Source organism: Phytophthora cinnamomi, assembly GCF_018691715.1.
Source record: "Phytophthora cinnamomi strain GKB4 chromosome Unknown Contig126, whole genome shotgun sequence".
NCBI classification, from domain to species: Eukaryota; Oomycota; class Peronosporomycetes; order Peronosporales; family Peronosporaceae; genus Phytophthora; species Phytophthora cinnamomi.
Genome location: NW_027151059.1, coordinates 486,959 through 752,832, shown reverse-complemented (window position 1 = coordinate 752,832; position 265,874 = coordinate 486,959). Strand labels below are relative to the sequence as shown.

Below are 265,874 nucleotides of genomic sequence, written 5' to 3'. Positions count from 1 at the left end.
TCACGTGCGAGCACGACCCGGAGTTTTACTACGATCTGTTCAAGTCCGCCGATAAAGACGTCGAGCTGGACATGTGGGTGACGGTGTACGCGCACATTCTCGAGGGAGACAACCCCGTGGCAGACTTCACCAGCTCCACAGGGCTGCGTCCGTTCATGAAGGCTCTGGGCGAGCCTTCGACGGAAGCCGCGCAGTTCGAGCAGAAGTATCGCGAGCTCATCGCTGCCGCGTACCCCAAGCAACGGGACGGCAGCACCATCTTCCACTTCAAGCGCTTCTTCCTCACGGCTGCCAAGCCATTGTAGGCAGCTGAAATCCTAGCGTTAGCGTTAGCGTTAGCATTAGCGTTCGAGTCGAACTTCGAGCTAATACACGTGATTGGCAGACAACTTCAACTTCAGGAGCGATCCAAACGCGTCCAACGTGACCTTCAAGAGTCGTGCGTCCGCTCAAAGCTCCTTCAGCTCCACCCAAGCACCATGAGCAGCTCCATGGATCCGCGTGCTTTGATCAACTACTACATCCGCAAGGGCTGGTACGACCACGTCCAGCGACTATGCGAGCAGATTCTCGAGAAGAAGGGCAGCGACTCGGCCATCTTGTTCTGGCGCGCCTTCGGAATCGTGCTGGAGCGCAGCTACTCGTCCGCCATCCGAGAACTCGAGAACCTCAAGAGAACGGGCCGCGACGTGGAGCTGCCGTGTCTCCACGCGTTGGTCTACGCGCACTCGCAGTGCAAACATGTCGACCACGACGAAGTCGCTCAGCTGGAGCTGCAGTTGGTCATGGCGGAGGAGAACGCGTCCAGCGCGAGTCTCATGCTCTGCGCAACCTTCTTCTGGCACTTAGGGGAGCACGCCAAGGCTCGCAAAATCCTCGACCAACTCTTGAGCAGCAGTGGGAAGAGCAGCTCGGACGGAGCACTCCGTCAACGAGCTCTCATTCTCCGTGGCTGGGTGGACCTCACTGTCGACCCCAAAGTTAAACGCGACGCAGACTTGCGAGACAATGCCGTCCAGTTCTTCGACCAAGTGACTGAGTACGTGACCGCCATGACCTGTGCTAGTTTAGTGCAGCTCTTCCATTGCTAACCTTTTAGCTGATGTTTTTGTGTGTGTTTTTTTTTGCTCGTCAGGCGAAGGGATGCCGAGCTGGTGCTTGGGATGGCCAAGTACTACGACATGAAGAAGGCATACCCGCGCGCCTTGGAGTCGTTCGACGAGATCACGGTGCAATTCCCTTGGTTCAAGCACTCACTCAGCGAGAAGGCTTTGGTGCTGTTGAAAATGGGCAACTGGGACCAGTGCATGGACAGCGTGGAGCGAGCGTTGAGTGAAAACGCTCGGGAGATTGAGGCCATGCGCATCACGATTCTGCTGCTCTTGTCTCGAGAAGGCCATGCCCGCGAGGCTGCAGAGAGAGTTCGTGATCTGTTGGAGGCGCTGAAAAGAGTCGAACCGGCCAACCCCGAGCTCTTTTGCGAGATATCGCGCTGCACAGCTCGCGTATCTGATCGTGACTCGGAAGTACTTCAATGTAGCTTGGGGCTCATTGAGCACGCTATTCAACTGAACCCGGACAGTGGGGCGTTTCGAGCCGAGCGCGGGTATCAGCGTGGACTGCTTGGAGACTATGCGGAAGCCATGGAATCATACAAGGAAGCTCTAAAGCTGGACGAGTCCAACGAGATGGCCCTGCATGGCATGATCTACTGCCAGATCAAGCTAGGTCAGCTTGAGGACGCCTCGCAGCAAATGGAATTCCTCAGTGTGATCCAGGAATCGATCGGAGCCAGTGCTAGCTTTGCCTTCCTTCAGGCACTTCTAAGCTGGGAGAAAGACCGTGACCGTCCTAGACAAGTGAAGCTGCTGCAGCAAGCCATGCAGATCCACATGGACAAACTGAAGGAGACCATTCAAGGCCCTGACGTGTCCACCCACGATACGATGAGCCTTCTCAATCCAATTTTCCTCGTCGAGGTGGCTACAGAGTTTCTGCAAGGTGACACTTCACAGCCCGGTAGCCCCAATGACAGCTTATCCGATGCTGTTCTTAAGGGCATGAGCATCCTGGAGAAACTTGTCAATAAATCCCCGGGCTTCCTACGAGCTCAGTATGTGCTGGCACAAGCATACTTCGACTCCCAGAAGCTGGACGACGCCTACCAGGTCACCAACCTGATCCTGAAAATGGATCCCGGGCACTCCAAGGCCCACTTGATGCAGGCCCGCGTGAGTCTTGAGCGCGAACACTTCCGAGCAGCCTCGTCGTGTCTTGATCAAGCACTCAGCTACGATTTCTCCGTTCGACAATCACTGTCGTACTACATCATTAAGGCGCGTATTCTCGAGAATGCTGGCGATGTCCGCGAGGCGCTTCAAACGCTTCAAACCGCGATGAAGATGATTCAGAGTGCTGGTGGCTCAATGATTACTGGAACCAGCAACCGTAGGCAAAAGCAGTCAGCTGAGAACAACGCTGGCGGCGTGTCACTTTTCGACAAGGCCTCCGTGTATATCCACCTGGCTCAGGTACTATCGCAGTTGAACGACATCGCCGAAGCTACCAAGACTGTGCGCGAGGCGCTTGATGTATTCCGTGGCACGTCGCAAGAAGTTCGCGTGCTTGTGGCTAACAGCGAGCTTGCCATCAAACGCGGGGACTATGACGCAGCGATTGCTATGCTCAGCAGCGTGCCCGTGAGCTCTCCTGCCTTCACGAAAGCTCAAATGGTCAAAGCTGATATCTACCTCCAGTACCGCAAGGATAAGCACCTGTACGCACGCTGCTATCAGGAACTTGTAGCGATTAACCCTTGCCATGCCACACACGTGAGTTTGGCCGAGGCGTACTTGCGAATCCAAATGCTGGATCAAGCGGTCGAATCGTTTGAGCGTGCCAAAGCACTAAGCCCTGGTGACCCAACTATCGCTGGGCGCATTGGACGTGTCCTGATCTCGAAGCACGACTACCTCAAGGCTGTGGACTACTACGAGACAGCGCTGAAGCTCGCTCCGGGGAACCTTGTGCTGCGCAAAGACCTTGCTGAGCTGTACGCCAAGCTGCGCCATTACGACCAAGCCCTGCGTGTCGTGCAGCAGGCACCGTCCAACGATTCCGAGTCCCTGAGCCATCTCCTGCAGGTTGTAGACCTCCAGCTCGTGCTGCCAACTATTCACCGTGGACTTGGAAGCGATGAGATGGCCGTTCAGGCATTGCTCAAGGCCTACGCCATTCAAAAAGTGGTTTTGGATCGCCAGAAGGACGAGCAGCCCGATGTTCTCAGCAAGCAGCGCGCCGCTATTGCCAACACTTGCTATCAGATCGCAGCCATCTACGCCTCAACGTCTGGTAACACGGAGCGCGAGAATGTCGTGAAATACTGCACGCTAGCTCTGCGATCAGACGAGACCCATGAACCTTCACTGCTCTTCCTAGCGCGCTCATACCAGCAAATTGGTGATCTGGACCAGTGCCAAGTGCGCTGCTCAACACTCCTGCGCCTCAACCCGGCTCACGAAGAAGCTGCACTCATGCTAGCCGACATCTTGCTCCAGAAGGAAGACAATGAATCCGCCATTTATCACTTCCAGCAGCTTCTCGACAGTCGTCCCGACAACTTCGCAGCACTGAGCCGCTTCCTTGTCATGCTACGTCGTGCTGGAAAGCTTCATACTTCGTCCACCGACAAGGAACATGGTAGTTTGGCTCAACGATACTTGCGCTTGGCAGAACGCAGCACCAACGTGCGCGTAGCTCATGCGCCTGGACTTCACTTCTGCAAGGGGCTCTATGCACGCTTCCGCAACAACGTGGTGGAAGCCATTGACGAATTCAACCTTGCACGGCGTGATCCAGAATGGGGCGAGCGGGCTCTCATCAACATGATCGAGATTTATCTCAATCCAGACAACGAAAACCTCTGGGATGCAGGCAACGATGGCAATGAAGGCAATACGAAGGAGCAGACCGAAAACCTCCGCATTGCCAACACGCTGCTAGACGAGCTTCCCGTGGCTCGAAACGAGCGCGACGCCAAACTCCGCGTGCTTGAAGCCTACGCCGTACTTGCAGTCCGCACAAAAAGCATGCTGGACAAAGCCATCCAGCTCTTCATGGAGATTCTCGAGACAGTCGACCGCGACTACGTACCTGCGTTGCTTGGGCTCGCCACGGGATACATGTTGACGAAGCAGCAGCCCAAAGCCCGAAACCAGCTCAAACGCATCGCCAAAATGAACTACGATCAAATCCTCGCGGATGAATTCGAGCGCAGTTACCTTCTGCTTGCGGACATCTACATCAACCGCGGCAAGTTTGATCTTGCCCAAGAATTGTGCAAACGAGCACTGACACACAACAAGTCTTCTGGAAAAGCCTGGGAATTACTTGGATTGGTCATGGAGAAGGAACAGTCATACATCGACGCTGCTGAGTGCTACCAGGAAGCCTGGACTTGCGAGGGCGAGGCCAGCGCAGCAATAGGCTTCAAACTTGCGTTCAACTACCTCAAGGCAAAGAAACTTGTGCTCGCTGTTGACGTTTGCCACAAGGTGCTGGACCAGTACCCAGACTATCCAAAGATCCGCAAGGAAATTCTTGAGAAGGCTTACGCTGGATTCCGACCCTAAATGCAATGGCCACAACAACGCAGTCAAGGAAATGCAGGATTGAGTGCATTCATCTATATATCTATCAATGAATGACCACATACCGTTTATCTCAAGCCATTCACTGGAATTGCCATTAGGTATCCACTAGCCAGCGATGGCGTAGTCGCGGAGTAGCGGTATGGGATTCTTGGGACGGTTCTGGACACCTTTGCAGATAGCTATATGCTGTTGAGCGCCAGAAGGTGCAAACTTCCGACGGCAGCAAGGGCAAAGCACAAGTGTTGCTTGATGCTCCTTGTAGCTTTGTTGCAAAGTATGATCCTTTAGCTTGTGTAGCTTGGATGTCGCTGAACCTGTCGAGCTTGGTGGCGTTCCAACTCGTGCATTCCTGGGATTTGGCGGGGAAGCCTGGTTTGATGGAGTGCCGCGCCCCCAGGAGCCTTCGTTGCCGAACACGCGCGGACAAACTGCCTCGTGTTTCGCTAGCCGACCTTCTGCGAAGCTTCGGCTACAGTACCGACATGTTTCCATTTGCTGTGCTACCGGACCTCCAAACGAACTCGGCTGTGCTGTGTTCCTTTTGCCAACATCTTTCTTTCTTCGGCGAGCTGGCTCGACATCAGTAGCTCGTCGAGCTGACACTTTCTCAGCGTCTAGCTGGACGTGGCGATCAGGTGAGTTCTTCAAGCTGTTGTCATCCGTGCCAAATATTCTACTCCGAGCATTACGCGACTTCTGCGGTGTACTTTCCGTCGAGCCGGGCTCCTTCATGCTACTACGCCGGCGTCTAGGACGTAACAGCAATAGGCTATCCTGCATCGACGTAGCGCCTGGTCGTCCATGAGGCGTGGGGTCCGGGAAAGACGCAGCATAATGCATCGAGCGCAGCGTCGTATCCTCCGACATCAGTCCAAGAGCCCGTTCAAAGCTCAAGTACAGCGGCGACATGCGCCGCTTGTGGAACTTCGCCGACGCGCATTCATGGAAGTGCGCTGCCAGTTGATCGCCCGGCTGCTGCTCGCCGCAGAAGCTGCAGAACAACGTCGCCTGGCGGTCCATCGTCGAACCTGCAGGCGCCGACGCCGACGCCGCCACCGACGCCGCCGGATTGTACCCAAGACTCTGTCGCAGCACCGAGTGGTGCAGCTCCGACCCCTCTTCAGTAGCAGCCGCGGCAGGCTGCGGCTGGGGCTGGTTCTCGCTCGAATTGTAGTGACTCGGTCTGCACATAGCCCCCAAGAAAGCAAATCACCTAGTCAGAATTTACCACCCAACAACACTGCCCACCCTCCCAACGTCCACGTACTTCTTCCAGGACGACTCGCGCGTGCGGCGATTGTAGTAGTACACCCTCCCTTTGGCCGTGTAGGCCTCCTGCCACTCGTCCTCCTGTCCCTTCTCGTGTTGCTCTCCAAAAATAGCTGCAGCGTCCTCCACCTTGTCCTTCTGGACCGTCTGCCCGTCCATCTGTTGTTGTCTGTCCTCTTCTTCAGCGTCCTCGTCCTCCATCTGTTCCTCGTCTGAGTCCACCTGTCCTTCATGTGTCCTCCAGTGTCCTCCTCTGTCGTCCAGCGTCCACCTGTCCTCCATCACCTCGTGCACGAAGTCCAGGTAGCCCTCCGCCGTCCTCCCGGCCCTCCAGGCCTCGTCCTCCTGCTCCTCCAGCTCTTCCTCGCTCTCCGCGCCCTCCGCCGAGTCCTCCAGCAGCCGCAGCGCCTCGCGCACGCTGGCCTCCACGTCCGCCTCCTCCGCCGCTGTCATGTCCTCGGAGCTGGCGCGTGCGGCGAGCGTAGCCATGGGCGTGACCATCCAGCCGTCGTCTTCCTCTTCCTCGCTCTTGTGGGACGCCTCGGAGCCCCAGCTGCGCCTCTCGAGGGGTTCTTCTTGGTGCGTTAGATGCGTCTGCGTCTCCTCTACGCGTTGCATCGCCTGCGACGTCGCCAGCGGCTCTGGGGCGCGAGATATCGCCGTAGACAGCGACGCATCGCGGGGGGCGTCGACGTCCGCCATCTCCGTTTGAATTTTGTATGGGAAATTGAAAGAGGAGAGGAAAAGGACGCGAGGAAGGATGGGGATTGGATGAAATTATGGAAAGGAGTTTTGACCTATTAGAGAGAGCGGGTGGAGATGGCTACATCAACTTCAACTTGACCTGAGAGTGACTAGGCGAAGTAGAGAGCGATACTGGTGGCAAGGGCGATAGCAGACGCGAGCGACTGCGCCGCCTTGAAGCTGCCAACGCCCGAAGTGCCGGTGCCCGTCGTAGTGTTCGTGGTCGTGGTCGTGGTCGAGTTGGTCGCAATTGTGGTCGAGTTTGTCGCGGTCGACGCAGAGGATGCGGCAGTGTCTGCATTGCAATTGATGTTTGCCCACAAGCTCGGGTCGGATGTTAACGCTGCGTCGGAAGGGTGGGAGACACCAGTTGTCCAGCGTGGAGCGTCTCCGGAGCTCTGGGTCCACACGCAGCACGGATCGCCAAGCTCCTGGCCGTTGGTCTGGCCGTCGCCGTCGGTGTCAGCTTGGCACAACTCTGTCGTCCATTTAGCGCCAGCTTTCTTGAATGCGTTACCGAAGGCGTTTGGGGGGTCATCCCCGTTGTCGGAGGTGTGGCCGATGGCCGTGAACCCATCCACGTTGTCGGCGTTCGGGATGCGCTGGACGTAGTAGCTATACCCTTGAGCTGTTGGCATCAATAGTGCCATGCTACTGATTAACACGAGCGAACCTGACACCATTGACGGTCGGAGCTCGGAGGAATGAATGCCTTGCGCCCGTGACTTAAACTTCGCGAATGTGCTGGTTGGATTCACTGCTGTGACAGCAGTGAATTGGTGCTTCCAACAGTCTGCTGAGGGCAAGAGGCACCCTTGTCTTGTACCTGTGGCAAATATAGGCGTCCCTTTTCGGCCGATCAGGTGCACACGATGTATGCTCTCGATTTGCACACGAAGAAAGCTGAAAAAAGTTTCGCAGTCTTAGGTGTGCGTCATAAGATGGCATATTAATCTAAAGAGAAACCGAGACGCGTCCTGCTTTTAATGCGATTGTACACTACGAGTGACAATTTTAGTGACTCACAAACTGCAAAACCTCAACGCCGACTTGGGAGCTCGCATATTATAAATAGTTGAAATAGGCCAAACTTCAACGACGAACGTAGGGTGTGAGTTTATACTCGTTAAGCTTAGTGCATGCCTTCGACCTTTTATCTACGATCTAAGCAAATAAGAGAGCAATTCCAGTCGCAAGGGCGAACATGGAAGTCGCCGACTCCACCGTGAGCGAGCTGTCCGCTCCAGACGTGGCGGAAATAGTTGTGACAGCGGAGCAGTTGATGTTCGCCCAAAGAGAGGCGTTCGACATCGAGTCTTTGAGAGAAGGGTGTGAGACGCCACTTGACCATCGAGGCGAATTTCCCGAGCTCTGGGTCCATTCGCAGCACGGATCTCCGAGCTCCTGGCCGTTCGTTTGACCGTCACCGTCCGTGTCAGCTTGGCACAGCCCCAGGGACCACTTATTTCCAGCTTTCTGGAAGGCGTCACCGAAAGCGTTCGTCGCTTGATTGTTTCCTGTACCGTCAGTGTGCCCGATGGCTTGGTAGCCTTCAACATTGCCGCCATTGGGGAGTCTCTGAACAAACTGTCTACTGCCGTCCGCGGTCGACGTGAAGAGCACCAGAGCGCCAAGGAGCGCGAACGAAGCAGACACCATGGCTTGATGGAGCAACCTGGTGGAGAGACTGGGGAGTGTCGCTTGCTTGAGACTCGATGTTTTAGAGAATGAAGAGGTGAGCTGGCTCAAGCTTGACTGAATCCTTGCTGATAAGAGCTCGAAGGTGGTGATGTACACGCGATTATTTCTAGAGGTGCAGCTTGGGATGTTTCATGTCGACTATTTTCTCTCGCTGCGTCGTGGCAGTGTGGTGAGGACAAGAGGCTGGAAACCACCGGAATCCCACGGCTCAGAGTTTCATGCGATCGAGCTGTGCGGCGAACTAACTAAGATGTTAGACACCATGGACACAAATATAATAAGCGACAATTCAAAGGATCATGAATTTTTCAGAACTACGTTTCACTCCCCACTAGCAGTTTTCGCGTTCGGGTTTCATTCTTGGCGCCAAGACAGTGTTCGTGGATACCCGCCACTGTTTTCGCGGTTGGGCCGGTTGAAGGCGCAACGCAGAGCACCGTCACAGCCAACATCCCAGCAAAGACCCAGGTTATAGAGGATACCGTCATAAGCCACACCTCGAACATTTGAGGGTACAACATCGCTCCTCCAGTGGCACCAAGACGGCTGAAACCAAATGCATACGATATCCCGCGCGCTCGCACAGCAGTTGGGTAGTTTTCGGTAGTCCACACCAGCAAACAGCACCACGCCCCCGCCAGCAATAATGACACGGAACAGGTCCCCACAATCACCACGAGGTGGTGCCACGGCGCGTAGCTCAACACAACCGAAGCTACCGATGTCAGCATTGCAAAGCAAGTCAGAGATTTCATTCGACCGCGAGTCTCCAGCATCCACGAAGCAATAATGCACCCAACAACCTGCGATCCATGCAGCAGCACTATGGTGACCCAACTTACGTACATGTTGAATCCAGTCAAGCTGATGAGCGTTGGAACGTACACGCCCAGCGCATACGACGACACCGCCATCACCGTCCACAGTGCCCAAATCACTAACGTAGGCACAGATTTGTCAAATGCAGAAGGCTTCGCTTTCGCCACTGAAGGCACAAACTCCACATCTGCAGGCTTCGGAGCTTTTTGCATCTCGAGTGTATCGTAATGCGGCCGGACGCCATGCTCTTGTTCGAGTTTCTCCATGACCTTAAATGCTGCATTTACTCTACCAACACTCGCTAGCCACCGCGGAGATTCTGGAATGGCCCACCGCAGTACCCCCACGTACAACCCGCAGGCACAGACGGCCAAATACGCGTTTGTCCACCCGGTAGTCGGCGCCAATCCAAACGCCAGAGCTACGCCGACAATACCCCCAACACCTGCGAATGCCTCGAGCCATGCCACCATGGAGCCTCGCATAGATTTTGGGGAGAGTTCCTGCACCAGCACAATAGCTGCTGGTAGCTCTCCACCTAATCCGACGCCTGCAATAATTCTCGCGCCGATCAATTGGTAGTCCGTCTTAGCTACAGCAGATAGCGCCAACCCTGCTAGTGATAAAATCATAGCGAGCACCAGAGCCGAGCGTCGACCTCGAAAGTCTGCCAAGAGACCAAAAAGCGGTCCGCCAAGTGCTGCCCCGAGGTACACACCGACGCTTAGAATTTCCCAAGCGTTGGTCCCCATGGCGATATCGCTGGCCACAAGATGTCGAGTGAAGGCGAATAGCACGAGCTCTGCACTACGAAGAGCCCAGCTAACACCCATTAGTAGCAGAAGGCGAACGTAGAACCACGAGAGTCTCGCATTCAGTGCATCCAGCCGCTTTTCAACGGTGGTCAGAGCTGTTGAAGACCCAGACAATGTATTCGCGGTGGGGAGTTGGGGCCCCGTGGCTGCAATACGGGCCGGCATTTTGCCTGAGGAACGAAAGCCTTGGTTAAATTCAAAGTGAGCTAAGTGTAGCAGGACGTGCTGGTGTGAAGTTGGCGAGTAGTATCGCTCATTTCTATCCTCGTCTTCGAGGACTGTCACACGCCGCGTTTGGATTCAGCGTTGAGATCACTTCTCCTTTGAAACGAATAGCAACAACGGAAGTGCCATTTTAGCTGTTCGGAGGTGCCATTTTAGTTGTTCGAACGGAAGTTGAGCTATGATGAGACTGCCACCAACGTGGTGTTTGGCTCTGCTTGCTGCATTGAGCGGGGCATCATCCGCGCAGAAGGCGCCGATCCAGGCGCGAAGCAGCACCGACAACACCTTAGTGTTTAAGATCCTTCAACTTGCGGATCTGCACGTATCTGGGATCCCGACCGTCGGCTGTGGCAACAGCGTGCCACCAGGCATGGCCGCCGAGAGCTGCTCCGAGGCTCTCACATACCAATTTGTGGATCAGTTGGTCGACCTGGAAAAACCTGACTTTATTGCGTTCACGGGAGACAACGTGCAAGTGTACGGCCCGAGCTGGCAGCAAGTGGCGATCGACCTTGTGACCAAAGCAGCCGAGGACCGCGGCATTCCGTACGGAATGGTGTTCGGGAACCATGACGATGCAGGAGATTTTCCGAGAGAGAAGATCGTCGAAATGGTGTCGGAGAAAAAGCACTCGTACACTGCGCGGGGGCCGGATACTGTTGACGGTGTTGGCAACTATATGCTCAACGTGACGGCTCCAGTTGCTGGAGCTTGGGGGGAGGCAGGAGACACCGTGTTCCGGATGTACTTCTTGGATTCAGGGGCAGATGCGCTGGCGAAGGAATACCCATTCGTGTTCTCGCAGTACGACTGGATCAAGCAGAGCCAGATCGACTACTACCGACAGCTCTCGGAGGCTGGGCGTGCTGAGAGACACAGCAGCTCGAAAACTGTTCTGCCTGCGGTCATGTTCTTCCACATCCCACTCGTGGAGTTTGTCTACTCGGACGACGGCTGCAGTGGAGAGACGTACGAGGGGACCGAAAATCAAGGTATGAACATGCGCTTAATCTCGACTTTGTCCGGGATGAACGAGGTCAAGGCGGCGTTCGTCGGGCACGACCACCTGAACGAGTACTGCTGTCTTGTGGACGGTATTCAGCTGTGCTACGGAGGCGGCACTGGTTTCGGACGGTCGTACGGGGCCTCCTATTTTTCTCGGCGAGCGCGCGTGATCGAATGGACGGTAGACAACAAGGAGCGCCACAAAATTCGCAGCTGGAAGCGGCACTACGACAACGTTAGCCTCGAGCGCAGCGAGCAAGTGCTGTATTCAGAATTCTAGGTGTAGCGAAAACAACTCTACACACCGTAATATGTACTGGACTCCTCACCGAGTCCTCTGCTTTTGCATGCAATCATTATGTATTTTCTTAGCATTACCTGGAGATTGCGATGCCCACAACTTCTCAAGTTGTCGCTCGACTAAGGCCGTTCAAGCTCCGGTCGCTTCTGCTACTTCTGCTTGGTGCTCTATCGACAATTCATATCGAGTAGCACGAACTCACGCCGTGGACCGAACAATTACAATCAGCGCCAGAACGAACGCGAAAGGCAGCCAGGACTTGACGAACCCCGCGATGCTCACATACTTGGCCTTGAAGAACACCCAGAAGCAGAGCTCCACCATGTTCCACCGCTTGGGTCCGGCGTAGTGGGCGTGCTCCAGACACACCGCCACGTGCGAGTGGCAGTTGTCGCAGCACAAGTTGTGCATCCTCTTCTCGTAGATCTTGCAGCCTGCGGCCACAGCTTCGTCCCACTTGGCCACGTCCTCAGGATCTACAGTGCACTGCAAGTAGCGCGTGGGGGCGCCAAAGGCGAAGTCGTCGCGGCCGATAGTGTACGGCCCAGCGAAGTCAAAGATGACCCTGCAGAAAAATAGTAGTAACTTGGTCAATATAGGTCCAATTCCAACAGCTAAGGGCTCATTTGGGAGCTAATACCGCACCCTTTACTGTCGGCGAGGCCTAAATGGCCGATGAAGGGAAGGAACCACGTGAGAATTGGAATGGGAGACCACACGATGCAGAACGGGAAGCGGTGCACGGCAGCGTCGATTGTGGAGCCCCTGGAGCCCCCCGAACCGCGGAAAGCTGTAGAATGGTCAGGAGAGAGCAGCAGTTCGTCGTCGTCTACTGCTATAGCAGTGTCCGCGCGTGGGGAAGCCGCAGCGACGCTCGAGGTTACGGTCGTCGTGGTCTCCATGTTGTCGCTTCGGCGGTGGCAGTGCTATTCTGACGAAGCTTTTCGATTGGATAAAATAGAGGTGTGACGCAATTGGTAGAAAATTTAATATAAAATATTGAAGGTTTTGGCAACAAGTTTCGATTGGCTACTCACTTCAACTTGGCCATGGTCTAGTTGCTTCAACGCTTAGACTGATGTTTTTAGCTGCTAATGCTTCTTCTAGTTGCACACATTCAAAAATCCTGCAATCGTGGCGGCAGCAACGTGTAGCATGGAGCTCGATATCGCTCGTGCGCTACCGGAGCTGGAAAAGAGGCTGGAAGAGGATTTGGAGCCGGCGGAGGAGCACTCGCTATCAGCTGAGGAGGAGGTGGAATGCACTACAGTCGTCGTGTGCAAGTCAATTCCTCGTCATGAGTTAGACCGCTGGGTCGGCAAGAACGGGGGAGACCTACAGCGCTGGCAGTATCAGCCACTAACGAGGAAGAGAGGAAGCGTTGTGGTGTACAGTCTGCCGACAATTGTGCACACTGTCACGGCGAGTGAAGTGGTTGATATGATTCGAGAGCAAATAGTGTTAATGGATCCAGCAGCTCGACTCATGCGGACGCTTCGAGCTGGCGGCAGCGCGAGATACAACGTTGGCGATCGACTGCAAGCACCTGATCAATGCCTCATCCCAGCTGGAGCTCGCCCTAGAACCTATCCCAATCTAGTTGTGGAAGTTGCGTACATACACGAGTCGTGGGAGCACCTGATTGAGAAGCTGCGTCGCTGGATGAGCCCAGTCACGACTGTGCAGATCGCCGTCGGTGTACAGGTCGGTCGTATCCGTCGGCGGATCATTGTCATGCAGCGCAAAGTCAACATGAACTACCGAGGCCACGAGAAGCACCAATTCGTATCAGAGGTTGTGGATTTCGACTTTGGGCACGACCACGAAGTCAGTTTCCCATTGTGTGCGCTGTACTTTGGTGTTGATCTGCCTGATGCTCTAAAGGGCCACGAGGACGATGAAGCCGTGCTTAATCTGGTGGAACTACGTAGTACGATTAACGCAGTAATTCCGAAACAGTAGGCAGAGAAATAAGGACAGCGATTTTGCTCTTTTATTTACTTAGAAGTAGAAGTACATCGTATGCGCGAACATTCAACGTCAAATTTGACAGAAAGGGATACTCGACTTGCAAATTCGTTAGCGTGATTTGTTACTTTTTCAGCGTCAATTTCCGTCTGAGGTCAAAATGCAGCAGCACGGCATCCAGGTTACAAGTGATTGAACTATGCTATCAGATCAAGTTGTCGTCGCTGACAGATATCCGGCTTCAGTAGTCACCGTTGACTGTGAAATTTCAACATTGACATTATCGACCTGACCGTCATCGATTCACTTCCGATTTTCCCGGGCAAGAACCAGATCGACCGTTTAATCGTCCTCAATCACCATGCTCACATACGCTCTTTCACACCCCAAGGTGCCAATCAACGTGCGTCTCAGTTTTCCACCGGCTGCGCCGCCAAGCTCCCCAACTGTCGTGAGCATTGATATTTCGATGCCAAGTGAGAATGACCTGGACGAAGACGATCACCACGATGGACTCGACTTCACGCTTTTGCGAGCTGAGCTGGATCGGCTGCTGGAGGAAGGTCACCTAGACGAAGGCCATCACGAACGTGTGAACCAAGATAGCTATCCAAGCAAAAAACGCAGGAACCCCGGTACGAGCCGCTCGCTCTAGCAACCGGACGTACAACTTCTTCTGCTCACACTTTAGCAGTTTACCCGTCAACGTACTTGTCTTAGTTGATATTTCCAGTTCGAATAGTTCGTGTTTGGCATTACGATCAACGATTTTTCCTAACACGAAATAATCCAAGAATGTTTAGTTGGTCCGTCCTAGTCTCCTAAGAGGTTCCCCACGTCTGCGTCTCCCCAATCATCCGTGTCTGCAAGCGAAAAACGAATAACTATTAAACACCAGAACCACAGTGAGTTTACGCACTGCATCGTGACGTACCTTCGTGCTTGCTAGGTCGCGCCGTCTTCTGAGGCTGCGGTGCCCTTGCTAATGCCGGAGCCACTTGCATTTGCGGTGGCGCGACGTATTCGTTGCGGTCGTTATCTTCGTTGTCGCGTGTCCGCGAGTCCGGAGCACTGCTGCCGTTACCATAATTTGATGATTGCAATGCGCGCCCGCTATCTTGTCGTTGATACTGCATTTCTTGCGGTTGCCGTTGGTAGGAAGGGGGTGCTCTTGGATCGTCATCGTCCGCATTTGAGTTCCTCGACGAGTGTCCATTACCTAAAGACAGCGGTGGCTGTTGTTGCGGTGGCATCTTGGTATTGACTGCGTTGTCGCGTTCAAGCTTGGCGAGTTTCGCCTGGAATCCGTCGCAGCGCTGGCCAAGGTCCTTGCAAATGGCTACGAGGTATCGCAAGCACTCTAGATTCTCCGGGTAGTCTTGGTGTATTTGCTCGTAAAGTACCATGGCCTTCTGGTAGGCACCCATACGCCGATAGCAACTTGTAACCATAAGCCGCCACTTGACTTCATTCGGCTGGATCTGGCTTGCGCGCTCGAAGAATTGAATAGCTTTCTCGTACAGCTCGCTCTTGACGTACCATACGCCAAGCCAGGAGATGACGTCCAAGTTGATCGGGAAGTATCGGTAGGACTCAAGGTGATAGTGGAAAGCCTGCGTCTCATCGTCGTCCTTGTTGAAAATCTGACCTAGTCGAGCCAATACGCCAGGATCTGCGACATTCTTAGCGTTCCGATCGCGCTTATCGCTTCCACCAAAGCATGACAACAAGATATTGAACCACTTCGCTGCCTGTCGATAATTCCCCATGATGTCATGTAGATTCGCGATCTGATAGAGAACTTCTGCGTTCGTTGGAACGATGCTATGCAGCTTCTCAAACGCCTGAAGCGCCTCGTTCAATACGCCCATCTTGATATTCACCAAGCCGAGGTTGTAGATTGCTTCGATGCAATCTGCTTCAACACCGATAGCCTCGAGGAATAACTCTTTGGCGCGCTCACACTCATTTTTGACGTAGAGGCAGTTGCCTTTGTTGACGAGAGCTTTGGCGTTGTAACGCTGGTGTCGAACAGCCAACGAAGCGTACTTGTCTGCTTGCGCTGTGTCGCCCTCCACGAAATACAGATAACTGAGGTTTGTAGCTGCCATTGCTTTGTGGGCTGGGTCCTTTTTCTCGAAAGCTTTAAGCACCTCAATAGCCTTGTCAAACTCTTTTTCTTTCAGGAACCAATGTGCCTTACAGATTTCCATTTCACTCGCCAAACTCTCGTGATTTTCCTGCTTCAGAGCGTCAATCACCCACGTAAATCCTGCTAACCAGTCTTTCTTGTCCAATGCGGGAGCGCACAATTTAGCGGCCACGAGAATGTACTCCATGGCTTTTTTCCTTCTGGCTCGGATTTCAGCTTTCAGTCCGTCGGTCTTCAGCGAGTGAAGATGTTCCTTCGACGACGTGTGATCGTCGTCACCGTGCTTGGACTCGTTCGCAAGCCCAGACTCTTCTTCATCCTCGTCCGACATACCTTCCATTGGGATCGTGATGAGGTTCGTGAAGCCACGCCGCATTTTTTCGTGCTCACCGATAGCATAGTAGCAGATGATAAGGTTGAAACCTGACTGGAAGTCTGCGTTGCCTTCCATGATATCCTCAAAAGTGGCAGCCGCATCTTGATAGTGTCCGAGTTTGATCTGCGCTGCCCCAATGTTCCGTTTAATCTTGTACCGCACTTCCTTGCTCGTGTTCGGGATCTGATCCAGCGCCATGCGATACATCCGGATAGCCGTCGGGTACTGCTGCTGCTCGAAGTAGATGTTACCCATGTTCACACGCAACCTGCCTCCTTGAGCGTACTGCTTGTTCTTCACAATCGGCGTGTACGACTGGATGGCCTCCTTCCACAGTCCGTTGAGGTGATAGGCGTTGGCGAGATTGAAAAACACCGCGTAGGTCAGGTCGATGTTGAGCATATCCGCCAATCCATTCAGCTCGCAGTGTTTGTTGAACGCTCGCTCCTTCCGCCCTGCGTCTTTCGCCAAATGCAGCGCCTCCTCGTACTGCTCCTTGGAAATCAACTCGGCCGATTGTTCAATAAGCGAGTTCACGGTTCTCTCCAATTCCTTGGCCACCTCCTTCGGAGAGTTCTCCGTCTTCTCCACCAGCGCAGGAGCAGCACCAACTTTCCGCGCTTCCCCCATGGGGTCAAACATCCTCTGGCCTGAAGCAGTGCGTGGATTTGACTACTCAAACGAGAAATTAAAGTCAGGTTCTAGTGCACAAGCAACTTCATGGGTCCTCAAACTACAAAAACCTCACCGAGAACCCTGCACCCGACACGGATGTCATGGGTCGGGCTTCACCAGCTTGTTGTGCCGTGCCCATTCTGGAGCCTGGGATCTGGCGACCCATTTGTGTAGGGGGTGCCCTGCAACACCGAACCAATTCGTCAGAACTGTCAATGGGGAAAATATCTAAGTTACCATAGTTCGTACCTGAACGCCGTTCCCGGTGGATTGTAGCCCCCTCTCGAGGCCGGAGCTCCATAAGACGAAGACATGTAGTTGGTGGTGGACGCCGTCTGCGGAGGCGCGAGGTCGATGCTGAAGTTGAAGCCCTCGTACAGATCCTCGTCGTCCTCCTCCTCGACCATGAGTCCGTGTCGCGATTGGCCGTAGCCGCCCCCATATCCTGCCATCCCCGACGTCAAAAGCAGTGAGGTCACACCGCAATGAGCTCTGCTATCCTAGAATTGCCTCAGGTGAGCGGCCGCAACGGGATCGCGGGCGTTGGGGTCGTTGTGACGAGTCGCCAGCGAAACGACGCGACTCGGCTCGAAGACCGAAAGTCTTGTCCTGCGTGGCGACAACCAAAGTCTTACATGGCATGGAAAACGGGGATGAATGTTCATTGATATTGTACCGAGACGAGATCAGTCGTCTCCGACGCCGAGGCCGAGAGTCAAGAGCATTCCCACGAACAGGGTCACGCCGAAAGTGACAGTCGAGAGTCTCGCCGCTGCAGCGAATGGGATCAGGAAGGAGCAGTCCTCGCCCATCAACGGGAAGTACTCGTACGTGTTGTTGTACGGCTCGTACACCATGGAGCAGTAGCAGCTGCCGTTCACGCACTCGCCGTTCGGGTACGAGCAGTTGTTGAGGCACATTTCTGCGGGCACAACGTGTTATCAACATTGGTGATACCGAAGCTATCGACCAGGACAAGAAACAATAGATAATACTTACGCGCGTCGCAGTACTTGCCGTACCAGCCTTCGTCGCACATGCATCGCGAGTTGGGAAACTCCACGGAACAGTAGCCGTGGCCCGAGCAGTTGTACCCGCAATTTCGGATGGAGCAGTCGTCCCCGATGAACGGCGGCTTGCAAATGCACATGCCGAAGCCGTCACACACTCCGTTGGAATAGTGAACGTTGTCGGCGGTGCACGGGAACTTCTGTATATTTTCGACGTACGAGTCGTTGCTGGTGTGCTCGAAGCCGGAGAAGCAGCAGTGGTTGCAGATTTGGGTCTGCTGGGCGTCATCGTAGGCGCAATACGAACCGGGACAAGATGAGTTCGAACAGTCTTCGCCGTAGTAGCCGTCGTCGCAACGGCAGTTCCCAGCCAGACATTCGCCGTGCAGCGAGCAGTTCTTGATGCAGCTGTTCAGGTCGTACTGCCACAAGTCCCCGAGAGATGCAGCGGCAGAAGTCACGGAATCTTGGTATATCTCCGCGCTCTCGAAGCCATAGCCCCCGAAGACAAAAACTTTCTCGAAACCCTCGTGATACACGCTCATGTGGCCGGATCGCTGCGAAGGATGTTCCCATTGAAGTTCTGCGGGTAAATCCTCTCGTCCGTCTTGGCGATCTCGACAGCCGTCCCACCCGGGAGCTTGACGGCGCGCTTGCTGGATGAGAACACGCTCCTGAGTCGTACCTCGTGTAGGTTCTGCATACACAGAGAACTGTCATCAACACGACCAGTTAGATTCACGGCTGCACGTCCAATTTGAGTGAATATACTTCACCGTGTTAGTGCCGTAGTGAGTTTCTGCGATGAAGTAGTAGTCGTCCGTGTTATTCGTTTGACTTGTGGTCGAGACGTAGGCTGCGTAGTTCCCGCTGTATGGCAAGCGTCGTGCCTCCAGATCGTCGGTACACGAGGCTGGGTAGTCTGGATACACAAACGAGTGTTGCTTGACCCACCGGTTAGCGCCTACAGCCAAAGCATGGACATTTTGAGAGTGAGCCGTCCAGTATATCACAATAAATTGCCAGTTGCTGACGTACTCGCGTTGTATTGCCACGTGTCGTCGTAGTAATAGTTGGAGACGTAGCCTCCAAACAGCAAGAAAACGTCGTTGGCGGCTATCAGACTGTGATCGACCCTTGGTTCCGGCATCGCGTCGCTGTCTGCTACAACCTGCGACCAAAGTCCAGTGCTCAAGTTGAATTTCCACATGTCGCTCAAGTAATAAGGGTGAGTCGGGTACGGCGTGAAGCCAACGGCACGAGAGGTAAGCGTTCCTCGTCCTGCGCCAGCACTTGATGTGGTTGGATAAGGGAAGAATGTGCGATAGCCACCGTGGATGAAGATGGCGTCGTCAAAAACCACAGACGTGTGTCCAGCCCGTCCTGAAGGCCACGTCACCACGCATTCTACTTCAATATCATTCAGTAGATCGTCTGCGAGGATTGTAGGATCCGTGGGGCACTCCACCTTCTCGGTAATATTCGTCCAGGAGTTTGTGGCCTTATCGTAGGCCCAGATATCGTTGAGGTAACCACCCAGCGGGTATTGAGAGAAATCGCTCCAGTCGTTTTCCTCGCTGTTATCGTGGGCAAACCCTTGCCAGAGCCGAAATCCACCGAAAACGTACATTTTGTCGTTCAGGACGACGCTGGAGTACTTGAATCTCTTCCCGGGGCCATCATTGCTGCTCCCTTGCTCGATCATCTCGGTCCACGATCCGTCCGTGAAGTCGTAAAGCCACAAATCGTCGCAGTAGTCGTCGCACATAGGCCCGAACCCACCGTAGATAGCCATTGTGCTATCACTGAAAACCTCAGCACTGTGCATCCACCGCTCGGACGGATGTGTGCACACCGACGCACCCAGCACCATCTTACAGCCTCCCCACTCGGCTCCTTCGTCCAACACCACCCACCCGCTGTCTACGCACCCATCATCAGCGAACCTTGTACAATCTGGCATAGCAATTCGAGTCAGACGTAGCAATAACCACGCTAGCAAAACTTCACACTTACTTATGTTGTAGCTCCAGATGTCGTTGAAGAAAACTGCGACTGGCACCTCCGTCGAGGCGTTAGGGTATGCGATTTTATCCTCGTACGAAAGAAACTCCAGAGATCCATTGACTCGCGTGATCTCGTACGTCTTGGGTATGTGAGTCTTTGTCGTATCTTCCGTTCGACCTCCGAAAATTACCAATTGGCTGCCATTAGTCACGAACGAGTGCCCTCTTCGAGCTGCGGGGCTGGAGGTGTTAGCGTTCCAAGTCCACTGCCGCCAACAGGACACAACTTGCAGCCACGAGAACAAACACAAGAGCAGCAACACACGCATTGACACAATTGATACGCTGGTCAGCGTCGTTTCGCCAAAGATCGCAAAAAAAAATGGTTGGTAATTTTCCACTTCGACTATACAACTATTTTTTTAAACAAATTCGTTTAGAAACGATCTCTCATTCATTACTTAAGCTTTGATACCGTTCTCTTCATTTCACTTCGCGGAGAAATGCATTTTTGCGCATCATCGTGTAGTTGTGCACAAGGAGTTTAGATCATAGCGGTCATTACCATCAGCATACTTGCCAGTGCAAAGGCCAATATAGATTGAGTCCTCACGGTCACGGCACCACTCGATCCGATTGAAGAAGTTGAACCGCTGCTCGAATTGGTGAGATCCGGGACGAAAGATTGTGCTGCTGGGCTTAGAGTCGTGAACTTCGTGGCGTCCGAGTACGTCTCGCCTCCACAGATGATGCTGTCGACCAGGTAGCGTGGCTCTGAGTTCACTTTCTTTAATTAAGTCCTCGTTCTTGCTCGTGACGGAGGCGACGTAGATTTTCTGGCCATTGCTCAAGCGCAAGTAATGAAAGTTGGCGGTAGTGACGATGTCCCCCGTGACTGGGCCCTTGATACCTTCAGCGCACTCGTCGCACGAGTCCTCGCACTTTGCGTACGCGCTGGTATGGGTCATGTCTCCGCCGCATTTGCAACCAAGTACGACACGTCCGTCACTTTGAAGTCGTAGGCGTCGAACGGGTGCGCCTCCATGTTGAAGGAGAACGTTTTCTGTCCGTTTTTGGGCCCGATATGGTTTCCCGTCGACGTTGTCGACATCCCTCCCACACACGGGTCACGGTCTTAGTACTCACGGTTTTGGAAACATGAGTCTTTTGTGATATACTGGACGGCTCACTCTCAAAATGTCCATGCTTTGGCTGTAGGCGCTAACCGGTGGGTCAAGCAACACTCGTTTGTGTATCCAGACTACCCAGCCTCGTGTACCGACGATCTGGAGGCACGACGCTTGCCATTCAGCGGGTACTACGCAGCCTACGTCTCGACCACAAGTCAAACGAATAACACGGACGACTACTACTTCATCGCAGAAACTCACCACGGCACTAACACGGTGAAGTATATTCACTCAAATTGGACGTGCAGCCGTGAATCTAACTGGTCGTGTTGATGACAGTTCTCTGTGTATGCAGAACCTACACGAGGCACGACTCAGGAGCGTGTTCTCATCCAGCAAGCGCGCCGTCAAGCTCCCGGGTGGGACGGCTGTCGAGATCGCCAAGACGGATAAGACAAAATTAAATGTATTTTGTGAAGTATCGCAGGTTAACGCTTGAGGTGGCTAATGTAGCGTAGTGACAGCAGTGCGAGAAGTCGGAAGGCAACGATCAGCGCGCACAATACGAGGGTGTTTCGCAGCATGAGGTCGTGCTTCATGTCGAAAGCATGTTCCACGTATTGCTTTAGTGTGATGTTGCCGATGGTTGGCGGTGCATTCTTCACGACCTGGCAGCCGAAGCGATCCGTGTTTCCGTCGGGGCAGTCGGCGAAAATCAGAGCTACGAGGGTCGCGATGCTGTACGTTGGCGGCGAAATGTAGTAGATCCACTTGTACCCCGTGGGGATGTTGTTGGCCGGAGGGTTGAAGCCTGCGAAAAGCATGAAAATCGAGCTGAGCAATGCACCAGCCGTCGTAGCGAGAGCCTCACTCGGTAAAGCAAACACTAAGAGCTGGCCAAAGTACACGAACAGCAACGCGTTGAGAGATACCACAAACCAGTAGTAGATGAACGTGACGAGGCCGGTGAAGCCGACGCTCGGGAAGAAAATGATGGTGAAGCAAAACGAGGACAGCAGGACGTAGGGGATTTCAACCAGAGTACCAGCGATAAAATACCACAGTGCGTGGTAAGTTTCGGACGCCCGTTCACGATAGTAAGCAGTACGCTCTGCAGCAGCGACAGGCATGACGCTATTGAAACCGATGATGCCCAGGAAAACTGTGCTGATGAAAACGAGCCCGACGCCTGCGTTGATACCCGTGAAAGTCGTGTAATCCGTGGACTGGTAAATTACGCCCAGCAGAGCTCCGAGCATCATGCTGATCATTAACCGAGTGAGGTTGTACGTCGGAGTTCGCCAGTACATGTGGAAAAACCGTTGGCACAACATTTTGAATTGCGTCCTAGGTCGAGAGGCGAACTTCTTGCTGAACTTGAGTTCCGGGAGGTTAGCAGCCGGGCGAAGAACGCCGTCTTGGTTCAGGTTCGTGTCCAGCAGAGCCTTCAGATCACTTTTCACGAAGTGCTCGGCGAAGTCAAAGCTGTTGCCAGAGCCACTGCCGACACCTGCTCCGATACACTCTAGCATCCAGGTTGCTGGGTTATATCCCGGCTCGATTGGCGTCACTCCTGGAGCAGCTTGGAAGTAGTCGATGAGGTTGCTGGACTGCTCTCCGAGTTCACCGAAAAACACTGGTCGGCCTCCACGGCGGAGAAGCAGAAGAGAGTCGAAAAAGGCGAACACTTCGGAGCTGGGCTGGTGGATGGTGCAGACAATCGTTCGTCCAGAGTTGGCGATCTTCCGGACTCCGTTCATGATCAGCTTAGCAGAGCGAGCATCCAATCCGCTGGTGGGTTCGTCCATGAAAATGATGCTGGGCTGCGCAACAAGCTCTACGCCGATGGTCAAGCGCTTCATTTGCTCCGTGGAGGACCCGCGGATGATCTTATCGGCGATGGGTCCCAATTCCAGCAGCGCGATGCACTCGTCGACCGACTCCATTTTATCTGTTTCTGGGACGGCTGAATCCTGTCGCAGCATGGCTGAAAACACCAGCGCCTCACGAATTGTTGCAGACTCCGAGTGAATATCCATTTGCTCGCAGTAGCCTGTGCATCTCCTGATGGCGAGGTCGGTCGCCGGATAACCATTGAGCAGGATCTTGCCGCGAATTTTACCGCCGGTCTTCCTGCCCGCGATAACATCCATGAGCGTTGTTTTGCCAGCACCCGACGAGCCCATGAGGGCTGTCATCGTACCAGGTCGGGCAAACCCAGAAACACCTTGGAGAAGGTCGATGTCTTCGCCTTTCTTACCTCCAGGCATTGGCACCGAGTACCACAGATCGTGAAAAGCCAAGGTCACGGGAGGAGCTCGTGTTCTTGGTGTCATGACTCGGACGAGAACAGCTTCGCGGGGGTCAACGCTAACCTTATCCGAGATGGGTATCGGTCTGTCGTTTGCATCGAGATCAGCCTGCACGAGAGTCGTGCTTTCCGGGCTTTCGTAGCGTTTGTACTCCAGGACAAGATTCGCGGCGAAGACGAGTACGAAGTATCCGCCGACGAAGTAGAGCCAGCCGAAGTAAATCCACGATGCCTCAGTCGGCAAGCCTGACAACTTGAGACTGTATTTGCCGAACGTAGACCCGAAATGCGTGCAGTAGTCAACGCCCCGGTAGATGCACACGTCAAATTTTGGTGCAAGGTACTGGTTCACACTGAGAGAGCGAATACTCCAGGCGATCGGGTCGATCCAGTAGAACCAAATGAAGTAGTCCGGGATATCATTTTTGGTCAACAGGAAGCCGCCAAACAGGATGAAGAATAAAATGGAGACCATCATGACGGGCTGCCCAATTGTGATGGTCGGTGCAGCGGCCGAGATGAAGAAGAAAAAGCTCGTAAACCACATCTGGCACAAGAAAAGCGTGCAGAGGAAGGAGAAGAAGCGGTCTGCTAGCACAACGTAGCCGCCCATCCAGTACACAACCGAGCCGAAAATCACCGTCTCCATAATGGCCTGCGGGATCTGCGTAACAGAAGATGCCAACACGTAAGCTACCGAGCGAAAGAAGTTGGCGCCACGCTGCTTGTAGAAAACACTGCGAGCCTCCACGAATGTTGGCAACTGAGCCGCTTGGCCCATGGCGAGGAACATCGTGCACGAAAAGAGCAACCCGAGAATGAGCTGGCTGTTGGCATCGTCCATTTGCCAGAACGTTGAGCCGTACAGCAGCCCCATCACGATCACCATGAAGGCCCGACCTATCAGGAAGACCTTATCACGAAGTGAAATTGTTACTTGTCTGCGCAACAAAGTCACCAGGTCCCCCCAAAGGGATTGACCGAACAATCTGGGGTCTTGCAGCGGGTCACAGGCGTCTGGGTTACCCGCTGAAGGTGCTTGTAAGTACTGCAGGGTCTCCTGGAAAATGTCCGACTGCCGGAAGTGCTCGGCGAATTCGGCTGAATTGAACGGGACGCGATTACTGCCGTGATTCTCCTTGACGTAGATGTGCTGCTTGTCCGTGCCAAGGTCAAGCAAAAAGTCAGCTACGTCCTTGCGTGGAGGGCACTGAAATCCCATCCGCTCGAAGTACTCCTGCACTTGGTCGCGCGGACCGTGATACATGATGCGACCGTTGTTGAGGATCAGCACGTCGTCGAAGAGGTTGAAGACTTCAGGTGGAGGCTGTAACAGCGAGACCACTACATTGTTCTTGAAGTTCCTCGCAAGACTCCTGAGCGAGTTCACGATGTCATAAGTGGTGGCTGCATCTAGCCCCGTGCTGATCTCGTCGAGCAGCATGACTTGCTTGTGGCCGAAAGTCATTTCGCCAGTGGTGACGCGCTTTCGTTCGCCTCCAGAAACTCCGCGGATCATGGCATTGCCGACCATGGTGTCCTTGCATCGAGTAAGCCCAAGCGCCCGGATACGCAACTCTGCAGCGAACTTGTGCATTGCAGTCATCACCTTCTCGGCGCGCTCATACCGCTCTCCTGCAAAAGTTTTCATCGTCTCGACTATCCAGGGCTCCAATTCAGTGCCTTCACAGCACTCGTGAGCAAAGTCGAACGTCTCCTGCACGGTGAGCTTCGGCAGATGGTCGTCCTTTTGGTTGGTGTAGCCGACAAACCGTGGCAGGCGGGACAGCAATTCGGATTGCGGTTTGCCATTGTACGTGATCTCACCCGTGATGCCGATATTTTTCTGCGTTGGGAATCGTCCACTGAGGATCTTGAGCAACGAAGACTTGCCCGACCCGGGCTGCCCCAGCACCAACGTGACGCGCATAGGCTTGAACACACCAGAGACGCTCCGAAGGATTTCCTTCTCCGCGGTGTCTTGGTGCGAGAAACACTTCATCACGCCCCGCGTGACCTGCGTCCAGATCGTGGGGACTTGGGGCCCCTCCGCTCCTGGTTTTGCCAACGGCAGATGCGCTGAAACCCGCAAGTCGCGAAAGCATACCTCCACGGTAGGAATTGGTTTCCCCAATGTCTTCTCTATCGTCATGGCCACACTTTCTTGCATGGCGATAATGCCGCCTGCGAGTAGGGAATCGACACTGGAGAGGTCGGGCTCCGTCATGCTTGAACGCGTTGGTTTGCAGGAAAAACTTGAAGCCGCTGATAAGAGCTGGTGAATTGGAAAATGATCTCCCAAGCGAAGCAGCAGACATTACTTTGCTTGTATCGAGCATCGAGCATTCTGTTCGCTTCATCGCATTTGATTATGGGTGAGTCAGTTTCATGGATGTTATGGCATCCCAAGTGATTCTCCATACTTTGACGAGGGCTCGCTCAATCCCATTTCTCGTGTGAGTACTATTTGCGCTATGAGCTATGGCAAACTGTGGTTTCCGGCGGAATTGTTTTCAACCACCGCATGACCACCCTTAGATCCTATTCTTGTATCGTGACCTGGGATTCGCGGTTAGTACGGTGCCGTGGCGACAGAGCACACGTTCCTGCGAGATAGTTATTCCCTGAATGTGTCAATGTGCTGCCTGAAGTACTGCGAGTTGAGTTTCCACGCTGTCCGGCCAGTGCCTGCGACGTCAAACCATTTTTGGGAAGATTGATACCAGTGCAGATTATGGCGTTTGGACAGCTTGTAAAATGCTCAAGGAGTAATCGTGGGAAGGAGAAACATACCTTGACAAATGCGATGAAGCAACCTGGAACTTATTTTGAGCTCGTCTCAACGAGGCAATACATGTATAATGAACACCACACGAGATTGCCTTTTCCTGACCAAGCTTTCCTCAAGAATCAATTCGAAGGCTTGCTACACGCTTAATTAGTAAATGCCGACCTGTGCAATGACCTCAAATCTGTCGGACTGTTCCGGAGTCCAAGCGAAGTGAGTGCAGTGGCGGAATGAGCAAGCGGACGAAGCTGGGGAAAAGATGTTTTGAAGCAGAATGAAGACATTACGACCAAGACCTCAAATTGAAGACCCAACATCTAGTTGTGCAGTTGGAGTTACGTCGACGCGGGAACCAAGCCCTCACGACCAGCGTTGCGTCCAGCACCACGCCTGCCATATCGGCGTAGTTGTTGGAAATCAACCCACCCACCATCCCTGATAGGGGCTGCCACTCGGCACCTTGCCTCTCAAGCAAGGCAAGGCATCTTCATGCCTTTGACGTTAACCAAATGAACCACATTGACCCCTAATCTGATTGAATGTTGCAAACCCCGCATCATCAGTCATACCACAATCCAGATTCATTTAATGTCATTTCACCGTCCGTGCCGTCGGAGTGGACTTTGTCAACGCGCATTGATTGTTGTTAAGATACCTAGTCTACTGAATACGTGCGCTGCACTCGCGAGCGCTAAACTGTTGTCGGTGATTGCGGTGGTCACAACCGCAAGAACTCGAGGCCGGCGATCTCTATTTCTCGCACCTCGTCTTCGTCGTCCGTGAGCACCAGCTCCTATCCATGATACGGGTGTTTGTTGATCAGCGAGGCGACGTCCCAGTACCCGCGCCGGGCGAAGTACTCGACGAAGCCTAGCTTGCCGATGCAGTCTCTCTTGCGGTGGGCCACGAGCCACCGCGCGACGTGTTCGTGTCCTGCGTTGATGGCGTTCACGACGGCGGACTGCGAGCAGCCCTCGCTCCTGTTGGCGTGCAGCCACTGGATGACCTCGAGGTGGCCGTAGGACGCAGCGTTGTCCATGGCGTAGTGTGTGGCGCCCTCCTTGCGGTTGTCAAAACTTCGGTATCGGCGGCCCTCGTATCTTGTTGGCAAGGATGGTTGCCTGCAGATTCGTCATGGCCGCTGTTAGCTGCTCCACTTGTGCCTGGAGATCTGCTAGTTGCTGTTGTTGCTGCCGGTTTTTCTGTGCTTGTGCTAATTGCTGAGTCAGCATCTCATCCTTCGGTCCTTGGGCTCGATTTGCCTTGTTCGGCACTTCGTAGCGAACTCCATCCTCCAAAACACCGAGAACAGGCTTCTTCATTGCGACGTTGAGTGCAACCACATCTCGCGCTAGTTCATGGATCGCAATTCGTGAAGGAGACGGAGAGATTTTCTTCAGAGTTGGGACTTCAGGCTCGGATGCGTCCACAGGATTAGCAACAGGCACGATGCGACTTTGGCTGGGGTTTAATCCTGGGGATGGTTGAGGCCGAGGCCTATTGACGATTGATAGACGCTTCATCTTCTCGGCAACACCAAGTATAATGTTCTGCCTCCTAATCGCCCGAGCTGTCATCAAAGTATCTTCCATCTCCTCATTTTCCTTTTCCACGGCGTACTGTCGCTCACGAAAGCTCCTCGCGCTAGCCTTTGGCTTTGACTTGGTCACTACAAGCAGCTGAAGAAACTTGTCACGACGAGCCTTTGGCGTCAGTGCCTTCTCGAGCCGTATAATCGCCTGCGCGTGGGACTGAAGAGCTTCGGCCTCGGCTGCATCCCATACCTCGGCGTACGTCGTGGCCATCATCGCGATGAGAATGTTTAGCAGCACTACAACAGCACTCAACAAGTGCACGAGGAGCAGAAAATTGCTCGTGTACCAAGTATATCCGGTGGCTTGATTAAAGTTGTCGTATGTGAGCTGGCCATACAGCATGAGGTAAACCGTAATGAAAGAGCTGGTGAAAGTCTCATATCCAGCAGTTCCTCGCAGCAGGAGGTAGAATGCGCCGCTGAAGCCCAGCAGAAATACGGAATACAGCAGGAAGAAACGATAGATATCCCTCACCATGTGTACCATCATGGCGATAATAAGACCGCTGTCCCTTGACATCTGCAGAAACTGCAGCAGGTTGACCCACAAGCACACAATAATGAGAGCGAGAACGCTGTTCCGCGCCTGCTGCGTCAAGTCGGACGATGCGACGAACTCCAGCGGGATCGAGCAGATGATCGCCGCGTACGTCAGCACCCCGATCCAATTCGCGAACGACGCAAAGTATCTACGCACGCCCTCGCCTCGACACTCGCTCCGCTCAACATGAAGCAGCAAGAAGATGCTCAGCAGCCACGATAGGAACCGCAGCGCGGCGACCATCTTGTCGACACTGGATTTGAGGTGTCTCCAGTTCGGGTTGCCCCACACCGTCGGGACAAAGTAGCTGGCCACCAATAACGAGTACGCCGCGAGTTCTTGCAGGAACATGGCGCGCGCGAAGCTGTGCCATTTTGCGCGCAGTATCATACGCATCAGCCGATGCGACAGGATCGTGTGGGCTGCAGAGCTCTCCGCCACCAGCGCCAGAGCTGTGTCACTCACAGGCACGGTTGGTTCTCCATAGATGACACTCAGGTCCGTGTACTTGACAGCTTCGTAGCCTTTGTGCGAGTGGTTGAGCACCGTCGCGAACGCGTCCAGGTAGTCTATCACCGCGCCCGGCGCCTTCTCCAGCAAAAAGGCGAAGAACTCGCCGTCATACCGTCGCGGCCACGTCCCGGGTTGCTGCAGCAGCCACCTGACCATCTCTTCGTTGCCCACCTCCACCGCCGCGTGAAGCGGAGTCACGTCTCCACAAGGGAGGCTCGGGTCGGCCCCTGCGTCCAGCAGCGCTTGACACACAGCGAACTGTCCTTCCTGCGCGGCCTCCAGCAGCGGCGTCCACCCAGAGTCATCCTGCAAACACAAGCCAAAGTATCAGCTGACGAGCTCAGCTACCGGAACGAACTCCCACGCACGCGGACGTCGGGTGGCACGCCGGCGGCCAGCAAGTCGCGCACTATCTGCTCCGAGTGCTTCCAGCCAGCCACCACGTGCAGCAGCGTGGACCCGTCGTCTCTCCGACGCACTAACGGTGCATCGCGCGCGGTCTGCGGCTCCACGCTGGAAGGATGATGACACAAAATCCACCGTTAGCCGGGCTCAATTCCTGTGGAGGAGAGCGCAGCGCCACCTACAGAATCTGGGCCACGAGGTCGTCGAAGGCGGCGTCCGCCAGCGAGGTCCAGGCCGAGGCGTCCGCCATGGAGCAGCAAAGCTTCCCATCGCGCGCGAGGCGATAGCCGCGGCTGGTCGCGTAACATGTAACACCTGCCGCGCCCCTTGGGTATTAAATATAAAGGTTCAACACGATCCAAAACACATGTAATCGTCCAACCTGATGACTTCGATTTGCAGAGGGGATACCGGTTATATATATTTCCAGAGGTAGTACAGTCCCGAAATTTCAGCCACTCGGTTTTAGACCCCTAAAGAAGGGTTTTGGAAACACGGAATCGAAAGTCGAAGCCCCACACGTCGCATAACGGCCGGCCGTTATGGACTTCAACACGCCGAAAGGTGAACGCTTCGACATCCTCCGAGGCGCATTCCTCGATCTGAGACGTCTGGCCCACTTCCCGCCCCACCGCCCGCCTGATTCCCATGGAGCTGGACCTGTCGCCGGCGGTGCTGGCCGCGTGCGCTCGCTTCGGTGCCGACAACGACCTGGTGCTGCAGCACGTGAACGCCTTCCTGGACTGGTCGCCCAAGTGGAGCCTCATGCGCGCGGCACTGGCCGGCCACCTGCACCTGGTGCAGCGGCTGAGCCGCCGCAGCCCCAACAAGTTCCAACGCTGTTGCCAGGAGGCCATGGACTCGGCCGCCGAGTTCGGCCACCTTGAGGTGGTACAATGGCTACACCACAACCGCCGAGAGGGCTGCACGACCGACGCCATGGACATGGCGGCCTGCAACGGCCACCTGCAGGTCGTCAAGTGGCTACAGAGCCACAGGAAGGAGGGATGCACGGCCAACGCCATGGACTTCGCAGCCCAGCACGGCCACCTCAAGGTGGTGCAGTGGCTGCACTATAACCGCAAGGAAGGCGCCACACACTACGCCATGGACAATGCAGCGTCCTACGGCCACCTCGAGGTCATTCAGTGGCTGCACGCCAACAGGAGCGAGGGCTGCTCGCAGTCCGCCGTCGTGAACGCCATCAACGCAGGACACGAACACGTCGCGCGGTGGCTCGTGGCCCACCGCAAGAGCGACTGCATCGGCAAGCTAGGCTTCGTCGAGTACCTCGCCCGGCGCGGGTACTGGGACGTCGCCGCGCTGATCGACAAGCACCCGTATCTGCAGGAGCTGGTAGACGAGCAGGTGCTCACGGACGACGAAGACGAGGTGCGAGAAGCAGAGACCGCCGGCTTCGAGTTCATGCGGTGGTGACCACCGCAATCGCCGACAACAGCTAAGCGCTCGCGAGTGCAGCGCACGTATTCAGTAGACTAGGTATCCTAACAACAATCAATGCGCGTTGACAAAGTCCACTCCGACGGCATGGACGGTGGGTGAATGACTTCGACATGAATGTAGGTGGACGGAAGAGTCACGGGGACAGAGTCCGGAACGTGGACGGCGGCATGTGGCCTGCATTTGCCCGCGGTACGTATCATTTATGATGCTGCTTCCAGGCCAGACCTCGCCATCACTGTCCTTCGCCCGGATTTGCAAGCCAATCTGGCCATGGACGTCGATAACTTTGAACGCTAGGTAGACGCTTCCTGTCCTCATGCACGCCTAAGCTCCTCGCGACCGAGGCCAAGTTGTTCGCCACCATTTGCTAAACTGGAAGAGCTGTCGCATGGAGCCCATGGTGTCCGTCTCTCCGTCCGTACGCGCCGTGTGTCGGGCGCACGATGTCGACAATGAGCTGGTGCTGGATCTGGTGCAGCAGTTCCACGACGTCACCGCCAGTTGGTCGCTCGCAGATGCTGCGGATCACGGTCACCTGGAACTGGTCAAGTCGTTGAGCGTGACGGCGTCGAGCGGGGCCGTCTCGAACGCGCTGGACTTTGCAGCGGAGGCGGGCGACCTTCAAGTGGTGCAGTGGCTGCATGCCAACCGCAGCGACGGCCGCTGCTCCGTGGACGCCATGGACCTGGCGGCGGCTAATGGCCATCTCCACGTGGTGCAGTGGCTGGCCGAGCACCGGACGGAGGGCTGCACGACGGACGCCATGGACCTCGCCGCTGCTCATGGATTCCTGTCCGTGGTCAAGTGGCTACACTCCCATCGCCAGGAAGGATGCACGCAAGCTGCCATGGACGAGGCCGCTGCTAACGGGCACGTGGAGGTGGTCAAGTGGCTGCATTCGCATCGGGACGAAGGCTGCACGAAGAACGCCCTGGTCGATGCGTGTTATGCCGGTCGTAGTAGTGTGGCCAAGTGGCTGATGCAGTTCCGGACGGAAGGTAGTGCTATTGCTGCGATCGAGGCTGCGACACAAGGGGGATATCACGAGCTGGTGCAGTGGCTCGTGGAACACGCGTTTCTGCGAGATAGTTATTCTCCTCAAGCAAGGAATGTGTCGATGTACTGTGAGCCTGAAGATGAGGGTAGTGACGACGAAGGTGTTGATGAACTGCAAGAGTAAGGTGTTTTTTTACAATACCCGTGACATTGACAACAATGCTTCGAAGTAGGTCTGAAGCGGTAGGTTGCAGGTAGCCAACGAAATGCCACCGTTAGCTAGTTAGTTATGATGCTGAGTCGGCACAAAAAACGAGAACTAGGTACCGATTGAAAACTCTGGTAAGTGTTTTTCGGCGTTCTTGTCGATCAGCACCATTTCGATAACGCTCCTCTCCGCCACGCAGTGAGTCACCTAGTGGTAAAGCGCTGTATTTTTTTTTCAAAAGCGGAGCCTGCAACTACATCGGAGTCATCAGCTATCGTTTATAGTAAATGTCGGGAGGGGAGTTCCAGTCATGAAATCAAGAGGGCCCTACGAATTGTCCACTCTGACAATGCGGGCTTCAAGGACACCGAGGAGGAAAGAGGTTCCATTTGGCAGCCCTGAAGGCAAGCACTCATTAAAAGTCATGCTGCCCAATTCGCGCGCTGGTACCGAAAAGAAAAGATGACTCGACCACTTCGTTCGAAGACACATGCGATGAAGGAGGCACTGAGCACATGCAACTAAAACCAGCGTGGTGGGCAGACACATACTTGTTGCGACTCGAATTGGTGAACAGATGTGCGAATTGCGAGAAGAAAAACGTATGAGTCGTTGGCCCCAGCTTTGTTTCGCGAAGCTGAGATCTTGCCAATGAATGGTTCCAAGAGAGTACTAAGTAAGTATCATGCATACGATACAAAACCATGTACCGCGTAGTAATACGATATCTGCTGTGGTTTCCACTCTGTTTGTGGGATGGAATACGCTACGGATGATGAAGATACGTGTGCTGTAATGATCTCAGCGTCTTGCTCACATATTATTAACAAGTAAATTCCACTAATTTCACCAAAGTATTGACAATTTATACTTACGCGTGGGGGGCAATATGTCTACATACGGCTTTCGCGCTAACTACTCTACTTGTGATCCGGTGTCCGCACCATTTGCTGCAGCATGTCCTTGGCATAACGCAAGCGTTTTGTTAGATCGGGTCGCTCTGGTGTGAGGATCGCAGTGGACGATGAGAAAACAGTCAGGTCTCCCTCGCGGTCCAGATACGTCACGACACGGGCATTTGCGGAAAGCATGAGCTTCGACTTGTCGAAGAAATTGAACTGCACTGTGCCGTTCGAGAGCTGGAAGAGCACTGCATGGCGAGTCTTGACCCATTTCTTGACAAATACCATAGATTGGCTTGCCCCGTCGCCGGTGTTTCCGAGCACGCTGGAATCCGTACCAACTTCACGAGATGACAACACGAAAGACCGTGCAAGCTGATTTTCTAGGGTATCAGCTTCGTCGTTCTCCGCACGAGCATCTACCAAATAGCCCTTGAAGTGACCTAGTAGGGTCACCTTCTTCTTCAGTGCCGGGTCATAGCTATCCATTGTGTATTGAGCACGCGATTCGGAGCCTTGCTTATGACTGCTCTGGCGTTCGACATATTCGAATACGCGGCCGTCAGCTGATGAAATCATCTTGGTGGAGTCATTGAAGTATACGCCTGATCCACCATTCGAGAGCATGTAGCCGATGCCGTACTTGGACGTATAGTCGACCCACTGAGATATCCACAGACTGGCTGGCACGAGTGGCTGAATCTCTTCAGCTTCGGCGCGAATTTCCTTCAGTCGTTGTGCCGCCGCCACGATTGCAGCAGCAGAAGAGGACTCACTTAATCTGTGCTGTCCATCTTCGCCGTCTCCACTGTGCTCTTGGAGATAAAAGAAGCGTGACAGGGACTTATAAGCCGCTTCCAGTACGTTCTGAGGGGCAACGGTCTCCACTGTTCCTGTGTGGGGTTGTCGCTCTGTAGCAGTACTGCTATTCGCAGTTAGTTTTCTTCGAGTGGTGCTTGTAAATGCCGACGTTCTTCCTGACCCGTCTCGCTTGTAAGCAGGAGGTAGCGATTGAGCCAGGGAAGGTGAAGTTCCAGGATCAGATGCGCGCTGTGCAGGAGTGTTCACATCTCGAGATTGCAGAGGGTATCTCTTCGATGCTGCTGCAGGCGGCGGCACCCTTACTCCTGTAGAACTTGCGAAGCGTTCGCTGTCGCTGTGACGGCTCGCGAAAGATTGGCTCTTGCATGCTGGCGGCGTAACAAGCAACGCCGTCCGGGGCAATGATGTTGGCACAAACTCATCGGCTAGAAACGGGTGCTTCAAAATCTGCTCCAGCGATGGTCGGGCGCCAGGATCGCTGCGAAGGATGCCGCGAATCAGCGATTGTGCTGAACGGGACACATGCGCGGTCTCTGGAAAGTCGTACTGGTTGGCGCGGATACGCTTATATGTAGCCTTGACGTCGTCCGTCTCGAACGGAGGACGACCAACAAGCAGCGTGTACATAACGACGCCCGTGGACCAAATATCGACCTCAAAACTGTGTCCGTCTCCGCGCTGCCCGCTGAGGATCTCTGGCGCAATGTAGTTGGGCGTGCCGCACATCGTGCGCTTGCGGTCCTCCGGGTTATCGAGCCTCGTGGCGAGTCCAAAGTCTCCGATCTTGAGTCGCATGTCTGTCGTGAGGAACAGGTTGCCGAGCTTCAGGTCGCGGTGGATCACGAGGTTCTCGTGCAAGTACGCCAGGCCGTCCACGAGCTGGCGCATGTAGAAGCGCACCTCGCTCTCCGAGAGCCGCTTCCTCCTCCGCACCAGGTCAGACAGCGACTGGTTGCGGCACAGCTCCAGCAAAATGTACGCGTTGTCCGAGTCCTCAAAGAAATGTTCAAACTGTACCACCTGCGGGTGGTGCAGGGACTTGTGGATCTTGATCTCCGACGTAAACTACAGTAGCAACACAACACCCACCCGAGAAAGTACGGCACAGCACACCAACAATAAAACCCATCAGCACTGTCACCCACACCCCATCCACCCACCACCATCCCTCCCACCTTCTGCTTGGCCTTGGGCTTAACCAACGAACTCTTGGCCACCACCTTGCCGGCGTACACCTTGCCCGTCTGCTCGCACTTGAGCTCGTAGCAGCGCGCAAAGCCTCCCTAAAGTAATAACCCCCCACGAATACATCAATATATCAGCACCGCGGCCTCCCACCACCTGTCACCACCTCTGTCACGGCTGTACCTTGCCCAGAAACTTTCCCTTGACGTAGCTCCGCGTCTTGACGAAGCCCGCGGCGTCCAGGTAGGCCTCGAGGATCTGGTCGGGCACCACGGGCTGCGGCGTGGGCTGCTTCTTCTTCTGCGTGGCGGCCGGCGGCGGCGGAGGCGGCTCCATGTCCACATTGTCCTCCTGGTTGCTGGCCGTGGCTGGCCGCGGGCTGGCAGCGCCGCTGCCCCTGCGGCTCTGTACGAGCTTGAACCGGTCGCTGTCGTACACGCGGCGCGCGGCGTCGCTGCTTCTGCTGCTGCTGCGCCGCAGCTTGGCCCGTGTGGCCGACGTCGTGGCCTGGTTGCCGCCCGCCGCCGAGTTCTCCTTGCCCGCGGCCAGCAGCTCCGTCGGGTCGCGCGTCTGCATGGTCATGGCCGGCCGGAGGAGCCAGCGACCGCCGTTCAGATATTCAAATACTTTTCAAAAACTGGTGTGGGGATTCAAAACAAGAACCGCCTTTGGACGAGAGACGGGGCATGGGTAGTTTCGCACTTTCTCAAAGTACTGGTATGGATCAAATAGACGGGAAACGGTTTGTATATACACAACAGATGGAGCCTTCAGTGCAATACAGTATGAATTCAGTTCGTCAGGGGATGAAAACCGGTATAATACACACACAGGAAAGCGGTACCGACTTCTCCCCGTAATAAATGTGTTTTATTTCGCATTGCGACCCATTTCGCGGTCTTAATTACGACAACTGACCGGTATACAAACGCCCAGTCAAACGCGAGATCTTGGCGCCGACCCCCTCCATTGACCAACCAGCCCGGAGAAGCGCAGCCAGCGCCGCTCCTTGTCGCCGCCGCCGCGCGCCCCACACGTCGATCTGGGCCTCGCGAGCGGGCTCGTCTTGCAGCTCCGCGAGCGCAGCACCCCGCACACTACGCTGACCCCCCGTACAGCCCCGCGGCCAGCATGTCGATCCACTTTAAGTTCAAGTCGGCCAAGGAGTTCGACACGGTGACGTTCCCGGGCGCCGTGATCCGCGTGCTGGACCTGAAGAAGGCCATCGTGGACAAGAAGAAGCTGGCCAAGGGCCTGGACTTCGACCTGGTGATCACGGACGCGCAGAACGGCAAGGTCTACGACGACGAGAACACGCAGCTGCCGCGCAACACGAGCGTGACCGTCAAGCGCATCCCGAGCCAGCAGCCGGGCAGCGGCCTGCTGGCCCGCATGAAGCAGGAGGCGGCCGTGGCCGCGGCCGCCGCGGCCGCTGCGGCCATCCACGCGTCGCCGCCCGTGGCCCCCATGGCCGGCCCGTCGCCGGTGCTGCCCGTGGGGGCCACGCCCACCCAGCCGTACGTGGCCACTCGCTTCTCTTGTAGCTTATGGACCTGTAGACAGGTGGCCCGGTCAATGGCTGACGTTGTTGCTGGTATCCCGCACTGGTGCTGTGTTTTTTTTTTTGTTTCTTTGTGTGTGTTTCTCGGTGGATACACAGGATGGCCACGTTGTCTTTGAGCACTGGAGACGCCGCCGCCGGCGCGCAGACCATGGAGGATGAACTGGCCGCCCTGCAGTCCATTCACGAACAGGCCGAGGACATGCGCGGCTCGAGACTGGGCAATAAGACGTGGACCGCGTCCAGCGGCAGCAACGCCAACCATGTGATGAACTACTACGCGGCCAGTGGGCCCGGTGGAGAGGCAGGTGGACGGGGAAGTGGAGCTGGCGGCCGCGGCTTTGGCCGGGGCGGCCGCGGTGGAGACTTTGGCGGCCGCGGAGGAATGATGAATGGAAGAGGCGGCGGTCGCGGCGCCGGGCCCGGTGGCCCGGGCGGACCGAACTTGTTGGGCAACCCGCCACCCAACTATGTGTGCTACCGGTGCGGCACGCCCGGCCACTACATCCAGAACTGCCCCACGAACGGGGATCCGGAATTTGATCAGCACCGTGTGAAAAAGAAAACTGGCATCCCCAAGTCGTTCATGAAGGCCGTGAGTGATCCCAGCGAGATCCCCGTAGGCGCGGGCAAAACGGTAGTGAACGCGCCGTGGGGCGGGCTAGCTGTGATAGAACCGCAGAATAAAAACTTCTCTAAATTAATGGCTCGGTCCGGCGGCTCGGCCACCTTGGATCAATTCATCTCGAATCCACCCGAGCACTTGGCATGTCCCCTTTGCAGACGGCTCATGAGCGATGCCGTGCTCATCCCGTGCTGTCAAGAGGTAAGCGGTGGTTCAAGTTTCTGGTGTCTGTGGTGATCAAGTTGGTTATGGTGGCTAACTGAGTGCTTGCTGTTGCTTGTTGTTGTGTGTTACTCAGTCGGCGTGTGATGAATGTCTTCGAAGTGCATTGATCGAGCGCAAGCTCACGTGCCCACTTTGCAATGTGAGCAACATGTCGCCCGAAAAGCTGCTGCCGAACAAGGTGCTTCGGACGTCCGTGGATGAATTCTTGCGGCGCGCACGTACGGAACAGCAGGAGCGCGAGCAGCTAGTTAAAGAAGCGGAGGAGAAGGCGCTGGCGAAACAGAAGGCGGCTGAATTGGCTGCTACTTCAGCGAGCCGCCGCACGGGCGATAGCGCGGATGCTACTTTGGAAATCAAGAAGGGCAAGAAGGGTGACGGCGAGGAGGACGAAGAAGACGAGTTCGGTGGCGACATTTTCGGCGACGGTGACGAGAACGAAGAAACCTCCTCTCCCCAAAAATCGACTACACCAGCATCTGCATCTCCACCACAACCTGCACAGCAACCTCCACTTCCGAAGGACGAAGGAGCGACAGAAGCCGCCGACGAGACTACAGGTGGCCCGTCACGGAAGGCGAGCGATGCATCAGCTACTGGTGGAGGCCAAGCACCTGACAGCACAGACAAAGGATCGCCAAGCTCAGGCCCTAAGCAGGGCCCCCCATCAGGAAATGGTCAGGGCCCTCCAGGACACCAGATGCCTTGGGGCCCGGACGGCCCCCGCGGTCCCCCGATGGGCTTCAACGGGCCTCCCGGGCCGTGGTTCGACGGGCCTCCGCGTGGTCAACCTGGTCCATGGTTTGACGGTCCTCCGGGACCGTGGTTTGATGGTCCGTTCCCTGGCCCTGGCGGGCGCGGCGGTATGAAAGGGGGTCGAGGTGGCCGTGGGCGTGGAGGCCGGGGAATGCCCCCTCCTGGCTTCTTCGGTGGCCCAGGCCCGGATTACTTTGGCCCCCCACCTGGTCACCCAGACTACTTTGGTCCTCCCCCGCCGTGGTTCGATGGACCGATGCCTCCGTTTGGAGGCCGTGGAGGTGGCGGTGATCGCTGGTTTGAAGGAGGAGAACGCGGTCCACGTGGACGTGACGATGACCGGCGGCGCAACCGTTCCACCTCTCGCGATCGGGATCGCTCTCGCGCCCGAGATCGCTCTACTGGCCGCGATGGAAAGAGCGAACGCGACCGTCGTGGCGGTGACGCCAAGGATTCGCGGGGATCGCGTAGCGGCGACCGAGACAGAGACAGAGAGCGCAGCAAGCGTAGCCGAAGCCGTAGCCGAAGCCGCACGGCTCAAGCACATGCTCGCAGCCGTAGTAACTCGCGATCGCGCTCAGACAAGAAAAGGGCTCGTGAGAATGAAAGCTCCTCACGCGCGTCCTCGTCTCGTCGATCACGCAGCACCAGTCGTAGCCGCCGTCATCGTGACCACAAAAACGGCAGCAGCCGGGAGGACGCCAAACCAGCCAAGGACTCTGGAGCTGCTAGTGATAAGGACAAAAAGCCGAAAGAGGAAGAGAAGAAACAAGAAAGCACGGTTAAGGACGTGAAGCTGGACCAGGTTGCGGCCCCTGCCATTGACCTTGACTTTCTGGCTGAACCAATGGATGAAGACATACCGAGTGATAATGAGACTCCTCGCCCGACAACCCCAGCAAAGCTGGAACGTAAAAAGAGTGACGAGAGCATGACAGGCAAAGATACCAAAGATGTCAAAAATGCCAAAGATGCCAAGGCTGATGAAAAGAGTTCTCGTGATGGTGACGCTCATGAGAAGAAGAAGAAGAAGGACAACGGCCGCAGCGACAGTCGCTCCTCGTCTCGAAAGTCTCCAAGTCGCTCTGGTCGCGGGCGAGACCGTGACCGCGATCGTGACCGTGACCGTGGATCAACGTCAGACAAGTCTCGAAGCCGTCGCAGTCGCTCACGCTCGCTGTCTCGCCGGGAATCCTCGCGACGCCGCAACGATGAATCTAGCAAGCGCACAGAGGAGAGCAGCTCGTCGCGCGCGAAGGACCGGAGTAGCGGCGGGGATCGAGGCCGGGACCGCGATCGGGAACGCGGTGATCGAGATCGAGGACGCGACCGGGATCGAGACCGAGACCGTGACCGTGCTCGGGATAAGGATCGACCTCGCGATCGGGAGAAAGCCCAAGATCGTGAGCGTGATCGCCCTCGAGACCGCAAGGAACGCGAAGGAAAGCGCGGCCGTGATGCTGCCGATGACGATGCGGCTGCAGGAGGCGACCGAAAGCGACGCCGCAGCGTGGAAAAGGATCGCGGTGACAAGGAGCGCGAGCGTCGTGGTGAAAAGGGCTCAGGGGGTAGTGGCGGTGGACGTGTAGTTACCACGACGTCTGGCTCCTCTCGTGGCTCACGCGGAGGCCGCAACCGCCGTCGTGGAGGCGGTGGCGGTGGCGGCGGCGGGGGTGGCGGCGGGGGTGGCGGCGGTGGCGATGATGACAAGCGCCGGATCGAAGTGGAAGGCGAAGGGAAAAGTGGCGGCAACGACCGTAAGAGACCCCCGCGCAAGAAAAGCGATGACCGTGGAGGCAAGAGCTCCGGCGAACAACAGGCCAAGAAGCGATCTGTGCTGGACCGACTTGGTCCCAAGGTTTGAGCGCATCGCAGCAGCGCAAACTGTCAGGATGAGCGCTTGGGTGTCTCTTAGCGTCTTTAATGCGGCAGAGTTTTGGCGTTCACTGCTGATGGATCTCTTGGATGCGTGAAGATCGACCGCTGGATACGAAACGAGAATTGGAGAAGCGTCCAAGCGATGAGGATCCCACATCCCACTGCATATTCGTGTTGCTTTTTGCAACGATCAATCGAAACACCACCATTTTTTCACCTGCTTTTGTGTTGATGTTTTATTATCGATATCCTTCTTCTTTCTCCCCACGATATCTATCCTCTGCGATTTCCTCGTCTTCGACACTGAATGACGAACGAAGTTCATGCATTGTTCGTGACGAAGGTTGCGCTGTCGAAGGAAAGCTTGGGCTAAGGCTTTCGGTTTAACTTATTGTCGATGCGATGAAATCGTTTTGTACAAACATCAGTCATTATTAATACAGGAGTTTACTTTCAATTGCACGCTGCATCACCACCACCCAGTTGACCTGGAAGGAACTTGTACAGGTATGACCAGAGGTCATGTCATCTACATGGGGCAAATCTTCAAGAAACGGCTTTGTGTGCGGACAAATTGGTAAAATGGATTGAACATCTTTCGCCACGACGACAACATGTATTAATATATGCCCGACGTTATACATGTAGTTTTTGTAGTGGCACACAGGCGTGGAGTGTCCTACCAGCCGAAATCCAGATCGTGGACAAGCGAGGTCAAGCGGAAAGCTTAGATGAACGCACAGCTGAAAAAGTGACCACATCGGCTGCTGGCGCTCGTCCTGCCGTCTATACTAGTCGAACACAAAATAAATTGATTCGACCTGGGTCTGAAGGCCTTGCCTGTGACGCTCTTGATGCACACTGCACAGAACAAACGCTTCCTGACTCGCCCGGACTTGCTCAGCTCGAAGATGTAGTGCCGTTCGGAGCAGTGCTTGCACACACTCTGTTCAACATCCACCAAAAGCCCGAAGTTATGTGAGCCTATGCATCACAACGAGGTTGTTCGCAGCAGACGCACCTGGTGGCACCCAGCGCAAAGCGGATGCGAGCCGAGCTTTGGTTTGCGACGAGAGCAGACGTGACAATTCGTGCTGCACACGAAAAACAGGACGAGGATCAAAGGTTAGCTTTGCGTTGGGACACCTAGACCGCGTTGCAATGACACGCAGCCATCGGTCGGTTGGTCGGTCGTTAGTGTACATGCTGTACCTGGAGGGCATCCACTCGTGGCTGTCGGCTTCGTCCATCAGCGCGCTGAATTTCTTCGCGAGGCCACCGCGAGGACTGCGGACGACGTTGAGCCAGGTGTTGGCCACGCCGAGTTGGATGGCCTTCTCGGGCGCTGAGCCGAACTTGAGGATGGAACCCCACAGGAAAATCTCCGTCTTGTTGGTGCGCTTGTGTCTTCTGTACAGGTAGCACGACGCAGTGTGCTGGCGTAGCATCCCCGGCGTGCTTTCTGATGGCCATTCCGGTCGTTTGATGGACTGCAACGTGTGATACGCGAGCTTATGACCAGAGGCATCCGTCGTGGTCCCCATGCGTTCGTAGGTGAGTCCGCCTCGATGGTGTTGCAACCCCCACGCGCGTTTCTCCGTGAACCACTTGATGCCTGCGAAGCGGAACGGATCTTCCGGTGTCGGGTCTTCATACACGTTGAGCACGGAGCCGGTCTTGAGGTCGTAGCCCAGCAATACCTTATTTGTGCGCAGTTCGTGGGTTGTATCACAGTAGAGTCCACCCATGATGTCTTCGAGTCGACCGTCAATGAAGCCCGTGCCTAGCATGGCGACGATTGACTCGTTCGTCGACCCGGGCACGCTGCTGAAGATGCTGACCTCCTTACGCCGTTTTACGAGTGTCCAGCGCCGCGGATCGATGTACTTGGTGTTGAACTTCGAGCGCTCCTCCATCGTTTCCTGTAGAAGGGTGTTGGCGGCTTGGTCGTACAGCGCGCGATCCTCTGGTGAGAGTTTGATCCGCGGACACTGGTCGGGGCCGAACATTGCTGCGATCAAGAACTTCTTTTGCGCAAGACAGCGAGTTGTGTTGTGAGCGCTGTGAGCCAAGCGTGGGACGGTCCGAATGGCGGAAACCTTAGTCCAGCATGACGTCGGCATCAAGATCGGCCAGCCCATGCGCTTGAAGTGTTGATGCCATGTTAGCACCAGAGACAGTCGAGTGTATGAGGCACCCGGCTCTGAAATCCGACGCAGGCAATCGTGACGACGAACATAAGTTGATCGGGATCCAGCGGTCTCTACGTACCGCCGGTAAGCAAACGATTGACTCGCAGCAAGTGTACTGCTGGCTGGCTGCTACAAAAGTAACGCATGATTTCCTTGGTGCTGCTACTGTTTTCCTGGCTGTAGTCATCCCAACATGACGCAGCGTCCTCAGTGTATCCGTGGAGGTGACACATGGTAGAATAAAATATCGTCTAGCAAATGAATGAATGAATGAATGAATGGGGGCTCCACTTTAAACACCACGCCACTCCAGTGCCTGGGTCCCTCTCAACGACACTCCAGTCCCTACGCACAGTTCGCAATACTGTCGCAATCGCACAGACCGCCTCGTCGCCTCGCAACTGCAGCAAGTCCCTACGCACAGTTCACGTCTCGCAAGTCCCTATGGAATAGGGCATTCGCGACTGTGATCCGAAGTGAGGCGGGAACTTATTCCGTTCCTACAGTACCACCAATTCACTCGAAGTTGGGCAGCTTTTTGTGGAGGTCCCGGCTAGCGGCAGACAATTTTTTAAATAAAAAGTTATCAAAAACACGACGAAAGCAAAAATTTCGTTACAGTCGATTGTAAAGAACGCTAACTATCGGAATGGTTAGCTGTGACTTCCTGCAGTCTTAAATTTTTGCGTGTATTGCGCTCTCCGATTGATTTTTTTCCGTTTGTTTTTTGTCTTTGGCAGGAGTTTGCTATCTCGAGCACGCATCGATGCTTTTAAGCGCCATGATATCCCTGAGGCCTCGATCGCAAGAGGCAGGGTCGAGACGAAACTGACACGCAGGCGGAGAACAGATCTCAAGTCCTCGAAAATGCATGGACGGTCTCACGATCTAAGAACGCAACGGCGGTGGCGGTGATCGCGCAGAACACGTATGAAATCAGACATGGAATATTCCGATGCACGATGGGGATACAGTCGAAGCCGCACCACCACTGACCTGGGCTCATTGCTTTCAAACGCTAGGATGCAGTCGCTCTATCGGATGAGTGCGGGTGGATACCAGACCGGTGTTTTTGTTTAGAATCAATTGAGCAAATCGATTGGTTGCATACGACACGATTCCGAACGAGTTCGCTTTTAATTACACAACGGCAGCCACCGCCACACGCTTGCTTGACTAGAGATTGAACATGCTTTTCGCGCACGACAATCGAGTGCTTATATTGAATCCGATGCACTCGATTTGGTACTGGAGCGGCACGCACGCGCCTTCGAAAGCAAGTATCCTACCAATCGAGGTCCAGCTCGTCGGGGGCCTCGTCATCGGATGGAGACACACGTGGGCGGAACGGATCCAGAGGGCGCTTGAAGCTGAACGTGCGACTGAGGAAGCTGTCGCTCCGACTGCTTCGACCGCTGCTGCTCATGCTGACTGTTGAGCACTCGCTCGTGTCGTAGCCAGAAAGGGACGAGCTCGTCCTGGGCCCGAGGTGCGCCCTGCCAGTGACGTTCTTGACGCACGTGGCGCAGAACAGCTCCTTCTTGGTTCGCCCGGACTTGGTCAGCTCGAAGACGAAGTGCTGCTCAGAGCAGTCCTTGCACACGCTCTGTCCAAGGTCCACCACAGGTTGGTCAACCATCAATGTCAGTCTTCGATTGCAACGCACGACCGACCACCACAACGGTTTTGTTTGCAGCAGCTACAAGCGGCGTACGCACCTGGTGACACCCAGCGCAGAGCGGATGCGAGCCGAGCTTTGGTTTGCGGCGGGAGCAGACGTGACAATTCGTGCTGCACACGAAAAACAGGACGAGGATCAAAGGTTAGCTTTGCGTTGGGACACCAAGACCGCGTTGCAATGACACGCAGCCATCGGTCGGTACGGTCGTTAGAGTACATGCTGTACCTGGAGGGCATCCACTCGTGGCTGTCGGCTTCGTCCATCAGTGCGCTGAATTTCTTCGCGAGGCCTCCGCGAGGGCTGCGGACGACGTTGAGCCAGGTGCTGGCCACGCCGAGTTGGATGGCCTTCTCGGGCGCTGAGCCGAATTTGAGGATGGAACCCCACAGGAAAATCTCCGTCTTGTTGGTGCGCTTGTGTCGTCTGTACAGATAGCACGACGCAGTGTGCTGGCGTAGCTTCCCCGGCGTGCTTTCTGATGGCCATTCCGGTCGTTTGATGGACTGCAACGTGTGATACGTGAGCTCGTGGCCACGAGCATCCGTCGTGGTCCCCATCCGCTCATAGGTTAGTGCGTCTCGGTCGTGTAGCAACCCCCACGCGCACCGTCCTGCGAACCACTTGATGCCTGCGAAGCGAAACGGGTCTTCGGACGTGCGTCGCTCGTGGGCGTTGAGCACGGAACCGTCCTTGAGGTCGTATCCCAGCAACACTTTAGCCGTGCGGAGCTCTTGCGTCGTATCGCAATAAAGTCCGCCCATGACGTCCTCGACCCGGCCGTCAATGAGGCCCGTGCCCACCATGACGATGATTGAGTCGTTCGTCGACCCGGGCACGCTGCTGAAGACACTGACCTCTTTGCGGCGCTTGACGAACGCCCAATGCTGCGGGTCGATGTTCTTGGCGTTGAACTTGGCGCGCTCCGCCACCGTGTCGTGCAGGAACTTCCTGGCCGCGTGGTCGTACAGCGCGCGGTCCTCGGGCGAGAGTTTGATCTGCGGACACCGGTCGGGGCCGAACATGACCGCTTCTTTCGCGCGCGGCAGCGAATTGCGGAGTGAGCGCTGCGTGGGACGGCCGCGACGCCGAACATCTTAGTCTGGACTGTCTACCGGCGACATCGGCGCTGAGTGTGACCGCCTCACGCGCGCGAATGCTTGCGGTCGGCTTGCAGCCAGCTCAGCCCCGGAGACAGTCGACCCACGCTGAACCAACAGCTCCTGGCTCTGCAATCCGACGAGGCCAACGTGACGGGCGAGTATCCATCATTCGCCACTCACCATCGATGTCGAGTACTCGTTCGATGTTGACTCACTCGCTGCAATGGCTGGCTGCGGCAGCTTTGCTAGCTAACTTAAACAGCAACACGACGTCGAGTCTACTAGCTACCCGCGCTACAAGCAGCCCCGTGTTCGAAGCTCCGTGTTCGAAGTTCGAACACGGGTCTGAGTCTTCCAGTGCGCCAAGCGCGTTGTGGTTGATACCGTGGCATCACCCCACGAAGTCTCCGCTGGAGACACTTGCTCTCCAGTGCAAAAGCGGCCATCCTTCGCAGCACACCTTGAAACATGTACATACCTCCGCCGCGTCCCCGCACAGTTCGAGGCGCGCAATTTCCCTGGCACGGCGCGTGCGCCGAGTTCCCTACGCACAGTTCATCATCTGCTGTGCAGAAAGTGTATCAACGCTGCTGCTCTCAAGTTGAAGCGCGTCTCGCTTCACGTCCTCGTACACAGCCCGTGCATTGAGAGCTCGCTGAACAGCAGCCCCACGTCCAGGGTTTTACAGTGGGCAGTACAATACAGTACTACAGCAGCAGTACTATTACTACTGTAAATAGTATTTTGCGCATTTTCATACCATCTGCTACGATAGTACTTAGAGTACTGTGTTGTACTTAAGTACTATCGAGAATCACGGGGACTGGAAGTATGGCAGCCGTGCCCGCCACACAGGCTGTGGTATACGTATGTGATCATTGTTCTTCGCAACCGCCAAACAGCCAGCCGAGCTCTCATCAGTAGTTCAGTAGTACTATAATACTACTACTGTAGTAGTCTATCATTCACGAGTTGATCTACTAAGTACTATAGTAGTTGTTTATAAAGTTATACGTGGGACCTACTTATAGTTATATGGAAAAATTCCCAGTGTACTAAGGGGCAGGTCGCACCTCTTCTCTTTTTGGCTCTTTTATTGCTAATAAAGTGGAGATCGGTCGCAGCACATTTTCGCTTTTCCCTTGAGAAATTCACATGAGAGTCAGTGTAACTTTTGCTCACAGTTAAGCATGGCCAGCCGCGCAGAAGAAGCCTACGAGTGCAGCGTATATGTCGTCAGAACCGGCCCATGGAGAAGACTTGTTGGGACCAAATCATATCCCAGTCGGTTCGCGGCACGGTATACTGGTGTTGCGGAAGCTCGGGCCACGTACGTTTGTCGGAGACGACGGCGCCAAGCACACACATCGAGGCCGCTGCGCATGCCAGAGTCGTGTCGTCTGGATTCATGACGGGGGAGATCACAAATGTTACGATAGATATGTCAATCCGTGTCTATAACAGAAAAAGAGACCAAAAGCCCTCAACTACCTCTTGTTGGGAGTGTACATGCAAAAAGATGTGAGGAGTCGTTTGATTGGCGGATTCTCTTTCCGCGACCTCTTTTTTTGACTGCGAGCTGTCCAAACGATGAAGCTCTTCGTGTTCGGTCTCGGCTACTCCGCGTCCCGCGCTGCCCGTGCATTCCACGCTGCCGGCTACTCCGTGTCGGGCACGGTTCGCTCCGCAGACGCAGCCGCGCAACTATGTCAATCGGATCCCGAGATATTCCGGTTCGAGGCATCGGAGACCGTCCCGCAGAACATCTTCCTCTTCGATGGGGAGCAGTGGGGCGCCACCAACTCGCAGTCGCTGGAGGACGCGCTGAACGGCGTCACCCACGTGCTGGTGTCGGTGCCCACGGGCCGAGTCGATGGCCAAGAGGACCCCGTGCTGGCCGCACTGGGGGACCGGCTCATCCGCGCCACGAAGGACTCGGTGCAGTGGCTCGGCTACCTGTCGACCATCGGAGTGTACGGTGAGACCAACGGGGTGGCCGTGGACGAGTCGGCCCCGGTCGGCTCGGCCGTCAAGAGGTCCCAGATGAGGATCAAGGCCGAGAGACTGTGGCTGGATTCGGGGCTGCCGGCCCACGTGTTCCGCATCGCCGGAATCTACGGCCCCGGACGAGGCACCATCACCAAGGTGCGCAGCGGCACGGCGTCGCGGATCCACATCCCGGGGCGGGTGTTCAACCGCATCCACGTTGACGACATTGTCGGCATTTTGTTGGCGTCCGCGGCGCGGCCGAACCCTGGAGGGGTTTACAACATGTGCGACGATGAACCGGCCCCGGCCGACCAAGTCACGGCCTACGCGTGCGAACTGCTGGGCGTGCCCGTGCCGCCCAGCCAGTCGTGGGAAGAGGCCGAGAAGAACATGAGCGCCATGGCCAAGAGCTTCTACGCCGAGAGCAAGATTTGCCTCAATCGACGGATCAAGGAAGAGCTCGGAGTGCAGCTCATCTACCCGACGTACCGGGAAGGACTGCTCGCGCAGGTGCTGGAGGAGGACAAGCTGGCGTCCGGAGAGAACGGCGATGGAGTTCACACCCCGCCGGCTCCGACTGCAGCGAGGAAGACTCTGCAGCGTCTCGTGGTGCTGGTGAACATCGGCTCGCTGCGTGCCGAGCCGTATCTGGACCTGCGTCAGATCAGCTTCCGGTTGAGTCGGGCGCTGGGCCAGCCCGTGGTGCCCTGTAGCTTCCGCTTCTCGAACCGCGTGGACCCTCAGGAACTGAACGGACTGGAAGCCAAGACTTTCGAGGCCGTGTTGACGGACCATCTTGTTGCTCGTGGTGACCAGCCGAGTGAGGTTGTGGTGCTGCCGCTGTTCTTCGGCAAGAGCTCGACGCTCACGGAGTTCTTGCCCAAGGTGATCAACAAGGTGTGGGATGCAGCGACGCCGGCGCTCTCGGCCCCGCTTACTGTTCGTGTTGGTGGGTGTCTTGTGGACCAAGAGAACGCGAACGACACGCGCGTCGCTCAGATCCTCCTGGAACGCATTCACGCCGTTGTTGACTTCGAGACGGTGAACGAGGACGTCACGGTTCTTGTCGTGGACCACGGCACGCCGAACCGAGATGTCCACGAATCCCGCGAGTTCGTCGCCCAAGAACTGCGCGGTCTTTTGAAGACCCATCAGCACGTTAAGCTGGTGGACACGGCTTGCATGGAGCGCCGCGAAGGTGCCGAGTACGACTTCAATGACCCGCTGCTGGCTGTGGCTCTCGACCACTACACTGTGGAGCAGGGGATCGTTGTCGTTGCCAAGATGTTCTTGTCTAATGGACGTCACGCTGGCGAGAAGGGCGACATCGAAGAGATCGTGGAGGACGTCAGTGGGAGGCACCCCGGTGTGGACGTCCGCGTCACGGACGCGCTGGGAACGCACGAGCTGCTGTCTCAAATTTTGCACGACCGCTACCGTGCAGCTCTGTCCAAGGATGCTCCGGATTACACGATGGCTACGGACAAGTAGGCAAGACATCTTTACTTTGTCCACGATGAATGATGCTTGTGCTACATCCCCTAGTTTCTATCTATGCTTCTGGTGGTGCTCGACGAGAGACACGTGTAGCTACTCGTGTCACTTCGGCTTGAATAGTTCTTGGTAGCTCACCGTGTTGGTTGCGAGCGATGCTAATTGCTTTCACGAGCAGCAGATTATCGGCTTCGGCGCGAACGAGTTGGCTCTTGAGTCTGGTTTGATCCGCCTTCAGGATGCTCAACTGGCCGCGGTCGCTAAGAGATGGAGACTTGCCAATCGAGTCGTCAGATTCCTCGAGCGGGGATGAAATGGAACTCGGTCGCTTGACTGCAGTGTTTGACGAATTCAGCACAGCCTGTAACTCCTTCGAGCGCCGTTCACGCCGGTAGCGTTCGAACTCTTTCTTCACCTTCGCCAGTTCGGAAGTTTTCTCCGCGATGGCTTGATCTTTTTCGTCAAGCACCTTTTGCCACTTGGCCAGCTTCCTCTTCCAGTCGACCACCAGCTTGCTCACGTCCTTCGTGTTACGCTCACTTGACTCGAGTTTGTCTTTAACATGTTGGTGCCGCTTTTGTAGATCAGACCTCGCCTGAATTAGCTGTTCACGTTCATCCAACACTTCACGAAGTTTACTTTCGAGGTCTACAGCTTTGCGCTCTATTGCCGCGAAGTATTTCCTCCAGTTCTTGTTTTGCTTGAAAAGAGTGATAAATTTTTCAGGGGCTCGAGCTCGAACGCGATCGCGGCAGTTGCGAAGCATTTCGAACACCAGTTGCTCCACTGTAGAACAAAATGTAAGTCGGGAAGCGATTCACAAAAGGCGAGTCAAGTCAAGAACTTACCGTAGAAGCAACATGTCTTGCTGTAGAGCTGCGTTTGAGTGACAAGGACCCGACGGTCAATTGACGAAAGACTTGAAGTGGGGAATGCCACTTGAAGAATGCCATACACGGCTCCTAGATAACACAAAGTGTGCAAGTTAACTCCACTCTATATCCCTGCTAGGATATGCAAACAAACTAAACAAACCATCAGGGGATATAAGAGCCGAAGACACCATTCCAACCGTTGGCTTGGTCACGTGAGCACTTGGTCGAGTCGCCATCATTAGTGCTGAGGTAGCGTCGTCCTGCCGCAGATCACTCAAGACGAATTGATCTACCATGGGATGGAACTGCGAATCCGATGAAACATCCGTGATGATAAGCGTCGCCCCACTTGAAAGCGTGCTACCAGCAATACCGAGAGAGGCTGGCACTTGGATGAGCTGGTTTTCCTCGCGTTGAGTCCAAAGTTCGTTGCTGCCTGGATCAAACAGGAAGAGGACTGCCGCACTACCGTGAAGGATTTGAGCAAATGTGCTACCCACGCTGACGAACAGGTCTTTCACAGTCGTCGGCTGGAACAATCGACGAATTAGTGTCTGTAGTGCTTGGAAGGAGGATCCGGCGGTCAATTGCTCTTCAGCGGCAGACAATGCTCCCATTTCCGCATGCGCTCTAGCCTCACTCTGTTCTTTGACCTTGGCTAGAGCCGCTTCACTGTTGAGCTGCATCTCCTCCATCACACGTTGATGTCTTCTGTCATTGCTCTTAATTGAGTTGGCGTAGCACCGAGAGAGGAAGGTCCTCATTTGGCGAAGACGATGGTGGTACGCTATCCAGCACCATTTTCCAAGCGCTAATCTTCGTAGATGTGTCGAGCATGACGTTTGTTCATTTCGAAGTTTTGCATGGAGCTCCGCTACCTGTTGAAGCGCCATGACTTGCTCTGACCTAGTCTTCCAGAGTCTGAACGCGATAGAAGTGGATAGCCCCCGCCTTATGTTCGAAAGCAGACAGCGCTTAGTGAGAAACAGTCTAAGCTTCCCTTGAGTTGTGGCATACTTTCTCCACCGCCGCACAATTGTTAGCAGATCGTTTCGACCCCATAGCTTTTTCAGAGAATCAAGCTGGCGCAATCGCAGCATCTTCACTTTCCACCGCCAAAAGGCGAACAACCGAGCTCGTCTTTGTCGAATATGAACCATACTCATAAGCACTCGACGCTTTCTTCGGAAGGCTATAAGTGTCGCTTTCCACAACGTAAAAGCTTCCGACACTTCTCTGGAAATCATCCTCTTCAGCATGACCTTGCTCAGAACGTTCAGGCAACTCAGCTGTCTACTCCGCCTCGCTTCGTTAGACGAGACTTCCAAAGTTACAGCTGATGATCTCGACTCAACCTCGTAAAGTTTGTCGTGCAGCTCCATCAACTCTGTCGAGAGCTTGTCTACACTCAAAGTTGCGCTTTCCAATCGGCGGCTTGTTTCTATTACTTGGTTTGCCAGATCCTCATTACCAGACCGCAGTACCGCTATCTGGCTCAAGAATTGGTGACGCCTCCATCTTGACATGGCAACGCGGAAAAAATATCGCGTAGTCATGGTTTGCATGCATTGAACCGCCTTACGTTGGGCCTTCCGAGTTTGTATAACTGAGCACCAGCGTTGCCAGCTCTCAGAGATCGTTGCCTGGCACTTTCTAGAATAACGTTGGTGTGCTTGAGTTCGGACTGCTTGTTTCGAACGATAAAGCTCCTTCCATGAGTGGAATGTACGCACCAGCCCAGCTTCTTGCCGCCCCATCAAGAATTGCATGATTTTCCTATGCTTTTCCCGCTCTTGAAGCACTCGTTGTCGCTGTTGACGACATTTTTGGTGCCATAGCAACAGTGCCACTTTTACCTTCATTTTTTGAGCTATAGTCTCAAGCTGATCCATAGCTATACGAATATTTCTCTCGCGATAAATCAAGTGATGCCATTCTGCAAAAACGTTCTTGATGATCCGCAAACGCATTCGGTGCTGTAGTTTATGCTGCTTTTGTCTTGCCACACGCTTTAGATAAACAGTAGTTTGCCATTCTCGAAGGATGGTGCGAGTGAGCACAGCCTCACAACGCTTAACTTTTTGATCAACAACCGACTTCAACACCCGAGAATTGTGTGCAAATGAGTACCAGCTAGAGAAAAGTTCAGCAAGGTACCGCCGCCGAGCATTCTTTTGGCTGAAATGAACTGACTGTCGTTGGTATCTCCTTATCGAAACTTTCAGCTTTAGCGCGTTGAAATACTTCGCCACCAATCCGCATTCAGTCAGATACTGCAGCTTTGTTGTAGATGCGTCATGTACGTTGGTGACATCGGCGAGCTTGCGCTCTGTTTCAGACGCAGTCTGCATTAACGCAGCTATCTCTTCTCGTTGTAGATGCAGTTCTTCTCGCTGTGTATTTTGTAGCTGTCTCAGGTGTTGTAGATCAAGTCGCTGGTTTCTGATCAATATATTTTTCCACACTGACATTGCACGTTGTTGATTTCGGCGCTCAACTTTCCGTAACCAGCGCTCAAAATCCCGGTTGCGATCTTCCTCTCGAATTTTAATCGTCACAAACTCTGCCCACTCCTTAAAGCACATGCCCACCAGACGAGATCGTTGAAACATCATCATCTTTCTCTCACCTTGTCGCTGTTTTTTCTTGGCCACCACAGTAAGCTTCCACTCAGAGAAGCAAAGACGCAAGCTAGACACGGATCGTTTCCACCAGATCTTCGCACGGATAGCTGTCAGCGCGGCATTTCTTTGGACAAGCTGCTCTTTTGCTGCCTCCGACTTCGTAATCTCCACCCAATGTGTGAACTGTTGCCGCATTTTCGCGTGCACGGAACCTAACCAGATTTTCTCAAGCGTTCGACGCAGCAAGTGGTTCTTTCGTGTTAAGTCTTTCCACACTGAGAAGACTTCTCGGCAAATGAACACTTCAGAGCTGCGCTCAAACAGAGTTGAAAACACTTTTACCGCTCTGCTTCGTCGTCTTGCTTCTTTCCAAGCATGAAAACATTGGATTTCCCACCAACTTGCGTAGCACAAGTGTATCATCTTGAAAACAGCTTTTAGTCGTATTTGCTGGAGTGTGAATTGTCTCCACTTTACCAGAACGCAACGCGTTTGCCGATTATCCAACGTACTTTGGAACGTTTCGACAGCTCGTCGATTCCGGAGCACTCGTCGTACAACTTTTTGCCATACTTTAAAGTATCGAAGTTGAGTGGAATCTCTCTCTCGAGTTGAGCACAGTGTTTTAACAGCGCCTGCTAAGCGCTGTGCTCGCTTACACTCTTCCTGCAAGCGCGATGTAGCCTGCTGCAGTTTCCGCGCTTGCTGTGTCTGCAATTGTTGGGCTTCCGCAAACAGCGCCTGTTGCGCGTTCCGATATACATCAAACTCTGCTTGTAGTTGTTTTAGCTCGCAGTCGCGTTCAACTCGAATACGCGCAATTAAGAGTTGTTGCTCTTTGAGAACGATTTGTCGCAACCATCGGCTCCAAGCGTGCTGTAGCACTCCAGTGCGGCAACGATTTATCCATCGCTCTACAAGATCACGCTGCGTCTTACGACATTCCACAAAGTCTCGCCAGCTACCGAGAACTCTGGCCAATGAACCATTTCTAAGCCGAGCCACACACTTCTTTACCACAACCTTGCACCTCTGCTTGTGCAGCACCACTTCGTGCCAGCGCGTAAAGCACTCGCGCTGGAAATTCAACTCCCTTTTCGCCTGGGCAAGTCGAGCTTCCCAAGCCTGCTGAATCAACTGTTGCTGCCGCACTTGGGCCTCAATCTTCAACTCTGTAACTCGCTCTCTCCACAACGTGTAGGTGAAGAAGACTTGCTGCTTCAACGCGTACTTTGTCAGTACCACAATTCCGTGTCGAAGTGATACTCGTTCCGATCGATACGCTACCCACTGCGTGAAACACCGAGCTACTCCTTGGTTTCGTATCCGATTCACGGCATGCAACAGAGCTGTTTTCCGTGTCTTCTCCACCTCGGCGTACACTTTCCACGAGTTAAAACACCTGAGAACACCAAGTTGACGCATTCTACCGAGAATCTGTTGCGTTCGCAAGCGCTTCTTGTGGCTGTCATGGGCTGTAGAATGCCAGTCGTATACGGATCGTCGAAGCTTAAGGAGCCTCAATTTCTCTTGCCCCAGGTCAGAACGCTGCTGTACCCCCTTCAGATATATTACTGTTAACCTCCACTCACGCAAAAAATCTTTTAGTAGTTGCCGACCGGATTGCTTTGTGAAGAACCGCCCCAGCTTCTGCCGTATCGCCATTTCCGTCACGCGATGCGCTTCGACATTTGCAGCCAAAGCTGCTTTTTCATCCTCGTGGTGTGAAATCATTTCCCTGTTTGCGCTGCGTACTTCATGGAGTGCTGTCTCTAACTCCACAATCGCCTTAGCTTGGAACTCCATCGTTCTACTCAAAGCTTCTAGCTTCCGATCTTTATCTGTCAACGCTAGACGAAAGGTTTGAACACTCCATCTTCGCATGCCCCAGTGCCGTGAATGACAAGCCATTAATCGCTCAATCTTCATCACACCATCACGACAATTTTTCGTCTTCTGACACCCCGCTTTCCACATGTTCATTACACGCTGGGTGCTCCTCCGAGAGCACATTTCAGCAAAATGTAAGCCCTTGTGACGCCGCTCGACGTTTTTCCGAGTCAAACCTCTCCACCGAATGAACGTTCGTCTAGCGGATTGTTGCAGCAGCTTCATGGCCAGCACAGCCGCTTGGTTTCCCCGTATCTTCGCCACGCGCTCATCAACTTTACGCTCAAAACTGTTCATCATCTTCCTGTTCTCCTCCTGCTGTCGCTTCTCCTTCGCCAATGCGACCCACTTGTCCCACGCGTTCTGCACTTTGTTCGTCGACCAGACCGCCAGCGCACTCACCACTCGCTGCTGGCCCACCCTCACTCTCTGCTGCTCGAACTGCTTCACCTGCTTCTTCAATCTCTCAACGATCTCCATTTGCTCGGCGTAGAACGTCCGGTACTGCTCCTTGAGCTGGCCGTACCTGATCCCGAGCTCCTCCTTCTCCAGCACCACATTCTGCAGCGTGTTCTGCATGGTCTTGACCGCCATCGCCGCGCGCTTGGCTTCCAGCGGGTCGAACTCGAACCGCTCCTGGTACTTGGCCACTAGCTGCTGGTGCTGCGTCTCGCTGCTGGCGGCGCGGGCCTCGAGCTTCTTCAGCTGCTGGCGATGCTCCTCCTGCATCCGCAGCTTCTCGCTGCGCAGCAGCTTGATCTCCTGCTGCATCTCCCCCCACCTTGCATCTTCAGGCTCCCGCAGCTGGTCCTGCTTGCTCTGCACCGCCGCCAACAGCTCGCTTCCGTGCTGCAGCCGCCTCACCTCCTCCTTCAACGCCTCGTTCTCGCGCTGCAGCTGGATGTACGAGTCGTACAGCGACGTCACGCACTGGGCCGACTTCCAATTGGCCCCCAGCGCCTCCTGCTCGCCCAGCAACGCCGCTGCATGCCGCTTCTCCCCGGGCATCCACGCCAGTCCGTTAATGTAGCAACAGCTTCAACATGCGTCGTTTCGCGCTCCATTGTAGCCATCTCTTTTCCCTGTCTGTACCCATCCCGCCCAATCCGAAGTGCGCCACACCAAATCCCGATTCTGTATACTATACCATGTATACAATATCACGTACATCACACACATTAAATTCAAAATGGATACATTTGGCGCCATTTCCCCAATCAACCATGGCATCACCTCCGGCGTCGCCGACCTCGACCTTCGCGACGCCCGCGCACCGCCGCCAGCGCTTCTTCGGCGAAGCGGACACGCCCGGCAGCGACGCATGGCTCACACGCGCCGACCCGAGCCCCATCGTGGCCCCGCGCTCCCCCGCAGCGGCGCAAGAGGGCGAGAAAGACTGGAGCTTCGCGCACTCGCACTTCCGGCGGCGCAACCGGCTCGAGACGCGGCTGGAGGAGCTGCAGAAGGACGTGGCCAGCCTCACGCTCAAGCTGCGCGCCAACGGCAACCGCAGCGCGTCGCTGGACGCGTCCAGTTTCCTGCTGACGCCCCAGGAGAAGCCGCAGGAGCAGGTTCCCAGCTATAAAGTGAGGCTAGACGCAGGTTTTAGACGGAGAGAAGTAGCTAACTAGAGAGAGGAGACGCTCATTAGTGTGTGTGTGAATTTTGGTGGTGTCTAGACGCCCAGAGCCGCCGAAACGCGGCGCAGAAGTGCCAAGGAGCAGGGCTCCGGACCTCTGAGGAGTCATAGCGGCGGCGCGAAGGCGCTGCGGGAGCTGCACCATGTGACGACGGAGAGGGACCAGCTCAAGTTCGAGCTGGACAGGACCAGGCGCGCGCTGGCCGCGGCGGAGAAGAAGAGCCAGGAGGTGCAGAGAGCCAAGCAGGCCTACGAGAAGCTCAAGGCTCACTGTGACTCGCTGCAACAGAGCCTGGACCTGTCGGAGAGGATCCGCGTGAGGCAGAAGAAGCTGCTGCAGCAGATGCAGCAGAAACAGCAGAGTAAGGAGAAGGAGGAGGAGAAGAAGATGAACGTGGAGAGGGCGAGACAGTCCGCCGTGAAGAAGAGGCCCGCTAGTGCGGGCGCCAGGTCGACGGAGAAACGCAGTGCTGCTCGAGGACTGAAGAGATCGACGGCGACGACGCCCAAACAAGTGGACAGTGGTGTGAGAAGCGATGTACATACAGGCTACGACATTTTGGACTCGCTCGTGGCATCCAGTTTTCACCAGAATGACGACGAGGAGAAGGAGGAGGACAGCGACGAAGAAGACGCCGGGTTGGAAACCCACGAACAAGCACCTAGTGAACCCACCGCCGCTGCATCGCGACCGAGGACGCCGCGGGTGGTTCGCACACCGCGTTCTGTTCTCAAGCCGTCTGCGCCTATGAAACAGTATCGCACGGATTTCGACTCGCTGCTCCAAGTGGATGACGTTCCACGGTTCAGCACTAGGCGGCCGAGTCGGATTGCCACTTCCACCACTGCCACTCGACGGCCGAGCCAAACTCAAGTGCAACAGCGTGATGCCATGCGCCAGGCAGCACGGTGGGCACGCAGCAGAGGCGCAGCTGTTGATATTTCAACTTCGACTACTCAGTTGCCAACAAGAAGAACCCCCACCTCCGCAAGACCGAAGAACAGTTTTCTCGCCCCTACTCAAGCTAGCATGCGTCGGCTTCATGATCTTCCCCGTCGTGGCCTCCACGAAAGACCCCCTTTCGTTGTATAGGTGTGCGCGTTACCAGTTTGCTCGAGCCCGAAGGTGCCAGGTACAGCGATTTTTATTTGCTACTTACTGGTTGTGACGCGGTCATCTCCGTGTCCGACATACAAGTACAGGTGCAGGTAACTCATGCAAATCTAGGCTTCTTCCCAGAACGTTTTCTCGGCCATCGAGCGCTTCTTAGCCCACTCGGAAGGCTTCTCGTTGGAGTGTCCATTGTGGTTGGCCTTGCCGGCTCGGTACGTGTGGTGGACCGGCCAATTGTACTTGCGGCGAAGCTCACGGAGCTTGGCTTGGAAGCCCGCAGACATCGGGGCCAGCTTATTCGGGTGCGGATGCAGGTTGCCGCGGTTGAAGACGACCTCGTAATCGCCCTGCGCTGTCTTCGTTCGGCCAGTAATGAGAACCTCCATCTTGTCTTCGTAGTGTTCGGGCTGCTTCTCACTGCTGCCGAGCTGCTTCAACGCCTTCCAGAGCAACTTGTGCTCACGGCTAGCACTGTCGCGAATGAGCGCGAGCTGGGCCAGGAACTCGTCCATGGACGAAACCCGCGCGGTTTTCAGCGCTCGGCTCCATCTCTGCTCCGCTGCTTCGTTGGCTCGACGCTCGCGCAACTCCCTCAAGAACGCGTCGTACTTCTTGCGCAGAACCTGCATCGCCAGCTCGGCATACATCATGCCACCAAGGTACTCATCCATCACGCCGTTCATCTCCCAGTTGATCTTGCCGTCCGCTGCGCCTACATCGCGAACGATGCGGTAGCGAGCCGATCGCTTCTGAAGGAGCAGGTACTTCGGCAGTTCCTGTGTGCACGTCGGCCACAGTTCCTGCAGAGTCGGCACTACCTGAGTGGCATCCCCGTACTTCTTCGGCGTCACCGTTACGCTGCGGATGAGGTTGTTCGCGCACTGCTCGAATGCACGGAAGAAGGGAGTCTGCGCTGCAAAGTTCTGGGCCTTCTCCGGTGTGAACTTCCAGACGTCTTGGTCCAGTTCGTGCGGGTCGAACGCGTCCTCGACAACGCTCTCGTGCGTGTACCCGACCATTCTCTCCACCAGCTCCAAGTATCGGGCTTCATTGAAGCGACTAAACTTGCGCACGCGCGTAGCCAGCAGCTCCTTCAGCACCGCCACAAGCGCTTCACTGTCGTATTTGCCCTCTGAACGGCGCAGGAGTCGGAACAGCAGCTTCCCCATTGCTGCTTCCGGATCAACCGGCATCGTCGGAAGGCGTTCGGAGCCACCCATGATCAAGCGAATTGAATGCACGAACTTGGCCACCAACTCCCACTGGAAGTCGCTCAACGGTTCGTCTCGCTGCTCCAGCAGCGACATCAGCGAAGCTGAGATCGTGCCACGGAACATGTTCGGGCAGAATAGACCAGCCGGAGCGCCCGACAGCAACCCTGTAAGGATATCAAGCACCTGAGTACCTGACGCCGCCTTCACAAGTGCACTGCCCAGTGCATCGTCAGGATCAGCTACGAGCTGTGCGTAATTGTAATCCCGAGCACGAATGCTGAGGCCTCCAGTAGCTTCGTCGCTGCCGATGAGAGTCAAGAAGTCCCGCGCTGTGACCACGTCCGGCGAGATTTTGGTGATGACGGCTGACCACGCGTCCATGAAGTCCGGCTTGCCGTTCTTTTCAGGTAGCTGCAAGACAGCAAGGTGAGCGAGGAACAAGCTCGCTACGGTCTGCAGCACCGTCCTGGGATCAAAGACGTCTTCTTCCTCAAGGGCATCCTCAGTCGCCTCCTGAGTCGTAAGCAGCGTGATAGCACTCACAGATGCCTCCAGCTCGCTGGATGTATCAATTTTTTGCTGGAGCACAGCGGGTAGCGACTCCGCTGTGAGCTTCAGGTGGCTCTTGTTCTCCTCGGGCATCAAGTCGCGGATCGCCTCAACCAGCGTCGTGGCTCGGTCCAGCGCGTCGTTGTATCCCAGCTTACCCGTCAGGCACTGGGCGATCGTGATCAGCAGCTCTACTTGCTCGCGCAGGCCTGAGGCTGCGATCGCACGCTTTGCGAATCGATCTCCGACTACGACCGTGGCTCGGTCCAGGAAGCCAAAGAGGACGTCACGCGTGTCTCCAGCCTTCGGGATTGAGTTCTTCTTGACATCGTCCTCGCATGACGGGATACTGAAATCTTCCAGGTCGTAGAAGATGAACGTGTCTAGAGCAGCCTCGCTCACAGTATCCTCCGTCTCCGTGGTGAAGGTTCCTCCGGCGCAGCGGTCGAACATCTTGGACAGGATGACCATGAGGCCGCTCGCGAGCTGCTGCGCGTTGCGCACCTTGGGCTCGATGAGCACTCCGTCAAACTTCTTGGCGATGCTGCCGTACATGCGGTGGTCGCTGTTCTTGACGTACTTAACGATGTTCACGATGAGGTTGCCTTCGAAGTGCGCCTGGACCAAGGCGAGCACGTTGAACATGTCTGAGTCCACGATTGAATGCTTCTCCTTGAGGAAGTTGATCTCGTGCTCCGCCTCACGCGTCCTGGTTTCGGCGAGGAGGTGCGGGCCGGCATCAGTGATGAGGAAGGCAATTGAAGGCATGGTGCTATCCAGAGTCAGCAGCTCGGCCAGTGCCGCCTTCTGGTTCTCGTCACCATCGCCGCCGTTGGCGCACACACCCGGCTGGCCAGGGGGTACGCAAAGCTTGATCGACTTGACGAAGTTTGTGGCCTCCTCCCCTTCCGTGAAGCTGTTGCTAGTCACGAAGCAGCCCTGTGAGCTCTCTGTGAAGGTGATGATGGTGATCATGACGGCGTATTCCTCCTCAAACACCGAATCGACCAGGTGCCGCACGGTCTTCTTCACACCTGCCAGTTCGTCCGCCATGGATCCCGTGATGTCGAGCAGGAACACCAGGTTGATCATGGTTGTGAGGGTGAATAGTGTTGAGCTGGGAAAGTTGGTCGCTCGAGGCAAATTGGAGAATGGTCGAAGCTCTGGGCTGCAAGACACGAGGACGTTCACTCACGACGAAGTCAACCTGGGTCAAAGCTGGAAAAAAACATGTGAGACTGAGCGGCAGCGATACAGATGGGTACGTTTTCATCGTGAGTGAAGGTCAACTTCAACTTGTGCCGCATTTTTGGTACATTTTATCTTGCATCCTCAGGATACCTGGGCTCGTTAGTGTCGATGTACTAGGGGACAGCAAGCTGTCGATACCGTTGTGGGAGGGGGCTCTGATGCACCTTTGCGCTTTCATGCTCTTGGGAGTCTCGATCGTCTCTGCTGTAGATGTATCGTCATAAAATTAGATAGGGTGCAAGTCCTGTGTAACGCACCGTGGTCTTCAGGAACCCACTGCACAAGACGAACCACCGCAACAATGCAAAGCAACGCGCTTGTGGAGCGCACGTACCAGGCTCTCATGGGAGTCGTGCAGACCACTGCCGTGAGCCGGAAAGTGCTGGCGAGACCCCCCTTCACGTTCCTGCACAAGCTGCTGGTTGAGACGCTGGCCGAGTACGACCTCTTCTCCGAGCACCAGCTCCAGTTCTCTGCCATGACCACGAAACAAGCCAAGGTGCAAAACTGTCTGAACGTGACGGAGCTGTATAAGATATCATTTCCTGCTGACTTCGGGTTCACTTTGGCAGGCTGCTTTCTTGACGCGCGCAATCGCGTTTGTGACGTTTGTGATGAGTGCCCACTCCGAGCGCCCCCATATTTCCTGCCTTCTGTTGGTCAGCCCTGTTCAAGTGCTGGCTGGAATGAGCGTCCCAGACACGCTTGAGTTTCTTCTGCAACTGTGCGAAGTTTGTCGAATGCCCAATCATGACATCAAAGATGCAGCGGCGAAGGAGGTTCGCGAGAAAGGAGACGCGCAGCTTTATTCCTCCGGCGTTGTATTCCGGAAGGGGTTGGTGCTCATCCAGGGCATTATCCGAAGTTTTCTGCGACGACGAGTGCAAAAAGTGGCGCCTCGGCTCAGTGGCGCACCATTGCCCGGACGAGAGCTGCCAATGGCGGAGGGAACTCGTTTCCTCAAGGAACTAGCTGACGGTCGCATTTACAACGGTATCATCCAAAGCGTGCAGAAGAACGTATACCTACTGGGCTACGACGAGGACGCAGACGCTCAGGACAAAGTCAGTAAGTAGACTCACCGTGGTGATAGTTACGTTATCATTTCAGCACGTGCTCACTGTGTTGCTCTTTCGCCACTATCTAGACGAGATCGAGATGAAAATTATTTTAGAGGAGTCCCAGCGTCTTAGTGCAGCTCGTGAAGGCTATCGTCTCACGCGCAATGGCAGCTACGAGCGAGCAGATTTCGACATATCACTCACTGATCTCCCCGACTTGATGGAAAGCGCGCATGCGCCTGGTTTCATTAAGCGCGTGTCATCCCGGGATTCCGGAACATCGCTCCTAGCACCCAAAACCAGCAGAGCCAATATGCTCAAACGTGCTCAGTCACAGATACCGTCAAACCCAGACGCTGGCCTGTTCAAACTCCCATCGAACGCAGCGATTCTGACCAGGAAATCTACTAGCAGGGGGTCGTTCGAGTTAGTCGACGAATCTACCCAGGCAAGAAGCGATAATCAACAAGACCCGGGCGAATTTCGTCGCCGAACCTCAAAGTCCAACGACTGGCAGAGTTCGCTGAAAAAAATGCTCGCGGAAGGAAGAGACCAGCTTTCGCCGGCAAATTCATTGGGGCCTGAAGTTGATGTGGACAATAAATCGCAGCAAACGGAAGGACAAGATCCTCCAGAGCGGTAGGGAATAATGTGTTGACGCCTGTGCCTGGTAGATCTCGCTAATTTTCATCATTGATGTCATGCTGCAGGACCTCAGCTCATATCCCAAGTTTCCCGAAGCTTGGCATCCCCGGCACAAAGCCGCTTATGCCCCCATTCAAGCGAGGCTCTACCGGATCAATCCCTGTTGGAGAGGGAAGACAACAAAAGGATCAACCATGTGCTACACCGATGGCTCAGTCGAATACTCCGGTTCTGGTACCAGTAGCTTCTCGGCCTGTGCCATTGCAGCGCGGGCCCAGCACACTAAATATTCAGCGAGCGGCTACGATTCCTGCTGCCATCGCTGCCAGTGCTCCGTCTCCCTCTCCGTCTGCAGTACCGAGCACTGAAGGGATGGTAGATACAGCTTTCGCTGGGACGTATCAAACGACTGACCAGCGTACTCAAGAGAAGCAAGCGATGATTCGAGACATCGTGATGCGCATCGACAGCTACATGAAGCGCAAACGACTCCGCGTGATCGACCTCTTCCGCTTTTGCGACGCCGACGGCAACGGCAGCATTTCACCCGAGGAGATGATCGACACGCTATCGCAGATGGAAATCCAGCTAACTCCCGCTCAAGCGCGAGATTTCCTCGAGCATATCGACAAGGACGGTAACGGGTCAATCGACGTCGACGAGTTCGAAGAGCTTGTGCGTGCTGCCCGCCGCAATGAAGCGCAACGCGAACAGCTCAAGAAGGAGCTCAACGGGCCTCGCAAGCAAACCGAGGCCAAGTCTTCAGTGAAGTACAGCCGAGTCATGAAAGCCAAGGCCAAGCAGACCATCCTCGACGAGTTCAAAGCTGTTCAAGAAGAGGGCGGCGATGGCGTTAATGCACACCAGTTGCGTGCACTTATCGGACGGCTGGCACTGCCTGGGATGACCGAGACTTTTGTAAACTCGATCGTGGATCGCGCTGTTGAAATCGCCAGCGGAAGCTCGGACATCCCCTCGACCCCTACTCAGCTGTTTACGCCTCCTAGCTCTCCGGTCCTGCAAACACGGAGCAACAGCAAAAGCTTGATCCTGTATCACCACCTTGCCAAGGCCCTGGACGAGCTCGAATGGACGAAGAAGGCCAACCGATTCCTTGACCAGTCCTGGATTCGACAGTTTGACTCGCAACTCGAGCGGGCTATCCGTGAATATGAACTGCTTTGACGAAGATCAAGAAGACGCACGATAAACCAGCCGCTGCATTACCATAGAGACCGTAAAGTAAAGACTTCTAGGGTGGACATACTCGAAGCCTCGGCAATATCTAACTACGCTTCCGGTGCGTTCGGTGTTTCTTGCAGAACGCCTGTAGCTGTCCCCCGTCTTTCATAAACATATCGTAAGCTCCTCTCGTTTCACGACCGCACAGCGGATGGAAGTACGTCGAGCATCCACCGCGGAAGCATTTAATGCAGCCACCCTCCTGTTCGCATAGGGCGCAAGTAGACCCCTTCATCTCCTCGACGGCAGCGGCCACGTGCTTTACTCCACTCATGCGCTCTACGTCGGAAAACTGAACACCAGGGGCCCACAGGGCGCATACCACATGGACCCATTTGCCTTCAACGGTCTTCTTGAACGCGCACTTGGCGCGTTTCAGAGGACACAACTCGCACGTCTGCATTCAAAAAATGTTAGATCATAGCTGCAAAGCCAAAAGTAGGCACAATGGAAGTATCCTTACCGCATCAGCAGGAGAGCCCGACGGCTTGGCACAGAAGTCGCAAAACCACGGCTCGTCGCCTTCAGGCACTGAGTCAATGCCGTAGCAATACTGTAGCAAGCAAGATAGCAAGCAACACTGTTAGGAAAGCATTCAACCTTTCCACGACGAGCAAGGCTACAAGGGTGCCTACCTGGTGAACAGCGACAGAGCACTTCTCACACTGGACGATGGGATCGTCAAGGTAGCCTTGGTCACTGAAGCACACACGGCACCACATCTCTTCGTCCTCCTGGGGGTCAACGTTGTCTTTGGCCGCCTTCCGAGACTTGCTGCTTGTTTTGGCTTTCTTGCGCGGACGGCTCCGAGGAGGCTTTTTCTCAGCCTCCTCCTCGTCTTCTTCATACGCATCTTCCTCCTCTTCCTCCTCCTCCTCCTCTTCTTCGTGCTCTTCGTGCTCTTCGTGCTCCTCCTCCTCCTCTTCCTCCTCAGACCCACTGGCGTGTTCTTCATCCTCTTCCTCGATAATTTTACGCGCTTGGTCAGGCTGTTTGCTTTTAGCAGGTGTAACCTGCGGTGAGTCGGTATCGCCAGAAGATTTGTTTAGCTTCTTTTGAACCTTACGAATCGTGCTAGACACCTTCGCGATGCTGAAGTCTTCAGTGCTCTTCGATCGCTTCAGCGAAATATGAATGCCACTTGACACGCGCCCGCTAGGTGACGAAGCTCTTGAGCTCCTACCACCAGACGCCTGACGAGCTGCTTTCTTTCGCTTGGGCAAATCAACCTCATCTTCAGCAAACTCTTCATCATCGCTTTTGTAGAGCTTGCGCTCCCTGCTCTTGCCATTCGCCTTCGGCGTTCGCTTGCGGCGAGCACCACCTCCCTTTTTGCCCTTCGGGGATTGTTCTTTCGGTCCATCCAGGAACTCGAGGTACATCAGCTGGTCGCCAACGTCTTGGCTGCGCCGACGCCTCGGCCGCTCAATCACTTGAAGCCACTCAGTAGCCACTTCACGAACGTTCACTACACCCTTAATAACGCAGCCAGTAACCTTCAGCTCAATCAAGATCGCTAGCACTTGGTCTGCATCAGCTAGAGACTTGCCTCGTTGCCGCTCTTTAACGACAGCACGAGCCAGCTCACGTAACTGCGATAGGAATTCCTTGACGTCATCTTGCGAAGCCGTTTTGAGCCATCCTTCTTGAACCTTCGTCATCAGAACTTGCACAGGCTTGGGTCCAAGAACCTTCTCCCAGAACTTTTCATCGTTGAAATCAATCGTTGTGTCGGCCGATTCCGAAGTGAATGTTGCCTTCGAAAACGACAAAGCAGTTGTCTGAGAAGCAGTCACGGGTTTAGCGTCACTGTCACCGTCTGCACTATTTTCCTCATCGCCGTCAGCATTCTCGCCAGTTTTCGTCGGATCATATCGAATGGTTCGACTATTCGACAGCAAATGGTCAATATCCAGCTCGTTGATGGCGCGGTTTTCAGGGTCCTGTTCGTCGTCTTCACCCATGATGGCGTACGCTCCATATCTGATCATCATCTCGACCTTTTCGCGATCCAAAGACATCAGAGACATCATGTTGCCACTGCTGTCATCTTCGCCATCGAACTCATTGCGCACTCCACCTGTCTCAAAAACAGCGTGGTGCATGCCAAGTTTCTTCGAAGCAATCTCGAACATCTGTGCTTCGTAAGTTTTCTTCGTCACCAACCGATAGATGTTCACCGACTGAGTTTGACCGATACGGTGACAACGCGCGACGGCCTGGAGATCGTTCTGGGGATTCCAATCGCTATCGAACAAAATCACCACAGAAGCTGCAATAAGGTTAATGCCCACACCGCCTGCGCGAGTACTCAGTAGGAAGGCAAATGTATCGGAGTCCGGATTATTGAACCGATCGATTGCAGCCTGACGCGAATTTCCGCGAACAGAGCCATCCAGACGCTCCATGGTGTACCCTCGCAACTGGCACATATCTTCGATGATGTCCAGCATGATCTTGAACTGCGAGAAGATAAGCACCTTCTTCTTCTCCTGGCGGAACTTCGTCAGCAATTTGTCGAGCAACACCGTTTTGCCACTTGCCTGAATCAAAATCTTTGTTCGGAGCTGTTCGTCAAACCCGGCACACTCTTTGTCTTCAACACCCCGAATCAAGAACGGGTGGTTGCAGCATTTGCGCAGCTCCATTTCCACGTTGACCAGGTTAGCCACAGTACCCGACGCACCCATGTTCAAGAACGAGCGGTTCCGCTCGAAGATAGCACGGTAATACTTCTTTTGCATCGTGGTAAGCTCCACATCGACAATAGTCTCTTCTTTCGGAGGGATACTCTTCTCCACATCCTCTTTCACCCGCCGCAGCATGTATGGACGCAGCTGCTCATGCAACTGGGCAACTTGCTCTGCGGTATTCAAGTCACCGAACTCATCGTAAAACTGTTGCTGACTGGGGAATTTATCAGGCTCGATGAAGTTTAGTAGACACCAAAGCTCGAACACGCCGTTTTGCAACGGAGTGCCTGTCATCAATAGGCACGAATCCCATGTGAAACCGTGAAGTACCTGAAGTAGCTTCGCCTCACGGTTTTTCAGTTTGTGAGCTTCATCAATCACAAGATACCTCCAGTGAATCGTTTCGAGGAACTCAGCATCCATCATTAGCGTTTGGTACGACGTGACCAAGACGTTAAACTTGTAAATTCCGCGCCGGCGATGAGCTTCGCTTGCAAAGTGAAACTCCTGCTCACGAATAAAGGCCCGAATATCGGACCCTCCTTCAGAGTCGTGATACACAACACAATTCATCGAGGTCCACGTTTCGATCTCACGTTTCCAGTTACCCAGCGTAGCAAGCGGAGCAACAACCAAGAACGGACCGCGAATAAATTCTCGCTGACGCAAATGCTCAAGGATAGATGTTGCTTGAACAGTCTTACCCAGACCCATTTCGTCGGCGAGAATACAATTGCGACGGTTGTACCAGCAAAACGTCATCCAGTTCAGGCCTTCTAGCTGGTACGAGCGAAGGGTGTTCTGGTTGTTGTACACAGGAGACTCCTGATACTTTGCCCATGTGCTCGGCTCTGGTCGAACATCAGCGTACGTCGCAGGATGAGCACCATTAATAATCGGGGGGTGGTTGAATCGATGGAACGCAGCGATCTTCCGGTCGTCTGTAAGCTGGTCTTCCCACTCCCACGTACAATCAACATAGCTCATATCACGCCACTTCACAAGGTACTTAATTCCCTTCTTCTTTGGCACCTTGGGCGCGTCGTCTTCAGTATCACTAGCATCCTTCTCCATTTGATGGACTAGGTACGGGTTCGATTCCTCGGGCTCTTCCACTTCCTTTGCGTTCAAAATACGGTCGACTTCAATGTAGGAGTCACTGAAGTAATTGCTGAGATCCTTCTCTTTTCCAACAACAACAGTCTCGCGTGCCTCCTCGACCAGTCGACTGTTCTTCTGAAGATATCGTTTCATTCGCTGAATTGAGTGTTGGCCAAACTCTTCAATTTCTCTGACAGAAAGCCAATTCACGTGGAGGTATGATGTATCTTTCCACTTGATCAAGAACTCCATAGCGACCTCAGTATCCTTCGACGTGTCTTTGTGGAAACGCACGCTAACAATCGTGTCAATCTGTGGCCCCCTCGGACCTTCCTTCTTCTGGGGCGTTTTGGGCTTCTCTTCATCGCTGAGCTCGAAGTCAATCTCCTCCTCCACGTATTTCTTCTTAGCCTTGCCAATATTACGTCCGGATCGGCGAGCTGGCTTTTCTTCCTTTAGCACCTTTGGACCGGAATAGTCGTCGTCGGAATCCTCAGATTCTTCATCCTCGTCAGAGTATGCCTTCTTTTTCCCACGGCCACGCTTCGCTTTCTTCTTAGCTGGTTTCGCGATAATCGTAGGAGCGAAGTTCTTCCTCTTGTTCCGATTAGCATTGGGCTGGATGTAGTTGTGGGCTGTCGTCTTCAATGCACGGCTAAGAATTTCGTTTGGAATATTGCCACCAGTAGACGTGAATTTGAACACCATAATCTGGGCACGTAGCTGCTCTTTCTGTTCCGCCGTGAACGCAGCACGGAGAAGTGGTCTCCGAGGCTGCACGTTAGGCATGGCAACAGGCATGTTTGCATTTGCGCCAGTTCCTGCGGGGTTCATGAACTGGATTGCTCCGTTGCCGTAAGTCTGATGGATGTACTGGTTGTACGCCATAGCTGCTTCTTTTTCGCTAGAGAAAGTCCCCAAGCGTCGAATGCCCCCGCCATCGACGTGCAACTCCGCCGCCCACTGATTCGGAGAAATATACCGAACGCCCAGGTGCCACATTCCCGTTGAGAACATCTGAGGGTTGTCCAAGCCAGCAACAGAGGTTTGCAGTCCCTTTCGGTATCCGTGCACATCACGGTTAATGCTGCTTACAAGTCCATTTCCGCCTGGTCGCCGGAAACGTAGCAATACTGGGCGAAGTGATTTAAGACGCGAAACCACACGAGCGAAGTCTTCCTGGCTTTGAACCAAAAAGCCGTCAACCGCAATCAAGTCGTCCCCAACGGCAATCATACCACTGGCTTCGGCGGGTCCCATCAAGTTACTCTCCGGGCGTCGAAAGCTCGTCACGGTGACGGAGCCCATGCGAACGCTCATGTTCATGCATAATCCGATAGATCCCTTTTGAAGCAGGACCTCATACTCGTCACCAGGGAACGGATTCTTCCATCCATGAGCCCTAGTGTTTTCTGCACCAACGGACGCGCGCAGAACGTCAACAGCGAGTGCACTGGCTTGGGCTGGAGTAGAAGCATTTTTCGCGTACGATCCCAAGCGGCTCAATTTTGCGCGCTCCAGGGCATACGAATTCTCATCCAGACGCTGCGGGACGAGAGACTTTGCCGGGAACGGGGCTGGATTCAACCCCGGATCGCCGCCTCCTTGACGCTACACACGCAAAATTGACAGCGAGTCATGGAGTCAGTACGCACGACGGCACTGCACTACAATAAAATCATACGTACGTTCGGTCCCGCTGACGGGCTTCTCGTCGTAGGAGCTCCCTGCGCCGCCTGCGGGTTCCAGTTCTGGTTTTGGTTCTGATTTTGATTCTGGTTGTTGGGGTTGTTCATGCCGGCGGGAGTCGGTTGTCCCTGCCACTGCTTCTCCGCCGCCTGGTCCATCATCGCGGGGCCAACAGGAGGTCCGTCCTGGGGCGTGGTGTAAAACGACGGTGCATTGGTCTGGTGGTAGAACATTTGCGACTGCGACACGGGGTTGCTGCTCGCAGCAGCGTTAGCCCCTGCGTCCGGCGCGTTGGAGGGGGCGGCTCCGTTCGCACTGGTCGGCGTGCCAGCGTTGCTGGTCGCGTCGCCCGCCTCTTGCGGCTGCTTCATGCGCGGATCTCCATCCAACGGGCGGATGGGCGTGGGCGACGGCGCCAAGAAGTTGGACGGGGCGAACGGGAACTGCATCTGGCGGTTGGCGTTCTGCTGCGTCTGCGTGTCCACACTCAGCGGCGTCTTGTCTGCGTCGTCCGTGGGCTCGACGTTCTCCGGCTTGGCGTCCTCCGTCTGCCCTCCCCCGCTCTGCTCCTCCGTCTTCTCTGTGTCCTCCTCCTTCAGCTGCTTCTCCTCCTCCTCCTCCTTCTCCTCCTTGGGCTCCACAGCCTCCTCCACCTCCTCCTGCTGCTCTTCCGCCTCCTTCAGCGCGTCCTCCGCCGTCTCCGCCTCCTCGACGGTGTCCTCCGTCGTCTCGGTCGTCTCCTCGGTGGTGGCGTCCTGTTCCTGGGTCTCTGCGGCCTGCTCCGCCTGCTGCGGGGCCTCCTGCCGCTCGTTGCCGTCGGGCGCCTCCTCCTCGGGCTGCGGCGGCTCCTCCTCGTGGGCCTTGAGCGCCGCGGGCTGCGGCGGCTGCTCGCGCGCCGCGTCCTCCATCGGGGCTCGCTCGGCTGGCGTCTCTGCGGTCTGCTGCGTGGCGGCGGCGCTCGGGGGCGCAGGATCCGGAGAGTGAATGCGCTCCTTTCCTTTGGCTTCTTCCGCTTCTCGCCGCATTATGACCGCGCGGCTCGTCGTGGCGCGCGTGGCGGAGGGAAAAACCTCTGGAAGAATGTATGCCGCTCTCGAGGTTAACTATACACCGCGAAAAACCTCGATCCGGATCAAAACGGGGGCACTCCCAACGGCCTGCTCTGTCCGGGGAAATGTGTCCCCAAAGCCATCATGGGCGATAAATGCAGCATGACGGGCCACGGTGGCGAGTTGCTGGCATGTACTTGACTACCGCACGCTTCGATTGGGGCTGGTTTGAGCTCATTCGGTGCTCTGAGTGCGTTGTGGCGGTTTTGGATGCCCCGGGTTTCGCCGGTGCAGGATGTTAAATGAATGCCGCACAAGCCGGACCTGACCGCCAACAGCAGCTCCAAGAAGTGCATGAAGTGCAGGTCGGGCCGGGCCCCCTTTCCATGCCGGAGGTGCATGTTTGAAGCTGTATCCATCAAATCGCAACGTCGGACCAAAGACGAGCAGCAACGTTTGGGGCGGGATGGGAAGGGCCACCGTCTCGCCAATTGCTCCGCAGCCCAAGCAGCAGCGTCCCGATCTTCGCCGGTTCGCGCGCGTACAGCAGCCACGCGGGACTTTCGCGCCGTGTGTGAGCGCTGTCAAGCACCTTCCGACACGATCTGGGCGATGAGATACACAAGTGCACTTGTCGACGAACAGCTTGTCGGCGCTATGCGTCAGCATCTGCTGAATTTGTGACCGTAGGCTGAGAGAAGCCCACTGACCTATCGATGTGACGTTACCCTTGTTGCATCAGTCACGAATGCTCAGTAATACATGCTGTGTCTTAAGTCGAACTGCCCGTCTCAAGCGCAGACGGTAAATCGGCGTACTGTACTCGACTGCTCGATTTCGTTAGCTTTTTATTGCTCTAATGAAATTCATAATCGATCTCTAATTCAACTTTTGACGTCCGTTTAGTGAGGATGGAAACCACAAGCAACGCAAGAATTGTGCTTGTGCCCAAGCAAATCAATGAAGCGGTCGTGATGACATTCGCGAACTGTGCTGATGTTCAAAGATAAAACACATCGAATTGCGCAGCCTCAGCCCCTCCCTCCTCTATTGTTTTCTACCTCAAAATTCATCGTATATGACCAAGTTCGAGCAAAGTCAAATGTTGATCACTTGGTGTAGATTACTGCGGAAGCCTACGTACTCGATGACGATGAGGTACATTGGCTTTACTTCGTCTTGCTTGAATCTTAAGTCTGGGCTATACTCAAGACCTGTTACGGAATGCTACGTACTCTCATCATTTGAGGATCAAAGACTGCTGCTATTCTCGAAATGGAAAGGAGGGTAATGTCTGTGATTACCAGCTCCTCGTTTAAATGCAGCAAGGACCTACCATAGGGTTCGCGTCTCCATTATTTGCATTCTCCCGGCGCTTCTTGGCCTCCACACCGACGCGATAGAATTTGGTGCTCTCCGTCTTGTTCTGTCCGTGATGCTTCTGCTTATCCCAGCGCGACATCAGCGTGTAGTTTCGGCACCCCGTGCCACCTTCCCAGTGGTGAGTTGTTGACCTCTTGGAGCCAACGTCATTGCCGCACGCGCACACTTTGATCGAACTTGACTGCTCCTTTGAACACAGCCCGCATAGCATACGGCTGGCAAGTTTTCCGAGGTTGGCGTCAGGACAGTCACTCAAGTCATGGCACACATTGCATGGAAATGCCTTGCCGCAACATTGGAATCGAAACCAGCGCAGCGAGTGCTTGTAGTGGTCACAGGACCCATTACGAGGCAGCGGTTGACCCAGCACGAAGTTCTGCGTCACTTGCTTGCCTTTCTTGTGCTCATCAGCCTTTACAGAGATTTCGTTGACCGAGCTACTTCGCTTCCGACTAGACCCCTCCAACTGTGCCAAGAAGCGTTTTGCCATCACGGCAAGCTTGTTGTGGCAGTTGAAGCAGGCTTGCTCTGATCGCTGTCTGGGAGCGACTTTCTCGTGCAAGGCTTCACATCCGCACTCCAAGCAAGTGGCCAGCATTTCGGACGGAAGGACATCAACAATTGAGCAGTTCTCCGTGTCCACATAAGCTAGCACGTCGCTCTGCGTGTGAGCAAACACGGGTCGCATCACCACGTGATGGAGCACACTGCACCGGGGACACCACTTCTGGACCTCCGTCGAGTCTAAGCTCAAGATGGCATCGAACGTTAGCGGGCAGTTATCGCACTGCACCTGGCAAACAAGCCGATGGGCGACCAACGTGCCCACTTTGTGCAGAAAGAGATCCTCGAGGCGTATCTGCGTGCCTTTTGCTTCAGGTTCGGTCTCAATTGCGATACGCTCGTCTGGTGCGATGATCCTGGAGTCACGGTTTTCACACGGGTTTACAGGGCCAGGAGTGACGTCAACACCGCGGCGCACGAGGTCGCATAGCAATTGGAAGCGTTCAATGCATTCGTTCAGCGTGCGACCGTCCACTTCGTTTGCAATGCTTGTCCAGCGCCCCTTCTTGTCCATCGAATCTGGGTACTTCTTCAATGCTAGATCAAGAGCACGCTGCTGTTCGTCGGACCACTCACCGCTGTGCTCGTTCACTGCCATTATTGCCGACTCAGTGGGGACGCCCAACTGCACGACAACAGCGCGCCGCGGTTTCTCCTCGCGATCTCTTTTGGCATTCTTGGTCTCGTGTGTGAACTTGCACTTGTCTCCATCGCGGCACTTGTTTCGGGCAAAAAACTTGCACTTTCGTGCACGCGCCGAGGCGCATGCCTCCCTCTTCTCTGGCCTTGTACTCTTTGACACCTCCAGTTGCTGTGCCGGTCCAGCTTTTTCGTGGTCTGAGGTTGCGTTCGCATCAGTAGCACTGGACCCTTTGTCGCCGTCCCTCCTTTTCGACTTCTTGGGTCGCTTTTCGTGCGAAAACCTGCACTTCTCGCCGTCCGTGCACGTGCCCCTCGCGAAATAGCGACAGAGTCGCTGGCCGCGCCTTCTCTTCGGAGCTTTCTCGCTCCTGACGGCAGTCACCTCTCCAACTGCAGGGGTCTCCCATTCTTCAGCTTGGTGCTTGTTGTCTGGCTCCGGGCCTGATAGACCCAGCATGATGAAGTGCACATGTTTGTTGTCAGTGTCGGGGTGGTTCTGGTGGATGTCCTTGCTGTCGTTGTCGGCCATGTTGTCTGTTTCTCGATGCTCAATAGGGAAAACTACTTATTGTTCTTCCACTAGGTGGGTTGCTTTTGCACTCGAAGGTAAGTTTGGAAATGGCAGGAAGCGACCCAGTCGAAGGTTGCAATACATGGCTGCTGTTGTTGAAGTGATTATCGGCCGGACCGATTGTTCCAAGAACATTCGATCGGATGTTTACCAAAGCCAGGCGATTATGTACACGACAGGAAATGTTAGCACCTGCACACCAGTTGTACACCACACTTTGTAAAAAGTAATGCGTAATTACCCCCATCTAAATAGCCCTCCGCTGAATCTGCAAAGGTGGGACAAAAAAAACTGCGAGGTTACAATATCTGCACAGGTTGCACATAGACGCTAATGTACAGCTTTTTAATGAAGAATGTTACGGATCGACATAGCTGAGTTTGCGCTAGATACGATGCCAGACTGCATCCAGCAGTTCCTGACAGTGGCCGGAGTTACAGCATTCCGAGCCTGTGACGCACAGCCTAAGGCTGTGTAGATTGCCGGTCTGCTTGTGCGCCATCTCAACCACCATGACCTTCTCATGAGGGCTTTAGGTAAATGGAGTTGGTTGTGGTGCACGCTGCATGTCCTGCAAGATATAACGTTCATTGTGGGCCTTTCATATCCTACCATGATCTAGCACCGCAGAGAGACAATTTCCCGCAATGATCTTACTAATTCAGTACATCTCACCAGACAGCTGTGGCAAATCTTGTGCACTCCCGCACACTCTGTGTTCGCGGTAAATAAGCCGATGGCACTTGCAGATTCAGCGGGAGGTGATATCGACAGCGGGGCTCCCACTACGCGCAGCGGGAGCCTGTACACAAAAAAAGTTATAATTACCAAAATGTGTAGCTTTCTCCCAACCAGTCATCGCCCGTCTGCAGTTCTGTACAAGTACATTACCAGCCTGTCTACCAAACCACCCCCGTGGACGAAACTTTGAACATGGCTACTTATCCTGCCCCCGCTTCCAATGCTATTGGGCTGCAGGCGAGTGCACCTGCTCATTGAGTTTTGCGTCAGCGACATCCCCACGCTTCATACAGTGAGGCGGTTAGGACAGCGTTGCCGCTTCACTCGTTAATTAATCCTAATCAAGCGCCGCACCACGAACAGCACGTGTATCTTTAGCAGCTACCTATAACCCCCAGCTTCACCGTTCAGCGACAAAATGGTATCCGAGCACTTGCTACAGCTTCGTCGGCTACCCAGGATTCACGTAACACGAATCATTGCGCTACGCACCCGCTACATCTGCGTTCGGACGGGAGCATTCATGGACCGTGGTTCTTACCTTGCATTCACGAGCAGCTCTTTGTGTCGCCGTCAAAAGCGCAAAAGGCGTTGAATACATTCTGCCGTCAGCACGGATACTGAATTGTGTACAAGGGCACAACCTACAACAACCAACGCCAACGACAGTTAATCCGCTATGGCTGTGATCGTCATGGGGTCCCTCGGAGCCGTCACTTACAGTCTACAATGCGACCTCGCCCAAATGCAGGGTGCAGGAAGTGTGGTTGCATAATGGAAGTTTATCTGAATCGGAAGGTGACTGGGGACGGTGTTACCATGTGGGAGCTTCAGTACCGCGGACGTGCATTTGAACATAACCACCCTCCCTCTTCTCACCCTGCTTCGCACCCTATTCTTCGCCGCGCTACTCGCTCTGATGCTGTTCGTTTGGCTATTGACGTGGATAGTGAAACTGGCACGACAGCTCGTCAGACAATCGCGCGTCTACTGATTGAAGATCGGATGTTGATAATTACGCCTAGGGACGTGTACAATGAGCGGGTTCGCTCTGGGATTGTCGCACTACGAAGCCGCTCGCACATGGAGTGTCTGCTGGATAAACTGAGTACAAGTCCGTACTACATTGTAACGGGGTTACACGCACAAGTGGCTACAAGCCACTAGTGATTTTTAACAGATAATATATCTGTTAAAAGTTTTAGATACTTCCTCACCTTGGTGTAAGTCACACCAATGGATACATTGAAGTGGGCCACCACAATGAGTGGTCCACACCTACCCAAAGATCCTATTGTTAGAAAGCAGCTTCTTTCTACCAATTAGAGACGCGCATATTGGCGGGCCAGCCGCTGTCAACCCCTTTCATAGATGATAAACAGTTTTAGCAGATTTAGGAGGAAGATCAATTCACAAACAATACAGTTCTCATTTTACCTAATCTAAGTCACTTGGAGTCTTATCTGATTTAAATTATGTTGCAGGGTACTGAACCTTGGTACACTGTATCAGTTCCGAGGTACCCGAACCGGTTAACCGAACCGGTCCAATACGACCACACGTTGATTAGACGCACTAGTTGATAGGACGCATGGCCGCGTGTCTTTAGCAATAGCCTAGGGTGTAAGCTCCAACAATCCAATCACTTCTGAATTTCGATTCAACCCCCCAAGTGACCTTCCTCGCCTCGCCCCAAGCCTCGGCGGTGTCTACGACCAAGTCAACCAGTGCAAGATCCCAGTACGACCTTCTTCAAATTATATTTGTGTATTCAAAATTAATTAACCTAAGTAATTACTAAGTACTACGCTTCCTCATACACGTAGCGCAACGTGTAAGCAAAAGTAGTGAGTCAAGTTAGACTCACTACATACATGGCTTACAAGTACGATGTCAACAAACGTTTGACGCATTTGTTTTTCGCACACAAGGAAGCGATAGATATATACAAGACAAATTACGATGTTATATTGGTCGGTTAAACATACAAGACCAAACACTTCAATTTCCCACTTCTCAACATCGTTGGCGTTACCGGTATGAACACGACAATTCGTATTGATCAAGCCTTCATCTGTGGCGAAACCCAACCCGATTACGAATGGGCATTGCTACAGTTATGGACTCTTCAACGGGAGAACGGTATTCCTACACCACAAGTGTTCCTGACCGATAGGGAGTTGGCTCTGATGAACGCGCTAGAACATCGATTTCCTGAAACACCAGTGCTTTTGTGCATATGACACATTTTAAAGGATGTACAAGCCTATGCCCGCCGTCATATATTCCCTCAACAGATTGACCCAGTCACAGGTCGACGATGCGACTCTCTGCCACACGATACCTTTATCCAAGCTTTTCTTTGCGTGGTGTACTCTCATACTGAAGAGGATTACAATTACCGGTTACGGGAACTGTATCTTCTCGCAGCTGTGGAGGCAGCCTACATATCGGGAGTGTGGCTGGATATTTGGAAATACGGAATCGTGAGATGCTGGACGGATCGAGTGACGAATTTTGGTCTACAGGCTTCTTCGCGTGTTGAAGGCTATCATACTGCAATGAAAGGATGGCTTGGAACCTCAACTGGAGATTTTTTTAACTGTTCATACTCGGATGGAGCATTGGCGGCGCCAGTCTATCGACAAACGCTGGATGAATGTTTCTAACGCAGAAGTGTTCGTACCAAGAAGGTTGCGAGTAAATTTGTTTACTGCAGTTGTCAAGTTATTCATCGAAATGCTTTGCACCGATGTCTCGAAACACTTCATCGAGTTGGCGATTTACTGAAGTCATGTACTGGATTATATCGGCAAACACTTGGTTTACCTTGCGTCCATATACTCCACCACAAGATGACATGTTTCCTTCTTCTACAACCGACGGACTTCCATGGATATTGGTGGGTTCACCGTAACCAGGCCCCACGTGAACTACCACCGCGTGTAATAGAACCTGAGCGCATTCAAGACCGAAGAGCTCGTCGTGCCGTGGAGCGCCGGGTGCAACGACACATAGATGGAGCCGGTCCCCGAGGAACACGTCGGATCCCGTCCGGTTTTGAATACTAGCGCAAGACAATCCTACCAAGACATTCACATACAAATATAATCATGGTGGCACCATCCAATCGGATCAATGATTCCAACATATATCCATGATATCTCCCATTCGGATCCATGAATATTTGCGGCACCATCTAATCGGATTCATGATATCTCCCATTCGGAACCATGATATCTCCCATTCGGATCCATGATATCTCCCATTTGGATCCATGAATATTTGTTTGGAAACAATTTTAAAACTTCACAATACATGCATTAAGAAGTTAGTTGGCCCCCGTCTCTACTTTTTTCAACTCACTATTTATCTTCGTCTTTTTCCTCCTCGCTACCATCACCACCACGACAGGTAAACGCTGCGTACTTGTTTTCTTACCAAAGTGACGATCACACTTTTCACAGTACGCACTTTTGTCGTTATTGCGCTTGCGTTTCTTCGCAATCTTCTCCTTGTCTGGGTTGGCGTTGCAGTACCGGGCATGGTTAGCCAAGGTCCGCTTACTGTCGCACTTTTCAAAGCAGTACGTACAACGATACACAAGCCATGCCACGCGCTCCACCACCCTTTCATCGTGATAAATGGCGTCAATATTAACACACCCACATGTAAGCTAAAGTAGTGAGTAAAGTTAGACCCACTACAAACGCACCCCATGGACGCGACGACCCACCTCGTCGTTCTCAAGGCTGCACCTACGGTCAACGTCCCAACAATGCCATCCGCGACTGCCGTGTGCTACAGAAGCATCTGCGTACTGAAACGGTCAAGGAAGGCACTGTGCTGCCGGCGAACTTCGCCATTATCGACGCTCAGGCCTATGGATGCCCACAACCCCTTTCCGTCCAAGCAGCAGTGCACTCAACGCGACGATGGTCGTCAGCTCCCGCCCGCCCGCAATGATAATGGGTTTAAGAGCCCGGGCATCTACGATCGCTTTGGCAACCCGGTCAACTTCCAAGACCTCCAGCGCAAGTTGAACACGAGAGGACGCGAAGCGGGCTCGTCGTCTATGCGAACATCTTCATGCCCGACATTGGTCCTTTCTACCACCACTGACCCGCACGATCCTATATGGACCGCTGACTCTGGTTGCACCCGCAATGCTGCCTACCAGGAGTCCTGGTTCAAAGATATTAATCCGTAACGCCCTTGTTAGCAGTCAGTTCATTGAGCAGACGAGGTCCACGACGCCCACCGCCCACGAAGTTGTTCTTCATCAGCTCGTTGATATTGAGTGTAGTTCCATATTGACGCAGCTGTCTTAAGAAATCAGAGAACTACTTCGAAGTGCAGCCTTGGTCGAAACCCACGTTGAACTTGATGAGGCCCTCAACGAAGAATGCATCAATCACCTTTTGATGAACCAGGTTAAGCCGGCCACGAAGTTCTGCTGCAAGCTTCATTGCTTGGAACATAGACGAGTAGTTTTCACCCGCAGCAATTATGTCTGCCCACTCCAGTCCGTCGTACGGAATTCGCGGAAGTGCTCCATCTTGCTTGACTTGAAGCGCATTGCGAGCCATCATTCCTCGAGGTGTGCGCTCTCAAGGGGCTCCGTCGAACGAAGCGTTTACTACTACGTTTTTCCAGTCCCAAAGCACGCTGACAAAATAGTCAGTCGTAGTCACGCCAGTCTTTTCGTCGGTCTTGTTGGCTATCATGAAGTCGTCGATCTACCTCACATCCCAGCGCCGATTGGTGTCTGGGTCCCAGTAAGGTGACTCCGGCTCCTCGTCCGACGAGAACAAATCGTCGTACATGCCCTCGTCTGAAGAACCGGTATCACTCAGGTCATCGCTGCAAACATCATCACTGCCGGTAAATTCGCCGTCCGAAACCTCCTCAGATGACGATGAGTGACTCGTAAAACGGTAAGCGCTGGGCCTTCACCATATCTCTCAAACTACTACTAAATCTAGAGCAGAATGTGAACTCAAAACCAACGCAGCCAGGTCTATATAGAGTAAGAATACCCAGTCAGTACCGCCAGTGTTTAATATACTGATCTAATTCAAAAATTTAGAATTGTTCCTATACCAAATCTCGAACTTCAAGCACAACTGGTAGTTTGTTGCAGGGAAATGTCAATACTGGCACCTGCACACCAGTTGTACACCGTACTTTGTAAAAAGTAATGTGTAATTACCCCCATCTAGCCCTTTTTGATGTACCAGATGTGGCAAGGTCTAGATGGTTGGCTCCGGAGTATCCACGCGGCCTCTGCCTGGACTCGCGTCTCTCTCCCTCTAACCTGCAATATACCTCACTTTTCAACCTTCCTCCTCGTGACTTTCTCTCCGGTTCTCCTCTCTTCCACTTGCGCAAAGTAATGGCTCGACAAGGAACAGGTTTCGCGCAAAACCGCGCGCGGAGTACATGTACAGACAACGACGAGAAACACCCCCACAAGTAATATTATTTCACACGACATAGTAGGGCGGAACAACCAAATACGATGATCAGATCAGCCAAAACAATGTTATGTAATGTGTTTGGTTATTGTTTTGAAACAGAAGATAGTTTGTTTTGCCAAAACGAAGCAGTGTAGTGTTGTTAAACTTTAGCTACTGGGTATTGTGGAATAGCCTTTTCAAAGCTAGAGGCTACACACTCAGTCGTATGCATCTCCCACGCTCTAATGGTGCGCTTAATAGAATCAAGCGCTTTTCGCTTGAAGGAATCTTGCCTTTGCGAAAGTCGGTAAGCCACAGTGTGCGCAACGTCTTTTGTAGCGGCCCCATGGCACCAACGTCAAGGGGCTCACAAACCGCCGTGTTGTTAGCAAGGAGCGCGCACACTGTGGCCTTCGTCTCCTTAGCGATAACCTTCTGTCCCTCTTCCGACACATGGCAGTCGACGTTATTGGCAAGAAGAACAGAAGGGACATTTATTTCGAACTTCAAAAGCTCTTTAGCGTAAATTCCTCTACTATCCACCCACCTCGCAGCACACGTGGCCTTGGTCTTGTGGGTACGTGGGAAGCTCCGTCATTTCAATAGAGCATCTGGGGACGCCTTTTACGATGAAGAGAATGGGGCACTTCTTTCATACCAACATAAATAAAAATAAACGTCAGTAGCATAACTATAAACGCATTTTTTCAACAAAAAAACTCGTACCATCCGCGCGCACAGTCATCACCGCTGTCAATATCGCTGAATACATCTCCGTATACTTGACTTTGGCCCCTTCGACCACGTTCCGCCAAGATGTACTTGGGCGGGGTGTCGAAATAAATTGTCGTTTCGTCGACATTGTGGATAACGAACAGGTCGTGGATGTGCTCGTACTTCTCCCAAAACTCAATCGCGAATTTCACATGAGTTTCTTGCAGATCCGCAGCCGGTTTTGTGTGTGTTGAGCTAATTACACAGTAAACCCATGGCTAATAAAAATTGAGCAGTCGGTAAAATAGTTAGTAAATCCATGACAACAATGTCGTTTTAACACCACCAAAAACATATTACCGTTTGGAGAAGCGCTGGAGCAAACGCATGATAGCATTATGAGCAGAGACAATACTTTTCGTGCCAGCAACATAGCTATTAAACCACTTCTGGAGTTCCTCTTGATATACTCTAACATCATAGTAGTGCATATCGGCTAAAATAATGTTGGCTAGTAATACGCGTACATGATACAAGGAAGATACAGCAAACAACGAACCTCCTCGTCGCGCCTCATGTCCTTCATGAAGGTGACGAGCCCGTGTGCGAACGGGATCATCTCCTTCCGACCTTATCCTTTCAACGTCTTGCTTGTATGAGACCCCTTAAAGTCGTAAATGAAGTGGGATTGAGTTTCCCACCCGCCTATGGTGCGCCGACGATAGCCGAGGTGGTCAGTCGCGCCGTCGTCGCCGAGCTCCGATGCTAGCTGGAGGACATAGCGCTTCTTTTGGATCGTGTAGGTGCGTTGTTTGGTTGACTTGTTGGTCGTGACCATGGAGCTACGGTTCCAAACGAACCGTGAGTGCGGCAATAGCGCGGTATCCTTCGCGCAGATGGCGCCACAGTTGTTGCTTGCAAACCAGTCAATAAGATTGAACTATAATTGGATAATATTTTTGAAATATTGTCAGCCGATTCGATATTATGTTTTGACCAGGTAATGATTTAGTATATATTTCAAAGTGTGTGAATACATTGGCATCCGGAAGAACCGGTCATTACGATCCGTTAAGCCACCACTAGGGAAGAGGCGAAGGAGTTGTGTCGGCGCCTCCAGCATTGAACTAGGGCTAATTCAGCCATGCTGAACCTGCTGGACCGATCGGTGACTAACATGTTCTTCATGGGATTATGTCATACATGCGGCTCTGCAACATCTGGAAGCTATTGGAGAATACGTATGGGGTTGGGGACGCCGGTGTAGTAATCGAGCTACGCCGAAAGTGAGATCGGGTTGTCAACTCGAACTGGAGTGACTTGGGGACCCTATTCGCCCCGTTGAAGCAGCTCCGCAACGACATGAACTTGAAGACGACTGGATTGGTCGGCAAGGAAATTGTGACGGAACACTGGTTGTGCAAGGAGGTGCTGGCTCAGCTGCCCAGTTAGTTTTGGGGAAGCTCCATCAACATGACAGCGGAATGGTTATCCATCATCGAGAACGTCGAGATAAGCTTGCGACGCGTCTTTGGTGATCGCACCAAGAAGGAAATCAACCTGCCCACGAAAAGAAGCGTCCCGTCCAAGGAATTTGTAATCAAAAGTGTAAGGGGACGCTGTAATGCCATATGCCCTAAACAATCGTGAGTGAATAAAGTAATATTTAGCATACAAAGGATCGGTTAACAGCCGTCTTAAGAAAGGATTGAACTCCGTGTGATGAATGCAAGATGCGATCCGAATCGGATGTGCCTGATCTCTAAGTGTGGGTGTTATGATATCGTTATGATGTGACAAGGTGATGCACTCTAATTGGGCGTAAATAGATTACCAATTTAGCCAATAGGAAAATAACTTGTGTGTGCTACACAATCTGCCGAGGGATATAGGAGAAGGAAGAAGAGGACGCGTGGCGCCACCACAGCAGTCCCCCTCACTTCGAAACTGACGGCCTATTTAGTAGACCAACATGTTGGTCGGCATGCACTACGAACACAGTTGGTTAACCATATGCTCAACGTCGTGGACCCAGTGACGGGCACGCGCACGAACACGGTTGAGGGGCTTTGGGATATGCATATTAAACGCCACATTACGGCGATGCCCGGGATGAACCAGAAGTCCCTGGATGGGTATATTGACGAGTTCATGTGGTGGCCGTGTTTTTTCCTTCGCGATGCTCACATGGTGAGTACATGTGTGGACTCGTGCAGGCTATCATCCGCCGCTCGAAGAAGGAAGAGTCCGGTTGCAGTTGTGCTACTGAAGTAAGGTTACTCAAAGGGTTGCATTCGGTTATTTTTCAATAAAGTTATTTTTATTTGACAGTATTAAAAAAACAGAGTCGTGGAAATGGAGCTCTGCGTGGGGAGAGCCTCTCCTCCAAATCGTAGTTCGTTTTACCAGGCATCGCCCCAAGTAGAGGAAGGCATCGGCTTCGCCGCTGACGGAGTCCGCTCCAAGTTCGGCCAGTTCCACGGGGACCTGACGCGGTACCGGACAATCTAGCGGATCAGCATCTTCGTCTTCGGTCGTGGGAATATCTGTGGAGGCTGCAGAGGAACCGCCAGCGGGGCCGTGGGCCGAATCAGCGACGGTAATAACGATGACACGAGCGGAGTTGCAACAACGGAGGCGTCAGCATGTCCAGTAACACCGCTGCCAGCGCTGGTACACGCAGTGTCATCAGCAGCTCGCTCGCGCAGCTCAGCACCGCCGACCGCAGCGTCTGCGCTGGCCGTCGTTGTCGTCGGCCGCGGTTTTGCCATCCGGCCTACTGGTCCAGCCCTGCTCCAACCCAGGGCAATGCCTACGACACTATAGTCAACGTTGGCGTCAGCCGCTTTCGATATTAACGACATTGCACGGTCCTTCGCGCCGAGCGAGCTCCCGACGGCGATACCTACCCTGCAGCTGCGCATTTCACTCGGAGATAAAGTGGATAAGTTTTTTTTTCATTATTTCGCTGATCTTCGTCGCGACATGCGTACCCCCAGGCATACAAACACGCTACTCACCGCCTGTTCCGTCGGGAAAGCTAACATACTCTCCCCGATGTGGTTTGACTTACAGATTCGTGAACTTGCATGCGTTAAGTTATACGCGCCCCAGCCGTGCTCATGGCGCGGTACATCGACCGCCCCGTCTCCCCGCGGACTGACGGGACTACAGTTCACCTCCAAACTGAGATGGAGCTGTTGCAGGGTACTGAATCTTGGTACACTGTACCAGTTCCGAGGTACCCGAACCGGTTAACAGAACCGGTCCAATACGACCACACGTTGATTAGACGAGTAGGTTGATTGGACGAGTAGTGTAGAATGATGGTTGATTAGACGCACTAGTTGATAGGACGCACGGCCGCGTGTCTTTAAGCACTAGCCTAGGGTGTAAGCTCCAACAATCCGATCACTTCTGAATTTCGATTCAACCCCCCAAGTGACCTTCCTCGCCTCGCCCCAAGCCTCGGCGGTGTCTACGACCAAGTCTCCAAGTGCAAGACCCAACTACGACCTTCTTCAGGAGCAACTGCGGCAAGACTCCTCCAATGCGAATTTCTCAGCCGACTTCTGCGCTGCCTCCTACCGTCGGCCACTGCCCGTCGTATGAGGACCTGCTGTTGGCAGAGAGTGTCCCGACCATCTTCGACGACGCGATGTAGTACGACAACTGCTGTCGAGTCTCAAGCACTTTGTGCTTGCCAACTTCGAGTGCGACTCGGGTAACACCCCGGCGCGCATGACCCTCATCTCACGATGATCCATGTCAACAAATTCCTGGACCGGGCCCTGGTCCATCTATTAGTGGATTCGCCTCACTGGCGGCGGGACTTTTGCGACGCGGTCCGGGCTATTGACTACCTCAGTCCGGACTGGCAAGCGGCTCTGAATAGGCTCACGCCTCCAATGGCTAAATCTTTCAAGGCGGCCGGACCTACAACGTCGATATTACGGCAACTCCTACCGTTAACCCGGCGGGGATCGACATCGCGGTTTCTGCGATTAGCCGCCTAATTAGGACGGGCGAGAGCCGTGTTTGCGGTTCATTGTCCGACGGCATGTGTTACACCGGTAGTGTTAAATGGTGGGCATCCACCGCTGCAACTGCCATTTCCGCCCACGAATTTGCAGGAGTGGACTGACCGTCACTACATAGCGGACCGGTTATTGTACAGGCGCCACCAGTGTAAGGACCGAGACGTGACGAGCACGTCAAGGCCCGCACATCTAAACTACAACATCCACTACGCAAAGACAAGTGGGTAAGTAAGGAACATGCACTAGGGTGCATGATCTCTGTCGTGTACATTTACTCTTGTATAGCGCACGTCAACCCACTTCAACTTGAAGTGGATTGACCAATCAGATTCATACATTTTAGCACCGCCTTGGGCACTGGCCCAGACGGCCGGCCACAAGGCCTTAACCAACTAATATCACTTTGCAATTTACGTCCAACTACCTACACGTTTCCACATCGCGGTACATCTTCACTCGCGGCCTTCTACGTGTCAAGCCTTACATCTGGTAGCACTTACGGTCATTTTCGCCGGGCAAGTGGTCAGAAGATCTTCAATCGACCGACTCGACTCGCTACTTCGGCTGACTACTGCTACAGTATCCGGGTTAGGGTTACTGCTTTCGCACTTACTGCTACTCTACGTGTTCCCTGACTTAGCGGCATTAACGCTTTTCGCTAGCCGTAAAGTCTTGCATAATCGACATTAACGCTTTTCGCTAGTCGATTACGCTAACTAGCCTCACGCTTATTGCTAACGGTTAGTTATCCGAAGGATTTGTACTAGTTTAACGCTTTTCGCTTCACTAGTCACCTTCCCGCACGTAAGCCTAGTATATTGCGGAAACCTTTGGCCTTGTATGACCAAGGTGAAAAACCAAAAAAGTAAAAACCTCAACTCAAACCCAGATCCTAATCTACAAGCAGCAGATCGACTTCGTATTAAGGGATTAAACTCAGTTAATCGCCTCGCAAGCTTAACTCACCACTTACAGGACCAGGAGGAGAGTTTTCACTCTAAGTCCGAGCGTATACTTTATCGAGAAGCTTGCCGTATCCTAAGTTTACAAGTAGTGCGTATTCATAACACACTCACTACTGTATTCGACCGTGAACTTAAGGAGAGCTCGCGTAAAAGAGCACTTGAAGAGGCTCAACAGGAAGAGCTACTTGTTCAGGGTTTCGATCAGAAGAAATCCAATTACAAGGCAAAGCGCCAACGCTTGAATTAGCGCTAAATAGCGTTGTTTAAGTGTTGTTTTAAACTTTTTTCGCATTGTTTTAGTGTAATTGCACTTTGGCTCAGCCAATCAGTAGTTACCTAAACCCCAGCATCCGTATAATTCCGAATTTGAGAATCCGCGTAATTTTCAGTCGTTTCCTGAATTTTCGCGTAATTTTCGGGTAAGCTTTGGCGTAAGCTTCGGGTATTTTTCCAGTATATGCCTAAGCGTACTGCTCGTGAGTGGGACGAAGATCAGCAAAATCGTCGCATTCTCACCATTGAACAAGCCGTTCAACGCGCTTTCACAGTTCGTGCTGCTACCCATTTGCAGTACGAAGTTACTTACTTGACGGAGCATCTCCGTGAAGTTTTCTTTCCGTTTTTCGAAACTCACCTCGACCGTGTTATCGAGCCTGGGTTTGGACTGTTTCTCTTCGAAACCGTCGACATCTTGAACACCTGTGCCAACCGCATCGACACCGAAGTTCGTGCTTTCGTTGATCGCGTTATCAGCATCAAGCGCGCCCGTTTCGAGTAGCTGTTGACAGTGTCGTTGTAGCTCTAGTTCTAGTAGCTAGCAGCTGTACATTCGTAGCGTAACTTTAATCAGCTTTTAGCTCAAGTTACACTATCATGACTTCGTTAAATCCTGGTGGATGGTCTGCTGACCGTCTGACACAGTCTGTGGTCGAAATGGTGCAGAAACAACAAGCACTAATCGACGTTTTGACTTCGCAACGCAAAGAGGTCAAAGTTGAAGGTATAAGCCTACCTCGCTTCTATGGAAACATGGGTGACTCAGTTGAATTGTACTTCGACCAAGTTATTCATTACTTTGAGGCGAAGAACATTGATTGGCAAGATGAGAATCAGAGTAAGCGCATCATTGCCATGATGACTGCCAATTTCAGAGGAAATGCTGCTGCATGGTACATGCTTTGCAGGGATTCCGTCAGTGATGTCCAAGATTTGATCCAGAAGCTCACGAAGGAATTCGTTCCTCCGGATCTTCAGGAGCGCCTTCGAGATCGATTGTACAGTCTCAAGCAAAAACGTTGTTCTAGCTTGGAGGACTACATCTCTCGGTTCCGCGTTGCTATCATGCAAGTCAAGGACATGAGTGAGCTTGACAAGATCACGTACTTCATTCGAGGTCTTGTTAGTCCCACGAAAGAAGAAGTTCAGTATCGTCGTTGCACGACGGTATCTGAGGCTCTCTCAGTTGCACTCGAGTATGACAGATCGCACTTTCGTGCTGGTCCGTTTCAGAAGAGTCGTTGGACACCTCCAAGATCTTTTGGCCGTTCCAACTCCACGTCATTCGCTCGTTCCAACACGGCTCCACAGCGTCCTGCTGAGAATGAACCTGAGCCTATGGAAATCGACACTGGTCATGTGCATAACCCACGCCGTGACAATTATCGTCGCCCTGTTCAGAACAACAACCGTAACAGTGGCAACTCAAAGAAGTGTCGGTATTGTAAGAAGCCTGGTCACACGATTGAACAGTGCTTCAAGCTTCAAAATCGACAGAAGCACGGAACGAATAACAGCTATCAGTCTGACACTAAGCGTGGTCAGTTCGCTGTTCACACTTTGGCAGCAGAAAAGCCAGAGTCTGTTGAAGTTGTTGAGATCAATGATCTCAACGCTGCTACCATCCAGTCACTACCAGCTCCGAATGAGTTGATTCGGAAGCCAGGTCTGTGTGAAGGCAAACGTGTCACCATTATGCTAGACACGGGAGCCACATGCAATGTCATTCGTCCTGGATTGGTGGATACTATTCCTGACACGATGATCTCTCAAGTCACCTTGTTTGACGGAAGCACAACGAAGAAACGTGCCGTTCACAAGGGCAAGGTCACTATTGAGATGGATGGCTATCGATTCAGAGACTTAGAGGTCCTGGAATGGTCTATGAGCCCTGAACACGATGTCATTCTCGGAAAACCTTGGTTTACCAAGTACCAACCAATTATTGATTGGCGTACTCATCACCTGCAGTTCAAACCGCAAGGAATGAAACCAGTGTTGCGCAAGGTAGAAGTATCTGGTGCTGAGTTCAAAGCTAAAGCCAAGCACCATGACTATGATGAGATTTACCGCGTCAAAGTTACTCCAGCTCAACCCGTCACGGAAGAACCACAAGAAATTGTGCCTCTCCTTGATGAGTTTGCTGACGTGTTTCCAGACGTTTTACCCGATGGGTTACCTCCTCATCGACGCGTGGAATTCGAGCTCGACATGAAGTCAGATGCTATGCCAAGCACACGCGCACCTTTTCGGCTCTCGAAGACAGAACAAGATGCCCTTGATCTGTTTGTCGAAGAAAAGTTGAAGAAAGGTTGGATCGAACTATCCGATTCGCCTTGGGTCTCCAACATCTTTGGTATCCCGAAGAAAGACCCGAAATCAGGGAAACAACTTTCTCGAGCTGAGTGGTTACGGTCGGGAAACGCCACGTTACCGATTCGTTGGGTGATTGATTATCGTTGGCTCAACTCGCAAACGATCATCGCCAGAATTCTACTCCCGAGAATTGACGAAACATTTGACAAGATGTATGGATGTATCATCTTCTCAGTCTTGAATCTCGCACAAGGTTACCATCAGATGAGGGTTGCCTTGAAAAGTCGTCAGTACACAGCGTTCCGCACTCATTCTGAGACCTACCAATGGTGTGTTGCGCCAATGGGTCTTGCTGGAATGCCAGGTGTCTGGTCACGTCTTATGCGTGTCCTACTAGGCAAATATCCGTTTATCGTGGTGTATCTGGATGACATTTGTGTATTTTCCAAGAACATGAAGGAGCATCTGCAGCATCTCCGCACGCTCTTCGAAGTGTTACGCAGAGAGAAGCTGTACTGTCATCGTTCGAAATGTCATTTTGGGCAGAATCAAGTTCAGTTTCTGGGTCACACCGTGTCAAGTCAAGGCATTGCGGTGGATTCCAAGAAAACTGAAGTGATCGCCAATTGGCCAATTCCAATGAACCAAAAGCAATTGCAAAGCTTTTTGGGTCTCGCAGGCTACTACCGTCGCTTCATTTACAACTACGCGACAATCGCCTTACCGTTTGGACCTCTAGTCAAGAAGGACCATACTTGGAATTGGAATGAAGAGCATGATATCGCCTTCAGCAAGCTGAAATCAGCATTGCAATCCGCCCCAGTCCTGACTTTACCGGATTTCTCTCTTCCGTTCATCGTGACAACCGATGCTTCAGGATATTGTGTTGGTGGAGTACTTTCGCAAAAGCACAACGGACATGATCATCCGTTAGCTTTCCTCTCCAAGAAGTTGGGTGTGCATGAACAAAATTGGCCTACCCATGAGAAGGAACTCTATGCAATTAAGCTGTCGCTGGAAAAATGGCGTCATTACCTCTATGGTCGTCATTTCGACATCTACACGGACAACAGTGCATGTCAGTGGTTGGTACACCACCCGAAGGTTTCCTCGAAGCTTGCACGCTTCTTGACCTTCTTTGCTCAGTTCGACTTCACCCTGCATCACCTGAAAGGATCAATGAATGTCGTAGCTGATGCACTGTCCCGTCCTCCGATGGATTCAACTCCGAATGCGTTGATATCACCACAATTGGATCCGCCAATTGTCTGCTCAATCAGTTTTCAGCATTGTGAGTCTGAAAGTGATAAACCGACATCGAGTTTTCGCGTAATTAGCGATCTACGCACAGTCAATGCTTCGCTATCGACTCCAGATAGTCAAATTGCGACTGTTCCAGCCTCACAGAGTGTTGCGCGTCCCGCTATCAATACAATCAGCTTTCATACGTGTACACCGCAGTGTGACAGTTTTGGATCACGCTACCGTGCACAGCAACATGATGGGGACTCCCAGAAGGTGAATACGACCATGATATCTGCAGCTCTCTCGCCTGTTGAATTTTCGGGGAGGAGATGACGGATGTTCCTGCTGGTCACATCGCCTTACATGATCTTTCCGATGGTCACCTCTACACTCCTGTTCAAGATGCAGAGATTGCCACATCGGTCGTGCAAATGCAACACGCAAGTTCGCTAGGATGGACTTCGAATCTCAAAGAAGAGTTCATCAAAGCCTACCGCACTGATCCTGGATTTCGTGACAAGTATCGTACTCCGCATGATCCATACGTACTCAAGGATCAATTGCTTTATGTGCAATTCACGGACGATAAGGAGTCCAAAATGATGAGACTTTGTGTCCCGAGATCGCAGCGCAATCGTCTAAGAACGAAGATTATTGAGCAATTTCATGATTCCAGTATTGCCGCGCACCCAGGAATTTGTCGTACGTACCTCCGTATCAAGCAATGGTACTACTGGGCGTCGCTTCATGAAGACGTTTCTGATTACGTGCAAAGTTGTGAAACATGCACACGTTGGAAGCACAGCAATGCCAAGAAGAATGGCAAGTTGATTCCAATTCCGATTCCAAAGGAATGTTGGGAAGTCGTCTCCATGGATTTCGTTACTGGATTGCCAGAATCAGATGGCTATGATGCTATCATGACCGTCGTGGACAAGTTGTCCAAGCGTCCGATCTACTGTCCCGTTCACACTACTGGTGATGCCGAAGAAATCGCTCATTATTTCTTCGACAATGTCGTTCGGCATCATGGAGTGCCTGCAGTGATCATCAGTGATCGTGATCCCAAATTCACATCGCGTTTTTGGAAATCACTCGCGCAGGTCATGGGTGTACAAATGAATATGACAACGTCATATCGCGCTCAAGCTGACGGCCAAACCGAACGTCAAAACCTGGTACTAGAAGACGCACTTCGTTGCATGGTCTCGTATCATGGTGATGATTGGGCTGCCAAGTTGGGAACGATTGAGTATGCTCATGCCACGCTAGTCAGTGCCTCTACAGGACTTTCGCCATTTGAAGTAGACACAGGGCGTCAGGAACGCAATCCCATCGGAACTTTTCCTACGCTGTCTACCACAGTTCAAGTACAACAAGGACTGTCTGAGTATGCAAATCGCTTCAAGGACGAACGTGACAAGATTATTGGCAAAGCCAAGGAGCACTTACTCAAGGCTCAAGCATCGCAAAAGAAGTACTACGATCAACACCGTAGCAATGTGCAATTCAAGGAAGGAGATTTGGTTATGCTGGATACACGCCGTATTCCACTCAAGCATGCTGCGAAAGACATTGACGTCAAACGTGCAAAGTTAGCCGCTCGTAAAGTTGGTCCGTTCGTTATCAAGCGCATGATCAACGACAACGCTGCTCGTCTGATTTTGCCACGCAGTATGAAGTCACTGAACCCTACTTTCAACGTAGACGTTCTCAGCCATTACGTCTCCAACCCGGACAAGTTTGAGACTCGTGTTCTTCCGAAAGCATCTCGCATCATCACGAATGAAGACACTGGAGAAGACCTCCACATTGTCGAGAAACTTCTACGCAAGCGTCAGTTCAATCGCAAGATTGAGTGGCTTGTCAAGTGGCATGGTCTCCCAGATCACGAATCTTCGTGGGAACTCGAGAAAGACATCAAGCACGTCTCTCACTGGAAAGTTCTCGTCGACGACTTCAAGCGCCGTCAACGTGAAGTCAAACCCGGGAGGATGTAAGGACCGAGACGTGACGAGCACGTCAAGGCCCGCACATCTAAACTACAACATCCACTACGCAAAGACAAGTGGGTAAGTAAGGAACATGCACTAGGGTGCATGATCTCTGTCGTGTACATTTACTCTTGTATAGCGCACGTCAACCCACTTCAACTTGAAGTGGATTGACCAATCAGATTCATACATTTTAGCACCGCCTTGGGCACTGGCCCAGACGGCCGGCCACAAGGCCTTAACCAACTAATATCACTTTGCAATTTACGTCCAACTACCTACACGTTTCCACATCGCGGTACATCTTCACTCGCGGCCTTCTACGTGTCAAGCCTTACAACCAGCCTCAGTGAGAAGGCCGAGGCGGTGTCCGTTCGTCATCTCTTCACCCACCACACAGTACCGGTGTGAATAATGCCATTTTGCACGTAGGTATTGCTCATCTCCCTCAAGTTTGAGCTTGTCTGTTCCTAATACTCCGATCCATTGTCAAGCGATGCACCACTAATGCACTGCGACTACCAATACCATTGCTCCGCAATAGTCATGCGACCAATACAATCGTTTTCATACCGAAAGAGATTTAGAATGATCAGAATAACCGTTGCCACCCATCATAAAGCGCCACGCACTTTCTCCAGCATATTCATAGAAATATACTAAAAGTGGGAATCGAACCCACATCCACCCTTTCGGGAACCCTTCTGTTAAGCTACCTTAGTTGGGGGGGGGGGGGTTAGCACACCTCAACGCAAGGATACTCATCAGCGTTCCAGATACCAGAAGGTGGGATTATCGCAACAGCCCCTCTTAGCCATGTCGATGCGCGACACGGCTCCTTCAATTTACCATCTTGGGTGGTCACTTTGGTACATGAAGATGCCTCTTGGCGGTCCGGTCAGTAATGACAGCGTGCGTTCTGCACGCATACGCACCTCTTTGACGTCTGCTTAGACTAGCAACCACACACGCGTCTAGCTGTTCCCGTCGGTATTGACTGCCGCCGCGCTCCCCCAGCAATCCACAGAGTTGCTACCGTGTGTTGCTAAAAGATGGGGGTTCTGTAGATTGGCGATTGAAGCTACTTCTTAAACTATGTTTTAGCTGTAATCGTTACCTGATCATACATGGTTTAGAAGCACTTCATCGGGTTACCCACACTGTATTGGTTCATATCGTCTGCTACTTAACTGTTACTGAATATGGTACAGGTTCATTTGGGGGGCGGTACTGAAATAGTTAAATACCACCTAATGGTTGTGCGGGTGTAAAAAGGCCCAAGGAACCTGAATTGTATAGTCACAAATAAATCCGTAAAACTAAATTTTCGTTTGTCAAAACTCATCTAGCCATTAAAAAAAATGGAGAGTGCAGCAAGCGATGCTGGTGCGCCACCCGCGCGCGAGCTGGAGGTGGACTCGAGCGACGCCATCCGCCTCATCCTGCAGTTTATGCGCGAGAACCGTCTGTTCGGTGCTATGCGCGCGCTGCAGGAGGAGTCCCAGGTGAGTCTCAACGCCGTCGAGTCGGTGGATTCGCTGGCCGGCGACATCTCGCACGGCCGCTGGGACCGCGTGCTGCAGCAGACCAAGGCGCTCGAGTGCAGCGCCGCCGCCATGATGGACCTGTACGAGCTGGTGGTGCTGGACATGGTGGAGGCGCAGGAGCGCGACGTGGCGCTGGAGCTGCTGCGCAACACGCCGGCGATGGCCGCGATGAAGCAGGCGCAGCCGGAGCGCTACTTGCGCCTCGAGAAGCTGGCCCAGCGCGCCATCTTCGACCCTGCAGAGGCCTACGCTGGCTCCAACAAGCAGAAGCGCCGGGACGATGTCGCGGAGCTTTTCCGCAATGAAGTGTCGACGGCGGAGCCGTCTCGGTTGTTGGTTCTGCTGGGCCAAGCACTCAAGTGGCAGCAATTGCAGGTGAGGGTGGGGGTTGAGAGAGGTGGGGCACTGCAGGAGAGAAATTGACGGTTGCGGGGTGTTTTGGTGTTGCAATTACAGGGTCTGGTGGCACCAGGAGAAGACTTTGATCTGTTCCGAGGTGGGGCGAAGCAAAAGGTGGTGGATCGCTCGGAGAAGGTGGTGCGCAAGTCGGCGGGCAAGATCAAGTTTAGCAAGACGTCGATGCCGCAGTGTGCTCAGTTCAGCCGTGATGGGCGGATGCTTGTGACTGGTGCGAAGGACGGCTTTGTGGAGGTCTGGGATTTTGAAAAGTGCAAGCTTCGCAAGGATCTGGAATACCAGGCGAAGGTACGGGGAAATACTGTTGAGAGTGTGGCTATTTGGCGGATGCGGCAGCCACTGAACCGAGATGTTTGTTTGCTTGACGATCCAGGATGAGTTCATGATGCACGACGTGAGTGTGACGGCTGAGGCCTTCAGTCGGGACGGCGAGTTGTTGGCAACAGGTAGCGAAGATGGCAAGGTCAAGGTGTGGAAGGTTTCCACAGGGATGTGTCTGCGGCGTTTTGACAACGCTCACAGTCAAGGAATTCAAAGCATCATGTTCTCACGGGATGGCACGCAACTGCTGACGGCTTCATTTGATCACCTCGTTCGCATCCACGGCCTCAAATCCGGCAATACGCTGAAAGAGTTTCGCGGACACCAGAGTTACGTTAACACAGCGTTCTTTTCCTCGGATGGCAGCAAGGTCATTTCAACGTCTAGCGATGGGACGCTGAAGATCTGGAATGTGAAGACGACAGAGTGTCTGCAGACTGTGCAACCACCCAGCGAGTCCTACACTGCAGAAGTGGACATCGTGTGTGCATTGCTAGCGCCGAACGCGTCGGGAACCGGGGAGGATATTATCATTTGTACACGAACGAGTGATATGCATCGTGTGTCGATGGGAGGCGAGGTCTTGCTGACTTACAAGGGCGATCCATTCAACGATAAAAAGGTTGGCAACTTCGTTGCTTGTACGCTGTCCATGCGCGGCAAGTGGTTGTATGGCGTGACGGACAAGGGATTCATTGCGAGTTTTGCCGCTGCGACTGGTGAGCTCGAAACATCGATGCAGATCTGCAACGCTGATGCGTTCGGCATTGCCCACCACCCGCATCGCAACATCGTAGCCACTTATGGTAGCGACCGATACGTTAGACTGTGGAAGGCATGATACAGCAAATAAAGCCGCTGTACTCAACCAAATAGATTGATCGTGCTGGTCGCAGCGGCATCAGGTCATGGATACTCGATGAGACTACACTTCTCGTAATGCAGGTCGCCTCACTTTTTGAACATGAGCGGCGAGGGCTCATCAACTCCATCTGTAACAAGTCGACATACACACGCGCAAAGCATGTGGATCAGCTTCAATTGACGGCAGAAAAGATTTCATGTACCCTTTACCAATTGCGGTTTGGCGCGTTGGGTCATCCTCAAAGCTCTGGTCCTGTGAAACGCAGGAAATACTGTTAACACTACATTCCGATCAAGATTTCCAAGTTGAATGGAACCTTGCCTCGTGATTGTCGTGGGATGGTGCTGCAGTAAACTGATTAAACTGACGTTCGACATCAAGGTCTCTTTCATGCCGTTGCTCCTGGTCTATTGTTCATACGCAGCGATGGTTAGCCAAGCCATCAAGGTGATAGAGATCTTTAGCGACAGATGCATCATACTCCGGCTTTGCTGTAAACTCGCCACGATGCTGTAGAGCAGAGGTACGTGCGTGAAGCGTGGGTCCTCCGTTACTGCAGAGCAAGTCAAAAGGATTAGTGGTAAGCAACAACCCTCTCTACCGACGCCCAAGCACTTCGAACACGCACTGTTCAACTCGCTTGACAGGAACTGGCGGTCAAATGGCTTCTCGGCTGGCTGTCCGGACTCTAAATCGCATTTTCAGCCACGCAAGAGACCGCGTTAGCTCAGCCACCTCTAATTCATTCGCACCCAAGCAGCAAATAGCTCCCACCTGGTAGGAAAACCGACAGTGCGTGGCGATATCCGTTGTACTCGAAGTACTCGCGGATGAGCTCGTTGATGATCAAATTCTCGTTCGACAGCTTCGGCTTTGGCACGTCCTGATAAGCCACCATCGAACGCATCAGCCACAACAACACCATCCTCCCTACGTCTTCATATAACCACCTACCTGGTCGTCCAGCGCCGCGAAGATCTCGGCCCGAATGCGAGCTTTGATCTGATCCAAGGACCCCCGAGCCGCCAGCGTGTCCTTCAACACTAGTGCACCCCCACCCAAACCGTCAGAGCTTCTTCCCTCCACATCCAACAGACCAAGACCGCATCACACACACCATCCTTTAAATCCGACAAGGACGCCTGGCCTCCGTCTCCAGCGCTCATAGTGTGGAATGATACAGTAGATACCTGCCGTCTCCTTCAACAATGCGCACGAAGAGGCGCAAACACCAAGTCACTTGGCGTTTGTATGGAGAAAATTTGTGTGTGCCACGACAGTATTTGTTATCTTTTTGAGAGATACATTTTCGGTTTACTGAGAATAATGCCACAGCCCTGTGGTTCCGCAGCCATACTCTAGTTACCCCCAACAGCGCTACTGCGCATTCGACGAAACGCCGTCCTTATACTGGGGTTTGAGCTCGTAGCAGCTCTTGTTGGGGCCTTTGCGGTGGTAAACGCAAATCTCCTTGAGCACCTCCTTTAAGAACGACTGCAGCACCACAAAAGATAAGAGTTAGCGAACTGATGCAGAAACAGATTTTCCAACAATAAGGCTATCACCGTACCTCAGGTTGGCGGCAATGGTAGTTGAGCTCCTTGAGCGGCCAGTACTCGCGCTCCTCGAAGTGGTGGAACACAAGGTTCTTCAGCTCATCCTGCATGATCCAACAGAAAATTAGTGTTGCTCAAATGCACGAAACCTCCACTAAAAACACAGTTCGTGCCTTGCTCATCTTGATCTTCTTGTCCGACTTGTCCAGAAGCTTCGAGTCGGCGTCATCCTGAGCAAACAGAGAGCACACCCAGTCACTCCAACGCAATAACACCAAACCATTTCGCCACTTCAAGCCACGAACCTCCTCGTTCTCAGGATCAGGCTTCTCAATAGTGAACTGGATTCTCGCCTTCTTCACACGAGGCAGGTCTTCCAGCGGCTGCACAATTCTGTAAGCAAAAAAAAAGAGAAAAAAAAGCATTTTAACCCTCACTCACTGCGACGAAACCCTCAAAGGGTCGTCGCACCTCGTCTTGACCATCGACTTGATCAGGCGCTGCTTGCACATCTTGCTGTACTGGTCGTTGCGCTGGGCCATGACCGTGCAGCTGTTCTTGACCGTGCCCTCAATCGCCATGCGCCCGGAGCCATCCAGCGAGAAGACCTTGAGCTTCAGCGGGGTCTCGCTGATCTCGATGCGGTACTCCGTCGGGATGTCGTCCTCCAGCGTGCTCGGGTTCACCGTCAGCATGCCCTGCGCAGTCACCCGTATCAATTAATAATTGCAACAGTTCTCACTGGAAAGTTCTCCTCTCTCTACCTTGCGACGGCCCAGCACGCTCTTCTTCTCCAGCTTGATGGAGCCCAGCATCAGCTCACTCTCTGTGCCGCAACACACATCGCATAAAACATTACAGGATATACTTTATTATTTATTGGAGGCCTAGAGGCTTCTTGTACCTTGCACATTCTTCCACGACGCGCCGAGAGCAGTCTGGCCAGCATTATGGGCGGGTAAAGCGTTAGTTTAAGAGCCAGCGAGCGCGCAGATCGAGTCGCATACGCAGCCAGCGGGTATACATGGGAGAGGAGGGCAATACGCACCGGGATCTTGGCCAGGTAAACCTCGCGGTCCTCCAGCTCGAGGTGCAGCGGCTCCACCACTTCCTCCTGCTCGGCCATGTTCGAGCGTTTTCGTATCGAGAAGTGAACCTGGAACGGCTAAAACCAATAGCAGCCTCTAGCATCGCATTCATGCGGTCCAACGGGTTATTTATTCTGGGAAGGATGTTAATCTCTTATTTTTGATTTCCAGATCAAGTCGATACTTGAATTGGCGATATAAACCTGTAGCATCTGATGCTAATCGTGGGGATCAGATCATCTGGACACCTTGTTCGTCATGCCAGCGTCGGTGCTGCTGCTGAAGGCGGCGGACGAGAAGTACAAGGCTGCGCTGGAGCAGAGTCCTGAGTCGGGCTCGACTCGACGCGCGTTGGAGGCGCACTTCACAGACGTGCTGACGTTCGAATACCTGCACTCGGAGGAGCTGCTGCACGTGCTGACGCACCTGGAGCGCTACAGCGGCATCCTGGTCACGAGTCCGCGCAGCGCAATCGCGGTGGACAACGTGGTCAATGCGCTGGACGCGGAGCTGAAGCAGCAGGTGCTGGCCAAGCTGCGAGCCACCCCCGTGTTCTCTGTGGGCGCCGCCACGTCCCGAGAGCTGCTGCCACTCGGCGTGTTCTGCCAAGGCGACGACGCCGGCTCCGCCGAGGTGCTGTCCGAGTACCTGCACCAAGACGGCGTCTTGCCTGCGGACTGCAAGGACAAACCAATGATGTTTCTGTGCGGCGACAAGCGTCGCGACACGCTGCCCGACAGCTTCCGGTCGCGCGGTCTGCCGCTGGAGGAGCTCGTCGTGTACCAGACCTGCGCCGTGCAGAGCGTCGAGTTCCCGGCCGAGTGCACGGTGCCCGACTGGATCGTGTTCTTCAGTCCCAGCGGACTGAAGGTAGTGAAAGACTTGCCTCTACCTTGGCAGTCGATCCGGAAGGCAGCTATCGGTACGTAGAGCTTACTTTTCCAGCTCTAGCAGAAGAAATCGCCTCACCAATTCTAACACTGTCCCCACTGCATTGTGTTTCCAGGCAAGACAACCGCAGCAGCTCTGCACGAGCACGCCGTGGCCACGGAGCAGTCCTACTGGGAAGCCGATGTGATAGCGCCCAAGCCCAAACCGGACTCCCTCGCCGGCGCCATCTTCGCCTTCGAATCAGAGCACCAGCTGTGAAATTTGCGGGGTGTCAATACCCCCAAAGTATCCTAAGAAGCAGCAAATAAATGGCATCAACCAACGGACAAAAGGCCGCGTGCTCATTGTAGATTTAGCATCGGCCGCCTCCGAACGAGAGCACCGGCTCCTCGTGTCTTCTTTTCTCCTCCTTCTCCTTCTCTTCTTCTCCTTTCACGGGGAATTAGCACTTTGGAGCGCCGGTTTACTCGTCGTCCTCCGTCTTGCGCGGCTGCAGGGCGAGCTTCAGCGCCTGGGGGAGGAGGAAGACAACGATAAATAAGTGAATATTGGTCGAGGATTAAGCGGCCGGGTGAGGGAATTAAGGGGCCGCACCTCGGCGCCTTCCCGTCGCGCGTTCCAGTCGGCGATGGGGCCGGTGATGATCTGCATGGTGGCCGCGACGAGGCCGCCGGTGAGCAAGTAGCGGGCGATTCCGTTCATGCTGCTGTGGGTCGCTTGGGGCTTCTGAGGCTGCGGTGGAGAGGGCACGCCCGGCGGAATTGGGTGCGCCACAGCATAATGTGTCGATTACATATATTAATGTGGCTAACACAAGTGGACGAATGGGACAAAAGCGGACGTCCAAGTTGAAGTGAAAAGAGCAGGGATCGACGATACCATGGAGTGTATATACATGTAAGCACCACTATTTGAACGCTCGCTTTTGCTGTGCGGTGAGCTGCTGAGGCGCAATGTTCCCATCCGATTGATAACGTTCCAGCCCAACGCAATGCCTGCCTGACCGGGCTCAGCCGTTTGACTCTGTTGGCACTGCTGGGCGACGGCATACCACAACTCCACGGCAATGTAGCCAAGTCCAACGGTGGCCAGCGACGTTCGCCATGCTGTTTGCTGTGGACAAATGAGAAACCGGACCATCGTCATTTGGGGCCAGCAGCAACTGTCACCATGTGGTGTGGCCACGGCGCGTTACGACGACTCACTGCGCTTTGCTCGCTGCTAGTCGAGCAGTATGGCATGAACCACCAAAACCAAGCCTCTCCTGTCCTGTCCTCTGTTTGCTGTCGGTCTTGACACTTGCCCGCCCAGTTTTGCTCACTTCTCAAATCACCTCCACCAACACAAGTTGTCCACGGACCCAATGAAGACTGCGAGACCCGCCGCCATCCTACTCGTTACCGTGGCCGCGTTCGTTTCAGAAGCGGACGCCTCGAAGGAGTTCGTGGCGTTGATCCCTAACGGCGGCAACGTCCCCGGCGCATCCGCCATCGGCCACTCGGACAACACCGGTAGATCGTCCGCTACGAACGCATTCGGCAATGCCTTCGCGGACGCCGGGAAGTCGTGGACGTTGGGCTTGTGCCAGGCTGACACGGATGGCGACGGACAGACCAATGGCCAGGAGCTGGGCGACCCGTGCTGCGAGTGGAGTGTAGGCTCGACGCCTCGCTGGACGTCGGGCGTATCGCACCCCAGCGACGCCTCCAAGACTTCGAACGAGAGCCTCTGGGCCAATATCAACTGCACCGGCGTCACGACCGTCTCGAGTTCAGATGCAAGTTCACTGCAGCCGTTGGGGCTTTTTCTCACTGCAGGTGCTGCGATCGTGTTAAGCTTGTCCTAGGCCACCAACTCTGCTCGTCCGATCGCAGAGTAAGCTTATAAGTTGAAATCAAAGGTTTGCATAAAGAAGCTGTGCTAGGTGGTCGTCTGCAGTTGGACAGGCCAACGTGCGACCTCTAACACCAGACCGTGACGTGTGGTGGCCGAAGGAATAAGCATTCGAAGGCTAAGAATTCGGAGAGGAAAAGGCAAAGCAGTTCAGCGAGTGCCGAGCATTTCAGAGCCAACAGCCAGTGCGAAGCTGGCGTCTATCGGACGACTAGTTTTTCGTCCATTAGCAATGGGATCGTCAGTTTCGTGGTGTCTGAGCAGTAGTCCAAGTTTCGGGGGTCCATGCCCAACTCCGCATTTGCAGAAAAGCACAGCCCAAGCCTGGACCAACCTCCTTTGCACTCTACAGGACGCTAATCCGCGAATATGGCAAGACCCGGCACCCTCCTACTTGTTGCAGTCGCCGTGATGACGCTGTCGACCCCTGGAGTCAGAGCGAGGGAGGAATTTGTCAAGCTGATCCCGAACGCTGCATGCGTGCCTGGCGTTAAAGCCATCGGTCACACGGATGGCACAGGCGATTCGTCCGCTAACAACGACTTTGGCAAAGCATTCGCCAGCGCAAGGAAGACCTGGACGCTGAACTTGTGCAAGGCTGACACGGACGGCGACGGACAGACGAACGGACAAGAGCTCGGTGATCCGTGCTGCGAGTGGACCGAGGGTGCCCAGCCTCGATGGACCTCTGGGGTATCTCACCCCAGCGATGCCTCCAAGACCTCCAATGCGAGTCTATGGGCCAACATCAATTGCTCCAATGTCACCACGATCGCAGCATCGTCTGCAACAACAGTCGGAACGGCATCGATGGTGACGATTGCTGCATTGGGTACGGCTGCGCTGTTGAATTTTGTGTAGAGGTTCACACGTTCGGCGGTGAGGGGCTTCCTCGTTGGCACGTGAGCTTCGCGATCATCTCCAACTCGTTCGTTTTGCTAATGAGGAAGTCGCCCAGCAATTAAGTAAACGATGCGTTCAAGTATGCTTGCCTCATTTACAGACTGAACTCATCGAGATGCCAGTTTGCGCGTGCCGAAGGCCACTCGAAATCGGAAGTGTGTGGCATGGGGCCTATCACCGCCCCAACCACGTGCCTCTTGCTAACCAAATACCACCACTAGTGAATTTGAGCACGGGCAACTGAGACTGACTGAACTCCCGCCAACACCCGCAGCATCATTCGAACTGTCGTTTCATCTCCTCGATCATTTGGCCCCTATTCAACTCAAGTCGTGATAGTTCATCGTTCGCTGAGGTGACTTGGTACCCTGCTGCATTCATGCTACCCCGCTGCATTCATGCTAAGTCCATTTTACTTTGGAGCTGCCGCAGGCTCTGTCGTTCAGTGTCCGAAGCCAGTAAAAATGTTACTTATCATTGCCCCGCTTAGGATCTGAACACGTCTTTCACTAAATCAGTGAGCAGATGTATGTAAAGTTCAACTGGCACTTCAAACCACCAAAATGGCAAATGAGACTGCGTGCCACCGACGCAACCAGTTGATCTGCACCACCTAAATATCTTCATGCTACGAACAAGCCAGGATTCATTTCCAACGCTCAGTTTCAAAAACGCCACCCCAAGCAACACCTGCTTACGTCGCCAAAATCCCCAGCTGATACCATGAAGGTCTCCACCATTAGCGTTACTCAAATTACAACTGCGCTTGCGTTAGTTGCCATGCTAGCGTCGGAGACCGAAGCTTCGAAGAAGTTTGTGAAAATGCTTCCAAACGGTGGAAACGTGCCCGACACGCCTGCTATTGGGCATTCTGACGGCACAGGAAAGTCTGCTGCTACGAACGCTTTCGGCGACGCATTTGCCGCTGCTGGTTACAAGTGGACCAAGGAGTTCTGCCAGGCGGACACCGATGGCGACGGCCAGACGAACGGCCAGGAGCTGGGAGACCCGTGCTGTGAATGGGACCAGGACACGAACCCTGTGGTTCTTTGGACGACTGGGGTATCCCACCCGGACGATGCAACCAAGAAGTCTGACCCAAGTCTGTGGGCAGGCAAGTGCGGTTCATCGACGTCTTCAACCTCATCTACGTCTGGGGCGGCAACCACGACGACTGCAAGCTCCAAGGAATCGGGTGGTGCCTCAAGTGGCTCAGCGGCGACGAGCTCTCCCAGCACTACTAGTGCTCCGAGTTCTGCATCTTCGAGCTCAACTTCACCGACCTCGGCTTCGGCTGCTTCAAACTCAAAATCGCATAGCGAGGACCACGAGGACTCCAGTATGCACATGCACCACTCAAGTCATTCCGCCTCCACCGCAGGCAGCCTGAGCGCCACTGGATCGAGAAGCTCAGCTGTTGAAGTTGGTAGCCCGAGTACTTCCAGTGGGAGTAGCCGAAACTCAATTCGAAGTGCAAGCAGCGCAAGTTCGGCTAAGCCAAGCTCGTCTTCGTCCAGCTCAAGCACTCCCACTACCAGTGGTGCATCTGCTGTGAGCCCGGTCTTCTTCGCTGTGGCTGGGGCTGTCGTCGCTGCTACGGCGTTTTTGGCCTAGAGTTTCGTCAACTATCCGCAAGTGACAATTTTGTGATTCATGACTGTCTGCTCCACCGGTACGAGCAACGCGAAGTGCCAACGGAGGATGGTGTCACGAGCAAACGCAGGCCCCAGTCTTGACACAGTTCATTCCATTCTTTACTTTTCATAATGTCGTACCGACGATTGTCACCACCGCTCAATGCACAAAATTGAAATTTCAGATTCCGCTGACAATCGAAATCAGTTAACCCTCACTACACTTTGACTCACCCTTATAGAGAAATACCAGTGAAAAGTAGACATTTATCGATATGCTGTCCTGCATAAAGACCGATCATTGCAACACAGTAAACAACACCACAACTCATTTGTTGTTCCTGTCCGTGATAATTCTTGGCCACACAGGTAATGCTTGCAGGATTTTTCTGGTACGAGCGCGTGCCAAGTCCCCCCTTGTTGTCCGCACATCTCACATATCGGCAAGGGGCGAATACCAACTGACCCGAACTACCCACATGATGATAATATATGTTACGGACGCGTGCACACCAGCATTCCAGTGTTGTACTTATAGAATCAATAAACCACTTCATCCAAACGTACTTGCTTGCCTGCACCACCGAACTCATAGGATCGCTGGCATTCTACACAAAGGTAAAAGATTATGGCAGCCTTCGATCCCCATTCCTCAAAACTCCACCTGGAAGCTACCCCAACACCCGCGACTTGACCACTCACCTGTCCGCAAGTACCAACGCACCAATCAACCATGAAGGTTACTACCCCCAAGACGCTTCGCTTCCTCTCTGCCCTGGCAGGAGCTATGCTATTTTCCCCGGGAACCGAGGCCTCGTTAGAGTTTGTGGCCATGCTTCCCAACGGTGGTAACGTGCCCGACACCCCAGCAATCGGGCACTCTGATGGCACCGGAGATTCTGCTGCTACGAATGATTTTGGCGATGCCTTCGCTAAGGCTGGTCACAAGTGGACCGTGGAACTCTGCATGGCTGACACTGACGGCGACGGTCAAACCAACGGGCAGGAGCTCGGTGACCCGTGCTGCGTGTGGGATATGGACACGAACCCTGTTGTGCAATGGACCGACGGAGTTTCCCACCCTGATGATGCGAGCAAGACGTCGGATGAAAGTTTGTGGGCGAATATTGTCTGCAGTGGATCTGGCTCGACGTCCGTGTCAGGGGCCACTGAAGCGGCATCTACTGGCAATTCAACTGCCTCCAGCTCGGCTAGCAGCAAGAAAAACAGCACTTCTACATCAACCACCGCGGCCCCAACTTCAAGTTCGCAGAACTCGAGCACCCCGAGCACCAGCAGTGCTCCTGCACCCGTCAACTCGATCTTCATCACCACCGCCGGTATTCTCACTGTCGCGGCATTCAACTTCGTTTAATTGTTGGATTAGCAGCACAACAATACACTTTTCCCTTCTTCCCCTCCCTTTCTCCTCGGTCTTTGACATACATGCAGCAACCTTGAACAACCCTCCAAATGATGTCCTCTTCAGCGCCAGCTATCTTACTACAGCACATATAATGTGATAGCTACGAGCGTGACGAGAGCGAATGGCAGCCAGGTCTTGAGGAACCCACGGGTGTCAACGTATTTCCCCCGGAAAAACATCCAGAAGCAGAGAACCACCATGTTCCACGTCTTGCGTCCGCTGAACGGGAATTCCGTAAGACACTCGGATACGTACGAGTGGCAATTGTCCAAGCTACAAGAAACCACCACCAAAAGTCACGATCGAGAAAATACGTCTCTACAAAAAATACCAAAAATGCCCCATACAAGAAGTTGTAGGTATGGTGGCCATAGGTGGCAGATCCTTTGGCTACTGCCTCATCCCAGCGAGTCACTTGGTTCGGTGCAACGTCCAATTGAATGTATCGTGTCGGAACGCCAAACAGAAAATTGTCGCGGCCGATAGTATTCGTCCCCTCGAAGTCGTGAATAATTCTGCAAATCAATTATTGTTAACTAAAATATTCAATAACAATAATGGTGAAATGAAATGATATCGAGTAATGAGCAGCGCACCCCTCCGAGTCGGCGATGCCGAGATGGCCGATGAACGGCAGCACCCACGTGATGACGGGCAGCGGTGACCACACGACGCAGAAGGGGAAGCGATCCGAGCTCGCATCTATCAAGGCGGAGCGCGAGCCGCCGGCACCGGAATTTGGAGGCATTATAATTTGTGTTGCCGTCTGAACCAAAAAAAAATAATATTGAGTGAAAACCCCAGATAATCAACGCGTAGAAGTTTACGAACCGCTTCTCAAACGAAATTCAAAGCCCCTTGGTTAGGATGAAAGCACCCAGCTAGCGGGCGCTTCGGAACGCCTCGCTCGTTTCCTACCTCATCAAAATCTCTTCGACAACTACTTCGGCATCATCCGAGTTGCCTTCCAATACAGTTTTGGGCTCTCCTGAACAATACGCCCGCTTTTCTAATTTGAATATCCAGAACTAAATCTGAACTGTAGTAAACGGGCAGAACTGAAATTGTGTATGAACACTATGCGATGTGTCCGCACACAACACATCCAGAGGCCACCCACTAGTGCACGATACGCCCGCTTTTGTGCCAATTTCCGGACAGAGCTATCTTGCGCTATACTATATTTTACTATGCAAACGAAATACACGCCCGTCGAGTCCTGTCCTCCTCACAGTCTGGGCCTCACTTTAGCTTTCGCCTTTTCCTCCAAGCACCAGCCCCCCCCCTCCACTAGCCCCGCCTCCCACCGTCATGGCCTCCGCGTATCAGTACCGCGCGAACAACGAGAGCCTCTTCGCACTCGCAAAGGTGATGGAGGTCACCTGCGAGGAGGCTGATTGCGTGGAGTGGTGCAAGGAGGTGGGGTTGATCGACAAGACCAAGTTCTGCCACTATGCAGCATGCCCATGCGGCTCAGCTGCGAGCTCAAGCGTTGGCGCTGCTGCCGCAGTACGCAGCATGCCACAGGCAAAGAGGTCAGCCTGGGCATGCTGACCAACTCGTTTTTCAGCGAGACTAAGCTAAACCTATGTAGTGCCGTGCGACTGCTGCTGGCTTGGTTCATGCGACTTGCGCACGGCCAGGCCAGCGACTTGGCGGACGTCTCCGAGCGTGCTGCCCACAACTGGGACTCTGGGAAACAAGGATCAAGCGCCACATCAAACACATGCGCGGCATGACGAAGGACCGCTTGGACGGCTACTTGGATGAGTATATGTGGCGCTCGTGGTGTTTTCCTGTGCGTGTCAGCACAGCTTCATATCTGGCAGGCTTAGTTACTGCGATAATCAGAAATGAATAAGAAGCTTCTAAATGATATTTCTTATTTTTGAAAATTTAGCCACCAGCGATCTAAAAAACGGGCGTGTTGTTCAGGAGAGCCCAGTTTTGAGAGCGGATCTGCCTGCAAAGTTGATTGGAATCCTAGGGAAGCACGCTGGGTGAGGCGCCGTCAGTGTTCTACATAACTCCTCCATCTTGTCGCGGCTCATGAAGAAATAATTTGAAGGCGCAGAAAACGTTAAAATTTTTGACTTGGCGATGTAATTCGTGACGCTGCGCACCAAACGTGCACCACGCTTCTCCATAAACCCTGGACATGCACTCAACTTGTTAAAATACTTCTCTGCGCGGCTCGGCCGAAATTTGCCTAGCTGGCGCTTTCTCTGGTCAATACAAACAACCATTTTACCTGGCGTACTAGCATCCTCCAGAGCAAAAAATATGTCGACGTCCGCTTCTTTATCGGCACACACTGCAATGCAACCACTCAACATCCAATCAGTCGTTTCACCTGGACTTTGGTGCCGTAAAATGACTTCGGAGGTTGAAGCATTAAACGCGTTTTCACACTGAAAAGCTTTCGAAGGAACAAGTTTCGCCGAAATGGCTGCCGTTTGCTTTTCCATTACTGCTCCAGGCAAGAGCTCTTTCAACGTGCCTGCCGAGTGTCCGAGCACCAGCAGCGCATTAATTCTCACTTCATAAAACACGCACCGAACATCCGTGCATGAACGTCAAACATCGTTTTGTTCACGTACTCCAGCAACTCATTCAACGAAGATGCAATGGTTTTCTCCCCAGTCGCCATTCCGGCAACTCTCGTCAAGTTGGCATGGGCCCATCCGATACTTCACAGCAACGCGTATGGAATTCGTATCGAGAATGAGTTCACATTGTCCTCACATCCTTTCAGCAGGCATAAAGAGGAATCCTTGAGCTCTGATCTCTTGACAACAACCTTGTCATTTTGCAAAGTTGGTCGGCCGGATACAGCAAAGGCTGCCAAGCTAATTAGTGTCATATCGGGCGAGTACAGACAGTTATTAATGATTAATCTCCAGACATTTTTGAAGCATTTTCTTGTAGGCGCGACTTCGCTTGCTCATTTGCCAGTTTTTGATTGTCAAATTTTCGACGACCTACCGCGGAACTCCACCCAGCCGCGACAAATCTGGGATTGCTCCAGCAGCCTACTCTAACCATTGTTTGGTGCACATGCGCTCATGCTTTTGTCTTCCATCCGCATGCACATACTTAAGTAACGTTCAGGCCGATTCAGCAAAGTCCTCTTTCGAGTGCATGAGGTGAGACAGACGATCCCGAGGTCCGGGTCGGAACTCCTTGCGTTACGCTAGCGCTGCGGCTCTTTTCGCCGCCGCAGACCGGCGACGGACTCAACAATCGATGTCCATCTGGCGGTGCTTCAAGCACACTGCCACGACGAAGTAGCACTTCGCTGGCCGTGTGCGATTTTGTGTAGGGTTAGGTATATTTGAACAGGCAGAATCAGAAAGGTTTGTATACAATAACACAGCGTAGAATCATACATAGGGTAAGGGGAACAGCCTTTTCTTCACCGTTGCTGCCCTGAGGTGGGTTCAGCTCGCACGAGGCGCATCCGGCAATTGCTCGGACCGGAAAAAGCAGCGCTTCATTATCGGATCTCCCGCGAAGCCCCCTGCTCTACTGGTGCGACCAGCCCGAAGCGCACGTGCGACAGCCTTTTTAGAACCGTAAATGTGTTGGACTATAATTGATATAACGTAATTAAAAATTGATGATATTATTTTGCCTTTATAGGATGGATATTTCTAGAGAGCATATATGCACTACGTGTCTGCATGACTTCGGACGCTCCGATAACCTGCAGCGTCATCTGCGGCGAACTTGCAAAGGCCTACCAGAGCTTCCTCGTGAGCTCTGCCAGAACTGCTGGCAGTGGATTAAAGGCAACCGCCACCACATAGCCCGTCACCAGAGGTCGTCCCGGTGCCGTACGATTACGGAGCGTGTCGAGCATCTCAACCACATGTCCCAAGCACGGCGACAAAGGGACGCTGGGTGGCACCGCCGTAGGCGTAATCAAGGTGACGATCCAAATGTTGACGCGCGTCACACCGAGAATAGCGTCATCGATGTGCTGAGTGGAGAGAGCAGCCACCTCGACCAGCTTCTACAAGAGGACGATCAAGATTACGCGGTTGAAGATGATGTCAGCGTAAACATCCAAGACGATGAGAGAAACAACGAGGAATCAAGCCTACTCGACTTGGCGGATTTCGAATGGAGCGAAATTGATCTCGACGCGCCTCCTCTATTTCTGCTGGATGCGCCCATCACAGAAACCGTCCCTGAAACCAGTGAAGAACGAACAGAGCCCCGCGAAGGCGTCAGCGACTGCAGCATCTGTTTACGATCGCTCGACGACCACGACGGTTGTAACGGGGTTACACGTACAAGTGGCTGCAAGCCACTTGTGAATTTAACAGATAGGTTATCTGTTAAACGTTTTGGATACTTCCTCACATTGGTGTAAGACACACCGATGGATACATTGAAGTGGACCACCACAGTGAGTGGTCCACACATACCCAAAAGATCCTATTGGTAGAAAGCAGCATCTTTCTACCAATCAGAGACATGCATATTAGCGGGGCTCTGACAGCCAGCCGCTGCCAACCCTTTCATAGATGATAAACAGTTTTTAGCAGATTTTAGAGGAAGATCAATTTACAAACAATACAGTTCTCATTTTACCTAATCTAAGTCACTTGGAATCCTTTATTACTTAACTTATATTTGTGTATTCAAATATAATTAACCTAAGTAATTACTAAGTACTTACGCTTCCTCATACACGTTGCGCAACGTGTAAGCTAAAGTAGTGAGTCAAGTTAGACCCACTACACCTGGTAGCACTTTGTAGTCCGTCCAACGACCGACTGCTTGACGTTCGTACGCGGCGTACGAACGCGGAGCCGAGAACCACATGAGCACGGAGGTGCCCATGGAGAGCTCCAACACGCCTGCAACGCATGTTGCACGCGCTGACTGCCCCCACCTGTCTGACCCAGAGTGGGAGGCCCTCCAACGACTGTCAACAATCATTGGAGAAGCGGCGATAGCTACAATGCTGCGTACGCTATCGCCGACGGAGCAACATGGTGTTGCTCTGGGGTTCATCATGAAGGAGCAGCGTGACGCTGCTTCCTCAGTGACGGCGTCGTCAGGGACGACACCGCGTGCTCAACCATTAAAGTTGAGCGTAAGCAATTACGTGGGAAGAGAGGGCGAGCCTCTCCTCCGATGGCTTGTCGAACTCGACACAGCCATAGCGGCTCGACGCATCGTCGACCCGCTGTCGAAGGTCGCGTTCGCCATGTCCTGCCTTGGCGGACGCGCAAGGAGTTGGGCGTATGGACGCCGACTCTCCGATCCTACGTGCTTCAGCACGTACGAAGTATTCAAAGAGGAGCTCAAACAAGCGTTTGAGCCCCCGCAAACGAATTCCGGTCGAGGGCGGAGTTCCTCGACCTTCAGCAGGGTAAGCATGATGTCCATGCTTACGCGCAGCGCGCACGATATTTGGTATCAAATATCGTGACTAACTCCCGATTGACGAGGCGACCAAGGTCGTCACGTTCATGAAAGGGCTTAGAGATGGGCCTGTGAAGACCTATCTCTTCCGAGAGTACCCGAGTACTCTCGAAGCTGCAATAACTCTTGCCATGCAAGAAGAGTTTAGCCTGCGGCAGGCTAAACTCCATGTAAACGTACCGAGGCCGCAACCGCGCCCGGTAGCGAGACGGGAGGTCCAGAACCAATGGACCTCTCGAATGCAACAACTGCTGGTTACCAGCAGCAGGGAGGTAACGTGCGATGCTTCCGCTGCGGAAGGATCGGTCACTTGCACGGGAGTGCACAGCTCCCATGCCCCCTGGAGGTGGCCGTCGTGGCGATGCTAGGCATCGCCGCGGACCAACAAAAACGCGAACATCCAGTAGGCGCGGGGCGCCCTACTGGTAATGCAGTCGCGCGTGCCGACAACGGGCACGCGACACTGAGGACTGCAGCCCCAGTGAGACCAGCTCTCACTGCAAGAAACAAGATGACAGGCCGAACCTAGTCATCTTGAGGTTTACTCGAAGAGAGCGAGTGACTCTCTTCGAGCTTTGGTAGATTCAGGCGCGTCGAACAACTTTGTTCGACTACGAAGCCTGCCGAGACTTGACTTCGAGGAGGTAGATACACCTCGAAGTCTTCTGGAGGTACGACTGGCAACAGGTGCCATCGTGAAGACCGAGAAGCGCGTCGTGAACGTGCGCTTCTCGTACAAACAACGAGTGTTTGTCGAACACTTTATCGTCCTGGACCTGGACGATAAGTTCGACGTAGTAATGGGCATGCCGTGGCTTGCACGGCATGATCCGGTGATAGACTGGAAGAAGCGCACGCTCGTGCGCTTCGGACGCGACAGCGGAACAGAGAGCGATGGCCCTGTTACCGCAGCGCGCGCACCAGCAGGTGCGCGCGGCTCACCAGTCGAGACAGCGCTTTATGCAGCTGTCCCGGAGTGCCAAGAAGTGCGCGAGGGCGCGCACAAGTGAGACCACGTCGGCAATGCTGCCGACGGCGGAAAAAAGATGTGTTGGTTCCGGGAACCAACACCCACGTTCAAGCGTGTAAGGGACAGTCCCTGACCCGAAGCGGTCAGGTCGACAACGACGCGTCGGCTCCGGGAGCCGACGCACCCTCGGTCATGAGGGGCTCCGCCAATGATTGGCGTCGAGGTGACGAAGGCGTGTCAACTCCGGGAGTTGACGCTGCAAACAGTGCGGACGGTTGCAAACGTACCGCACTGACGCAATTACATGCTGTCGTGCAGCCGGGCTGCACGACGAAGCGCTCATGCGATCAAGCCGGGCTTGATATCGCGCGCCCGCAGACAGGGTCTGCCGGCGAAGGACACATTACCGTGCAGCCGGGCTGCACGAAGGAAAATGCGGTCAAGCCGGGCTTGATACCGCGCGCCCGCGGACAGGGTCCGCCGGCGAACGACTGTCCACGGCCGGGCCTGGACAAGAAGAACAACTGTGCGGAGCCGGGCTCCGCACAACAAGAAAAGACGGCGCAAGCGGAAAACGCTGCGCAAATCTCGGTCCGGGACCGAGACGCAACAAGAGCAGTCTGCTGGGCAGACTGCGGCGGTGACGCCGAATGTCAAGACGCTAAGCGTCTTGACGCGCACCGATACTGGATTCCAGTATCGTGACATGGAACTCGCTAGTCCTCCGACGACGGCGTCGGAGTTGACTTCGCTTCCAGCCATGAGCTGGAAGCGCTTCACGCGCGACTTGCACGATGGACGCATCGAGCAAGTCTGCGTTCTTTCGGACAGCGAAAGAACGGCGAGCGAGAGCGAAGAGCTGAGGCAGCTCTTCATGGGAAGTACCACTGAGAGTGAAGACACTCTCAGTGCGAAGACGAAGCGAGAGCGCTTCGAGGAACAAGGTTGGGACTCGCTGAAGTCGAGTCCCTATTACGAATTGCTGAGGGAGTACAAAGACGTACTCCCGGAAGACATTCCTGCGGAGCTTCCGCAGGATAAGGGCACTCAGCACGAGATTGATCTCGTGCCGGGCACAAAGTACTGTGTCACGCGGCAGTGGCCACTGCCGCGAGAGCAAGTGAAAGCGATCGACGACTTCTTTGAAAGTCGTCGTAAAGCAGGACAAGTGCGGGAATCAAAATCCCCGCACAGTGCTCCGACGTTCTGTGTCAAGAAGCCACAGGGCGGACGGCGCATCGTTCATGCTTACAACAAGCTGAACGATGCGACGGTACCGGCGCAGACGCCGATACCGCGAAAAGATGTTATCATCGATTCGATGGCCGGGAGCACCGTTTACAGTGCTCTCGACTTGCGAGATGGATTTTATCAAATCCTAATGCGTGAGAGCGATATCCCTCTCACGGCAGTGAGCACGCCAAGCGGCATGCTCTGGGAATGGCTAGTAATGCCACAGGGGCTTAAGAATGCCCCTGCGACTTTCAACAGGTGCGTGACGCACTTGTTGCGCTCGGTGCGCGACTTCGCACCGAGCTACTTCGATGATGTATTCATCCACAGCCGGGCTGTGGACGGGAAGACCGACGTAGAGATGCACAGGGTGCATCTCCGGCATACTTGAGCTTATGCGAAAGCATAAGCTCTACGCGAACCTGAAGAAGTGTATCTTCGGGGCGAGCGAGATACCCGTCCTCGGGTGTCTCGTAGGGAAGAATGGTGTCCGCCCTGACCCAGAAAAGGTCAGAGTGATTAACGAATGGCCAACGCCATCAAGTGTCAAGGAACTGAGGCAGTTCCTTGGCTTGGCCACGTACTTGTGCAAGTACGTGGAGGACTATGCGGGCAAGATCCGCCCGCTGTCACAGCTTCTTAAGAAAGAAGCTGTGTGGAATTGGACACCCGATTGCCAAAAGGCATTCGATGCAGTCAAGCGGGGCTTGACTGAGGCGCCGATCTTGGCAGTGGCTGACCAAGATCGCCCATTTCACGTAGTGTGTGACGCATCCGATTTCGCGATCGGATGCGCGTTAATGCAGCACGATCACGAGGGCCGTGATCGTGTCGTCTACTACCAATCGCGTCAGCTGAAGCCAGCTGAGCGCAACTATCCGGTGCATGACAAGGAACTCCTTGCCATGAAGTATGCACTCGCAAAGTTCCGAGTGTATTTGCTTGGGAGTAGACCATTTGTGGTCTACACCGACCATGCTTCACTGCGTACCGCAGTGAAGTCGCCACATTTCACAAAGAATGGCGAGATGGCTCTCATTCTTTGCGGGTATAACTTCCGGGTCGAATACAAACCCGGAAGACTGAACGTGGTGGCCGACGCGTTATCACGTCGGCCGGACTATGCAGAAGCTGTTGACGTCAATGCCATTGACGCCATGCGATCGAGCAAACCCACATCATCTCTGTTGGATGATGTGAAGGCCGCGTACGCGCACGACGCGGACGCGAAGCTCTTGCTGGCCTATGGCACAGCGCCTTCTGACAAGTCCCGTCAGAAGCTGCCCAAGCACCTTCGAGCGCGCGCACACCGCTTTCGTGTGCACGACGGACTGCTACTCTACAACGCAGTCGACGACAACGCGGATCGCGTTGTCGTGCCGAATGACCATGACCTGCGACTCAGGATCATGTACGAGTATCATGATGCCCCGACTGCGGGACATCTCGGACGTGAGAAGACTTACGTCCTTCTCACGCGCGACTTCTACTGGCACCACCAATATAAGTGGGTGCGCAAGTACATCCGTGCTTGCGAGGTATGCCAACGCGTGAAGCCTGCGCCGTTTGCGCAGGCTCCATTACAATCACTACCGACTCCGTCGGAGTGTTGGAAGTCCATGTCTTTGGACTTCATCTTTGGTCTTCCCCCGGATAGCGGAGGGAACACCGGTGTTGTGGTCTTTGTCGACCGCTTCAGCAAGATGTACCATCTTGCTGCGGTGCCGGCAGAGGTGACCGCGAAGCAGACGGCCCGTCTGTTCGTCGACATGGTGTTCAAACACCATGGCATGCCGTCCGACATCGTGTCGGACAGAGACCCGCGCTTCACAGCGCATCTGTGGCAAGAAGTGTTTACACTTCTTGGAAGCCAGCTTTCCATGTCGACTGCGGATCATCCGCAGACGGACGGTCAAACCGAGCGCGTGAATCGCGTGCTCGTCGACATGTTGAAGAGCTACGCTCACTCGTTCCAATACTGGAGCGAGTGCCTATCGATGGCAGAGTTTGCCATCAATAACTCAGTGCATGCCTCAACAGGGCATACACCGTTCTACGTGAATGCCATGCGGCATCCACGTCTACCGAGTTTACTCGGAGTGATGGCTCCCACTTTAAGTGGGGGAGGATCTACGACTGCAATACAGCAGCCGCAGAAAACCGCTGACACTTGCACAGTGTCAGCTGCAACAATGGACAAACCACATGAGTCTGCGCAGGGCGCAGACTCCCCCAACAACAAGGACAAAGGCCACGGGTCTGCGCAGGGCGCAGACACCGCAAAGAACCACGCAGAGGCCGGGCCTCTAGCGGAGAGCGAGCTGAATGACTTCAGCTCGGATGCAATCAGTTTCATCACCAAAAGACAAGCCGTGATTCGGTTTGTCCAAGACATATAGCAGCTTCTGTTGATCAACAGAAGCTGAACGCAGACAATGCGGGCAGAGGCAACATAAATGAATTTAAAGTTGGTTCATTAGTTTTGTTAGCTACACAAAACCTGCCTAGACATGCAGTTTCGGATTTCGGAGCAAGCAAGCTTGCTCCGCGCTTCATCGGGCCGTTCACTGTGTTGGCACGGCACGGCAACGCATACACGCTAGACATACCGTCTAGCATGCGCCTCCATCCGACCTTTTACGTCGGACGGCTGAAGCCATACCGGCAGCACGAGCCATCTAGCTCGGCTGACCCGAAGCCTCGGCAGGAGCCGAGGCAGAAGCGGAGGACTTGGCCTCGGCGACGAGCAACCTCTCCTCCAGCGCGCGGACGCGCTGGAGCAACCCTTCATCTGGGTCCCCAGCTCGACCTGGATATTCGAGGCGGTCTGCGAGACCGCCGCGACTTGAGCCTTCTGGTTCGCCAGCTCCTGTTTTAGGGCGGCGAACTCAGCGCCCTGCAGACGCTCCACGACGGTCACCCGGTCGTGGAGAGGCGCATACTGATCAGCCCGGGGCTGATCATACCCGGGCGTGTTCCCACCCCGCCACCGCCGATCCGTGACGCCCACGGCTCAACCCGCTGGATTGTTGAGCGGATTGTTGACCATAGTATCCCGAAAACGAACCCTCAAGGGGCTCGTTTTCGTATTCGTTGGAGAGGATTTCCTCCCCATCGAGATACATGGGAGCCGCGGAACGTCTTGCTGGAGGACGTTCCGGAAATGGTGAGGGCGTACGAGGAGCAGTACGCACTGGCACAGCGGAGTAGAGCGAGCGCTGCGATCATCGCCAGCGCCCGAACCCTCACGTGCTAAGAACTTAGCACGGAGCTCTTGAGACTTTCGGGAACACGGAACGACGTGTACCCGTTCAGGTCGCGGTCGCTCAAGCGGACCGCACCTGAAGCACTTCGTGCACTGAAAGCCCTCGGGCACAGCGCACGGCACATTTGCCTCCTCAGCAGCAACATGAAGTTGCTCCAGCTTTCCACGCTTCGAGTACGTCTCGAAGCGATCACGCGCTTGCTTAATCCGATCACGGTAAGCACTCGGCCTCTTGTTGAAGTTCTCAACAAAGGCGTTCCAGCTTGACAAAGTGCCTGCCATTCGGGCACTTTGCTGCGAGAAGAGGTCTTCTTGCTTTGAAACCATCGGAGCTCATGAAAGAGTCCGATGTAGTAATCGCGCCTTTGATGCGTTTCCGCATCAAAGTGCAGCTCGGCAGCCACAGCGTCATCTTTGATGGCGCTGCATACGTACAGCGGCACCTCATTCGGAGGTACCGAGTTCCCAAACCGGTCCGCGATCTCGGACGCGGACGGCATCCATGGATCGCGCGCTGCAGGCGCAGCGCGCGGAGAGCCTTGAGCTTTAACATCACGCGCTGCAGCAGCAGCGCGCGGAGTACTGAGAGCCCCAGCTGAAGCGAGTGGGGTATCACTCTCAGTACGCGAACGCTTCGAACTCGAAGCGTCCGATTCGTCCCCTTCACGCGGGCGAACATTCTTGGCGTGAGGGTCGAGCGATTCACTCGACACTGAGTCCTTACGCTTTGAGGGCGAGTCCTCCTCGCCCTCCATGTCTTCATCGTCGTCGTCGAAGTCGACGACGTCACCGTACTTCGCCTTCTGGCGCTCGAAGTAGTCGTCGATGGAGAGATGACTCCCCACCGACTTCGAGATCTTCTTCTGAGGCGCGCTCATCGTTGAATGAACGCGGATTTCTTCTCCAAACGCGGAGAATTGACGAATGGTCAATTCCAAAGATTGACGTGCGGAGACCACGCGCGTCTAACCTTAAGGGGGGGATGGTGTAACGGGGTTACACGTACAAGTGGCTGCAAGCCACTTGTGAATTTAACAGATAGGTTATCTGTTAAACGTTTTGGATACTTCCTCACATTGGTGTAAGACACACCAATGGATACATTGAAGTGGGCCACCACAATGAGTGGTCCACACATACCCAAAGATCCTATTGGTAGAAAGCAGCATCTTTCTACCAATCAGAGACATGCATATTAGCGGGGCTCTGACAGCCAGCCGCTGCCAACCCTTTCATAGATGATAAACAGTTTTTAGCAGATTTTAGAGGAAGATCAATTTACAAACAATACAGTTCTCATTTTACCTCAAACTAGCTACTTGGAGTCTTGTCTAAAGTTAACTTATATTTGTGTATTCAAATATAATTAACCTAAGTAATTACTAAGTACTTACGCTTCCTCATACACGTTGCGCAACGTGTAAGCTAAAGTAGTGAGTCAAGTTAGACCCACTACAACGGTGAAGATGATGAAAACATATGGATATGCGGAAACCAGACTTGCCGGCAACCTTTTCACCGACGCTGCGTGATCGGCTGCATTCCACACGATCCAAGGTGTGGAAATTGTCGCGAACCCATCGATGTCGATGTTGAAGAGGGTGAGGCTGTGGTTGTTGGGCACATCCCTGCCCCACCGACGTGCCTAGTCTGCAAAGAGGTTATCCAAGGGATTATTTTGGAAGGGCCGCAATGTGACCACAAGCTTGATTACGACTGTTTGAAGGCATACAACACGCAATACTTAGGCCGACGCATGGACAAGGACTTCCTCTGCCCTGCCTGCCAATATCCGTTCCCGGTCGACCTATTCGGCAGTGACGACGAAGACATTGCCGACAACGACCACAACGATGACACTGCGTTCGAGTACGAAGGATATGAAGATCAAGATGATGAAAATCCAAGCGGGACAGCTAGTGACTCCAACAGCGCTGATGAATATCATCCAAGCGACTTCAACAGCGAGTCTGACGACTTAGACGAGGACTACCATTTCGGCGATGACTGATGCGTCCAGGTAGATCGTGCATAGCACTTACATTAATATACGCTTTTATTCGTTTTTCTATTAATAATTGTATACAGTACAGTTGAGGACGACAATACAATTGAGGACGAGGGTACAGTTGATTACGACAGTGCAAAGGAGGACGATGGTACAAACGATGCTGATAGTACAATTGAGGACGATGGTACAAATGATGATGACGATACAATCAAGGACGAGGGTACAATTGAGGACGACAGTACAATGGTACAATTGAGGACGAGGGTACAATTGAGGACGACAGTACGATGGTACAATTGAGGACGAGGGTACAATTGAGGACGACTAGCCCTTCGTTCGTCTCCGTTTCCGGATAGCAGTTAGTATCCTGTTCACAGTCAGCTCTCCCTGCACGTCGCTTGCGAATTCCTTCTCGAACAACGCCTCATCGTTGTTGTACTCATCACGAATAAACTCGGCGATGATTTTCATTCGGGAGAGACGCGATCTGTGGAGTTTCCGTTCATGTGGAAGCATATCAACGCCCGCACGATACTGGTGACACGCAGGATTGGCTTTCCAGTATTGATTGACGTAGTCCCTCCACGATTTTGCGTCAGGAAGCTCAGACACCAGATGCGTGGCAACGACATCAGTCACCGTAGCAGGATCTTCCAGTACCGTTTCCTGCGTCGAGCCTTGTGTTTCTGCGATATTCTTCACCATCTGCCGGAGACCTTCCAGCAGCGACTTCAGCTCCCCAATACCAGATACGGATTCGTGCACGTCCGGTGGGCTCATAGTCGCTTGTAACTCTTCGGTGCCGTCGCTATTCATTTGAGCGTCTCCATAATCGAGGCTTCGTATGCTTTCCAGAGCTGCATCGCTGCACGAGACTGAATCGGGCGCTAGCGAGTCACCCAACACGTTTTCTTCTCGGTCCAAAACATCATCTAGTAGGTACCTGGTCACCGTCTCAGCTTTCTCACTTGGTGCCCAACCTGCCCACCATTTCACGAGTTTAAGCGACCACCGGCGCTTTTCTGGTGCAAACATAAATCGGTATTGAGCACCACCTCGTCGAAAGCAGTGAGATGTAAACCAAATCTCATCGCCGAGCAGGTTTCGGCTGATTCCAGCAGCCTCAGCGACGATGTTGAGCACCTTAGTGAAATTGCTGTCCGACATAGGCGAGCCCCACTTCACACCAACGTTCGCGAACGTAGTTCCATCTATCGCAGTAGCAGCCCCTCCTTTACGTTTCTTTGAGCCGTTGCGTGGTACTTTCGTAAGCGCAGGAAACGCGTAATCAGTGTCTCGCCAAATGTGATGGAGCTTCGAACTTGCATGCGTAAACCACCTCTCTAGATACGTCAAAGACTCAGCAGCTTGCTCTTCTTTCGGAAGGTGGTGAAGTGAGTACGTCCGGCTTGCCAGTGGATCATGGTCTGTCTTTCTATCTCGGATAGTAAAACAACCGAAGCGTATTGTTGCATTGCCCTTGCGCGATTTGCGTTGAAGCCCCAGGTGGATGTCTCCTTTCTTCATCTGAAGAACTTCGTTGATGCGACACATGCCGTAGAAGCTGAGTGAGCAAACAGCTGAAAACCACAATCGCATGGTCTCGTTGATCACCGAGTTTGATTCCAGAAAGGTAATCATTCTCGTCAGCATCGTCAGCGACATGGGCGATGCACGCTTCGGGGTTCTTTCGCGCTTCTTGGATTTGCTGAGACCTGCCAGAATCTGGGTGATGGCTGCAGACCTGGCCGGATTACCCCGCGGCACCAGGGTTCCGTCCGAGCTAGTATCGACAACCCAGCGATCGTGTGGGTGACCCCCCGTGAGCATCTCCGGCTTCGTGTAGTGCCAACTGAGAGCAGCGCGCAGTTTCTCGGCAGGCCATTGACTTGTGTTGGTAGTAGCAAGCTGGTTGATGTAGGCTGCCACGACACCTGGCAGCTCTACAAAGCGGTGCTTGAGCGGGTCCGGGTAGCCTTCATTCTGACAGAACGCCGCGAAGCGTCGAAGACTGCTGTTGTAGTCTGTCCGGGTGCGAGTTTCAAGCCGATGGTCTGCATATTTTGCTGCTGCTATGGCTGCGCTGTAGAGTCGACTGGTTATCGGGAGATCCATGAGTCGGTTGACTTGCGAGGCTCCAGAGAGAAAAAACGAAGTGAAGGTTTGTTTGTTATGCCCCCTACTAATGTCTTCCTCACTTGTACTCGGCTGTCTTCCTCACTTGTACTAGGCTGTCGTCCTCATTTGTACTCGGCTGTCGTCCTCACTTGTACTCGGCTGTCGTCCTCATTTGTACTCGGCTGTCGTCCTCATTTGTACCCAGCAATTGGTCACCGTTTGACGCGCCAGTTTAGTGCAAGATCGATAAATACAATAGTGGACCACTGTACTACAATGTTGTGCCTATATTTTTGAGCATTTGTTTTCGACCAATCATATAGCGTCGCACAACCGATTTTGGTCCTCGCACCAGTGGGAGAAGTGCAAGTCCGTCATCTTCGATTAGCATCGCGCTCGAACTTCGAGCGCTATGCTAGTGGCGGTCGTGGCCATTACTCAGTGCTGCCAGATTCGAGGCCGAGCTGAAAAATACATGTACTTCAATACATGTGACGGTCTCGTGATGGAGGACACCAACGAGTTAACATCGACGAGGACTGTTGTGAGACTATTGGGGCTGACTCGGAAGCGCCTCACTGCAAGAGGGTACCGAGGAGGTTCAAGCAGTCAACAGGGCTGTGGCCACCCTGCCATACTCAGCAGCGCCACAGTCAGAGAACACCTGCGTCGGGGATTAGCTCCATCATGTAGCCTGCATGGAACCGCCTTCAAGGCATCATACTCGTTGTGTGTTACTATACTTCACTGCAATTTCCTGCTGCTACTTCGAATAGGTAGACTACCAGTCCAGGACCAGCCTCGCTTCTGGGTCCAGTGGCCCCTGGGCACCCAAGACGGTGAAGTTCGCCGTGGGCGACGACGATACCCGCGGGCGGAACGGATCGGCCGGTTGTTCGTCGCCGAAGACGCTGTCGCTGCGGCCAGTGCTGACGCTCTCGGTGCCGGTAAGGCTCGACATGGTCTGGAACTCGGGCTCAGACTCAATGCCGCTGGCCTCGATGTGGTCGTCCACGCTCCAGTGCGCGCTACCGATCACGCTCTTAATGCAGAGCACGCAGAACAACCGGCGCAGCGGCTTCTTACCCTTGGCGTCGAGCGCGAAGATGACCTTCTGGCGCGAGCAGTCCTTGCATACACTCTGCGCAGATCAAGAGCAACCGTTAGTCTCTCGCCACGTAGCATCCATCCTCGAGGCACCGGTGTCGTCAGTACCTGGTGGCAGCCCGTGCACGCCGAGTAGCTGCCAAGAATTGGTTGCTTCGAACACACATGGCACGATTTGCTGTGTACGAACAAAAGGAACACCACAGAGTTACAGATCCCTGCACGCCTCGCCAGCACAAACATGTAGCGGTTCACGAACCTTGACGGCGTCCAGCCGTGGCTGTCGGCTCGCTCCATCAGCACGCTGAACTTCTTGGCGTGGCCACTTGTGGGGCTGTGCACGACGTTCAACCAGGTCGTGGCGACTCCGTAGTAGATGACCTTGTCCGGGTACTTGCCGAACTTGTAGATGGACCCCCACATGAAGATCTCGGTCTTGTTGATGTCCCGCCGCGGTCGGTACAGGTAGCACGTGGCGGTGTGCTGTCGCTGCATCCCAGGAATGGCTTCCATCGGCCACTCGGGTCGACGCGTCGACTGCAGAGTATGATAGCCCCATTGTTCGCCGTCGGCGTCCACCGTGATACCCATTCGCTCGTAGGTCAGGATGTCTCGATCCCGCATCAACCCCCACACGGATTTGGCCGCGCACCACTTGATGCCAGCGAACCGGTAGGGATCCTTGGCGCTTCTCCGTTCGCTGACGTTCATGACGGCGCCGCCTGCCAGCGGAAACCCTAGGAGCACCTTTGCAGTGCGCAAGTCTTCCGTGGTGTCGCAGTAGAGGCCATTCATGACGTCCTCGAGCGAGCCGTCGATGAGCCCCGTTCCGAGCATGAGCAGCACGGCCGGGTCCGGCGTACCCTTGACGCTGTGGTAGACGCTCATTGCCTGGCGCCGGCGCACGTACTCCCACTGGGTGGGGTCGATGTGCTCCGGGTCGAATTTGGCGCACTCGGCCATGGTCTCCAGCAGGAAGATGCGCGCCGACTGATCATACTTGGCGCGTTCCTCGTCCGACAGCGAGATCTGCGGGTACTGGTCCTGCAGCATCGGTCCGAGGCTCCGCGCGCGAAAGCGAATGTGAGGCAGCGGCGACTTCGCTGGAATGCAGGCTGCGCAGAGTAGGATAAGTTACCGGCGTCATGCTGCCTGCACCTGCGCATAGATACGCTGCACTGCAAGGAGGACACCACCATAGCTGGACGTCAAGCGCGTTGTGTTTACGATGATGAGTCACAGGCGAACATCGAAGTCGTAAATCGTTATCTCTTCGCTCAAGTCGACGAGATCAAACACGCAGTTGGAGACTCCGCTCGCAATGAGAGCAGTAGTTGACGTTTGCGATGCTCTCACGTCAGAGCCGCAGTTGGGGGTCCCCGCTCAGCACGTGACAGCACGAAAACTTCTCATCTTGACGATGTGCACGAACGGCAAGGTCGATCCCTGTCATGTGTCTGTGCGGCGGGTTTCCTCGGTGCCAACGGCGGCATCTGACCTCGGGTGAAGAACGCGCCTTGCCGCCGCGTCCCAGATGCTGCCTCCGTTTGGGCGTCCTCACTCTCGAAAAGGAGCCATGTGGGGCACGAGGTGTCTCGACACGAAGCTGGTGTCAAACCCCCAGGAGCGAAAACTCTCCGATGATCGAACGTGCGTGAGCTGCTTCAACGTCGGGTGTCCTCCGGGGACCCCAATCAGCGGCTGGCCAGTCCTCCTCGTGGTGCCGTGCGGTCACGTCTTCTGCAAGCCGTGTCTCGCCAAGCGCTGTTCGATGGGGATCCAAGACCGCTCGATGGTGCCGGCGCACTGCTGCGGACTGGAATTCCCGATCGAGTACGTCATGGACGCGCTGGGGAGCTCGGACTTTCGGGTGTACAAGCGGTTCCTGGGTGAACGCAAGTGGCAGTCCACCACGCTCCGATCGGACGTCGAGTACGCCAATACGGTGAAGAGCATCGGGGGCATGCAGTGCCCCCGCTGTGGCATCGGCGTCACCAGGATCTCAGGGTGCGAGCACATGCGGTGCTTCTGCGGTAGCACTTTCAATTACGAAGGTCGGTGAACTGCTTCAAGTGGAGCTATTACCTCATGGTGTTGTGCGATGTCAGCGTCTACAAGTCGAACGTGAAGTCTAAGTAGGATGGATAATGCCAACCTCCTCCTTGAAACGACGCGTCTCTCCATTGCGGATCCTTCACCATTTCTCGCCTTCGTGTATTCTTGCGCAGGGAACGAGGTGAAACCATGGGCGGAGAGGCCTTCGTGGTGGTGCTGCTCAAGCCGGAGATCGCGACGGGCTACTTCAAGTTCGCTACAAATGACGGTGTCGGTCAATCGGACGGTAGGGAGGACCCTCCATCTGCATCACCGTCATCGTCCATCCCGGGAGTCTCCGCAGTCGAAGCCGCGTTCCTGCTGCCGAATGGCAACATCATTCCCAGCGTTATCGCGCGGATCAAGGACAAGGGCTTTGAAATCATTCAGCGGCGCACGATGCAATTAACTCGTGCGGAAGCAAGACACCTCTTCTCGTTCGAGCTACACCACCGGTATGGTGACGACGAGCAGGAGTTTGCAGCTTTCTTGACTTCCATCACGAGCGGACCGAGTCTCGCGCTGTTGCTCAAATTGCCGGCTGCATTGGCTTTGGGCGACGCCAATGCTGCGATCAAGAAATGGGTCGAGCTCGCAGGAGATTGGGACCCGGTTGTTGCTCGCAAAAAGGCGCTCGCAGCTTCAATTCCCCATGACCAGTGGCCACTTCGCGCTTTATGCGGACTGAACGCGGTTCAAAACGGCATTTCCAGTAGCCCACATGCGTGTTGTTCACGCCGAGAGCGATTCTTTCTGTTCCCTCCCCCAACTCCGCAGTTAGAGCGAGCAACGATTGTACTGCTGCCCACGTTCCACTCAAATTTCCCCGACGGCAAGGAGATTCTGATGTCAACGATTGCGAAGGAGGTTCGAGCAATAGTTGTGGACAATCTGCAGGGTTGCTCCCTTTCAAGCGATGAAGCTATTGATCTTTGTGGACTTGCGCGTGCTTTACAAGAGGGACCAGTTCGCCAAGCCGTGGATGGTGTGGCGCAGCTTGCAGGGGAGATTGTAGGCAATACTGGCGTCGAGGTGATTGTCATCGAAGGCTTAGACTTGAGTTACACGGTTCGTTCTGCGTTGGGCCCAGCCAACGTGGAGATGGCAAAACTCTACTTCCCGGACTCTGTTCGAGGCCAGGTCCCCACTAAGTTACCCACCGTCGATCTTCCGGCGGGACTGTATCCCAATGAGTTTGCAGACGATGATGCCTTGGGCTTCGAAAGCGGTTTATTCCTCTCGTTTGACCCAAAGTTGGGCATCGGAAACTCCACCAGCGGGGCTTTTAACATTCCTGTTGGTGGTTCACAAAGAGGGGCGACAATTGAGTTCACGTTGGGTCTGATCAAGCCCAATGCTGCCTGCAAACCTGACGTCGTGGCTGAGATTATGCGAATGATCAGTTTGTTTGGATTTACGGTGGAGCGTCAAAACCGGTTGCTGCTTTCTCGCGAGCAAGCAGGAGCGTTTTACGCTGAGCATCACGGAAAATCTTTTTTCGAGACGCTGTTGGACTTCATGACCAGCGGTGAAATCGTAGCTTTGCACCTGTCGCGTCCACACGCGATAAAATCCTGGCGAGGTCTGATGGGGCCTACCAACAGCATCAATGCTCGTGAAACATATCCCTGGACGTTGAGAGCACGTTTTGGGGTCGATGGAACGAGAAATGCAACCCATGGCAGTGACGCTACTACTAGCGCAGCTCGCGAGTTATGTTTCTTCTTCGGTAGTTCCGTATCGGCATCTTCAACCGCCAGCAAGCTACCGGGAACCGCACCCTTGCGCGCCCAAACTGTGGCCCAGAGACCGATGGTACTCTCTGAGATGGCTGAGAGCAGCGTCGAAAAGGTCTTGACCCAAGGATTAAAGGAGCTCGTGGAGAAGAAGCTGACGGAACCCTTGGAAGCCTGTCGATGGCTTGGCGAATGGCTTGTAACATATCGATCTCGCGGACTGGAAGAGGGACCAGAAATGCTCGACGCACCTCAGAAACCAACACGTGCTACCAAACCTCTCGCCAACGTTGCGTCCGACCCCAAGCAATCGAAAAGTGTCAAAACCCGCAAGGTTGTCGCGATCACCCTGGATGCTACGATCAACAGCGCTGTGCGCTCTGCAATTTATGTTACCCTGCGTGAACAGTTGATGGACGCTCGCTACGAGCTCGTTCACGTCGCAAGTGAGCTGAAGAAGAACACGGCACTGAACGAGGCAGTTCGTAGCCTCGTTAAGACTCTGACGGAGTGCGGTCGGCGTCGGTGCGTGCTGTTTGGCTGCGAGGAGTTCACTAGTTCGTCAGTGTTTCATCGTGAATTCATGGCCCAAGCTCCAGTCGACTGGCATATTAACTATTTCGTTCACTTGGAGATGCAACAGCTGAGTGGTGGCGGCTCGAGTATTGTGAAGCTTTCGCCTTCATTTGACATACCAATGTTGCACTTCGCTTTACCTTCGACATCATCAAACGACCCACGAGAAATCCGCAAGAACGGAGCTCTTCACGGGCTCTTCCGAACTGTATTCGACCCCACCGTTGTGCTGTTAGCAGACCCGAAGAAACTTGTGCCGGTCAGTGTATGGACCGAGGTGGCCAAGTGGTTTGGTTTCCATCTACTCACCTTCGATGAATTTATCACTATGATGAAGGTTTCCAACGATGACTCTAACGAGACTCGCCTGCTGCTTGAATTGGTACGCTCGGGATCCACGTTGCCACCGACACTAATTCTAACCATTCTTCGGCGAGTGCTTTTCGGATCTCAACCTGGGAGCAGCACATTGGCGCAAAAGTTCCTGCTACTGGGATTTCCGTGGCCCGAAATCCAGGCAGTAGAGCTGGAGCAGGCAGTTGGAGGTCCTCAAAGCGTTTTGCTTGTCGAAGAAAATGCTCGGCGTTTCAACGCCAAGACACCAGTACCAGAACTTCCAGCGTGGATGAACGCATTCCGGAAGAGGGGGCTTGTCCGACACGTGTGGATTGACTCAAACGTTGGCGTTGATCGTAACTCAGTGTGCTTTGCACTGCACGGGGCGCTGGCTCCAGTGATCGGCTGCTTTCTGGGCAAGTGCAACGGCGATGAACAGCTTCGCTCACTGCAAGCGGTTGCCAAGTCGCAAGGATTTATCTGGGTCGAGTGTACTCAGTCTGGCCCTTCAACCGTGCAAAAGCTGCGCGAGTTCTTGCTGCGCGCTCATGCTGGACGAGAGAAGTTCCTTTTGTACGGCTATCCACAGACTCCTGCTCAAGCTGCAGATCTGGTAACCGTTGCGGGGTCTCCTCAATTCGTGATCCACGACTCGTCTTCATCTTCTTCGCCTGTCGCATCAGAACTCCTTGCAGTCTTCGATGCACAACCAACAATAACGCAGCTGGACCTGGCCACCTCGAGCGCGTCAGGGTCGTCGAAACTGCGATCAACCTTCTTCCGGAAGCAAATTGTGGCGGTAACGGGTAATATTGGCACTCTTGACCTGCGACAGCTTCGCGATGTTGTCGCCCCGCTCGGATGCGATGTCATTAACTTCCAGCAAAATGAGGGCAGCTCTCGGAAAGACGAGTACGAGTTGATGCTCGAACTTGAACGTCGTGTTCAGGCTGTCCAGAGTCCGCGCTGTCTGGTCGTGGGAGCACCTGAGACAGCAAGCTTCTACCACGCACTCGAGGCCCATATTGGACGCGCCATGCTGAAGATCTTGATCTTGCAGCATGTTCAAGTGCGCGTGCGGTCCCCGGATGCAATGGACGATGGGGACTCAGATGATTATTCCGACGAAGAGCAGGGCCACGTTCAGGTCGATGAAAATGGCAGTGACGGTGAAGATACTCCAGTACCGACGAGAGGTGCAGTGAAATGGAGCAAAGTGATGAAAGCGCTGAGTCCGCAGCTCTCTCAATTGCTTCAGACGTTCGCTTCGTCGTCCACATCATCCATTTCGCTGGATGTATTGGGGTTCCTCGAAAACGCACCTTACGGCTCTTTCCGTGTCGTTCAGGACATTGTTTCTCGCCTGCGTCCGCGTTTGATTGGGGTAGTGGGGCACCCGTTCTCGTTCTACCAGACAGCAGCTCGCTGCTTCTGTCGCCGACACTTGGTTGGGTTTATCGACCTTCGCCAGGTTTCGGGCAGTTTGCAGGCGCTTGAAATACTGGAGACCCTGATTGCGACCTCGAGCCACAATGTCTATTGCATCGACGGCTTCCCTTGTTCGTCCCATCCAGATGACGCTGCCCCATCCAGGTCAAGTTCTTCGCCACCTCGTTACGTGGCTCAGCAACTTTGGGAAGTGGATCGTCGACTAGGGACTTTCACGACGCTCGTGCACTTCACCACGGCGCTGGAGGTGCTGGAAGAACAAACTCCCGAGCATATTACGCGTCGAATGCTCGACGTGGCTCAGGACGACCTGGAACTCGCCTCCGCTGACCTGTTGAGCTGGTTCACGACTGGAAAAAATCGTCGCCAGACGATCACCGAGGTCACGTGTGACCGAACACTTGAGGACGCGCAGGATGAGCTAGACTCGGCGCTGCAGCGAGCTCTACGTCCCACGCGACCGGCGATTAAGCAAAAAGGCGGATAAAACAACACACTCCCGTAGTATGCGCTACGTGGTCGTAGTCACCGTGAGCATGACGAGATGGTTGCTAGTGATACAGTGTATTGTGTTTTCCAGGGGCTCTTGCCCTACATTGCCATCTACACTACTACTGCGGACATTACGCCTCATATCATACCTCCTTCATACATCCTATCTACATGGTACGTTCACGTTTAGCACCGTTGCTGCTGCTGGAGCTGCTGCTGCTGCTTGCCGTGCTTGATGCAGAAGCCGCCGCTGCGAGCAGCGTGCGAACAGCCTTCGGTGGCGCAGCGCTTGCCGCCTCCGTGCGAGTAGCAGATACCGCCGGATTGGGCGCTCTTGGTGCAGTTGGCGACTGCGCAGCGGCGTCCTCCGCCGTGCGAGATGCAGAAGCCGCCGCGGTGCGCGCACTTCTGGCAGCCAGCCATCTTGCAGAAGTGGCGTCCGCCGTGCTCCATGCAGAGGCCTTTGCGTCGGGCGTCGTTGGGACAACCGTCGCGGCGGCACTTGGCCACTGGCTTGAAGCTGCTGGTGCTGCCGGTGGACGGCGTGGGGCTGCCGGCCACCACGCGGGGCTTCTTGGTCAGCGGGGCCGACAGGAACGTCGTGTGCTCGGTGAAGATCGGAGACCGCGTGGTGTAGGCCACCGGCGTCGTGGTGTACAGCGGGCTGCCGGGCTGCACCGAGCTGTCGTAGCTCAGGTGGGCCGAGACGGAGACCGTCTGGCGCTCCGGAGACCGTGACCGGGTGGGCACCACCGTCCTCAAGGCCGGCAGGTACTGTGGCTGCGGGAGCACGAGGCTCGGCAGCGGGTTGGTCTGCGCGAACGGGGCCTGCGACGGCGACTGGAACTGCGTCTGGTGGGTGGCCGGCCGGCCGTGGATGTGGTCGTGGCAGTAGCCCTGCATCTTGCCGAAGTTGGCGCAGCCCTGGAACTTGCAGTACTCGAGCTTGAGCGGGGCCAAGAGGCTGCTGCTGCCGACCACCGGGAAGCGGGTGGTCGGCGTGGTGTTGGCCGGGCTGATGCTGCCGAACGACGGCAGCAGCGGCGTGCTGGCGACCGTGGAGGTGCTGAACAGGTTGATCGTGGGGCTGCAGCTGCTCAGGAGCTGGCGCTTCACGTCGTCGGTCTCCAGCTCAAGGCTGGCCGGGTCGTTGGCGGCGAGTGGCTGTGTCGTGATCCACGGGTGGGTGTCCATCCTGTTGTTGGGTGCTGTTAACATGTAGTGTGTGTTTTGTGGTCTGTAGCGGAGTCTCCTGATCCCCGGACGCGCTACCTAGACTAAGCTTCGGCGTTCAAGTTCAAATTCGCGAATGGCAGTGGTGCGAGCTGGGGGCAGTCGAGTTAACGTTAACCCTCGCCACGCGGTGGGGCTCGATCTGTACCAAGCAAGGCGTGACTTTCCCCCGGATTCGTCACAGCGCCTTCGATCCGGGGATTTGGATCGGAGCAGATTTTTCTCTCGGATGCTTTTCTGTACTCGGCTGTTTTTTGCGGCGCGATTGTCGCTGACAAGAAGGGCTCCCGCTGACAAGCGGGGTATCGGAGCTGGAGCTGAGACTTGCAGCAGCAGGCTGAGCCGAGCTGGGTGAGCTCGGGCCAGCGGGCAGGTGTGTGCGTGCAGCGCGCCAAATTTGTGGGCGGTGCGCGGGCGTTGCCAACGCGGCTTAGTCAAGCGAAACCGCGGTCGACCAGCAGGCCGGCCGCTGATTTCTTTTGCGCACGCGGTGGGCCAAGCAGCCACCGATGGCCGAAACGGCGGCGCCACCAAGACGCGTCCGCCACATTGCCGGAAGCCTCTTCTGTGCCTTTAGCGCGCGCGGCGCCTTCTGCGTCTTCAGCTTGACTAGCGTTGCAGCGGTAACCGCCGGTGATTTATAAGATCGCGGCTCGACAGTGGGACCGCCTCCGCCACTCTTAACGGCCGGGCTGCAGGCTGCAGGTATGGGCTGCGTCGTAAGGGCTGCCACGCTCCCGTATCGCAGCGTGTGCAACGCGAAGGCGGCCAATTTTTGAGAGGATGCCAAGTTAGCTGGCGTGCTCTGCCGGTGCCAGCCCAGAAGCTTCCGCCGCGGCGGCCGCGAGAGCCGCTGCACTGCAACCACTGCTGCATGTGCAGACTGCTTACTGTTCGCTGCACTGCAGAGCGCTGCACTGCAGTGACGTCGATGCATTAGACCGCGCTTGCCTATCCAGCTATACGTGGCGGCACTGCCTCACGCCGCGGGGCTATCGACGCCCCAACACCGGATAGATCGCCGGCCCGCAGACAAAAACGCTGGCGGTGCCGCTTGCCGCCGCCGCGGCTGGTTGGGTGTGCGCTTCCTGCCTGCGCGATGGCTTTCCGTGAGCAACGAGCGCCCCGATCCCGACCGACTGCCGGAGCGGTGCACTTTCGCCCCGGCTTGGGGCAAGCTCGGCGAGACATGGAGCGCCGATCTAGCGTTCGTGGAGCCCCGCCTGCAGTGGGACCGGCCGGCCGGACGCGCGGGGCTGTCACCAGTTGCGGCGGTGAACCAGCTGCCGGGTTTCGCTGCTGCTGCTGCTGCTCTCAAGATGTCAGCGACATGCCACGGACGCAGGGGCACAGCACATGGCGCCTTGACACTCGTGGCTCTGTAGTCTGCCATCCGGCGAGCATTGGCGAGATCCGGACGGGCTCTGCTAAATGTCCCTTGCCACTTCGGCGCCGTCCACCGGCTGGCCTGTGCAGAGGTGACTAGCAAAAGCCCCACCGCGGTCGGTTGGTCGGACAGGATGGGGAGGGAGGTTCACGGTGACAGCAGACACAATTCCCCAACACAACACACCGGCCGGGCAAAAGCTGACTCGACAGGCTGTCAGCTGGTGAGCTCGTTGACCGCGCTCATGCATGATGCGACGCGACAGGCTCGCGCAGATATCCGGCGTCCGCAGCTGTTCGCTTGCACGCGGCAAGTGTGGCTCTCGCGGCTCGAGGCCGCGCCTTCGGGTTGAACGTCGAGCAGGTTGCCTGTCACTGGATCTTCACGCTGGTCTGGGTCTCGATCCCCTGACCGTCATAGACCGCAGCACCCCCGCGAAACGAAAGGCCTTGAAGCCATAAAAACTTGGTATGGATAGGCAGCGGCGAAGTCAGCTGCAACGCCCACAGCATCGCAAATCTCCGCTTCGCGGGGCCATCCTGACTATCCATGCTCTGCGTTGTACAGTGCGTTCCCGCCCGAGGCGAGCAGCGAGTTCCGGCGACGAACAGCGAGTAACCGGAGGCTGGGTGGAAAAAGCGGCGAAATGAGGCGCTGTCTGAATAAGCCGCAACTTATTCGAGCGCACAAGAAACTGGCGGCCGGCGTGCCTCTGGACAGGCAGAGGACCACCCCGCGCGGGTGGAGGGCAGCGCAGGCGCGGTGTCAACGCCCCGATACCAGTCGTGTCCATCCCCGGCGTCGTGACGATTGCTTGACGGACGCAGCCTTCGTTGGCGCAATGCCAACTTGGCATCTTTGTCGACGCATCGACTCGGCGTAGCGCAGCATTGTGCGCCGGACGCGCGTGCACAGGCTCGTGGCGGAAATGCGCTCTCGGGGACGAGCGCTAGACGCAGATCGGCTGCAGTGTCGTGGCTCGAGCAACTTCAAGATGGGGTCATACAAAGCGCCATACGTTCTATGCTGCGGATAAAGAGCAGTTCGGTCTGTCAACCAAGTGTCGTTCACCGAGACGACTAAGAATTATGCGACTCGGGAGTGTAGGCGGTATGAGAGGTGCTGATTTTACTGTTTCGCGAACTTGCACATGTTGCTGCTAGGCTGGATGCTAGCAGCCCTAATAGTCAATGTTTTGTGAGGGAATGGAAGAGGTTGGTTGAAAAGTAGGACAGCGTTGTTGTGTGTACCGATACATCGCTACATGTTGTAAACCTCTGTCGTAAAGTTGGAAATCCCTTAGCGGATGAATGTCCGCACATGTACCTGTCCGCATCCGAATTGTCAGGTAGGACAGAGTCCAACGCCGCCCGCTGGCTTTAGAGACTTGAATATCCTTCAGAAAAGAGACCCTGTCTTCTCGTTGAAGTGCCAATCTGCATCTGGATCGCCAGCGGTGGTGATTGCCAACCATACTGTTTGGTCATATCGTTTGCTGAATTACTACCATATGTAGGATGATAATACACTGGATGTCACCAAAAGGATAGTCACCAGTAGAACCACATTGTCAACGCAAACGATGGTTTATCTGTTCGAAGCACAAGGCTTCCTTCACCTATTTCGGGTGATACGGTGGTGCATTTTATCGCGGCGTTTCGCTTCAGATGGATATCCCGAAGTTTGCTGTTGCCTTGTTTATCACGCATCAGAGACACACTAAATACCGGCAACCTTGCATGAACGGTAGAATACGAGTTCACAAACAACATAACTCACTTTCAAGCGATTCAACAGGACAACCATTACATTCGAAAGTGATGTACTATATCTTGTCTTACTTTTGTTCATGCACTAGGCAATAGGCAACTCCACAACATATTCGCCTGCAATCATAGGAACGAGATCCACTTCAAGCCTGTTATTTGGGGCCGGCTACTTCGGAAACACCAAACGTATCAATGCTGGGATAGATTTTGCACCTCTCATACCGCCTACACTCCCGAGTCGCATAATTCTTAGTCGTCTCGGTGAACGACACTTGGTTGACAGACCGAACTGCTCTTTATCCGCAGCATAAAACGTATGGCGCTTTGTATGACCCCATCTTGAAGTTGCTCGAGCCACGACACTGCAGCCGATCTGCGTCTAGCGCTCGTCCCCGAGAGCGCATTTCCGCCACGAGCCTGTGCACACGCGTCCGGCGCACAATGCTGCGCTACGCCGAGTCGATGCGTCGACAAAGATGCCAAGTTGGCATTGCGCCAACGAAGGCCGCGTCCGTCAAGCAATCGTCACGACGCCGGGGATGGACACGACTGGTATCGGGGCGTTGACACCGCGCCTGCGCTGCCCTCCACCCGCGCGGGGTGGTCCTCTGCCTGTCCAGAGGCACGCCGGCCGCCAGTTTCTTGTGCGCTCGAATAAGCTGCGGCTTATTCAGACAGCGCCTCATTTCGCCGCTTTTCCACCCAGTCTCCGGTTACTCGCAGTTTGTCGCCGGAACTCGCTGCTCGCCTCGGGCGGGAACGCACAGTACAACGCAGAGCATGGATAGTCAGGATGGCCCCGCGAAGCGGGGATTTGCGATGCTGTGGGCGTTGCAGCTGACTTCGCCGCTGCCTATCCATACCCAGTTTTTATGGCTTCAAGGCCTTTCGTTTCGCGGAGGTGCTAGTAGCACTGCTACGGTCTATGACGGTCAGGGGATCGAGACCCAGAGCAGCGTGAAGATCCAGTGACAGGCAACCTGCTCGACGTTCAACCCGAAGGCGCGGCCTCGAGCCGCGAGAGCCACACTTGCCGCGTGCAAGCGAACAGCTGCGGACGCCGGATATCTGCGCGGGCCTGTCGCGTCGCATCATGCATGAGCGCGGTCAACGAGCTCACCAGCTGAGAGCCTGTCGAGTCAGCTTTTGCCCGGCCGGTGTGTTGTGTTGGGGAATTGTGTCTGCTGTCACTGTGAACCTCCCTCCCCATCCTGTCCGACCGACCGCGGCGGGGCTTTTGCTAGTCACCTCTGCACAGGCCAGCCGGTGGACGGCGCCGAAGTGGCAAGGGACATTTAGCAGAGCCCGTCCGGATCTCGTCAATGCTCGCCGGATGGCAGACTACAGAGCCACGAGTGTCAAGGCGCCATGTGCTGTGCCCCAGCGTCCGTGGCATGTCGCTGACATCTTGAGAGCAGCAGCAGCAGCAGCGAAACCCGGCAGCTGGTTCACCGCCGCAACTGGTGACAGCCCCGCGCGTCCGGCCGGCCGGTCCCACTGCAGGCGGGGCTCCACGAACGCTAGATCGGCGCTCCATGTCTCGCCGAGCTTGCCCCAAGCCGGGGCGAAAGTGCACCGCTCCGGCAGTCGGTCGGGCTCGGGGCGCTCGTTGCTCACGGAAAGCCATCGCGCAGGCAGGAAGCGCACACCCAACCAGCCGCGGCGGCGCCAAGCGGCACCGCCAGCGTTTTTGTCTGCGGGCCGGCGATCTATCCGGTGTTGGGGCGTCGATAGCCCCGCGGCGTGAGGCAGTGCCGCCACGTATAGCTGGATAGGCAAGCGCGGTCTAATGCATCGACGTCACTGCAGTGCAGCGCTCTGCAGTGCAGCGAACAGTAAGCAGTCTGCACATGCAGCAGTGGTTGCAGTGCAGCGGCTCTCGCGGCCGCCGCGGCGGAAGCTTCTGGGCTGGCGCCGGCAGAGCACGCCAGCTAACTTGGCATCCTCTCAAAAATTGGCCGTCTTCACGTTGCACACGCTGCGATACGGGAACGTGGCAGCCCTTACGACGCAGCCCATACCTGCAGCCTGCAGCCCGGCCGTTAAGAGTGGCGGAGGCGGTCCCACTGTCGAGCCGCGATCTTATAAATCACCGGCGGTTACCGCTGCAACGCTAGTCAAGCTGAAGACGCAGAAGGCGCCGCGCGCGCTAAAGGCACAGAAGAGGCTTCCGGCAATGTGGCGGACGCGTTTTGGTGGCGCCGCCGTTTCGGCCATCGGTGGCTGCTTGGCCCACCGCGTGCGCAAAAGAAATCAGCGCACCGAGTCTAGTCCCCCTTGCAAACCCGCAGTTTCTCTTGACCAAAACGTATCATCTTGTAGACGATTCGCAATTGTCGGTCTGATTAGCAGCTTCAACTTGACAAATACAACGTATACAATAAAACCCCCTCCTAGTTAGCAAGCAGGTTGATCTACCCAGCACTATTACGTGCCGCACACCACCCACCCCATACTAGAAAGCCCTCAACCTGACCACCACCGCCATGAGCTCGTCGTCCGAGCTGCTCAAGAACCTGCTGATCCTGCAGCACGAGGCCGTGAAGGCGCTCGTGGCCGAGTACCACCAGCACACGGAGGCGTACGTGCAGCAGTTCGGCCAGCTGCCGCTGTCGCAGGAGCCGGCGCAGGCCGCGCACGACGCGCGCATCGCGCTGCGCAGCTCCACGTCGGCGTCTCCGTCGCTCGCCGACGGCTGCGCCGTGTCGGACGTGATCCTGGCGGCCACCAAGCAGCACTGCGACGTGGACATGAGCGCGGCGTCGGCCGACAGCCTCGAGGCCTTCCTGGCCACGTCCAGGCGCGACGTCAAGACCACGGAGGACCGCGTGCACGCGCTCTTCGTGCTGGACGCGAGCCTGGCCAAGGCGCAGACGCACAAGGAGCTGCAGATGCAGCAGCGCTTCGAGGGCAAGCAGGGCTACGACCTGCTGGTGGAGTGGCTGGCCGTCAGCTGCAGCTACAGCGACGACACGTCCAAGGCCTTCACGGAGCTGCTGCTGCTCGTGCTGCAGCGGCACGCGCCGGCCATGTCCTTCACCACCAAGACGGTGGTCAAGAGCCTGGCCCAGTACAAGAAGGTCATCAAGTCCAAGGCCAACAAGACGCTGCTGCTGAGCGTCATCCGGCAGTACCGGGAGAAGATCAACCAGTAGAGTCGATGGTGTCGTTGCTGTCATTATTATTAGGCCTTCCCAGCCACCGGAGGGTTCTGGTCGAGGCAGAAATACCCCTCCCCTGCTGCCACTGATCCCTACGTCGTCTTGGTCTTGGTGTTCACGTGGTTTATTCTGCTTTTTTGGAGGGGGCGGTTGCTAACGCAAGGAGGCTGAGTGGTTTGCTGGGCAGGGGAGAGGCGAACATGGAAGGCTACCTAGACCACCTGGAGACGGCCGGCCCGGTGGGCTTGCACAAGAAGATCTGGGCCAGACGCTTCTTCAAGCTCAACCGCACGTTCCACGTGCTCGAGTTCTTCACGGACGAGACGCAGCATGAGCGCAAAGGGAAGCTGGAGCTGGAGGGCGCTGAGGTGGCCACGGCGGATGAGCTGGGAGGACTGCTGAGTGACGACAAGGCCGCGGTCGAGATGTCCAGGCGGTTCATCTTCCGGATCTCGGAAAAGGGCGGCAAGAAACACCACTACTTGTGCGCCAACCTCAGTGGATCGAAGGAACCAGCTTCCCCGACGTACTCGTTCGCGTCTTCCAGCCGCGAGTACCTTGATGATTGGCTGCATGCTATTCGAGCAACGATTGCTGCTCAGGAAGAGTCACCTCTTTCGGCCGCCGCGATGGGTCTTGGTGAGCTGAACGCGCAAATTGGTGCTTACATGAACCACATGCATCTTTCAGCTCGCATAACTAACCGAGCCAATGAGCACGGGACGTCCATTTATGAGATCACGGTGAAGGCGTGGATTTTGGAGCGCGAGCTTGTGATAGAGGACGATAGCCAGCAAGACTATCGTAGCGGATCTGTCGGCGGTGGCGACATGTCGTGGCAGATACTCGAGTATTCGTGCGCGTGGAAGCTTTTCAAGTCGACAGCCGAACTGCGAAACTTCGATGATCAACTTCGTTTACTGTTTGGGTCGAGCATGCAAAACATCGCATTACCATCGAACTCAATTGGCTACAAGCTGCATCAGCTTCATCTGCGTGCATCGGCGAGTCAGAAAGAGGCTGGGAACGAGCAGCGCATGCAAGTTTACGACACGTACCTCCAATCTCTACTGCGGATGCCATCATTTTCTTCGTTTGGCAGTGATGCCAGCACGATGCTCGACACTTTTTTTGATATTTCACCCCATCTCGTGTCATTCCGGAAGCTGGAGAAGGCGTCAGGAAAGAGTATGCACCTTCGTGATCGCAAAGTGGTGCCATGGAAGGATCGTGAGCGCTTCGAGGTGATCTACAAAATGCATCTCCAGGTGATCGCTGCCCAAGAGGAAAAGGCACGCCACGCTCAAGTGGCCGCCCAGTACGTTTCTTCGCGTCATGATTCACGCTCGGGTCACCAACAACGACACAGCCACCACCGTCATCGTCGCGAGAGCAACAAACCAGTTGGGTACGAGAATGAAGAGTTTGTTCCACCAACCGTGGCAGACTGCCAGGCAGTGCACGTCGCACCTCTGCCCACTCCGGTGAAGCTAAACGCAACAGTGGATGTTACACCTGTTCCCGCTCCAGCGAAGCTCAACTCGACGGCTGAGGTATGTTCTGTGATCGAGAGTAGCCGAAATATTGCTTTCACTAACTTAATGCTCATTTCCAGGTACAGGAGGCACGCCCTGCTGAATCGGTCCACGAACGCATCGCGCGAATTGGTCACCGCCTTGTTATCGAGGCATTTGAGGCCTAGATCATGGTAAAGCTCGGCTATTTTCTCATTTTCGTAGCCTAGCCATTCAAGGTCGCTTCGACAAACAAACTCACCATTTTAGTGTTACATTAATCATTTCCACCACTGCACAATTAGCCGATCAGATACGCCTGCTGTGATGCAGGCAACACCGCAACAGTCAGTGGTGAATAGAATAGAATAAAATTGGTTTTGCTGCATCGCTTAGCGTACAATCTCTCACCAGTCACTTTCAAAGTCTTCGTCACTGTAGCGATCAACGGACGTAGTTTCTCTCTTCACTTCGCTGCTGCTCTCGAGTTCGTTATTATCGTCATCTTCGCCATCTTCATCGTCGTCTTCGTACTGCTTCCACGGGTCAGAAGCGTCAGCAGTATTTGGCGTCAATGCTGGTGGGATGGAGTTGCTTTTTACGGCGTTTCTATCTTCTTGGGATTGATCTGGAGCTGGCACTGACACAATATCGTTTTCTTCTATCGGAGTCTGGTTCGAGGAAGATGGTGATTCATCACTTCTTCCAGGCGAAATTGCCAAAGCCTCCTTGACCTTCTCGTTGCCTCCACTGGATATTGTTGGAGAAATAGTTCTTGGCGAAGACTCGCGACTTGAACTACGACCTGAAGATATCGAGTCGCGAAGCTTGGTAACCATGCTGATGCCAGAATTTGCAGAGGTCGGTGGGGTTGAAGCCGCTACCACTTGGTTAGACACATTCTTGTGAGTAGGTCTTCCGGCGATTGAGACTGTTGATCCTGTAGATCGAGTAAGCCCTGCAGCTCTCGTGCTAGATTTTGCTAGACGATGAGAACTTTGATCGACATCTGCCAATAAGTAGTCAGGGTCCACCGGGCCACCCAGCTCTTTGAGCATTTGCAGCGCCTCTCGATGCTCGGCCTTCAGGTCTGAAAGTGATACACCGCTGCGTGCTTTCACCTCCCTCTTCGAGCGAATAGGAGGCGCCACAGCGACAGCCATACTGGAGGACATCTTTCGAGTAGCTGCTCCTGATGTGTGGCTTCCTAGCGTGCGCTTGGATCCGGACGAACCACCACTGTGCATGTTCGTCGTAGCACGTGCAACTGGGGTCGAGCGCTTCACTGCCGTTCTCACCTTTGAAGCAGTCTCGCCACTGGTTTTAGTAGCTGAAGAGCCGCTGGATGCTGCACGAATAGCACTTCTCGCTGAAGATTTCGGGCTTGCGGTAGTAGATGTTGTGGTGGATTGACCTCCACATTTTTCTATCTGTTCGCAATCCTGTCGAGCTGAGTTGTGCTTTTCTCGATTCGACTTCATAATCCTCTTCAACTCTTCAAACTTCTTCGCAAGAGAGAAATCTAGCGCTGGTACGACGGCGCTTTTTTCATTGGGAATTTCGTTGTTGTCGAGCTCACTAACAATTCGGGAAGAGGTAGCAACTGGCGAGTTGTTGTCTTCATCGCTTTCCAACTCGCGCTCCAAAAAGTCCAACGCATTCCGATCAGCTGAGGAAGGAACGACGTCGGAACGCCGAGGTGCATACAGATTTGAGTCACTTTGAGTGGCCGACAAACTGCGTTCGCCTTCATCACAATCCACTAGCTTCGACAAAGATGAAGCCGTAGTCATTGACGCTGGAGCAGATCCACTGTTGCCAGTCGGCTGCTTCGGTCGAGTTGATAACCGTTCTCGCTTGTTCTTTCCGCTGTGGAGAGCTGGCAAGCGGTGGTTTTCTCTCGACGGCGGGTACTCACTTCCAGAGCGTGCTCGTCGCGGTCCCGAGTGGGGCTTCCCCGAAGTTTGCAGAATTTCTTGGTGGTATTTAGCATCATGCTCCGTGAATGCCTCGATCGCCGAAGCTGGATGAAAAAGTCCATCGGCGGCTGCGTTCAGACCGAACTCGTCAAACATGGATCTACGCAGGAACACGAATAGTACACTCAGCAAGCAACAAAGAAATCCCTGTTGGTGCACTCACGCATTGTTGCTAAACGACGTGCGTGCTGGTACAGGGAAGGCATCGTGACGAATCGTATCGAGAGTGCTCGACTCATCGTCACTTGTCATCTGAGGCTCCGCTTTCAACTGATCTGCGTGTGCGTGAGACTCAAGCAACTCATTGTTGCTGCCGTTGGTTTGTGCTCGAGCCGAGTCTGGCGCTTTTTTCTTTTCTGTGGCCAAGAAGGACGTAACAATACGAATGTCTGTCAGTTTGCCAGGGTGAGCAGAAGTCAGCAATGGTCAACTCCAGGCCGACCGACTTCGTAGTTTGTGCTCAATGGCTGGATGCAGTTGGTTCGACAAGGTGGACTTGACATTTGTTAGCCGCTTTTTCCGAGTAACCTCAGCTTTCGCCCTGAAGGTGACCCCAAACTGAAAGTGTTAGCGACACTAGTCGTTCGTACACGCCGAAGCAACATACACCGTACTAGTACGTACATCATCCTGGACGAGAGCAAAGAGTTCTTCTTCGGGTCGCCCCAGTTGTACTCCATTGCACCGTGATAGAGCGAACAAACAAACTTTTCTTTAGTGTGGTGCCGTCACCCTAAGCTTATTTTGAATGCACAGCGCAACAACCGCTTCTCTATACATAGTGATTCCAGGATGGCCAAACGAGAAAATGATCTGCACTTTTCATTGAATCTGTTCAGAATTCATCTATCCGGTCGAAAACAAGAAAAAAAAAAGCTTGCCCCGTTAAAGCAGCACTACTTTGATAGTGTGCCCATCACCCCGCACTTCATGACGCAGCTTCTTCCTTAACTGCGGCGGGCTTTGCTGTGTTGTCCTCTTCTTCCTCCTCAATTGATGGGGCATCCTTTCCAGATCCAATGCGGGCCTGACTCCAGTCAGGAATTACGCCACTGTATCCGTAGTCGAAGAAGAGTTCATCCCCAGCAGTGATATCTTCCTTTGCGTAAATTCCGATGCGGTGGTCGCCGTTGACGAGCATGATCCGAGCGAAGCACTTCGGTCCCCTCGAATCGTGATTGGCAAACTTGCTCTTGTTGCCCTTCCGCGTTGCATCCACGACAGAGTCCTCATTCAAATCGAACAAGAAACTGATTGTTGTTTTGTCGTAGACATTGCCACGCCGCTCTGCTTCGTCTTGAGACAACAATGAACCGGTGTACTCGTACATGAAGTCACCCTTCTTCGCGTCCTCTAAGGCATACGCCCCCCACCCGTGGGTTTCCGACGCCGCAACACCGATTTTCCGCATCTGCCCGCGCATAATGTTGACGTTCCCGCAGATTTTGAGCTGGGTCACAGTTTTCGTCTTGCTCATCGGATCAGCCATGACAACTGGAAGCTCGCAAGCCCCACACGAAGTGCAAACGTCTGGGTCACACTCCCGTGAGGCAAAATAGCACGGACAGGCTGTAGTTCGGCATTGCCCCGCCTCACAATGGCACCCAGGAAAACGATTGGAGCAGTCAGGAGAGCAGCCGCATGCCTTCTCGCAGTAGTGATCACGACGCATGCATGAGCACTGCGCCGAATCGCAAGACCCCCCATCATGGTTGCAAGGAACGTATTCATGATTCGCACCGCGATCCTTCATTCGCTGAAACCGGGTACGGCGCAGATGCTCATAGCTGTTCCCAAGCACACCATTACTCCGCTCACGATTTCTGCCATAGACGCCACTTCGAATTAAGCCCAGCTCATGCAAACCAACCTGCGACAAGGATTCGCGCTGTTGTAGAAACCCTGCCACTTCGGCACAAGTCCGTGTAGCCAGCAATACCGCCAAGACACACGGGTTCGTCCCAACACTTTTCTCCAGCTTGTTAAGTAGCGCAATTTCTGCACTCTCCCACGACTTTTCTGGGTCGAAAGCAATGTTTTGCTCTTCTGTGGTCGCGTCCGGCACAGGCTTAGAGCAGTAAGGCCCACAGCGGGCGTCGTCAGATAGGATTTCCATCTTTTTATCTTGCGTGAGTGCTTGATAAACACCGTCGTAGCCAAGATACTCTGACACATCCGTCGTCTTGGAACGCACCATCTTTTTAATGTGAAGACGAGCTGCGTTCAGCTGTGATGATGCCTTTGTGCTCGCTGCCGTTTGAGCACGTAGTGACCTTCGCGTCGTTTCACCCTCAGCACCATTTACTCCACCATTTACACTCTCTTGAGTTGAATTGTGCTCCTTTTCCGTATCATCAGCGGGCGCTAGCTCAGATGTTGGCTCATCAGATTCTGGAGTACGGTCGCTATCCATCGGCACATCTGCGTCCTCAGCAGATTCTTGAGCTTGGTCTTCTATCAACTGTTCTTCGACGCGGCGCCACAGTTTGGAGGCTGCCTTTACGACAGGATAGGTAGGATCGACACGCACGACTGGAACAGGCTGCTCTCGACCATGGTTTCGACAGCTGTAGCTACAGCAACGGCGGCAAAAGAAATCTTGGTACTTTATCGCCACCTCCCGGTATTGCTCAGATGGAGCCCGCCGCACACCCAAATCACCACTCTCCTGTAGATGATTCACTACCACATGCGACGGCAGCGGTTGTAAGCGCCCACGCAGGTAAGCACCATTTCGCACAGCGAAGCATTCCTTAAGCAGGGAGTCAATAGCACGCTTCTTGCGTGACGATATCCCTTCGCTGTTTCGTCGTACTTCCAGTTCCTGGACCTGCTGCTTGTAAAGCTCTTCTCTAGTGACACGCTCGAGAATATCCGAATAATTCGCAAACGGCTGCGTGAAAGCTCCACAACGCTGCAGCGCCTCAAAAACGTCCTGGCCGCCCCCGCACTGACTGACAACATAACGCAGCACGTACTCGTTGATCTCATCATCCATGCCAACGAGCGTATCCTTGCACCGATCTGCGCTGGTAAACTCCGGGGGTTTGTTCTTGGCCGCGCTGAAGTACGGCACAAAGCGAATAATCGGGTCATCTTCGACACGGTGCGTTCCGCGGGCCAGCATACACGTCGTCGACCGCGGGATGGGCGCGATCTTGCTCAGATACGTCACCGTCTCGGGGTAAATGTGTCCGGCGTGATCGGCCTCGGTTCGCCCCACCGAGTAGTGGGGTCGAGCCATGCCGTCCGGTGCAAACTCCGCATCTCGGAGCAACCTCCTCGCCGCCACCTTCTCCAACTTGGACACCTGCAGCGGCAAGCCTACCAACAACAAAAACAACAAAAAACAACAAAAAAACTCATCAACCAACCCGTACCAAAACATGAAAAAAGAGCGCGCGCGCGCGCGTGCGTGCTCACCGGAGAGCGCCATGGTCTGGTCCCGAATCACGGGGCGTTGTTCTAAGTACGCCGCGATCTGCTGCCGCGTGTTGGCGAGGACGGCGTTGGCGCGCGCGGCGTGGCACTTCTTCACGGCCGGCGCGGCCTCGTCCAGGAGCCGCTGGACGCGCGCGTCCACGAGCGTCTTGTCCCTCTCCTGGGCCAGCGACCCGGAGGCCATGGAGAGCGGCTTGGGCCGCAGGAAGTGCGCCGAGAGGCGGCATTTGGCCGCCAGCGCGGCGTCGAAGGCCTCCAGCGGCGCGTCCAGCGGCAGCGCGTAGGGCGGCAGCACGCCCTCCCTGTCTGGCAGCAGGTTGGCGGGCGGCGCGTCCACGCGCAGGTGGCGCCACGCCGTCGAGTGCAGCGTGGCGTCCTGGATGGCGTCCTCGTCGCGCGCGAAGCGGCGCTTGACGCGCGCGGACGCGGCGCCGTCCAGCGCGGGCAGCGTCACGCCCGCGCGCAGCGCGCGCGGCTGCGGCCCGCCGTCGGGCGAGCGCGGGCTCAGCGTGCGGCGCAGCTTCTGGCGCGCGCTGCGCCGCTCCTCGGCGCGCTTCTGCTTGCTGCGCTTGGCGGGGGACTCGGCCGTCTCGCCCTTGCGCAGCGGCGGCGCGCTCGAGGACGACGACGCGCGGCTCTTCTCGTAGCTGAGGCGCTCCATCTCGCGCTCCTGCGCCATCACCTCCGAGAACAGCACGCGGCTCTCGGTCTTGCGGTGCGTGCGGCGCGCGCGCGCGGGCGCGGGCGCTGCGTCCTCCGCCGCCGGCTCCGCCTCGCGCGCGCGCTTGCGGCCGGAGGACGCGTCGGAGGCGGACGCGGCGTCCTCCGTCACGTCGATCACCTCCGTCTTCATGGCGCCTTCCTGCTGCTTGGCTCTGCTCGCTCCTTGATACTTTACGCCGCGGCTGGGCGGGAACCAAAAATAACGTTATTTACGATGCAAGTAAATTAATTTGGGGAAATTCTAAATTACGTGCGTAATTTTGGACGGATTGCCATGCTTAGACCAGAGGGAAATGTAGAGTAGATTCGAATGTATACCACTGCGATTGTGTTGACGTGCTGGTCCGTCACATTGCTACGAGTGCATATAGCAGCGAGACCATTGCGTGGCATTTAGTGTATACAAGGTACATTTTGCATACACACTAGAAAAGGTGTACACTAAATGAGAGAGAACCTCTGTGAGATGAAGTAGTAGGGCGCTGAGCGAGTACCCTGCAACCGCGCACTCTCCTCTCCTGCCATGAATACGTCTCCACCGTTGTCGCTGTCCAAAGCGTCGATGAACCGTTGGCAAGCGCGTTGTCAGCTTCCTGTCGTGTAATTCTTAGAACGGTACCTTGATCTCTCGAAGGCTGCGAGACATCTTACCGAAGGGATTGTATTTGAAGTAACATAGCGGTGTACATTCGATCTGTATGCTTCTTATACGAGTTTTATCACTACAAACATTTGGTGCACGCAGTCTTCTATAACGGTGATTACTGTTCTCTACGGGTGTCTTTTTAGAATTAGATCAAAATTACGGACGTACATGTAATTTGGAATTTCCCCAAATTAATTTGAGTATTGGCTAAGAAACCTATATAAACCGATGCATCGGGTTACACAGGGGTGGGATGTGATTGGGAGTTTTGTTATATCTCGGTGTTCCTGACCTCCCACTTGCATTTAACACTTACTTAAGTATTGTAACAAGTCGAGCATGGCGCTACGCACTTGGTCGCTGGCGCGCGGCGGACTGCGGTTCCTGAGTGTGGAGCGGCAGGCGCGGCGCGCGCTGAGGCTGGAGTCGGGTGCGTGCGGGCTGCCGCACCCGCAGAAGCGCGCCACGGGCGGGGAGGACGCCTGGTTCATCAGCGGCAACACGGTGGGCGTCGCGGACGGCGTGGGCGGCTGGGCGCGCAAGGTGCGGTTAGAGCACGTTAGTTAACATTGGTATTTAACTGCGCCGGAGTTAAGCTGGTTCTTATTCGCTGTATAGGGCATCGACTCCGGCGAGTACTCGCGCACGCTCATGAGCTCGGCCAAGCGCACGGTCACGGCCGCCGACAAGACGCCCACGCCGCTGCAGGTGCTCACGGTGGCGCACCGCAGCGCGCAGGTACAGTGACTTGCAGTTGCAGGGAAGCTGATACGGCAGCAGAGAAGTCTGATACGGCTGTTCATTGGTTGGTGCTGTTGCTCCAGTGTCCGGGCAGTTCGACGGCGTGCATTGTGCAGCTGGACGGTGCGTGCTTCAATTGGTTTTTAGTTAATGGGGTTGGTTGCAGTTATTAACAAATGTACTTAACTGTTATGTTGTGGCGGTGCTGTTGCGGACAGACTTGTCGCTGCGGGCGATCAATTTGGGCGACTCGGGCTTCTTGCTGTGTCGGCTACAGCCCGACGAGAAGCAGGGCGGGGAGCTGCGGTGGCAGGTCGTCCACGAGACGCCCAACCAATGCCACTACTTCAATTGCCCGTACCAGTTGGGCTTCGGCGCCAACGGAGACAAGGTACGTGCTGCTCTGCAGAGCGGAGGGTCTGGATTTGCTGCTTGTTGCGGAGTTGAAGTGACGTCCGGTGGTCTCACCGACGATGGGCGCTGCGTGTTTCTGTCGTCGTAGCCGGAGATGGGTGAGGTTTATGAGCTTGAGACGCAGGAGGGCGACGTGGTTGTGCTGGGCACCGACGGACTGTACGTTACCACGGTTGGGTTTGGGAGAATATCGGACCATGAACTTGACGTGTTGCTGTTATGAGGCAGGTTTGACAACTTGTTTCCGAAGCAGATCGCAAGTCTTCTGGACACGGTATTGCCGTCCACGCCAGAGCTCGACCAGCACAGTATGGAGAAAGTGGCGTCGTGTATTGCCCACACGGCGCACAAGGCTGCCAAAGGCACCAAAACCAAGACGCCGTTCGCGATGGCAGCGCAGCAGGCAGGGTACGAGTATCTCGGTGGAAAGATGGACGATATCACCGTCGTCACGAGCCTAGTGACATCCGATGGAGCTTAGGATACCTCCATTGGTGCTGGCGGTGCTACAGAGCACGAAGCAAATGGAAATGCCCCTACCGAGGTGGATATAGAAACGATTGTAGTAAACCGCAACAAGCGAGGCGAGCGCAAGCTGCTGGATAGCATGCATAATGGGAACGACAAAAGTTCATACTACTACACTGCGCGGGCTTGGCTGTTGTATTGCTTTGGCGTAAGTTCAGCGGAGACGCGTGCGCCACTTCCAACAAGTTGTTGCGCTTGTGGTACCGCTACTCTGGGACTCAGAGCGAGGTCAACTGAACCCCTTGTGTAATAGTGTAGTTATCGCGCTGCGCTTGAACCATCGACGGTATCATTTATCGCACGAACACAGCAGATAATTTCAGTGCCCGAACAGCTCCTTTTGACTTGCGTTTGCCCGCGCGCAGGTATGTGGCTGTACCGAAGCACGCGCTTTCGGGTGCCCAATGCTGTTCGTCTCCATATGCAGAGTTTCGATGCGAACGGAGATGTTGTCAACTCGGTGCGCCCATTGTCCGTTTAGAGATCGGCGTGTTCTGAAGCACAAGCTGAGACGCCTTGGCATAAAGAGCATCGAGATAATCGAAATGAGCAACCAGAGCACAATACCAAGAGGTTTGGCCACAACCACCAAAACCATTATTTACACGATTACCAATAGCTGAATACACCATACAGTGAACCGCTGGATATCAGCACAACGATGCCGCCATACCAGCCAAATATGCACAGATAGCGCGTGCCACCAATAGTACTTCTGGACCCGGTTGTTACCACTCGTACTCGCGCGAAGTCGCCCACACTCCAACTGTGATGTTGTACCAACCTGAGTTCGCTAAAGTGCAGAGTCCAGACTGGTCTTTGAGCTCGCCGATGTCATTCCCCCTACTCTCACTTCTCAAAACATCTCCAACAAGCAACACCAGCTTACCCGCCCTCACGCTTCCTCCGCCAAGCGACAACACACCACCACCACCACCGGAATCCAACCAACCATGAAACTCTTCGTTGTCGCCACGATCGCGCTCGCTGCCTTCTTCGCCTCCGAGGCAGAGGCTTCCAAGAAGTACGTGAAGCTGGTCCCCAACGGTGCAAACGTCCCCAACACGCCAGCTATCGGTCACACCGACGGTACAGGCGATGACAGCGCCACCAACTCCTTCGGCGACGCATTCGCCGAGGCGGACTACACGTGGACCAAGGACTTGTGCGAGGCCGACTCGGACGGCGATGGCCAGACGAACGGCCAGGAGCTCGGAGACCCGTGCTGCGAGTGGGCGGTGGGAGGAACACCGCAATGGACGACCGGCGTCTCGAACCCTGGTGACGCGTCTTCGACGTCCGACCCGAGTTTGTGGGCGAATTCCTGCGGCGCGTCCACGTCGGAGTCGACTTCGGAGACCACGACGGGGACTTCCCCCGAAACCACGACGGGGACTACCTCGGAGTCGTCGGCTGCTGGCTCGACGGACTCCGAGCAGACCGACAACGGTTCCGATGATGGCGACGTCGATGCGGAGACGGAGGCGAATGCATCCAACAGCACCGCTCCCTCGACCTCCGGCAAGGGCTCGACTACCGCTGCGGCTGAAAAGTGTGCCAGCGACCTGGCTTCGACCCGCGCTCTGAGGGCGAGCAACTAAGCACTCTGAAAGCAAGCAGCTGAAGGTCTTTTGGTGGCAATGCCAGTGGTCCTTCGAGCCGTGTTTGATGTGATACATTTGCATTTAGGTTGAGGACGTTGTACCGGAACCGATAAATTTCATTTGATTTTTCAGCTTTTAGAGTTTGTCGTCTTTTCGGAGGTGAAGTGAAGTAGCCGCCGTGAACCGCGGGGTCACACGTAAAGTTTCATCGCTTATTACTGTGACTTGAGCTTCGGGTGCCTTTGTACGGCATAGAGCATTAAACTGTTTTTGTAAAAAAATAACGATTGAATGTGATGCCTCCCTCATTAATGCTGGCGACCGCGCAATGACATAACCCTCCCTCCTAAAATAGTTAAAAAAACTTGCAGGATCTGTCAGCTCAAACTCGACAATTCGAAAATGTAAAAAACAATCGATGACGAGTCAGCTGTCTTGTTATTGTTCTTCGGCCTCTTCTTCATTTCTGCGATGCCGCAACCAACCGTTGACACTTAGTTAGCAGGATCTGTGCTCAAACTCGACAATTCGACAAATCCGAGTCTGCTTAATTGCTTTCACGGATGTGCTTCTACACTTTTAACAATCACAAACTTACATGTACCTACCCCCCCCCCAGCAATATCAGGCTCGTTTCAGTGTCTGGATGCAGCAGAAAAACTGACCGCCACGAAGTTCCCCACCCAGCACTTCAACGCGCTAGCCTACAAACAAAACTATAAAAGTGTATCTGAGATTAAGCATGATCTATGCCGTACAAAGGCACCCGAAGCTCAAGTCACAGTAATAAGCGATGAAACTTTACGTGTGACCCCGCGGTTCACGGCGGCTACTTCACTTCACCTCCGAAAAGACGACAAACTCTAAAAGCTGAAAAATCAAATGAAATTTATCGGTTCCGGTACAACGTCCTCAACCTAAATGCAAATGTATCACATCAAACACGGCTCGAAGGACCACTGGCATTGCCACCAAAAGACCTTCAGCTGCTTGCTTTCAGAGTGCTTAGTTGCTCGCCCTCAGAGCGCGGGTCGAAGCCAGGTCGCTGGCACACTTTTCAGCCGCAGCGGTAGTCGAGCCCTTGCCGGAGGTCGAGGGAGCGGTGCTGTTGGATGCATTCGCCTCCGTCTCCGCATCGACGTCGCCATCATCGGAACCGTTGTCGGTCTGCTCGGAGTCCGTCGAGCCAGCAGCCGACGACTCCGAGGTAGTCCCCGTCGTGGTTTCGGGGGAAGTCCCCGTCGTGGTCTCCGAAGTCGACTCCGACGTGGACGCGCCGCAGGAATTCGCCCACAAACTCGGGTCGGACGTCGAAGACGCGTCACCAGGGTTCGAGACGCCGGTCGTCCATTGCGGTGTTCCTCCCACCGCCCACTCGCAGCACGGGTCTCCGAGCTCCTGGCCGTTCGTCTGGCCATCGCCGTCCGAGTCGGCCTCGCACAAGTCCTTGGTCCACGTGTAGTCCGCCTCGGCGAATGCGTCGCCGAAGGAGTTGGTGGCGCTGTCATCGCCTGTACCGTCGGTGTGACCGATAGCTGGCGTGTTGGGGACGTTTGCACCGTTGGGGACCAGCTTCACGTATTTCTTGGAAGCCTCTGCCTCGGAGGCGAAGGAGGCAGCGAGCGCGATCGTGGCGACAACGAAGAGTTTCATGGTTGGTTGGATTCCGGTGGTGGTGGTGGTGTGTTGTCGCTTGGCGGGGGAAGCGTGAGGGCGGGTAAGCTGGTGTTGCTTGTTGGAGATGTTTTGAGAAGTGAGAGTTGGGGGAAATGGCACCGGAGTATTCAAGGCCGACAGGAAGACCACGGCCCAACATGTTGGGATAGTGGAGTTTGAGTGGTGCAAGTAGAGCAGTAGTTTGTGTGTGTGTGTGGCGAATGTTGCTTTCATGCTTCTCAAGCTGAAAAGATTCCGTATTCGGTGGGTGGGTGAGTAATCGAGTTCATTCTGGTAGGCGTATGGGCTCACTTATACTCACTTAATAGGTATGGAGAACGTATACGTACTGGTAACTTTAACTTCATGCAAAATAGAACATTCTACAGATTAGGGTTCTTCGTCAGGTATAAGACCACCGGTATTGGTACGAAATACGCAAGCGATGTTTTTAGGTGTCGTTCGCTAACCAGACACAGTTCCGATATGGTCGGACGTAGTCCAAAATATGGCAATTTAGTTTCGTGTGGCACGCGTGCGGCGAGATGAGTGATAGGAGGCACGCGTCGACTTGCATGAGAACTGCCTTTCGGATCAATTAGAAACTCACTACCTGTTTTTTATGAATGCTACAGTTTTGACAACATTAGTGAGGTTGTTAGCGAGAAGCTAAGTAAAAAAATAAAAATTGCTGTAATGGCTGGCAAGTTGTACGAGTTTTAAGTACAACACGTAAACAAGTTGTGATCTCGACCACCAGAATCTCAGTCGCCACGCAGAAATGTTCTGAACACATGTATCTCATCTCAGCCAAATATGCACGGTTAACACGCGCCATAATCCCTGCTAACATCTGAACATTTACACAAAGCTCCTAGCCCAACCATACCAGGATACCCGATTCGGTTCTGGTGGTCAATTCGGCTGCCTTGTAGCTTATAATTCATTCAATTACTACGCGGCATATACCACCTGCATCTCGTAGCACTCCCATCCGCAGCAGAAAATCAAAGACCAATACTCTCACTTTCTACCAAGGGTGAAATTTACCGGTGCCATTTCCCCCAACTCTCACTTCTCAAAACATCTCCAACAAGCAACACCAGCTTACCCGCCCTCACGCTTCCCCCGCCAAGCGACAACACACCACCACCACCACCACCGGAATCCAACCAACCATGAAACTCTTCGTTGTCGCCACGATCGCGCTCGCTGCCTCCTTCGCCTCCGAGGCAGAGGCTTCCAAGAAGTACGTGAAGCTGGTCCCCAACGGTGCAAACGTCCCCAACACGCCAGCTATCGGTCACACCGACGGTACAGGCGATGACAGCGCCACCAACTCCTTCGGCGACGCATTCGCCGAGGCGGACTACACGTGGACCAAGGACTTGTGCGAGGCCGACTCGGACGGCGATGGCCAGACGAACGGCCAGGAGCTCGGAGACCCGTGCTGCGAGTGGGCGGTGGGAGGAACACCGCAATGGACGACCGGCGTCTCGAACCCTGGTGACGCGTCTTCGACGTCCGACCCGAGTTTGTGGGCGAATTCCTGCGGCGCGTCCACGTCGGAGTCGACTTCGGAGACCACGACGGGGACTTCCCCCGAAACCACGACGGGGACTACCTCGGAGTCGTCGGCTGCTAGCTCGACGGACTCCGAGCAGACCGACAACGGTTCCGACGATGGCGACGTCGATGCGGAGACGGAGGCGAGTGCATCCAACAGCACCGCTCCCTCGACCTCCGGCAAGGGCTCGACTACCGCTGCGGCTGAAAAGTGTGCCAGCGACCTGACTTCGACCCGCGCTCTGAGGGCGAGCAACTAAGCTGTCTGAAAACAGATAAAACCGGTGCATTGTGTTGATCAACAAGATCTTTTACACGGAAGGCACGCAAATTGAATTCCCAGCTTGTGGGTGATTTTTTCTCTGACTTTCATTTTTATTTGGACTTTGTTGCCCCAAATTCTAAGTTGAAAATTTAATAGCTCAATTATAAACAAAATGCATCGGTGAAATTCATCCATGCTTTGTGTGTGTGTGTTTAGATTGAACTTTGGGTACTTGGATGATACGTACTATTGTTTGATAACATCTAAAAAACGGTTGGGCGATTAATTTTAATGCAGTTGTGAAAAAAACATACTGGCATCTACATGCAGTTGCCTGTCTTCCCAATAACGATGTAGTCGTACGAGGTGTGTAAACTAACTCTAGCCTTTTTCCGCCCAGGCCGGAACGATATAACTTCTGGCTCTATCGTAGCAGCAATCCGGCAATCATCTCACAACGCGCGTGCCAAGTGCCAGTATGCTGGCGCGTGTCTCCGATGCACAGGACTTAAGATCCAGACCGCCAAAATCATTTACTACTGATTCTAGCACCGAACCAGTCATCTTTACCATCTGCAGCTTGTAGCTGGCGCAAATGCTATAGACAAAATGACTAGCTAGCAGGCTTTCATGCTGTCGTTTCTTATTTGTCCTCACGTTCCCCGCTCCACCGACGCGTCGAACACAAGTATCTCTTGAGCACCGCTAAATTCTAACCCCCAAGACTGTGGAGAGAGAGAAAAAAACTTACCAAAGCTTAAAAAAATGCCCAGCTAGGAATAAAATTAATGTAATGTACTCCACAGACAAGTTTGTGAATTTTACCACATAGTAACACTGTAAGTACTGTTTGCACTCGTGTTCACCGAGTCATAACCTCCAAATCAGCGACAAAATCGTTGCTCAAGACCCCCCCCCCCTTGACAAAACCGAAACCCGTTATGTTGAAAACACGCACGTAGCTACAAAATATATCGCTATAAAGCGCATCGAGCTTGCTATACAAACATGAGCTCACGTACCACCCAATCATAGATTCCCCTCACCAACAAGTTTTTTTAGCTTTCGCTTCTTTTTGATAAATCGCCTTACTCCTCCAAACACTAGCGTTTGCTATAAGCCACTATTTGTGCGAACACTGGTTTAATGGATTTTATATTGTACTATTGGAGGGCTCTGGGACAACGAAAATGACAGGGAGAAAGAGTTGGCTAAGAGACTACCAGTAGCGGGATAGTAACCAGGAAAATTCGATTTACTGTTCGTTTTGGTTAGCAGACTGGGGCCTGAGATGGGGTAGTTCTAGAACGGACAAGGCCACGCGTCTTTTGGTGTTCGAATACCGTTAGTTCTTGAAGCATTGAATTTCTGGACAGCAGCCCACTTCCCAGAAATCATTCCTCGGGATCATGGGCGTACCGTTGATTTTAGTTTCAGTCGAGACACAAGAGGTTTCATCAATTGTCCGCGTCGATTTTGAATCGGCAATACCTAAATGGGCAATCGCTGAAACACCACCCGACAATTTGGCGATTCCCATCGGCAAGAATGATTTGAAGCCTCTGCTCCACCGGCACCGCCCAGCGATGCATTTTATGTATCGGCTATAAAATAGTGCACTGAACTGTGGTAGAAAGCTCGTGCCCAAGCGATGAAGGAGGTGAAAATTAATGCTTACCCAACCTTCGCTGTTCAACCTCTATTCATCTGCTCAAGTTCACCAGCAGTTCACTTCTCAATTTCCCACCTCCAAGCCACTCGGCTTACCCCACCACGCTTGCGGCTCAAGCGATAACTTCGCCAACTGCACCAGCAAACGCGCTACCCAGTCATGAAGATCATCATCCCAAGTATCCTCCTCCTCGCCGGCTCGATCGCGTTTGTCCAAGAGCTAGTCTCTCATGTGGAAGCTTCGCGCAAATATGTGGCCATGCTGCCCAATGGAGCCAACGTCACCGGTTACCGAGCTATTGGACATTCCGACGGTACGGGTCGTTCGGCCGCCACGAACAACTTTGGCAAGACCTTCGCCAATGTTGGCTACGCATGGACCAAGGAGTTCTGTATGAACGACACGGACGGTGATGGCCAGACGAATGGCCAAGAACTGGGTGATCCTTGCTGCCAGTGGAACAAGACTTCGAACCCTGTGGTGCTGTGGACGATTGGAGTCTCGCATCCTGACAATGCCTCGCTGGTTTCCGACCCGCAACTGTGGGCAAACGTGGTTTGCAACACGTCAAGTGGCGCACCAACTAGCGCCCCGAACGTGACTGTGCTGCCTAGTACGTCGAGCCCACCTACCACCACGGTTCCTTCGAGCACGACTAGCCCGCCAGTCACAACCTCCCCTCCATTAACAATCGCGCCGCCGTCGACGACCGCGCCACCATCGACCACTGCACCGCCATCGACGACCGCGCCGCCCACCACCACTCGTCCGCCGACAACCGCTTCACCTCCTGTCACGACTGCTCCGCCGGCAACAACCGCACCGCCATCGACAACCAGTCCACCGGCGACGACCTCGCCTCCAGCAACGACGAGCCCGCCGACAACGACTGCTCCGCCATCGACGACTGCGCCACCTGCAACAACAGCGCCGCCATCGACTACCACTCCACCAGCTACGATCTCACCTCCATCAACGACTTCACCGCCGGCCACGACTGCGCCGCCATCAACAACGAGCTCGCCGACAACGATTTCGCCGCCAGCGACAACGGCACCGCCATCTACGACAAACCCTCCGGCTACGACCTTCCCCCCATCGACGACTGCACCACCATCGACCACTGCACCGCCATCAACGACCGCGCCGCCCACCACCACTCGTCCGCCGACAACCACTTTACCTCCTGTCACGACTGCTCCGCCGGTAACAACCGCGCCGCCATCGACTACCAGTCCACCGGCGACGACCTCGCCTCCAGCAACGACGAGCCCGCCGACAACGACTGGTCCTCCATCGACGACAATCCCACCAGCTACGAGCTCCCCTCCATCGACGACTGCACCGCCGCTCCGCCATCGACGACTGCACCGCCGGCCGTGACCAACCCTCCTGCGACTACGAGTCCTCCTATGACGACTCGTCCTCCCACCACTACTAGCCCACCAACTACCACGAATCCCCCGAGCACGACGAACCCGCCTACGACGACTACCAGTCCTCCGACGACAACTCGTCCTCCCACGACAACTCGTCCTCCCACGACTACCAGCCCTCCTGCGACGACCAGTCCTCCTATGACGACTCGTCCCCCGACCACGACGAACTCGCCTACGACAACTCGTCCCCCGACAACGACCCGTCCTCCCACGACCACGAGCCCACCGAGCACGAGTCGCCCTCCGGTCACGACTCGTCCCTCGACCACGACGAAGCCAGCGGCACCGACGACAATTCGTCCTGCCACGAGCACGCCAAAGCCCAACACGCAGTACTACCAGTACTATCAACACAAGCCGATGACGCACCATTACAAGCCCAAGCACCACTACAAGCCCAAGCACCACTACAAGCCTAAACACCAGAAGCCCAACCACCGCGAGCACCATCTGTAAGTTGGGGGCCCAATGCGGAGAATGAAGTCCGCCTTCTACTGTTCTGTTTGAAAAAGCCGATCGAAGTCCAAGCATGATAATGTTTATGCTTGGACTGCCAGTTGTTGAACGAATTGATACCAATTCCTAGCAGTGCCAATCACTTAGCTAGTTCATAAAAATCATTTTTTCCCTCGCTGTTTTCATTGGTTTGTTTGCTACATGTACTTCGAAGTGTTATTATATATTCTAATAATTAATTATAGATATTGTCTTGGTAGTGCATATTTTGTATAAAAAATGTTCCTCTCACCACCACTAATCACTGGTGGTCCATCCAAACCTACGTGTACTGCAACATAATGCTTCACAGTATGAAAAGAGTCAGTTAAAACACACATTTTTTCCCTTTTAGCCCGAACTCTTCCGGTGGTAAGCGCGCACTTGATAGTTTGTTAATCCCCCAATCTTGCCACATCTTGTAAAAGTAAGTGTCATCTGGTAGTTGTGAGTGTGTATTAGTACGGATATGATATGGTTCCGGCGTAAGATATCCCAGAACTCTGAGTTCATCAATCCCTATCCAATCACGACGCTTTTTTTCGAGTGATGCATAGAATGGGAAGTTTCAGCTGGTGCGCATCTGCTCAGTTTTCCTGTTTTATTTTTGAATCGAGCCGCATTGCTGTCACTTGGCTAATACACATCCGCAGAGTACTGTATTAGCTCGGCTACGAAACTGCAAGTTCAAATCATTTCGTCTGCAGGTTGCTACATCTAGTAAGAGCATCTTCAACGGCAGGTAAGCACAAAGCACACAGTTCACATTTTGAATTCGGAGTGTTATTAACGAAAAGATGAGAGCAGTACTACAGCTAGAATCTACCTATTGTTGCATGCTGTGCGGTCCGCAAAATTAAAATCAAGAGCTAAGCGAAGCACACCTTTGTTGTAATTGCAATAATTGTTAGAACAACTTGTTTTTCGAGCAACCCATCCTGGTGGCCGTGATGTAAGGCAGCTAGTCGGATGCATGTCTTATTTTTCTCGCTTTTGGTGTTACCTCAAAGCCGGCAACCGCAATACACTCGGCAGACAACTAAAGGAAGTGCCATCTTCCCACGATTGTATTCCCGTTTTGTCAGTGTGATCTACTGCAGTTGTCGAGAAATAATCTTCCGACTTGCCAATCCAAACTAAAAAAAGTGAACAGTGTACTGACTAAAAACCCTAGCATTTGTCCATTTGGTGGGCACATCCATTGTGCATTTGACACCCCTAGGCTGTATTGTCACGGAAATCCCGATGGTTTAAGACACCTTAGAAGAGGACACATCCTGCTCGAAGCACGCGCACTGCGAGCGAATTACGCGGAGGCACGCGTTCGTCGGTAGGACACAAGTCATATATTTGTAGACGACATGAAACTCCGAGCCATTAGAAGCCAGCGGCGCGTTGTGCTAGTCGTAGTGAGTTGCTGTAGATAATAGGATAGTGCACACATCCTTTGCGCGGAGAATAGTCTGGAGCGTACAATTCGTGGCCTGGCGTTGCCACCTTGGCCGGATCCAAGTATAACGCCGCTGTGTCAGTGTTTTCGGTGTGTGAGCAATGCTTCTCTGTCTACTTTGATGATACAACCGGTGGTGCCAGACCACCCGAAATCCTGGCCACCTTAGTGAATATATTGAAGTGAGGGGGGGGGTCTCACTTTTCAAAACGCTATCACTGCGTCATCGAAGCCTTCTACTTGCCTCGACATCGACCCGTTGTTCTGGCAAAGCTCTAGCAATGAAGCTGTTCCTATCCAGCACTGCCCACGTTGTCATCGCCATTGGAGTGACTGCTCACCTCGCTTTGAATGCAGGGGCATCGCGGAGCTACGTGTCGAAACTTCCTAATGGTGCCAAGGTCCCCGGTGCAGCGGCGATTGGGCACACCGACGGCACAGGAGATGACAGCGCTACGAACGCATTCGGTGACGCTTTTGCTGAGGCCGACTACGCTTGGACTAACGCACTTTGTATGGCTGATTCTGACGGCGATGGTCAAACCAATGGCCAAGAGCTGGGTCAAGACTACAAACGCTGTAGTTCTCTGGACCAGAGGTCCGATGATATTGAATTGTCTGCCACTAATAAAAACTGCAATTTCAAGCTCAACAATAATAAAAATTGCCGCAATTTATATTGTATTGGTACAGAAATGGTACAAGTTATATCACTTTACAGAGAAATGGTACAAATTGTATCACTTTACAGAGGGATACAGCAGTTGAGATCGCAGAGAGTAAGTTCAATCTATTGGTGCTAGCTGGGAGTTGAACGTCGTCATCAACAGGTTCAGGGAACCCCAGGCGGCGCAAAACTGTCCTGATCTCGTCACTATCAAGATTAAACTTGGTTGATCGGCGATAGAGGTGCTGGTAGTGGTGCCAAACGAGCAGCTCAAACAGGGAATGTGTGGGCTGATCGCTCGCTCACGTGGAAATAAATATCGTTCCGGAGACCCATGGCTGTGAGGATGCGCCATAAAACGAGAAGGATCTCACGACGATGGCGCCATTCGTCATGGACATCGCGGTCGGACGGGAAGGTCAGCAGCTTCCACCCCAGGGAGCATCGAAAATCTGGCGCGCCTGGGCGAGGTCGCACTCGGAGAAGCTATGCGTAGCAAGCAGCCTCTATAGCCCGGCAGCCAGGGCGCACACAATTGGCTAGACTTTTGGTATTTGCCAGTGGGGGCACTTTTTACAAATTTATTGCCAATAATTGGGTCAATTTTATATTGTATTGAGGTCAGTGTAGTCCAGTAATAAAAATATATTGAAAAAACTGATTATTTATTGAATTGCACTAAAAAAAAATTCGAGGACCACCGGCGTCTCAAACCCAGGCGATGCGTCCAAGACATCCGATCCGAGTCAATGGGCTAACGTGCAGTGCGGGTCGACAACGACAAGCTCCCCCAGCGCGACCTCTCCATCAGCTACGACCGGGCCTCCAGCCACCACGAGTCCCCTAACGACAAGTAGTAGCCCATCGACGACAACCAGCCCGCCCAGTACGACCAGTCCCCCAATGAGTACCACTCAATCGCCAGCGACAACAAGCCCGCCCGCTACCACATCATCGCCGAGCGCAACCGGTTCTTCGAGTTCGACATCACCGCAGAGCACTACTCGACCACCGACTACCACGGTTCCACCCAGTTCGTCGGCTCCGTCCACTACTTCCCCAACGAACTCGCCTGCTGCGAAAAACCTGCCGGCCACCACTAGCCCACCGATGACTACTGCTACCAATGCCCCACGTTCTACCCGTGCTTCTCACCCGGCAAAGGCGCCAAAGCCGACGTTGAGGAGAGCGCCGAACTCGACCAAGCGCGTCTACGCCAAGCGTCATCCCTCCAAACCGAACCACGGCTACAAACTCCATCGCCAATACAACACCAACGAATTTGCCATGCAAGGGAAACCCGGTTTCCAGCAGCACTAGCTCACCGTACTATCCTAATACCAAGACGACAATATAGGCAGGATCCCGCCACCCGGGCTAGACACCGCAAGCTAGCCCTAACGAGACACTTATTCAGCTTCTAGTTTGGTCGTCGCCTAAGTCCGAAGTACATGTATGCGTGCTTTGCTGCCCTGCGGACAGCGCATAGATGTTTGGAGTTGCCAAGGTCCTCTCCTCTCAGGCTGCGCGATAGAGCATTTAGTGTTGCAAGCCCTTGTTGGTCCATTTGACCTGGCCAGATCGGCGCCGAAAGCGTGTGTGTTTGGGGGGGGGGGGTCTCAAGTGGGAGTCAAGCAAGCAACGTATCCGAGGTTGCGAATGTCAAGGGCTACGTGTCCGAACGCGTGAATCGCACGAACACGTTACATTATCTACGAGTTGAAGGTCCTCTGTAGATAATATGGAAGCGCGCCAAGATGGCATGCGGTCTGCGTACATGCAGCACATGTGTACGATAAGCGCCGCGGCATCCAGATCCGGCTGCGTCCGGTGCGGCAAGCCGACAAGTTCAGCTAACTTAGCTGAGCTAAGCGTTGATGATGCACGTCACGTCGGCTGCTGGCTCGTCTTTTGTCGACTAACCAAGCCGCCACGAGTGACAAGCTGGCCCAAGCAGCAAATGGCAGAACCAAGGCCCAACGCAAAACCTGGAGAAGCCTCCGCCGCCACGGCATTGACAACGCATAACGTAAACCTCCCGGAGCTTTTGCAACACGAGATAGTTGTTCGTTGGCAACGCCGCAGAGTTGCACCCTGGACTTCCCAGGAGGAGGAGTAAGTATCAACTCACACCAACCCGCCCACCTCAAACTCTTTGCCGCGGTTCAACCTCCATCCACGGGCATCTGGGTGTCGAGCAACCCGCCACGGCTGGTTAGAGAGTGCCGCCCACCCGAATGACTCACCGCACCCATTCATGGTCCAGCGCGCGTCCAAGCGCCACGTGGTCCAGGTAGCCCAGCGCGCTCGCCGCAAGAAGGCGATGGTAAACAGCGGCGCAGTTGCCAACTGCCACGCCTTCTTCGCCGCCAGCAAGCGGGGAGGAGCCCATTGCGCCGTTCCCAATACACGGGGAGAGCCTTGCGGCCCGGACAAATGCCAAGTTGCCATTGCAACGGTACGGCCGCGACGGGTCGGCAGGCCGCTCCATACAGATGCATGCCTGCACAGCAGGCTTACCGCGGCGTCGTCGCCCGCGGACGACCGAGAGCGGTCTCGCTCGCCTACAGCGCACGCAAAAGGTCCGCCATTGCGGGCAGCGGTAGAGGACCATGTTGCCGGCTGCGGAGACCTCTACTCGCGCGGCTAGGGCAGTGGGCTTTTCGGCGAATGGGCGCGCGGGTCTGGAGGCAACGCGACGACTCGGAGACCGACTCTCTCGGCCTGCTGGTGTGTGTAGCGCCGCACTCCCAAAGTTTTCTCGGAAAACGGAAGGCTAACCGACCGGAAACATCAAATTGCTTCCTCGGTATTTGCGTCCTGCGGCAACACCGGCGAGGCAATCGATCCCCCACTCGCTTTAGCACCACCTAACCGGGCTCCGACCGAGAGGCAACTCGGGCGGCTCGGACCACGACACCTCAGGCAACAGCAAATCTCAGACAACAGCAACAGCAACAGCAACCAACCTCATGTGGCCGAAAGTCGCAGCAGCCAGCGCGCTGCTGCTGCTCATACAAGGAAGCGCCTTCGCTCAAGGTACGCTCCTTTTGGCATCACATCCACGCGTGTTTCCCCTTTCAGACCCTTCGCTCACACGCACCTTTTGTCAAAATATACAGACTGCACCTACACCGTGAGCGTATTGGACGTGCCGGGCGTGCAGTGCGTGTCGGCGGCCCCGTGCTCGGGCACGTACTACGCGTCGGGTCTGTCCCAGGGCGTGGGCGCCTGCCCCTCGGGCTCCAGTTGCGCGCTGCTGCCGCAGACGCCCATCATGGGCTGCGCGGCGACCGGGCGCACCGACCTCGTCTACGTGAACGCGGACGGCACGCTCACCAAGGACGGCAAGACCGTCTCTCTGGCGGACGCGACCACGACCACGACCACGACAGCGACGACGTCAACGCCCAGCAGCACGACGTCCCCCACCACTAGCAACACCGGCAGCAAGAGCAACAACAGCCAGAGCACCAGCAACACCAACGGCTCCAAGAGCACGGGCAACGACAGCAACGCGAGCTCCGGCTCGAACGCCAAGTCGAACGCCGATGGTAATGCCTCCAACGGTTTCGCTGGCACCCACTCGGGCGATATTAACCCGGGCACTGTGATTGCAGGGGGCTCGGACGCTTCCAGCACCGGCAAAAACTCGACCGTCTCGTCGAACTCGAACTCGCACTCGAACTCGCGCTCGAACTCGCGCTCCAGCTCGTCGGCGTCCCACTCGTGGTCGTCGTCCGACTCGACGTCGGGCACCATCGTGTCCCCGGGCAGCAGCTCGGCCAACCAGCAGTCGTTCAACCCCGGCTCCATCCTCAGCGACAACTCCGGCGTGATCGGCAAGGCGTCCACCGGCGGCGTGAGTCTCGGCGCCGTTATCGGTATCGTCGTCGGCTGCTTAGCGGTCGTAGCTATTGCGGCCGGCGCGCGACTGCTGCAGAAGGGCAAGGAGGCCGAGGCCGAGGGCGAGCTTACCACGCCCCAGGGCGCTGCCATGGAGGGCTACAACGGCGGCGAGGGCGGCGGCAGCGGCATGACTCCCAAGGAGAACGTGCTGCTGCTCTAAGTTATGGCCGGAGGCAGGAGCGAGAATACAGGTGACTGTGCAAACAAAAACTTTTTGATCATGGGGCGAGCGCTCGTTGCGTGAACCTGGTGGAGACGAGTACATGGGGCGCGGTGCAAGCCAGCAAGCAAGGAAGGAGAGCAGTGGAGGAAGATGGCGTTGTGTGTTTTTGGTGTCGTCGTGCTTAGAGGCATGGAGCTGTGGGCGTTGACAAGGCGGAGAGAGTTGGTAGCATGTGAATAGTAGCTCTCTGGTCTTCAGAAAAGGTCTCGATCCATATACGTGCGGCGGCGCGCAGCGCAACGCCGTCTTAGTAAACTGCACCCGGACTCAGCGCAATGCTGTAGCATTATTTTACATTTGCCTCCTCCATCGCCTAACCTTACCGAGATGGTAAAGTCCTTACCATCTTGTCTCGGAAGTCATCTGGGCATCCTTCTCGTCACCGTCCTCTCCATCAGAGCTACTGCCACGCCAGACTCGTAGAGGAAGATACTGAAAACTAGCCTGACACTCCTACTCGAGCACGTTCGACATATGTGTGGATGCTACAGGAATCGCATCAGTCTGTCAGTTATCGGCTCCTGGCCACCGACTGAAGTATCCAGGCGTGCGAAATGACACATTGTGTGCCAAGGACGCATGCGTGCCCTGGAAACTGTAGGCGAAACGGAGTGACGCGTACTATTACACGTGTCGAACAAAACAACTCTCTTGCTATTAACTCTCCGGCGAGGCTGTCGCCATGAAACCTACTGGCAGTCCGAGCGAGGGGTTTAGTTGGCCTTGGTCTTGACCGCAGCCTCGGACGCCGCCTTGGCCTCCTTGAGCGTGAAGAGCTTGGCGTCCGGGTCCACGACGCCGTAGTTGGCGTAGAGGCGGCCGACACGGAAGAAGGCCTGCAGGATCGGCTCGTCGCTCTTGCGCACGAGCTCCGGGAAGGCCTGGTGGAAGGCCGCGGTGGCGCGGTTGAGCTTGTAGTGCGGGATGATAGGGAAGAGGTGGTGGATCTGGTGCGTGCCGATGTTGTGGCTCAGGTTGTCGATGAGCGCACCGTACGAGCGGTCCACCGAGGACAGGTTGCCCTTGACGTACGTCCACTCCGAGTCAGCGTACCACGGGGTCTCCTCGTCGTTGTGGTGCAGGAAGGTGGTGATGACCAGCATGCTGCCGAACACGAACACGGGCGCGTAGTAGTAGACGACCATGGTCGTGAAGCCGAGCTGCACGCTCAGGTACACGGACAGCGCCAGCACAGCGAAGTGCGCGGCCAGGGAGATGACCACGGCCGCCACCTGCCGCACGAACAGCGGCTCGAACGGGTTGAAGTGGTTGACCTTGCGCGGCGGGAAGCCCTCCACGAGGTAGGCGAACCAGGCGGCGCCCAGCGCCAGGATGAGGTTGCGCGAGAGCGGGTGGTCGTCGGCCTTGCGCTGCGGGTAGAAGATCTCGTCGCGGTCGATGTTGCCCGTGTTCTTGTGGTGGTGGCGGTGCGTGAGCTTCCACGACTCGAAGGGCGTGAGGATGAGCGAGTGGATGAAGGTGCCGACCACGAAGTTGAGCAGGTGGTAGCGCGAGAAGGCGCCGTGGCCGGCGTCGTGGCCCACGGTGAAGAAGCCCCAGAACACGATGCCCTGCAGCAGGATGTAGCCCGTGCAGAGCGCCGCGTCCAGTGCCCAGAGGCTCTCGACCAGGGGCAGCGCGCGGGCGTAGTGCAGCCCCACGGCCAGCGCCGCGGCGAGCACCAGACAGCGCACCGTGTAGTAGAGCGACAGCGGCACGGACGCCTCGAAGCACTCGTTGGGCAGCGAGCGCTTGATCTCCGTCAGCGTCGGGAACTGGTACGGCTGCTTCTCCTGCGTGGACGCCATGGTGGACACTTGGGCCTCGGGCTGCACTTGCCGGAATGAGCTCGTGCGGATGAGCGGCCACGGATGGCTGCGAAACCACCGGGCAGGTTGCAGTGACTCAGGGGATCCCATAGTCTGGCCAAGGTAAACGCAAGCAAGATGGGGAAGGACGGGCCTGCGGTCAGCACCGCCCGTTTGTGATGTCATAGACGCTACCTGCCCTCCACTCGGGTGGTGCCCCGCGCGGTACGTGTTCAACCGTGCAAATGCAGTTTATTTTCTTGGTAGTAGTGTACCGACATGCAGAGAGAGACTCGGGCGACTTCGACGACGACACTCAACGGAAGGGCAGCACCACCTCGTGCTGCAAGATGTCCTCGGCCAGAGGCCGCTGCAGCGCGTCCGGGTGCATCATGCTGGCGATCAGGTGCTGTAGCGAGTTGGAGTATTGTCTGTGGGAGCAGGTGAGCAAGCACGTTAGCATACTGGTCGTAAAATGACGGGAAAGCATCGGAAGCCTACCGGAACATGACCAGGTCTCCGTCGCGGATTTTCTGCCATTCCTCGCCGCCACTCGCCAGCGTCGTTCCGAGCGCGAGCTCATAAATCGTGGCTCCCAGGGCGAAGATGTCGCCGGCACGCAAGTTATTCCTGTTGCCCTCGAGCAACTCCCTACGATAATAACCGTCACGTTAGACTTGAGCCCTTGACAACTCGCGTATGCAGCATTCGACACTCACCGACTAAGATACCGATTGTCGCCCTCTGTGATTTCCATGCTGCCATCGAGGTGGGCGACAGTTCCCAGATCACCAAGCTTCGTGGAAGCAAAGGTTAGCATCAACGCCGATAGAGCTAAACAAAAAACTGCGGCATCGCACCTTGTAAACTTCTCCCGGACCGACCAAAACATTTTGAAGTTTGACGTCCATGTGAACTATCTTCTTGCTATGCATATCATAAAGAGCCTGTACCACACACGATTCATCGGTCAGCTTAGAATCCATGCAGCGGACATGCCATTCAACAGCAGCAAAGAGTACCTGAGCAAGATGGCAAAGAAGCTTGCATAGTGTCTCTTCCGGAACCTTGCGCGGCGCGTACTTGTTGACAAACCCAGCCAACGAGCAGCCCTCTAGGTTTTCAAGCTGAATGTAGAGCAGGTCGTCTTCTATCCAGGCGTCAAAATACCGGACAATGTGATTACTGCCGCTCAGAGCTGCCAAAGCTTGCACTTCGCGTAGTGCTCGCTCGCTATCAATACGAAGAACGACAAGAAGATGAGCACCTTTGTCGAAGACAGAAAATGCATCGTGTCCAGCTCGGCAGAAGTCAAATGTAACGTACGTGTCAGCTTTTCCGCGAAAGTGTCGCTTGCTCTTCTTCACCGCGTACACCCAGCCATCGATCTTCTTGACGCACTTGTACACCTTCGAAAACGATCCGGAGCCGATCAACTACACAACATACAAATGCATGAGCCCGCAATCACAACACACACACAAAATCCCGACGATGCGTGGTACGCACCCCGACTTCCGAGAAATCCGACAGATACTTGGAAACAGGCGACCCGTTCTTCGCCCCCACCCACGCCGCCGGGAACGACCGTCGTTTGCGCCGAGAAATCTTCTTCTTGCCCGATTCCGACGTCGGCTGCGGCGCGAACGGGTTCACGTAGCTCTCTTCCGACAGAAACGACGTCGCCTGCTCTCTGCGCGACCGACGACCACGACAGCAACAACAAACAAACAGACAACAACACCATGACGAAAAAAATATGAGTGATTCAACCGTCTCAACAACGGCAGCCGTCCAAGTCGCCCCACTCACCCGTTGGGTCTTGCTCTCTTGGTGGTCACCACGACGTTGACCTTCCTGATCGTCTGCGGGGAGCTGGTGTCCATGGATGACTGGCTGGAGAAGGACGGCGGGCCCCTGCGCGCATGCCGCACGTCCATGTGCGTCATGTCCTGCGTGAGGGTCTGCACCTGCTCCTCCTGCACCATGTCCGCCCCGCTGTTGAGCCTGGGCCGCTTCTTGAGCGGCGAGGGCGTCGTCGGGTTGGACAGCGGGATCACGGGCTGGTCTCGGGGCGTGAGGAAGTCCATGTCGTCCTGGCTGCACTGCTGCTGCATGGGCGTGGCCATGCCCGGCGTGTAGCAGCCCTGGCTGGTGGGCGGCAGGCCGAAGCGCACAGGCGTGTGCGCGCTGTTGGGCGGCTCCCAGTCGGGCTCGCTGCGCTGGCTGGAGCAGGCCGTGAAGTCGATCTTCTTGGGGCGCGGGCGCAACCCCAGCGACTGCGACTGCGAGGCCACCGGCACGGGCTCCTCGCTGCTCTCGTCGTCCATCACGTCGTAGTCGATGCGCTTCTGCACGGGCACGGGCTCGTCCTCCATGTCCTCGGCGGCGGCGCTGAAGTTGCTGCCCTTGGCCGACGCCTCCAGCGAGCGCCGCGCCTTGCGCCCGGCCTTGCGCCGGCTGTCCTGCGAGAAGAAGTCGTGGATCGAGCGCTGCTTCTTGCCGCCGCTCGAGGCCTGCGACGAGCCGCGCGCCTTGGAGCGCAGCGCGTTGAGCAGCATCTCTCTCCGAGGCGGCAGAGACCCAAAGCCTGCACTTGCCTCTGAGTGGGAAAATTCAACAATGAAGGTCGATAGCGGGTTTTCCCGCCTTTTTCAGTATGAGAGGTTGGGGGTATGCGGTATGGCAGGTTTCGACGCTGGGGGGTACAGGGCAACTTCAACTTTGAAGTGCAGACATGGCTACACTTTCTTGCTGCGGAGTGTGAGCCCCTGGAAGGGCTTGAGCAGGCGGCTTTGCCGCTTGCTGCGCTCCTGCTCCTCCGCGCGCTGCCGTTCGGCCTCAAGGGCGGCGGCTTCTTGGGCGAGGAGAGCGCGCTCGGCGGCCTCGAGCTCCTGCCGCGCGCACTCCTGCTGCTCCGCCTCGAGGGTGCCTTCCGCGAGCGCCACTCGCACGAGCTCCTGCTCGGAGATTGGTGACTAGTTAGCTGGTTAATAGGGAGCAGGGGTGTGGATGGATTGCAGGCACGCACCTCGAGGCCCATGCGGTCGCCGTCCAGCCGGACGGGCAGCGGCTTCAGGCCGGCGCCACCGTACGAGCGGCGGTTGTACTTGGCAGACGCGTAGAACTCGCACACCTCGCAGTCGCGGAAGACGCGACAGAGGCGGCACGGACTGTCGAGGATCTCGGCGCTGCCGCGGCCGAACTTGCGGAACGACCGGTCGTACGCGTTGTACTGGCGGAGGATGGTGGCGTGGTCGGCGTCTGCCTGGATGGCGCGGAGGTAGTAGTCGTCCAGCACACTGCAGCACCAACACCACGATGAATGTTTATCTGAGGGTCTGTGCGGCGGCGTTGAACGTACCTTTGAGTTGGGGTGGGAGGCATGACCACCAGTGTGGCGTCTGCGCTGCACTGCACCGTGCCGACACGGCCCACGTAGTTGAACGCGGAGTAGACGCCGAACACCTCGACTTCTGCGAAATGGAGGAAGTTCTTGTTCTGAAGTTGCACACGGACGTACTGGCCGACAGTGTTAGCAGTTGGGAGAATCCACTCCGTCATGCGTTTGTTGGTTCGGAACAATTCGAGCGCGCTCGACTGCACTTTTGCCGCGCGCAGACTAAATCATCGCGACAGTTTGCAAACACCACTGATCAGTAAACAAAAAACAACAAACGAACCTTGCGAGTACACCAAGTCAACATGCAAACGCACCCTTCCTTGCCCTCCAGCTCTTTGAATGGGAACTCACTAACGAAGATCCAGCACGGAAACAAGCGACTGCTGTACTCTTCTCTGCGTTTTGACGGATTCAGCGGCTCGTCGGTTCGATTCCACAGCTTAAGGTAGCCGAGGTTAGCCGCATCAAATTTCTACAACCACGCAAATTGTCGCTTACCCGTATTTTTTCGATAACTGCAGGTTGCCCCAGGTCTACTTCCCACCATGGTTTATCCTCCAGCTACAATTTTTCACATTTTAGCATAGTTCATCTGAATCTCAGGAAGCATAGTTGTCTTACGTGAGTGTGAATACAAGTCGCTAAAGTGCCCCCGATGTCCCCATTCACGGCTAAATGAGGTCCCTGTTCATTGTAGATGGTCATCTGACGACAAGGTTTACCAAACGCAAGGTTGTAGGGCTCTACATGTAGGCATTTGAGCAGCTCTGGTTTCTCCACGAAAATACGCTGCACAACACAACAATTAGATCAAATCTGGGATACAGTACGACCATAAAACTACTTACGCTCGCATCGTGACCTGTGCAGCCATGGTTATTGCGACCCCAGGTGTACAGCTCACCGTAAGAGGAAACTGCAGCCGTATGACTGCCACCACAAGCCACTTGACGAATTCCAACCTCATCCAGCTCGGGTACGCGCTCCCACGATAGTTTGTATTGACCAAGTGCTGTTGCGCCTCCGCACACATATACCTGACCTCCTAACAGCTTTTTGCTGCCTCCGTTATGTTCCGACATGACCTCTGTGGAAATTGCCGAGTGGGCTGTTCCACAAGACACCTGCCATACTCGCACTTTTTTGCTGACAAAATCTCTCACCAAAGTTGGAACAACAATGGTATCGATAACACGAGGCCCAAGCCCGAGGCGACCTCCATTTGCCGAACCCCACATGAATAATTCCCCCGCGGTTGAGACTGCTCCACTATGCGAAGCTCCACAGGACACAGATCGAATTTTCCGTTTCCCGGGGAATTTGACTAACAACGGGGTCAATGAATACTGCTTGTACTCATCCTCGACAATTCCTACACCAAGTTTCCCGTTGCATGCTGACCCCCAAGTGAACAAAGTTCCATCCGAGTCAATGGCTGCACTGTGTGAATACGAGCAAGAAATCTGGCGGATATTCAAGTCCTGCAGTAAACAAGAGAAGGTTAGCAGTAAGCTCGCACACCATAGCTCACTTCCCACTAAAAACGGTAGTATTGAGTACATTGAAAGCCTCGACACGTTGTGGGTGATTTGTATCGAAACAAATAGCACCTCGCTCGTTTGGCTGAAGACCCAAGCGGCCACTCGCACCGATTCCACAAGTGTAAAGTGACCTAGAAGATAATTTCTTAGATTTGAGCGTGACTAATTGCTGAAGCAGATGTGGTAGGATATCGTACCCATCTTGCATTAGCAGAGCTACATGTGAGCCCCCCGCCGACACGTTCGCAACGGACTATTGAAGCATGCACACTGTTAGTCTGCTTTTGAAATCGAAAATCCATTTCCGACTGGATCAACTTACCACAGCCCCTCTGGGCGAGTGAAGCGGTGGGCCTCTGCGTACAGTTGAGCATTTCAGGCCGACGAACACTTGGTCATGCAATTGTGGTCATTTGCGTACCTTGTGGTGACTCCGCTCATTTCTATCCGAACGTTTTCACCTCGAGCTGTAAACTCAGGGATCGTGTCTTCCAACTGCACAACTCTGCGAGAAGCTCGAGACTCATAGGCACGATCCTACCAAGTTGAAGCGGGAAGAGTTGAATTATCAATCCAGCGTGAAGTTCGATGCAATGGACCCAAACACTGACCGCTCGATCAATCTTCTCGATGATCTTCGACTTTATTTCCTCTTCACGCTTCATGTGTCGATCCTCGCGCAATGTCTTTACGTCTGCCCACTGCCCAAAAACGTCCAGCAAAATCTTCGTTGGCGACACTTCTACTTTTGTGACAACATCTATAAACCAACCTCCTGCAAAAGTTTGTCTTTCTCCTACACAACAGCGTTGGTGGTCAGTGAAGTCCCAATGTTTAGGAAACAGTAATGACACGTACAGCTTGCAGCAACTGGATTTGTTGTTTGTCTTGGCGACGCTTATCTTGGCTGTGTTCCTGCAAAATAGAGTGAATAGATAACAAGGTTAGGAGTGGTCAGTGGAATACAAAAGTAAGCCGTTTACCTTAATCATCCTTTCCGAATCCTTAAATGCTGCATGCCCAGCCTCACCCTTCACTTCAACTTCTAGCTCAAAGCATTCCCCAAGCGCCAGAGATAAATCCATTTTGGTTATATGGTCAAACTCGAGACCACGAAGTTGCCCTGATGTGATAAGCTGCTCGTATTCAACCTTAGGCAATAGCACTTGCTCCATGAACAGCAATCTTGTTGCATTACTGGGAGGTGGTTCCCACACGTCATAATACATGACTACACGCTTCAGCCTACATATTTCCGTGCACAGCTTAGTGTCTGAAACTGGCACTCCACATTTCTTGCAATACTACCTTTCATAATGCTGATTCTCCTCATTTTGTCGACCCTCAATCGCCTGCTGCTCTTCTTCGCGGGCTTCTACATCAGGGTCACGCAACCCCTCGAGCTGTGCACAAATCGATTAGCTCGTTTGGCACATGCGCATTGACAACATTTCCGAATCGCGTACCTGGGCAGGCGTACACATCTTCTGTAATGCCGATCGAGGCGTAACCTTAGATTGTATACCGACATTAGACAAGTCTTTAGTTTTCTTCGCATCGGTCCCTCCTCCAAGTTCGTCGTCTGAGTCATCATCAAACCCGGCTAGCCGCCGTGCCGATGCCTCCCAAGTGCTATCCCTCCCTCCCCAGCTGAAGACACTCCCTGAACTTGTTACGGCAAATGCGACACTGTCGCTTATTGCTCCTTGAACGACACTTTTCCCCCACAAGGGACCCGTATTTGTCATCAATGTGGTTGATCGAAATCGTAAGCTCCTAACGAACTCCCGGTTTTCAAAGAATAATTTGGCAAGTTCTTCCTCGGCTTGGTTGCTCGCTTCGTGAGTAAGCTCTTCAACTTCGGAAGTTTCCGTAGGTGTATTTGAGTTCACACGAGGGTCTCCTTCGGCACGATCGTCCGACATAGCTTTTTCTCGAGACATTGCTCGAATATGAGTTTTGGTTTGGGAGATTGTGCGCTTGTTCAACCTGGGCGGACTTCGAAATTTCCAGCGCTTGTTTTCCAATCTTCGGCGCACATATTTGGACGCCGGTGCACCAAGTTCACTGCCTGGTAGAGAAGTGGTTGGTTTTGGTTTTGTCTTAGTAGGAGACACGCCATTTGCCCCAGTATTTTGCTCACGAGCTTCTTTTTTTTGCTTACTGGGCTTTGGTACTGATTTTGGTTTGCTTGGCTGAGCTTGATTATTGGTTGGATTTACACGATAGGCCCAAATTTCGCTTACAGCCTTGAACCCTGGGAACAAGTCCTCATCTCGTATTACTGGGTCTCCAGCGAACTGGTCGTATTTGCCACTGCCCATGATGTACACTTGCCCCGCGGCATCTAAAGCAGCGGCTAGCTCGTCTTCAGCTCGAACAATTGCCTTCCGGCCTAACTGCTCACGGAATTCTTTGTCGCGTTGCCGCTGTAGGAACTTTTTTGCTTCTTCAAGTGCTACTGCTTCACGGGCCTCCTCTTCATCCAGAATTGTCTCAAGCATTTGCTGTAGCTTCCACTGTCTTGTGTGTTTTGGTATCTCCACCCCTCGCTTCGTAAGTTCCTCACGCACGTCAATTAGGCGGACCCACATCGAACGAAATTCCCGGTAGTCAATGTATCCACTTTTATCTTTGTCATACTTCTTGAAAATCTTCTCTTGCTTTTCATCGCTCACATCCATTCCAAAATACTCCAAAACATCCTGAAGAATACGCATGTTAGCCGCGACAACTATATGCACAATTGACTGTAACTCAACCACCTACGCACCGCGAATTCTAGTTCATCAATCTGCCCCGTTGCATCCTCATCAAACAACTCAAAAGCATCTCGTGGCCCCAGCAAAGTGGACGGCGAGAAGCCGAACGTGTTGCCTGACACTGGGTCCACAGCGAACATCGCCATTTTGAATTCTGTAAGGTCGATTTCACCGCCCCCGTCCGTATCACAGCGGCGGAAAATCCGCATCGCCTTCGCCGCTGAGATGGCAATCCCCAGATCTGGCAGCTACGCAAAAAAAAAAAGAAAAAGAGAAAAAAATGCTCAGCATGCCCAGCTCAAAAATATTAATCTAAGATTCATACCATTGCCAGAAACTCCGACGCCGAGATATTGCCCGACCCGTCCGTGTCGTACTTCTTGAACAGCTCCTCCGGCGACAGCTACACACACGGCAGTTGACATCCTCAGCACCTCCACTCTTCCCGCAACCTTTACCCGCCAGCCCGCACCTTCGAGTTGAGCACTGCGACCTTCCTCTTCTCGGCTTCGGCCGCCTCCTCTTCGTCCAGGTCCTCGTCGCCTTCTTTGGCGTAGCGGTCGATGGTCGCTTCGTCGTCGCTCTCGTCGCTATCCGCGCCGAAGAGCTCCAGATTCATTTTATCTCCGTCCTTGCTCTTCTCTGACGTCGCAGCAGCAGTCGACGGAGACGTCATCGCGAGCGCGCCGCCGCCTCCTTCCGCCACACGGACGGCATTGTTGCCCTTCTTCCCAAAGAGCCCCATGCTCTCCCTGACGAGACGCTTCAAGTTGAAGTGGCGGTAATATTTTCCCGTAAAGTATTTTCCGCTTTGATTCGGTTAACGCTTCAACCAATCATGGATCTCTATTTTGTACCCAGTCAACCCAACTTGAAGTGCATCATCGAATCATCGCTCAGTATCGAATTTGCCGAGTCGAGCGCAGAGCAGCAGGAGTGATGGTCTCGGCCGAGTTCGAGGGGCAGCTCGCGGCAGAGGGCGCCACAGGCAGCGCCGAGGCGCAGCTGGCCTTCCAGGAGGCGTTCGCGCTGGCGGAGGGCGTGGCGGCCAAGCGCGCGCTCGTGCAGCAGTCGTTCGTGCCGGGCTCGCCCGACTTCTGGTTCTACTCGGCGCTGTGCACGACGCTGGAGGTGCAGGCGCTGGCGGAGGGAGGAGAGCTCGAGCAGGCGTGGCAGCGGCTGAGCGAGGGCAGGGACGACCTGCAGACGGCGGAGCGGGAGCTGACGAGCAGCCACTGCTGGCGACGCGCGCAGAGGATCGAGAGGCGGCGCCTGATGCTGGAGCTTGAGCTCACGTACAAGCTCAAGAGACCGGAGGACGAGATCTCGGTGGGTTTGAACAGGGGAGAGTGACGGGAGGGGAGAGTGCCTGGAGACTGATGCTTGTTCTACGTACGTGGTGCAGAACGCGACGCAGCGGGTGACGACAGCGCTGCAGGTGAGTCATTACGACCCCGAGCCTGCTGGAGTTACGACGGAGGCGAGGAAGGAGACGTATCCGACGACCCTCAAGTAGGTGGCGTGCTGGAGGAAGTGGATCTTTTGGGTGGGTGGAGTTGACTTTATGGTTATTTGTTTGTTGGGGGTTTAGAGCTGAGTTGCTGGACCTGGATTCGATCATCGAGAACAAACTGACCACGCTGAGGATTAGCAATGCGGTGAAACCCAAGCTCAGGGCAATGCTCAATGATCTGGACGTCTTCGGACGTGAGAAGGTTTTCCAGAAGATCTGCGCGTGGGATGGATCTGAGTTTGAGCATTGGAAGATGCTCGAATTGTTCCTGGACAGCTACGCCTTCGAATTTGCGGATATTCCAGGGTTCGTGCCGTTGCGTCTAGCCTGGTTCATAACTCGAGGCTGATGTGGTATTGTAAATGTGTGGATCTAGATATGTGGACATTATCGTCAAGGACGCCGAGCGTAGGAAGGAGGTCAACGAAGCCTACACTTTTAACTTTCGGGCTGCACATCAAAAGTTGTCGTTCCAGCAGCTTCTGGAGTGTGCACGACAAGCACCTGATTTGTTTCGGAGCAACTACGAGTTCGCGGTTCGTGGGATACAATTACTTCGTGCTGCTGCAGAAGTAGACAGTGCCCAATGCTCTGACCTCCGAAGCGAAACCCTGAACATGAAAGAGCTGCAGCATATCGCGACGTATTTGGAGTTCTTGCACGACTTTACTCCGATGACAGTGAATAAGATTCAAGTGCTGATACTCTACCGGAAACTGGAGTTGATGAACGTCATTTATTGGACGAGCCCAAGTGTCGTAACGGAACTGTTAAATTCTCTGGTGGAATACGTGAAGCTCGCAGGTGGTCCGGCGCTGGAAGCCATGTACGGGTTTGAGGTCTATGGTGGTGCGTGTGGCTTTACGAGTGTGTCGCTAGCGAAACATGATGAGATTATCCGACAAAGTCTGAAAACGCTATGGTCGTCTGAAATCGATAGCACCCTCGTTTTCAATGCGCTTCGCGCCCATCTGAAGGACGATTTCTTGGCTGCAGAGCATGCGCTAACAATGATTAAAGTAGGCAAAGGCGAGTTTTCGGAGTGGACAGCCAAGCTGAAAGACAAGGGCCAGGAATTGTCGAGTCAGACCAATACGTCCAGTGTCACGTTCTGCGAGTCGAACCCGACCTACTTTTTGCCAGACGATGTGCTACGGATTTATGTGCGCACTCGCAACGTGAAGTCACTGACCGCACACTTGTATGAGATCAAGACCATGGAGTACTACTCACGTCTACGCCGTGAGATTAAAGGTGATATTTGTCTCGATGGTTTGCTTCCAACTGAGGAGCAGGTTATCGACCTAAGCCATCTAACCCCGTGGCAAGAAGCGCGAGTCCCGATTGAGTTTCTCGCCACGAAGAACGCTCAGCGCGGTGTGTTCGTGGTAGAAGTTTTCGAAAAAGGAATAACTTGCAGGGCTATCTTACGCAAAGGATTTCTTCGCCATGTGGAGCGCATCACAACTCAAGGACACGAGTTCACAGTCCTGGACGAGCACGGAAACCTTCTTCGTGACGCTCAAGCTCTTGTGCTCAACGTGAAGGCTGGTGGCAGCCGGGCTCAGCACGGTCGCGAATACTCACCAGACGAAAATGGGAACATCAATATTCCATTCCGCCACCCGAATGAGGGAAGTTCAAACGACAAGTTTGCTGTCGCGTTTCGCCTCGGATCGTTTGGCTCTTTCCATGGGTCCTTTTCTTACTTGGCTGAAGCGTTTGACGTGGACATTGACATGCACATCGACATTGAGCAATTGCTTCCTGGTTCCACCGCCCAGCTTGTTACTCGCCCGCGACTTCTTGTAGCAGGTATTGCGACCGGTGAACCACTTGAGTTGCTTGTTGATGCGAAGTTGGTCATTGAGTTTGATCTCGTCAATACTAGCAATGTCGGCTCGAGCTCACACAAGGAAGCTCTGTCGTTTGGGTCCATACAGCAGATCATAAATTACCCACCCTCTTTTGAGATCCCGATGGATGCCAAGGGTTTCAACGTCACTCTTAGTGCTCGCGTTTTTAGACCAGGAGTGGATCTAAACACGGTTGAAACCAGAGATCTCCCGGAAGTGACTGACTCCAAGCGTTTTGACGTGCAACGGGTCAATAATTTCGAGGGCACCTTCACCGCTCATTTGAAGCGAAAATCACTACACCCAGAAAACCCGTACGGCCCTAATGAATTTCGGATATTTGTGCTGGGTCATAACGGAGAACCAGTTCCGAACGTACCCGCTGATTTCATTATTAAGCATGTGCACTCTGGAGAGTTGATCAAGACGACTCTTCAAGCAGACGCCTCGGGGGAGATCAACCTGGGCCAACTCCAAGATATCGAGCGATTAACAGTGCAATTTGGTGCTCGTAATGGCTCCGCGAAGTCGTGCAGTTGGGAGTTGCCGAATTTGCGCTCATACCGACCGCAAATTGTGAATTGTTCAGTCGAAGAAGTTGTGGAAATTCCCATTCCTTTCGCATTCTCCACTGAAGTGGAGGCATGGATACAGAATAAACTGGTGTCAGTTTGTGAGGTCGTAGAGTCAGTGCTACAAAACGCAACACATTGTTCAGTCATTGAGGTGGTTAAGAACAAGCGAGGGTGTCCTGTTTGTATTGTTGTTCAGATAAGACAAGCTGGGAAATATGTGGTATACCTCCGACCACTCAACCTAAAGTACCCCGTCACTGTATGCGAGAAGAAAAACACGCATGTTTCTCTCCCGCTGGGCCTGATCATTCGGCCAACCCAGGTTCTTCTTGCCACGCGGACGTTGCCGCTGGCTATTTGCTCTCAAGAGTTGATAGGGGACACCAAACAGAATCTGGCGCTGGAGATCCAGCTGCGAAACGCGCCAAGGAATTCGACTCATGTACTAGTGTCATTGAAGCATTTTTTGGATATGCGAACTGCGAAAGTGAGCGAGGTGATTGTGGCTGATGGCTTGAAATCTATCTCGAGTTCTGGAGTCCGTTTGCCTCGATTGTCATTCCATTCTGCTCCTCTCGAAAATGACTTCCTGAAAATGCGCAAGATTAGTGATGAGTACGCCTATATTCTTCAGCGACGCGCACTGGTCTCTGCCAACCAGAACTCTCTACTATTGCTTGGATCCTCTTCGCTGCCTAAACCATCGTTGCTTCAAAATCCTCATGTTGTTGGTGAGTCTGACATGGAAGTCGTGACTGTAGAAGCTGGCGACAAAGTGACTGGATTCAAATATGTGGCGACGCAAGAGATTCAATCTGGAGGAAGCTCACACAAAATGATGATGAAGAAAAAGTTAGCTTGTCGGAGATCTTCCACACGACGCACAGAGCTGACACCGAGTATATCGTTTGTTGGTCAACAATCATTTGTTGTAGCGTCATCTGATGTCAGCGCCGATGGGCTTGTTCGCATTGACTTGAGTGGCCTTCCCTTCTTTTCGAGCGAAATGGCATCGTTTGAGGTCTGCACGATTGCGTTTGATTGTGAAAGCGGATGTGTCTGCACGCAGGAACTGTCGATGACAATTCCATCCGAGGGAAAAGAGTTCGTGATACCCAAACGTGACATTCGTCTGTCCGTCGAAGAAGCTCTAGCGCCAACCGAGCATTTCCACCAATTCGATAGTCATGAGTGTGTTCGCCGTGGAGATGTGAAAACATTGCCACGCTCATTTTCGAGTAAGTACGCGCTTTATGAAAGTCTTACGAGTGCTATTAATCTGTGGCCAACGATCACAAGTGGCAATGACGTCAGCGAATTAGCTGACAAACTGAATGGGTGGTGGAGTCTCAGTCCCAAGGCGAAGAACAGTTTCTACTATGCAAATGCTTGTGACGATCTCAATTTCTACCTTTTCCGCAAAGACCCAGCGTTCTTCAAGCAAACCGCCGAACAAATGGTAGCAGCAAAGATATGTAAGTCGTTGATAGACTACTATCTGCTCGGTGATGAGGACAGCCTACGACGGTTCTACCTCCACCCGGCTGCATTCCAGCGTTTGAGCTGTATCGAGAAACTGTTGGTGGCGGAAAGGATCACGGATACGGAGGAAATGGTTCGCATTTGCCAAGCTGTGATTCGCGAAATTGAATCCGCATACCCTTCGGGATGCTCACCAATACTTGCTGACATGTTCAACACAGTGCTGTCCCAAGGACAAATTGAGCCATCTTCTGCTCCGGTCGAAGAGTCTCCAGCAAGGACACAAAGTGCTTTTGGTGGACCGCCAGATGCATCAGGCAGAGCACGAATGCTTCAGAGCTCGTATGCCCCTACCTCTCCCTCCTACTCCCCATCGGATGCAGGCTATTACAGAGATCTTGCTGCGGCGCCCATGCGCCAGCCAGCGCCAGGAGGTTTTAGTTTCGGGGCTTCTGCACTCTGCTCAATGGCTGCCGTTCCCTGTGGAGCAGCGCCACAAACGATAGAAACTACGGAAGCGACGGAAATCGCGGAAGTGGTTGAGACAGAGGCTTTAGCAGATTTTGATGATAACTTTGGAGTTAGAAGCCTGGATAGTGAAAGTGACGGAAGTGCAGATGACGAGGAGCTTGACGATGATGATGATGCCTCAGAAGGTAAAACAGAAAACAAGAGCAAGAAAAGGATAAAGGAAGTCCCCTACATTCCGCCAGGAAAGGTCCGCAAGGTGCAAGAAAAGCGATACTTCACTGGGCAACGTCCCGCACTGACAGGCCTCAACATGTTCTGGAAGCAGTACGCGGAGCATATATTGTGTTCTCAAACTGTGAACGGAAGTCGTGATCGCTTCGTGTCATCGTATTTTCCTGAGGCACTTGGATCCATTACGGAGGGGCTATTTGCGCTTGCTGTGTTGGATCTCGACACTGAAACAAAACCAGCCCTAGTGCAGCTGGCCTCTTCTGCTGGGACCCACGTGACACTTTCTCCAGCGACCGATGCCATTCTTTACCATCGCAGTATTGGTCCAGCGCAGTGTGATCCTACCGTTAACACTGTTCTGATTTTGAAGCAACGCATTCAAGACGAGAACGGGGATTCGAGTACGGAGCTTCTCGTGAACACGATTTACACTACAGTCGTCACTCTGAGCAACATTGGCTTCGAGCATCTCACTAACGTCAATTTGCTACTGCAAATACCTCAAGGTGCTCTTCCGATGGGTTCACGTGGGTTTTACACGAAAAACGAGATTACCAATGTGGCGCCAAACCACACCAGCGAATTTACATTCTCATTTTACTTTCCAGATGAAGGATTTTTTACGCAATATCCCGCACGGGCATCAGTTGATGGACTGGTAATTGGCTGGGCAAAAGTCCAAGGCGATGCAACTACATGCAAGGTCGTTCGCAATGCTACCCGCGTGAATTTGACATCGTGGGCTGATGTTAGTGCCAGGGGAACGTTGCAAGAAGTCGTACACTTTATGGAGTCTGTGAAACCCGGTGTGAAGATCGACCACCAGAAGCTGTACTGGCGATGCCGTGATGAAGGCTTTTATCGCGGCATCGTCAAGCACTTCAAAAGTAAGTTTTTCTTTGTGCCAGGCATCTGGAAGTATGGGCTTCTGCATCGTGATGAAATTGCTATGAAGGAGTTTTTCGCTAGCTCGACGGAATTCACCCAGTCTCTCGGTTGTGGCTTCCAGTCCTATTTTGTGGATGAAGCACGATTGTATCGCAGCGAGCGCTTCCAATCATTATTTGAGAGCTTCGATTACTGTGAGTTTGGTCCTTTCTTAACGAGACGTGTGCATCCTGTGACGGGTAGGGTAGATGCACAGATATCATGGGGAGCGACGACCAAAACATCGGGCAAACGCATATTGCATGCTGAAACTCGGCGGTACTTTGGCGAACTTTGCCAAAGACTGGGAAGCTACACTCGGATTGACGAGCAGAACCTACTTGTCATGGCGTACTTCATGATTCTATTTGACCGTATCGAGGATGGATTCAAGATTTTCAGTCGTTTGGAATCTCTACCAGGGGTGACTGAACTGAAGAGCACAGTGCAGTACGCGTATTTGTCTGCCTTCCTCGATTTTTTCGGAGGCGACGGCCAACAAGGCCGGATGTTCGCTATTGCTCGCCGTGCGATTTCGAGCTATGCTACTCACCCGCAGCCTCGTTGGCGACAACGCTTTCAGAAAATGAAAAAATTCGTGGAAGAGTACGACGCCTTTGAGATCCAGAGCCTGCACCGGCTCGAGGATATGGAGGTGGTAGACGCTGCCATTGATACTGCAGCAAGCGATGACCGAGCAACAGCGACCAATACTACCCGCGGAAGTCAAATTAAACTGGAGGCTAGGGTGGGCGATGGTGCCGTCGAGATGTTCTCCCAGTCCGTTGGACGGTGCGAGCTTTCATTCTACCCGATTGATGTGGAGCTGATGTTTTCAACGGAGCCGTTCAACACTTTTTCAGATTCTGCTGCGTCTGCATCGAGTTTACTAGTGGTCGAGCCTCGCCAACAACTTTCTATTTCGCTTAACGCACTTTCTTCCGACGAAGGCGTGGCGAAGACTGTGGTGCAGATTCCAAATGAGCTGCGGGCCGCGCAGATGATGCTCAGAATCCGAGAGATTCCGTCGTCCCGCACTACGAGCAGCGTTGCGCCACCCATTGACATCATCCGTCCGTATTTCAACTCAAGCTTGAACGTGGAAATCATGACTCAGTGCGGCGTGCTGCAAGTTCTGCGTGATGGGTTACCGGTGCGTTCGTGCTACGTGAAGGTGTATGCCAAGGTATCGTCGAGTGGTAGTCACACCAAGACTGAGTTCTACAAAGATGGCTACACCGATCTTTTGGGCAAGTTTGACTACGTGGGCATCAACGGAGATCTCATTACCAATGTGCAGAAGTTCTCCATTTTGGTATCTCACGAGAAATTCGGCGCAACCGTGGAGCAGGTTGACCCACCAGTGCTCGCGTCTACCGTTGGCGACTACAGCGGCAAGGAAGAGCGCGAGTTACTGCTCTATTGAGGTGCGCAAGGTCCCTATGTCGGTCAAGTTGTGATCGACCTCGCCAAGCACTCGCATCGACGATAAAAAGGAAAAACACGAAAAATATCAATTTTCTTGTCTGCTTTGCACGTGAGGGCTACGATATAACAAAGTTATCATTACGCTTGGACATGACTGACAGCAACTGTTACCCATAAATTCGGCCGTGGGTTGCGTTGGGGGACATCAATAGTAGCTGCAGCTGCAAGTTTTCCACTTCCTGGCGCACAGGAAGCAGAATTCGTGGTGGTTCAAGCACATCATACGGTTGCACCCGACCGACTTCTGCACGCCAACCCCACAACCAGGACACTGCACGCCGCGGTTCTCCTTCACCGCACGGGCATAGTCGCGATCCGACTGCAGGTCGAGCGTGCTCCAATGTTTGTCCTTGAGGAAGCGTTCGTAAGTATGGAATTCGGCAGCATCCAACGCCTCTCGAACATACTCGGAGGGGAACTCCCTCTTGCAGCAGTGAGCGGGCACCATGGCGCGGTCACGAACACCCATACGACAGCGAGTTGCAACGCACTTTGTGCAGTAGAGGTGGCCACAAGTTAAAACGCGTCGATCACTCTTGTTCGCCTGAGGAGCCAAACAGCACGTGCACACTGGAGGAGGCTTGGATTCGATCTCCAGGTCCGAGAGCTCTACCAGCACCAGGGACTCGTCCACCTCACTGTCCGTTTCTAGATTGGTGTCGGTAGGGTTCAACAACTTGCGCTCCTCCTTCGCGTAAAAACTCAAAGCAACCGCTTCGTCCAAGTTGCATTGTTCTGCGAGACGAATTTCCTCGCGGTACACTTCCAACGCGTACACCTCGGCGAGTTGCGCTTCGACTGCAGCACCGTCGACTTCGTCGACGAAATCAATCGTGTCGGAGTTGAGGTAGACCACGTGCTCGAATGGGCCATCAGCGCCAACTTCTTTCAGTTTTTGCACACTCGGGAGGACGTCCATGATGGCACGTAGCACCGGCAGGAAAAATGGATAATGATAATGAATGGAGGCGACAGACGACCACCAACAGAAAGAGGGGAAGTGCTTTCTCCGACCGTTAGGTGGTAGTGGCTTCTGGCCCTTCCCAGGAAGTTCCTGGGAGTTAAGATGGTTGAGTTTTTGCAAAGCAAAGATCGAACGACATCGCAGTCAATTAACGGAATCAAATAAAAACTCGCCAGCGACACCTTGATAGATGAGCATTGCTATCGTAAGCCGCCCCTATCGCCATGTTCCTTGTTAGTTGTACTGGTAGATTCGGCCGCAAGTGCAGATCGACTGCAAGCAGTTCCAGCAGAAACCGTGGCCAAGCGAGCACCGCATAGCATGACACCCAGAGACCTTGACAACGCCGATACCGCAAACCGGACACTGTTTACCCTTATTTTTGCGCACGATCGCCGCATAGTCCTTGTCCGACTTCAGCGTCGACTTCTTTGGGTCGCGCTCAGAAACATAGCGCTGATATTGCTGAAACTGATTCTTGGTCAGCACGCTCTCCACATATTCAATCGGAAGCTCTTTCGAGCAGCAACGAACCGGGACTTGGTTGCGATTACTCAGACTCGTCTTCGCCATCTTCTTCAAACAGGGCTGACAGTAGCCGTGGCCACAAGGCCCCACGCGTAATTTGTTGGGGGAAGAGCAGGCAATACATTCTCGGCTACTTCCATCCGCCTCAATACAACCCTTTTTCGCTCTCTTGGCAGGTGCCTTGCCCTTCGCCTTCTGCGAGACTACAGCCGGCTGTTTCTCTGGTGCGGCCTTGCGCTTAGTTCCCACCGTGCGTGGGGTAGTGGCGTCCGAGTACTTGATCATAAATTTCGCGTACGTCATCAACTCACGGCCAGAAATGATGCGTCTCACCAGATCCAGTGGCAGCACTTTGCCGCAGCAGCTCACTGGCACTGCATTTCCAAGCGGGGACATGTCCAAATAGTGCTGCACTCCATTTTCCAAGCATTTGCGGCAAACTCGATGACCACACGGGGCTATGGATGGCGACTCATCCAGCCAAATATTGCACTTGCAATATTTCTCGCGACTTGGTGTCACGGATGATTGGTCGTTCGAGGTTGAACCACTCGTTGCGACAGCCCCACCTTGCTGTTGCTTTAGTCGGGCCTTGGAAGTGCGTGTAATATATCGTGGTTCAACTGGTTCCCGAGCTGGGCGTCGTTGCGGGGTGGAATTAACTTGAGTGGCAAGCGGAGTTGCTGGTGCATTGCCTGGTGGTGGTTTCATCTCGAGGTCCTTCCTTACGTTATGAGCGCTGCTGCTAGCAGGTAGAGATCCAGGAGACGTCATATCCGGTTTCTGGTTCGCTTCCTTCACGGAATCCGCACTACTACGGGCTTGGTTTAACAAGAATAAGTAGTACTTATTTTCTTCGTCGGCCAGCACATCGCGAATGTAGTCATTGGGAACCAGTTTTCCGCAACACTGCAGGGGAACATCCGTGGATGACAGCACATTCCGAACCAGCTTTGCCAAGCACAACCGACAAAAAATGTGACCACACAACAATGGGAATAGCTGCGTAGGCTCCGACATCGACCATGGGAACTTGTTCGGACACGCTGAGCATTGTTCTGGACGCAGTCGAGCAACGCTTCGAGTAGTCATCGCTTCCACCGTTGAGATTTTGGAGTGAGCTGAGGAACGAGTGAGTGCACTAGGTTGGGACGTGGCGGTCAATTTTCTCTGGCCTTTCCACAGAAATGAATCAACGAGCACAGTGAAACTAGATACTCAATTAGAAGCTGCAACCATGAATACAACGCGCTGCTCTTGCCCGAACATCACTCGCCAAGAATTGCTCTCAGTTCCGCTTCTGGGATCAGCGGGCAGTGGCAGGTGCCCCAAAATTGCAAGCACGTGTAGCAAAACTGGTGTCCGTTTGGACACGTCATGTGTACGCAACCAAAGTCACGCTGCACGCCGATGCCGCATCCAGGGCACTGCTTGGCCCCCATCGCCTTGACAGTCGCGGTATACTCGGCATCAGACGCGAGGTCTGATACCTTCCAGTCTTTCTCGGTCATGAGTTGCTGGTACTTTGCGTAGTCGGCGGCCCCATGCAATGATTCGCGAACGTAGTCGTCGGGCAGCTCCTTCTTGCAGCAACGGAGCGGTATAAGTGCGCGGTCACCCAACGCCAGACGACACATGCGCAGAAGACACGGCTGGCAATAGTGGTGTCCGCAAGGCGCAACCCTCAGCTGGCACACATCCTTCTTGGCAGTACAACTTGCACAGTCCGCTCGTGCGGTGTCTTCTTTATGGCGTCGGGTCATGTACATGACGAATTCCGAGCGGCTGAGCACAATCTCCACTTGGTCCAGAGCGATCTCCTTGCTGCACTTCCAGCACGTAGCCGGCGTTTCGTTCTTGAGGGCTTCTGTGCACGTCCTGGACAGACACTTGAAGCAGACTCGATGTTGGCACCGGGACAGCGTCACCAGATTCCTCTTCTTGGCGCAGCACGAACTAGTCTTGCTCTGTCTCCGTGCCTTGGACGCGGCAGTTGAAGGCATGACCCACGACTGTGAGTCGGTCGTTCTCTTTCAAGAGTCTCCCCCCTGGAACGCTTCCAGGGATGACCTCGTCCCAACGTTCGCCAATCACCTTCCCCACCTTCAACGCACCGTCTCACAGCAGAAGAATCGCGTGACAACCTTGGACGCCCTCGTCACCCCATGCAGCATCGCCAGCGCCACCATCAGCAGCCCAAAGGCCGTGGTGTACACCGCGAACGGGTACTGCGCGGTCAGCGCCTCCAAGTGCACGGGCACGCGCTTGTCCCCGATCAAAAAGCCGAGCACGCCCGCCACCAGCGCCACCGCCAGCATCTGCGCCGCCCCCACCAGCACCTTGAAGCACCCGAAGTACACGGTCGCCAGCACGGAGCGAGGTTCGAGCTGCGTCCACGTTCGAGCGGTGCCCAGCGACCGCTCGAACCTCGGACAGGGCTCGAGCACCTGCCCACTGCCGGCTCCGAGCGGCGGCGGCACTCGAATGGGCAGCAGCGGGTGCAGTTCAGTGCTGCTGGTCCACTGGTCCATGTCCATGTCGATGTAGTCGGCCGCCGACGCCGCCAGCGCGTTGTACACGAACACGTCCGTGCAGCACAGGTAGAAGACGACGTGCTGCAGACATTTGAAGACAACTATCCCGAAGCCGAGCAGCGGCAAGGTGACCACCGCCAGCGCGACCCCCGCCCACACCAGCAGCGCGCCGACCACGCTCAGCACGGCGCTGCAGCCGTTGAACAGCAGCATGCGAGTGATCTGGCTGGCCAGCGCGCATGGCCGCACCAAGTTGCAGCCCGCGGGGCGGCGCACGACCGTCACGCGACGTCTGGGGCGGTAGCTGGCCAGTAGCGGCGGCTGTACGTCGGGGTACAGCGGACTGAAGTCAGGTACAGCTTGGTACACGTGTTGCTGCGGCGGGAACGGCTCACCGGCGCTGTACGTGGCCGCGCGCGGCGGAGACGACAGCGGCATCATCGCTGAGCTCTTCGACTTATTGCGTTAGTTCGGATTCTGATCATTCGGACTCAGAAATTCTGAGTATTATTTTTGCAGTAAAAGTTTGAATCTAGCGTATGTGATTAGAGAGGGCCTGTTGACTCGCATAAGTAGCGCGTGCTTCAGCTTTTTGCCTTGGCCACAAATTGGCATCATGGGCGACTCGCAGAACTGGTCGTCGTTCGAGCCCGAGGCGCCTAAGCGCCCCAGCGCCGCGAGTGTGCCGAAGGAGGAGGAGCAGAAGACGGACGACAAGTTCGGCAAGGGCCTGAGCGCGCTGACCGAGCCCGTGGCGGTGCGCAATCTGCGCAACCGACTCATGTTCGGCAGCCTCGTGGGTTTCGTCACGGGCGCCACCTTCGGCGGCAGTACGTTGCAGCGCGCCTTGTAGGCGTTTGTGGTGCGGTGGATATGGGTGGGGCTGACTGCAGCTTTTTGCTGCGATGTGTAGTTGACGGGGCCAAGCTGTACATGAAGCAGCACGGCAAGCTGGCGCCAGCAGCGCTGAGCACCATCGCGCGAGGGGCTGCTACGACGGGAGGAGCCTTCTCTGGGTGCGGACACTGCAGTGGGGAGATTGCCAAGGGTTATACTTTACTGACGGTTGCTGCTGCTGTTGTTGTCTGCAGGTTCTTCTTCATGTACTGCGGCATCAAGACGGCGCTGGCGACCCAGCGCGAGGACGACTTGACCAGCGCTGCGATCTCCACGGTAGCTGCTGGTCTGCCGTTCGTGCGCTCTACCGTCATGAAGCAGAACCTGCCGTACGCGGCCATGCTAGTGGCACTCGACCACTTCCACGAGGAGATCAACGAGTACCGTAAATAAAGGAGGCCGCAGAAGTGTCTGCGGTGTGTGACTTGTGCCTTGGGCAGCCCAACAGCTTCTTATTTCGCTTAACGTGCTTTTATCTAAGAAAGGCTTGGCGAAGACTGTGGTGCAGACTGCAGGCGGTGCAGATGATGACCAGGACCGAGAGATTTCGTCGTAACCAGCGTTGCCACCCTTTGACATCATCCGTCGTGTATTTCAACTCAAACTTGAACGTGGAAATCCTGACTCAGTGTGGTCCGAGCAATACCTGGGTAGGAATTCCTCAACATTAGATCAGACTGGTTCTCGTTACCTTAGCTAGGACTACAACGAGTCTAACTCTAAGTTAATCAATTTCTTTTCTTACTTCTCTTAGCTCTGGATGGCACGTACTCGTCAAGTCGCTTACAATTTGGCTCCGACGTCCTTGGTCTGCGCGAAGAGCTGCTGCATTTCGACGAGGCTTTCTTCGAGCAGGTGACCCATGCGGGCGCCCCAACTACCGTGCTGGCGACACGCAATGTTGAACTGGATGGACTGGTCCTTGACACTGTACGCGATTCCGAGGCCCTCCGGCACGACTTCACCCCATCCCCAGCCATCGAAGAGCTCGTTCGTCAGGTGGCTCGTCGAAATGAGCCAGCGACTGGCCCTGGCCATCACCGGGTCTTCAAAGAACGGTACGCGCTCACCAGGTTGCACGAGCAGCTTCAGGCCCAGAATGTGGCGATCCACACCGCGACCAGCGCCGGCCTTACGCATGTATGCCACGTGCGCGTTGGCCGCAGCAAGAAGCAGCTTCCTCTTTTCTTCACTGGAAACGGCGCCCGACGCGTCCTCCATAGCATCCGTAAACTTGGCGCTAGCTGCCGAGCAGCTGCGTGTGGTCTCCGTGCGTCCGTGCAAGAATACGCGCGTCTGCGAGGCCTCGTAGGTGGCAACATTCTTCTTGAACAACTTCTTGTAGGCAAGCTGAATAGCGAGCTGCACGAAAGCGTCGGGGCTGCAGCGGAACCCCTTGATGGAGCGCGCGCCGTAACCGTAGAAGGCCTGCACGAACACCTCGTGGTCGATGACAGTCTGGTCAAACACCTTTTCAGCTTCAGCAATGTTGCGCAGTGTTTGGGTTGTGAAACGGAACGTGATCTGCTTCGGGGCGATCAGTGACTGCTCGAGCTGCGCCGTCGTCTGGCCACGAGGGCCCAGGTCGATCTGTCCATGGTGCAGACGCGACAGCAGGTAGTCTGCGTAGCGAGCCATGGGCATGCCGTCCAGCATCGAGTGCTCGCCAAGCAGTCCAGCCTTACCGTTCTCGAAGACGACGATCTGGACGCATTTGTCGAAGAAGCGGTTGCGTCCATTTCCGTGCCAGAGTCCGCGAGCCACCTCGGTACGGGACACCGGGGCTTCGTCATCCATATTGAGCACTAGCAACGAGCTCTCAATGGCCCGCAGCGACTCCTCGTTCTGCGGGGACGCCCGGATCAGTTCCTCACGAGCATCGGCCCAGGAGTCGCGATCCTGCGACGTCAGGGCGCCGACCGCCGACTCCTTGGCCCCAGCGACGTCCAAGATCCTGGCCAGCTGGAAGCACAGCGCCTCGAAGCCCAGCGGCTCCTGCGTGCGCGCGTCCAGCAGCTCCAGTCGAAAGAACTTGTTGTGGCGCATGACCACGGCGTGCGTGTGCGTCGCGGGGTCGTAGATCCTGTACGAGTCCTGCTCGCGCCGCGGGATGCGGCAGGCGTTGAACATGTACTTGTACGCTGTGGAGCAGATGGGCGTCTTCTTCTTGCCGAGCTGCTCGGGCTCGACGGAGCCGTCCGCCACCTGGCGCGCGAAGAGCACGGAGCCCCTGAGCAGCGCCGCCGCGCGCCCCACGTTGGAGCGCTGCGCCGGGTGCACGCTGTCCGCGAAGTGGAAGAAGTAGCTGACGTTGAACACCACGGGGTCGCGCACCTGCAGGTAGCCGAGCGTGTTCCACCACTCGGCCAGGAAGCTCGAGTCGCCGCGCTCCTCGGCGCGCGCCAGCAGGCGGCGCTGCAGCTCCTCGCCCATGCCGCCGGGGCGCAGGAAGGCTGCGGCCAGCTCCTTGGCGCGCGCCAGCTCGGCGGGCGACGCCAGCGGCCGCAGCGTGTCCAGGTACAGCGCCACAGTCTCGGCCAGCGGCGGCACGGGCAGGCGCGGCAGCTCGCGCTGGAAGCGGTAGAGCGGGCGCGCGGCGTCCTCCAGGTCCGCCTCGGCGCGGTAGTCGCCCCAGCACTCGCGGAAGCCCCGCGGGCCGAAGGAGCCGGGCGCGGTCAGAGCCATTGTGGGGATCAGCGCAGGAGTGATGGTCGCTTGAGCTGCGCGCGGGAGATTGCGGAGTGAGCCAAGTTGCGGAGTGAGAGGGCGCACGTCAGGTTCAACGTCGACGTCAGCGTCTGGTTAAACGCAATATTCGCGTGTCGGGTTAAACGCAACATTTGCGTGTCAGGTTAAACGCAACATTTGGTGGATCGACGCTCTCGGATTGGCTGGCGGGACTTTGAAGCGCCCTTTTCGACAACGACGGGTCATTTGCGTGTCACTAAATTGAAGGTACCAGTAAGACCAAGAGCGTTACTGCAGTCGATTTCTCCTACGCTTTCGTAGCCGTGATGAGATTTTTCTTGGTTAGCGATAACGCAAATGCTGCTCGTGGCATGGTAGCAAGTGTCTACGATGGCGCTGTGAGCATAAAGCAAGATCCGTTTCATCTGATCGATCGGATTTCGTCAAAGGTACTGCAGCGTCAAAGCCGAATCAGAAGTGGACTAAAAAGCAATTATAGGCTGCGCTGTAAACTGTAGACGGCCAACTTCGTCACCCAGCTGAGATGGAGGCCGAGTTTTAGCTGGTAGTGGAGAAGATCAAGCTTAAAGACCTCTCGTGCACTGAGGCAGTGTGGGCTGGCTGCTGGAACAGCCATGCAAAACAGATTCGAGCTGAAGGTTCGTACGTACCGAACAACGATTACCAAGACGGTGGAGAGCAACCCGTCCGTATTGTTGCCACCAGCCAGTTTGATGGCTTCCACTCTGCGCTAAACAAATTGATGAACCGCTCAATTGCTGTGGATGTAGGCTTGCGGATACTCGACGTCTTCATTGTGCGACGCAACCTCCCACTTTGGCCGCAATCCCAGCTTTGGCGATATCGACTTCATTGCGCTAGCACAGGCAGCCATGTTGTCGCAAGGAGTTCTTCCCGAGTCTCCCCAGCTTGCTTTCGTGCATCATGTCCTGGCCGAGCCGTAGCGGACAGATGAGCAGGAATCGCGCTTATAGCTGGGCGATTGTTTTTCGAACTTAAAAACGAAGTTTCGTGAATTAGCGAGCTTTCCGTTGTCTATAACCTACCGTCCGGCTGCCGTGCTTGGCGGCACTTGGTGGCACGGCGGCACTTGGTGGCGCGGAGGACGAGACAGTGGTGTGCCTAAATCGCGATTCGTACCTACTGGTAAATTGATTAGTATTTGGGTGTTTGACGCCATCTCAAAATTTGAGACGGCGTCAACTTATTGTGATGATGCCAGGACATCCCCTAATAGCATTTCCATAAATCCCCCCTCATGACATCGGGCGTATCCTCGGCGCTGGTGCCGCTGGCCGTGGCGGCGGTGGGCGGCCTCGCGCTGTATGGGCTGCTGCGTGTGGCACGCGCCCGCGTCTACGACGCGACTATCGTGAAGCTGACGACCGGCTGGTACGCGGAGGTGCTGCGGCGCCTGCCCTCGGGCAGCAAGATGCTGGACGTGGGCATCGGCACGGGCCTAGCGCTGGCCAACAACGGCGACCTGCTGCGCGCCAAGAGCATCACCGTGGACGGCGTGGACTACGACGCCGACTACGTGGCGAGGTGCCGCACGCTGCTGCGCGAGCGGCAGCTGCAGGCCCGCGTGAGCGTGCACCACGCGTCCATCTACGACTTCTCCGGGCCGGGCCCGTACGACGCCGTGTACTTCAGCTCGTCGCTCATGCTCATGCCCGACGCCGTCAAGGCGCTGCGGCACTGCGTGGCCATGCTCAAGCCCGGGAGCGGGCGCGTCTACGTGACGCAGACCATCCAGACCAGCCACTCGAAGCTCGTGGAGCTCGGCAAGCCGCTGCTCAAGTTCCTCACGACCATCGACTTTGGCTCGGTCACGTACGAGGAGGAGCTGCTCAACACGTTCAAGAAGGCGGGCCTCACGGTGCGCGAGCACGTGCCGATCTCCGGCTCCAGCATGACGTCCACCCGGTCGTTCAGACTGTTCGTGCTCGAACCGTGAGACGGAGGAGAAGCAGCAAGACTAGAGCCTCTAGTGTGCGCGTCTGCATTGTTCATTGCATTGAGCGAACAGAAAGGTGCCAACAACTACAGGAATTGAACAACGGTTTGCTACAGTGATTACAGTGTTTAACTGGACAATATCCCCCTGAACTGACCAAGCACCACAAACACGAGTGCTCGATGGCCCACAACGACGACATCCTACTCGACTCTCAATTCCTGTCCGCGCTTAGGCATTTTTCTACGAGGGACAGGCTGGGTGAGCGATCCTGAACAGACGCCACTTGCTGATTTACTGCGGGGGACTCGAAGGGGGAGCATTCACGAGATCTTTGAGCTTGGAGAGAACTATGGCATGGTCGCGTAGGGCCGACACGGTTTGGTTGGTGTTGGGTATCTGCTTCCTGCTGTTGCAGGGTCTCGGTGGGGGAGTGGAGGCGTCGGTCGCTCGACTGAAGAAAAACGCCGAACCGCACGATCCAGTGGCTGCCACGCGAGGGCTGATCAACCGACGCTTGGGGCCCAACTACAACGACCAGGTACTCTTCAATCGATTCTACCGATGCTAGAGACCAACCGCCTCACTTAATGCGTGGTGTGCATTAGATTTCGCTTCGCGTACTGCCGTCGGACCCAGATGAGCTTGACGTATTCGAGCTCGGAAGTGACGGCGACAAACTCGAGATCGCAGCCAACTCGGCCACCGCCATGGCGTACGGCCTGCAATGGTACTTCAAGTCGGTGCTACGCACTCAAACCGACTGGGACAACCACAAGCTGCAGCTACCGGACAAACTGCCGAAAGTGGTCGAGCGGGTGCGCCACAAGAGGAGCTCCAAGTTCTCGTACTACCAGAACGTGGACACGGGCAGCTATTCGCTGTGGGCGTGGAGCTGGCCGCAGTGGGAAAAGCACATAGACTGGATGGCGCTGAACGGTTAGTAGGTCATACATATATACTTAAGTATTACCAAGTAGACTGCTAACGCACCTGTGTGCGTATTCGATGCAGGTATCAACATGCCGCTGGCATTCACCGGCCAAGAAAAAGTGTGGCAGAACACCTTCCACAAGTACTACAACGTGAGCTACGAGGGTCTGGGCAAGTTTTTTGCTGGGTCTGCGTTCTTGTCGTGGGGACGAATGGGAAACTTGCGTGGGAGCTGGGTGAAGGGGCCACTACCCCAAGCCTTCATCGATAACCAACACGAGCTGCAACTGAAAATTCTCAAGCGTATGCGCGAGTTTGGCATGATCCCTGCTCTGCCTGCGTTCGCTGGTCATGTTCCAGAGGATCTGAAGCTCACACTACCGAATGCGAATTTCACGCGGTCGCCGAATTGGGGCAACTTCACGGACGAGTATTGCTGCGTATACATGATTGAGCCAACTGATCCTCTGTATCGCGAAATAGGCAAGGCTTTTCTGAAGGAGCAGCGGGCTTTGTACAATTACACGTCGTCGCTTTATCAGTGTGACACCTATATGGAGATGGCACCGGAGTTCTCGGATCTGTCCGAGTTGAAGGGGGCAGCACGAGCTGTGATAGACGGCATGACGGCAGCGGACCCCGATGCAGTTTGGCTCATGCAAGGCTGGCCGTTTGTGGACGACCCAAACTACTGGACCAGACCGCGCGTGAAGGCGTATTTGGACGGCGTGCCGACCGACAAGCTGATCATCCTGGACTTCTACAGTGAAGCAGTCCCCATATGGGACAAAATGGACAACTACTTCGGGAAGAGCTGGATTTACAGTGTGCTTCACAACTTTGGTGGAAATACTGGAATGCGCGGCGATCTGCCAACTCTTGGTGCGGCACCCGTTCTAGCCAAGCGCGCTGGAAATGGTACGATGGTTGGTGTTGGGCTGACCATGGAAGGTATCTTCCAGAATTACGTCGTCTACGATCTTACCCTACAGATGGCGTGGGTGGACTCCCCACTTGATATGAGCGAATGGGTGCCAAAGTATGCTGCTCAGCGTTATCATACTCAAAATGAGCACGTCGAACGTGCATGGAACTATCTCTCACGGTCGGTTTACAATCGAACACTCGCATACGGCGGGGTGACAAAAAGCCTGGTATGTTTGATCCCGCATTGGAGACTTCAGTACGACCGGTTTCAGCCAACGTTGATCAAATACGACCCGAATGACATCGTTCTCGCCTGGAAGGAACTACTTCTTGCTGGAGATGAATTGCGGGATGTGGATACATACCGTCACGACCTCGTAGATGTGACGAAACAATATCTAAGCAATAAGCTCTTGGCGCAGTATCAGCACCTGAAGGACATCTACAGCTCAAAGACCGTATCGGCGAATGAGCTATGTGGTTGGACGAAGACCATGCTGATCACAATTAACCATCTTGAGGAAATCCTCGCTACGAACGAAGACTTTTTGCTTGGTAACTGGATCGCGGATGCTTTGACACTTGCTGGAGATCTAGAGGTCGGCGTCGACGATGAATTGACTCGAAGCAAGCTGCGCGAGTACTACGAGTATGAAGCTCGCAATCAGGTGACACGCTGGGGTGACAACAATAACGAGGCTATCCACGATTATGCTGGGAAAGAGTGGGCTGGACTCGTCAAGGGCTACTACTTACCGCGCTGGAACATGTGGCTGACGGAGGTCTGCAGCGCGTACACTGGCCACCGTGAAATGGATGAGAAGGCACTGAAGAAACAACGAATTGCCTTTGAGTTGAAGTGGCAGCTTAGCCATGAACCTTATCCAACTACGACAGTTGGGGACTCGTTTTCGATTTCCAAGCGCCTCTACAGCGAGTATATCACCACGAACAGTGTAGTGCCGTGGGGTTTCTTCGAAGCCAACGTGGCGGTGATGTAATGTGCCGATGATCTCGGTCAACAAGAGCATGTACAAGACCCCAACAGCAGACTGTGTTTTACAGGGTGAAGGTGGAGGCTTTCGAAGTATCTCTACCATTTCTTTCTTTCATATCGTAGGTTCTGCTGAAAAAAAATGGATGGAGCGGTAACTAATCGCGTAAGTATCGAATGTCTAAAGATTTGGATGTCTCATGCTAGCTGTTTCCTTTTAGCCAGCTGAATGAGAAGCTGTAGTCATTCCCTATGATTGATTGACAGGCACATTTCATGTTAGCACGCATTGCGTCTAAATGACCATGTTTGCGCTCTTACCGCTGTGTTCCAGGGAGCTCTCGACCGTGAAGAAGATCCATAGACACAGGTTCGCTTGCACCATTCGCCAACCCTTGTCCAGCACGAACGAAATCAAGCGTAGCATGGAGATGCGTAGCTTTCGTTGAATCACGTGGCCGATCACCAGTAACGACAGAAACTCTAGCGTCACATACGTGAGCACACTACCGATCTTTTGTTCGAGCCCGGCTTCATCAAGTGACTTGAGCTGCGGATAGTAAATTCGGTTTGGTAGAAAGAACATCGAGACTGTGTAGATGCCTAGATATGCACAACAGCGCAAGCGCTGTGATGAGTAAAAACAAATGAATGTACGACAATGCAAAACAAGCAGTATACGCACAATAGATCAGTGGCACGATGGCCTCGGTATACTCGACCAGCATGACGAATTCCGTCGTGAAGAGGACCTGCGCTGTCTTGTGAACAAAAATCTTTCGCTCTTTCGACGAGAAAACGTTTATCAGCAAGCTTCTTGGATCGTGCGGATCTTCCTGCTTCGCGGGCACCGAGTGATCAGCTGGGGTAACCATGACGGATACGCTACGTGCAGATGGAGGCATCGTTCGTTTGATGTATTTCGCTGGATCACTTGGGCGACGAAAAATAAAGCTATTTTCACTTGAAAGTTTCCGCCTTAGGACCGCCACCGCAGAGCTATAGCGACAAGTATCCAGATGACTCCTTGCCTGGTCGTCTTCTTGGAGGATCTGCAATGCGATATCAACAAAGCACGCTGATTTCATGGGGTGACTATCCGGGATTTTACGTTGCAGAAGAATGATGTGCCTCATAAAACCGCCGATGTCCGATATCGATATCAGTGCTTGAACTGCGTCAAGAACCATAATGCCAAACGTCGTCGTGATGCTGTTTGAGGTCTGCATCGAGCTTGACACATACAGTGCGTTGAACACGTCGACGTTGAAAATCATGATCTGCGGTAATAGGTCATACTTGCTGCCCAAAGTTCCGCTGATTAGGTTTTTGGCTAGGATTTTAATGATCGGAAGCAGCATGACGTAGTATCTTTGACCGGATACCCCAACTGACTGAAAGCCGTAGAAGTATATCGGATACACAAATGTGAGCAGAATTTGGCACTGTAGCACCACGATAGCCATGATCAAATCCCATAACAACACTCGATCTCGTTTCAGTATTTGGCCAAAAAACACCACGAAGCAGATGACGAGCGTGGTAAGCCATACCGGAATACCAAAAACTAACTGGAATGGCAGCGGAAACCCGATCAAACTCGAGCACATCATTCTGTACGCTGTAGCTGTTAGCGTAGCAGCGACGGATGGAATTAGCCGTTGCATGGTGGACATGTGCAAACCCGGAACGTTGATACTAATCTGCTCCATGATGGCTCTCGTAAGCAATACGACCAGTATGCAGTCTCTGATCCAAAACATGTAGTTATCTTTGGAGCTGCTGCTTGGGGGGGCCAAGGGGGCGGCATCGACCATCGAGAGAACGGCAAGACACGGAAATGGCAGTATGAAGCAGATAAAGAGAGCGCGAAGTGTCGAAGTCGTGCGGCGATATTCGTCGAAGTTGCGGATGCGGTTCACGGAATAGTGTCCTCGTAGCTCCACTTGGAAACTGACGAAAAACTTGACAGTTCGCCGCAGAAAGCGTCGAAGGCTTCGCATTGTCGAACGGCGAACGGAACTCCGGGTGTTCTAGCGTTTTACTCAATGCAGAATCAACTGGTGCGTAAGAACTCTTCGGAAGAGCTTCCTACACAAAACGCTTGGTCACTATTTTTACTGGCATGGTGAGTCTCGCTGCACAGAACATCCCATACTCTGTTTATAGCTGGGACTTGCGCGCCTCTCAACCGGGTGAGTTTAGGAATGACATTGAAGCAGCCATAAATGCCGTTCCCGTGATGATCGAAGCTACACGTAGAATGAGTAGAGGCATCGTGGCCTTTTCCTTGAAGGTCGATACACCTCCAGGGGTCTTGGCCCGAACGTTTTGACGATTCTTTTGCGAGCGCGATCACCGTGCTAGGATTTTTTACTTGGCATTTTATAGTCGGATTTCTCTCGAGGCTTTTGATGACCGCATTATTCTCAAAAGTTCTTAGGTGTTGGAGCCTTCTCGAAGGCTTTGACGCTAGCTGTCTTTCCAAACATGGGTTTGGCACAAGTGCTTTACAGCAGTCTCATCCTAATCGGGAAGGAGATGAATTACATGAGCCAGTATTCAAGTTTACGAGAGGTGCAATTCCTCGACGCCACCCTCCGAGAACAGCACCTCCTAGCTCCTCGAAATTCACTCTGCCGCTCACCGCCAGAGGAACAAGGCAACGCGAAAGTTCACGCACATGCACACGCACACGCGCTGGCAGCCATCATCCGCGCAAATCAATTCACAGTGTCCGACTTCAACTCGCGGCAGGATTTCTCCACCAGTGTAGCCAAAGCCTCCCCGTTCCATATCGGCTTCCGTCTATTGCCCGTCTTACTCACTGCGTCCGCTGGCTGTCTCGCTCGACCGCTGGACTGCGCTCTGACCACCGTACTCACTTCCTTCCCGCCCCCACTAGAACCGCAATGGCGCCGCCGTCCGCGTGGCTGGCGGCCTGGCGCGGCGTGCACTGGGGCTGTCTGGGCGCGGGCGCCGCGGCCGCGCTCTTCCTGCTGCTGCACTCGGCCACGTTCCACCGGCTGAAGCGGCGCATGGCCGACCTGCTGCTGATCGGCATCGCGCTGGCAGATCTGAGCTTTGTGGCCCTATCAGCGCTGCAACAGACGCAGCGCTCGTCCTACGTGGCGCGCTTCCGGCGCCAAGACGAGCACGAACAGGCCCGATACTCCACGGGGGACTTCGCGCTGGCGCTGGGCGCGCGCTTCGGCTTCTTCCTGTCGCTCTACTGGATCGCCAACCTGTCGCTGCTCGTGCGGCTCGGCAACCTGGAGGCGCTGCACGTGCGGCGCAGTCTGCTGCTGTCCGTGCTGGTCTCGCTGGTCTACGGCTGCATGCACGCCGTCCTGCCCACGCTGGACGCAGCCGACGCCGGCGCGGCCTACACAGTCACTGCTGTGCTGCTGCTCGTCATGCAGGCGACGCCGCTGCTGCTGATCGTGGCCAATCTCCGAGCAGTGCGGCGCTCGAGACTCAACTCGTCCACGCAGGGACGCAACGTGATCCGGAGACTCACAGGCTACTGTGTCTGCGCCGCGGTGCTCACCATGCCCTACGCGCTGGTGCTAGTTTGCTCCCAAGGGCTGGTGGGCGTCGGGGCCGTCGCCGAGACGCTCAACTACTTGCTGCCGGTGGCCAACGCGCTGCTGTTCGGCACGAGCTTGAGCTGTTGTTGTTGTTGTGCCACAGCCGCGGAGGCGACGCTGCCGAAACAGGAGGACAAGGTGCCTCTGGACGACACTCCGTCGTCGTCGATCGATATCTCGGCGGGGGCGTTGACCGACGGCAGCGCGACGCCCGGAAGCACGGGATACACGGGCGTTCCGACGGCTGGAGGAGGCGTGCTAGGCATGCGAGACGGACTGCTGGCTGGAGGACCTATCGCCGAAATGGTGACCGAGGGTCCGGCCGTGAAGATCGGAGAGGGGTCCAGTGCCGAGGTGTACAAGGCCCAGTGGCTGGGCATCACCGTGGCGCTCAAGTGTCTACGCTTCCATGCTGGCAGCAGCTCGGAAGCAGAGCTGTACATGACACATCTGGCGGAGCTGCGCACCGAGTTTTTGGACGAGGCGGTGCTTGCTGCTCAACTACGCCACCCAAACATCACGCTGTTCATCAAGATGGGCACGTATAAGGGGAGTTTGTGCCTTGTCAAGTACGTGCTTGGTTTCTGCTGGGTTCTAGCGTAGTTGTCTAACTCGTGCTGTCGGTCATCCAACCAGTGAATATTGCGCGCGGGGGTCTCTGCGAGATGTTCTTCGCGCGAATCCGCTCATGGAATGGAACACGAAAGTGCGACTTGCTTTCGAAGCTGCGAAGGGACTGGCATTCATGCACAACCGCGAGCCTATCTATCTGCACCGCGATCTCAAGGCCTCCAACATCCTCGTGACTGCCGACTGGACTGCGAAGATTGCCGACTTCGGCATCGCTCGGATCGCCACGGACTTCACCGTGAAAAAGCAGCACATCTCGCAGAAGTTCTCGGCGCAGTCTTTTCAATCGCTGCAGTCGATCGGCGAGAGCGTCGTCATGATGGACGACGCTGCGTCGGAGCTAATGACGACTTTTGCTGGCACCTGGCGCTGGAACGCGCCGGAAATCATGAAGAACCCCAACGAGTGCCGCTTTAACCGCGAAACAGACATGTACAGCTTCGGCGTGGCGCTATGGGAGATTCTGACCAACGGAGCGGTGCCGTTCGGCAACGTCGACTTCGATCACCAGGTGCGGCAGCTCGTGGCAGCCGGCGAGCGCCCAGCGCTGCCTCCTGCGTATTTGCGCCGCGCCCCGCCCGAGTTCGTCGAAGTCATGTGCGCCTGCTGGCACCAGCGTCCGGAGAAGCGCCCCAGCGCACAGGACGTGATGCTGCGTCTGGGATCTCTATCCTACACGCTGTCGAACGGGTCGGAGTTCTACACTTCGTCACAGGGCACGGCGCGCTACGTCTTCAGCGACAACTACTACCAGGCCATGGACTCTGGCCAGAGCTGCCCCGGACTGTGGTAAGCGTTGGAGGTTCAAAATCATCGAGTGGCGTCTGTAATTTAAGTCTGTAGCGAGGCATCAAGCACCAGCAGCAACAACCAAGAACGAGGAGGAGGTGGAAGATAATTAACCAAGTTTTTGACGTACAGGCAAGTGCGCTTGGTCCACTCAGGTCAGCACGCTCTCCGGTGAGTCTGCAGCCGTCTCGGTCGCAGCACTGCTGCTAGTCGTCGTCGGCAGGACGCGGTCGATCTCGTCCTCGCTGACGCCCTGGTCCCGGAGCTGCTTCCGCGACAAAGCTAGCAGCACCTTGGCCTCGTAGCCCTCCTTCTCGGCCAGCAGCTTCTCCCGCTTGGCCTGCGCCGCCAGGATGTCCAGGTGCAGTCGCTCCCTCGCCTGCTCGCGCTGCTCGCGCTTGATCTCGAGCGCCAGGCGCTTCTCCTCGATCTCCAGCCGCCGCTTGTTGAGCGACGACTGCGACTGCAACGGCGACGCGGCCCCCGCCGCGATGGGGTTGAGCCAGAAGTCGTCGACGCTGATCGACGCCGCCGCGCTGGAATTCCAACGCGGCCGGTCGCGTGTGCGTGCCGGAGACTGGCGCTGCTTCTTGTGTGGCGGGGCGCTGCTCTCCGTCGCCTGCTCTGCAGCCAGAGCGTCCGTCTCAATGGCGTGCTCGATCACGGCGGACAGCGAGTCGGTGGGCGGCTGTGGCGCGTTAGCACTGCTGATAGAGGTGGCGGTGGTGTTCGAGGTGGTGGGGAGCGCCGTGGCGCGTGCGGGGCACACGCGCAAGTGCGACTGCAGGCGGTTGACGGCGGCCGAGACCTGCTTGCTGCATGCCTTGCAGTCCACCTTCTCCACCTTGGCGCCGGCCACGCGGTACTTGCGCCCGAAGAGCTCCCATTCCTTGTTGAGTCCCCTGGCCATGGCAGCGGAAGCGTTGGCTACACTTGGTGTAAGGGTTACAAAAATCCCCATGTTTTTGCTGGGAAGGGTGGGTTTTTCAAAACGGTCGAGTGGGTGGGGGGGTTGGATACATACAACCTAACCCTTGATACCTATAATGCAATGATATTGGTTAACTATGTTAATGTTTCGTCGATATATGTTAAGATTGAACGTGTTAGACGTTAAGCGGATCCTTTCTGAATGTTGCTTAGCGTCATTTTGTATGTAGGTATTTTGCGTTAACATCATTTCAAAAATTGATGCAGGGCACTTCTTCAATGGGTGGATAGGGTTTTATGAATTTCCCAAAAAATAAAAACGACCCCGGCAGGGATCAGATATCATTGCGGAGTTTTGAAGAGGAGGAAGCGATGTCTTCTGCCGGGTACGAGTCCTCCGTGTCCTCGATCGCGAGCAATGAAGCCGGGGGCGACGCGGACGTTGTCCAGGCATTTACGGACGTGACGCTCACCGAACCTGCCAAGACTCACGTTGCTGTGAAGAGCTATGGCCAAGCTAAGCTCGAGCGACACGTTCTGGACCAGGACGTGGTGGGGAACAAGACCGTCACCGGGCAGCAATTGGTGTCGCCAAGTCTCACGCCCGACTGGCAGCTCATTAAACCGGTGCACTTTGAGAAGGTTCTTGCCCCGGAAAACTGGGACGTCGACCTCGATGGATTCCAAGAACGCATCGGAGTGAGCTTTAAGGACGTGACGCTGTTGAAAACCGCACTGACTCACCACGGGTGCTTGCACCATAATGTGGTCCCGGACGATGTTCCGGTGGGTCGCCTATCCAACCGCAGTCTTGAATTCCTGGGGGACTCGCTGCTGGGCATGGCGGCGGCGAGCTTCCTGTTCCAGACCAAGCCGTGGTACCAAGAAGGCCAGCTCACGCGAGCCAAGTCGGCGCTCGTGAACAATGTCGTACTGGCCAAGGTTGCTCGGGATTTGGGGCTTACAGACGTGCAACTCTGGCCTCCGAGTTTCACATCGGGCGTGTTGCCAGAAGATGATAAAGGCCGCGAAACTATTGCTGCTGCAGCAGTTGAGTCGCTCATCGCGGCTGTGTACCTGGATCAGGTACGGTGGTAACCAGAAATTCGAGTCGTTCGTGTGAGCACTATGGGAATGACGAACGGTATTTTGGTGGAATTGGATTAGGGAATGGAGCGAGCGATGGAATTCCTGGCGTCTCAGATCCTTCCGCACGCAGCTCATTATGCTACTCCAGACGCAATTTGGAATCCGGTGGCGGAGCTACAACACTTACTGTTAGCTCACAATCGCGGTGTTCCGGTTTACAAGTGTGTTGATGTGCAAATTCTTGAACGCATTAGAGGTATAACGTTGTTTACTTGCACATTCTGCGTAGGTGTTTGCCAGTCACCGACGGCAGCCCTGCGTTTACGGTGGAGCTTCTTGTGCAAGACAAGGTAACACGTTCCTCTTGACATGGCCCGATGGAGGATGATGCTCATTATATTTTTTACAGTGTATCCTGAAAGCTTGGTCATCTTCTTCGTACAGCGCGGCAAAAACTCGTGCAGCCGAAGATGCCCATGCGAGGTTTAAGGAATTATTCAGCGTTGCAGCATAGGGGGCCAACGCTTCACGATGATGAAAGAACGTTTCCACCATTCAGGGTCGTTTTCCACGATAAACGTCGATTCCACGAGTACTCACGACGGATCACGTATTTTCAATCTGCTCAGAAATGAAGGCGAACCTCGAATCCTATGCGTATATCGTGTTGCTTTAGAGGCGAAGACTCGCACTTCTTTTAGCACCTCGAATGCGGATAAGCAAATGCACGTCGACCTTATGAAATGGGACGCTAAAGATAAAAGAGTCATCGAAACGACAGGAATTTACCGCCTTCGTTTGCCTCGACACAGCGTATCGTGCTCAAGTGCATCAAGATGGAGAGCGGGCCTCCGATGCTCGATTCGTTGGCCAAGTTGGAGCTCGCGATGCGTCCGCAGTCAGTGCCGTCGTGGCTCAGCAGCGACACCAATCACGCCCCCAAGGTTACTGCACTTGGCCCGAGAACGTCGAGCGTCGAATTGGTAGACCACACAAATGTGCACGGAGTCGTTGGAACCGCGATTGTTGGGAGCAATGGCACGCACGGAACCTCCCCGCACAAAGATAAAGCGGGACCGATGGCTCCCAGTCCTTCGTCTGTTCGACCTCGTGCTCCCATCGGAATTCTCAAAGACGCAGTTAGTGCTGCTGACAAAGAGTTCTTATCAAAGTCCGAGCATCCGTCACCGAAGCGTTCACGACATCACACACGGCAACAAGCAACCGGATCCAAAAGCAGGTGGGTAGTAAAAGGTGTCATTGGTCAATGTTAGTTATGCTTCACCTTGACTCATTGTACGACCTGTTGCAGGCGAGTGAAACAATCTCTTGTGGAGTCACTGCGATCGCTGGAGTTCTTTGACAAGACAAACCGAAGCCGCGAGCTCACGACCAAAAGTTCGGTTATGCGCACGTCAGCAGATCCTGGGGGTGCGTTACCATTGCTGCATTTCGTTCATCTTATCCGTATTTTAACTTCCAGTTCCGAAATGTAGACAATGTACACTTCGTGAATATTGATGATAGCCTGGAGGAGAGTGAGGACGACAAAATTCTTGCAGACGATGACGAGCTGGCTGTGTATGACAACGATCGTCAAGTTGGTCACAATGCCGCTGAAAACCGAGCATCGAAGTATCTCGCTAAATCGAAGCCAACACCAGAGCCACCCGTGGTTTTCCATATTCCCGAATTGCCTCACGGACAGAACCTTGTTATCAATATCCTCTCAACGTGGGGTGATCCATTCTACGTGGGACTCATGGGAATTGAAATCTTTGATCATACAGGGCACGCCGTTCACCTCTCTGATGTCGATAAACAGCTATCGGCTGACCCACCAGATCTGAATATCCAAGATCACGATCGCCTGGATCCTCGAACCGTTGACAAGCTCGTCGACAAACACTACTTCACTTGCGACGAACTTCACGCGTGGCTTGCCCCCTACTCGCGAGGCCAAAACCACTTTATTTACATGGATTTTGACTACCCGTTGTCCATTTCGATGCTGCGTATCTGGAACTATAACACAACTCGCATCCACTCATACCGCGGAGCTCGCTATGTGGAGATTTCATTGGACGGGAAGTTCATCTTCAAAGGTGAAATCCGACGCGCGCCGGGTAGTGTCATAGAAGATATTGATGACTGCAACGAGTGCATCCTATTCACAATGAACCCGTCAATTTTGCAGCTGATAGAAAAATATGAAAAGAGGAACGAGGCGACAATCGATGGTGAAACTGGCGGAGCTGCAATAGCTCCGACACCAATGTCTTCGCTAGATAGCTTGGCGGGATTAAACAGTTTGCCAATTGGTCCGGATCCGCGACTGCTAGAGCGACCGAAGACGGGAAATAAGACATCTCGCGCCGCAGCCAGAGCTAATAACCACATTATCTGCTCACCAGAATCTGGAGACTCGACGTTCCCGATCAATTCGGTGTTTACCCCGGTCACCCCATTACCAAAAGGAGCGAAGCCAGGGATGAATCTCCAAATTCCATCAAAGGTGGCTCAATCGTCACGCCCATGCACTGCTCCAGTCGTGGGAGGGCCGATGACAGAGCGACCATTGTGCTGCAAAACGATCGAACTCATTTTGGAGGCGAACTGGGGAGACCCGTACGAAATTGGCCTCGCAGGTCTCGAATTTCTCGACTCGAACTACGTGCCCCTGTCAATATCCCTGGACAGCGTGATCGTCTCGGCGCCAGTTGCCGTGGATAGAATGCAAAGACTTGTAATGAGCCACGGCGCACGACATCTCTCTACTGACCCGGAGGATATGTGGAGTGCTCCGCTTCAAGACGTGCTCATGCTCCCTCCAGACCGCCGCGCAATCACGATAGATTTTCCCGAGAAAGTGAGCGTCCGAGCACTGAAAGTCTGGAACTACAACACAACTCTCGAAGACTCTTTCAAAGGCACAAAGCAGATTTCGGTACGAATCGACGGCGTGCACCATATGCGGGCGTCGCTAAGGAAGGCACCAGGGAACCTCATGGACTTCGACTTTGGTCAGTTCTTGTACCTACGCAGCAGTTCATTGCAACTAGGCACGACAGGAGCACCCACCACGTCACCCGTATTTCCGTCCAAGAATGGCGATCCCCTGGCATCGACTGCAGAAGAAGCCGAAAGCACGCGACCATCGTCACCCGTGCAGGCTCAACCAACTCAAAATATCAACTCTTCGAGCGGGTTTTCTGAGGGCTCTGCATTCTGTGACGCCACCTTTTCGCTTTCGCAGCCATCTCCGCCTCCACATCCACATCGGAATAAAAATGCCATGAAGCCCATCGCAGAGGTATTCCAGCAGTACCAGACACCTCTGTTCCCCACCGGCTACATCATTAAATTCGTCTTCACGTCCACTTGGGGAGACGAATTCTACTTGGGGCTCAACGGTGTCGAGCTGTACGATCGCGATAACCAGCCCATCCCTCTGTGCAGCGAGATCGTCGACGCCCAGCCGCGCGATATCAACATCCTGAAGGAACCTGGCGCCACTCAGGACGTGCGGACGCTGGACAAGCTGTACGACGGAGTCAACAACACGTACGACGACCGGCACATGTGGCTGGCGCCGCACACGCCGTCGCACCCGAACAAGCTCGTGATCTTCTTCAACGAACCGGTGACGATCTCCAAGATCCGATTGTGGAACTACAGCAAGACCCCCACGCGCGGCGTGCGCGAGTTCGAGGTGTTTCTGGACGACGTGCTGATCTACCACGGGACGTTGAAACAGGCGCCGGCGCTCCATCTGCCGAGCATCGACGGAGTTTCCGACGAGGCATTGGACCCGTTTGCCCACCCATCGATGGAGAACCGACGGCTGCGGAAGAAGTGGCACGAGCAGGCCGAGGCTGCCGCCAACGCGGTCAACATGGCGCAGGCTCTGCTGTTCACCGATGACCTGGAGGTAATCGAGGCGGAGGCCTCCAACATTTTCATGCCGCAGGATGAGCTCGAGACCAGCGTCACATTCTACGACAATAGTCAGGTGCTCTCGCTCTCCGACCTGCCCGGCAGCGAGACCATCATGCGCCCCACAACAAGTGCAGGCTGGTAAAAAGGCAACTTCAACTATACTAACGTTACTACGAGATGGCTACATCTTGTATAAGTACGATTCGGCTAAGCCTATACTTGTATACAGTCCGTATACGGGATTACAGTATTGTCATTTTGCGATTAGCGATTAGCGATGCCCCAATGAGCAGCAGCGGCGGACTCCACGTGCGCACGGGCGGCCTGCGCGGCAGCCAGCAGTCGTCGCGGCCGAGCAGCAGCCGCAGCAGCAGCCTGGCGTCCAGCCGTGGGGGCAAGAAATCCGTCGAGGAGCAAGTGCGGCTCGTGGGCACGCACTACGTACGTCAAGTCCGCCACTAATTAAGGGCTCGGTCAGTCTCTATAAATATTTTTCTTATCCTGTATGCGACCGGTTTGCAGCAATTAGGGGCGGAGATCGGGCGCGGCGGCTTCGGCGTCGTGTACGGCGCGCTGGACCTGCGCAACGGACGCTCGGTGGCCATTAAGCAGGTGTCGCTGAGGGACATCGACAAGGATGAGCTGCTGTCCATTGAGGTACAGGATAAGTGTGACGAGTTATGGAGTGGGAACGTGGTTACGTCTAAATGTATCGGTTTATGTTGTACGGGACACCGTAACAGACGGAGATCAGTCTGCTGCGCAAGCTCAACCACGAGAACATCGTCAAGTACCACGACACCATCAAGACGCAGGGCTACCTGTACATCGTGCTCGAGTACATGGAGAACGGCTCGCTGGCTCAGTTCGTCAAGAAGTTCGGCTCGCTGTCGGAAACGCTCGTGGCCATGTACATCACGCAGGTGCTGAGGGGACTGGCGTATCTGCACGAGCAGGGTGTGCTGCATCGAGATGTCAAGGGAGCCAACATCCTCACGACCAAGGACGGGCTGGTGAAGCTGGCGGATTTCGGCGTCGCGATCAAGCTCAACGAGACGCAGAAGGCCAACTCGGTTGTGGGCTCGCCGTATTGGAGTGCGTTGTTGCTTGGTGGCAGGAAGGATGGCATTCCGCTGCTTTGCTCATGCTTTGGTGTCGGTTGTGTTTTATTGTGCTGCAGTGGCACCGGAGGTGATTGAGATGGCGGGCTGGTCATCTGCGTCAGATATCTGGAGCGTGGGATGCACAATTATCGAGCTGTTGACGACAAAGCCGCCGTACTTCGACTTGGCGCCCATGGCTGCACTATTCCGCATCGTGCAAGAAGACCACCCGCCGCTTCCTCAGCGAATGTCACCGGTACTGATTCTACCATGTTTTTTTTTTTTTTTCTGGTAAAGGGTGCCGCTGAGTTTATTCGTGCTACTTGGAACAGGCCTTGCATGATTTCATCATGAAATGCTTTATGAAAGAGCCCCGACTACGCGCTTCAGCTGAGGAACTTCTTGCTCATCCATGGATCGCACAGATTCCAAAGAACAAGGTGGAGCAAAGTACACAACTTGTTGCAGAGAGCGTCACCTCGTCCAATGATCGTGACGCTGTGCTGAACACGATTAAATTATACGAGAAAAGCTCGTCCACAGTAGAAGTACCTGCGCCAGCAACTGGCAAAAGCTCGCGCTCGCTTAGCGTTGCACAAGAGCAGTCTGACGAAGATGTGGAAGATTGGGATGACGAGTTTGGCGTTGATTCTAACCCCACACCGTTCGTACTCAAGGATAATGAAAACGGGGAAGCCAGCAAAGTTAAGACTCCTGCAGAAGCTTCGCCAAGTAAGCCAAAGTTTCAGCTGTCGAAGGAAGATGCAAATGCCCTTTTTAACGACGACGTCTGGGACGATGACGAGCCCGAAACTACGGCTGTGTCAGAGAGTCGATCGGTACTGGACACAAGTCTCACCAGCAGCGGGTTTAGCTTGAGTCAAAGCAGGACTGATAGACCTACGATGAACTCATGGGATCGGTCATCCCTGATTCCAGCTCAAAATCGGATCGCAAAACTTCAGCAGTTTGTCGAAGACCCGGAGGAAGATCTCAATTTCGACGATATTGATGAAAAGCAACTTCTGCAAGCGGCAGCAAAGCAACAGCGTGCTATGGAGACAGGTCCGATTGCTGCTACTGTAGTTCCGGGCAATAAACGCCTCAGTGACTTCAAGGAGGAGGACGATATTGATGGGGACTTTGATTTTGCAGATGGGCACGGAGGTAATTTGGTGCTTCGTGTTGCAAGCAACCGAAGTAGTAATGGGGGGTCATCGTCTGGAGGTAGTGCACAAGATAATTTGTTTGATGACGAGCTGGACTTCGATTACTCGACTGCTCGTGACACGAACCAAAAGGCAACAGCACGAGTGGTAGAACTACTGTCCTTATTGGATCCGAGCATGGAAGACCAAGTCATTCTCGATGCGTGCAATAATCTGGTGAGTACTGCTACAAGTTTAAATTCTGGTATGCTGGTTTAGATGGGCTTTCTCACGATATATGTTTGCCGCTGCATAGGAGGAGCTGTTTGACCAGAACGTAACGCTGAGGCGGGACTTGATGTCTCAACCTGGTGTAGTTCCGAATATCATGGAAGCGCTGGAGATGAAAAAGATGGACGTCCTGCATGCCGTTCTCAAAGTTATCAACATTGTACGTCTCCTGGTATGAGATCTGCTTCAGATATCAGAATCGAGTAACTAATATCCTGTTTCGGGTGTTGGTGTATTATATAGATTGTGGAGGGTAACAAAAAATTCCAGGAAAACTTAGCGCTGGTTGGACTAGTGCCGGTGATCATCAAGCTCACGAAGCAGCACAACCCGTATTATCTGCCGGGTGAAAGTGGAAGAGGGTTCCGCATGGATAGCTCGGAGGACAGCGAATTTTCCATCGCTGTGCGGATGGAAGCAGCCAAGTTTGTGCGGCAGTGTTGCAAGACAAGCTCTCTGACGCTGCAAATGTTTATTGCGTGTGGAGGGTTGCCTGTGTTGGTGGACTTCTTGACGCTGGGAGATAAATCCTCCAGTCTTGACGAAGATGTGGACTTGCTTCGGATTGCTCTAGATGGCATCTTCAGTGTGTTCAGCATCCAAACTATCCCGAAGAACGATATCTGCCGTCTCTTCGTGAAGGCAGGGCTTCTGAAGAAGTTTGTCGTCGTGTTTTCAGAAATTGTTACCTCGGTGTCAGTGACTGATGCAAGGGTCCAGGCAAGTGTCGATACTGCAGACACATCCGCAAATAAGACTAATCTCAAGAACAGATCGGTACCGAAGTGGACCATGAGAGAGCTGCACAAGACTTGTGATATCTTCGTGCAATTTTCTCAGGGTGATGCCGTGGTAAAAGAGCACATGTGTGATGGCGCTGTCCTCGAAGGTCTGCTGGAGGCTATTCATCCTGGTGCACAGCTTTTCGATTCGGACGAGCATCCAAGAGAAAACCAGCGAACGTTACCGCTCATACGCCACTCGGATGAATTTGTTGCAGCTATGCTGAAGGTACTGAAGTGTATCCGGAACTTGAGCATGGAGCCCTTAACACTCGAGAAGTTAGACCGAGCGGGAGCAATCCCAACGCTGGTTCGTCTACTGAACGAGCAAGAAGCGGAAGGCCCCTCCATTTCCGATGCGAGACGGAAAGAAGTCGAAAACATTGTGCTCCAGTCGATGTTCTACTTATGCCGAATCAATCGTAATCGGCAGACTCACGCTGCACAGGCTGGTGTCATCCCGTCACTCATCAAGGTGGTCCGAAATTCGAGCCCGCTCAAACAATTCGCGCTTCCTATTTTGTGCGATTTGGCGCATGCGTCGCCTACTGCGCGAGCACACTTGTGGGCCTACGACAGCGTAACGCTCTTCCTGGAGCTGCTTGAGGATAAGTATTGGCAAATCGATGCCATTAAGTCCATCAGCGTGTGGCTTGTGCACGACACAGTGAAAATGGAGAACGTGCTTCTTGTGCCGGAGAACCTGCTGACAATAATGCTGTGTTTCCACAACGCTCAAGACACAGAGCTGGAGAACCTTTTAGAGCCACTACTGGAAATTATGAGTCGTTCGGTGCGGCTCAACCAGGCGCTTGGACGAAGTGGCATGTTTGTGACGGAGATTCTCAAGCGGCTTCGGATTATTCCGAAGGCGATTGTTCGCAAAAACTTGCTCAAGATGCTCAAGAGCCTTTTCGAGTCTCACACATCACCAATCCAATTCCTGGTGGAGTACAACCTCCGTCCGATTGTGTACGCGCTCGCCCAGGACGAGAACAGCATGATTCTTGTGAAAGAAATCGCATCTCAACTTCTGCAAGCCATTCTCGTGGCTGCAGGGGTTTTTTAGCGGCTATTTCGTGTGCCTAGACGTTTCCAGGAAGTTATCGAAAGACAAGCGCACTGCTCGAGTGGAAAGCGGTGTCAGTATGTTTTATTTATTTGAGAATGGACGCCTGTGCTTGTTGCGTAAACAGTTATTTGTCACTTGTTCCCGTGCTTCTGTTGTTGTAGCGATGCCAGGAGAAGCTCTTTCTTGAAGGAATCCATGTTCCGGTGGTTGGAGGCGTTAAAAGTGGCTAAAGATGATGGTGGAAGCTTTTGTGCTCGAGACTTAGCGAGTTCGTGTTGCACTTCATCACGGACGACATTTTTGATCATGGCTTTCGTTGGTGGAAGCTCTCCTTGGCATGAAATGCACTTGGCCCCAATGAGTGGAGCCGACTTGGGCATATTTTCGTCAACGGTGGTAATGCTGGTCATGCTTCTCGCAAAGCTCACGCCGGGTTCCAACCTCCCGCGGTGACCTTGGAGAAGTGATTTTAATTGGTTTTTGTCTACCTTACGTCGTAGACGGCGATGGATATCGATAAGGTCGTGTTCATCGAGCGAAGAATTTGCAACGTTCTGCACTTGCCGCTCGAGAACCTCCTGGGTCCAGAGCAGTTCATCCTTGTCTAGCTTTTTGCTTACACGTGCAATAAGCTGGTTCATCTCTTCTCCAAGCAGCCCGTCTCGTTCTAGTGTTTCGCTGCGCGTTGCATCCAAACTCGAGGTAAGCAAATCACGCATGTCGCTGTTGGCTGTCATTAGCTCCTCGATGGATTTCTTGACGTCCTCCTCTTTAGCGTACGCGAATGACAGCTCCATGAAGGTGTCAAGTCGTGTATTCATCATCTTAACCAGAGCAATGGTGGAATCGAGGTGACCAATAGCAAAACCATGCTCTTCAACCTTGCTCTGAATAGCTGCGTTTGAAGTGTGTAGATCTTCGACTTGGTGGCGTGAATTAGTCGCTTCCGCATGCAGCAGAAGCAAGAAGAGAACGGCGCGAACCTGGACCACTGCGTCATGCATGAAGAGAGTCAATTCTGGAGTCTGGTTACCTTCTCTCTGAGTTTCTCGTGTGATCAAAGCCACCTCTAGCTCTTTCAATTTTGCTGTGGTGATGAACACTAGGTGGTCGTCGAAGCTGGAGTTTTGAGTCGTGGGTGTGGGGGTATTGCCATGACCCTCGTTGTTGCCACCGGTATCAAGTGCATGGGCGGCAGCTTTCGCCATTGCTGCCTGGCCCTTTAGCCTTTCAAGCTGCTTCTGGAAATCCATTGCTGTTCCAACTATGAAGTCGATCTCAGATTCAACTTCTTCATGCGAGAAGCAAGACTTGCAGTTCGATATCAAGTGCGTGAAAATTCCGTGCAGCAGTTCGATGCCCACGTCGAGAGACGTACGTGAGGGGTTCTTTGTGGACTGTTCAGCCCTAGTCAACTCGACAGACTGAAGCATAGCGCCGCTCATTCCCAGTAGAGTGTGGTAAATACGGTTGCAGAAGTCAGTGGTTCGAAGCAGCAAATTGCCATCCGAGACACGTTGCGAATTCTGTAGCTGAGCCACTACTTTCTGAAGCTCCACAGCAGCCTCGTTCGTACGTTGCTCGGCTTCTTGCCTCAAGGTATATAGCGAGAGTTCGATTTTGTCGTGAAGTGCTGGAATGTCAGTCTCACTCACCTGCGCTAGGAGCTTTTCCGATGCCTGGAATGCTGAAACCTGGTTAGAGAATTTCGCGGTGACATCCTGGAGCTGAGTTGAGATTGCATTTGTCACAGCAGTAGTCACGTTTGAGGACATGGAGCTCGTACGACGAGAAGAAGTTCGTAGCCGCTGGATCTCTACCTCCAGTTCCTGCACTTTTTCCTCGATATCAACGATGGTACGTGCCTGTGACTTCTGCGTGCGCTCCATCTTTTGAACTCTATCCACCACCGGCTGCAGCTCCACGATGCTTTCGTCAAGAGCATTAATGGCTGAGCTGTTATCCTGAACGTGCCGTTCAAGGTACTCCAGTGATTCATCCAAATGTGATGTATTTTCCTCTAGCCGCTTCACCCGTGAACCCATTGACAATTGGTCCCGTTTACGGAAAAGCGCTTTCTCAGCGTTGATGCCGTTCAACTGACGAAGCCGCTGTAGACGAACAAGCCTCGAAAGCAAAATCAACCACAACTCTCGGATTCGCTCCTTTGTCAATGGTGGGCGTGGTTCAGTGAGGGCGGTATTGGCTGGCGGGGGACGAGTTCCTCCCCCTTGCGGAGATTGTTCATTTAATCGAAGGTCCGATTTACTTGTCTGACGGCGCTGTCGGCGAGCACGTACAACTGATGGAAGCATCGCAGGCCGGATCAGGTTCCCTGATGAAGATGACGACCGGAACAGTTCGACGTGTTCGTCCATTTCTTTCTGCTGCGTAGCCATTCGTGAGCGATACTGTTGAGGCAGCTCGTCTCGCATAACTTCCTGGTCTTCTTGGTTGTCACCGGCAGTTTTTATTTCTTCGGATTGTGCAGCATCTTCCTGCTTTTCCTCTTCATGAAGGACTTCTTCGCTCACCTCCACCGCCGGGGGTGGTGGTGCACTGGCAGGTTCAACTGGAGCGGCTGCAATTTCTGTGGTGCGTTCCCCTTCTGATTGATTTGGAGGAGACTCAATTACTACCGTTGGTAAAGCTGCGCTTTGCGGTTCGAGAACAGCTTCGGGTATCGACGGCTCAGTTAAATCAGAGGGAGACAGCACAGGAATGACCGGCTCCGTAGCTTGATGAAGTCTCCGCAGCGAGCGTCGAACATATTTTGACATGGAAGCAATCGATTTCGACCGTAACGGGGGAGGTGAACGTATCGGTGGTGATGCATCGATAGGTTGTGCTGGAATGGAGGGCTCAATGGAAGGCGCGCTGTTTATCTGCGCTTCGTCGTTTTGGGCTCCACCAGGTGCAGACGCATTAGCAGTAACATCTTCCGGCGACTTCTCCGATCGGAACACTGGAATGAAGTGCAGAGCGCTTTTCCTGATAGAAGGCTTGTCTTGCTCGCTCTCGGTTGCCTGTTCTTCCTCAGCTGGGGGCTCCTCCTCTTCTTCGCTGGTTTCGGAGTCGACATCGTCACTGCCCAGCGATTTTGCCAGCATTTCAATGCCAGTGCGAACATCCTCAATGCTCTGTTCCTGTCGGTCCGCGCGTCGCATGATCTCCTTGACCTCCATCTTCACCCTCGTCAAGTAGTCGAACCTCTTCTCCAGCTGCTCCAGCTGTGACCGCACCGCCTCCTCCGTCTGCTTGGTTTTCTCCGCCAAACTGTCCGTCGCCTCGCTGCGCAGCATGTTGATCTGCACGGTCACCTTCTCGTCCAGCGCCCGGAACTTCTCCTCCAGTAAGGCCCTCGCGGGGGCGTCATCGACGACAACTTGGGCGCTCTGCAGCTCCACGAGCGCCTGCTGCATCTGCTCCGCCACCTGCTGCTGCACGTTCTGCTGCAGCTGCTCCATCCTCGCCGACAGCGTCGCCAACGCGTCAGCCACCGAAGTGTCGGGCGGCGGGGGCTCGGAGGGCACCTCGACCACCACCGGAGCCGGCGCGGGGGTGTTCTGCAACTCCTTGACCGCCAGCCGCAGCGAGAGCTGCGTGGACTCGAGCTGAGTGATTTTCTGGGCCTGCCGCTCGTTCGCGGCGGCGAGAAGCTGCAGCTGCGTGGTCAGTGTGGCCACCACCGACGCCAGCGCGTCTTCCTGGGCGGCCAGCACGTCTCCCATGCCGGGCATGAACTCCTCCAGCAGGTCCATGGGATCTCTATCAATGTTGCTACTGGTATTGCTACAAATTGCCAACTGCGTCACGACTGGCGAGGCGACCAATGGCGTAACGGCTACCGTGCTCACTTCAACTTGCACGTGATTGGCTGCATCAATACCGGTACAGTAGTATCAGACGCGAGAATCAGAAGAGCGCTGGACATGGCGGCATGGCAGCGCTACCCCGGGGCGTGGACGCCGGAGGACGAGGCTGCGCGTCTTGGAGGACGTAATGGAGCTAGTGCACCGCCCCTGGGCTTCCAAGAGGACGAAGAGAAGCAGCAGGAGGACCCTTTTCCGCGCTCTGATGGACGCTCGCAACGTCCTCAATACCTTGTCGCCAACAGCTACGAAAGGAGGAATCCGCCGCCCACGCTTCAACAGCAATACACTCGTCGACAGGAAGCTGCTACGCAGTTCCCTGGGTACCCAGCCATACCCCCTCAGGGTTACAGTGGGGGATCTACAAGGAGTGACGTCCAAGAACGGCTTGACCGAGGGTACTACGAAGGCCAGTGGACCTATCAAGCTCCAGGTCCTCGTCAACCCCCAGCGCAGCAGTCGACGGACGTCAGAGGCCAGTGGGTGGCACTCGACCACCAGGGGCCTTGGGTGGAGCGATCTGAACCTCCTGGTGATTTACAATTAAATGGGAGATACGGGCACGGCCACTGGGGGCACTGGGGAAGAAGGCACGACTCCCCCCTGTCGTCTCGGAGCAGAACGCCGGGGTTCCTCACAGCGACGCTGAAGCTCTGTGCTTATCATGTGGTCAACGTGATCTTCGCACTGGTGGCGTGTGGGATTTTGTCTGCAGGGGTCTGCACTGCGGCCTCGCTCATCCCGGTCTGCTGCATCGGATTGCTCATCTTCCAAGTGCTCGTGTACATTGTGTTCTCGCTGGCGCAATGGGATATCAACTTGGGCAACTACATTGCGCCTGCGCAGCAGCGCGCGTACGCGAGCCTGCTCCCGCCGGGCAGATTCATTGGAAGGGAGGGACTTTCGGGATACCGCATTTCGCCCAGCTTGGCGTACTTCTCGCCACTGTCACTCATGGCGATGCTGTACTTCCTGTTGGTGAAGCCTGTCATCGGTGTGCTGAGCTTCCTTTCGGTACTATTGGTCGTTGCACCCACGGTGTCGTTCATCACGTCGCTGACGTCAAGCCACCCTGGCGGATACTACGACTCGATTGAGATCTATGGTGTTGGGTCCACTTCACTGAGTCGCTACCCTGGTATGTCCCTCGTGGGGGCCATTTGCGTGACGCTGGTGGGCGTCGCGCTCATGCAGCTTGTGGCCAAGATCTCCCTCGGGGCGACTCGTTTTTTCTGCTGCGAGAAGTTCGCCGTGACGACCAGATTTGCGCCGTACCAGTCGCTCGCTAATAACGGCGTGGCTTCGTATGGAGCTACTTTTTCAGCAAGGAGATAAGAAGCGCGTTGCAGTGGAGGTCGGTTTACATGGATTCCTAGATCCTATAAGGAATTTTAGGTCTGCCGAATGAATGGAGGTTGATGTTGCTGCTCGTGTTTGTGAACGAACACAAGGTGTACAGAGACCGGTTGGTATTGTATCACAACCATTCCCGAAAAAACAAAATGTTGGTTTGCAACACATGCTGGAGCCGATGCCATTCCCTATCGTGTCCTGTCAAGCACAAGTGGTCCATACGAAGTGCCTTCCACCATGGTCGAGTCGTCCAGCTGCAATAGCCGCCTGTACCCCGACTTCGACGCTCCAGTGGACTCCAGATACGGCGCCGCGTACCCCGGCGCCAATGCGCCTCCGATGACAACGGCCGAGTCGGAGCGCTGGCCGCTGACGGCGGCACCGCCGGTCGCGTACGCACAGCAAGAGCCCTACAACTACAACGCGTATTATGTGCCACCGTCCTATGGAGAGCCGCCAGTGGAGCACCGCCCCTGCCATCGGCAGCACCACCAGGACCGCCGTCACCAGCGTCGCCGCGGTTGCAACCACCAAGGCTTCGTCTGCACGACGCTGAGACTTGCGCTGTTCCACACGCTCAACGCGGTTCTGGGCATCGTCGCGTTCGTCGCAGTCATCACCGGTGTCCACGTCTCGATCGGGCTCATCCCGCTGTGCTGCGTGGGGCTGGTGCTGTTCCGCGGTGTCGTGGTCGTGGTGCAGTGGCTCGCGACGCTGGATGTGAAGCTGAGTAACTACATCGCGTCGCCCCACGAAGAGCACGTTCTCATGACCTACCGACATGTGCCGCTTGGCGGATTCGTCGGCCTGCGACTCTCGCCGGAGCTGGAGTACTTCTCGCCCGTGTCGCTGCTGGGGGCGCTCTACTTCTCGACCGTCAAGTTCGTGGTGGGCATCGTCAGCTTGGTGGTGGTGTCAGTGTTCGCCTCACTGCCGATGCTGCTGCTCGCCTTCAACAATGACGACGAATCGGAGTGGGTCATCAAAGTCCACCACTACAAGAAAGTGGATCTGCACGAGCACCCATTCGCGTTCTACGTTCTCTGGGGCTGCGCCTTCATCGTCACCATTGTGGCCATGCACGTCGTGGCGTGGCTGTCGCGCGCCGCCACGCACTTCTTCTGCTGCGAGCGCGTGACTGCGCCCGAATACACCATCCCGATCGTGGAGTACCCGGAGACGGCAGCCACCGCCACCATGTACGGCTCCAACATCCCTACGTCAATGTACCACCAGTCCCAGTGAACTAGCAAATGCCTAAGTATCGGATAGTACAGTAAGCAGCAAGCAGCAACTGAGTCAATACATACACACAAGCTCAAGCTCACATGCACACGATGAGAACGTCGGCGGACCATTGAAGCGACATCGCGATCGCATGGTCCGTCCCTTTCTCCTAAGATACAATATATACTCAAATGTAATCTTAGGATATCACGTACTACAGTATCGGAGCACAGTGTCCATCGCAGTGTCGCAGTTGCACAATTGCGCGCGTCGAGCAGCATGACCGACACCTCCAACGCCGTCAAGGCCGCCGTCCTGCGCGCCACCCGCGTGCTGGTGTTCTTGGTGCTGAACTACGCGCTGGCTAGCACGGGTTTCGTGGTCATCGTGTTCGGCGTCGCGTTCTCGCTCGGATCGCTGGCGCTCTGCTGCCTGGGCGTCGTCATGTTCCAGGGGCTGCTGTACCTGGCGCCGCTGCTCGCGCGGCTGGACGTGGCGCTGCACAACTTCATGGAGCCCGCGGAGAACAAGCTCTACGGCCAGATCCCGCACTACGGCGAGAGCGGCGCGTACCTGGCGCGGCCGTCACTCGCCGTGCTGCTCTACTTCAGCACGGCCAAGCTGGGCGTGGGCGTGCTCAGCGCCATGGTGGTCGTGATCCCGTTCTCCATGCCCATCCACGCGCTCACGTCACCGCTCTTCCGGGAAGAGTACTTCAGTGAGGGCTGGTTCAACCTCTCGGCCTTCATGGCCGTGGCCACGGCGCTGCTCGTGAGCGGCTTCATCGCAATGCCGCACGTGGCCAGACTCTCGTGCGTCACCACTCGCCTGCTGTGTCGGGAGGTCTTCTCGTCCATCTACACGCGCGACTACGTGCCGTCCGCGCCGACGGAGCCGCTGGGCTCGACCATGCCCTCGTACGGCACCAACCAGCCGACGCAGCAAGTGTGACGCGACTGAAAGTCCAAGAGCTGACGAACTACCAACAAGACAAAGACGAAATGCTGCGAACGAATGCAATGAAGACAGACAGACACACACGTACACGTACTTTACACGACAAGATCACCGCTGGAAGTGATTTACATAATAGAGCACCAGAATTTTTGCCCCAAGCCTTTCCAACCAAGCAGCAAAAATGCAACGGCGGACGTGATGGCTGCAAGCCGTCGATACGTCCACCGAGACGCCCGTCACTCTCTCGAACATCCCGTCTACACTATACGTCACTCTTCTGAAACGCCTTATCTCAGAGCCCGTGCCCATCTCCCTCCACTTTCAACATGCAGTGATCAGTGTGAGACTTGCACACTTCCAGCAACAGCCAGCCATACACTATACACCCCACTATCGCTATGCCCAGAGGCAAAGACGCCCACGTGACCTTCGTCTCGCCCTCGCCCTCCCCTCTCTCTACACACAAGAAGCACCAGCCCGCTGCTCGTCCGTTGTACGTCGAGCCGCCGCGGCACCGCTGTCCACCTCCGCCTGTGGACGACGAGGACGCCGAGGGCCTCGTGCACGCGCTGCTGCGCGTGACGCTCAAGCTCGTGGTCTTCCACTGGGTTAACTCCGTGCTGGGCGCTGCCGCCTTCACGGTCGTGGGCTGCGGCGCGCTGCTCTCCGTGCTCTTGGCGCCGCTCTGCTGCCTGGGCCTCGTCTTCTTCCGCCTCGTGCTCTGCATCGTGTCGGTGCTGGCGGAGCTGGACGTGGCGCTCGCCAACTTCGTCTCCTTGCCAGAGGAGCGCATCTCCACCCAGAATTTGACGAGAGGCTCCCACGCCAGCGCACGAGCGTGCGGCGAGACGAGCGTCGAGCGGCTCGTCCCGGAGCTCAACAAGTTCTCGCAGCCGGCACGACGCGCGACGCTGTACTTCGTGTCGGTCAAGGCGTTGATCGGACTGCTCAGCAGCCTCGTGCTGTCCATTGCCTTCTCGCTGCCCGTGGGCGCCATCTCGCGCGGAAATTTGGGGGACAAGTTCCACGGCGCCGTGGGGCTCCTGGTGTTCCTGCTGGCAACGATTCTGCTGCTCGGGATTGGGATCCCTCTCATGCAGTACGGAGCGAGACTATCGCGAGCAGCGACGGTGTACTTCTGCTGCGAGAAGTGCGAGCCCGTGCACCATCACGCAGATCAGGAGCACTCGGCGACGTACGGAGCGACGGAAGTTTGCAGCGCGGCCTGAACTTCAGGTGAGGATCTGCCCAACAACACGCGATGGTGAGGACGTTCTCGTTTCGGCTTTGAGATGTGACGTTGGTCGCTGTCGATGTACTACTAGGTATCGTCAAGAAGGCGCGACGTGGTTGTGAAATGCGTATCGATCAATGTAAGACCACGACGCTCTCAAACTACATCCGTGTTATTGCCACTTCATTCGTGACTCACTTCCTACGATACTACCGAATTACACGATCAACACACAACAAGAAGCTACTCAACAAACTATGGGGTGCGTGGGTCTTCTTCACAACTAACACGCACACGCAGCGCCCAGCACCCGAGATGACACTCCAGCCGAAGCTCCTCGCTTAAAAACATTGATCCCTCCAGCTCTTCAGCTTACAGGGCACCAAAGTCCTGCGTCCAGTAGGTCTTGTACTCGCTGCAAGCGCTGTTGGTGGCCAAGGCAAAACCGACGTTCTTCACGTCGTCCTTGAGGATGTTGGCACGGTGGCCCGCCGAGTTCCACCACGACGTCATGACGGCGGACACGCTGGTCTGGCCTGCAGCCACGTTCTCCGCCGCCACAGTCCAGTCGTAGCCCTGGGCCTCCATTCGGTCCCAAGGCTCCGATCCGTCGGTGCCATCGTGCGTCATCGTGCAGTGCGTGGCCTGGTCCTTCGAGTGCACATTGGCGGCGGCCATAAGTCGAGCGTCGATGGTCAAAGCCGCCAGCCCGTTCTCGGCACGGTACGCGTTGATGGAGGCCAGCATCTCCGCCGTCTCCACGCTCGTGAGCCCATTGTCGTAGGACGCCGACGTCGACCCGGAAGTATGCGATGACGCTGAAGCTTGGGAAGCCGAGGTCTGACCCGTTTGCGAGGCCTGGGAAGCTTGGGAAGCTTGGGAAGCCTTGCTGGTCTGGTCAGCGTTCTGCTCGGCATTCTGGTCGGCGTTCTGGTCGGCGTTCTGGTCGGCATTCTGCTGGACGCTTCGGTCTGCCGAAGCCGAGTCCGAGCACGAGAAGCGGTCGATGACATACCCGCAGCCTGCTCCCCAGTAGGTCGAGGTGGCGGCGGTGTTGCCGTTCTTGAGCCAGCAGGTGCCGCCGTTGAAGTTGGTCCACGTCCAGTGCGTGCAGTTCGTGTCGTTCGCGCACAGGTCTCCGCAGACATCGGGGATGCCCCGCACCGAGTAGATGTCTTTGCCGTAGTAGTCGCAGTTGTTCTGCCACATGACCCGCCCTTGACTGCCGACCTTGAACGCGTCAGCGGAAGAGATCGACGCAACGGCGACGGACAGCGCGAATACTTGGGAACGGAACATGCTCGCTCGTGGAGGGTCTAATGGGGAAGTGAATGCTTGGTGCCCGACGAATTGGAAAGTGAGCGACAGAGAGCCCGGAGGCCCATCGCTCGAGCACTCCTCGATCCTCGATGCCGTGTTGAGGGAAGCAGGTTACGGCAAAGGAGGGACCGAGTCGGTCCCTGCAGCGCTGCAGAGCTCAGGTACCAAAATGGTGGTGGCCAGCTGTCGGCCAGTTGACGCTACATGTGCCAGGACCGCATCAGCAGATATCCTTGAGGCCGTGTCAATGATCTACAGGCATTGTGTCGAAGCAGTCCGCCTGGCAGCGTCGGCCTGCTGGTGGCTGCAGTTTCGAGATTCTACGTGACAATCGTCCTGCGATGTGACGGGAATGGAAAGACGAACGACCAACCCTGGGAAAGCGCTACATGTACTCAAGTTGAAGGGTTGACGCACCGAAAGGCAGCGAGCATGGCGCCTGGGTCGGCGTCAAACTGCGTGAAGGCCCAGCTGCAGACAGCGCACATAGCGTATTACCAGGCAGCCATGCTGCGCCCGCAATAGAGCAGAACTATTGAAATGGACCAAACTTGCGCATATCCACAGTACCAAAGGATCAGGTGTCAACCTTTTACAATGCACCCACGCAAAGGGCCCCGACTCCGGCTCATTTCACAAGTTCCGTTGAGCTTTTTCGCTGCACTGCAGGCGTGGCCAGCGAGCTGTTAGAGGAGACCGCAGTCGTCGATCGTACTCCCATGTGAGTTGAGCTCGAACTTGAGCCATATGGCACGAACATCGTTGCGATCTTTAGCAGCAGTTAAGTGATTCAGCTGGTGATCAACGCACGATCGCGTTGACGTGCTCCAGCAAAGGAGCGAGCGTGGGTGATGCTAAAGGCAGCGGGGAAGCGAGGCGAAGTGATCGGTACGGCAGGCAACGAATCCACTCTGTACGTCCGAATTGCCAGTGCTGCACTGCGCACCCTACGCTACACAAACACCAAACTTTACGTCGATAGCTTGTTCGAGCGCAGCACAGGGGAAATCACTCTTCATGCTAAGAGGTGAGCACCAGCCGTCATTGAATTTTACCGTGGGGGTTACTCATTACATCTACACGTCACAATTAGCACGCTACACTTACGCACTACATCCACAACCTCGCTGCTATCGAGTTGGCTTGCCGTTGAGCCATATCTACTCGCTGATTAAAGACTGCCGAAGTCCTGCGTCCAGTAGGTCGCATAGCTGCTGCAGCCGTTGTTGACCACCTTTCCGAAGCCCACGTTCGACACATCGCTGCTGAGCAGGTTGGCGCGGTGACCGGGCGAGTTCCACCACGCGGTCATGACCTCGTCAACGCTGTTCTGCCCGGCCGCCACGTTCTCCTTGGCCACCTCGAAGTCGTAGCCCTGAGCGTTGAGGCGGTATCCAACGCCCGAGCCGTTTGAGCCCGTGTGGGTCATGGTGCAGCGGTTGGCCTGGTCGCGCGAGTGAAGCGCTGCTGCCGTCACCAACCGGGTGTCAATAGTAAGCGCTTGGAGGCCATACTGAGCGCGGTAGGCATTGATGCGGTTCAGCATGAGGCCCATATCGGAGTTGGAAAGTCCACTAACGGCAGACAGAGTGGACGTGGAAGTCGAAGTCGAAGTCGAAGTCGTAGTCGCTGCGGCAGGGGCTTGACCTCTAGCTTCAGTTTGCGAGTTGGTAGAGACCGTGCTGCGCGAGATCACGTAGCCACAGTTCGCTCCGTACTTTGAGGCCTTGGCGGATCGCGTACCCGTCTTGAACCAGCAAATGCCTCCGTTCGAGTTGGTCCACGTCCAGTGTGTGCATGTCGAATCGTTGGCGCACACGTCGCCACAGACATCAGGGATGCCCGTCATCCACCGGTAGTCGTTTCCGACGAAGTTGCAGTTGTTTTCCCACATCACCCGGCCCCCACTTCCGAGCTGGAAGCCTGCAGCGGTCGGAGCAACCGAGGTGGCTGCAATCGCGGACGCGGCGATAGTTGCGAAAATACTGAGGCGAGGCATGCTGTTGATCAGGACCGGGGAAAAGGAAAACTGAGAGCTTGTGTCCCGGATCGTGCTCTCTCTGCTGCCTGGATTGTGGCGCATCGACTAGGAAGGCCCGATGGCCAAAGCTGTTGGTGTCCGTCTCCCAAACAACAAGCGTTAAACATCCTGATGCTGACCCTGCTGGTCGTGCTGTCATAGTTAGCTCAAACACAGCTAATACCCTATTGCGGTGCTAAAGGAGCTCCTGCAGGGCTCGGGAATAAGGAGGTCATGTGACTCTTGCAGTCCGTACATCGAGTGTATGGAGTGTTTAATTAGAGTTCTATAAGTAAGTTTGGCGAGGTAACTTTGGATGCAGATGTCTAGGTGGTCGCCCGTTCGTCCGGTTGCTGGCTCGTAACTTTATGGTAAAGCGGAATATGCATGGGTTGCGCCGTTGGTGACACTGCGCGTATTTGGTATTGCACTTAGGTTTGCACGTACCTACTTACGCGGCTTGAACAAGCCGTTCCAGTTGAGCACCACGCTTGGAAACCAGCAAACGCACCAGAATTAGTAACTGGTTTAAAACCGCTGACAGTTGGGATAATATAATGCACGTAGGCTCATTCCTAGCAAAAGATGTGTTCACGAAAGTCCAGGATTTCTTGAGGCAAGCTGTCGCTCCTCGTCATCGACAATTAGCTAAAATCCTGGCAAGTTAGGATACCTATGGTAAACATGACGACTCCAACATCTGCACACCCGGCTGTTGTGACCGTTATTCACGGAATAATATCCAACTGAAGCACGTTGCCTGTGGGCTTGCAGGCGTCGAAGTCAAGAGCACCGAATGGATTTTTGTACAGCCACGGTGAATTTAGACACTTGTGTTCATGCAAACGATCGTAGACTCATCTCTCGTGATTTAGTGATTTATTGGCGAAAATCTAGATTAAGACCGCTTCGTCACCTTGCTCTTGTTGAGCTTGCCCTTCAACAAAACGTCTCGCGCCGCTACAAACGGCGCCTCAACAAAAGGTATTGTAGTAATAATGTTGCTATCTAACCAGATCAAGTTTACAAGCGAAGCATAACGCTTTTTGAAGCACATTCAATATAAGAGTTTCAGCACTAGACATTGTTGACATTTCATACTTGGTGGGGTTACTCGTTCACTACACTAATACTCACTACACTAATACTAGACTTGACGCACAAACATTACTCTTGGTCGACGATCGATCGATACATACTTTGGCTTTCCACTGAGCCATTACAAACACGCCACGGACACCAACACGAACAGATAGCAGGTCAAGCCCTTCATGCCAGGCGACCAAAGTCCTGCGTCCAGTAGGTGGCGTAGTTACTGCACCCGTTGTTCACCACTTTTCCGAAGCCGACGTTCACCACGTCCTTGCCGAGGAGGTTGGCGCGGTGACCAGGGGAGTTCCACCACGAAATCATGACTTGTTCAACACTAGTTTGGCCGGCGGCCACGTTCTCCTCTGCCATGTTGAAGTTGTAGCCCTGCGCCTTGATGCGGTCGCCGAGTCTCGAGCCGTCCGATCCGGCGTGGGTCATCGTGCAGTGGTTAGCCTGATCCTGCGAGTGGAGTGTAGCGGCATTCACCAACCGGTTGTCGATGCTAAGACCAGGAAGTCCATTCTGGGACCGGTAGGCGTTGATACGGCCCAGCATCTCACCCATCTCGTTGGGGTTGAGACCGCTGTTGATGGCCTGACCTTGGTTCTGAGACTGCGAGTTCCGAGACACCACGTAGCCGCAGTTCGTGCCCCACTTGTTCGTCTTGGACTTGTAGGACCCCTTCTTGAACCAGCAAGTGCCACCGTTGTAGTTGTTCCATGCCCAGTGGGTGCAAGTCGCGTCGCTGGCACAAACATCACCGCAGACGTCGGGGATGGCCTTCATCGATCGGTAGTCGTTGCCGTAAAAGTCGCAGTTGTTCTCCCACATCACGCGTCCGCCGCTGCCGGATTGGAAGGCCGCAGTAGGAACGAACGACGTGGCAATGGCCGACGTCGCCATGAGCACGAAACAGGAAAGTCGAGGCATGTGTGAAGGAAAATAGGCTGTTGACTGGAGCAAGTCAAATTCAAAACTGAGTGGTCCAGCTGCGGACTCGCGCTCAGTCCAGGGTATCCTCGTGCACATCAATTCGGATGAGCGAGCACACGACCAAACAGCAGAATCGGTGGTGTACGTCTCCTCGCCGATGGAAAAGGCGGGATCCAGCATCGGTTGAAGGCCCTGCTGTTGCAGGTCTTGGCTCGAACGTAGACTTTACCAAAAAGTACCCGCAGGGCTCGGGGATAAGGAATCCATCCATCCGTAGGCTTTAAAACCACAACATAACGGTAGCTAGGTCTCCACGTTGCAGCACCATTGAATCGGACAGCGGAATATAGGCAAAATGAGATCTGAGCCGATTATCCCTAGCATCCCTAAAAGGAAGAAAGGCACGTCATGAATTCAACGATGATCGTTTTGCTGTCAGAGCGTTGAATGAGCACACCACCACGCGCTCTACGTAGTAGTATTTTGAATGACGGGCACCAGCCACCCCGTAGAAGCAATAGGGGGTATCTAGCCGGAAGCTGTCGACAACGATGCTGGTCAACACTGACCCGAACATATGCACCTCCTGCTGTCGTCTCTATTATAGTCGGGCACTCGGGCCAAGAGCTCGTCGAACTCCTCCACTATTGATCGATAGGCGCTTCAATTGGATATTGGGCGGAATTTCCTCGAAACGGGTCAGACAAAAGCACGTGTGGTCTCATTCTGGCGCTCGTCTTGTCTTGACGCTGTAGGCGCTGTTTGAAAATGCCGTCGATGGTGCTTACAATTGCCCGCCATCACTATTTCGCGTGCATTGTCATGTTACAGTTGCCGCGTTGTGAGATTGAGTAAACGCCTGTGACAGCCGCTCCCTCTGCTACACATGTGCGCTTCAACATGTGTACTGGAAATGGATGTCCGCTGACAGCGCGCCTCGGAGTAGTCAAAATGCCACGCAGATGTCGCTCACGACACCTCACGTTTGGGAATGCAGGTGGGTGCTGATCCTAGATACCCGAGGTGCGAGACGCCCCTACGGTGCTTGCGTGCTACTGCCGACTCTACTTTGGCGACTCAAGTTCAATGCAATCGCGCTGCTAATATATTGATGTTGCTATACATGTATAATAGTTGTCTGTCTACTACGGTTTTATAGCTGCCGCCCAAAGTCTTGCGTCCAGTAGGTTACGTAGTTGTTGCAAGCGTCGTTGGTGGCCATGGCAAAGCCGACGTTCACGACATCCTTGTTTAGGATGTTGGCGCGGTGGCCTGGCGAGTTCCACCAGGACGTCATGACATCCGCCACCGACGTTTGTCCAGCGGCCACGTTTTCCGCTGCTGTGCTGTAGGTGTACCCCTGAGCTATGAGTCGGTCCCCGAAGTCCGGGATTGTTGTGCCCGTGTGCGTCATTTTGCAGTGAGCTGCCTGATCTTGCGAGTGGAGCAGAGCGGCTTTTACTAGTCTGTAGTCGATGGTGAGCGCGCCCAGTCCGTTCTGCGCGCGAAGCGAGTTGATTTGGCCAAGCATATCCGCCATGTCCGAGGGGGAAAGACCCCCACTCGAACCTGAAGATGCTACGGAGCGCGAAACGACGTAGCCGCACAGCCCACCATAGCTCGTAATTTTAGGAGACGGAGTACCCGTCTTGAGCCAGCAGGTGCCGCCATTGTAGTTGTTCCAGGCCCAGTGAGTGCAAACAGAATCGTCGGCGCAGAGATCTCCGCACATCTCCGGCAGGGCGTTCACGGAGCGGTAGTCGTTGCTCGGGAAGTCGCAGTTGCTTTCCCACATGACTCGTCCGTCACTGCCGAGCTGGAATCCTGCAACATTCGGCACTCGCATGGTTGCTGCGATGACAGACGCAGCGGCAACTGTGAAGCTGGTGAACCGTAGCATTTTTCTTTCGTGTTGTGTGGGGAGGAAGGAGTTGTTGAATGGTGAATGGGGACTGGAGCGGGGAGAAAAAGAAGTGCACTCCAACACGGGTGGCAGGCGTCACGATGCCACTAGCGTTGCCCCCTCATCACCCAGTTCATATAGAAGCTTCCTATATTAGCCGTCTTTGGTCCACTGAAAAGGACGTGAAGAAACTTCGATGGTAGATTCTGATGCGCTATGATAGCACTCAGCTTTAGGTAGTGTCAAGATGTTTGTAAAGGGATGGGGTATAAGACTGTAAGACCCGGTTCCGTAGATAAAACTCGAAGTGAGAACGAGATGACACTGGCGGGCGTCGCCTTCTTGTCAAGCGAGCTGCTATGGCCACCATTGATGCATCAATAATGGAGTTGGACAGAAGCAAGCAGGAACAAGCAGGAGCAAGCGAAGCAGGTAAGTGGGTATCGACAGCAAAAAGACTCACAGGAAAGTTGTGTTGCGATTAGATCTGACTGTTGTCCAAGTTCTGCCGCGTTGATAACGTGATACACGTGTGCAACGAGGCGAATCACTTGCATTTCGGCTGAAAGCAACCAACCACCTAACGCTGATCTCGAAAATATACGCACTCAACGCTGAATGTGGTATGAGCTACTCCTTTGTTTCATCTTCGCCATTGGGTGGCAACCTGGACGGCAAATCGGGTGGTATCCCATGAACTGTGAATTCATCCGATTGATACTGCTCGTTCTTCGCCGAGCCATCGAAACCACCACCGATGTATCCAACGGGAACTCCCCTTTTGGTGCACACAATAGCACTTCTTGAGAGGCTTTGAGCTGACAAAGACGAAAGCGTCATTTTATTTTGGTTCCACCCGGTAACTTTAGCTGGGATGATTGCGTAGGGGTGGCGATCTTGCGGAGCGCCTGGGAAACCAAATACGTGGGATTGCATGGTTGGATACACCTCCGTGGACATCTTGCACTGAGTGAGCCCAACGTATTGTGGTGCTGCGACTTCAAAGGTTGCGAAATCATAGGCAGCAGAACTACGCCAACAAACGCCACTGTCGAGGCTGAACCTGAGGACCTCCTCCAATGTCTTGCCGTCTGGGAGGAGTTGCTCAATCACAACTTGAGGCTTATCTGACAAGACTGGTGCTATCCTTTTTGACGTGCGAGGAGTTCTGCGTCTCGGTTTATTTGAATCAGCGACAGCCTTCCTCTTCCTTCCTCTTGGTTTCATCCCAGGGTGTAGTCTTAGATATCTCTTGATCTCTTTGTTGAAATCAGCACTCACCTCGAGTGCGTCGCCTCTGAGTCGAACGCGACAACAAGTTACTGCGAGTCGCTCATTCAGCAAAGCAGGCCACGGATCTGAGTTGTAGACGAAAAAAGGCATCTTCAACGCATTACCGATTTTTCGACCGGTATACCGGTTTCAAAGTTCGACGTAATAACCTAAACAAGTACAACGTCAGATACCGGTATCCCCTACTGGTACCGGTTTACAGCCATGCATTAAAGTTGCGCTAATGTTGCGGTACTCCCCAATTTCGACCAATCGTGAACGCCTCATCGAAATACCGGCGTACCCATCGCCTCACTTTGCATACAGTTCGGCGCAAAGCGTCATTGGGGCATAATGGAGCAGGTCTACGCTGGCCAGAGCCTCTTCATCACGGGCGGCACAGGCTTCCTGGCCAAGGTACAGCCTTCTCCTATCCTCCCACCAAAACACCCCAGTTCTCGCCGTAATTCCCTGCTGAAACCTGCTGCAGACTGTCATCGAGAAGCTGCTGCGATGCACACCGGATATCGCCAAGGTATCAATTGTCCCCTTTCGGCTCCAATTCCACGCGCAACGCAGCTAATTCCTCTCTGCAATTGCTGCTTGTAATTGCAACATGTAGGTGTTTGTATTGATCCGCCCTCGCAAGGGCGTGGCGCCAGCCGAGCGCCTGCAGAAGGAGATCATCGAGAGTCGCGTCTTCGACCGACTGCGCGCCGAGCGCCCCAATGACTTTGCAGAGTTCGCAGCTTCCAAGCTCCAGGCAGTGGCCGGAGACATCACGACGCCCGACTTGGGACTCAGCCCGGAGGATGCAATGCTGCTGCGGGCCTGCGTGCAAATCTCCATCCACTCTGCTGCCACGGTGCAGTTCGACGAGCCGCTGGAAGTGGCCGTCGAGATGAACTGCCTGGGGGCGCTCCACGTGGCGAGGTTCGTGCAGAGCTGCCCGAGGAATCGCTGCCATCTGCACGTGTCGACGGCGTATGTGAACAGCAACCGGCGGGATGCCAGGATCAACGAGGAGCTGTACCCGCTGGACTTTGACGTTCACGATGCGCTGAAGGCGGTTACCACGGCGTCACCGACCGAACTGGAACGGCTGAGGGTGAACCTTATGGGCACGTATCCTAACACGTACACGCTCACCAAGTCCATGACGGAACATTTGCTTGTGAGAGAGTTCGCGCCCAACTTCCCCCTGGTTATCTACCGCCCGACCATCATCGGAGCGAGCTGGAAGGAGCCTGTGCCTGGATGGACGGACCAGATCGCGGCTGCCGGCGCTATTTTCTTGGCGGCGGGCATGGGTGTGTTGACCATGCTGCCCGGTGACCCGCGCAACGTTGCCGATATTGTACCCGTGGATTTGGCGGTGAACAGCATTTTGCTGTCTATCTGCGCAAGGATCCACCAACAAGAGAGCTTGAGAGTATCGCAAGAGCCACCCTGCCCGTTGGTCAAAGGTGTCTCGGTGAACAAGCCCATGGTGGTGCACTGTGGTACGTCTGACCCCCGACAAAACCCGCTACGTTGGCGTGTACCTTGTGTGCTTGTGCCCGAATACTTCCGCAAGAACCCGCCCGCGCGTGGCCTGTTCCCGGCCAAATTCTCTATGATCCCGACTCACCAGAGCTTCCAGATTCAATGGTTTTTAACGTATGCCTTACCGTCGTCGGTGTACTCGACCGTGGCCAACAAGAGCGGACATCCTGGTCACATCAAGAATGCAGCAAAACTGTGGCAGCTGACTTGGCGTGCTCGCAACCTCGTGGAATTGTTCAAGCCTTTCACGGAAAACCAATGGATCTTCGTTGCGGATGCAGCGGAGAACACATTGAAACCCTGGGCGACCAAAGACTTTTGGATCGACTCGCACGAGATTGCGTGGGAGCGCTATGTCGTGAACTATTGCGTCGGCCTGAAAAAGTATATGCTGAACGAGGATGTTATTGACGTGGACATTGAAGGTGTCAACCAGACGAAACTTGCACTGAGCACGGGTCGTATTCTAGAATGGGACCCCGATCACCACGCAATCTCTTTTCCTGGCTTGCTGTCCGACGTGGCTTGGGCGTACACATCGAGCCGCAAGCCTGGATACACCAAATCCGGACTGCTGGGCCGCTTCATGGGTATCACCGGTTGGAAGGAAGGCGTGAACCACGAAGCATCGCATGTACCGAGACCGCATGTGGAGTCTGTCGGTGGCCTTCGCAACAATGTCCTAGAATCGGACGTTGTTCGCGCCGCTATCGAAGAGCGTGCCGCAGCACAGTCCATGGACATCGACGATGTGGAACGTCAAGCTGCCAGCATGTTGAGCACCATGGCCGCACAACTCGATTACAAGTCGGTGCGCAAGTTTGGCTGGCTGCTGCGCAAGGTGTGCCGCAACATGTACGACCAAATCCACGTCGACGAGACGGGTCTCACGCGCATTCGTGATCTCCTGGCCGACAGACGCGGAAGTGTCGTGCTCGTGCCCACCCACCGCTCGTACGTTGACTTTCTGCTCATGAGCTACGTGTTTTTCGCCTACAACATCCCTGTTCCGTACGTTGCGGCGGGCGAGGATTTCCTCCACATGGGCAGTCTCACCAAGCTGCTGCGTGAGTCTGGCGCGTATTTCATCCGCCGGTCTTTCTCCGATGACCCACTCTACTCCGCTGTCTTCCGTGCCTACACACAATATCTGGTGTCCAGGGGTCACACCATTGAGTTCTTCATCGAGGGCTCACGCAGCCGCAGCGGCAAGCAGCTCCACCCGAAGTTTGGCATCCTCAACACTGTTGTCGACTGCTACGTATCGGAGAAAGTCAAGAATGTAAGTGTCTTGAACGAGACAAAGCCTGCGGTTGATCTTGTATTCACCTTTGTGGTTGCTCTTTTGTTTATTGTGCAGCTCTACATCGTACCAGTCACAATCGACTATGAGAAGCCGCTGGAAGTGCTGCTCCACCAAAATGAGCTTCTGGGCGAGGGCAAGATCCGTGAGGTATGGTAGTGCATTTACTTGTTCACTCGACGTTGTGCTCACGTACGATTTGGAATGCTATGACTCACAGTCGATAAGCGCGTTGTTGAAGGCTATGCCAGTGGTGCGCAAGAAGTTCGGCTCCATTTCCGTGAATTTTGGTGTGCCTTTGGACGTGAAGCAGCACGTAGATGCAACACTTTCGCGTGCGGAACAGCAGGAAATGCTCGTTCCTACCTCTGCCATCGTGGAGGACCTGGGCTACGCAATTACAGACGCGTTGATCGACAATGCCACGTGTGCGATGTCGCACGTGGTGGCCGCGATCCTGCTGGTGTATCGTCAAGGCATTTCCAAGCAAGAACTCGTGCGCCAGGCCGACTGGCTGAGGCTTGAAATCCTGCGTCGTGGCGGACGTGTCGTGGGAACTCAAGGCCGTTCGCCGACTGTTGTCGTGGAGCGTGCTCTCGAGCTGCTGCACGAACTCGTCACCATGCGACGCAAGGACCTCGTCGAGCCTGCAATCACCAGCGTAAGTTGATGTTGAAGTTGGCTTGTACTGTTGTTGCTTAGTATCGTTCTCACGTGTGCTCTTTGTCTGCTGCAGCGCGAGCAATACCCCAACATGATTGGCCTCGGCTACTACCGCAACAAGCTGCTGCACTGGTTCAACCTCGAGGGTGTGCTGGCTTGCGCGTACCATGCCCTGGACGCGTTCAACTTGCCTACAGGAACTACAAGTACGCGTTCGGTCTCGAGCAACTCGGATGAGGCAGGTGTAGACCGCCAGGAGCTCCTCGACGGCGCGTTGTTTCTGCACGAGATGCTCATGATGGAGTTCGTGCGCAAGGACGACCCGGAGGCCGACCGTGCTCACCTCGTGGAGGCGCTTTCCCAGCTCGAGACTCGCAAGGTGCTCGTCCCTGTTGTCACTTCATCGTCTTCAGCTCCGCGTATTGAGGCAGTGGACGGCGCAATGCTATCGCTGCTGAGCACGCTCATGTGGCCATTCATCGACAGCTACTGGGTCGCCGTCACGAGTCTGTTCGCATTGCGTCCGCACGGAGAAGTGACGACCGAGGACTTGCTCAAGCGACTTCAGTGGCTCGCGGAGACGATGTACCACGAGAAGCTCATCAGCTTCTACGAGTCGTGCTCTCGCGAGACCCTGCAGAACGCGCTGGCGCTGCTGGAGCGCTGGGGGGTCCTGTCATCTCGCCGTCGCCCGAGCTCTGGCAAGGCCAAGCGCAACGTCATCAAGCCCGCCGTGCAGCTTCTGAGCCTGACCCCGCAGTTCGCTCAGGACGGGGAGCTGGAGCAGCTCGCCTTGCGTGTCTCCAAGTTCCGCAAGCTCCCGCCTGGCGTGCAGCCCGCAACAACCAGCGAGACCGAGGTCCTTGCACGGCTGCCGGCGCTCTCGCGCATGTAGATAGATCCCGTAGAGCGCTCGTATCCGTGAACACTTCGTCCTTTGACCCTGTAACTTCAACTTCCTGCATCCACCACCACACTGAGCAAACCTAGCAAAGCACACCCCGAGAACGTTAAAGAATAAAGCTGGCATTGATCATATCAAACTCACGAGGCCTGCGTGGGGGGCTGCACGGATATTGTCGAGCTGCTCCGACGCTCTCGCTAGCTTCGAGCAGCGAGCGGGACGCTTACAGGTTGCCACGGATGCGCTCCGACACGTCGCCGATGCTGTGGTGGGCGGCGGACCAGGCGCAGTGGAACAGACCCTCGCGGTCCGTGCGCTCGTACGTGTGGCCGCCGAAGAAGTCGCGCTGGGCCTGCGTCAGGTTGGCCGGCAGGCGCTCGCGACGGAACGTGTCGTAGTAGTTGAGCGAGCCCGCGAACGAGGGCGTGGGGATGCCGCTGGCCACGGCGAGCGACACGACGCGGCGCCACGAGTACTGGCGCGCCTGCAGCTCGGCGGCGAAGTCCGGGTCCACGAGCAGCGAGATGAGCGACGCGTCCTTGGCGTACGCGTGCTTGATGCGGTCCAGGAACTTGGCGCGGATGATGCAGCCGCCCTTCCAGATGCGCGCGCACTCGCCCAGGTCGACGTTCCAGCCCATCTGCACGCCGGCCTCGCGGATGAGGTTCAGGCCCTGCGCGTACGAGCAGATCTTGGACGCGTACAGCGCCTGGCGCACGTCGTCGATGAGCTGCTGCTTGTCCACAGCCGGGATCTCGGACGGGCCCGAGAGGATCTTGGACGCGAACACGCGCTCGTCCTTGCGCGCGCTCAGGTAGCGCGCGTCCAGCGACGCGGTGATGGTGGGGGCGGCGATGGAGCGCTCGGCGGCCTCCTGCACGGTCCAGCGGCCCGTGCCCTTCATGCCGGTCTTGTCCAGGATCTTGTCCACGACGTAGCCGTCGTCCGTGAGGTCGTCCTTCTTGGCGAAGATCTGGGCCGTGATCTCGATGAGGAACGACTCGAGCTCGCTCTTGTTCCACTCGTCGAAGACGCTGGCCAGCTCCTCGTTCGACAGGCCGCCGGCGATCTTGAGGATGTCGTAGGCCTCGGCGATGAGCTGCATGTCGCCGTACTCGATGCCGTTGTGCACCATCTTGACGTAGTTGCCCGAGCCGATGGGGCCCAGGTACGTGGTGCACGCGCCGTCGTCCACCTGCGCGGCGCACTTGGTGATGATGGGCTCGAGCGCGTCGAAGGCCTCCTTGGGGCCGCCGGGCATGAGCGACGGGCCGTTGCGGGCGCCCTCCTCGCCGCCAGACACGCCCATGCCCACGAAGTGGATGCCCTTGGGCTCCAGCTCGCTGGCGCGGCGCACGCTGTTGGGGAACCACTCGTTGCCGCCGTCCACGATGATGTCACCGGGCTCCATGAACTCCGAGAGCGCGGCGATCGTCAGGTCCACGGGCTTGCCGGCCACCACGAGGATCACGACCTTGCGCGGACGCGCCAGCGAGGCCACGAACTCCTTCATGTCCTTGTAGCCCACGAGCGGCAGGTTGCCCTCGTCCTTGGCGCGCTGCACCGTGGCGTCCACCTTGTCGGGCGAGCGGTTGCACACCGACACCTTGAAGCCGTGCGACGCCATGTTGAGCGCGAAGTTCTGGCCCATGACGGCCAGGCCGTAGAGTCCGATGTCCGAGAGGTCAGCCATGGCTGCGTGGGAAGGAGAGGCGGAGGGAGGGAGAGTGAAGGTGCTTGCTGGAGTTCTGAGCTCTTGCGCGCAAATTGCGGAATGAGCAGCTCCGCAGGGGGGAGATCTTCGCCCACGCACGCGTTGCGGTGTTTAAAACAGTGATGACGAGGGCGCCTGCGCTTTCCAACCAATAGCCAAGCGACATGAACGAGGCAGGGCAGGGCAAACCACCGCCAAAATGGCTGCGAGAGTGACCTGAAGCCTGCCGCGTTCGTAGTTCAGGTTGTATTGCAGTGAGGGGGGAGTGATGCAATGTACTCGGCCTCGTGGAGTGCAGCACAGCTTGCAGCTTGGGGTTGACTTTTAAGACGAGGAAAGGATGTCAAGGATTATTGACACGGTATCTAACAGCAAAGTATCCTGTGCTGACGAGCAGGATGCAGGCGACGCAGCAGAAGAGCAAAGGTGGCGTTGAGAGGTGGCGTTGTGAGCCTGCTACGCGATCTCAAGCGGCTTAAACGCGAGCAGGTTGCATTACTTGATGGCCCCGAATCGGGCAGTTGAAGTCACTTCAACAGCCCTTTGATAGGATACGCGAAGATGGGCATTCTTGCTGTCCAGAGCGTCCAAGACCCTCGCGTTGAGGGCGACGGCGACAACGCTCGCAGCGAACAGCGCGGTGGTGCCTCGCCGAGCGCTGCCATGCCTGGCATGATGCCAGCACACGGTTGTCGACCGCGTCACGGGCGCTGTTTGCGTAGCCCTCGTTGATTTCGCTGGGAGGCGCTCGTTTACGTCATGCAAATGCGTCACCAAGCACCAAAACAAACGGTTGATTTGGAAAGCCGTAGGACAGTTTCATGCTTGAATGAAGGTCGAAAGGGAAATAGTATGGGGGAGACCGCGTTAAACACGGAAGGATGCTGTTTGAAAGGTGAACGCAGCAGCATGGGCCCACGATCTTCAATGCACAAATTCGGCAGCTGGCAGCCGCCCATCGCCCGTCTAACCTGGTAAGTCGCTTGCATACTCATTCCACCGGCGCGCCAAGCCCCGCACTTGGAGTTTGTATGGCCCGCGCCGCGCACGAACCCTGTATACAGCGATGCACCTCTGTCGAGTTCAGCAGGACAACGGGTATGCGCGCTCGCAGGGTCCATGTTTGAATATGCGCCAAGTATGATTTTTCAGCCACTGGTAAACATGCTGGGCGCGTCAACGAGATTCACGCCAGCGACACCGCTGATTCCGGGCCAGCTCTGTTCGTCGACACCTGCGCGGGCGCGTGCCTGCCCGCATTCGCACTGGCCTCGACCGCGACAAGGGCGGACAAAGCAATGCCAAAACTACATTTCCAAAACTACGCGTACGCAACTGCTAAAATGGCGGTGGGGGGAGCGCTCAGACATCCAAGGAAAATTATGGCCTCAAGCAGCAAGCCGGGTGGCGACCCGGCCACTATCAGCAAAACACTGCGAATGTTTAAGGGATAATTTTCTTCATCAACGCGCTCCGTGCGTAAAGGAGGAACCCAACGACTACAAGGCCGCACTCAAACACACTGAAGGCAACATCCGAGTTGCGTCGACGACAACGATTGTGAAATGGCACCGGAACGGCGGCGGCGGTTGCAGCGCAGCGTCCTCCGTCCATCGGTTCGGGCGGGTCTGCCAGCCCGGGTCCGGGTCGGGTTCTGGTCTCTCCATTGCTCTTCCCATTCGCCCAAACCCGCGCCCTTTTGTCGGCCAATCACACGCCGCAACGGACGAGTGGTGCGCACCGCCCGAGCTATTCGGAGCTGCTCGCCCCGTTGGCTCAGAACACGATTTAGAATTGCGAAGTCAAGTGGGCCCCCTCCCCGGGGGCGGCTTGGGGAAATTCCCCGGACACCAGGGCAGAGAGTGCCAGCGTCCAAGCGCAGACTCCCTCGGCGATGAAGCTTTGCGGAGATGGCTCGCCTCGGCGGGCCGGAGCTTTCGGCGGACTCGCGAGGACTGATGGTCATACTAAAAGTTATGCAATTGGCTCAGCGGCGCATGGCGGACGTCGTGCCGCCGCCGCTTGGAGCTAACCCGACGGGGATTACTCATGTTGTGTTCTCCACGACACCCAAAGCGACGAAGGAGTTGCCACGTGAGAGGCGCCCGCCTGGTGTTTTTGAACGCCTTGCGGGACGTTTCCTGCATGCCTGCATGTCTGTATATCTATCTGTATGGTGGATCGAGCGCGTTGATGAAGAAAATTATCCCTTAAACATTCGCAGTGTTTTGCTGATGGCGGCCGGGTTGCCACCCGGCTTGCCGCTTGAGGCCCTAATTTTCCTTGGATGTCTGAGCGCTCCGAACAACTTTTTGCATGTTGAGTACGAGGATTAAAATTTGACATGCGCGTCGTTTGAAGGTCGTACTGTAGTGGTCCTCCTGATGAAACGACAACCTAGTTAATCCATTTCTAATGAGTACTCGCCCCTCTATCGTAGAGTGATAGAATTGCCGTAGGGTACAAGTAGTGACAGCCGTAAGACACTTCAACATGGATCTCTTCCGTCAATAATAACCCTCTTGTCTTCTCGTGTCAACTGGTCACGTGTGTGTTGCTGCGCTATGCTCATTGTGGGGTTTGGAGCGAGATGCTGCCTCGACTGAGCACCAAAGTGCACCCTGGCAGCTCTGCTACTACGAGTGCTGAAGACAAATATGCCTGTCTGCCATCCCCATCGGCACCTACGGTTGAAACCGAGCGGCCAAAGTCATCTCGAGGGAATACTTGTGGACACACCCGTGCTCGCTGGCTGTACAACTACCCGCGGCTGAGCTTCGTCCTGCTCTTCGTTCTCTGCACGTACATTGCCGGCATCTACGTTTCGACGAAAGTCACGGCGTGGACGCTTGGCGCGCTGGGCGTTCACAAAGAGCTCACGAATGCTCGAGAAGTGTATCTCGCTACCAGCCGCACGTTGAAGTCCATAACGGAGTGTGTGGATCGGAACTCGCTTGAATACCTGGCCTCAGCCAAGTTGCAATTTGAATCGGACAGCAGACGGGTCCAGAAGATCGTCGATGCCAACGACGACGTGCTTACCAACCGACGGAACGCGACCATGAAATGTAAGTTTCACGTTCGTGCCATTTGTTGTTCTGACGGATACACTGACGCAGTGTTTTGCCAGGCTCCGCTGCATTCTTGTCGAATTTGAAGAAGCAGGTGGATAGAGCGGCATCTAACGATGCCAACTCAACGCTGAGTTGTTTCTCCGACACATTTTACGAGAATGTGCCCGACACAAAGTCTCTGTCCTCCTCGCGGGCACTGGTGCTCGCTGTTCGTGCACTACTGACGGCGCAAGCAGTCACAGCAGCGAACGACAGCGTATCGAAGCAGCAAGTTCAATTTGAGAATCAACTTCTGGACATGTGGAATTCTGTCGACTCGGTCAAGACGTCAATTGACAAGACTCTTAGCGCCACGAACTCGTTGACCGCCGAGCAATTAAGCTCGCTAGCACCAATTTTGTCGGACAAGGACGGCGGTAGTCACACGAAACAATCTGCCTCCCGACTTGGCCGCCTGAGCAAAGTGGTGTCTTCGGAACTTTCGGATCCGCTAAGTTCTGCATCTACAACCAGCCTGGAGACCATTCGAAAAGCTGGTCGAACACTTCACAAAGCACTTGGGTTCCTGTCAGGCTTGCACGAGGGCTTTTCGGAAGTCATGGATACTGTAGACGATACTTGGGGGCTGCTGGAAAAGCAACTGAACGCCACCATGCAACAGGCCGCACAGCTGCAAAAAGAGCTCGCCTACGCAGCTGAGTCCACTGCGCAGCAGATTAATCGCACGAGCTCCGCAGTTATGACGAGCTTTGGGCAGGCGCAACAAGAAGTTACCACATCCTTCGACATCCTGCACGAACACTGGCAAGATGCAGTGAACAAGCTGGTGGCACAAGGTTTCACACCATGGCAACGGCTTGGAAATCGACTTGTAGCCGAACTCACGGCTAACCAGCGTCAAAGCGTCAGACCGGAGAACTCCATCCAACGTAAATACATTCTCCCCGACAGAACGACTAACTCAAGCTTGGAGAAGGAACGTGCGAGGCTGGCCGCTGTAGCACATGACCAATCCCCGCAGGCTTCGACGTTATCGCCAACATTTTCTGATAAAGACGACAAATTTGATATTGACACGGCCGTACTGCGAGCATCACTGGTAGATGTAGGTGCTTTCGTCACCCAAGTGATATTCTACGTGGATGTCGGTCGTCTCACTGTGCTAGTCGTAGATCTCGCCGTTGGGCTTATCACCGAGTCGTATTCAGACATGCCGGTGCTGGACATCCGTGGAATTACCACAGTCGACACGGTAGGAAGCGTGTGTGAGGTGTTCCTCTGCAAGCATAGTCTCTGGGCAATTTGCTACGCCATCGTTGCAAACGCCTCAGAACTGATGCGTGTCATGGTGCGGTTCGTGCTGCTGTTCTTTGCTGCATCGGTCGTCACGGCAGGTCTCTTCATGTGGAAGCAAGATCACATTAAACATTGCGAAAGCGCTGCCACACCAAACTCCTCGCAGACAGCTATTCAAAGCATCGCCCGTGCATTTTTCGAGAACAGTGGCAACAGAAGCAAAAGTGTCGTCGACCCACTTGATGAGATCGAGAGGTACACCAACATTATTAATGACTCGATCCGAATCGACTACGACGCCTTGAAGCTGGATTCTGCTGCCGTGTGGGTGAACCAGTCTGCAGCATCAGATGACTTTGGCAACTGCGCGACGACAACAAGCACTTTGGTTCGGATGCTTCAAGATTGCACAGAGCACACCAGCGATGTGGTGGCTCTTGCGGATGACGCTTCTCTCTCAAGCCAGTGTCTGACTAGTGGCCTTCGTAACGCATCGGGGCTTGTGACTCCTTCCAGAACCGCTGAACTATTGAGTGGAAACGCGCCGTTCCTAGCACCATCCGCCGCATTCGTGTCGTGCTTTGCAGAAAATGAAATGCTTCACATAGGACGGGAAGAAGTTGTCGATAAGCTGCAGCACAGCCTCGCTTGTGCAACTGAAAAGGCCGTGTACCTGTCGGTTGCGTCGTGGTGGGTGCTTGTTGTCGTCTTCGTCGCGAACCGCTTTGCAGCAAGAATGGTCATCAAAGCGGCCGGCGTGTTCTGGTGGCGTTTCTTGAGTGCCAACCGACTGCAATTCACGGGGTTTTGCCGAGAAGACGGAGATATCGTGGCGAGCAACAAACTACCAGCAGCAATCCAGCAGCACTTGCGCGAAGCGAAGTGGCAGATCATCGGGCGCTTTCTCGGCATCGGATTCTCCTTCGCATGCGTTCTAATCGTCCTTGTCGTTATCTTCCACGGAATGCTGTAAAGCAACACCCACAGCACGCCTCGATCAGTTCAAACGTCACAATAACCCAGAACACCATTTTTCATCATGCGGATTCGTTGTTGTTTGGCACACGCTTATTACACTTTGCTCGAAGTTCTCCACGCATGCGTCGTGTTGCTGCGGTTTTTACTCGATTGCGATCATCTCCGCCAGGTCCTGCAGCGCAAACGAATAACCTTCCTCCTCCTCCCAACTGTCGATGTCCTCCACGTCTTCGGCCTTGTCCTTGCCAACAGTATCGGACTTCCCCTTGCCACCACCCGCAGCCACAGCAGTACCCTTCGAGAAGCACACCCGGAACGCACGCACCTCGATCGCCTGCAGCACCACCGTCGTGCCCTTCACAGGGAGCGACTCCGGGGACCAACCGTACGCATCGTCCGTCGTCTTCCACTCCACACCAACACGCTTGTCCTCCGCGCGCAGTTCCTTCGTGCCAGTCAGCACCAGCTCCGTCACCTCCGACACCACCGAGTTCTTCACGGAGAACAAGGCAGAGAAGTCCACCGTCGCTGGCTTCGACAGCGTCGCGTGCTCCTCCACGGCGTACAGGTGCGACAGACGCACCATCAGGCACTGCTTCGACAGCTCCTGCACCGTCGTCAGACCCACGTTCGGAGGAAACTCGCCGACCGTTAGCCACGGCACCTTCGCCTTCACGTCGCTCGCCACCGGTTTGCGGTACGCCGTCAGCGGACGGAAGAACTGCGACTCCATCTTGCTCCGCAGACTGCGCATGCCGTCTTCAGCCGAGTCGACGTTGATGTAGAAATTGCCACGCACCACCAGGCCCTTGGTCACTTGCTTCTTCGTGGTTGAGTCGAACACGGACTCAGTCTCGTTCAAGTGCTCGCCCACACCTTTTCCATCATCTGCAAGAAGACGTCGGTGCACCATCACCTCCACTTGACCATCCACCAAACTTGCTGCTCCCTGCGCACGATCCGTCACCACGTTCAGCTGCCGCTTCGTGTCCTTGATGTACGCGCCAGTCGTGATGGGGAAGTAGTTGGCCGAGACGCCCTCCTGGTTGTCGTGCAACGTCAGGTTCCACGTATCGCGGTGGTTGCGCACGCGCTTCACGAACTCCAGTCCGTTCGAGTCCGTGTACAGCGTGCCATCGGACACAATACTTTTGCCGGCATCGAAGCGCACGATCACCTCCTTGCCCTTCTTGTCGTCGATGGGAACCGATCCGACCGTCCACTCGATTTCAAGGAACTCGTCGTCATCGTTTACGCGGTACTCGAGCGTGACCCAGCTGCCGATCTTGAACGCCACGCGAGGTACACTCATGAGGCCATTTTGGTTGGTTGTAGCAGTTTGTAGCTCGACCATCGTCACATCGGCCATCGAGCTCGTGGCGGCACCGTCGGAAGGAGCACCTGTTACCGGGTATGTCTTGTTCGAGTCGGGGCGGAATATGTATGCACCAGACTTCGGTCCATCGCCTTGGAACGCTTGGTAATACGCCACATCCAGCGACAGCGGAATCTGCATGTTCTTCTTCTTGTTGGCCAGCTTGGTGATGGACCCCGTTGTCTTGCTGATCTCGGCCCTAACGAGGTGGTTCTCCAGCACAACCACGTCGTCATTCGAGTCCTCACCAATCTCCTGCTCAGGCGACTTGTTAGCACCGTCGACATCCTTCTGTTTCACCAGAAGCCGAGATGTGCTCAACGGCTTCAACTCCACACTGAATACGAACGAGTACGGAGCCACCTGCGTCTCGGGGTGTACCGGCAAAGCCACAAACACGTCCTGCGCACGGACGCTCGCATCTCCCGACAACACCGTCACCGCAGCCGACTTGTGCGTGATCGGGATCGATATTGTCTGCACGCTCGTGCGTGCCAACGCGTTGTGCACCAGCACCTCGAAGTCAGTGTTTTGCGTGGACACGTCGCACACACTCGTGTTGGCTAGCAGACAGAAGTGATACGGTTCCTTTTCTCCGATGACGAACAGCACCTCGTTCAGCTCCTTCTCTGCCTGGATGATGCCGCCGTTGAGGCGCAGCGCGTAGTCGTCGGCGACGCTTTGTTTCTCAGTTCCAGAAAGACCGTCGTGGTGTTGCACTAGGCCCACTGCACGTTGAAGTGCGACCAGCTCACTGGAGTGGTGGCTCTGGTACACAGCATCGATCTGGCGTATCTGCTGAAGCAGCGTGTTGGCTACACGAGCGAAGCGCTTCAACGTCGGTCGGCTCGTGAAGAATCCCGACCAGTAGTCGTCCCGGGCCGAAGCGTAGGGGAAGAAGTCATCCGTCTTGACACTCCACGTGAGGCCCTCCGCACGCTTAACGTCCGTGTAGTACGACAGGTTCGAGTACAGCACGTTCACGCGCGCGTCCTGGTTGACGTAATGGATGAGCTTGTCCATGTTCTTGAACCAGCGGCGCGAGTTGTCGAATTGGAAGTCGCAGCCCATTGGGATGAAGACGTGGTTGCCCTTCGAAGCGCCGCCACGCATCTTGGCGTTGTTCACGAACTGCTCCACTTCGTCACACACATCATAGTCGTGAAGATCCGCGTCATCCTGGATCTGGTTGCCGTTGTTGCCGTAGTTGAACTTCCCAGGCGGACAGTAGTGGTCAATGATCTCGCCCGTGAAAACCTGCGACGCCTTGCCGCGCGACTTGCTCGGGCGCCAGATGAACTCCAGGTCCTTGTTCTTCTTGCGGTTGCCGTAGTCCTGGTAGTCGATGCGCGCGAAGTAGAGCGCGTCGAAGCCCACGCCCTGCGACAGCAGCGAGCCCTGCGTGGCCGAGTGGCCGAACGGGTCGATCTGCCAGCCGATGCGCGGGCTCACGCCGAACTCGTCCATGAGCAGCTGGTGGCCGTACGCCGTCTGGTCCACCATGGCGATGTAGTGCGGCGTGGCCTCGTCGTGCATGCTCCAGCCGCCGTTGACCGACAGGTCCAGGCGGCCCTCGCGCACGAGCTGCTTGACGACGCCGCGCACCTCGGAGCCCTGCTCGTGCCACCAGCGCTGGAAGAACGCCTGCTCCACGAACATGAACTGGCGGTCCGGGTTGCGCACCAGCTCCTCCACGGCCGTGTCCAGGATGTACTGCACCCTCTCCATGTAGTACTGGTCCACGCCCACCAGCCAGCCCCTGCCGGCCATGGCACAATAGCACCAACAAGGAATATAATATTTTAGTATGTGTTACTATAGTATTGCTGCATTAATTCCAATGAATTGCAGTGCGTACGGGTCATCGTGGGAGTGCGCGATGAGGTGCACGTTGAGCTTGTCGGGGGTTACGCGGCTGCTGGTGTTGTACACGCCGTCGCTGGGCGGCGTCCACTTGCTCGGGTCGCAGGTTGCTGAGGTGGTGGCGGCCAGCAGCGCCGCCAGCACCGGCACGAGGCGGAGGACGCGCATTGATCCGCCGTATCTTGGGGGGAATCAGGTGTGGAGCTCTTCAACTCATGTGTTCAACGGACACGATTCAAGGTTGAATCACTCGTCGATTACAAGTGACGAGACACGATTCAAAATGACGAGGCGCCATTTCAAGTACGTTCTGGATTGGTCAAAAGAATAATGACGTTTGATTCGCTGAATATACTGAAAATCGGGGATTGGCGGAATAGATTTATTTTGGCGGGAACGGCATTACACCAGCGGATGGCGTCGTCGCAGTCCTTCTCGCAGACCTTCGGGGGCGTCGCAGCGGGCGCCGATGGCACCGCCAGCTCGGGCGGCGTGGGAATGTCCAACTACGCCGAAGAGAAAGGTGAAAACGCGCTTGAATCGCCCGAAAACGCCGTCCCAAACGCTCAAAAACTCTAAATTTTGTGGCAGTGAAATGCGCCGAGTTTCTGCAGAACTTCACGTCGAACCTGGACGACCCCGCGCTGGGCCCCAAGTACGCGCGCATGATGGTGCGAATTCACGTTATTTTCTGCCTTTGGAGGGGGTTTTAACGCTGTTTCTATCGCAGCAAGAAGTGGCGAACCGGGAGCGCACGTCCATCCCCATCGCCCTCGACGACGTGCAGATTGTACGCGGCATTTATTATTATTATTATTATTTATTAATATTAATATTGTCGTGGAGTGTGGGCTAACCTACGCTAATTAATATTATTGTTTTTTTTTGCTGCTAGTTCGAGAAGGACGACCCGGCGTTCGTGACGCGCATCGTGCGCAATGCCCGCCGGTACATCTCGCTCTTCTCGGAGGCGGTGGACGAGAACCTGCCGCCGCCTACGAGGGACATCTCCGACTCGCAGGACGTGCTGGATGTGCTGCGGATGTCCCGCGCCCAGGAGCTGGCGCAGCAGCGGCAGACGGAGGACGGCCAGGGCGACGGACAGCAGCCCGCGAACGCCAACGCCGCCAACATTTTCCCGCCGGCGCTGATGCGGCGGTTTGAAGTGCATCTGGTGCCCGGGGTCAAGCTCAAGGCAGTGCCGATCCGAGAGGTCAAGGCCTCGAAAGTCGGTGCGCTTGTGCGCATCAAGGGCATGGTCACTCGTGTGTCCACTGTCAAGCCGCTGCTGACGGTGGCGACCTACACGTGCGAAGCGTGTGCGTATGAGGTGTACCAGGAGGTGAAGGCGAGGCAATTCAACCCGCTGACGCAGTGCCCCAGTGAGCGCTGTCAGACGAACCAGGCTCAGGGCCGGTTGATCATGCAGACGAAAGCCTCTAAGTTCGACAAGTACCAGGAGGTCAAGTTTCAAGAGCTGCCGGATCAGGTGCCGATGGGGCATATCCCGCGCTCGCTTACGGTGTACCTGCGTGGCGAGCTTACGCGTACGTGTGAGCCCGGCGCGCTGGTCACGATATGTGGCGTTTTCCTTCCCCTACCGTACTCGGCGCAGCGGCAGATGCAGATGGGGCTGGTCACGGAGACGTATCTTGAGGCGACCGATGTGGTGAACCACAAGAAGCGGTACTCTGCGATGGAGTCATCCGAAGCAATGGAGACTGCCGTGCTGCGTTTGCAAGAAGGCTCGGCGAATGTTTACGAGGTGCTCTCGCAGTCGCTGGCGCCAGAAATTTATGGCCACGAAGATGTGAAGAAAGCCCTGCTCTTGCTTCTTATTGGCGGTGTTACCAAACGCATGGATGAGGGAATGAAGCTGCGTGGCGATATTAATGTGTTGCTGATGGGAGATCCTGGTGTGGCGAAGTCGCAGTTGCTGAAGCATATCGCAACAGTGGCTCCTCGAGGTGTATACACTACTGGCAAGGGTAGTTCCGGTGTCGGTTTGACTGCTGCGGTGGTTCGTGATGCTACAACGAAGGAAATGACTCTTGAGGGAGGTGCGCTTGTGCTGGCAGATATGGGTATTTGCTGCATTGATGAGTTCGACAAGATGGAGGAGGGCGATCGTACAGCTATCCACGAAGTTATGGAGCAGCAAACTGTCAGTATTGCGAAGGCAGGCATTACGACGACACTCAACGCGCGCACATCCGTACTTGCAGCTGCAAATCCCATTTTTGGTCGCTACAACAAGAAGCTCAGTGCCTCGCAAAACATCAACCTGCCCAACGCCCTGTTGTCTCGCTTTGACTTACTTTTCCTGCTACTGGACGTCGCCAACTACGAGAAGGATGAGGCTCTTGCACGCCATGTCACCTATGTTCACCGCCACTCTCGCAACCCAGAGATGAAGTTTGATCCCGTTCGCCCGGAAGTGCTCCGCTACTTTATCGCTATTGCCAAGCAGTACCAGCCCAGCATCCCAGAGCACCTCTGCGGCTATATTGTCGAGGCCTACGTCACGCTGCGGCAGCAGGACGCCAACGAACATGCCCGCGAACGACAGAAACAGCAGTTCCGTCAGCAGCAATTCGGTGACGGTGGGGCCAACGACGCGCAGACTGCTATGACGGCTCGTCAGTTGCTAAGTATTTTGCGACTTTCGCAAGCACTCGCTCGGCTGCGTTTCTCCACGGAAGTGATTCACCAGGATGTCGACGAAGCTATCCGCCTAGTATACGTGTCCAAGGCGTCACTGACAGAGCAGGACGATGCCAGCGGCACCGGGAGCGGCGGGAAGGCAGGAGCAGCAAACAACGGTGGGTCCACTGATGCCACGTCGAAAATCTTCCGTCTGCTCCTCGAGTTTGCCACGGATCGCAACTTAAAGGTTCTCGCCATGAGCGACTTGGAGCCGGTGGTGCTGCGGAAAGGTTTCACATCGCAGCAACTACATGCGTGTATCGAGTTCTACCAAGGGTTGGAGGTCATGCAGTTGTCAAGCAACGGCACTCGCCTCACTCTCATCTAAATCAAAGCTCTAGCGTTGAACCACTCGATATGAACTGCTCTTCAAAGCGAGATCAAGTACGTGTACTTCTCAAAAGCTTACGTGTGATTTCCGTCGCTGGGTAGGTTTTCAACCTATTGCTTCAACCAAATCGCAATTCAACTCAATATCTGCAACGCGAGACTAGCTCAATTATCTCTCCAGCGCGATCATCTCCGCCAGGTCCTGCAGCGCAAACGGATAACCCTCTTCCTCCTCCCAACTGTCGATGTCCTCCACGTCTTCGGCCTTGTCCTTGCCAACAGTATCGGACTTCCCCTTGCCACCACCCGCAGCCACAGCAGTACCCTTCGAGAAGCACACCCGGAACGCACGCACCTCGATCGCCTGTAGCACCACCGTCGTGCCCTTCACAGGGAGCGACACCGGGGACCAACCGTACGCATCGTCCGTCGTCTTCCACTCCACACCAACACGCTTGTCCTCCGCGCGCAGTTCCTTCGTGCCAGTCAGCACCAGCTCCGTCACCTCCGACACCACCGAGTTCTTCACGGAGAACAAGGCAGAGAAGTCCACCGTCGCTGGCTTTGACAGCGTCGCGTGCTCCTCCACGGCGTACAGATGCGACAGACGCACCATCAGGCACTGCTTCGATAGCTCCTGCACCGTCGTCAGACCCACGTTCGGAGGAAACTCGCCGACCGTTAGCCACGGCACCTTCGCCTTCACGTCGCTCGCCACCGGTTTGCGGTACGCCGTCAGCGGACGGAAGAACTGCGACTCCATCTTGCTCCGCAGACTGCGCATGCCGTCTTCAGCCGAGTCGACGTTGATGTAGAAATTGCCACGCACCACCAGGCCCTTGGTCACTTGCTTCTTCGTGGTTGAGTCGAACACGGACTCAGTCTCGTTCAAGGGCTCGCCCACACCCTTGTCATCGTCTTCAAGAAGTCGTCGGTGCACCATCACCTCCACTTGACCATCTACCAAACTTGCTGCTCCCTGCGCACGATCCGTCACCACGTTCAGCTGCCGCTTCGTGTCCTTGATGTACGCGCCAGTCGTGATGGGGAAGTAGTTGGCCGAGACGCCCTCCTGGTTGTCGTGCAACGTCAGGTTCCACGTATCGCGGTGGTTGCGCACGCGCTTCACGAACTCCAGTCCGTTCGAGTCCGTGTACAGCGTGCCATCGGACACAATACTTTTGCCGGCATCGAAGCGCACGATCACCTCCTTGCCCTTCTTGTCGTCGATGGGGACCGACCCGATCGTCCACTCGATCTCAAGGAACTCGTCGTCATCGTTTACGCGGTACTCGAGCGTGACCCAGCTGCCGATCTTGAACGCCACGCGAGGTACACTCATGAGGCCATTTTGGTTGGTTGTAGCAGTTTGTAGCTCGACCATCGTCACATCGGCCATCGAGCTCGTGGCGGCACCGTCGGAAGGAGCACCTGTTACCGGGTATGTCTTGTTCGAGTCGGGGCGGAACGTATATGCACCGGACTTTGGCCCGTCGCCTTGAAATGCCTGGTAATACGCCACGTCTAACGACAGCGGAATCTGCATGTTCTTCTTCTTGTTGGCCAGCTTGGTGATGGACCCCGTTGTCTTGCTGATCTCGGCCCTAACGAGGTGGTTCTCCAGCACAACCACGTCGTCATTCGAGTCCTCACCAATCTCCTGCTCAGGCGACTTGTTAGCACCGTCGACATCCTTCTGTTTCACCAGAAGCCGAGATGTGCTCAACGGCTTCAACTCCACACTGAATACGAACGAGTACGGAGCCACCTGCGTCTCGGGGTGTACCGGCAAAGCCACAAACACGTCCTGCGCACGGACACTTGCATCTCCCGACAACACCGTCGCCGCAGCCGACTTGTGCGTGATCGGGATCGATATTGTCTGCACACTCGTGCGTGCCAACGCGTTGTGCACCAGCACCTCGAAGTCAGTGTTTTGCGTGGACACGTCGCACACACTCGTGTTGGCTAGCAGACAGAAGTGGTACGGTTCCTTTTCTCCGATGACAAACAGCACCTCGTTCAGCTCCTTCTCTGCCTGGATGATGCCGCCGTTGAGGCGCAGCGCGTAGTCGTCGGCGACGCTTTGTTTCTCAGTTCCAGAAAGACCGTCGTGGTGTTGCACTAGGCCCACTGCACGTTGAAGTGCGACCAGCTCACTGGAGTGGTGGCTCTGGTACACAGCATCAACCTGTCGTAGTTGCTGTAGAAGTGTATTCGCCACACGGGCGAAGCGCTTCAGTGCGGGCCGGCTTGTAAAGAATCCCGACCAATAATCATCTTGGTCGGATGCATAGGGAAAGAAGTCATCCGTCTTGACACTCCACGTGAGCCCTTCCGCACGTTTCACATCTGTGTAATACGAGAGGTTCGAATAGAGCACATTGACTCGCGCGTCTTGGTTGACATAGTGGATGAGCTTGTCCATGTTCTTGAACCACCGGCGCGAGTTGTCGTACTGGAAGTCGCAGCCCATTGGGATGAAGACGTGGTTGCCTTTCGACACACCAGCTCGCATCTTGGCGTTGTTCACGAACTGCTCCACTTCGTCACACACATCATAGTCATGAAGGTCGGCGTCGTCCTGAATTTCATTTCGGGTATCGCCATACTCGAATTTTCCGGGAGGGCAGTACATATCGATGATCTCGCCCGTGAAGACCTGCGACGCCTTGCCGCGCGACTTGCTCGGGCGCCAGATGAACTCCAGGTCCTTGTTCTTCTTGCGGTTGTCGTAGTCCTGGTAGTCGATGCGCGCGAAGTAGAGCGCGTCGAAGCCCACGCCCTGCGACAGCAGCGAGCCCTGCGTGGCCGAGTGGCCGAACGGGTCGATCTGCCAGCCGATGCGCGGGCTCACGCCGAACTCGTCCATGAGCAGCTGGTGGCCGTACGCCGTCTGGTCCACCATGGCGATGTAGTGCGGCGTGGCCTCGTCGTGCATGCTCCAGCCGCCGTTGACCGACAGGTCCAGGCGGCCCTCGCGCACGAGCTGCTTGACGACGCCGCGCACCTCGGAGCCCTGCTCGTGCCACCAGCGCTGGAAGAACGCCTGCTCCACGAACATGAACTGGCGGTCCGGGTTGCGCACCAGCTCCTCCACGGCCGTGTCCAGGATGTACTGCACCCTCTCCATGTAGTACTGGTCCACGCCCACCAGCCAGCCCCTGCCGGCCATGGCCACAACAATAACAGCAACAAGGAATATAATATTTTAGTATGTGTTACTATAGTATTGCTGCATTGCCGACGTATTCATTCCAATGAATTGCAGTGCGTACGGATCATCGTGGGAGTGCGCGATGAGGTGCACGTTGAGCTTGTCGGGGGTTACGCGGCTGCTGGTGTTGTACACGCCGTCGCTGGGCGGCGTCCACTTGCTCGGGTCGCAGGTTGCGGAGGTGGTGGCGGCCAGCAGCGCCGCCACCGCTAGAGATCGCGCTGCGTGCATTCCGCTCTCGTCCTGCGCCTCAAAAATGGGGGAAAATTCCGCTTCTGGGTATGCTTCAACGAATGATCCGAAGATCGCTGGCGATTCAGAATTGAATCGCGTGCGTGCGTGGTTGAAGCGGGTTGGCCAATCAGACGCGACGCACGCCAGTTCATATTATGAACTTCATACCGTAAAAATATTGGCGATATGGTACTCAGTTCGACTAAGTGCGACTTTGGTCGCACCACATGCGCGGTGCAAGGCCGGGAAGCCCCCCATCGATCCGCCGTTGAGTCCGCACGCGAGCAGGCGGCGCTCACCACAGGCCACAGAGTCTGTCAGACGCCCCGCTCCGCGCCTTTCATGCGTGCGATCGCAGCGAATATCCACCCGTCCGTCGGCCGTTATGGCGCTCGTTTAGCTGGTCGCGGGCGGATTGATGGGATCCCAAACAGTATCCGGGGCTAAATGTGGAAGCAACTGTGGAAGCAAGCGGCAACGTCACTCGTGTACCCCTCATGAATCAAGCAGCGCGGGCCGAGAAACGGCAACTTGGTGCTCGGCTGCCGAGCTCCAAGCAGGCTTGGCCCAAGCTGGCCGAGTGCATAGCTGCTCCGCGCAGGGCAAAGCGCGGGCGCCTGTCATCGCCTGGTCGTCGGAACCGCCTTGATCAACACTGCAGGCAGATGATTCTAAATTGCGGCTGCCCTTGCAGCAGCCGAAACTGCTTCGCAGAGAGGCCGGAATTTCGCTCGGCCACCGCAGCACAGCACACCCACAGCGGCCATATCACCGCTGCTTGCCAGCAGTGCCGGCTTCGCTTACAGCTGCTGAGACGGCCACGACGGCGCCGCGCCGGCGATAATCGCTGCTCGAAATGCCGGTCCATAGCCAATTGAAGTCTTTCGAGTCCAGCGCCGTTTCTGTCCAACTTCCCCGTGCCCTATTCCTCCCCCGAATAGAGCGCCGTCGGTCCCCCCCAGCACTTCAGCTCACTTCGCGATTTCCACGGACTGCCACCAGCTCGAGCCGGAGCTGCAAGGAAGAGATTGATTGATTGACTGCTGTCCACCCACAGGCCGCCCGCCGCCATGCCGCTCCTGCTGCGGCCCACGGCGCCCAGCCCCTCCATCGACGAGCTCGCGTTCGCGGTGCCGCTCTCGGCGCAGTCCTCGCAGCGCTCCGTGTCCTCGGCCACGTCCGAGCTTCAGCGTTGCGCCACGCACGGCCGACTGTCGCTGCGCCGCCGCCGCAGCACTGCCGGCACGGAGACGGACTTCCTCGGCTGCGCAAACGAGTCTTGCAGCGACCCGGAGCACCGCCACCACCTCCGAGGCAGCCTGGCGGGGCGAGCAAGCCAGCAGAGCCTGCGTCGCAGCAGCGCCATCCTCAAGCCCAAGGACGACGCCGACGCGGACTTCCGCGACTCGAAGCGCTCGTCGCGCGAGACGCAGCCCGACGACGACCACCTGTCTAGCGACGGCAGCTACGCGTCCGAGGCCGAGCGCGTGTCGAGCGTGCTGAGCTGCGGCTGCTCGTGCGCGGACGCCAACGAGTTCGCCATCACGTCCTCAGCCGTCGTCATCGAGGACCGCCAGCTCGCCGTGGTGGACAAGGAGCTGCGTGACTTCCGCAAGACCCTCGTGCGCAAGCTGTACACGCGGCTGACGAAGATCTCGGGCCTCGGACGCAGGAAGGCGCGCGCCGCCAAGCCCGTCTGCTGAAGCCTGTGGTGATTGTTGGGCGTCTACGTTGGACATCGGGAATCCTTCCTGTTAGACGCCCTCGCACGGAGCAGAAGGCATAGATCCGACCTCGGCGGGGTCGCCGCCGCGCCCTCTTAATATTTATGCTAAAGAATTGTTTTTTTGAGTTGGTTCGTGGCCCCATCTTCAACTATCCGTGCCTACAGCTCGCTGTGTTGGACAGGAGCGAGCGCTATGCAAGCACGAGAGAGCTCCTGCACCACGAGCTCGTCGTTGCTCTGGTCGACGGCGTCAGACGCCTCACCTTCAGGGACCAGCCGCTTGTCCAGCGGGTCGGGTGGAAACAGAAGGCACTTGTCGTCTATTGAAGGTGTGAGTCATGCTTCGGTTCGAGAGACCAACGGCTTCTTCCGCCGCTAACAAGCTACGTACAAGACAATATCCGCCGCGCCGTCGATCGGAGAGAGATTCATCTAGCGATCTACGCGTCGAACGGCTTGCGGTTGGAGCGGCGGACGTGCGCTTGGTACATCATCGAGAACACGAACAACAGCACGAAGACCAACGCGACCACGAACGCAATCACTTGCGACTGCATTATCTGTCGCAAACACACGAGAGGCAGCAGCCAGGAACCCACAGCAGTCAGCACAAGATCGTAATGATGCAGCGGAGAAGGAGACGCTGCTGCGCACCCGCTTGGCGCTGGCGTCGGCGACCTCGGACGGCTTCTTGTGCTGGCGCTTGAGCCGCTCGCTCATCTTAGAGTAGCGCTCGCCGCTGTAGATGGTGGGGCCCAGCGCCACGTCCACGCCACGCTGGCCCTGCCTCGAGGCGCCCGTGGCTCGGTTCCGCAGCTCCATGGCTCTATGTCGGGTTGTGGCAGCAGACAGCAGCAGTGATGGAGTCGGGCAAGGTGACGACGGCAAAGGCAGCGACGCGGGTCTGGGTTTTGCCAAGGAGGCCAGGCCCGGGGGCGTTCCAAAACCCGACCCGAGGGAACCGGCCCGCTCGTGATGGGTCAGACGACGATTCGTCCAAAAACACGTCGTATTTTGACCAATTGAAGAGGTGACCGCGATAAATGTCGCGTGACTAGCGCATAGCGCCTCGGCATCAGTTCTCTGCGTCCCTCGCGAGCGCGGCGCTCGAGCGTCTCCCCCCTTCTCCTCCTCCGTCTCTCCCTCCCCGCCAGTCCGCCAACATGAGCGAGTGGTGGGCCACCATCGGCCAGCCCTTCGCGGAGGTGCGCGGTGCTGCACGCGACGTGTCGGATCCCGTGGCTGCAGCCTCTAATAGCTGATGCTCTGTGTGTTGCTGTTGCTGTCGCTGTTGCCAGGCGCTGCTGAGTCTGGACACCGTCAAGATCAAGGCGGCGTTTGCCAACGCGCCCAGCTCGTACTACGCGTACATCCGCTCCATCTACGAGCGCAGCCCCGAGCACGTGATCATCGAGACGTTCCTCATCGTCTTCGTCATCTACATCACGTTCGTCAAGCGCGACAAGCCCAAGGGCACGGCCGCCAAGCTCTCGGAGCGCGAGATCGATGACCTGTGCGACGAGTGGACGCCCGAGCCCATCATCCCGCCCAACGCCGTGGTGGACGTCAACAAGTCCAAGCCCATCGGCATCGTGGAGGCTACGCCCGACACGCACCTCAAGCTGCAGGGCTACGCCAAGCCGCTGCTGAACTTGGCCACCTTCGACTTCCTGGGCCTCGGCTCGCGCCCCGAGCTCAAGGAGGTCGCGGTCAAGACGCTCACCAAGTACGGCTGCGGCTCCTGCGGCCCTCGCGGCTTCTACGGCACCATCGACACGCACGAGATCCTCGAGAAGGACATTGCGCAGATGATGGGGACCACCGACTCGATCACCTTCTCGGACACGGAGGCCACCTCGTCCTCGGTGCTGCCGGCGTTTGCCAAACGTGGTGACCTCATTGTCATGGATGAGGGCTGCAACGACTCGATCCTGGTGGGCGCCAAACTGGCCCGCTGCACGGTGCTTTACTACAAGCACAACGATATGGAGGACCTGGAGCGCGTGCTGAAGCGCGTGCGCGACGAGGACAAGCGCAAGAACCGCGGCTCGGACTGCCAGCGCCGTTACGTCGTGACGGAGGCTCTGTTCCGCAACCACGGCGACATGATCGAGCTGCCCAAGGTGGTGGAACTGTGCAACAAGTACTTCTTCCGCCTCTTCCTGGACGAGAGCTTCTCGTTCGGTGTGCTCGGCAAGTCTGGTCGTGGGCTCACGGAGCACTTTGGTATGGACGTCTCGGAGGTGGCCATCATCTGCAGCTCCCTGGCCGGATCCACCGCCAGCGTGGGCGGCTTCAGCACGGGCTCGCAGGAGGTTGTGGACTACCAGCGCATCAACAGCGCTGGCTACGTGTTCTCTGCCTCGGCCCCGCCCTTCACGTCGGCTTGCTGCTCGGAGGCCATCCGTATTATGAAGAACGAGCCGGAGCTCTTCACCAAGCTCCGCGACAACGCCAAGCTCGCCCACGACGCTCTGTCCGCCGGTGTCCAGGGCGTGTTCAGCATCTCGAAGGCTGTGGTCTCCCCCATCCTGCACGTGCGTCTGCTTCCTGAGGTCGTGGCCCGCGTCGGCAGCGAGGAGAACCAGCGCGCCCTGCAGCGCAAGGTGTGCGACACAGTCATGCAGAAGTGCCTCGCCAAGGGCGTGGCCATCTGCTCGCCGCGCTACAAGACCCACCAGACCCTGGAGCCGCTGCCCAGTCTGCGTGTGTCGGTCACCGCGATCCACTCGCCCAAGGAACTGGAGGCTGCGTGCAAGATCGTCGCGGCGGAGGCCATGGCTACCGCCAAGGAGGTGCTGGCCACCTTCCCGGTGGACGCCGCTCCTGCCAGCAGCCTGCGACAGCGCAAGCAGTAAGTAGCACAACAGGAACCTAGAGGGATAAGTATCTTCTTCTTCCTAATGACCAGCTTGACGCGTACTCGTTATCCCTCGTGTCTGTCTGGTGGTAGTGCAGCATTTGCATTTGCATTAGGTAGGTCGTCTGTCTGTCTGTCTGGCTGGCTGGCGTCTAGTTGGCCTTGCTCTCCTCGGCGAGCATCTCCTTCTCGCGCTTCTGGCGGTAGATCTCGAACTGCTCGTCGTTGGTGAACTGGTGCAGGCAGGCGTTGAGGGCCTTGTTGTGGTCACGGCACTTGAACGCCACCATGAGGCCGTTGGCCTTGGCACACTCGGCGAACTTCTCCGACACGCTGTGGCACTTGGCGATGGCGATGTCGCTCAGCTCTTGCCGCAGTTTCTGCACCAAACAGCTCCGGTTAATACAGTTAGGAGCATCGGTCAGCGACTGCAGCAACGCACGTGTTCGGCCTGGTTGCTCCAAGACAGACGCGAGGAGCGGAACTTGGCCTTGGCCGTCTCCTTGTCCACGGGCTGCTCCATGATCCGCTGGCTTGGTGCTCTGAGCTATGCGGTGGGGAATGCCTTTGCGTTTCCAGCGCGCAGTGGGTGGTGTGCACCACGCAAACGGAGCTATCATTCAGTTACAGCGTGTCAACAACTTCAACTTTGGGGGCAGCTACGCTAGGGCCTGGGTGTGCGCGAAGTATCCGGCCAGCCTCCAGGACCAAGGAGCCTGGAAGTCGTTCGCCCCGGCGAACTCGTCGAATATGCGCTTGGAGACGGCGAGCGTGTCGCCGGTGGCGGTGGTTGGGTAAGGCTCGTGGCTGAGCTGCCACCCGAGCTCGAAATCGATGCGCGCCTTCTTCAGCGCGGCGTCGTCGATCTCGCGCTTTTCGGTGTACGACTGACAAACTTCAGTGAGCCACATGCGCCAGCGAGGCAGGTAGTAGCCGTTTACGAGGCCGGCCCACTCCTTGCCCGCGTAGTCGTGGATGGACTCCGAGTTGTTGTCTCCCCAGCGTGTCACTTGGTTGCGAGCCTCGTACTCGTAGTAGTCTTGCAGATTGCTCCCTTCAGTAGTCTCGAATCCGTCGGCAAGAGCGCGCGCATCGGCGATCCAGTTGCCGAGCAGGAAGTCATCGTTCGTCGCGAGAATCTCGTCCAGACGCTCGATCGTAACTAGCATGCGGTCCGTCCAAGCACACAACTGATCCGCTGCGACTTCCTTCCCTGTGTACAGGTCCTTCAAGTGGAGATACTGAGCCATGAAGTGGTCGCTGAGAAACTGCCGCGTGACATCGACCAAATCGTGACGATACGTGTCCACAGCATGCAGCTCCGTGCCAGCAAGCAAAAGCTCTTTCCAAGCACGAGCGATGTCCATGGGGTCATAGGTTATTAGAGTTGGCATGAAGCCATCCCGAACAAGCTTCCAATGCGGAATCAAGCATACTAGGTTCTTGGTAACACCTCCGTAGCCCAACGTGCGATTATACACCGACTGCAAAAGGAAGCCCCACGCTCGTTCTGTGTGCGCGTCTTGCGAGTGATAACGCTGCGCAGCAAAGCTTGGGACCCACTCGTCCATATCGAGCGGGGCGTCCACCCATGCCATTTGCAACGTGAGATCGTAGACCACGTAGTTCTGAAAGATGCCTTCCATGGTCAGCCCCACACCAACCATAGTGCCATCGCTCGCTCGGTTTGCTAGAACAGGTGCCGAACCCAGTGTTGGCAAGTCTCCGCGCATTCCAGTATTCCCGCCGAAGTTGTGTAGCACGCAATAGATCCAGCTTTTGCCGAAGTAGTTGTCCATCCTGTTCCACACAGGCTGCACTTCGCTGTAAAGGTCGAGAATGATCATTTTATCATTAGGCACGCCGTCCAGATATGTTTTCACACGTTCCTTCGTCCAGTAGTTGGGGCTGCTTACAAATAGCCAGCCTTGAATAAGCCATACCGCGTTCGGATCCGCTGCCGTCATGCTGTTGATAACGGCACGCGACGCTGCCTGAAGCTCCGCCGGGTCAGTGAAATCTGGGTCCATTTCGTTGTATGTATCGCACTGGTACAGCGAAGACGTGTAGTCATAGAGCGCACGTTGCTCCTCCAGAAACGTTTTGCCGATTTCGTGGTAGAGTGGGTCTTGTGGGTCCAGCATGTAGACACAGCAGAACTCGTCCGAGAAGCCTCCCCAGTTTGGAGAGCGCGTAAACTTTGCATTGGGATACAAAGTCTTGAGCTCTTCCGGCACGTGACCTGCAAACGCCGGTAACGCGGGCACCATGCCAAACTCCCGCATCCGTGAGAGAATCTTCAGCTGTAGCTCGTGCTGTCCGTCGATGAAGGCTTGAGGAAGCGGCCCTTCCACCCAACTCCCGCGGAGATTGCCCATGCGTCCCCACGCTAAGAACGCTGATCCCGCGAAAAACTTGTTCAGACCAGCAGAGCTCACGTTGTAGTGCTTCTGGAACGTGTCCTGCCAAACCTTTTCCTGCCCCGTGAACGCCAGCGGCATGTTGATCCCTGCACAACACATCAATAAAATACTTTGTTAGGCCAAGGACTAGTAAACAGTAGGGATACATATCTCCAGCAAGCACGGACCGTTGAGAGCCATCCAGTCGATGTGCTTCTCCCACTTCTGCCACCCCCACGCCCACGACGAGTAGCTGACGGTGCAGACGTTCTGGTAGTATGAGAACTTGGCGCTGCGTTTGTGACGCACGGGCTTGTCCAGCTTCGGCAGCACGTAGGGCAGCTGCAGCTTGTGGTCGTCCCAGTCCGTCTGCGTGTGCAGCGCCGTCTTGAGGTACCAATGCAGGCCGTACGCCATGGCGGTGGCCGAGTTGGCGGCGACCTCGAGCTTGTCGCCGGCGCTGCCGAGCTCGAAGACGTCGAGGCCGTCGGCATCCGACGGCAGCACCCGAAGTGCGATCTACAATGCAATTATAGTAACATCATTATTTAATATTGTTGATAGCTGCATCTTGCGATCTTCCAGCTGAGATGAACCTGGTCGTTGAAGCGCGCGCCCAGACGGCGGTGGATGAGGCCGCGTGTAGCCGCCACAACGTCGGCTGCCGCCGCATCCCTCTTCAGCAGGTCGATGGAGGCCTCGCTGCGCGCACCGAGCAGCACCAGCAACGTCGCCAGCGACAGCATCGCGGAGATTCGACCCATCCCAGCCGGATCTACTTTGGTCGAACCTGATTTGAGCTGTCGCGGATCTTCAAGGCTTAACCCTTTCGTGAACAAAGGTGCTCCCTTTGGTGGCTGTTTCTAAAGATGCGAGAAAATCCAGAAGTTCAACCAAGATCTCACCCACTTTTATAACTGCCAATCAGAATTGGTATCCGTACCCCAACCCTTAGATATATTACGATATTTGTGGCAAAAAACACAACTGCATCATATGCACTTAAGTGCGAAATTTATTGAGATTGCGTCAGCAATACCCACTAGTGACGACACTGCAACATGTTTGGGGCCCCACACGCTCGGGGGTTGGTCGTGACTGTGCTGATGCAGTCCGAAGTCCGTCTGGCCGACAGTGTTCAAGCGCAAGACACCGCGCCGGTGCGTGCCCGACTGGCAGCGACACCTACTTTATTTATACAGGCTAGATACAGTATCAACTACTGACTAGCTACAATACACGCCCACTTGCCGTGCACAACTTGAGTTTTGCTCATACGCCTGCTCTAGCCACTCGGGTGTACGCCCACGCACGCCTACCCTACTCGTCGCAGCCGTCGAGAGACTTGGAAGCCACGTGCTTCCTTGTTCGGCACTCCGTCGTCGTCCACGCCGTGGAGCCGTCCACCGAGGTCGCCAGTAGCCTCACGCCACGCCTTGCTTACCGTACGTTCGTGTGTCGTGCTCGTTCCCGAGTACACGTTTCGGATCCAGGCGGCTTGTCCACTGGCCGTCTAAATCCAGAGTGAGCTCGTCTCGCGAGGCTCGCTGAGTCCGGAGATCCCGGAGGTCCCGTAGATCCCGTGCAACAGATCCTGTCGACCGCGAGGCCGACCGGATCCATATACCACGCCGACGCCGGCTTCAACGCCGCCGTCGGCTGATGTCCGTGCCACGTCTGCCATCTCCACTCCGCCAAGACGCTGGCCTCCTTACACGACTTCCTCACCACCCGGGTCTTCTACAACCCGGTCGTCTCTGTAGAGCCGCTCGTACTCCGCCACTGACGTCCATCGCGCCCGTGCCCGTCCATCGTCGAGTCATAGCCCGCTGTCACCTGTAGTCCATCGACTTGGGTCACTGCATGGGCACAGCTCATACTCGAGCACGTACTACCCTGCACCGTTGTGCCGTCGCCGCCTCCGTCGCTCCACCACGAGTCCACGCGTGGCGTCGCGCACAACAGCGTCGTCCACTGCTGCTCGCATTCGTTTCGAGCCTCCAGCTCTCGTCGTTCGCCCAGCAGGCGCCTTCGCTGACCGTACAGCCGGTTCATCCCGCGTCGGCCGCTGGTCTTCATAATCGAGCTGCTCGTCAACGTCACGCGCGAACTGCGCGAGTAGTGCCTCAGGATAGTGACAGCTAACGAGGAAAGACACATGGGCGATCAACGTCTCCGCCTTCCTGTCTTATCCTCTCGTGTCAGCACAAAATTGTCGTAGCCAGCAGGCTCCACGATCCATAGTGGTCCCATCCACTGGTGCACGAACTTCGCGGCGTTCTTGCATCCAGACCAAATCGCCGACCTGAAACTGCCGCTTGTTCCGCGTCTTGCGGTTGTAGTGCCGAGCTTGTCGTTCTTGTTCACGTCTTCGAGCCTGCTCGGCGCACTCATGACTCCGCTCCATTGTTTCAACAGGTTCGCGTGGTAAGCTGACAGCTCGCCAGCTTCCGTCACCTTCGTTCGTCGCAGAAGCTCGTTGGGAGCTCTCAGTCGTCGTCCCATCATGAGCTCGTTCGGGCTCAATGCCACCGTCGAATGCCTAGCCGAGTTATAAGAATAAACAGCGAATTTCACCCAAAGGTTCCAATCGACTTGTCTTTCGTCTTGCATGAACGTCTCCACGCAGTCCTTCCATGAGCGGTGAAAGCGCTCCACCAGCTCGACAAGTTGAGATATGTAAGGCACGGGGTTGATTTGATGAGCTTGTAGGAGCTGCACTAACTCCTCGATTACCTTGCCAGCTAACTCCGGAGCTCCGTCCGTCAACAGCTCGCGGAACACCCCGAACCGTAGCACCACTTCCTGCATGACGAACGTCGCCACCGTCTCAACCGTGTGCTCCGTCACGCAGCTCGCCACTGCATACCTCGTTACGTATTCGACTGCAGCGACGACATACCTGTCACAACCGTCGGCTACTGGAAAGGGTCCGGCGACATCTAGCGCCCACCGGTCTCCAACTGCACCACCGCGCAAACTGCGTAGCGGCGGTATCACTTCACGCGGCTTCGCCTTCCTGGAGCCGGACTCTGGGCATCCCCGCACCCATCGTCGCACCTCGCGATACAATCCGGGCCACCAGTACAATTGGTCCACGCGTCCATATGTGTGAGGACCACGCAGGTGTCCGCTCCACACACTGCCGCGCATCTCCTTGAAGACCGCCGACCACAGCGTCGGTGGAAGCACAACTCGCCGACCGTTCGGTGTCTCGACCGTCACCAGGCCGTACTCATTCGCGACCGTCATGCTGCCGTACTTGCCGTCCGTGAGCAGCCTCTTCACAAACTTGCTGCGCTGCTGCGCCGTCCCCATTTTCAGCCAATCAGCTGTCGACATTTGTTTGAGTGGTTCACATTAGTCCTAAGGGCTCGCGCCCCGGTCTAATAATAAATCAGAGTTGAATTTACATCGGACTTAATACTTAGCTCTCAGTCTTACTGAGAACAAGATGCTTCCTCAACACCTAGGTGTAAGCCAGTGACGGGCATACACCAGGCCCGTTACACCTGATAGCACTTCGTAGTCCTTCCCATGACCAAGTTCGAGATGAGTGAGATCCAGCCCGCCGGACCTCCAGCCATGACGCTGGAGCATGCAGCCTTCCCCCACCTCACGTCCATCGAGTGGCAGGCGCTCCACCGCCTTGCGGCGGTGTCAGGAGAAGTGGTCGTCACGTCGCTGCTGAGCTCAGCGACCCCCGACCAGCATCGCCAAGCCATCCAAGAGTTCATGGTCCGCGAGCTCGTCGAAGCAAAGCGGCGAGTATCAACTCCCTCGCAACCCTCACGGAACGACGCCGTGAAGATGGAGACCTCTTCATATTCTGGGACGGGCCCAGATCGTCTTCCTCTGAGCCGCTGGTTCAGAGAGATTGATATCGCAATCTCCTCGAGGTTAATCGAGGCACCGTGGCCAAAGTGAATTTCCTACTATCCCGCCTCTCCGGCAAGACCAAGGAATGGGCCCTCGGCAAGCTCGTCGTCGACCAACACGCTTTCCCGACTCTGGAGACACTCCAGAGTGACCTTCGTCTCGCATTTGAACCACCACAAGACGAGTCACGTGTTCGGACGACGTTCTTCGCCCTCAAGCAAGGCAAGATGTCCATGCGCGACTATGTCCAGAAGACGCGCCATCTCGCTTCTTGCATCGTCACGAAGCCGATCGACATGGCGTCCCAGGTCCATGTCTTCGTATCCGGGATGCGCGAAGGGATGACGCGATACTGTCTTGCGCGGGCCGAACCCGCGACCCTGGAAGAAGCTTTCGCCCTCGCGTTACGCGAGGACTATGTGGTGACATCGTCGTATGTAAGGACAACCCCCCCACAGAGACTAGTCAGTCGGGTCCTGAACCCATGGAGATCGACGCCGTTGAGGCGTCGCAGCGTCAGCAGTGGCCGTCCTCGAGGCGAGGATGAAGCAGCCGAGACGACCGTCCGATGGTTTGCTCCGGTGCCGGAAGCCTGGACATCCCACGTCCGGCGAGGCAACCCCGGCCGCACAACCAAAAACGGTCGGGACCAGTAGGGGCGGGGTGCCCTACTGGTTGGAACGGAGGTCCGGGTCCACCGGTGGCAGACCGACCTCCTAGACCCCCCGTGCTTCACGCACACTTCAATGCCACCACTGCCAGCGGCGACTCGAGATTGATCATCGTCAGCCTGCTTGTCGCCGGCGCCCGGCGACCTCTCCGCGCGCTCCTGGATTCAGGCGCGACGAACAATTTCTTCCGTGCGTCGTGCCTGCCGGTGCTCCCCGATAGTGTTCGCGTCCGGAATGGTCCGGGCGAAGTGGTAATCAAGCTTGCTGACGGAAAGGCTCGCCGCGTTGCGCGGCGCGAGGTCTCGTTGCCCTACACATTCGACGGCTTTCACAGCAACGACGATTTTCTCGTGATCGAGATGAATTACGCGTTTGACTGTATCCTGGGCATCCCATGGTTGACCCGGTACCAGCCCCAGATCGACTGGCCGGCTCGTTCAGTCAAGCGTCCCCAAGACTTCGACGTGAGCGAGGTATTCACATATCTCGTGGTTGCACCAAAAGACTGGCCCCACGTCACAGTTGTGGACGGGGAGTCAACGACGCACATTGTGCACAGAGCGAGCGATGGCCCTCTCTGCACGACCTGCGCAGTGCTGTTGACTGGCGAAGACGAAGAAGAACACGGGCGGGAAGGAGCGCATGAGAGACAAGCAAGCGAACATCCGCGCTTCTCGCGGATGAAGAACGAGGCGGTCGATCAGTGGCTCCCGCGTACTATCGAGGCGGTCGAGCAGCGGCTCCCGCACGACGATGTCGCGGTTGGTCCGCAGTTACTACCGCGCACGACCGGCGCGGTCAAGGACGAGCTCTCGCGCATAGAGGAGGGTGCATCATCGTCCAGCGGGAGCGACACCTCAGTCTCGAGCAGGGGCTTGAGACGCACAAAGACTCCCGCAGGTCGCGGCGACGATTGAAGCCTCGCCGGCGTTTCGCTGACCCACCTCCAGGACCGACTGAATCGGTCTGCACAATCGAGTATGCGGACGGCGCTCCCAGCCAGACGCGCGTCATCGAAGTCGCGAGCTCACCTCGCGACGCCAAGTCCATCACCAGCCTCCCAGGCCTCTCCTGGAAGAAGTTCCTCCGAGACCTTAAGGCCGGGGACATCGAGCAAGTCTGTCTGATCACCGACGCTGACTCGGTGCATCACGAGATTAACTCTGTTGAGCTCGACGACGCGTCGTCAAGACCAAAGAGCGCTGAACCAAAGTCAGCGCGCGAGGAGCGCTTCGCCGCACAGTCTTGGGAAACCCTGAAGGCGTCTGGTAACCCGGTCTACGAGACAGCCCGCGAGTTTGCCGACGTTTTCCCAGACAAGGTCCCTGCGGCTCTGCCAGCGGATCGTGGCGTTCGCCACGAGATAGACCTCACACCCGACGCGAAGTATTGCGTGACACGGCAGTGGCCACTGCAGCGCGATCAAGTCAAGGCCGTCGATGACTTCTTCGAAGGTCGCCGGCAAGCCGGTCACGTCCGCGAGAGTACCTCCCCACATTCGAGTCCGACCTTCTGTGTGAAAAAGGCCACGGGTGGTTGGCGCATCGTCCACGCTTTCAACAAGCTCAACGACGCCACCAGCCCGGCACAGACCCCGATCCCCCGCAAGGACGTGGTACTGGATTCCATGTCGGGCAGTGTCATCTTCAGTGCCATCGACCTGACCGATGGTTTTTATCAGATACTGATGCGCGAGAGTGACATCCCTCTCACGGCGGTCAGTACTCCCAGCGGAATGTTCTGGGAGTGGCTCGTCATGCCCAAGGTCTGAAGAATGCACCCGCCACGTTCAATCGCATGGTTTCCCATGTGCTTCGTCCACTCCGCGACTTCGCGCCGAGTTACTTCTACGATATCTTCGTCCACAGTAGCGCTGAGGAAGGTCTCAGCGCGCTCGAAGTCCGTATCCGGCACTTGAGGCAAGTCTTTCAAGTGATGAGAGAGAACAAACTGTACGCCAACCTCAAGAAGTGTGTAGTTTGTGCACCGGAGATTCCGGTGCTCGGCTGTTACGTGAGCAAGAAGGGAGTACGAGCTGACCCGGAGAAGGTTTCATCCATTTGCTCATGGCCTACGCCCACAAGTCCCACTGAGCTCCGTCAGTGGCTGGGTCTCGCGAACTATCTGCACAAATACACGAAAGACTACGCCGGACTGATCCAGCCTCTATCATCCCTGTTGAAGAAAGACGCCACGTGGTCTTGGCGTCCCGAGCACCCAGCCGCATTCGACTCGGTGAAGAAGAGCTTGGTGTCTGCGCCAATACTGATGCTCCCGGACGATTCAAAGCCTTTCCACGTTGTGCGCGACGCTAGCGATTTTTCTATCGGGTGCGCGCTCATGCAGTTCGACAATGAAGATCATGAGCGAGTCCGGCTGAGCGCAGCTACCCCGTACACGACAAGGAGCTCCTTGCGATGTGGTATGCCCTGATAAAATTCAGAGTGTACCTGCTGGGCGAACAGGCATTCGCCGTGTACACAGATCATGCATCGCTGCGGACAGCGATGAAGTCGCCGCATCAATCCCAGCGTATGGCGCGCTGGTTGTCGTTCTTCGCCGAGTACAACTTCGTCGTGCACTACAAGCCGGGCAAGAACAATATCCTCGCCGACGCGCTGTCTCGGCGACCCGATTACGATCCTCGTGTCGTATTGGGTCGTCAAGTGATTGACGACGAGGATGAAGGTGACGATTACTGCGCAGTGTGCGCAGCGTCAGGTATCAACCTGACGTCTGTGTCCCCCGAGATAGATTTACGCGATGAGATCGTCGTGGCGTACGCAGACGATGCGGTCTACGCCAACATCTTAGCGTACCTCCGCTCTCCCAGTGACGAGACACTGGGAGCCCTCTCGCGCAATACGCGCAACCAGATCGACCACTACCATCTTGACAATGATCTGCTGTACTACAACATCGATCGTTTCGATGCTCCGCGAGTCGTCGTACCCAACGACGACGATCTGCGAGCTCGCATCATTCACGAGTTCCATGATAGCCCCATGGGCGCACACTTGGGCCGCGAGAAGACCTTCGCGGCAGTATCCCGCGACTTTTACTGGCCCCGCATGTACAAATGGGTCGTAAGTGGGTCCACACTTGTGAGACCTGCCAACGAGTGAAGCCGTCCAAGTCGTCACAAGCGCCCCTGCACCCACTGCCGATCGCAACTGAGGCCTGGCGCTCAGTTTCCATGGACTTCGTCTTCGGGATCCCTCCCGATGCCGATGGTCGGAACGGCGTCTTGGTTTTCGTGGATCGATTCACGAAGATGGTGCATCTCACCCCCGTGGGTGATGCGGTCACCGCGGCTGAGACCGCGGCGCATTTCGTCGATTGCGTGTTTCGCCACCACGGTTTACCGGAGCGATCATCTCCGATCGTAACCCGCGTTTCACGTCCGCGTTCTGGATCGCCCTCTTCCAGCTTCTGGGGACGAAGCTGTCGATGTCGACGGCGGTCCATCCGGAGACGGATGGCCAGACAGAGCGGGTCAACAGGGTCCTCGAAGATGTTCTTCGGAGTTACGCAACTTCTTTCGCGAGTTGGAGCAAGTTCTTACCCCTTGCCGAGTTTGCACTCAACAACGCTGAGCACGCCTCGACGGGGCTGACCCCGTTCTTCGCGAACAACGCGCGGCACCCGCGCGTCCCAGCTCTCCTCGCCGTGGACCATCCCACGGTGTCTGGTGTCTCCACTCTGGGTGGGGATGATGACGGTGGCAATGATGAATATGTTGTGACGAGTGGGGCTCACGACCCCGAGTCACTGAACGCGGTCACCCGCTCCAAGGTGAAACAAGCTCTCGCGACGCCGAGCTCCGCGGCGTCTCCTCTCGCAGCATGGACTGCGCGAACCCTGATTGACTCCGGTAATACTGGTACTCAAGTCGCGGCCAACTACGCGCCGAAGTCCCCGGCGCACCAGGTTGCTAACGCCGCCATTTCGGCGTTCGTCCAGCGACACGCGTCAATCACCCGTTTTGTGCGCGATGCACTTCAAGATGCAGTGGATAAACAAAAAGAGAACGCGGACAGGCGCGGACGCAAGAATATGGCTACCTTCCGGATAGGAGAGCAAGTCCTCCTGTCGACCGACGGCATTCGCTCTTCCGCAGTTACCAATCTTGGCGCGAGCAAACTCGCGCCTCGTTTTATTGGACCCTTCAGAGTCGTGAAGGTTACCGGTGAAGCCTACACGTTGGATATTCCTACGTCATTACGATTACACCCGACGTTCTACGTCGGGCGGCTCAAGAAGTACCACCCCGCTGCTATCCCGTCGACGCTGGATCCCCCGGAGCGTAAAGCGAACGCCCCTCTCGGCGCGCCGTCCGCGCCGCCGACTGCCGCGGCTGTGCCCCCGTCCGCGGCGCTCCAAAGACGCGCATCTCCAATTCACGAGTCCGCGCCAGTAACTCCCGGTTCGACTGACGCGCCGCTTCAAGCTCCCTCCGGGTCTGCGCGATCTGCGCAGTCGCCTCCTCAGCCTCCACCTGAGCGTCCAGAGCACGATTCGCTGCAGCCTCCACATCCCCCTGGAACACCCAGGCGTACGCCCTATCGCCGCGAACCCCCTCCGCCGATTTGTTGACTCGGCTGGCCAAAAGTGCTGGATCGTGGATCACCTCGTGGCGCACGAGGACCCCCCTCGTGCGACGCCTCTTACCCGCGCTCGTACGAGTAGAACATCCACCCGCGGGATTCCCCCCGCGCGGCGCTATCGAGTCCGCTGGCTTGGTTATCCTCCGGACGAGGATACGTGGGAACCACGTTCATCTCTCCTCCGGGATGTCCCGAACGTGGTCCTCGAGTACGAGAGCGAGATCGCGAACGAGAGCGCCGGAGTCGCCGACCACGTGGCGACCAAGATCGCGACCGAGAACTCCATCGACGCCGAACCTGCGGCGACCGAGATCGCGAACGACCACGAGCCGACGGGGGCGGACCAGACCACAGCGAGACACTCGAGCTCGGTGATCGAGTAGTTCGACTCCGCCTGATTGTTCACCTTGCTGCCGTATGCGATCGGCTGCCAGCCACGTCCGTGGTCCTGCATAAGGCAGGCACCTAAGACAACCTTACTAGCGTCCGTCACCAGGCGGAATGGTAGTTCAAAATTAGGCTAAAGTAGCAAAGATTGCGTAGTGAGTAGCATCTTCACACGTTCGAATGCGAACTCCTGAGCCTCGCTCCACTCCCATTGCACGTCCTTCTCGAGCAATTTCGTCATCGGCTCCACGATCGAGCCAAATGCAGCGATAAATTTACGATAGTAGCTAGCGAAGGTGAACAAACCACTTTACTTCCATCGCGTCCACGGGTCGCGGAAATTCACGCACAGAACACACTAGTCTCTTAGCGGGCTGCACGCCCTTGTCGCTCAGATGGTGGCCAAGATACTCCGTAGAAGCAGTGGCAAATGTACACTTTTTCAGCTTGAGACTTAGGCCAGCCGCCCGTAATCTCTCTAGTACACCAGCCAATTCCACCACATGTCGCTTGATGCCGCCCTTCGTGAAGATAATAATGTCGTCGAGGTACACGAGGTACGTCATCCACGTCAATCCCCGTAGCACGCCGTTCATGAGCCGCTGAAAGGTAGCCGGAGCATTAGTCAGGCCGAAGGGCATCCGTTTGAAGCGGTACAGCCCTCGTATCGTCATGAAGGCTGTCTTATCGCGATCCTCTTCCGCCACGCGAATCTGCTAGTACCCCGATCGTAGGCCCAGGGTCGTAAACAGCCACGCTCCACCCAAAGTCTCTAGCGTTTCGTCTATCCGTGGCAGCGGGTAGACGTCCTTGCGCGTGATGCTGTTCAGGGCTCTGTAGTCCACGCAGAACCGCACGGAGCCATCCTTTTTCCGCATGAGCATCACGGGAAAGCCCCAGACTCCCTCGCCATGCTCAATCAATCACTCCCGCCGGCAGCATAGCGTCGACATTACTGTCTACAATAGCGTCCTCCGTCTGTGCTTGGCGTCGCTGCCGCATCATAATAGGAGCGGCATTCCCAGTGTCGATGTGGTGCTCTAAGCTGAGCGTAGTGGCAGGTGGGCACTCGTCCTGTGCATGGGCTAGATCTCGGTACGCACGCAGTAGTTTCAGGATGAGCGCGCACTTGATTCCTCCGCACCAATGTCCACGTCGTCCTCGTCGTCCAAGGGCGTGTCGGTGTCGCCCAGCTCGTCCGCACATGCTCTGGCTGCAACTCACCAAGCATCGTCAAGAGCTCAATGTCTTGATTAATAGGTATTCATACACCTAGCTCCTTCCTGCTTGGCAACTTGATGCGTCCGCCGTATGTGTTGATCGCAGGTATCATCGCCTTCTCGTCCGTCACCTTTGTCACGGTGGATGCGAGTAGCACCGCCCCGTTGTTCACTGTCGGCAGGAACACTCCTTCCTCGCCATCGGGTGCGGCAATCGCCACTTCTACTGTCTGCACTGCACGCCGGTGCAAGTTCGTCGCGCTGGCCAGTCTCACGGCCACCAACGCTGAGTCGTTAGTCCCCTCCGTCGTCCTGAACGGGACGATCACCTCACAACCGCGCGTGTTGTAGCGCACTTCGCCACGATCGAAGCCCATCGTCGCTAGGTGGCCTTCGAGGAAGTCGATGCCCACGAGAAACTCATTGGTGCACCCCTCGACGATGCACGCCTCAATGGCCACCGACTGACCGTACACGTTCGGCGTGTGGACGTTCAGTGTATCACACTGAACGTCCACACGCCGAGCACGTCCAGCAAGAAGCCGCCAATGCTCTCCACGTACATCACCGGGGCATCTACACGCTTCCGCTCGCCACGCGCCATCCATTCCGTACCTGCCACGGAATAGCGCGCGCCACCATCAATCTTGACGTGCTGCAGCATGCCGTCCACGCGCATGGCGGCCGTGGGCAACCCGTCGCTGGCCGCCACACTCACGCTCACATCGTCCTCTCCGTCGTCGATCGTCATGGTGCGACCGTGCTGCGCCAGTTTCACACGAGCTCGCTCGCCCACCTTGTCGTCACCGTCGGCAACTCGTCGCTGCCTCCGTACTTCCAGCGCACTCTGCGCTTCGACCGCTTGCTGCTGTCGCCGCGCTTCACGCTCAGCCTCGAGCTCGGCAACCACTCGTGCGACTTCGTCGTCGCCACGCATGTTCTTGGGCGCTTTCTCGCGCGCACGCTGCACGCGCTGCTCCTTCGCCTCGCGCTTTGACCGCTTGACGGCCATGCGCACCTTCGCCACGCTGCCGAGCTTCGACACTGCTTCGTCCGTGAGCTCCATGCCGATCTCGAGCGTCGAGAGCTCTGCTGTCGCTATCTCGTTCTCTTCCGTCGTCTCCACGGCCGATACGTCGCCTTCCTCAGACTCAACCATGGCGTTGGTCGACTCGTCGCCCATCGCGTCCGCCGCACTCGTCACCGTGACGCCTTCCTTGGCTAATAGCACGCCGTCGGTCGACTCGTCGCCTTCCTCAGAGGTAACCACCTCCTCGAAGTGCACCGGGGCTGCCGCCGTTGCGTCCGTCTCGGCCGCCGTAGTCGTTGTCGACGCGCGCCTCGCCACCGTGGCACCGCCGTCTTCTTCGCTCGTTTGGGGCACGTAGCGCAGCGCTGCCATCGCTGGCCGCACCGTACACACGTACCGCTCTGCTCGTCCCTCGTCGCGAGCCGCAAGCTCCTTATTCAATTGAGCCGTGGCAGCTCGCCTCACCACTGCCACGCACCCGTCGTTCGGCATCATCATGCCGGTCACCATCTTGCCCTCTCCGTCGGCCACCGTCGCCGGGGTCGTCGCCATGTCCGTCTTGCACGCCGCGTTACCATCCACCGTCACCGTCACGGGTCGCTGGGGAGTTCGTCGCATTGCCGAGCGCCGTGATCCCCCTATGTCGCTCAATCCTCGTTTTCCTGCCGTTTTCTCTCTTGCTCGCGCCGGGCGAGGTACTCGTCGTTTCGGGTGCGTGCTTCGTCGTCGGGGTACTCGCGGGCAAGGTGTCCGAGTTGGTTACACGCATAGCACTTCACTTCGCCGAGTCGTCCCGGTGCCGGAGCCGCCTTGGTCGTCTTCCTCGGAGCATCCGTCGCCTTGCCTTGGCGCGTCGCAGCCTTCGATCACCTGGCCGCGAGATTTGGTTGCTTAGGAGGCGGAGGCGCGCGTGGGGCATCTGTCTCCTCCTCGTCGGTGCTCTCTTCCTCGTAGTCCGCGCCGGCGGCCACCGCCATGTTCACCTTTGCCCTCTGAGCGATCTTGTCCGTCGCCATACGCTTGACCGTCGGCGGTGCAGCTGATGGTGCCGTACGCTTCCGCGGTGCGGGCGCCCACATGTGCCCATTCCAGACTCGTCCCTTGGGGGCTTCCCAGAGGCCAAGGAACTTGTTGTACAAGCCACGCGAGTTGGTGAAGCACGCCAACTTCTCCTCTTTCGTCACGTTGGTGCTGCCGACGCCCGGAATCAACGCCACGTGACCGGTCGTTCCGTTCGCAGGCACGACTTACGTGTGAGGTGCCGTAACGAATGCCTGATCGATGTTCTCCATACCTTGCGCCACATTGTCGATTGGGTCATTAATCTCTGTTGCTTTGTCCACAGCTTCCTGCCGCGTCGCGGGCTTCGGTCGCTGCTTCACGAGGAGCCTCGTCGTGTGGTCCAAGCTGCGATAGAACTGTGCAAGCAGCACACGTTCTCGAATGCAGTTGTTGCCACACAAATCACGAAGAGCAGCGGCGTAGTCCGCGTACGTCTCACCAGGCATCATTCGTCGTTGGCCGGCACGCGACTCGGCCATCGCTTTGTCCGGTCGCTGGCCGTAGCGCCGAAGCAGCGAGTACTTCACCTTCGTCCACATTCGTTCCCGGTCGCGTAGCTTGCGGTCCAACTGGACCCACCAGCGGGCAGCGCTGTCCTATAGCTTGTTGCCTAATATGTAATAAAGTTCTTGACCAGTCCATTCACCTCGTTCTGACAGTCTTGCGTCTTCGAGCGCCAGGTCTACGCGCGCGATCCACGTCGTTACAGATGTCTGCGGCGTCGGCAGTAACGTTGGCAAGTCGAGGTCGCGGATTGCGCGCCGCTTGTTGCAGTGGAAGTCTCGATCACCCGGCCTCGTGACGGGTTGGCGCCGCGCACGGCGTCCTCCATCGTCGTGGTCACCGTCGGATTCGTCGTCGTCATCGGAGCTGCTTGGGGACCCGTCGTCGTCGCCATCGCTGTCATCTCTGTCGTTTTCGCGGTCGCATGGCTGGTAGACCACCTGCCGATCTGTGGCTGCTGGCGGATGGTTCCGTGGTGCCGCTGGTCGCGGTGCCTGCCGTGTGCCCGGCTGAGCCAGCGGGTTCGTCGTGCTCACCGGCTGCTGCAGCTGCTCCACCGTCGCTGTCTGCGTGTCGGTGTCCGCGGGTGCGGGAGGCTGCGCGGGGTTGGCCACCGCCGTGCTCAGCTGGTCCAGCCTCGCGTCGATCCTCGCCATCGTCGTGTCCATCTGCTGCAGGGCAGCCGTCAGTGCCACTCTGGAGCCATCGCTGCGCCGTCGTCGTTGCCCCTGATTGCTTCGCCGGGCGGCTCGTCCTGGGCGTCGTCGGCGCCGTGATCACCGTGTTCGTCGCTTGGGTTGCTCGCGTCGACCGGGTCGCTCTCCTTCGTCTCTTCGTCCTCGATCTTCCCCTGATTCTCTTGTTGCCCAAGAATGGATCCTCCAGCAGGTGCGGGAACCGTCGTCGCCTGATTCTGATCCACCAGCCGATTCCTCGTCGCACGTTTCGACTGCAGGACGACTTCCACAACCTTCGCCCTTGCCATCCGCGCGTCTTCAGGTGTCTTCGTGAGTTGAGGGCTGCGTCGAACGCGTGGGCTAGGCCCATGTATGACCACCATGCAACGTGTTTGGGGCCCCACACGCTCGGGGTTTGGTCGTGACTGTGCTGATGCAGTCCGAAGTCCGTCTGGCCGACAGTGTTCAAGCGCAAGACACCGCGCCGGTGCGTGCCCGACTGGCAGCGACACCTACTTTATTTATACAGGCTAGATACAGTATCAACTACTGACTAGCTACAATACACGCCCACTTGCCGTGCACAACTTGAGTTCTGCTCATACGCCTGCTCTAGCCACTCGGGTGTACGCCCACGCACGCCTACCCTACTCGTCGCAGCCGTCGAGAGACTTGGACGCCACGTGCTTCCTTGTTCGGCACTCCGTCGTCGTCCACGCCGTGGAGCCGTCCACCGAGGTCGCCAGTAGCCTCACGCCACGCCTTGCTTACCGTACGTTCGTGTGTCGTGCTCGTTCCCGAGTACACGTTTCGGATCCAGGCGGCTTGTCCACTGGCCGTCTAAATCCAGAGTGAGCTCGTCTCGCGAGGCTCGCTGAGTCCGGAGATCCCGGAGGTCCCGTAGATCCCGTGCAACATATCCCGTCGACCGCGAGGCCGACCGGATCCATATACCACGCCGACGCCGGCTTCAACGCCGCCGTCGGCTGATGTCCGTGCCACGTCTGCCATCTCCACTCCGCCAAGACGCTGGCCTCCTTACAACACGTGCGTGGCCTTTGGGTTCCCTTTACACCATCCCTAATGCGTCGCCTATGCTCGTTACTTATCCTTCAATTTCCATAGTGAAGGCAAGACATTTGGCGGATTTGCATCACGGTCCTTTTTTGCGAGCCATGGAAACGTCGTTCACTTTCCAAGACGGCCAAGAGCTCGTCCAGCTTGCCCGTGCCTACGTCGATGGAGTGTCAAGAATCTCATGGACCAATATCGCCCACAGCTTGCGACGCACAGTTCACACCACAGCCGCCTTTCAGTCTCGCCTTCAAGTCCTGATGCGAACCTGGGGCAGCGATTTTTCACGCTTTCTTCCAAGATTCTTTGCTCAAGTTCGAAGACCACGCGAGTGACTTCCAGCCGTAACAAGACAACTACGAGCGCATGCTGCACAACACTCGCGCGTCACGCTCTCACAACGCGTCCCAGGGGCTACACTACAATCCGATAGGACTCCAGGCCCTCGAATTGAACACGCAGGTGCTGCGGACAAAGACGACTACTGCCGCTGTAGCGTCTACGGAGTCTACATTATCTGTTGCTGCTGTGACCGCTGTAGTGTCAATTGCATCTACCTTTTTTTTATGAAGCAATTACCACTGCCGTAGTGCCCACTGAGTCTATACTATCTGCTGATGCGACTGCCACCATAGCGCCTACTGAATCTACAATATCTACCTAAAATCTTGTACTCTTCAAGCATCTCCATGCCTACGTCTTCACCTTCATCAACAGAACATCCTCGTCCCCACCCTAGACCTTCCCTTCGATCGGCCTCGTTTTCGTTTGCTTGATTCCGACCCTCCACCTTGATGCCCTACGACTCTACTCTCTTCGGCTGTCGGTATCGTGGCTAGATCATGCCCCGCTGGAGTCTCGTCTCGATCGCAAGACTGTGGCGCGCTGCGCAAGGAACCATGAATATTGGATTGTGAGGAATTCAGCCAAGTGGGTGGAAGCCATTGCGTCCGTCGATTTGATACAAAGATAGCAATTTCTATAATAAATTCAAGTGAAATACACAGGTCTATTTCAATAACGAAACTAAGTGAAATGCACATACCAAATTCAATAACGGATCCTAGTGAAATGCACATGCCAGTTTCTATCGTAAAATTAAGATAAAACGGTAACGTACGGTTGAAAGGATTCGCGTTATGGTTGCTCAAACCCCACCATAGCGTTGGTTTGCGCTTGAGGTTAATGCCTGTACCAGTAGCTACGTAAAGCCTCTCAGTCCGCAGTTACCGTTTGGTCTTAGTCCTAGGCGTCGTTTAGTCCTAAGGGTCAGTGCCAAAATGGCCAATCCAAAGCAGCGAATGCAAAGCAGATGGCTGAGTTACGCATTATTCCGACCTTATCTATTTTAAGCCCAATCACACCTAAAACCACGGTCCATACCGAATTTGCCTCAAGCCCGTACAGTGACGCCACGGTGCTGCCCCAAGCTGTAGAGGAAGATATCGTTCTTTGGTTGAACACACTGCGCACGGATGGATCCCCAGTATCGAGGGTTATGTTGCAACTACAAGCTATGGAGATAGCTGCTGAATATGGATTGGAGGGTAAGTTTGTGGCTTCTCCCACAGGAGTTAAGTCATTCCTTCGGCGCCACAAATTTTCGTTTCAAGTGCGGAAGCGGCAAGGACAAACGACGCCTCAGGATGCTCAAGTGGCGGCTAAAGAATTCCGCGCCCATGTATTGCAGACAATTGTTGAGAAGAAGTGTACGCAAGTATTCAATACGGACCAAACTGAATTACAAAGTAAATTGAGTTGCATGACCAGGGGAAAAAATACGAAGTGGTATTGCCAGGCATGTTCGGAAGATCACACCCGCAAGGTATGTTCGGAAGATCACACCGGTATTTGCGCACCGTTCTTCGTTAATATTATTTTCGTTAACATTCCCGCTGACAATATAAATTTTCAGCCGTATTTTTTGAGTACATACCGAAACAGACAACAGAAACACGCGGCGTTAAAACAGTATGGGTTAAATGTTCCAACAAGGAGAATGCACGTGCAACAGCAATGCTTTTGGCGGACTGGGAGGGGCATAAATTGGCATCGTT

At 55.0% G+C, this 265,874-nt stretch overlaps 89 protein-coding genes across 95 annotated transcripts in view; 43 read left to right on the top strand and 46 right to left on the bottom strand.

Moving 5' to 3' along the window:
• Positions 1-305, top strand: part of IUM83_10966 (Trans-aconitate 2-methyltransferase) — a gene marked incomplete at both ends in the record, with an annotated part of 855 nt that extends 550 nt beyond the window's left edge. The window contains one exon of the mRNA XM_067935498.1: positions 1-305. This exon is cut by the window's left edge and continues 550 nt beyond it. Coding sequence (XP_067780594.1) covers positions 1-305 — 305 coding nt within the window.
• A 174-nt stretch (positions 306-479) lies between these two features.
• Positions 480-4,631, top strand: IUM83_10965 (Tetratricopeptide repeat protein 21B; the record flags this gene model as incomplete). Its single annotated transcript, XM_067935497.1, has 2 exons — positions 480-1,039; positions 1,136-4,631. The coding sequence occupies 2 exons, from the start codon at positions 480-482 to the stop codon at positions 4,629-4,631; spliced, it is 4,056 nt and encodes a 1,351-aa protein (XP_067780593.1).
• Positions 4,632-5,296: 665 nt separating this feature from the next.
• Positions 5,297-6,623, bottom strand: IUM83_10964 (Zinc finger C2HC domain-containing protein 1C; the record flags this gene model as incomplete). Its single annotated transcript, XM_067935496.1, has 3 exons — positions 5,297-5,301; positions 5,360-5,835; positions 5,920-6,623. 3 exons carry the CDS (start codon positions 6,621-6,623, stop codon positions 5,297-5,299), a joined length of 1,185 nt encoding a protein of 394 aa, XP_067780592.1.
• Positions 6,624-6,775: 152 nt separating this feature from the next.
• IUM83_10963 (atp-binding cassette superfamily) lies at positions 6,776-7,315 on the bottom strand (the record flags this gene model as incomplete). Its single annotated transcript, XM_067935495.1, has 1 exon — positions 6,776-7,315. The coding sequence occupies one exon, from the start codon at positions 7,313-7,315 to the stop codon at positions 6,776-6,778; it is 540 nt and encodes a 179-aa protein (XP_067780599.1).
• Positions 7,316-7,829: 514 nt separating this feature from the next.
• Positions 7,830-8,324, bottom strand: IUM83_10962 (atp-binding cassette superfamily; the record flags this gene model as incomplete). Its single annotated transcript, XM_067935494.1, has 1 exon — positions 7,830-8,324. The coding sequence occupies one exon, from the start codon at positions 8,322-8,324 to the stop codon at positions 7,830-7,832; it is 495 nt and encodes a 164-aa protein (XP_067780598.1).
• Positions 8,325-10,595: 2,271 nt separating this feature from the next.
• IUM83_10961 (Calcineurin-like phosphoesterase) lies at positions 10,596-11,510 on the top strand (the record flags this gene model as incomplete). Its single annotated transcript, XM_067935493.1, has 1 exon — positions 10,596-11,510. One exon carries the CDS (start codon positions 10,596-10,598, stop codon positions 11,508-11,510), a length of 915 nt encoding a protein of 304 aa, XP_067780597.1.
• A 219-nt stretch (positions 11,511-11,729) lies between these two features.
• On the bottom strand, positions 11,730-12,433 carry IUM83_10960 (Transmembrane protein; the record flags this gene model as incomplete). The annotated part of the gene is made up of 2 exons (XM_067935492.1): positions 11,730-12,096; positions 12,177-12,433. 2 exons carry the CDS (start codon positions 12,431-12,433, stop codon positions 11,730-11,732), a joined length of 624 nt encoding a protein of 207 aa, XP_067780596.1.
• Positions 12,434-12,686: 253 nt separating this feature from the next.
• IUM83_10959 (uncharacterized protein) lies at positions 12,687-13,493 on the top strand (the record flags this gene model as incomplete). Its single annotated transcript, XM_067935491.1, has 1 exon — positions 12,687-13,493. The coding sequence occupies one exon, from the start codon at positions 12,687-12,689 to the stop codon at positions 13,491-13,493; it is 807 nt and encodes a 268-aa protein (XP_067780701.1).
• Positions 13,494-14,312: 819 nt separating this feature from the next.
• IUM83_10958 (Intraflagellar transport protein 88) lies at positions 14,313-17,154 on the bottom strand (the record flags this gene model as incomplete). Its single annotated transcript, XM_067935490.1, has 4 exons — positions 14,313-14,362; positions 14,434-16,699; positions 16,776-16,884; positions 16,952-17,154. The coding sequence occupies 4 exons, from the start codon at positions 17,152-17,154 to the stop codon at positions 14,313-14,315; spliced, it is 2,628 nt and encodes an 875-aa protein (XP_067780702.1).
• A 234-nt stretch (positions 17,155-17,388) lies between these two features.
• IUM83_10957 (TPR repeat-containing protein) lies at positions 17,389-20,047 on the bottom strand (the record flags this gene model as incomplete). The annotated part of the gene is made up of 5 exons (XM_067935489.1): positions 17,389-17,624; positions 17,702-18,425; positions 18,489-18,676; positions 18,751-19,668; positions 19,729-20,047. The coding sequence occupies 5 exons, from the start codon at positions 20,045-20,047 to the stop codon at positions 17,389-17,391; spliced, it is 2,385 nt and encodes a 794-aa protein (XP_067780706.1).
• A 972-nt stretch (positions 20,048-21,019) lies between these two features.
• Positions 21,020-21,301, top strand: IUM83_10956 (TPR repeat-containing protein; the record flags this gene model as incomplete). The annotated part of the gene is made up of 2 exons (XM_067935488.1): positions 21,020-21,124; positions 21,188-21,301. The coding sequence occupies 2 exons, from the start codon at positions 21,020-21,022 to the stop codon at positions 21,299-21,301; spliced, it is 219 nt and encodes a 72-aa protein (XP_067780572.1).
• A 5,439-nt stretch (positions 21,302-26,740) lies between these two features.
• Positions 26,741-26,986, bottom strand: IUM83_10955 (Ankyrin repeat protein; the record flags this gene model as incomplete). The annotated part of the gene is made up of 1 exon (XM_067935487.1): positions 26,741-26,986. One exon carries the CDS (start codon positions 26,984-26,986, stop codon positions 26,741-26,743), a length of 246 nt encoding a protein of 81 aa, XP_067780705.1.
• Positions 26,987-27,017: 31 nt separating this feature from the next.
• IUM83_10954 (uncharacterized protein) lies at positions 27,018-29,250 on the bottom strand (the record flags this gene model as incomplete). Its single annotated transcript, XM_067935486.1, has 3 exons — positions 27,018-28,901; positions 28,964-29,108; positions 29,183-29,250. The coding sequence occupies 3 exons, from the start codon at positions 29,248-29,250 to the stop codon at positions 27,018-27,020; spliced, it is 2,097 nt and encodes a 698-aa protein (XP_067780571.1).
• Positions 29,251-29,648: 398 nt separating this feature from the next.
• On the top strand, positions 29,649-30,437 carry IUM83_10953 (Ankyrin repeat protein; the record flags this gene model as incomplete). The annotated part of the gene is made up of 1 exon (XM_067935485.1): positions 29,649-30,437. One exon carries the CDS (start codon positions 29,649-29,651, stop codon positions 30,435-30,437), a length of 789 nt encoding a protein of 262 aa, XP_067780703.1.
• Positions 30,438-32,588: 2,151 nt separating this feature from the next.
• Positions 32,589-35,159, bottom strand: IUM83_10952 (PLK/PLK-UNCLASSIFIED protein Kinase; the record flags this gene model as incomplete). Its single annotated transcript, XM_067935484.1, has 4 exons — positions 32,589-33,378; positions 33,940-34,457; positions 34,568-34,675; positions 34,761-35,159. 4 exons carry the CDS (start codon positions 35,157-35,159, stop codon positions 32,589-32,591), a joined length of 1,815 nt encoding a protein of 604 aa, XP_067780704.1.
• Positions 35,160-35,708: 549 nt separating this feature from the next.
• On the top strand, positions 35,709-37,792 carry IUM83_10951 (E3 ubiquitin-protein ligase RBBP6; the record flags this gene model as incomplete). Its single annotated transcript, XM_067935483.1, has 4 exons — positions 35,709-36,094; positions 36,238-36,964; positions 37,062-37,407; positions 37,668-37,792. 4 exons carry the CDS (start codon positions 35,709-35,711, stop codon positions 37,790-37,792), a joined length of 1,584 nt encoding a protein of 527 aa, XP_067780640.1.
• A 2,554-nt stretch (positions 37,793-40,346) lies between these two features.
• IUM83_10950 (Short/branched chain specific acyl-CoA dehydrogenase) lies at positions 40,347-41,628 on the bottom strand (the record flags this gene model as incomplete). The annotated part of the gene is made up of 3 exons (XM_067935482.1): positions 40,347-40,565; positions 40,641-40,713; positions 40,832-41,628. 3 exons carry the CDS (start codon positions 41,626-41,628, stop codon positions 40,347-40,349), a joined length of 1,089 nt encoding a protein of 362 aa, XP_067780684.1.
• Positions 41,629-43,096: 1,468 nt separating this feature from the next.
• On the bottom strand, positions 43,097-44,514 carry IUM83_10949 (Short/branched chain specific acyl-CoA dehydrogenase; the record flags this gene model as incomplete). The annotated part of the gene is made up of 3 exons (XM_067935481.1): positions 43,097-43,417; positions 43,530-43,602; positions 43,718-44,514. 3 exons carry the CDS (start codon positions 44,512-44,514, stop codon positions 43,097-43,099), a joined length of 1,191 nt encoding a protein of 396 aa, XP_067780573.1.
• Positions 44,515-46,182: 1,668 nt separating this feature from the next.
• On the top strand, positions 46,183-48,072 carry IUM83_10948 (NAD-dependent epimerase/dehydratase; the record flags this gene model as incomplete). The annotated part of the gene is made up of 1 exon (XM_067935480.1): positions 46,183-48,072. The coding sequence occupies one exon, from the start codon at positions 46,183-46,185 to the stop codon at positions 48,070-48,072; it is 1,890 nt and encodes a 629-aa protein (XP_067780606.1).
• Positions 48,073-48,133: 61 nt separating this feature from the next.
• On the bottom strand, positions 48,134-49,645 carry IUM83_10947 (Gamma-aminobutyric acid type B receptor subunit 2; the record flags this gene model as incomplete). Its single annotated transcript, XM_067935479.1, has 3 exons — positions 48,134-48,861; positions 48,924-49,037; positions 49,111-49,645. The coding sequence occupies 3 exons, from the start codon at positions 49,643-49,645 to the stop codon at positions 48,134-48,136; spliced, it is 1,377 nt and encodes a 458-aa protein (XP_067780528.1).
• A 3,865-nt stretch (positions 49,646-53,510) lies between these two features.
• IUM83_10946 (uncharacterized protein) lies at positions 53,511-54,472 on the bottom strand (the record flags this gene model as incomplete). The annotated part of the gene is made up of 2 exons (XM_067935478.1): positions 53,511-53,563; positions 53,641-54,472. 2 exons carry the CDS (start codon positions 54,470-54,472, stop codon positions 53,511-53,513), a joined length of 885 nt encoding a protein of 294 aa, XP_067780603.1.
• Positions 54,473-54,687: 215 nt separating this feature from the next.
• On the top strand, positions 54,688-56,132 carry IUM83_10945 (Zinc ion binding protein; the record flags this gene model as incomplete). The annotated part of the gene is made up of 3 exons (XM_067935477.1): positions 54,688-55,050; positions 55,144-55,927; positions 56,065-56,132. The coding sequence occupies 3 exons, from the start codon at positions 54,688-54,690 to the stop codon at positions 56,130-56,132; spliced, it is 1,215 nt and encodes a 404-aa protein (XP_067780608.1).
• A 195-nt stretch (positions 56,133-56,327) lies between these two features.
• On the bottom strand, positions 56,328-59,072 carry IUM83_10944 (Voltage-dependent P/Q-type calcium channel subunit alpha-1A; the record flags this gene model as incomplete). The annotated part of the gene is made up of 1 exon (XM_067935476.1): positions 56,328-59,072. The coding sequence occupies one exon, from the start codon at positions 59,070-59,072 to the stop codon at positions 56,328-56,330; it is 2,745 nt and encodes a 914-aa protein (XP_067780607.1).
• A 460-nt stretch (positions 59,073-59,532) lies between these two features.
• IUM83_10943 (Calmodulin (EF-Hand superfamily)) lies at positions 59,533-62,122 on the top strand (the record flags this gene model as incomplete). The annotated part of the gene is made up of 4 exons (XM_067935475.1): positions 59,533-59,730; positions 59,804-60,299; positions 60,379-60,931; positions 61,003-62,122. 4 exons carry the CDS (start codon positions 59,533-59,535, stop codon positions 62,120-62,122), a joined length of 2,367 nt encoding a protein of 788 aa, XP_067780610.1.
• Positions 62,123-62,222: 100 nt separating this feature from the next.
• IUM83_10942 (Chromodomain-helicase-DNA-binding protein 7) lies at positions 62,223-68,687 on the bottom strand (the record flags this gene model as incomplete). Its single annotated transcript, XM_067935474.1, has 4 exons — positions 62,223-62,576; positions 62,643-62,732; positions 62,815-67,584; positions 67,662-68,687. The coding sequence occupies 4 exons, from the start codon at positions 68,685-68,687 to the stop codon at positions 62,223-62,225; spliced, it is 6,240 nt and encodes a 2,079-aa protein (XP_067780609.1).
• Positions 68,688-70,026: 1,339 nt separating this feature from the next.
• IUM83_10941 (uncharacterized protein) lies at positions 70,027-71,829 on the bottom strand (the record flags this gene model as incomplete). The annotated part of the gene is made up of 1 exon (XM_067935473.1): positions 70,027-71,829. One exon carries the CDS (start codon positions 71,827-71,829, stop codon positions 70,027-70,029), a length of 1,803 nt encoding a protein of 600 aa, XP_067780612.1.
• A 12,894-nt stretch (positions 71,830-84,723) lies between these two features.
• IUM83_10940 (Retroelement pol Polyprotein) lies at positions 84,724-85,394 on the top strand (the record flags this gene model as incomplete). The annotated part of the gene is made up of 2 exons (XM_067935472.1): positions 84,724-85,288; positions 85,390-85,394. 2 exons carry the CDS (start codon positions 84,724-84,726, stop codon positions 85,392-85,394), a joined length of 570 nt encoding a protein of 189 aa, XP_067780611.1.
• Positions 85,395-88,829: 3,435 nt separating this feature from the next.
• Positions 88,830-89,627, top strand: IUM83_10939 (Retrotransposon nucleocapsid protein; the record flags this gene model as incomplete). The annotated part of the gene is made up of 1 exon (XM_067935471.1): positions 88,830-89,627. The coding sequence occupies one exon, from the start codon at positions 88,830-88,832 to the stop codon at positions 89,625-89,627; it is 798 nt and encodes a 265-aa protein (XP_067780645.1).
• A 1,355-nt stretch (positions 89,628-90,982) lies between these two features.
• On the top strand, positions 90,983-92,747 carry IUM83_10938 (Conserved WD40 repeat-containing protein; the record flags this gene model as incomplete). Of its 2 annotated transcripts, XM_067935469.1 has the most annotated exons (4): positions 90,983-91,543; positions 91,625-91,873; positions 91,959-92,387; positions 92,505-92,747. In XM_067935469.1, the coding sequence occupies 4 exons, from the start codon at positions 90,983-90,985 to the stop codon at positions 92,745-92,747; spliced, it is 1,482 nt and encodes a 493-aa protein (XP_067780678.1). The 2 variants fall into 2 exon arrangements, with proteins under 2 accessions (XP_067780678.1, XP_067780679.1); XM_067935470.1 differs by having other exon boundaries at positions 91,959-92,747.
• Positions 92,748-92,857: 110 nt separating this feature from the next.
• Positions 92,858-93,937, bottom strand: IUM83_10937 (lish domain-containing protein fopnl; the record flags this gene model as incomplete). Its single annotated transcript, XM_067935468.1, has 8 exons — positions 92,858-92,898; positions 92,981-93,023; positions 93,093-93,178; positions 93,253-93,324; positions 93,400-93,459; positions 93,546-93,654; positions 93,726-93,814; positions 93,889-93,937. The coding sequence occupies 8 exons, from the start codon at positions 93,935-93,937 to the stop codon at positions 92,858-92,860; spliced, it is 549 nt and encodes a 182-aa protein (XP_067780648.1).
• Positions 93,938-94,148: 211 nt separating this feature from the next.
• Positions 94,149-95,453, bottom strand: IUM83_10936 (Transcription initiation factor IIF subunit beta; the record flags this gene model as incomplete). The annotated part of the gene is made up of 8 exons (XM_067935467.1): positions 94,149-94,265; positions 94,342-94,431; positions 94,501-94,557; positions 94,633-94,720; positions 94,799-95,025; positions 95,092-95,153; positions 95,232-95,265; positions 95,376-95,453. 8 exons carry the CDS (start codon positions 95,451-95,453, stop codon positions 94,149-94,151), a joined length of 753 nt encoding a protein of 250 aa, XP_067780680.1.
• Positions 95,454-95,673: 220 nt separating this feature from the next.
• On the top strand, positions 95,674-96,564 carry IUM83_10935 (Uroporphyrinogen-III synthase; the record flags this gene model as incomplete). Its single annotated transcript, XM_067935466.1, has 2 exons — positions 95,674-96,337; positions 96,422-96,564. The coding sequence occupies 2 exons, from the start codon at positions 95,674-95,676 to the stop codon at positions 96,562-96,564; spliced, it is 807 nt and encodes a 268-aa protein (XP_067780649.1).
• Positions 96,565-97,669: 1,105 nt separating this feature from the next.
• IUM83_10934 (Cleavage induced conserved protein) lies at positions 97,670-98,152 on the top strand (the record flags this gene model as incomplete). The annotated part of the gene is made up of 1 exon (XM_067935465.1): positions 97,670-98,152. The coding sequence occupies one exon, from the start codon at positions 97,670-97,672 to the stop codon at positions 98,150-98,152; it is 483 nt and encodes a 160-aa protein (XP_067780681.1).
• A 1,673-nt stretch (positions 98,153-99,825) lies between these two features.
• On the top strand, positions 99,826-100,346 carry IUM83_10933 (Calcium-activated potassium channel subunit alpha-1; the record flags this gene model as incomplete). Its single annotated transcript, XM_067935464.1, has 2 exons — positions 99,826-100,112; positions 100,217-100,346. 2 exons carry the CDS (start codon positions 99,826-99,828, stop codon positions 100,344-100,346), a joined length of 417 nt encoding a protein of 138 aa, XP_067780720.1.
• Positions 100,347-101,469: 1,123 nt separating this feature from the next.
• Positions 101,470-102,111, top strand: IUM83_10932 (Calcium-activated potassium channel subunit alpha-1; the record flags this gene model as incomplete). Its single annotated transcript, XM_067935463.1, has 1 exon — positions 101,470-102,111. The coding sequence occupies one exon, from the start codon at positions 101,470-101,472 to the stop codon at positions 102,109-102,111; it is 642 nt and encodes a 213-aa protein (XP_067780721.1).
• A 128-nt stretch (positions 102,112-102,239) lies between these two features.
• Positions 102,240-102,910, bottom strand: IUM83_10931 (transmembrane protein 222; the record flags this gene model as incomplete). Its single annotated transcript, XM_067935462.1, has 3 exons — positions 102,240-102,435; positions 102,510-102,677; positions 102,759-102,910. The coding sequence occupies 3 exons, from the start codon at positions 102,908-102,910 to the stop codon at positions 102,240-102,242; spliced, it is 516 nt and encodes a 171-aa protein (XP_067780534.1).
• Positions 102,911-103,473: 563 nt separating this feature from the next.
• Positions 103,474-103,901, top strand: IUM83_10930 (uncharacterized protein; the record flags this gene model as incomplete). Its single annotated transcript, XM_067935461.1, has 2 exons — positions 103,474-103,697; positions 103,757-103,901. 2 exons carry the CDS (start codon positions 103,474-103,476, stop codon positions 103,899-103,901), a joined length of 369 nt encoding a protein of 122 aa, XP_067780647.1.
• A 10,924-nt stretch (positions 103,902-114,825) lies between these two features.
• IUM83_10929 (uncharacterized protein) lies at positions 114,826-115,080 on the top strand (the record flags this gene model as incomplete). Its single annotated transcript, XM_067935460.1, has 1 exon — positions 114,826-115,080. One exon carries the CDS (start codon positions 114,826-114,828, stop codon positions 115,078-115,080), a length of 255 nt encoding a protein of 84 aa, XP_067780591.1.
• A 324-nt stretch (positions 115,081-115,404) lies between these two features.
• Positions 115,405-117,195, bottom strand: IUM83_10928 (uncharacterized protein; the record flags this gene model as incomplete). Its single annotated transcript, XM_067935459.1, has 1 exon — positions 115,405-117,195. The coding sequence occupies one exon, from the start codon at positions 117,193-117,195 to the stop codon at positions 115,405-115,407; it is 1,791 nt and encodes a 596-aa protein (XP_067780613.1).
• A 784-nt stretch (positions 117,196-117,979) lies between these two features.
• On the bottom strand, positions 117,980-119,358 carry IUM83_10927 (uncharacterized protein; the record flags this gene model as incomplete). Its single annotated transcript, XM_067935458.1, has 3 exons — positions 117,980-118,339; positions 118,414-118,483; positions 118,565-119,358. The coding sequence occupies 3 exons, from the start codon at positions 119,356-119,358 to the stop codon at positions 117,980-117,982; spliced, it is 1,224 nt and encodes a 407-aa protein (XP_067780581.1).
• A 718-nt stretch (positions 119,359-120,076) lies between these two features.
• On the top strand, positions 120,077-124,983 carry IUM83_10926 (Nucleoside Diphosphate Kinase; the record flags this gene model as incomplete). 2 transcript variants are annotated; one of them, XM_067935457.1, is made up of 4 exons in its annotated part: positions 120,077-120,327; positions 120,414-120,440; positions 120,534-123,853; positions 123,931-123,938. In XM_067935457.1, 4 exons carry the CDS (start codon positions 120,077-120,079, stop codon positions 123,936-123,938), a joined length of 3,606 nt encoding a protein of 1,201 aa, XP_067780579.1. The 2 variants fall into 2 exon arrangements, with proteins under 2 accessions (XP_067780579.1, XP_067780580.1); XM_067935456.1 differs by having other exon boundaries at positions 120,534-124,983.
• Positions 124,984-125,174: 191 nt separating this feature from the next.
• IUM83_10925 (WRKY transcription factor 19) lies at positions 125,175-126,182 on the bottom strand (the record flags this gene model as incomplete). Its single annotated transcript, XM_067935455.1, has 1 exon — positions 125,175-126,182. The coding sequence occupies one exon, from the start codon at positions 126,180-126,182 to the stop codon at positions 125,175-125,177; it is 1,008 nt and encodes a 335-aa protein (XP_067780578.1).
• Positions 126,183-131,863: 5,681 nt separating this feature from the next.
• IUM83_10924 (Histone-lysine N-methyltransferase) lies at positions 131,864-132,532 on the top strand (the record flags this gene model as incomplete). Its single annotated transcript, XM_067935454.1, has 1 exon — positions 131,864-132,532. The coding sequence occupies one exon, from the start codon at positions 131,864-131,866 to the stop codon at positions 132,530-132,532; it is 669 nt and encodes a 222-aa protein (XP_067780577.1).
• Positions 132,533-132,738: 206 nt separating this feature from the next.
• IUM83_10923 (Pleckstrin homology-like domain) lies at positions 132,739-134,240 on the top strand (the record flags this gene model as incomplete). Its single annotated transcript, XM_067935453.1, has 2 exons — positions 132,739-134,091; positions 134,154-134,240. The coding sequence occupies 2 exons, from the start codon at positions 132,739-132,741 to the stop codon at positions 134,238-134,240; spliced, it is 1,440 nt and encodes a 479-aa protein (XP_067780666.1).
• Positions 134,241-134,361: 121 nt separating this feature from the next.
• On the bottom strand, positions 134,362-136,711 carry IUM83_10922 (uncharacterized protein; the record flags this gene model as incomplete). 2 transcript variants are annotated; one of them, XM_067935451.1, is made up of 6 exons in its annotated part: positions 134,362-134,374; positions 134,464-134,692; positions 135,971-136,131; positions 136,195-136,387; positions 136,478-136,572; positions 136,656-136,711. In XM_067935451.1, 6 exons carry the CDS (start codon positions 136,709-136,711, stop codon positions 134,362-134,364), a joined length of 747 nt encoding a protein of 248 aa, XP_067780575.1. The 2 variants fall into 2 exon arrangements, with proteins under 2 accessions (XP_067780575.1, XP_067780576.1); XM_067935452.1 differs by having other exon boundaries at positions 134,464-136,131.
• A 248-nt stretch (positions 136,712-136,959) lies between these two features.
• Positions 136,960-137,520, bottom strand: IUM83_10921 (Histone-lysine N-methyltransferase E(z); the record flags this gene model as incomplete). The annotated part of the gene is made up of 1 exon (XM_067935450.1): positions 136,960-137,520. One exon carries the CDS (start codon positions 137,518-137,520, stop codon positions 136,960-136,962), a length of 561 nt encoding a protein of 186 aa, XP_067780615.1.
• Positions 137,521-138,530: 1,010 nt separating this feature from the next.
• IUM83_10920 (Polycomb-like protein) lies at positions 138,531-140,325 on the bottom strand (the record flags this gene model as incomplete). Its single annotated transcript, XM_067935449.1, has 3 exons — positions 138,531-138,604; positions 138,693-139,355; positions 139,455-140,325. 3 exons carry the CDS (start codon positions 140,323-140,325, stop codon positions 138,531-138,533), a joined length of 1,608 nt encoding a protein of 535 aa, XP_067780574.1.
• Positions 140,326-141,180: 855 nt separating this feature from the next.
• Positions 141,181-142,477, top strand: IUM83_10919 (Serine/threonine protein phosphatase; the record flags this gene model as incomplete). Its single annotated transcript, XM_067935448.1, has 6 exons — positions 141,181-141,384; positions 141,460-141,579; positions 141,666-141,705; positions 141,801-141,973; positions 142,085-142,155; positions 142,225-142,477. 6 exons carry the CDS (start codon positions 141,181-141,183, stop codon positions 142,475-142,477), a joined length of 861 nt encoding a protein of 286 aa, XP_067780696.1.
• A 1,000-nt stretch (positions 142,478-143,477) lies between these two features.
• On the top strand, positions 143,478-144,125 carry IUM83_10918 (Cleavage induced conserved protein; the record flags this gene model as incomplete). The annotated part of the gene is made up of 1 exon (XM_067935447.1): positions 143,478-144,125. One exon carries the CDS (start codon positions 143,478-143,480, stop codon positions 144,123-144,125), a length of 648 nt encoding a protein of 215 aa, XP_067780723.1.
• A 1,008-nt stretch (positions 144,126-145,133) lies between these two features.
• On the bottom strand, positions 145,134-145,781 carry IUM83_10917 (Cleavage induced conserved protein; the record flags this gene model as incomplete). Its single annotated transcript, XM_067935446.1, has 1 exon — positions 145,134-145,781. One exon carries the CDS (start codon positions 145,779-145,781, stop codon positions 145,134-145,136), a length of 648 nt encoding a protein of 215 aa, XP_067780685.1.
• A 1,181-nt stretch (positions 145,782-146,962) lies between these two features.
• On the top strand, positions 146,963-147,610 carry IUM83_10916 (Cleavage induced conserved protein; the record flags this gene model as incomplete). The annotated part of the gene is made up of 1 exon (XM_067935445.1): positions 146,963-147,610. One exon carries the CDS (start codon positions 146,963-146,965, stop codon positions 147,608-147,610), a length of 648 nt encoding a protein of 215 aa, XP_067780686.1.
• Positions 147,611-149,446: 1,836 nt separating this feature from the next.
• On the top strand, positions 149,447-154,441 carry IUM83_10915 (Calcium-activated potassium channel subunit alpha-1; the record flags this gene model as incomplete). The annotated part of the gene is made up of 2 exons (XM_067935444.1): positions 149,447-149,884; positions 154,217-154,441. 2 exons carry the CDS (start codon positions 149,447-149,449, stop codon positions 154,439-154,441), a joined length of 663 nt encoding a protein of 220 aa, XP_067780697.1.
• A 1,869-nt stretch (positions 154,442-156,310) lies between these two features.
• Positions 156,311-157,407, top strand: IUM83_10914 (Mitogen-activated protein kinase kinase kinase 2; the record flags this gene model as incomplete). The annotated part of the gene is made up of 3 exons (XM_067935443.1): positions 156,311-156,377; positions 156,461-156,892; positions 156,959-157,407. 3 exons carry the CDS (start codon positions 156,311-156,313, stop codon positions 157,405-157,407), a joined length of 948 nt encoding a protein of 315 aa, XP_067780707.1.
• A 776-nt stretch (positions 157,408-158,183) lies between these two features.
• Positions 158,184-159,278, bottom strand: IUM83_10913 (fatty acid desaturase; the record flags this gene model as incomplete). The annotated part of the gene is made up of 1 exon (XM_067935442.1): positions 158,184-159,278. The coding sequence occupies one exon, from the start codon at positions 159,276-159,278 to the stop codon at positions 158,184-158,186; it is 1,095 nt and encodes a 364-aa protein (XP_067780689.1).
• Positions 159,279-159,594: 316 nt separating this feature from the next.
• Positions 159,595-161,839, bottom strand: IUM83_10912 (WEE protein kinase; the record flags this gene model as incomplete). Its single annotated transcript, XM_067935441.1, has 8 exons — positions 159,595-159,709; positions 159,780-159,929; positions 159,998-160,074; positions 160,139-160,225; positions 160,301-160,511; positions 160,605-160,714; positions 160,788-160,971; positions 161,091-161,839. The coding sequence occupies 8 exons, from the start codon at positions 161,837-161,839 to the stop codon at positions 159,595-159,597; spliced, it is 1,683 nt and encodes a 560-aa protein (XP_067780717.1).
• A 180-nt stretch (positions 161,840-162,019) lies between these two features.
• IUM83_10911 (Regulator of chromosome condensation (RCC1)) lies at positions 162,020-165,214 on the bottom strand (the record flags this gene model as incomplete). Its single annotated transcript, XM_067935440.1, has 11 exons — positions 162,020-162,238; positions 162,310-162,580; positions 162,643-162,900; positions 162,996-163,031; positions 164,420-164,475; positions 164,545-164,578; positions 164,644-164,759; positions 164,834-164,923; positions 164,995-165,018; positions 165,081-165,137; positions 165,206-165,214. The coding sequence occupies 11 exons, from the start codon at positions 165,212-165,214 to the stop codon at positions 162,020-162,022; spliced, it is 1,170 nt and encodes a 389-aa protein (XP_067780687.1).
• A 312-nt stretch (positions 165,215-165,526) lies between these two features.
• On the bottom strand, positions 165,527-167,729 carry IUM83_10910 (uncharacterized protein; the record flags this gene model as incomplete). Its single annotated transcript, XM_067935439.1, has 6 exons — positions 165,527-165,625; positions 165,689-165,733; positions 166,469-166,927; positions 166,996-167,232; positions 167,310-167,387; positions 167,457-167,729. 6 exons carry the CDS (start codon positions 167,727-167,729, stop codon positions 165,527-165,529), a joined length of 1,191 nt encoding a protein of 396 aa, XP_067780688.1.
• Positions 167,730-167,923: 194 nt separating this feature from the next.
• On the top strand, positions 167,924-175,465 carry IUM83_10909 (Actin-binding protein F; the record flags this gene model as incomplete). The annotated part of the gene is made up of 5 exons (XM_067935438.1): positions 167,924-168,313; positions 168,390-168,496; positions 168,576-168,803; positions 168,874-170,193; positions 174,343-175,465. 5 exons carry the CDS (start codon positions 167,924-167,926, stop codon positions 175,463-175,465), a joined length of 3,168 nt encoding a protein of 1,055 aa, XP_067780590.1.
• Positions 175,466-175,672: 207 nt separating this feature from the next.
• On the bottom strand, positions 175,673-176,446 carry IUM83_10908 (Inorganic pyrophosphatase 3; the record flags this gene model as incomplete). Its single annotated transcript, XM_067935437.1, has 1 exon — positions 175,673-176,446. One exon carries the CDS (start codon positions 176,444-176,446, stop codon positions 175,673-175,675), a length of 774 nt encoding a protein of 257 aa, XP_067780614.1.
• A 279-nt stretch (positions 176,447-176,725) lies between these two features.
• Positions 176,726-177,415, bottom strand: IUM83_10907 (Inorganic pyrophosphatase 3; the record flags this gene model as incomplete). The annotated part of the gene is made up of 1 exon (XM_067935436.1): positions 176,726-177,415. The coding sequence occupies one exon, from the start codon at positions 177,413-177,415 to the stop codon at positions 176,726-176,728; it is 690 nt and encodes a 229-aa protein (XP_067780724.1).
• Positions 177,416-178,287: 872 nt separating this feature from the next.
• IUM83_10906 (Inorganic pyrophosphatase 3) lies at positions 178,288-179,994 on the bottom strand (the record flags this gene model as incomplete). Its single annotated transcript, XM_067935435.1, has 2 exons — positions 178,288-179,031; positions 179,134-179,994. The coding sequence occupies 2 exons, from the start codon at positions 179,992-179,994 to the stop codon at positions 178,288-178,290; spliced, it is 1,605 nt and encodes a 534-aa protein (XP_067780602.1).
• A 175-nt stretch (positions 179,995-180,169) lies between these two features.
• On the top strand, positions 180,170-180,843 carry IUM83_10905 (Inorganic pyrophosphatase 3; the record flags this gene model as incomplete). The annotated part of the gene is made up of 3 exons (XM_067935434.1): positions 180,170-180,383; positions 180,467-180,569; positions 180,645-180,843. The coding sequence occupies 3 exons, from the start codon at positions 180,170-180,172 to the stop codon at positions 180,841-180,843; spliced, it is 516 nt and encodes a 171-aa protein (XP_067780725.1).
• A 390-nt stretch (positions 180,844-181,233) lies between these two features.
• IUM83_10904 (Carnitine O-acetyltransferase) lies at positions 181,234-183,135 on the bottom strand (the record flags this gene model as incomplete). Its single annotated transcript, XM_067935433.1, has 1 exon — positions 181,234-183,135. One exon carries the CDS (start codon positions 183,133-183,135, stop codon positions 181,234-181,236), a length of 1,902 nt encoding a protein of 633 aa, XP_067780589.1.
• Positions 183,136-184,417: 1,282 nt separating this feature from the next.
• Positions 184,418-185,116, top strand: IUM83_10903 (uncharacterized protein; the record flags this gene model as incomplete). The annotated part of the gene is made up of 1 exon (XM_067935432.1): positions 184,418-185,116. One exon carries the CDS (start codon positions 184,418-184,420, stop codon positions 185,114-185,116), a length of 699 nt encoding a protein of 232 aa, XP_067780586.1.
• Positions 185,117-185,468: 352 nt separating this feature from the next.
• Positions 185,469-187,977, top strand: IUM83_10902 (Alpha-N-acetylglucosaminidase; the record flags this gene model as incomplete). The annotated part of the gene is made up of 3 exons (XM_067935431.1): positions 185,469-185,657; positions 185,725-186,055; positions 186,131-187,977. The coding sequence occupies 3 exons, from the start codon at positions 185,469-185,471 to the stop codon at positions 187,975-187,977; spliced, it is 2,367 nt and encodes a 788-aa protein (XP_067780585.1).
• A 196-nt stretch (positions 187,978-188,173) lies between these two features.
• On the bottom strand, positions 188,174-188,698 carry IUM83_10901 (uncharacterized protein; the record flags this gene model as incomplete). Its single annotated transcript, XM_067935430.1, has 3 exons — positions 188,174-188,220; positions 188,292-188,573; positions 188,656-188,698. The coding sequence occupies 3 exons, from the start codon at positions 188,696-188,698 to the stop codon at positions 188,174-188,176; spliced, it is 372 nt and encodes a 123-aa protein (XP_067780588.1).
• Positions 188,699-190,882: 2,184 nt separating this feature from the next.
• IUM83_10900 (TKL/DRK protein kinase) lies at positions 190,883-192,983 on the top strand (the record flags this gene model as incomplete). Its single annotated transcript, XM_067935429.1, has 2 exons — positions 190,883-192,129; positions 192,197-192,983. The coding sequence occupies 2 exons, from the start codon at positions 190,883-190,885 to the stop codon at positions 192,981-192,983; spliced, it is 2,034 nt and encodes a 677-aa protein (XP_067780587.1).
• A 147-nt stretch (positions 192,984-193,130) lies between these two features.
• Positions 193,131-193,889, bottom strand: IUM83_10899 (Nucleolar protein 12; the record flags this gene model as incomplete). The annotated part of the gene is made up of 1 exon (XM_067935428.1): positions 193,131-193,889. The coding sequence occupies one exon, from the start codon at positions 193,887-193,889 to the stop codon at positions 193,131-193,133; it is 759 nt and encodes a 252-aa protein (XP_067780726.1).
• A 392-nt stretch (positions 193,890-194,281) lies between these two features.
• IUM83_10898 (Ribonuclease 3) lies at positions 194,282-195,512 on the top strand (the record flags this gene model as incomplete). Its single annotated transcript, XM_067935427.1, has 4 exons — positions 194,282-194,995; positions 195,077-195,219; positions 195,288-195,348; positions 195,408-195,512. 4 exons carry the CDS (start codon positions 194,282-194,284, stop codon positions 195,510-195,512), a joined length of 1,023 nt encoding a protein of 340 aa, XP_067780677.1.
• A 2,781-nt stretch (positions 195,513-198,293) lies between these two features.
• On the top strand, positions 198,294-203,330 carry IUM83_10897 (STE/STE11/CDC15 protein kinase; the record flags this gene model as incomplete). 3 transcript variants are annotated; one of them, XM_067935426.1, is made up of 10 exons in its annotated part: positions 198,294-199,075; positions 199,186-199,378; positions 199,460-199,594; positions 199,681-200,032; positions 200,118-200,296; positions 200,373-201,425; positions 201,505-201,639; positions 201,723-202,172; positions 202,248-202,358; positions 202,437-203,330. In XM_067935426.1, the coding sequence occupies 10 exons, from the start codon at positions 198,294-198,296 to the stop codon at positions 203,328-203,330; spliced, it is 4,284 nt and encodes a 1,427-aa protein (XP_067780675.1). The 3 variants fall into 3 exon arrangements, with proteins under 3 accessions (XP_067780675.1, XP_067780676.1, XP_067780674.1); XM_067935424.1 differs by lacking the exon at positions 198,294-199,075 and having other exon boundaries at positions 199,223-199,378; XM_067935425.1 differs by having other exon boundaries at positions 201,723-203,330.
• Positions 203,331-203,464: 134 nt separating this feature from the next.
• On the bottom strand, positions 203,465-207,094 carry IUM83_10896 (ABC transporter G family member 31; the record flags this gene model as incomplete). The annotated part of the gene is made up of 2 exons (XM_067935423.1): positions 203,465-205,444; positions 205,634-207,094. The coding sequence occupies 2 exons, from the start codon at positions 207,092-207,094 to the stop codon at positions 203,465-203,467; spliced, it is 3,441 nt and encodes a 1,146-aa protein (XP_067780673.1).
• Positions 207,095-207,808: 714 nt separating this feature from the next.
• IUM83_10895 (putative soluble pyridine nucleotide transhydrogenase) lies at positions 207,809-208,540 on the top strand (the record flags this gene model as incomplete). The annotated part of the gene is made up of 1 exon (XM_067935422.1): positions 207,809-208,540. One exon carries the CDS (start codon positions 207,809-207,811, stop codon positions 208,538-208,540), a length of 732 nt encoding a protein of 243 aa, XP_067780667.1.
• Positions 208,541-208,795: 255 nt separating this feature from the next.
• Positions 208,796-209,803, top strand: IUM83_10894 (putative soluble pyridine nucleotide transhydrogenase; the record flags this gene model as incomplete). The annotated part of the gene is made up of 1 exon (XM_067935421.1): positions 208,796-209,803. The coding sequence occupies one exon, from the start codon at positions 208,796-208,798 to the stop codon at positions 209,801-209,803; it is 1,008 nt and encodes a 335-aa protein (XP_067780672.1).
• Positions 209,804-210,064: 261 nt separating this feature from the next.
• Positions 210,065-210,736, top strand: IUM83_10893 (putative soluble pyridine nucleotide transhydrogenase; the record flags this gene model as incomplete). Its single annotated transcript, XM_067935420.1, has 1 exon — positions 210,065-210,736. One exon carries the CDS (start codon positions 210,065-210,067, stop codon positions 210,734-210,736), a length of 672 nt encoding a protein of 223 aa, XP_067780671.1.
• A 404-nt stretch (positions 210,737-211,140) lies between these two features.
• On the top strand, positions 211,141-212,098 carry IUM83_10892 (putative soluble pyridine nucleotide transhydrogenase; the record flags this gene model as incomplete). Its single annotated transcript, XM_067935419.1, has 3 exons — positions 211,141-211,841; positions 211,919-211,978; positions 212,068-212,098. The coding sequence occupies 3 exons, from the start codon at positions 211,141-211,143 to the stop codon at positions 212,096-212,098; spliced, it is 792 nt and encodes a 263-aa protein (XP_067780670.1).
• A 250-nt stretch (positions 212,099-212,348) lies between these two features.
• On the bottom strand, positions 212,349-213,275 carry IUM83_10891 (SCP-like extracellular protein; the record flags this gene model as incomplete). The annotated part of the gene is made up of 1 exon (XM_067935418.1): positions 212,349-213,275. The coding sequence occupies one exon, from the start codon at positions 213,273-213,275 to the stop codon at positions 212,349-212,351; it is 927 nt and encodes a 308-aa protein (XP_067780722.1).
• A 341-nt stretch (positions 213,276-213,616) lies between these two features.
• Positions 213,617-217,338, bottom strand: IUM83_10890 (SCP-like extracellular protein; the record flags this gene model as incomplete). Of its 2 annotated transcripts, XM_067935417.1 has the most annotated exons (3): positions 213,617-213,632; positions 213,714-213,767; positions 216,899-217,338. In XM_067935417.1, the coding sequence occupies 3 exons, from the start codon at positions 217,336-217,338 to the stop codon at positions 213,617-213,619; spliced, it is 510 nt and encodes a 169-aa protein (XP_067780669.1). The 2 variants fall into 2 exon arrangements, with proteins under 2 accessions (XP_067780669.1, XP_067780668.1); XM_067935416.1 differs by lacking the exons at positions 213,617-213,632; positions 213,714-213,767 and having other exon boundaries at positions 216,586-217,338.
• A 3,532-nt stretch (positions 217,339-220,870) lies between these two features.
• IUM83_10889 (Fatty acyl-CoA reductase) lies at positions 220,871-224,922 on the top strand (the record flags this gene model as incomplete). The annotated part of the gene is made up of 6 exons (XM_067935415.1): positions 220,871-220,933; positions 221,007-221,051; positions 221,139-223,343; positions 223,422-223,514; positions 223,585-224,025; positions 224,101-224,922. The coding sequence occupies 6 exons, from the start codon at positions 220,871-220,873 to the stop codon at positions 224,920-224,922; spliced, it is 3,669 nt and encodes a 1,222-aa protein (XP_067780568.1).
• A 232-nt stretch (positions 224,923-225,154) lies between these two features.
• IUM83_10888 (6-phosphogluconate dehydrogenase (decarboxylating)) lies at positions 225,155-226,624 on the bottom strand (the record flags this gene model as incomplete). Its single annotated transcript, XM_067935414.1, has 1 exon — positions 225,155-226,624. One exon carries the CDS (start codon positions 226,622-226,624, stop codon positions 225,155-225,157), a length of 1,470 nt encoding a protein of 489 aa, XP_067780569.1.
• Positions 226,625-229,397: 2,773 nt separating this feature from the next.
• On the top strand, positions 229,398-231,988 carry IUM83_10886 (ABC transporter B family member 25; the record flags this gene model as incomplete). The annotated part of the gene is made up of 2 exons (XM_067935412.1): positions 229,398-229,713; positions 229,776-231,988. 2 exons carry the CDS (start codon positions 229,398-229,400, stop codon positions 231,986-231,988), a joined length of 2,529 nt encoding a protein of 842 aa, XP_067780618.1.
• On the bottom strand, positions 231,307-231,909 carry IUM83_10887 (uncharacterized protein; the record flags this gene model as incomplete). Its single annotated transcript, XM_067935413.1, has 3 exons — positions 231,307-231,353; positions 231,543-231,613; positions 231,689-231,909. The coding sequence occupies 3 exons, from the start codon at positions 231,907-231,909 to the stop codon at positions 231,307-231,309; spliced, it is 339 nt and encodes a 112-aa protein (XP_067780570.1).
• A 147-nt stretch (positions 231,989-232,135) lies between the features above and the next one.
• IUM83_10885 (Lysosomal alpha-mannosidase) lies at positions 232,136-235,399 on the bottom strand (the record flags this gene model as incomplete). The annotated part of the gene is made up of 2 exons (XM_067935411.1): positions 232,136-235,127; positions 235,227-235,399. 2 exons carry the CDS (start codon positions 235,397-235,399, stop codon positions 232,136-232,138), a joined length of 3,165 nt encoding a protein of 1,054 aa, XP_067780619.1.
• Positions 235,400-235,645: 246 nt separating this feature from the next.
• IUM83_10884 (DNA replication licensing factor MCM7) lies at positions 235,646-238,265 on the top strand (the record flags this gene model as incomplete). The annotated part of the gene is made up of 4 exons (XM_067935410.1): positions 235,646-235,754; positions 235,823-235,902; positions 235,962-236,021; positions 236,127-238,265. 4 exons carry the CDS (start codon positions 235,646-235,648, stop codon positions 238,263-238,265), a joined length of 2,388 nt encoding a protein of 795 aa, XP_067780620.1.
• A 171-nt stretch (positions 238,266-238,436) lies between these two features.
• On the bottom strand, positions 238,437-241,715 carry IUM83_10883 (Lysosomal alpha-mannosidase; the record flags this gene model as incomplete). The annotated part of the gene is made up of 2 exons (XM_067935409.1): positions 238,437-241,431; positions 241,546-241,715. 2 exons carry the CDS (start codon positions 241,713-241,715, stop codon positions 238,437-238,439), a joined length of 3,165 nt encoding a protein of 1,054 aa, XP_067780616.1.
• Positions 241,716-242,788: 1,073 nt separating this feature from the next.
• IUM83_10882 (Succinate--CoA ligase (ADP-forming)) lies at positions 242,789-243,421 on the top strand (the record flags this gene model as incomplete). The annotated part of the gene is made up of 1 exon (XM_067935408.1): positions 242,789-243,421. The coding sequence occupies one exon, from the start codon at positions 242,789-242,791 to the stop codon at positions 243,419-243,421; it is 633 nt and encodes a 210-aa protein (XP_067780566.1).
• A 463-nt stretch (positions 243,422-243,884) lies between these two features.
• On the bottom strand, positions 243,885-244,266 carry IUM83_10881 (uncharacterized protein; the record flags this gene model as incomplete). The annotated part of the gene is made up of 2 exons (XM_067935407.1): positions 243,885-244,004; positions 244,099-244,266. 2 exons carry the CDS (start codon positions 244,264-244,266, stop codon positions 243,885-243,887), a joined length of 288 nt encoding a protein of 95 aa, XP_067780617.1.
• Positions 244,267-244,607: 341 nt separating this feature from the next.
• IUM83_10880 (Serine palmitoyltransferase) lies at positions 244,608-246,302 on the top strand (the record flags this gene model as incomplete). Its single annotated transcript, XM_067935406.1, has 2 exons — positions 244,608-244,649; positions 244,743-246,302. 2 exons carry the CDS (start codon positions 244,608-244,610, stop codon positions 246,300-246,302), a joined length of 1,602 nt encoding a protein of 533 aa, XP_067780567.1.
• Positions 246,303-246,456: 154 nt separating this feature from the next.
• On the bottom strand, positions 246,457-246,827 carry IUM83_10879 (Alpha-N-acetylglucosaminidase (NAGLU); the record flags this gene model as incomplete). Its single annotated transcript, XM_067935405.1, has 2 exons — positions 246,457-246,684; positions 246,747-246,827. The coding sequence occupies 2 exons, from the start codon at positions 246,825-246,827 to the stop codon at positions 246,457-246,459; spliced, it is 309 nt and encodes a 102-aa protein (XP_067780659.1).
• A 136-nt stretch (positions 246,828-246,963) lies between these two features.
• Positions 246,964-249,452, bottom strand: IUM83_10878 (Alpha-N-acetylglucosaminidase (NAGLU); the record flags this gene model as incomplete). Its single annotated transcript, XM_067935404.1, has 5 exons — positions 246,964-247,994; positions 248,068-248,128; positions 248,221-248,813; positions 248,895-249,225; positions 249,303-249,452. The coding sequence occupies 5 exons, from the start codon at positions 249,450-249,452 to the stop codon at positions 246,964-246,966; spliced, it is 2,166 nt and encodes a 721-aa protein (XP_067780582.1).
• Positions 249,453-265,874: the final 16,422 nt, after the last annotated feature.